This window comes from Larus michahellis, chromosome 2 (assembly GCF_964199755.1).
Source record: "Larus michahellis chromosome 2, bLarMic1.1, whole genome shotgun sequence".
Classification (NCBI taxonomy): Eukaryota; Metazoa; Chordata; class Aves; order Charadriiformes; family Laridae; genus Larus; species Larus michahellis.
In genome coordinates, this window is record NC_133897.1 from 23,890,028 (window position 1) to 24,122,439 (window position 232,412).

General features: G+C 39.4%; 2 protein-coding genes across 8 annotated transcripts; both read left to right on the forward strand.

Annotated features, from left to right (window-relative positions):
- The first annotated feature begins 1,854 nt into the window (after positions 1 to 1,854).
- On the forward strand, positions 1,855 to 62,012 carry MINDY3 (MINDY lysine 48 deubiquitinase 3). Of its 7 annotated transcripts, XM_074574576.1 has the most exons (16): positions 1,867 to 2,052; positions 8,634 to 8,755; positions 10,498 to 10,577; positions 12,362 to 12,419; positions 12,903 to 13,076; positions 16,800 to 16,851; positions 18,770 to 18,884; positions 19,274 to 19,347; positions 19,800 to 19,879; positions 28,037 to 28,107; positions 29,264 to 29,344; positions 50,857 to 50,929; positions 51,718 to 51,790; positions 56,265 to 56,352; positions 59,628 to 59,699; positions 60,920 to 62,012. In XM_074574576.1, the coding sequence occupies exons 5-16, from the start codon at positions 12,953 to 12,955 to the stop codon at positions 61,067 to 61,069; spliced, it is 1,053 nt and encodes a 350-aa protein (XP_074430677.1). In that variant the 5' UTR covers positions 1,867 to 2,052; positions 8,634 to 8,755; positions 10,498 to 10,577; positions 12,362 to 12,419; positions 12,903 to 12,952; the 3' UTR covers positions 61,070 to 62,012. The 7 variants fall into 7 exon arrangements, with proteins under 7 accessions (XP_074430674.1, XP_074430672.1, XP_074430673.1 ...); XM_074574573.1 differs by lacking the exon at positions 8,634 to 8,755 and having other exon boundaries at positions 1,855 to 2,052; XM_074574571.1 differs by lacking the exon at positions 8,634 to 8,755 and having other exon boundaries at positions 1,855 to 2,052; positions 12,903 to 13,074; positions 16,774 to 16,851.
- An 8,606-nt stretch (positions 62,013 to 70,618) lies between these two features.
- ITGA8 (integrin subunit alpha 8) lies at positions 70,619 to 191,015 on the forward strand. The gene is made up of 30 exons (XM_074574578.1): positions 70,619 to 70,957; positions 71,263 to 71,387; positions 82,775 to 82,875; positions 86,317 to 86,440; positions 88,003 to 88,064; positions 89,056 to 89,101; positions 90,054 to 90,179; positions 91,283 to 91,327; positions 94,320 to 94,363; positions 95,453 to 95,509; positions 95,696 to 95,748; positions 101,174 to 101,379; positions 103,556 to 103,747; positions 116,343 to 116,388; positions 118,385 to 118,492; positions 125,709 to 125,764; positions 126,262 to 126,416; positions 127,562 to 127,699; positions 128,196 to 128,263; positions 129,239 to 129,386; positions 136,231 to 136,323; positions 142,001 to 142,080; positions 145,190 to 145,270; positions 148,960 to 149,065; positions 150,944 to 151,102; positions 157,983 to 158,108; positions 161,446 to 161,559; positions 175,113 to 175,214; positions 185,159 to 185,281; positions 186,540 to 191,015. Exons 1-30 carry the CDS (start codon positions 70,761 to 70,763, stop codon positions 186,624 to 186,626), a joined length of 3,168 nt encoding a protein of 1,055 aa, XP_074430679.1. The 5' UTR covers positions 70,619 to 70,760; the 3' UTR covers positions 186,627 to 191,015.
- Positions 191,016 to 232,412: the final 41,397 nt, after the last annotated feature.

Here is a 232,412-nt window from a genome sequence, read left to right on the forward strand (position 1 = left end):
GCACACAAAAACTAACAAACATGATGGCCTTTACTACAGTATGTACAGAACATTATTTTGTTGTTATGATGTCTTTAATTCAAATAAAATTCTTTCCACTTGTTTTAAGTTATTCTTTCTTTATGCTAAAAATCAAAGTGTCCATTCTAAGCATTATTTATGCAAATCCAGAATTCACTCTGTTAATCAATACTGAAGGAAACCAATGGCTTGTCAGTAATTATTCAGAAAATGCTTAACTGTGCAAGTATTTGAAAATGTTTAAAAATCAGAAGTACAACCACACCATCTTCTGATCAATTTGTGGTATGACACATCAGGAAGCTTGCAAACACCCTGATATTGGCTGTTTTCATACTTAATTCAGAATGACTGCACACGTAACAGTCTCAATATATGCTCAATCTCCATAAAAGTGGTAAGTGTATGATGAAGATAAAGTGGGTCGGCACACTATTACAGCTCAATTCTGTCTATACTCCACGTAAAGAATTCCAAGTGGCATACTGTCCTGGTTTCAGCTGGGAAAGAGTTAATTTTCTTTCTAGTGATTGCTGTGAAAGCAATGTCAATAATGCATACTGTTTTAGTTGTTGCTAGGCGATGTTTATACTTTTCAAGCACTCTTTTCAGCTTCCCATAGAAGCTGAGCAGCAGTATAGACAGAACAAAGGAATGGCCAATGGAATATTCGATACCATAGACGTCATGCTCAGTATATAAATGAGGGTTGGCTGGTGAGAGGCAATCCATGATCACTTCTTGAGAAGGTACCAATTCAGTGGGTGGTAAAAGTGACTTGTAGTATTATTGTTGTTGTTATTGTTCTATTAAACTGTCTTTATCTCACACAGGTTTTTTTTTTCCTTTCTCTTTCCCCTCCTTTTCTCCCTCTTCCCCCTGCCCTTCTGAGGGGAAGGGGGAGAACTGCGCAAGCAGCTGCGTGGTCCTAGCGTCTGGCTGGGGTTAAATCACAACACGTATGCAATACAGTTTCACACAGAAAACTTTTAGATTGAAATGCTTTTTTCTAAGAGAACATCCTTAATACAGTTTTGCCAGTGGTAATGGTTACCACCCTTCTAAAGAACTTTATTTAATAAAGTCTAGGTGAATCTTGCGCACAACACTGACCACAAAGCCTCCATGAAGAATTCCCATTCAAAAGGCAATTATCTTTTATAAAAATACCCAGTCTTTATTTCTAGAATACTACTGAAAAAAATCATCATTAAATTAGATAAAGCAAATTTATTTCTCAAATCTGAATTTTTTCAAGTTCACGAGAGATGTCTGTCTAACATCACTCCTAAATAGTTCAAGAAAATCGTAAGGCTACCTTTCATTCTTCATTGCAATCTATAGTGTGAATGCAGGTACTGCCAGGTACGATAATTGTTTCTAAAATAGTAAAAATATTTCATGTATATATGCAAGCGCTACATTTTACCCATACATTAGGTTAGCGCTTGCACAAGACACTATACACGGAGAGGAAGCTCTCTACTTATACCGGTACGACTCTGGATTCCTGACATCTCTTGCTGTCTCCAGCCCACAGGCAAGATCAGGAGTCCTTACGCTGACTACTGCCTGCTTCACGTTCAGACTTAAAAGGCCACCTTCAGTAACACCGGCCCTACCACTGCCGGTCGTTACCCGCCCTCACCCGACGGTCTCCTCAGGCAGTAACGGCCAGCGCGCGGACCGCCCGCCAAACCGCCGCCCCACCCCTCGCTTCCGGGGCCCGCGGAAGCAGCGGGGGCTGCCGGGCAGGCGGAAAGGAGCCCGCCGCGCATGCGCAGCTCCGCCGGGCGCCCGGCGAGGCCCCGCCCAGCCCCGCCCGCCCGGCGCCGCCCGGCCCCTCCCCTGCGCAGGGGCAGCGGCTGCCGCGGCCGCCTCCGCCGCCGGGAGACGCCTCGCCCGCCCGGCCCCAGGGCCGCCGCCGCCCCGTCATGTCCGAGGCGGGCCAGGAGCTTGTCCACCTGGTGTGGGGCAAGAAGGCCGGGCCCCGCGGGCTGGCCGACACCATCTTCTGCCGCTGGGCGCAAGGTACCTGCGTGCGCCGTGCCCCAGCCCTTCCCCCGCCCGGCCTCCTCCCCCGGGGGTCGTTCCCCGGCCCCCCTCGCCGCCCTGGGCCCGCCTGCCCGCGCACACCCGCAGCCGCCCCCGGCGGGCTCGGCGGCGCCTGTGTGCCCGTGTCCGTCTGTCCGTGAGGGGAGCGGGGCAGGGCCCCTCCGCGGACGGGGCGGCGGCAGTTGCGGGCGGTCGTGTGCCCCTGTCACCGGCAGCCCAGCGTGTGGCCCGCGGGGAAAATGATGCAGCAGTTTCATCTGCTACATAATAATTTTTTTTGCAGCTTTGTCGTCTTCTGCCACAAATCTTCAAAGGAACTTAGAAGAGTAGGGAAGGAAATGTATTTCATAAATATGTTTTAACAGCATCTTGCGCCATTATTTTACATAGCTCATGGAAACATGAACATTAGGACAGATTTTTTTAAAGCTATTTCTGTAGCGATTGAAGCAGGTGCATGCCATCTTTAGGATGTGGCAAGAGATAAAAGCAACAACAACCATGGAACCTGGTGTATTTGTAAGATGTTTTTTCCATATTTAAATTACGCAACCCACACATAGTTTCTTCTTGATGGAGACTTTGTAGTATGCTTTCAAAACTGCAGTTGCGAGGTGTAGTGCAGAGGCTTGCCGATAAAAATGATATGCAAGAAATCAGTCTGTGTACCTGCCCGGGCTGAAAGAAGGGAATAATAGCCTTCTCTATAACTTACTAGGAAGTTTGAAGAATTCTAGTAATGGTTATGAAGATTATAATTAAAACATCCTTAATTCCTGGAGAAAATTTGCAAGTGATAGTGGAATTTATAAATTAAAAAAAACCAAACAAACCAAAACCCAACATTTTAATGCATTCAGGTCTCAGGGCAAAGTTGGCTGAAACAAAAGGATGTCCTTCATGTTCTCTGTTCCTTGCTCTTCTTTTCTTAACAAGAGTTTTGTCATAAGCATAGCTTCAGTAGGTGCATGTGTGAGGTTGATTTGGGAGCTGCACAGCTTCTCCTCTGTCACAGGACAGAGTGCACTATAAGACTCCCATATCTTTTTCTCTAGGTTAGTCTGTGTTCAGATAATTCAGTGAGAAATATTTGGGGGGAAAAAATGCCAAATTCCTTCTCAGTTCTAGAATTTAAGCCAGCCTAGTAAAGCCAGTACTTTTCCTAGTGAATTGATTATTTCTCGGGAAATATAATTACTTTCTGAAATATCTCTTAAGTGTTGGTAAAGTGTTGCCATTTCAGTACAAGGTTTTTGCAAAGTCAGAAAAAAGAATTGGTGTTAAAAAGCTTAATTATTTCTTTAACTTTAGGTTACCGAAATTGACATTTTCACTATAGTTTATTTGTATATGAAATTTTAGCAGTTTCAAAATTTATTGAAATATATGTTGTAATGCCCCACATTTGTGATCCTGTGAGAGATTAGTGGAAAAGACCTCTCATGTTCTTGGTGGCTCCTGGAAAGGAGCTATTATTTCCTATCTGTCTTTAAGGAAAGTCCTGTAAATATACTGTGTAGTGCATCTGTTCCCTTCTCTATATCCTCTTTAATATCATCAATTTTGTGTAGTAAAAACACATGACAATAACTTGATGTGGTGTTTGGAGGTCTTGTGCTGGGAATCAGAAAAGTCAGTTTCGATGCCTTATGTTGTGTAGTAGCATAATACATCTACCCAACTTTCAGTTTCTATTTTGTTGAAAAAATTCTGCACCGTTTACCTACTGCAAAGGATCTTGGTAACACTGACTCATCAAGATTTAAAAAAACCCCAAACATAATAATCAAACTTTATTATTTACAAAGACTTCAAAGTTTAAAAGATAGGTCCTAGTTTCACATCATATGTGCAGAAAATATCAAAGTATAAACAATTCTTGCTTAAACAACTGGTTTGGTGTTGGTTTTTTTGTGGTTTGATGGGGTTGTTTTAGAGTATAGTGCCAACACTGGTATTTATTTCAGATAGTTTCTGAATGTTGTCTTATCCTTTTTCAAACCCTCTGAAAGTTGGGAACTATAATTTACATTTGGTAAGAAAAGTAGAGAGTAGGAAGGGTGTCGAGGAATGTAAGACTTGAACCAGTCAGTTTCTCAGTAAAGATAGCAATGTTCCTGGAATCCTCGTCATGCACGGAACTCGTTAGCCATCATATTTGTTTGGTCAAAACTGAAGACAGACTGATCTGCGGGCAGTTGATAGAACTGACCTAGCTAATGTGGATGTGCTGTTTGAAGTTAGTGACAGTAATTTCCTCAGTTTGCTGCATTGGCAACTTTAAATGTATTGGGTTTGTTCCTGACTTAACAAAGGCATGGGTGCAAAGCTGTTCTTGCAGTTTGGTTGTAGTTCTTTGTATTGGCTTTTTTTATAGAATTTTTTTCTTTATGATTGCAGCAGAATTTGCAGTTTGAACTTCACGTATCCCATTTACCAGAATCCTTAAAGTGGACCCAGAGAAATGTAGTGCAAAGCCTCGGTCTGCATGTTGGTGTTTCCTGGCATAGATATGATGACTTGGTAAGGAGTTAGGAGGAGGACTGAACCCTAAAGAAAGACACCAAAGTTAGGAGCGATTTTCTTCCTTGATCCAAGACATAAATTCCATTCATAAAGCTGCTCTTCAGATCAGCCCTGAGGCATGTGGCATCAGGTCTACACAACTATGAATGTCAGGTTTGAGTGCAGCATCCTGTCAGAATTACCTAAGCTGTTTTCTCACTGGTCTTTGGAAAGAAAGATATGGGACAGTCATTTAAAAAGACAGTTTAACTTCAAAAGAATAGCGTGACGGTATTAATACTACAGTTTGTGTATATACATAACGTACAATGTTAAACGGTCTGTTTTATCTGTATCCTCTTCCAGCTTCTAGTCTGAGAGCTAGGTGAGTAGACTGACAACTTTCCTTTTCTTTCTCCCCTATCCTTTCCAAGTTTCCTTTTTTTACATGCCTGGAACTCTGTTTCTGTTAGTATGTTTAAACATCATCAGATTGGCTTTTATAACGTCCTTGGTTGAGGAGACTGTAGTATTGTTTTTAAGTCATTTGACCTGTAATATTATTAGACCATGATCAAGTCAGGGTTACTAGGAAATAATATTTTTACCAGACAAGCAGATACATTTTGAGCAAAAGGAATACACTTGCCACTCTTAAAATTCTTAAATAGAAGTAGCAATTTGAAAAGTGTTCCTCTGAGTTTAATTTAATAATGTTTAATTCATCTAGGTGATGGGAGAGAAATACTCACTGGTATATATGTAGTTTTTTAAAATATTTTGATGACTATGATTTGTAGAATATTTGCATTTGTCTGCTTTCCATCTTCCTGAGTTCCGTATAACTCAGTGCAAACAGTTAATCTGGAAGAAAAGCATTTTTCATTTAATATTCCCAGTTAGGATATAGACAAGTGTGCATTCTGCAAACAGCTGGAGGATGTTACACCTGTTGGCCCACCTCTGCCTACTTGTTGCTGCTTGTCTGCCACAAGTGTTGCCTCTTAAATCTTCTGGTGAAACTGCTTTTGAAGCTTCTGCTTTACCAATGCTGTTCACACTTAGCAAAGTAAGCCTTGGTGAGTGGTCTTCAAGTCATAGTCTGTGGACTGCTTTTAAGGCATCTGTAAAAATTAAGACGTTAGAAGCCAAACCTGCTGCCAGGAGTTTGCACATCGTGTGGAAAAAATATTGAGGTCTTCAAACAAAAAAGTACTGATGATTACTGACTTAGAGCTTCTGTTCAAGTGGAAGATGTTGCTTCAGTTTAAGTAGATGTTGCTAATTCTGCCAGAAGAAAGTGATCTTTCTTGCTAACACAAGCCATACTACTATTAAATATGAGACAACAGTAGCTTTTGGAAAAACTGCAGGGACACGCTGCTGAGAAGAGCTACCTAACACCCTGCTCTAGGGAAGAATCTGTTCTCAATTTTATGGTGGTAGACTTTTTTCTTCTTTCCTCCCTTGGAGAGGCATATCAGTTTTGGGATAGTGATACTGTCTTTAGGATAAAATAACCACATCTTGCTGTTTCAGACAGACTGTCAAATCCCTTTCTATTGTATATGAGATCTAAATGTTTATTTCATGTATTTACGTAATGCAGACTTGTCTTAACGAATTTATTCTGAAGAACACAAAACCTCTTATGAAGCTTGCTGAATGAGAAGTTAGGCTTTGGGGCAGAAGTACAGTTTTTGGAGGGATTGTCTGTGTTGTTATGTGTAAGTAACAGCCCTTTCAGAACAGTTTAACTGAAAGGAGACTAGAACATACCATTCACTGTGGAAAAAAAGGGGTGTGAACATGTAAGTTAAGTTGTTAAAAGATTGTATTTTCTGGTTAATGGGCATGGTGGCTAATGTAGTTGGAATACACATAGAGTAGTAAGAACTTGAAATGCCCTTTAACACAATTATCTAAATAATTAGTGAACCCTAAAACGCTTAGCTGCTGCCTGGGCCCAAAAAGGAATATCTGAAAAGACATTGTCCTTACTTTAAGAAAGGATATGGTGCTAGTGAGTCCATTCTTTACCCTGGGTAAGGCTGACAGGCTTAAAGAAAATGAAAGGTCTTGAGGAGTGCTCACAATAGCGGGCTTTTACCAGGGTACAGATTCAGAAGTGTCAGTGAACATTCAGAAGTTTCACAGAGCTGTTTTGTTTTACAAAGGTGTGAAAAAAGGCATCTTACCTTGTCTTCTGGCAGCTTGTTGCCTGATTTAGTGGTAGCCTACCAGGTAATTTGGGTACTTTCCTCAAACCCTTCCAGGACTTCCTGGCTCTTTATCCACAACCCATTAAGTGGAGTTTTGTTGTGGTATTGTTTTAGCAAACATCCTTTTCTTTTTGTGTGTGGGAAACAGTTGTTTTGTTTAGTTGGGTTTTTTCCCCACAGAAAATTTCAGAAGTTTCATTTTAGTATAAAAAATACACTTTGAAAACCCAAAGCCATACGCAAAATATGTCTATCATTCTACACCCAGCTCTAGAGAAAGCATGAAACATTAAGATGTGTTGTAAACCTTGTACTTGAGTAATAATGTATTAGATTATGTATAATAATGTATAGAATAATTAATTCTAGTGTTTCTGTCAGACAGTTCTTGTATCCCAAAAAAGAAATACAGTTCCATGGTGAGAGGCTGGCTCAGCAGAGAACAGGACAAAAAATTAATAGCCCAGCATCTTTGTAGCTGGATTGGATCAGAGATAGAGCAAGTTTGGGTGATTTTTTTTTAATGTGGTTAGTGTTGCATGCTCTTTAGCTACTGCCCTTGTCTCTTTTATTCAGCTAGAATTGGTTCTTGCACAGAGTGAAAACACTGAAGGTATACAGCAACCTTTGTAAAATGTCAGGGGTACTAATGTCTAGAGTGTCCTGGGTGTGGAAAAAAAAAAAAAAATTTTTAGAAATAGGCAAATAATAAAAAGATGCAGGAAAGCAATGGGGTGGTCATAATAGAAGAAGGAATGTATTTTGTAGTACTTTGGACCATAATGTGGAGTATTAGGTGAAAGGGGAAAGGTAAGAGTAGGTAACTAAGTCATACGTCTGTTTTAGGAAAATATATGTAGAAGGGCTAAGAATTAGGTGTAAGAAAAAAGTGAGCCTTGGTAAATGCTAAGTTTTGGTGAAATAAGGAGAATAAAACTTTGTTTGTGATTAATAGTGGGCAAATGATATAAAGAAAGATTTGGGAATATCATGGTCGCAATAACTCAAAATATTAAGTAATATACTGCTTAACAACAGGAATCTAGATCTACTCCTCCTCCACCCCACACTGCCCACCCCCAGCACAGAGGTTAAAGCAGTAGTGATATTGAAAAAATGGGGTCAATGAAGCATTTAATACGGTTATAAATGGCAAGGAAGATGAATGATAATTATATTATTTTATGTTTCTTATAGGTAAAGAATAATAATCATGGATAAAAGGCAGGCAGATTAAAAAAAAAATATTATTTTGGCTGCATTACATCTATTTTGCTCCTGAAACTTTATCTTGAGTGAAAAGAGCTGTATAATAGATATGGCTGTTTAAGAGCGAGAGTAAGTAGAAATGAGTCTGTATCAGAGAGTCTTAGTTGGTAGATCAGAGGGTGGCCAGGTCAGTCCTGCAAATCATAAGGAAGAGCATGGGGTTTATGGGTGTTTATAGAGATTGCCCAAGCTGTGATTACTGTGGAGGGCACAAAAGGTAAGTAGGTACAATTGCAGGCTGAGGTAGACTTGAACCCAGCTGGACTTAAGACTGCTGGCTTCTGAAATTTCACCTGAGCTAACTTCAGGTTTTGTAGAAGTTTTAAAAGACGACAAGACCAAAATCCCTGAAGCCCGTTTTTTTGCTTAACAGCTTTGATGTTTATTAAGCATTAAGGAACATTTAGGTAAAAAGAAATGAAGTGTTTCTTTAGGTATTATAGATGTTTTTTTTCCCCTACAGTTGTGTTCTGTCACATTTTGTGTAATATCAATTTTGTGTTGTCAGTCTCAAATTTGTATTCACTCTTGTGGATCACACCTGATTTTCTTTATTTTTAGGAAGCAGTTTTGAAAAACAGGGCAGGGTTAAGCTGAGACAGTTCATGCTTTGTGTAAGAAGCCTGAAGAATATGAAACAAATTCAAGGTTTCTTAAGTGTGGTTTAGTGGTACCACATCCAAGTACGTTGTTTTTCTGCAGTGGCTAAATCATTAAAACAACTAAAAAAACCTATTGTTGCAGTGTGCTTAGATGGCATGCAGTAGTGCTTCGAAGTAGAGGAAGACTTGCCTTTTAATATCGCTAAGCCTGCACAAACTAATTCAGAAAGTTTAAAGGACTGGTGATATTTCTTATTGGGGCGTGTTAACAGGGGAGTGAAATGACATTGGTGCAAAGTAATTGACATTAGTGCATTGGCTGAAGTATGGGTTAATGGAGCTTTTTTGCTACTTTAGGTGATGCTGGATCTAAGTATGTAGGCATGACATGTATCTGGGTTTTGGATATAAAATACATCTTTGTAATGCACATTAGCACATTCAGTTAAAAAAAAAAAAAAAGCCCTGGAGCCTTGCTGTCAGATACCGGAGAAAACCCATTTTTTTCTTTAAGAACTATGGCTACATCGATCCATCTTAAAAACAGTTCACATTGTTGTTGAATAATTCTCATTTCTGTGATGAAACATGGCCTAGAAAACATGCAGCAGTTCTCTCTTGTGCTGCTTGGGTGATGGACCTTTCCTGCAGAAGTGCGTAAGTCTGCACTGGGGGGATGCATTTCCCCGGTTTCACATCCAGGGATTAGAGATGCTTCTGATATGGCAGCATGTAATGTTACAGAATTGGGAAAGGAAGAAATTGTGGGAAAGAAACATTGAATATTGTTTCAACCGAGACTGACACTGCTGAGAAAATACGCATGCATATCCCCTTCCCCCCTGCCTCCACTTGCTCACGCTTGCTGGTTAGTTACTGGTCACAGTTGCATAGTTTCTAGATTACATTGAACTAGAGTCACTTCAGCATAATTTTATCAGCATTTAAGAGTAATGCAAAATATCATTCACTGTAAGTTGCCAAGTGTCAGCTTCATCAAGGTAATTGTCCATGTATATGCATTTATCCATGAGAAATACAAGCTATGAATCACCATATCTTGAAGATGAGTTTAAGGGCAAGGTGGTAACGAGAAATTTTTCAGTAATTGCTCCAGTGTTTGCTCTATTATGTGGCTGTAAGGTAATTCTGAAATACAAATACATTAAAGATGGAGGCGGAAAATAGGTGATCTTGCATCTTAGTAAATATAATGTATCTTCTGTGAAAGAACACCATTAAGAGGGTTGCTTCAGTGGTCACAAGGGAATACTGGAGTTACTCAGCGTATTTCAGTCTTAATAGGAAGCGCTGATAGGCCAAAAATGAGATCAGTGGGAGGCATACTGGGCTCTTTGTAGGCAATAGAAATGTATTATGCATGGCGAAGGTTCAAAGGTGATTATTATTTTTACATATGTGAGACAAAATATTATCACAAACAAATTTTAATTGATGTATAAGAAATAAGCCATAATAAAATAAAAACTATGGTTTAAGTATCCAGCCACATGTGCCCTAGTGTCAGTTTTACTGTTAAAAATCCTTCCATTTTTGTAAAACCCTAGCTGTTGGCCCTTTGTGGTCATGATTTCATTGCTGACACAAATAATTAATTTCTGTGCTCTTACTTGTATTCATGACTTTTTTTCTTCAGATAGTTTAACCGCATTCTGTTGCATGACCAGGGGAAAAAAGTCTTGAAAACCTCTTATCTTTAAAGGTGAATAAATCAGGTGTCATTTCTCTTAGGGAAGGAGTATACATAAACATGTCCTTGTTTACGTATTTCACTAAATATAGTCTTTCTTTTCATGTGGCAGGATTTGTCTTTAGTGAATCTGAATCAACTGCATTAGAACAATTTGAAGGTGGCCCTTGTGCAGTGATTGCACCTGTACAGGTAAGATGCATTTATTATAGGAATGGTTTAAAATTAATAAGCCCAACATTTCTTTTTTTCCTCTATCTATGTGGAACTAAATAAATACAGAAAATGTTGCAGATGAGTTGTATTTTGATTTCATAATATAGTGTGGAGGAGACAAAAAACTCAGTAAAAAGGTAGAGATGGGCTGGTTTTGAACTATAATTTTGCAGAAGTGGATTTTTTTGAGAAAGTACAGCAGGTTGATTCAAGCAGAGGTAACTTTAAAATGGGGAATGCAGGATAAAGGGGAGACGTGAAAGATCATATATAAATGTAGTGCTAATCCTTTCTTATCTCTCAAATTCCCTGTCTTTAAGAAGGGTAATTCTGTCTACTGTGTAGATATATGACCTGTAGGCTGGATCTGTTCTGGTAGAGCTGTTTGTCTAATCTGCGATTGCTCTTCATTCTCTTAGGAGCACCCTGTAGAGACAGGCAGACATTGAGTCATGGGCCAGATTACTTTTTCTGGTAACCTGCTTTTGACTCCTCTTACACACAGATCAAATTCTGCAGGTATGTCTAGGTCTGAGTTGAGGCCTCGTCCACTGATGTATTAAAGTCATGTGGAAGAGTTAATCTGATCATGAACCGGAAGGTATCTGGGTCAAACAACTGGTATTGTGGAATTATTTGCATCTCTGATGTGTGTGATGTGATAGTCATAAACCTTGGTTATGGTTACCTCAAGACACTCTAAATGCTGGTCCCACCAAAAGACGTGTACCATAGGAAGGAGCATCACTTGTTTAGGTTGTAAACAATCAATATAATTTTTTTTATTATGAATTGCACTCTGTAACAAGTCTCTGCTTAGTTCTGTGGTCTTAAAACCAGATGTAGAGTGTTTGGTCTCTGATGTTAGACTGAAGTCTTTCATTTGGGGAGAGTGGAGAGAGTAAAGAATAGGACCAGCCAGCTCCTTAAAGGCAGTGCCAAGTCTTTACCATACCAAATATTCTTATAGACAGTGTTTTTCCAGGTTTATATGTAGTTTAACTTCCTTGAAATTGAGTATTTAAAGCATGTTTAAAAGTCAGCGGAGTTCCAGCTGGGAAGGAGGAAGGGATCAAACAGTGCCTGTTGCTGCTGTGAATTACTAAAACAGGTGTGCTAGAGACTTATGACAGGAGAGCAGGGTGAATCTGTCAGGAAAGAAGTGAAAGTTGAAGGAGCTATTTTTAAGGTGCTGGAAATACCTGAAACAGCATTTAATAGAATAATTAGAAAGACCAAGAGCTTGCTTCCCAAAGTTTGTTCCTTCTCTGTCACTTAGAGCATATCTTTTTTTTTTTTAATTGCAACATTAGTGTTGATGGAAAACAAAGCAGGGTTATGGAGATGCATAGGTTTTCTTTGGTCTGTGAATTATGACTTGCAATGGTTAAAACAAGTGGGCTTTTTAACTACCAGAGGGGTTTGTCTTATGTACTACTCATCAGTTATATTGCAAAATACTTCTGCCTCCATACTGCAGTCCTGTGAGTCTGGAGATGTTTATGTAAATATGCACTCTGTTTATTTGAAGCGTACTTGACATTCAAAGTCAATAATGTTGAACGTAGGTATGAGGCCACCTTTGTAGTTAGTTTGAATGGGAAAAATCAGTAAATCGTGCAGGCTCAGGGTCTCTTACCGAACAATGACCAGCTTGAAACCCTTCTAATAACATGCAAAAATGTGTTGTTATAGAGCTTGTGACATAATGTTAAAGTTGGTGTTGTCTTGTATTTTAATATTATGCTTTGATAACAAAGGCATTCCTTTTGAAGAGGCTTTTTACCAGTGAAAAGTCTACTTGGAGAGACTGTCCAGGTACGGAGACCTCTTTTTTTCCTCTTTATTTTTTCCATTTTAATTATTTGTAAAGCATGTTCTAGTACAAAGAATTTAAAATATTTTACACTTTCTTTTTGATTAAGTGTGCTCCCATGCCATTTTATGAGGCATACAGTATGTATACTGCATGTCTCTAAAATCCCATTTGTGAGGTCTGTGACTTGCTGTAATACTTCTGAATTTTATAAATATTTGATAAATATTTGATGCAATATTTGATTGCAGCCTACTATTAGGAAAGGAATAGATTAGAAATCATATGAAAAGACATTTTTCTGAAGACAGCTTTATAATTCTTTGGTCCGGTATAGTCAAACAGCAATTAACATTAATAATTAATAAGATAGAAGTCATAAACTCAATTATTTAGATAAAATTAATGTATAAAAAAGATACTAGTAGCTTATATAAGATACTGATTAGCAGCAATTGAACTCATGTAGGTTTCTGATCTTTCAGAAGAGGAACAGAAAAACCTTCTCTGTCATACATTATGTGATATTTTGGAAATGGCTTGCTCTGATAATTCTGAGTCGTATTCTCTGGCAACATGGATAAGAGGAAAAACAACTGAAGAAACTGCTAGTATTTCTGAAAGTCCTGCAGAATCTAGTCGTCATGAGGAACAACCGTGTAAGATGTATTTCTATTCTAAATTACCCATCTCTTAGTGAAGTATTATGTTGTTTGTGAGGGACCACAGCTTTTTATTATTCTATACAGATGGGGGTTTTGCCTTTGTGATTCCATTAGCAACAGACAGATTTTTGTCTGTTGTAATTAGTCATTGATCCTTTTTGTTGAAAGGAATGTGCTATCTGTCACTGGAGTTCTAACATAACTGTTCCTCTTGAATGTGAGCAATTTCCTTAATCTTTTCAATTTTATTTTATAATTTATTGGGACCTGATGTATCTTTAATTCGGAAAATTCTACACTCTTCCTAACACTGGAGGAATCTTTTAACTTGTCACTTGTTGCTTTATTTCAGAAGAGCTTTTGTAGGAAATTTTGCAAAGCTTTGTCTGTTCTAAAATATTCTGGATCCCCTGTTATGGAGAAGTAGCCTATTTCCCTTGGTTGGATTCTATGCGGTACCAAAACAACTTAATCAAATCACCTTCTAGCAGATTAATGTATTTTTTTGTAGGATAGAATTTTTCGGTTACCTACTTTTTGCAAACATCTTGATTCCTTCATTAGTTATTGACATTGAGGATCCGGTGAACATCATCTGTTGCACTAAGATATGGCATCCAGTCATATCTAACCACTGTGGAGCTAGTGACATGGAAATTTTATCTGTGCACATATGATCATTGAGATGTGTATTTAATAGAAGATATCTAACGTGTTAAAAGATAAGCTTCTTTTTTTTTTTAGTTTTTGTTCCCAATGTGTCCCTTAAGAAGTAAGAAAAACTCTTCATATGAGAACATGCTTATAAAGGTGCCATTTTTTGATGGAAGGAATATGTTATTCAGCAGTTTGTGGCATAACTCCAAAGTAAGAATTGTACAAGTAGATTTGTACGTGCGCAGCTAGCTATAGCAATTAGTAGTGCTGGAGCTCTTTATGTTACAAGTCATCTTCATCTGCTTCTGTCAAATGCTCCATGTGCTTTAGAAGGCTGAAACAATAATAAGTAAAATGTTACTTGATTGAAAAAACAGAAGGTCACAATGTAAGAGTTACAAAGGGAGCTTTTTTTTTTGATCAAGAAAAAGTATTATACAAAAAGTTGTATCTACAACTTTTCTGTTGGGGGGAAAAAAAAAGTAAAATCTTCAATAATAAGGTAGTTGTGACTCTCTGAAATTCCTAGTTTCTGTGGATTATCCAGTTGTCTCTGAAGCTCTAGCTCATATTAGCAAGTTTCCTTTGAAGAAAAAGTGAAGTAGAGCCTACTTATCAACAGGCTTTTGCTGTCCTGTTTGTTAATAGGTTGCCTAGAAAATGCTCAGCAGAAAGTCTTTTTAAACACGCAATTAATAATTGCTCTCAACACTGACACTTAATGAACTAATCTATCTATTACACATATACATTTTTCATATTTCTGTACAAGTCGCAAGTTCTGCCTGACTTGTCCTTAATAGCATGGAATGTGCTTAAGAAGAGCAAGATTCATTTACCATGAACAGTCTGCTTTTGTCATGAGCAAACTTGATCTCTTTCACTGTTCAAATTCTATATTTCCTGCTAGGCACTGAGTGTACCTCTTGTATGTGCTCTACAGTTAAAATAGTATTTTACTTTATATGTATAATGCAATACACTTCCTGATTTAAGATATATTTGTTAGGATGGTCTTTTTCCTTTCCTGTCCTGCTATTTTAACGATAGACCAGCTTCTTGCCTGGTTAGGCTTGGGACAAAGATGTGTGTTAATAATGCAGAGTTATTCTGTTACTGCTAGTGCAAAGGAATAAATTTATTTTTTGCTTGGTTGCTCTAATCAATAAAAATAAAAACAGGCATTGTCATAGTTGGTAGGACTTAAGAGATAGTTTATGTGTGTGGGAGTATTACAGATACAATTCCACATGGCAAGCTACTGCTATTTGGGAATTGAATATGAGAATATATAATAAAGCCATGAAATATGATTAGATATAGCATGATAGAGTATCATATTTAAGATTTTCTTATACAGTTGTATTTCTCATACAGCTCATGTTCTATTGCTTTGGTTCTTTTCCTCTCCATTAAGTACTGTCTTTATTTAACCTTGTTTGGGTTATGCATAGCTACACTTCTCTCTCGGATTTCTCCTTTCCCTTTGATTCAAATAGTAGTTCTCTTACCATTTCACTCTGTTCTGTAGTAACAGAATGAAACTGCCTATCATCCTGCTGCGTGAACAAAAGGTGGATTTGAGCACACTTACTGAATGCAATTGCATTTTTCATCTGCTTTTGTGGTGTATACCAGCGACTTGTTGTTGGCCATGCGTTGGCTGTAGTAGTGCAAGTTCCCAGGTTCAAAGATTGCTTTATACGATTTAGTCCCTCTAACTTTCTGCTTCAAAAATGTATGTTCTTGGAGCAGGGTTAGTTCCTGTAGCGTTTATAACTTTTCTTATAAAAACAATTTTTAATTAAGCAAAAATAGAAAAGAAAAAAAAAGCTATGTTTTTACCAGTTTTGCCCTTGGTAATTTAGCAATTTCTTGTAGTTTTCACAAGACGAGAATGTTCTTAAGACTACTGCTGCCTTATTTATGAAGTAGAAAATGAAAGTTTTCTATTGCTGGAGAATCAACTGTGTTTGCACATAGGCAAACAAGTGCGTCTTTCAAAATACGATGAGAAAGGGCATAAAAAGCCCTTTCTGGAATTCTTGTGGGAAGAATTGATCAGTAGTATTACCCCTAATGGCTTCAGGTCTTTAACGTATTGTATGCAGTCAGATTCAGTAGCTAGATGATCAGACATTGTTTAAATATTCAGCATTGAGTGCCCTTTATCAGAAAGCAGATCTGTCTGTTTTGTATATTATTCCACTAGAGGAAGATAAAGCCCTTAGGGACATAGAGGGCACTAAAGACTGCTACAGTCTTAATATTTGAATGCCTATAGAATTTGATAATTAAACAACTGGTGAGTGTAACTTCCTGTTGATAACAGAAAATTTGATTTTTAAAGTTCATTTCATCTTCTTTGTTTGGAGATGTTGTAAGGGGAACAAAGCTATAAAGCCTGTGTTGAACTTGGGAAGACACTAGTGCTGTATTTTTTTTCTGTCTTGGATGCGACACTTATTTGAAAGGCTATTTATGCATTATTACAAGAAAACAATGAGAATGTATATAAAAACAGGATGTGTAATACTCTGTAGAATAATTCTAGTCATTTGTTTGTAATAAATAAGCATTAAAAAGGGGGAGAAAAAAACCCAATGTTTCAGTAACAGAAATGTATATTTTTAAGAAAAAATACAGCTTACCTACATTGATAAAATGATCCAAATAGTCATGCTTGCTTTTTTAGGAAATAATACTTCTTGTTGACCTGCAAAATTATATCTATAGTATGCATATGCTTGATGACTTTGTGACAGCCACGTTTTGTACAAAATTAACAGCGTAGTATTTAACAAACATTTTCAAGGCTACACACTCCAGTGGCTTTGTGCTTTTAATAAATTGACTAGTCCAAATAGAAATGTTCTCACTAATTTGTATGGTGGAATCTTAATGTTGCAGTAAATTAATTTACACTAATCAGTTAAAAATTTTAAATGTCAAGGGAAAATTAAAAATCTAATTAAAGCTTGAAAGTATACTAGCTTGCTGTGTGTATTTTGTGTCATTTTTTTGCCATGTGTAGTGCTGAAAAGTGTCTCTTGTGTATAGCTGCCTTGGCTGTCGAAGAGCTTGGCTTTGAGCGATTTCATGCATTAATTCAGTAAGTAATATGTTGGAACATTTAAAATACAGTATTTTGAAATTACGCTAATATTCACAGTCCTGAAAGGGGTATGTTGAGGAACTTTGTGTGTGTTACACATGAGGTTAAACTTGGATTTCTAGTTTTTGTTTGGGGGGGGGGGTTTCTTTGCATTTTGCAGTTTAAAATGGAATATTATTTTGAGCATAAGCATTAGGGTTTAAAATAAAACTGGAGCGGAGCAATGTAATGTGTGAAATTGGCTGAATAACTTGTGTATTTCAAGTATATGAATACAACTAATTAAGATTCACATTTACATTAAAGATGTTAATCCTCAGGTTTTTTATACGTAATCTTCACAGGTGATTCTATATGAAATACTTGTGATATATATATTGAAAAAAAGTATCTTCTAGCACTTCTGATTCAGGACAATGTAGGAAACATTTATAAAAATGTTCATATACGAGACTGATTTTTGTTTTATACTGTAAACACTGTTCTCTTTTTGCGTTGTAAATACAGTTCTAGTGAGTTTATCTTTAAAGGTAATAGCCTTTTATTTTCACATTGAACAATTGTGATCGTCATACAAATAAATCCCCAAAAAGGAAATAAAGAGCAACAGAATTTCAAAAAACTCTTGAGATGGAAAATGTTACTAATTAGTACTGAAATAACTACTGCGTATTGTATCGGTAGTAAATACAATTTGTTCTTTAAACCCATATGAGGAAAGAAGAAAAGGGAGAACATAAAATTTTTGTGACCCTATCTGATCAAAACACTAATTTCTTGCCTTCCCCCTCCCTCCCACTCACCCCCTTGATCTTTGGACTTGTGGTACCCACTTCAGTTTTTCTGTCTTTCTCACTGGAAATGGATGCTCTGGCACATGCCTTGAAATCAAGCTGAGTGGTGGATTTCAGAACTGACTTTGCCTTGCATACCTCGTATGCCTTGCATACTCTATGGATAATGAAAGGCAGTTTAAAAATCTCAAGTGTTAGCCAGAGTAAACCCATCTATGGATATATTTTTGCATATGTATGTTTCTTGTTTAAACAAGACTTACTAAAAGTGTGCAAGAAATCAAAAAAACAATAATGCACCTAAGTTTGTGTAAGATAAGCAGAAAGCGTAATCTGGTTTGAATTACTCAATAAAAACTAATATTTGTGTTCTGAAAAGCAGTATTTAGCTCTAAATACCCCAAGAAATAGAAAATGTATTACTTCACTGGAATCTTGATGGATCTCGTCCATTCCTCTATTTTTATTTTACTTTTTTTCTTTTTAAGCATATGATCACCTGGTGTTAACTAACCATCCAGGCAGCAACCCTATTATACAACCAGAGAGTTTCCCAAATGCTAATGTACCACTTGTGATTTCAAACATTTTGCTTTTTCCAAAGCTAGAGCCTAACAAAATCAAATTCTCATGCGAGATATACTAAATACTTCAAAAGCTTGAAAGATAGTCTTACCTGGTTAAGTGGAGGGTTTTTTCTCCACTGTTCATGGACTGAATGTCTTTCAGAACACTATATAATGTAAACATTATTTTGGTGACATACAGTCTATTCACAATTTCAGTAGCTCTTTTGTAGAATTACTGGTTCAAGCCAGTCTGCTCTTTCACAAGTATATGTAACTTTATGGTTAGTGTTTGCACATAAAAACTATGTTCATTTTTGCACACTGCTCCAGAATTATTTCTTTTCTTCTAATGGGTAAATACTAATGATTCTATGGCAGTTATAGTAACTCCAGAATAGCTGCTATGTCATTCTGTATACAACACCAGTTTTACTTGGACATTTTCATGTTAGGTAATAATAGTTCTTGTTTGTGCTTTGTGACACTATTCTAACACTTCATCTAAATACATTCTCCCTTTTTTTGTCTTTTTTTTTGTTTGTTTGTCTTTAGCAAACGAGCATTCAAAAGCTTCCCTGAACTGAAGGATGCAGTTTGGGATCAATATTCAGTGTGGACAAACAGATTTGGAGTATTGCTCTTTCTGTATTCTGTAATACTGACAAAGGTTTGTGGGTTGTTTGGTATTTTGTGTGTGTGTTTGTTTTGTTTCTTTGTTAAGAGAAAGTTTGATCATGTAACCCTTTTTCTGTAAGAGGTGAACACTAAACTCAACTGAGAAACTACGTCAAATCTAGATAAATGGATACAATGGCATCTTCATTCATGTTGCAGTACATTTCCAGCATAAAAACTTTGAAAGCTCAGCCTTTTTTTTCCCCTCCCTCCTGGTATGGGAGAATTACAGATTTTGGAAACATCCTTCCTTGTATATCCCTACCATCTCTTATCAAAACAAAGAAGCGTGTTTGGGTATCAATTCATATAAGACCATCAGCCTCCTGATGTTGCAGTGTATTCCTTAAGAAAGCAAAAATGTTTGTAATTTTTCTGCAGGGTATTGAAAACATAAAAAATGAAATTGAAGATGCAACTGAGCCATTGATAGATCCTGTTTACGGTCATGGAAGGTAAGCTGCAAAATATGGTTGCTACCATTTAAAATAGATTAGTGGACTAGTTTTTTATGTTTCTGTAACTGATCATTCTGTTAGGAAATTATTGACATTATGACAAAGATTCAATTATAACTTTATAATAGCTAAAAGCAACACTTAGCATGCCTTTTTCACTGCTTACTCCATTTAGTGCATGAGTTCTGAGGAAATGCTGTTATTGCTGAATTTTCAGAGGAATAATTCTCAAATTCAGGGCTACATTTTTGTATCAAGTTGTTGATTGATAGAGTGGAGATATTAGCATTGCTGAATTACAAATACGCGCTAATTAAAGGTATATAGTTAGAGAAGGTCTGCTTAGCTGTCCGGGTAGTAAAATATTTTTTCCATTTGTTAGAGAGAACCACTTTTTCAGAAATAAATTGTGCACCCCTTTTAATAAGCTGTTTCTTTCTGTTATATAGCCAAAGTTTGATTAACCTCCTGTTGACGGGACATGCCGTTTCTAACGTGTGGGATGGAGACAGAGAATGTTCAGGAATGAGTAAGTTGATTCTAGTTTATGCTTGTTCATAATTTTTATGTATTATAGGATGCTGACTTACAGATTTGCAATATGCTCTATTACTCTTTTGATAGTCTCCTTGTTTACTGCCCTGTGCTCGAGCAGACCTCGAATGGAAATAACATATACTTGCACAAAATCTCTGATGTTAATATCAGTGAATCCGGGATTGACAGCTACAAGTTGAAATTGTAAGGTAGCTGACGACCTGGATGATGGAAGCAAGTGCAGTCTTTGCAAGTTAGGAAAGTTGGTCAATACACTGCGGACAGGGCCACTATTCAGAGCAGCCACATCAGGCTAGAGAAATGGCCTGACAGGAACCTCATGAATTTCATCAAAGTCCTGCATCTGGGATGGAATCAGCCCCTGCAACAGCACAGGGCAGCACTGACTGGCTAGGAAGCAAATTTGTAGAAAAGGACATGAGGTCCTTGTGGGCAGTGAGTTGTGCGTGAGTCATCAGTGTGCCCCTCTGGCAAAGAAGGCCAGCTGCATCTTGGGCTACATTAGGAGGAGGATAGCCAGCAGTTGGAGGGAAGTGATGTTTCTTTCCCACTACATGGCACTTTTGGGAACACATGTAGAGTGGCGTGTCCAGTTTTGGGCTCCTCAGTACAGGAAAGACACTGACATAGCAGAGCAAGTCCAGTGGAAGGCCACCAAGATGATTAGCAAGTTCTTGTGTTTTTTGCATTTCATATTACAAACAGATAAGATGATCTGAAAGCAGGAACGCTTTTAATTGTAGAAGCGCTCACACCTTCTCTCCCACTGCTACAAAGTCCATCTTGGACTCATCAGCATGTTTTTTACAAGGATTTTCCATCATCTAAGTCATCTCTGAAAATACTGACGAATTGAAGTTCAAGACAGATCCATGGAAGACCTGAGTCGAAATGCGCTGGCTTGACAGTGAACAAGTAATATTCTCCTTTGAGACTATTTAGACTTTCACTTGATTGTGATTCCACTTGGTAAACACAGGCTGTACTTCAGCGTCAGGCTTATTGGAATGTCATTTGGATATTGTATCTAACTCTTCTTGTCCCTATTTGGTGGACTTCTTACCAGGGTGTTTAGATTGGATTATTGCAGTCTATTTATTATTGATGAGCCCGTCATCTGACTGCTTTCTTGATTTTGATTTTTTTTTTTTTGTCTGTCCTCGTGCATGCAAATAGATTACTAATTTGTTTCAAGGCCCCTCAGAGGTTAAAATAATCCTTTCTCCTTGGTTCTTCCTTGTGGTGGGTTGCCCCTGGCTGGATGCCAGCTTCCCACCAAAGCTGCTCTGTCACTCCCCTCCTCAGCTGGACAGGGGGAGAGAAAATATAATGAAAGGCTCATGGGTCGAGATAAAGACAGGGAGATCACTCAGCAATTACCAATCCAATCAGAGCAGGGTAATGAGAAATAAATGTTGTCTCTGCCACTCCTTCCCCGTCAGGGAGAGGACTTCTCACACTCTCCCCCTGCTCCAGCGTGGGGTTCCTCCCATGGGAGACAGTCCTCCATGAACTTCTCCAATGTGAGTCCTTACATGGGGTGCTGTCATTCAGAAACAGACTGCTCCAGCATGGGTCCCCCATGGGGTCACAAGTCCTGCCAGCAAACCTGCTCCAGCATGGGCTGCTCTCTCCACGGGGCCACAGGTCCTGCCAGGAGCCTGCTCCAACGTGGGCTTCCCACACAGTCACAGCCTCCTTTGGGTGCATCCACCTGCTCCGGCGTGGGGTCCTCCACGGGCTGCAGGTGGATATCTGCTCCACCGTTAGCCTCCATTGACTGCAGGGGGACAGCCTGCCTCTCCATGGTCTTCACCATGAACTGCAGGGGAATCTCTGCTCCAGTGCCTGGAACATCTGCTCCCCCTCCTTCTTCCCTGACCTTGGTGTCCGCTGAGTTGTTACTCTCACTCTTCTCTCCTGGTTGCTGTCCCACAGAGGTGCCACCACTGTTGCTGATGGGCTCGCCCTTGGCCAGCAGCGGGTTTGTCTTGGAGCCAGCTGGCATTGGCTCCGTCAGACATGGGAGAAGCTTCTAATGGCTTCTCACAGAAACCACCCCTATAGCCTGCTTGCTACCAAAACATTTCCATGCAAACCCAATACATTCCTTAAGCTTTTTTTGTTGTTTTTGTTAGGGTAAGTACCTTGGTTTCCCTTTTCTAGTCTCCTGACACCTCATTTATCTTTGGTAGGTAAGGTGATCATTAATGGTTCAGACACTTATTTTGTCTAGCTACTTACATGTTATATGAGTTTCATTAGGATCTGCAAGCTTGAACACCTCTGTCTTATTTGCAGTTTTTTAGCCAGTTTTGTTTGTTGTAATCTCCTTGTTAATCATCTTAAGTATATGACATCATTTACCTTTTTGTGAATCAAAGCAAAGTTAGCTTCGAATACTTGTATTTTCTTTATATATCATTTTCTTTTATGTTTTATCAGTCAATTCCTAACTGGATTCATGCTGCATGTATGGAACATTGTTGTCAGTTATCCCTCCCTCTTTCTAAATGAAATTTGTTGTAATTAACCTTCCATGATTTGTCTATTCAGTGTTTTCTATTTTCTCTTTTTGATTTTTAAATTATGATTTATCAGTCTGAATTGTTAGATTATGATCAATGAATCTGAATTGTTCTTGCAGTTTTCCTTAACACTGGTATAATTTGCTGTTCTGCAATTTAATATAACGTTTTTTGAAGTCTTGCAGCTCGTTCCCTTGTTTGCCTTTCAGGTTGTCTTTCTGGTAAACCTTATTAATTAGTTGTCCCAGGTGGAATTTTTTTCTTTTCTGAGAATACAGAACTCTCTTTTCACACGGTAATATTCCGCATTTAGGTTCTCAGTCAATTCTGCCTTAAAAATCCAGAATCAGAACTCCCATAGAAAAATCTGTCTCGTTTTGGGGGGAGAGGTGGAGCAGAAAATAATCTTTAGTACATTTTAAGAATCTGGTATTATATGTCCTGTTAGTTTTTCACCAGTCAAGTAATTGGACTTAAGCACTGTTAGGACCCCTCCATTTTCTTCAAGTCCTTGGGATGACTATAGTCAAAACCAGCTTATTCGCTCTCTTAAGTCTATAATCAGTATCTATTACAGAGTGATTTGTGTTGCCTATCAAAAAGAAGGGCAAAGAACAGCTTGTACTGATCACAGCTTCTTAGGCAAGACTGAATTTTGGATACATTGTCATGTTTCCTTTATCTTTCAATCCTTTTTGTCATCTTTTCTTTCCTCCTTCAATCATTTCTCCTGTATTTTGATTCTTTTTGGCCGTAGTATTCAGCATCGTTTCTGCCAATGCTATGAGTTTCTCGTGTAGAAGGGTTGCCAGTGTCAAAATATCAAGAATTGAATGTTTGCTGACTCTTCTGAAGTTGGCTCTTAATGTGTGTTTTTTCTGGTTTCATTACTGGTCATTTGCCTTAAATTCCTCTGGTCAAGTGACTGCAAGTTGGAGGGTTTGACGTTAGTACTGTACAGAGCTGATTGCCAGTGCTGCTGGATTTTTCCATGTGTAAACATAATAGAGATTTCGGGTACTTCTGTGAGCAGGTGTAATCAGTAGGTGAACTTCTGGAACTGAAGGTCAGGAAAGGTTTCCCAGGGCACGGGGGAAAGGTGGTGCTAAAGAACTGCAGAAAGCTGTGGATGGGATGTGGTTCATAGCGTATTTGCAGGGGCAGCAATGAAGCAACAGTGAGAAGATTCGACTGCAATGCAGGAACAGGAAGAATGCTTATAGGTGATGCTATTATAAGTAAACATATTTACTGTGTTGAATTTTCAGAATGGCACTCACCTTACATTTTTCTTCAGAAGTTATGTAAAGCCACTTTACCTGTTGTTCAACTGTTAGATAAGCAATTTTTAATTAGTAAGGAAATCTTGAAAATTATTTTGAAGTCAGTTTAAAGTTACTGTTAGTAATTTTATCAGTGACAAAGAACATACTGAATTACAAACTTGAGGAATTACCAGGTAGTTTGCAGATTATACTCAGAGCTCTGACTCTTACAATATTGCATATTTTCCAAATAATGCAGGAGTTATTAACTTGAATTGGTTTTGGCCACCACTGGCATAAATACCAGTGAAATGATCCCTCTTCTTTGGTTTGATTTTGACTGCCCTTTGAACCTTTCCTCTTATTCCAATCTCATCTCTTGCCATAATCATCCACAGTAGGAAGATATGGGGAGGTAGATTATTTTTTTTCTCCTTTTTTAAAGGCTGTCATTCTTATGTGAAGTGTAGCAATTTAATATGAATATAAATAATGTAATTGCTTTTTCTAAGTGGTGCCAAGAATGTGCGGTGGTTCATGTTGTCACTAGGTGGCGATATTCTGTTACGGTTGGTAGTACTACATTTCAAAACCATCATCAGTTTGGACTGCGGTTTCCTCCCTTTTTAGAAATTTGAGTACTTTGCAGAAGTGCTTTTAAAAAAATGAGAAACTAACTTTCTGATGAGAGGTATGCGTATTCATTTTCTTAGATGATCTTTGGTGTTATCCCCATTTTCAAAAGAAAAAAGGATGACCCAGGGAACTACAGACCAGTCAGTCTCACCTCTGTGCCTGGCAAGATCATGGAGCACATCCTCCTGGAAACTCTGCTAAGGCACATGGAAAATAAGGAGGTGATTGGTGATTGCCAACATGGCTTCACCAAAGGCAAATCATGCCTGACAAATTTGGTGGCCTTCTATGATGTTGCCACAGCATTGGTAGGTAAGGGGAAAGCAACCAACGTCATCTACCTGGACTTATGCAAAGTGTTTGACACTGTCCCGCACGACATCCTGGTCTCTAAATTGGAAAAGCATAGATTTGATGGATGGACCACTCGGTGGATAAGGAGCTAGCTAGATGACCGCACTCAAAGGGTTGCAGTCAATGGCTCAATGTCCGCATGGAAACCAGTGGTGAGTGGCGTTCCTCAGGGGTCAGTACCGGGACTAGTGCTGTTTTAATATCTTTGTCGGTGACATGGACAGTGGCATTGAGTGCACCCTCAGCAAGTTTGCTGATGACACCAAGCTGTGTGGCACGGTCGACACACTGGAGGGAAGGGATGCCATCCAGAGGGACCTTGACAGGCTGGAGAGGTAGGCCTGTGCGAACCTCATGAAGTTCCACCAGGCCAAGTGCAAGGTCCTGCACCTGGGTCATGGCAATCCCAGGTACAAATACAGGTTGTGTGGGGAATGGCTTTAGAGCAGCCCTGAGCAGAAGAGCTTGGGGTTGCTGGTGGACGAGAAGCTCAACATGAGCAGGTAATGCACACTTGCAGCCCAGAAAGCCAACCACATCCTGGGCTGCATCAAAAGAAGCGTGGCCAGCAGGTCGAGGGAGGTGACTCTGTCCCTCTACTCTGCTCTCGTGACACCTCACCTGGAGTACTGTGTCCAGCTCTGGAGTCCTCACCACAAGAAGGACATGGACCTGTAGGAACGGGCCCAGCGGAGGGCCACGAAGATGATCAGAGGGCTGGAGCACCTATGCTATGAGGACGGACTGAGAGAGTTGGGGTTGTTCAGCCTGGAGAAGAGAAGGCTATGGGAGACCTTATAGCAGCCTTCCAGTACCTAAAGGGGGCCCACAGGAAAAGCAGGGAGGGACTCTTTATCAGGGAGTGTAATGATAGGACACGGGGTAATGGCTTCAAACTGAAAGAGGGTAGATTTAGATTGGATATCAGGAAAAATTTCTTTACTGTGAGGGTAGTGAGGCACTGGAACTGGTTGCCCAGGGAAGCTGTCAATGCCCCACCCCTGGAAGTGTTCAAGGCCAGGCTGGGTGAGGCTTTGAGCAACCTGGTCTAGTGAGAGGTGTCCCTGCCCGTGGCGGGGGGGGTTGGAACTAGATGATCTTTAAGATCCCTTCCAACCCAAACCATTCTGTGATTCTGTTATCAGATCTCTTCCAGGTCTGTTTTTTCTTCTTGTGGGGTGAGGATATTCACAAGGATGAACTTTGATTTAGAGCAGCTAGTCTCCTTTTCTTTCCTCCTAAGTACTTGAAAGGGATTTTTGCTTTTGTGTCTGTCTTCTCTGTTGACTAACACTGAAGGAGGCATGGGTAAACCAGTGACTACAGGCTGAAGTTAACCTAATAGCTTTCCAATATGCCCTCTGTGTAGCGTGACTACTGGCTAGTCAGGATATTCACACTCTGCAGCTACTGTCGTAGCCAGGATCCCAGCTCTCTCTAGTTATCAGAGTTCTCATCTACTTATCTGTCAGGGGAACAAAATACTTAATAATGTGATAATTTTTTTTCTGAATAATAAATATTATCTATGTGTAACTTTGCTGTTCTGTTGCAAGCATCAGGCCCTAAAGCTGAAATCTGTTTAGCAGACTGAACTTTACATTGATTTTTGTTAGTGATCTTTAAGAAATACAGGTGATGTGTTAAAATTATTTCTCTAATGTACTGTTGCTTATTTCTGCCATTTGTTTCTCTTCATTTCACACATAAATGTGCTATTTCTGAGCAATAGCTATTCCGTAATTTGAAGGATCCTTGACTAGTTTTTTAATTGGGCTAGCTCTCTTGTCCTTGGCTCAAAGAAAGCATGAATTGTCTCAGCGAATGGCAATTTATAGCAAGACAGCTATAAGTCAGTGAGGTAATGGAATTCTGCAAAGTATTATCTATGCACCACCGAATGTTTTAATTCCAAGCAAGTTTGAAGATAATCCTTGAAAGTATGGTTTCAGATCAGAGAACTCTGCACTGCAAAGAGAACCTTTTAATATGTGTAGCTGACAACTCTAAGGAAGGACTTGTACTTCCAGGCCACAAAGGTAGTGAACAAGCTACTGGTTTTAAGTTTTTTGGGTTTTGTTTGTTGGAGCTGTTGTTTTGTTTTGGGTGTGGTTGGGGTTTTTTTCTTTTAACAGTAGAGGATAAAGGTAAACCATTACTATAATAACTGTTCTGCACTGTTGCAAAATTTAGGGAAGTAAACTTGAAGTTGGTGAAGGACACATGGCATGCCATGCCTTGTGCTATGAGTTGCAGTGAAATGCAGAGTTGATTTATGAAAGTCAAGAAATCTTCTAAATTTAGAACAGTTTCTTTCACTTGCTATGGTCATGAGGCTTTAGCCTGTGTATGAAGATGTCATAGTTCTATGCCATTGTACATGAATGTTCAGTGCTAAAAAATATAGTTGAGAATTGGTGTTTTAGAAGGAACTTTTAAATACAAAAGTCAGTATTCTCTGCAAAAAGGAAATACAGATCTTGTTAAATTGATCGTGGCATGTGTTCCAATGTGTATTTGCAGGATACAGGTATGTGCCGTTCTTTGTTTAGACAATGTTTAGGGACCTAGCAGAGCTGTTTCAAGTAGACAGAACTTGCACTGTTGAGATGTTGATGATGTATATGTAACCCCAGAGCTTCTTCAAATCCTTATGATTCTAACTAGCGTCTAAGCCTGAATGTTGAAGTGCTTTCTCATTCTTTATTAGTGAGCCTCAAATAAGGCCCTGTAAGTGCTCTTCCAATCAGTCATACATAAATATTTCAGCTATTCCTGACAGCTGTGTGTGTTTGAGAGCTGTATGATACATTAAATGGAAGTCAGTGCAGTAAATCAAATTGAGGGAATGCTTTCTTTCCTATTAAGAAAACTATGATTTGCAAAATTATGTTTTACTATTCAGAATATAAAATGATTAAGGTAAATATAGCCAGGGAACTCTTACCCAAAAAAAAACCAAAACCCACAACCAAAATAAACCACCAAAAAACCACCAAACCCCACAACATATATGCATATCTATGGGTTTTCTCCTTCAAGGTAGCTGTCTTTCTTAACTTCGTCTGAGAATAATTTTGATGTAAGTTACAAGTACTCCATCTCCTAATAAATCCAAAAACTTGAAAAGAGGCTATCGGCAGGAAACTTCTAAAACCATCCATTTGGCTCTTATTTTATAGAAAAGGAAATTAATAAACCCTTGTAGTTTTTTGAGTATACCTTCAGGATTTGCCATTTTTGCTAAAACCACATGATTTTCAAAATTGTTGTTATTTGACCAATTTTGAAAGTAAGAAAAAAACGGATTTTTCTTGAATAAATTTTGTGTTTTGTTTTGAACAGAACTTCTTGGTATACATAAACAGGCAACAGTAGGCTTTTTGACATTGATGGAATCTCTGAGATATTGTAAGGTAAGTTGTTTAAAATTTTTCTTTCGCTAAGGTGTTGTGGGCTTCTTTGACAGTATTACTAGAAGCTTCGCTGTGTATAACTGGAGATACTAAGCAACTTTCAAAGTGTATTCAACTTCAAATTGAAATTGAGAGTAATACTATATTATTGTTAATTGCATCTTACTGAATAAACGTGGTTTGCTATTTAAAATAGAACTTCATTGCACCAATTTAATATAGCTGGTTAGAAGCTTATGTTTTTACTAAAATAATGTTTAATGCAAGTTATGTAAATAGTTATAAAACTGTCAAGTCCCAAAGTGGCTTGCTGTTGTGAATGTTGCAGTTTTATTGTTCCCTTTTTATGCTATCACTGTCCTCCATTTAAAATAAATAGCCGTAAATAAAAATGGTAAAACTGCTATTAAGTAAATGTGTTCTGAGTATAATATATTCAAGACGTAAAAGTTACTTCATGTATTCATCTGTAAGCATCTGAAAGTAACTAAAGTACAACGTTGTCCATGTTGTTTCTTCCTGTTGTGACACAGAATTTCTTGATTTAAGGTTTTTATTTGAGCAATTTTGTGCTTTACAAATACTACTTTTCAAACAGCATTAATACCCTTGTTTTCAAAAGGCTTTTTGGTTGTTCTTTGCTTCCTTTTCAATCTCTATTGAATTCCTTTAACTTAGCTCAGGGTTAAAGGATTATGTAGTTTGGAGAATGTTGGCATATTGACTGTAGCTAGCTGTCCCTTCATTTATTAATTAAGTGTCAATTCTGAATAGATTCATCCAAAACCAGCTAATAAGTGGACTTCTATCTCATTTAGCATCCAATTATAGTGTTGTTAAGCATAGGGTTACTTATTTGTGTGCAGTGTTTGAAGCATGTCTCCAAGGTTGAAATAAGAAGTATTGTTGGTACCACTTTCTCACCGCTGTCTTATTTCAGTTAATCATTATAAGCTATGTTGTTTTCCAAGTCAAATAGGAATCAGTGATCAAAATTAGAATCTGAAGTATTTTGCGCTGTTTTGTCGTTTCATCGAATATTTTATAGTAGTTTTCAGAGCAGTTGGGACTTCACTAACTGAATTGTCATTAACTTGATCACTAACTGAGTTTTCTGGGTTTGCTTTATGTTTCTGATTTTGTTGTGCTTTTTAAGGTTGGCTCCTATTTGAAATCTCCGAAGTTTCCCATTTGGATACTGGGCAGTGAAACACACCTCACAGTCTTTTTTGCCAAGGTATGTTAGTTGTGATTTTTGGTAACCTCAGGCAGATAAAGACCACATAAATTTAAAGTTCAGATCTTGCTACAGTGTGAGTTTCACGTGGCTTTGATGTAAAAATGTAGTCACCAAACCTTTTAATTAAGCCTTCCCTTGAAGGCAGAGTTGTTCAAATGGTTTAATGGTATGTCATAAATTTTAGTGTAGTCTTTTGGTTCTAGCTTAATTTATTGGGCTGGAGGAAAGGTATGCTTTCAAACACCATAATTGGGATAAGTACTGTCTCAAATTTCTGTAGTACAAGAGAGAGATAAAAAGGAAATTGTTATGTGTAGGTGCCTGTTAGTAGTTTAATCTACCTGACAGTACTTCCACAATTTTTAATGTATAACCATAGTTCTTTGTTCTAGATTAAAAATGAATATCAGGATTGTTATGAGAATTCCTTGTGTTTGTTCTGTGAGATACGTACTGTAATCTGTGGAGCATAGAAAATGCTTTTGAGATGAGTTCTCAGTTTAAAGTCTTAGACCAAATTTTATGAGGAGACGACTTCTATTTCTTCAGTCAAAGATTGTTAGTTGTTTTCATCTACATTTTTTTATTTCTATAGAACACTTGTTTCTGATTAAAAATATTTACTGTAACTTTACATGGTACTTACTAGTATATTTATTAGTAGTTATTAGGACTGAACTTTCCTATACTTATTATGTTACAAATGAATGAATATTTTAGGTATAAATCTTGAAAGTAAGTGCTATACGATATGACAGACTTAGTCATAATTTCTTTAACTGTTGAATTTCCTTAAGGAAAACTTTGGCCTAATCTTTAATAACAGGACACAAAAAAGTTGGAGTTTTTTCTTAAAAACAAACAAACAAACCTCCGCAATACATTGGAAGTTTACTTGTGGTATTTCTTTACCTTTAAACTTAAATTAGAAATCCTTTAAATTAATTAGCCTATGTTGCACACTGAATATTGTTTTGCAGATTCTAATGCAAATGCTATACTAGAATTTCCCTGAATTCCTTGTGTCTGATAAATGCTTCAGTACTCCATGGTAATAGAAAAATCCGTATCCCCCTTTGGATGTTTTTCTGCCTTACTCTCTCCCCAGGCAGTCTTTCCTACAAAAGTTGTTTGATTTCAGTTTTGAAATTTGATCCACAATTTTTATGAATTATACCATTGAAGTCAGTACCTTGTCATATAGATAGGAGTCTGATGCAAATAGCCATAATCACTCTATTATACAAGTCAAGTGTACCTGTCAAAATGTTACTACACTTTCTAACGTTTTGTGTCTACAGTGACCATTTCCAGGTAGAAATCCATTTCTAAAGCTCTTTCTTTTAGGATGTTGAGGGCTGTTTGCTGGGTTTAAAGTAACTGGGCATTAATGTCTGGTGTCTCCAATATAGGTTGGTTCCTCTTTCTTCACTGAACTCCCCTTAGGCTGTGGAAAGCTTCATCTTGTGATTAATGTCTTAGAAACTAAAAAGCAGGAAAAGGAAGCAACTTTCTTAGGCTTAGTAAAGAATTTCCCAGATTTTTTTTTTATTAAAAGAAGTAGGAGCTGAAGGTGTGTAAAACTTCCAAGAGTCCTTGCATGCTTGCTATGCATGTCTGACCTCACCCTTTCTAAAGTAAAGGTTGGTGAGCATTTCAGGTGGAGCAGAGATGTCAGCTACAGTGGAAATACAAATCGTGTCCGCAATTCATTATTCTATCAGTTGAAGCTACATGCCAAAAACTACTGGAAGAAACTTGAATTCATTGCCAATGGTTAGTCAGCAAATTGTTAAAGTAGTGTGCGTAGTTGTCTAGGTGGTGCTTGATACTGAGGATATAACTTCTAGCTTGATGGTGAGTTTGATTACATGAGAAAGAAATCTGCAGAACAGAAAGGGGAAACTGGAGTGCAGAGCCAAAAGCAGTGCAGATTAAGTTTGGAAAAAAAAAACCAATTACAGCTTTAATTTTTTCAAGCTGCATATGATTTACAGGAGCCTAAACCCTTATGTTTAAATGGAAGAACATTAGGCAATTATTAAGCAGAATAACAGTCACTTTTTGTTATTACCTAAGTAATTTGGCTTAGGAACCTAGAAAAAGCAGTCTTCCTAGGTTACCGTCACTATGGACAAGTAGTGTGGGGTAATTAGGGAACGTGACAGAATCTTCATTGCTGTCTCAGAGACTTTTCTTGAGCATGGAGGTTCAACAAGCAAAAGGTTTTACTCAAATTCTGCATACCACCCTACTCAAAGAAAGTTGACTGCTGTTCTTTAGTACTCAGATGCTTCACTCAGATTTTTCCTTTTGATGTGGGGTACAGCAATAAACAACAGTTGTCCTCGTAACTGTGGAAAGATCATCCACCTTGCTTTTGTATGTCAGGACATTTTGAATTATATGCTATAGACATCTGTTGCTGTCTGTCAGAATAGATTTGCATTTCTTTCAGAGAAATGTTTTTCAGTCATACTTTCTAAAATAAGTTAAGTCTGTCCATTCTAAAACTTCCTACATTTTCAGTGGATTTTAATGAATGACCAAAATGCAGCATGACATTTTTGGGCTGAAGATCACACTTATAGCTCGAATTGAAAATTAAAAAATGAACTAAAGTGCATAACTGGACTTAAGTTCTCTTGTAACTGCTGCTGCATGAAGTAGACTTAAACAGCGACAGCTGATTCAATTCCTAGTTTTAACAAAAGTCTACCACTGGGTCAGCAGTTTATCCCATTACTAAAATAATAGAGATTTTATTCTATAGGCATGGTCTTCATCTCCACGTCTTGATTGTCAAAACTCATTTGATATGTACAGAAATATTAGCCTCATTTTACTACAAGGAATTGGAGGTAGAAAGAAATTATTTCAGAAATAATTTCTTCCTTAAAATGGCAATTTTGATTGAAGCCCATTTTATTGAAGAGGGTATCAGTAATTTTTTTTTTTCCTGGGACTTAGCTGACCTGTCACCAGCTAAAAAATTATTTACAGTTATTACAGATATTTTGAAGACAACCACGCAGACACAAGTCAAAATGCAGTGGTTAGTCTCCTATACAAAACATGGGAACTGTTCTTTCTAGACGAAAGAAAATAGAATCTGGAAACATCTGAAATGAAGCTTCACTTGCATCTTCTGTATTTTCATTTCTAAGGTAGACTGCATTGAGCAAACATACTACAGCTTGCTCTGCAGATTGAGTATGTAATGAAGTTGGAAAGGAGATATAAACATTTGTATTACCTAAGTAGTTAGTTCTTCAGAACTCTGATACTTAGTGTATCATAAGAGCTGAAAAACCTTGTGTGAATAGTTGGGAATGGGGGGCAAAGGTTAGCAGGGAACCATATTTAGTACCAGTACATTTTCTTTCTTTCAATTACAACTATGTGTGTATAAGGCCAGAAAGTTGCTTGATATTCAGCAATCCAAACTTAACGTTTACTGAAAAAATAAGGGTGGTGGCTATTACTTATAGTGGTCACGGACTCTGCATTTGCAACAAGGTAGCTTTTCCCTGAAAAAGGTGAGTATTTAGCTTCCCCATAGACACCTAAATCCAAGCAGCCATCGTTTATGCCTCTCCCTGCCCGCCCTTTCAGTGAATGAGAAAACTTTCAAATGGCCTCAGGCCAACAAAAATAAACAAGGAAGCTTTCATCTGACACACTGAGTATCCCTGCATGCTCTGTCAGATGGTGCTAACACAAATAGACGGCATTGTAAATGTCCTCTAAAAATCAACTTTAAAGTTACAGTCTTTTTTTATTATTATTTATTGCAGGAAAAAGAGAGAGTGAGAAGTGGGGCAGCTCTAAATTACTTAATGTAGAGATAAGGCTGTGATGCTCTGGATCAAGTGCTGTATGGTCAGTTCTTGGTTATTTTTATGATAATCGTAACATAGGAAGTTATGACAAGCTGAGACTATTCAGAACTTTTAGGAATGTCAGAGTGTGGTCAGGTACTGTGTAAAAGAATATCAACAGGTTAATGTTACGTACAATATAATAAGAAAATGTTTCAGTGCAAAGAATAGGAAAAACAACAGCAGTTTAATAGCTGCTTTCTAAATGCTGTCTGCTGACATGCAAACTCACGTGGTCTGGAAGTTTGAAGTCAAGACTTGTTGAAAGTGAAAAGACAGCACGGAAAGGGTGTCTGTCTGGTGACTTCAGGTGATTGAAACTGTACGTGGGGATGCTTCAGGGCTGTGTAAGTTCTTAAAAAAATCCCTTAGTCTGTTCCCAGGTCTTGGAGAACACAGGTCACAACAGAATTGGCTATCCATTTTCAGTTACGGCATTGTAGCATATCTAGACTTGAAGAATCAGATAAGCAGAAGAAATTCCTGGCTGAGATATCTGAATAAGTTACAAATTACTGCTTTTCAAGGAAAGTGTGGCTGTCTTGCTGTGCAAGGACTGTACTTATGGTTTCAGATTACGTTTTTTTTATTTTTCTAACTTTGATCACTGTAACCTGTTCTACATATTCTCAGGGCCTTTCTTCAGCATCCTTGATCGTATTGTCTCTCAGAAGAAAGAATATTTACTTCTTTTCCTAAACAATCTTTTTGATCAAAGTTCAACAGAGGGACACCTGAGCAAACACTGACACTGCTATAGGAGATCCTGAATTTGGGTCAGTGGTGTTTACCAGAACTGGGCTAAGAGCGGGTGTTATTGGGTACAGCATTTAATCTCAGAACACCAACAGAGAATGTCAATGGCCATGAAAGAAAATGAGATGCATGTGTAAAAATTCAGCCATTACTAGTATGTGTTAACAACTCTGGTCTCTGCAAAAGTAACCTGTGTATACCCAAATAAATTATACTTATCCTTTAACTTAGGAGCTCTTCTACTTTGGCAAGGTAGTGAAAAATACCTACGCCCATCCTTTTTTTTTTTTTTTCTTCCTCCCATCACCAGTGAATGCAAATAATCAGATTTTGAAAAATTCTTTCTTCATCAGAGAAGAAATGAAAGTTAAAGTCACATTTTGAAGAATTCCACTTCAGGAAATGGTTTCAGAGTGTGTGGCTTCAGAGTCTTTAGTTTCCATGAGTAAGTATAATTGAGACTGGTTAGGACAGTAGTCTGGATATCCAGTAGAAAGAACATAGATGCATGAGGCAACTGCAGAAATAACTTCTGGGCTTAAGTAGGGTTTAAATTTTCTGAGTACTGATAAAGAGCAGGGAGAGAAATGCTCTCTGTTCTTGACAATAGCTCTGACCTGGCTAAATCAGCAGTGAATCTTCAAATATTGCTATTAGCTGTTAATTTAAGAGCTCCTTTCTGCAAGAAGAGACCCCTTCTTAAAATTAATATTAGAGCAGGATGTTTCCTGTGGGATCTGTGGGCCCCCAAATACAATTGACGTTACTTTATTGGTTGGTTTAAGCTTCATGGTGTAAACACTATTGCTAAATGAATTTAAATTGTTCTGAATAACGCAGTAGTTCATAAGGGTTGCTTTGTCCAAATAAGTTTCCTAGCAGAAAGGACAAGTCTCTTTATAATAATGGTCTCATAGTTGGCAGGGGCCACCTCAAAATAAAATACTTCTGTGAGGTATCTACCCTATTCTAGCTTTGCAAGATCACAGAGCATAACTGTGAAACCTTATGCTGCTCTTTGTGGGTCTACTCCAATTTTACTTGCAGATGAATTTGTTCCTACTACAGATGCGTGTTTCTATGAACAGACACTTCTGGGCAGTTTCTTTGTTTATTGCTTGTTTGGGAGGTTTCCTATGGGGAAACGTGGTCTTTTTTCCGTTCATGTAAGTGGTTTCTCACACCAGCATTTATCCAAGTAACTTGTAGATTTTGTCTAAACTATCCATTATAGTAAAAGAGACTTTATATGTGATGCAACAGTATATGGTGGCATATTTGTTTTTAATGAAACAAGTTCATTATATCAATTTAACCAAAGGTTTTGTTTTCTCTAAAGGTAACAAATCTAGAGCACTGTCACTTATGAAGTGTCTGTGTTTCTATTTCTCCTTTTTTTCATTAGAAGTGTAGTTTTTGCTTTAAGTGGAGGTAGCTTTCTTGAGAAACTTCAGCCATCATATGATTTTTGGCTTTGCTTGGGAGAAACATTTCTGTCTCCTGTTTTCCTGTTTACACATTGTCGGAATGAGACAGTTGCAAGGAAAAATCAGATCTCTCTGTCTCCTCTTAGTTTTTGACAGTCTGTACTTCAACTGTAATAAAGGAATTTTTAAATAGTGGAGAAACCAAAGCTCCTCAGAGTGGCTCAGTTTTCTGTAGGACATGTTCTTTTTCATGTCTTGCACAAGGTTTGGGAAAGAGGAAAGGGTTGTGAAGAAGCCAGGTATCCCTCTCCAATCCACGAGATGAAGACCTAATTCTGGTTTTGCTACCCCCCTGACATTCTTTCAGGCCTACAAAGTGTCTTGGAGAACTTTGGACTTCCAAGAAGAGCAGCGATATGCAGAGGACAACAGAATCATAGAATAGAATCTTCATGGTTGGAAAGGACCTTTGACATCATCCAGTCCAACCAAACAACCTACAATCTCTGCCACTAGAGCATGCCCTGAAGTGCCACATCTAGACGTTTCTTAAACACCTCTAGGGATGGTGACTCAACCACCTCCCTGGGCAGGCTGTTCCAGGGCCTGACCACTCTTTCAGTAAAGTAGTTCTTCCTAATATCTAATCTAAACCTCCCCTGCCGCAACTTCAGACCATTTCCTCTGGTCCTGTCCTTATTCACCTGGGAGAAGAGGCCAACACCCACCTCTCTCCAACCTCCTTTCAGGTAGTTGTAGAGGGCAATGAGGTCTCCCCTCAGCCTCTTCTTCTCCAAGCTAAACATGCCCAGCTCCCTCAGCCTCTCCTCATATGACCGGGTCTCCAGACCCCTCACCAGCCTGGTAGCTCTCCTCTGGACACGCTCCAGCGCTTCAATGTCCCTCTTGTACAGAGGGGCCCAGAACTGAACACAGTACTCAAGGTGAGGCCTCACTGGGGCCGAGTACAGAGGCACAATCACTTCCCTGCTCCTGCTGGCCACGCTATTCCTGATACAAGCCAGAATGCTGTTGGCCTTCTTGGCCACCTGGGCACACTGCTGGCTCATGTTAAGCTGGCCATCTGCCAACACCCCCAGGTCCTTTTCTGCCAGGCAGCTTTCCAGCCACTCTTCCCCAAGCCCGTAGCGTTGCTTGGGGTTGTTGTGACCAAAATGCAGGACCCAGCACTTGGCCTTATTAAACCTCATACAGTTGGCCTTGGCCCATCGATCCAGCCTGTCCAGGTCCCTCTGTAGAGCCTTCCTACCTTCAAGCAGATCAGCACTCCCACCTCGTTTGGTGTCATCTGCAAACTTACTGAGGGTGCACTCAATCCCCTCATCCAGATCATTGATAAAGATATTAAACAAAACCGGCCCCAAAACTGAGCCCTGAGGGACACCGCTGGTGACCGGCCGCCAAGAGGATTTCACCCCATTAATCACAACTCTCTGGGCACGGCCATCCAGCCAGTTTTTAACCCAGCGAAGAGTACACTTGCCTATGCCATGATTCGCCAGCTTCTCCAGGAGAATGCTATGGGGGACGGTGTCAAAGGCCTTACCAAAGTCCAGACAGACAACGTCCACAGCCTTCCCCACATCCAGAAGGTGGGTCACATGGTCATAGAAAGAGATCAGGTTGGTTAAGCAGGACCTCCCTTTCCTAAACCCATGCTGGCTGGCCCTGATCCCTTGGCTGCCCTGCACTTGCCATGAGAGCTCACTCAAGGTGATCCCCTCCATGATCTTTCCTGGTACTGAGGTCAGGCTGACAGGCCTGTAATTCCCCAGATCCTCCTTCTGACCCTGAAAGGTTGAGTGGGAAGACTGAGGTGTACATGTCTGTGGTAGTCAGGTGGGGCTGATCTGTAGAGCTAGAAGGTTAGGGCTCATAGATCATTGTGCCATAAGAAAACCAGTAATAGATGTAACAGAGGACAAATCATATTCTAATGCAGTAGACTGGAAACACTGTGATTATGACATACGTTATTGCATCCTAAATCAAAGAGACTCAAGAGACTACTAAAGTTTTCAGGATTTTAGTAGGACTGACTTGGATTTTCTCGTTTTAGGGTTGGTGATACAAGGTCCACTTGTATCCACACTCCATCTTCCAGAGTCAAGTAGGACTCTATCTACTCAGGATTTTGGGGTCTTTTGGGTATTTTTAGAAGGATGGAGTGTGATGAGTCCCTACCACACAGTTACAAAGAGGTCTTGAAATGGAGAGACAGCTATACAGACTTTATTTTTTTTCTAGCCTAGTACAGTAACTAAAAATGTGGAGCTAGCTCGGAAGAGAAAGCCATAACCATGGAAACTAATGACACATGATTGACTTTTATCAAGACTGGAATACAGTAATATACCCATATATGTTGAAGAAATCACATGTGAAAAGTATAAAAGAGCATTCTGGTGGTCTTCTTGTTCCTGAGGTTGGGTGGTGAAGTTGATGTCTTTGAGCACTGGAGAAGTGAATCTTTGGGCAGTGATAGGCATTTTGACAATTTGTGGCAAAAACTTAGAAGTGAGAATATTTAGGCATTAGGTCAAGGTCCTGTAATGCTTGTATTGCTCTTGTCAGAGGTGCTGTGCATCCCATAATCATGAGTAGCAATTATGAGGACTTAACTACTCAGATCATAAAGAGGTAAATCAGTCATGAGGTTTTGCATTATTTGTTCTTAGAGTTGAGACATAGAAATTGTAATGTAGAGATCGTTAAACTGAGAGATGTAAGACAATGTTAATCTAAAAAATTATTTGGGATTTACCATCCTACAAGAATTGTACTCACTGTGTTTATCCCGATTCTCTGACTAATTTCAGCCATTTAGTCATATCTATATGTTCTCCAAAGTTTTAGAAAATTTTTAACATTCATCCCATTATATACAGCTTTCACAATGATCATTTAAGGGCATTTTTCATGGTTGGCTGATACAGACCATGAAATGTAATTGTATATGCCCCTAAGCAAACAAGCAAATTACTTCCTTTTGGGAAAAGTCTCCTCATCCATCCATCTGTTTTCTTTCAGAGTGGGGGTTCGGTTTTTATATATGAAGTAGTTGAGAGTAGGGCTGCTTAGGTGATACCGCTTTTCATGTGTTAACGTTTGAGTTGTTCCGATTTTTGGTCACTGAATTCTTTCTCCTGAAATGTAACGTGGTTTGATACCGTTTCGTGCTGAGCTAGATGAGAGAATGACTTTGCACGCTGTTTCCAAACCTAGATGAAAACCTTTAAAATGGGACGGGGGGATAGTTCTAGCAGTTCCAATAGGAACTTTTGAGCCAGAAAAATTTAGATCTGAAAATTCAAAATAAAACACTACCACTGGTTGCATGAGCTGCCCTTTGAAAGGAAGGAAGGAGGGGTGAAAGAAGGAAGGCAAGCCAGCGCAATGAAGAGAACCTTTTCTAGATCCACAAATGAGAACTGAAGGAATTTCCTATAAACTGCTAAGCTCTCAATTTAATGTATTGTAGGAGCACTTCTGAATTGGAAAACTTACAAAGAAAATATGCTTAAGTAATGGCCATGAATATCACATTAACCATTTTTATAAAAATTATATTCCTTAGTCATTTCAAGTCTATTTTAAACACAATTAGGAAGAAAAGTGATTCTAGTAGCCATCTTTTTGTTCAGTTTTCCAACTTCCTAGTTACCTTCAAAGCATATGCTCTGTTTACTTCCCGTTTGCTGAGTTCGCATTTCAGTTGGTTAAGAAACAAACTTTCGTCTGATTTTTCTTAAAGATTAGCAGTAGGCTGTGGGGAACGTATTTGAGACTAAGGTGCAGTCAACTCCATGAAACAATATTTTGACTATAACTTAAATGATACATTGTTTCTGAACAATGTTAGTAATATTTGCAGTGGAATAGATTGTAGCGGTGAATGTGTAAAGCACCTGTTGTGAAAAATGCCCAAAGCAGTACAGAAATGGTGGTTCATTTACTGTTCATTTGTAGGCAGAGCAGTCCTGAGGAGTATTTTTTCCTTCCTCATAGTAGAATGAATAACTTTCATATGTAAACTGAAATTTGGGACTAGAAGGTAATGGATTGGGTTCTACTCCATAAGAGTATTTATTAGCATCTAGAAGGATTTATAGCCTCCTGCTTCAGGAAGGAGGGTATGGACAACATCTAGTTTGTATGTATGTTAGCCTATCAAATGAAAGGCTGATTTTTTTAAAGAAACACATTTTAGTTTTTTCTTTCTTTTTGGTAGTATATCCAGAGCGGCTTGCAAATAGTAAATGCATCAAAGACATTGCTAAATGCAGTTTTATAATTCATGAGTCACTGTATCAAGTAAATTCTGAAAGTCAACATACTGCATAGAAACAAAGGCTGAGAACATCATTGTGTCATTCTGTATCCCTTTTAGGTGTGAAACCAATGTTGCTTCCAGATATATTTGATACAATAGCGAAGACTTTGGCCCTGAGTCATCACATGACGGGTAGATATTATGTTTTTCAAATTTGGAGGAACAGGCATCCTGGCTCATTATTAAAATATGATTAATAAATTGATAGAACTTTTAATTGTATTGCAGTTTTTAAATATCAATCAAATTGGTATTTACAGAAAGGTGTTGCATTAAAAAAAAAAAAATGTTATTCCTCATTTCAAATCAAGCGAAAACCAAAACGGTGAGGGCTTTTCCCTCCATTATTTGCTCCTTCCACTAGTCAGGTGCCTGGCCTCTCCAGGTACAAGTCCTACTCAATTCTGCCACAATTATCACTTTAGTTCCATTTTTAGCTATATTAAATAGTCAAATATCATTTATGTTATTGCTCGGACAGCAATGCATTGGGATGCAGCCATCCAGTGAGTATTGACCTGAAGTTTTTTTAAACGCACCTTTTAAATATAATGTGCTCTCATATGTTGCATTACTTTTTTTTTTTTTTCCCCTGCTTCTCACAAAATGTATCCACCTCACTCAATGCATAAACATTTACCAGGTGCTGTCTTGAGTCTGCATTTGGCACATGCTATGTTTGCAGCTATTCCATTCTGCTCGTAATGTTCTGAAATTAGATATATATGTACTTGCATAATTAATTTACAGACCCCTTCCTTCTCTTGGGTCATTGCTACTGAATATCAAACAGCACAACGTAGAATCTTTCTGGTATCTGATGGCTTCCAAGTTGTGTATGTGTTAGTGATTAGCTCACAGTAGATCTTGGCCTGAAAAATACAACTCTGCTTCAAAAGCCCTTTTCTCATTTGTCTTTTTAGTGTTCTAAATGGTTTTACACTTCAGCTTCCTGCACATTTTTGGATATTTTTCACATTTCCCCAAAATAATAATACTATCCTTTCTATTTGAGCACTCTTGGTAGTGGAGCAGGTGTAATTATACCCTAATCAATTTGTAGTTCATTCAGTATTTGTGAGGAGATGGAGTGGAGAGGCATAAACTTCTCTCTTGTTACCTTAAAGACCTTCTAAAGTCTTAGCCCAAAAGCTTTGACTTTGTTAAATTTAGTGCACTTTCATTTCCTGCTAGTTTACAAATAATTGAATATAATGCAAACAATTAGGAAGTAAATATTAGCTTTCTTAATAGTTAATCTGGCATCAAGTGAAGAATGGAAAGAAAGGTGTTAGTTTCATGCAGTAGAATACTCCTTTCCAGAAAGTATCTAACTGCAATGGTATGCTCCACTGTTCACATCAGGCTTTAGCATGACTGGGTATTTATGCAAGAGGTAAGACATAGGTAAAAATTGCTGGTCTAGTCGTAAGTTGCAGCCTCAGCACATGGAGGGGAGCAAAAAAGCTGAGTTAAGTTACCATGCTTTTTCAAGAAGTACGTATGCATGATTGTTAAAGTCTCTAAACAAATACAGGTCAGTAAATTAACCAATACAGGACAGCAAACAGTATATTCATAGTCAGGGGTTATCTTCATGGAATTATTCTAGAAATGGTATTTTAAAAGAAAAATTTTTCTGAGTCATTTCAGCACAATTTTTTTTACCAGTCCCAAAATCTAACACGCTGTTTTCCAAAATATGGAATTTAATATGTTTGTAGTATTACAATGAATGACAGGTAAGTAGAATGAACAACTTCTCCACATATTCCATGTATACTTATATGAAGTAATAGGTAGAAATTATAAACTTCGATACTGCTGGGCTCACGCCATCCATTCTTTGCTCTGCAAGCCACCTTCCTTTTTATTTTATCTTCTCTTCTCTTCTAACTACATCCTACCAACTGCAGAAATTATTTATCATGTAATGATATTGGGAATATTATTTTACCCATTTCTAGTGAGACTTAAAATTGGAAATGTAGTATTCACTACATGACCGAATTGCAGTTCCAGAATTAGTGTATGAACTGATGGTATGCCCATTGTGTCTTCTGTTTGAGAAAATGAATTTATATGAATGGCTGTGCTCGCCTGTTATAAATACTTGTTTTAGATTGATTCCTCAGATTCTTTCTTCCCCTTAGAATTTTTTTTCCTGAAGAAGTGTGTCCTGAAGTCATAAATGTATCAGAGAGCTTATAAAATAGAGAGTTTAAATATAGTTGTTGAATGCCTATTAAAGGTATTTCAAAGTGAAGCGTTCTTGGGCTATACAACTAGAAAATTATTTTGTGGCCATTTTCTGTCTCTCTGCATTTATTTTTTTTTTTCCCCCAAAATGTTTGAAGACCAGATGTGCTTTCTGAGCAGGGCACCATGTATCCCTGGGAAGTGGAAGAGGACATTTTTTTATTCTCTGCTCAGTCTGCTTTATTCCCATGTTCCCAAACACTACTGGGATAGATGCAGGGAACTAGAAACACTAAACGAAACTACCAACATAACAACATATGCTTCAGTAATAAAAATATTCTTTAAAACAGTAACGGTTGTAATCTTGCTCTGAAACTTTATGCCAAGCCCTCCTTTTTGCAAAACTCCCCAGCTGCCTAATAAACGTGTGACGTGGCAGGCTGAACTCGTGTAGAGAATCTGTGTGTTTCCAGGAGACTTTAGGTAATTTTATAAATGGCAGGAACGTGGTTGACATCAGTTTGGGTTTCAGCTGTTGTTTGATCCATAGAACCTTAATGTGTGTGACAGCCGTTGAATCCCTGGGAACATTAGAGAGACTCCATATACAGCATCTGATTTCATCCATTACAAGTACAATCATAAATATGCTTAGCAATCCATTGCTAACCACTTTTTGAGAAGCATTCAAAAATGAGTTTTTCATCCTTTTATTGTCTCCTTTCATACTGATAGCAACTTTGTTTTGTACAGAATAACATCTTTGAGCTCTTTTGATAAGGCAGCTCTACTTTCAGGTTAGGATATGTGAATGCATGAGTTGAAAGTCTAAATGTGGAAAGAGGAAAAAAACTACAAAAAAAAGGAGGGGAGGGGACTTTCTATGGTGGAGAAAGCTTTTAATTTTTCCTAGCAGACGTGAAGCACATTTAGTGATATTTAAGACATTACCTTAATTTTCTGCCTTTATTTCTCCCCTTATATAACATAGGGGGTCCAGTGCCATTTTGGGCTACTGATTGATAGTTCAGGGAAAATTGATATGTATTCTACTATTCTATTCTCCTACTACTGGAATTAGCTACCTGAAATACCAAATTCAAATATGAACATAAAAGGCAATACTGTTTTTATAATATGTGACAACGTGCAAAGTTTGTGTATATTTTGTATTTTCTCCATATATGTATTAACACGTGTGTATAAAGATTCCCTAAAATACTACTTAACAGTACAAAATAGCATACTTCATAGATCTCATACATTTCCCATGGAAAGCCATAAGATATTACTGTTAGAATAATTAATCAGGCTAATTGTCCTTCAGAAACATTTTTGCCATCTTTGAGTTACAAAATAATTAATCTGGTCCATTTTCAAAAACATTTCATCATTCTGGACTAAAGCAAACCAGAGGGTTTTCATCATCCCAAGAGAGAATTACATGGTTTAAGTGGGAAACGGAAGACTTGAAGCTGGTTTCCAACATTAAGTGCAGCTTTCAGTGCTGTGAGAACTGGAATTAGGAAGATTAGAATTTCTGCAGTACCTCTTCTGGGGCTTTGAACTCTGCTAGCAAATGTCCCTGTTCATCTCCCACCTCCTTATTGTAATTGCCAAATAGAGTTAATATGTAATGCTCACCACGGGTTGTATAGCAAACACTTCAGGTCTATAAGATGAAATATTATTAGATATATAAATAGATCCTATTATGGCAGACAACAGGTAATTTGAAAACCTGCTCTTTCAGATTAAACTTTTGACTGGGAGTAATATGTAATTCAGTTAGTAATTAGGTAAGAATTCCAGTAAACTCAAATTAGCTGACTCCTGATCTGTAATTCCAGTAATTAATTTTTGCTTTCAAAACAAAGACTTTGTTCTGTGATTATGAGCGAAACAAGCTAGTAACTGTGAATAAAAAAAAAAAGACTATATACCGAATGTTTATTGTTTTACTGTAATGTCTTGTAATCTGCCCTTCAAAGCAGGGACGATGGTGAAGAAGCTCTTAGTATTTTTACCTGTCAACAGGTGACTTGTTGCCTTCTTGTAATGTTTTGAACTAAAACACCAACATGTATGGCAATGTAACTGTTAAACATGTATTCACTGTAGTTTGAGTTTCTCTTACTTTTGAAAAACTGCAATGCTGTGGCTTTTTTTGTTGGCGGTCTCATTAAACCATCCTTTCCCACAGGAATGGAGCATATATCGTGGTTTCCATAACATAGCTGAGTGCATGCTAAAAGCCCTGCTTTCCAAACGGATAGGCTGACAGTGTCCTCACTGTAGATTTCTCTGTTATTAATTCTTGCTCTTTGGCTTGTGTTTGCTTTTCCTCCACAGCCTCACCCCACCCTTGGGTGAAGTAGGCTCCCTTTTCTGTCTGGGTAGTATGGGTGAAGGTGATAAAGGATTTGAAATAGCCATCCATATGTAGCTTCTCAGTCTGCCCTATTGAGAACTGTCTTCCGTTTGCAGCCCCAGCAAGGTGCTGCAGAGTAGAGTAGATTTACTGTAGAGTAAATGCAATGCTTTCACTCATATTCACAAGGCAGAGTGCATCTAGAGCCAATTTGCTTCCTTTCAACCACCTTGTTGAAATAAATTGCTTACCGTGAATGTTTCTCCTCCACCGCCACCTCTAGCCCTTGATGAACCCTTTCAGATAAACTCTGTCATCTTTTGCTGGTCTGAATGACAAGGCCTGTATTTTATTTTCTGACCCGGGATAAGAACTCTGCTACCTTGGCCGTGGCATGCTTTCTGTTGTGTCTTTTCCCTCTCTTGTTCAAGGAAAGGATTTTCTTTTGGCTTTTTCTGAATCTCAGATGGACTCTTTGAGGCTGAGGAGGATATGTTACGTGATCTTTGACACCTGCCATTCTGAAGTGGAAACAGTTGTAGCTGCAGAGCTCTTGTATAGTGACGGCTAAGTCAAGGACCGACCTTTCCTTCAGTTCCTCCATATACAGCTCTCAACCAAGAGAATCTTTTACTCCTTCAAGTATTCTGTGGGTACATTCCAGTTGTTTGACACTTTTAAATGCCTTCTCTCATAGAAGATAATATGCCGCAGAGTAATCTCCTATTCCACCAGCCAGCACAAAAAAAGCATTGTAAGCAATCTGCAGAGGACACTTCCATCACTGCAGCACCTGTGGGCAGTGGCCCTTCCCACCTGTTGGTGCACATGATGTCCCTGAACACAAATGGAAGTCTTGAACTAGTCTTCATTGGCCATCTCCCTGTTGAGAGCTGGACTGGTAGTCTTTCGAGCTACATATCCCCTTCAGTTGAGTAAAGAGATAAGGGAAAGTCTATACTGAGTCAGCCCACTATTCTACTCTTTATTGGACCTATGCTTTTACCAAATAAATTTTGGATTTCTCATCTGGTCGCTTCCTGACACCTCCCTCCACAACATCTGTCAGAATTGTCTGTACCTTCACCAAATGTTTTGCCATCTCTGAAGCCTGAAAGGCTGATGTGAACCTTAATAAAGCAATGTTCTTTGAGAAATCTAAGGTAGCTCCCCTGGGCGGTTAGTGGAACAGTAGAATTACTTCAAGTCATGTTGATTTAAAACTACCTATGGAAACGCTTCTAAGTCAAAGCATGTTAGAGCAGACCATCTGAAGCCCATCTTCCAGCAGCTTGTCTCCTAGACCCTTTATTAAATGTTTTTTATTTTTTACTCTTTCCCTTTCCATGTCTATCTCGTACCTCCCTTTCTCCCTCTCCCACACACGCAGATACCTGCAATCGTAACCCACCACTTGTCTCCTGCGACGGTCCACCCAGCAACAGCCAGGCACGCAGTCACAAGCCTGGTGTTTGGATAGTTGTCTACCTATTGCCGAACAGAGCGATTCACAGCAGGCTTCTGCCTTCCCTCTCGGTGGGCATGCAAACCCGTACATTTTCTGCTGGCCTGGCTTCCAGTTTCAACAACCAGCCACAAGGCTCCATTCCCTCTGTCAACTAAAACTGAAACTGGGCAATGGATTCAGAAGTGAGCTAGAGAGATGGGAATTGGTTTCAGAGATTCCATCAACCTTGTTTTCTTAGGAAACTATTTTGGAGAAGTTGTTGGCTTGAAAGCCACTGATTATAGCATGGAAAAAGACACACTTTTTTCTCTCTGTAATACAAGACTGGATTAAATAATCTTCATTCTTGCAGATCTGATTAAATTATAGCAAGTTCTGTAGTTGATAAATTATCAGTGTTTCTGTATTGTCTTTAGGCAAATTTTTAAGAAGAAAGTTAGTACTACAATACGTAATTCTTCCATGTATCACCACTCAACAGTGGTAGTGTGGAACTGTAAAGCAGTCCATATGCAAACACAGTTCATTTTCAAGGGCAACAGGTCTTTCAGGGCAGGATCTTTGTAAAATTTCATAGCCAGGATGTCGGTGTAGCTTAGCCATTATGTTCTGGTTTTGATTTGTAGAATGAAAAGTTCTGGAATGTTTTCATTAAAACTTATGAAGAGTATTTTTTGCCTCTGAGGGTAAACATGGGATCTTAAAATAACTGGTACTACTGATGAGAATAACTTTTCAAAGTAATACAAAATGACTTGTTTGTGTATCACAAGAGCCAACGAGTGAAATATGATTTTTGGGACATGTTGTACTTAGTTTTGGAAATAATTATTATAATTAACTGTTGATGGGATTCCCTTATATGGAACTTTCAATGCATGGGATACATCAAAATACAATTCATAAGGCTGGGGTGGGGGATATATTTTGGCAAATGTGATTAAATATCAGCTTGGGCAGCTGAAGTATGTTTTTGTTAGATGTTTGTCACGTTTTCAGCTTTGCTGCCTGAATGAGGTGTATGTTACATTTTTTTTTCCCCCAGATACAAATATATGGACTAGTTGAACATTTAAATTTTCTGGATGCTGGAAATGGATGACATACTAAGTTAGGGGATGCATGGGGTTTGTATATACAGGATTAAAATCTTTCATTTTTAACTATAGGACATCAGTCTCAGTGAAAGGCTAGAATTATTTTGAAGATGAGGGTGGGGGGGGTTTTTGTCATCTCTCCAAGGCAGGTAACTTTTCAAAGTTTTGTCCTGAAATGACTTGCTTAGAGCATCATTAAATTACATTTAATGAATAAAAAGCATTAATGTGTAATAATTGGCTTTACCATATTTAAAAGTTCATTTGAAAGACATGGAGAATTTTCAGTATTGAGTAATGCTTTCAGTAACTTATTCTCTAAGTTCTTCCCATGTACACATGCACTGAAATAACTGACGACCTGGAAAACTAAAATGATAACAGAAATATGCACTATTTGCAATTTGACTATCGAAAAAAAAATTGTAGGTAGTTGCAGGAGACTTATTTTTAAAAACCTGGTTTGCGTCATATGAAACTGGAAAGTACTACATTAACAAGATAATTTGGGGGGAGGGAGGACAACGCAAATGATAGTCTTTATTCTTGGATTACATTTAGATTTTATGGAAAGAACCGCATACCGGTAAACCAAAGTAGAACTATGTAGTTTGCATTTGAAATAATATGTCTGTGCAGTTGGAAGTTACTTTGGTTATATCCTTCCATACCATGGAAATTTGAACAGTTCTCCCTTGTTATATTGCCTTGATGAGCTGCTAATTCGTTAATAAGGACCTACCATAAAAATATCACCTCTTTAGAGTTAAATCCTGATTTCTAATCGCTGGCCATTTGGTTGTTACTATGGCACTATCTATTTTAAACTGAGAACTACTTGAAATAGTGTAATCCACTGATAGCGAAATCTACTCCTACTTAATATATACTGACTCCCCAAAATAAAACTTTTCCGATTCTGGAGTATTCCAAATTATATAAGAGTTGGTAAAAATATTATCAGATTTTGCAGTGTGTGTACGTACCATATATAATCATATAAGCATTACCCATTGTAACAGTATATACTCAACAACTGCACAACCTCATATATCATTTGGCATTATGAAACTAATTGTGTTGATCTGTAGATGTTATTAAAGCAATATGGTCTCTTTATCTACAAAGTACTTTAAAAAAGTTTAGAACATGCATAAACTTGAAGCTACACTGTTAAAGTATTGATTTTCTGTAAGTGTTCTAGTTATCATTCATTTATAAAATCACTGGAATATTTTTCGTTAAATAGTGGTTTTGTTCCAAATTAGTCATGTTTATGGATCCTTAAAATTACATTATTATGATACTGAATTAATATAAAAATCTAGGTTTTATTTTTCCAGCATATTAAGCAAGCAGTTTACAAGTTGTTCTCACTACGAGAAACTAGAAGGACAAAGGGACTTCTCCCAAATTGGTTTCTTCTGTACCCTTTCTCACTTGGAGTACTGGGGTATAGGGTGATGGGAGAAGTCACGTGGTGTGGGAGGCATAGAGTTCTAGTTTCTCTGCAGGCTGGCCAGCTTCTCACCTGACCATGGGCTCTGCAGTCCAGCCACAGTGAAAGGTGGCACTTGTGCTGCAAGAGAGGCAGTAAGCTGGACCAGAAGTAAGTTAGTCCTGGTAAGTCTATCACCTCTCAGGAACTAGGAGAATTCTAGCAGACATGATTCACCAGATCCATCTATATTAGTGATTTAACATGTTGGAGAGCTTCTTTTTGGTGCAAATTTGTGTTGCGTCTACACTTGGAATCCTGCTGCATGCAATTAAGTATCCTGCAGTTGTGCTGAAAGCTGTTTCTCTCCTGGTGGAGCCAACACTTGAAGTTGCACACTGGGAAGCCTTTCAGAGTGCCTCACCTGCCATGTGGACATAAGGGCTTACAACAGCTGGCTCTGCTTCTGCATAGTGTGCTTCTAGGGCTGACATTTGGCACAAACTTCATTGCTAGTAAAGACGTGATGTGGATACTCGTTAATCACATCACAGCAAATTGAACCCTAGTCCTTCCCTCCATGCACTACGTGGTGGTGTCTCCGTCTCTGGAGACATTCAAAACCCACCTGGACATGTTCCTGTGTAACCTGCTCTAGGTGACCCTGCTCTGGCAGGGGGGATGGACTAGATGATCTCCAGAGGTCCCTTCCAACCCTATGATTCTATGATTGCTTGGTGATGTAGATGTTTGCATTGTGCTCAAGCGGCAATGAAGTAGCCCTTAGGAGTCAAAGTTTGTAATGGGCTGGTGATCTAGAGCCTTGGGAGACAGGGCAGTTGTCTCCTAGCTTTTTGTCTAATATAATCCAAATTTTTGTCTCTCCTGTTCATGGAAACGAGGGGAGCTCTGTTACCTTCATTGTATGCATCTTACACCAGTAAGAGCTGTATCATTCATCTGTTCGAAGTAAAACTGTTGCCTGTTATTTTTGAGCGTCTGTTGTGTTCCCTGTTATCCCTGTTGGTGTGTCCTAGGCAGCTGGCTTTCATTCAGGAAAGTTTTTAAGTATATGCTGGATGTCATTAGGTGTATACTTAAAATTCTTGATTGATTTGGAGTCAGCTATTAGGAGAAACTGTGTAAGAGTGGATTTCTGGTCAAATGTATGATTTACTTCTGTTCTTTCCCTGAAGCAGTTCTTTTAATCTGTTAAAAGAACAGTTGGTTATTATGCATCTCTTAATTCTACATTTTCTGAGTTCTTTTCTGTGCCTTCCTGCAAATGAAGCACTACAGACTTGCACGGTTTAGACCAAGTTCACTCTTAGCACACACAGGCACAATGAGAGTATGCTGTCATGATTCTCTCTTTCAAGAAAATCTAAGTCGTTTTCAGAAAGCAAAGTTGAGCTGAACAGGAAATAAAAAGAAAAAAAAATTATGTATACTTTATGAAACAGTTTAAGGTAACTTTTTGATTTGTAACAAAATCAATGTACTTAATACAATATGAACAAAAGCAAGTTTCATGTTATTCAGAGTAATGTCAATGCTGCTAGTTGTGGGCTTTTGTCTTTACTGTTCATAGCATAGCAGGTAGCAATACATTTTCACTGTGACGGCGAGAAAAACTATAGAGGGTGTATTGTCAAATGCAGTTATTTCCCTTTGAGCAAGTTTTTCATTTTTCATTCTGCGTAAAAAACAACCTAGGGGATTGTAAATTTGCAACAGGAGACGTACAATTCTACTTCAACATCAAGTCTTTGTATCTTTTTAAACTAAAGGGTGTCTTGAATAGGTGCATTTCTTAACCTTTATGCCACCTTTCAGTTCTCATGAATAACTTATTAATTTCACGTTTTTAATAATAATTTTTTGGCATAAAATCAGAGTCATATGCTTTTTGCTGGTTTTATAATAGTAGGTAGACGTGTGCCTCCCCACATATGTTTTAGAAAGCATGCTTGTATTTGGGATTTTAAGTGTCACAGATAAAGAAAAGCATTACAATAGCTACTATTGAAATCATACTTTTTTATGCGGTTAAAAATTTGTGTTCTGCGCTTCTGTGAAATGAACTTCGAAACATTCTCTTACAGCTTTCTATCTAAACAGTTTTAAATGTCTCTATCTATGCATGGTACACTCACTAAATTTCACTGGTACATGTATATGTGATTTCAGATATAAAGAATGATACTATAAATATAAATCTCCAGATAAGACATGTCATCTCCAAGTAGCTTTTGTGCCACAAAATCTGCATGAAAATATTACATAAAACTTGTCTAGAAGTTTTTGGAATAATCTTTAACATGTTTCTTTTATGTCACTATCAGCAATATTGCCAAATTACTGTAATTTTTCTTCTGTTTTCTTGTATTTATTTTTTTATTAATTTAAGGTCCAAACCTGTGTAGTATGGCCAAATATTTCCTTAATAATCTGTATCTGAATTAAGAATATTCTGAAATTTTTCTTTTTTTTCTTTTTTTTTTTTTTTCCTAAGGATATGGCCCTTGTTGCTCCTGAAGCACCTTCAGAACAAGCTAGAAGGGTTTTCCAGACATACGACCCTGAGGGTAAGGACTGTACTTCTTGCTGAAATAAGGTTTTATAATCAGAATGTACTCATTCAGTAGAGACAAATTCCAAATGGTAATGAATACTGTATTCTGCAGAGTGCCTCTTCACAAATAGGATCATTATTTTCTAAAATTTGTTCCAAATACTACACTTGCACATCCATTGTCCCTTCCGTGCCAGGGTAATACGCTTTTTACATCTGAGCTGATTAAGAGAGGAATTAAATACTTAGTATTTAAGAAATTTTCAATAAGTAGTCAATCTACAACTCTATTAACCTTGTAATGTTGTTTGTAATCAGCATGAAGCTTAAATATAATTTGATTTGTCTTATATTACTTTTTCATAAAATAACTGATCCGCTGTGATTGCATTCTTCGTGAAATTTTGTTCTTAACTGTGGCATGCACTGAAAGTTTTCTTATGTTTTGGAAAATAGAGGATGTCTAACATTCAGGTACTATTTTAGCTACTCAAAAGGGAAAAAAATGTACAGTTATTATCCTATAGTATCAAATGGAGATTGCTATAAAGAGATTGAATTCTTAGCAAGTATTAAGCTTCTGCGTGTATGAATGATAAACCTGCAGTTTCTGTATTGCACTCCTCATTTTTTTTAAAGTGGGAGAGAAGTGTTTGAAAACTATATTTCTTCTAGAACCCCACCATTTGTTTGCAAATTTGAGAGATAAAGATATGCGATATTTGTATTTTTGAATAGAATCTGTACTCCTGGAAAGCATTTTATTTATTTTCCTAATGAGAAGCTTTGCTACTTTTTCAGATAATGGTTTTATACCTGACAGTCTGCTAGAAGATGTAATGAAGGCCCTGGACCTTGTTTCAGATCCTGAATAGTAAGTATAATAAAATTTAAATACTACAGAAGTATCAATTAACCACATGTCAATTATAATTTAGGGGGGTTTTCTGGATTTTTTTCTAGCTTACGTTCTGGGCACGGACTGTTATTTTGAAGTGTTTACGTCAACTTTAAATTAAATGGGAGGAATTCAAATTAAACTCTCTCTAACTTAATAGTGATAACCAGAAGCCAAAAAAACCCCTCAAACTTACAGCATTACTACATATTGAGGAGATAGTTGTGAATGTGTTTCTGAATGTTAACAAGGGTGAAACTGTGTGACAAAAGAGCCAAACAACCAAGGTGTTCGGCGGCAGATTAGCACTGGATTACTGCTGGATCTGTCTGCAGAGTTGGAAGCTGAAACTGCTTCAGTTACGCTTTTGTTTCTACCAGTACTCAGTACCTTGTAGTGTTTATAATTGACATTTGTTTCCAGGATTGACACCTTGATTCCTAGGAGTAGAGTTAAAACTATCAAATGAAAAAGTTTATTTTAGCTCTTATGTGGACAGACAGTGGCAGCAGTTAACCTTCTTTGTCAACAGTTACCATGTTTTGCCACTAAATGCTTAACCCGGAAAGGAGAGCTAGTGCTTGAACTTTCTTACATCTCCAAAAGATGGTTTTGCTCTTTTGTAAGCACGTGGTCTAGTTTATTGGGGACTAAATCAGTTGTTTCTGTAGAATGGCTGTGGAGACTGCAAGTTTACTTACCACAGCCATCTGAAATTTGATTTTTGCAATTTTCTGTTCTTTCAAATGTTACAAAGTACAACAAAGTTTACCGAGCTGTTCTCAGTAAGAAAATCAATTTTTCAGAAATCAAAAGACACCCCGGACACTAAAGCCAAAGAAAATACAAGAGGAAAAGTCTAGCATTCATATCTCGTCAAGAAATAGTGAAATCTGCAAACATTTTTTTAAAGGAGGGGAAAAAGAAAAAAGCCTTAGTTTAATAGGTCTGAGAGGCTTTCTTCTGGCCTTTTTGTTCTGCTGCCTCAACAAATCTGCAGAAATCCTCTCTCTGCATTCAGTAGTTTTTCCGTTTGGCTGTTTGGCCTTCAGGGTATCTGTGGCGTAGCCCTGGCCTATTTCATAAATTGATGTAGGAAGAGCCAGTCAGAAGGCCTGCTATATTGAAAAACCATGATCAAACTGTGGAATATTCAGTCTTGAAGCATCTCTTAAATAAAAATGTTGTCTAATGTTACTAGATTTTGAGGACCTACTCTGTTTTGGTTCTAGATGTCCTCTCTACTTAATGTGGAACACAAGTACAAATAGCACATTTCAAATTCCACACAGGCTTTTCAGGTTGTTTTTTGTTTATTTGTTTGTTTTTAAGTAAAATTAAAGACATTGCTTTCAAGTGTATTATTTACACTTTTTAGTTGAAGAACTAAATGGAAATTCTTTGTGGTCATCTAGTCCAAGGCTTTAAACTTCATAGAATCTCAAGATGAATAATGGTCAGACCTGCTTAGGGTTTAAGAATTACAGAGTGGAAAACTTTGTAGAGCAGACGTGAATTAACAATGGATTAGCCATTCCAGTATTGAATGCCGTTGCATGTGCTTTTAGTAGAATTTTTATAGTCTGTTAGTAAATACATCTGAGAACCCAGCTCTCTGGTTTGTTATGTCTGTTTGTTTCTAAAAACCATGTGATACTCTTTAGGGCGCCACTTGGAGTACATCTGTCAATCTAGATTTAGCTTTTTAAAAATATTTTATCCTATCTGTCTGTTTGACCAGTGCTGGAGGCTTTACTCCCCACACACTTCTCAGTAACATTGAACGGCGTTAGCTGTTTGCTGAATGAAAAAGCCTCAATTGAAACATACAGCAATCAAATGCATTAAATCTCCCCTCCTGATTAATGGATTTAGTTTTGTACACTGCCCATACTTTAAAACTTAGATCAGAATGAAATTGCTGAGCTAGTTTGGGTTACGTACCACTGTAAACTCTCCTGGTACCAGAGGGTGCTAGAATGAGAGGCGACAAATGGACAACAGTTCTTAGAAACGGATTTGAGGGCAAATCTGGGGAAAATGCCCACGTAAATGTTTCATGTGTAAACATGGGATAAGAAAGAAGGTTTTCATGTGGATAAATAACTGATCAAAGGATAAAAATGTCATTTTTTTCTTAACGGAGGGAGATCATTAGAAGAATTTTACAGGAATTTGTGCTAGGTGTGTGAAGTTTGTCATGGCTCCGGTGAGGATTTGAAGGTAGGGATTAATATGATAGTTTGCTGCTGATACAAAAGTATTCAAGATAATAAAAAATGGTGTGGAAGAGCCACAGAAGTTACTGGAAGATAGCGTAACAGAGAACTCTCAATCCAGTAAATGTAGATAGATTGCGCATGGGATAGAACAATCCTGATTTTACATACACATTGTTGGGCCATGAACTAGATATTACCATTCAGGAACAGATCTTCGATTTAAACTGATACTCAGTGATAGACAAACATACGGGGTGGAATTTAGGAATTATGCCATTGTATAAATACGTGATGTTTCACTCCATCTTAAAAAGAGTACTGTAGAATCACAGAATCACAGAATCTTCAGAGTTGGAAGGGACCTCTAGAGATCATCTAGTCCAACTCCCCTGCTAGAGCAGGATTGCCTAAAGCACATCCCTCAGGGCTGCATCCAGGCGGGTCTTGAAAATCTCCAGAGTAGGGGACTCCACAACCTCCCTGGGCAGCCTGTGCCAGTGCTCTGTCACCCTCACCGTAAAGAAGTTTTTCCGTGTATTTGAACGGAACTTCCTATGTTCTAGCTTGTGCCCATTGCCCCTTGTCCTGTCGCTGGGAACCATTGAAAAGAGTCTGGCTCCACCCTCCTTAAACCCACCCTTTAGATACTTGTAAACATTAATCAGGTCCCCCCTCAACCTTCTCTTCTCCAGGCTAAAGAGTCCCAGCTCTCTCTGCCTTTCCTCATAAGGGAGGTGCTCCAGTCCCATAACCATCTTGGTTGCCCTTCGCTGGACCCGCTCCAGTAGTTCCCTGTCCCTCTTGAACTGGGGAGCCGAAAACTGGACACAATATTCCAGTTGTGGCTGCACCAGTGCAGAGTAGAGGGGGAGAATGACCTCCCTCGACCTACTGGCCAGTCTTTCCTATGCAGCCCAGGATGCCATTGGCCTTCTTGGCGACAAGGGCACACTGCTGGCTCATGGATAATTTGCTGTCTACTAGGACCCCCAGGTCCTTCTCCTCAGAAAGGTATCAGGAAGGCAACGAAGGTAAACGAAGGTACAGAAGGGCATTAGTACAAGGAAGAACTGTTCAACCTGGAAAAGAGACGACCATTAGCACAGAAGAGAGGTCTCTAAAATCTGGAGTTTCATAATAAATAGGGAATCATTATTAATTGCTTCTCGCAATACAAAAATGAGGTGTCATCAAACTGAATTATCAGATGGCACGTTCAAAACGGGAGATACTTATTCCCAGAATCCATAATTTAATTCTAATTTTGTGAGTGGAGTTTACTAAATGCCACAAATGTATATGGGTTCAAAGCCAATTAGGCACATGCATGGAAAGAATAAATATGTATCTTTGTGTTTTAGATGCTGCCTCTCACTGAAGATGTCTTTGAGCAGCAGACTGCTGGAAAAGGGGAGGGTAAACTAAGGATATCACTGTGTGTTTGCCCTGTTGTACGCCGTCCTAAGCATCCGCTACTGACCAATGTCAGAAGCAGGACACTGGGCAAGACGCTCTGTTGGCTTGGCCCAATGAGGACATTCTTGTGGACGGTACAACTTGTAACTGAGGCAAAAGGATAGGTAGATGCAAATAAATGTTTAAGCGATCTGATGCCTGCAGAAATATATTGCTTAGATAGAAATAGGAAGTTATAATTGCCATTCATTTGTAGTGGCTTGAAATTATACCATATTCATGCAGTAAGACTTTCAGATTAGTATTGTTAATATTTTCATTATTTATTGGTTTTGGCTTCTTTGATATCAAGGACATGATGTAAATAAGAAATGCGTCTGTTAATTTTCTTTCAGTGTACTTAGAAAATCTTGGAGGCTTTTCAAATCTCCATTTGAAAACAGGTTGTTTGGCAGTTACGGAGCTGTATTTAAAAGATGACTGGTTTATGTTCAAGAATGCTTACAAGACAGCAAAATGCCTTTGGCGCTGTAAACCTGGTTTTACATTATATGGGTTTCAAGTTATTTTTCCAAATATGGTGGTCCTTCAGAATTATCACTTATTTGATTTAAAAGAACAGATTACTTTTATTTAAAAATAACCGTGTTTTGGCAACTTGCATGCCATTCTGGTGCAGTTGTCACTTAGGATTAAAAATAGAATAGTATTGCTATACTTGGCAGCCAGTACTGTGGTAGCACAGCGTAACTTAGTCATGCAAGAATAAAAATGTCTTACTCATACTTTTATATTCCATGTTTTTGTCATAGTGTAAACCTCATGAAGACCAAATTAGACCCAGAAGGACTGGGCATCATATTACTGGGTCCCTTTCTGCAAGAATTTTTCCCTGAGCAGGTAATCGATATAGCTTTATCGCTGCAGAGCATTGTCTATTCTGCTTGTCATTGAGATTAGATTCATTAAACACTTCCATCAGCATCATAGAGCTATTTTTAATGTATTGCATTCATTTGACACAGCTGACCAGCAAATAACTTCTTGTGTTACACAACAAACTGTAGACTTCCGTTTTGCATAAGGTGTCCGTGATTTTGTCAGCTTTACACTGGAAGGAAACTCCATTATAGTGACAACTTCTAAAATTAACTTCAGGAAATATATAATCATTTTGCGTATGAAATTGAACTGGTTCCCTGCTCAGAAAGTTCATCTGAGCTTAGTTTTTCTGAGAATAAATGACCATACTGGTTTTATCAATATTATAAATGTCTGCTGTAATTGCTAGCAAATGGGAAAAGGTTACAAACTTATTTAAAACTATTTTTATGTATATCTCTCATAATGTAAAATTTTTGACAGTTTAACAAAAAATCATGGTAGAGTTATGTTTAGCGTATGTGGAAGTTGGTATCTGCCAGGGTAATGGAAAATTATTTTCAAACTCTCAGTCTGTTCCATATATTCATTAAAGTAGCACCACCACTGAGAAGCATGTGTTAAGCTAGCACTGCTGTCCTCTTCTCCCCTTGCCCTGGGTCACATTCTCCTGTCCTCATGCTGCCTCCCTTCTGCCCCCAGGAACCTCTTTGTACCGATATGTGGCAAACCAGAAGAGGGAACTGGTCTGGATGAGAGATCTCTCTGCAGGTTTATGGAGGCTCATCCATGGCCATGCAATAGCTTGCATTGGCAGAAGAGAGAGGGTTTTCCCAGTGACAGAAAGAGGGGCTGGGGAGGCAAGAGGAGGGCTGAGAGGAGTACTTCTTTGGAGGCTTTTGTGGCTTAACATGTCATTGAAACTATACGGCTTAATTTTTACAAGCGAGGAAATGTGAAACTAATATTTTTAAAATGCCTTCAGCAAGACTTTTTTTGTTAAGAGTTGCGCAGCACTGTTCGGGTGTAGTATTCTGTACTATGAAACAATGTGGTCATTCAGAACACACTACAACTGCACTGCCAAAGATGGTAGGGACTGAATGCATCATTAAGAGATGATTCATCATGTAGAGGAAAAAGAAGGAGTTAGAGTGCTCGTTTTCTACAGATTTACAGAATTACATCTGCATTGTGTATTTGCCAACTGTTTCTTCTTCCTTTCATTTTGTAGAAGTGGAAATATCTTTACAATTTAATATAATTTATTCTTATTTCTTACAATTGTATTACACTTGCAAATCTGGAAGACTCTACTGCTTCATTTTAGGCCCCAGATGCTAAGAATGAAGTTCAGGAAGCCAAAGCACATCCTCCGTAACTGACTGTGCCTAAACTGTCCAGTTCTGCAGGCCATAGGTCTGCAGAGGGCTCGAGGAGACAACAGCCACCGTATTGGGCTGCTGCCTCAGTTGCCTGTTGCTGAAGAGCATCCCTGACTGAAGAAGGACAGATGAGGAGGGAGCATAGTGCAATGATGGGCAGATCCCCACCTTAGTCACCTACAGATTTGGTGGAAGAACTCTGTCCCTGCTGTAAAGTTGGAGCCCCCAAGTCGTTGCCTCTCTGTTAAGTATTAATTCCCTGCTGCACGTGATTCCCCACCACTCAGTTTGGCCTGTGCTGTTGAACCTCCCCTGGCTCCAGTACGAAACATGGGAGGTGTTACTGCCTTAAGGGTATAGTCCGAACAATCGGCATATTTTGGAGTGGGACCTGCCAGTGTCAGTTACTGAATGAATGCTGAGGGCACAGATATGTTGTCCAGTCTGTCTGTGCTCCGTGGATCAGACAGCAGGAGCCGTTACCCATACTGACACCTCGTTCGGAATTCTTTCTGAAAGTGAAATTCTGCAGAAATGAAAATTAATGTATGTCTCTAAAATACGTGAGGAAACAGCAGATGCCAGTGATGGCTGGAATTGTTCATGTTCCCCTTTATACAGTATTTGAACGTGTAGCTAGTGCTCAGGAGATCCAGATTCAATTCCTTTGCTGAGAATATTCAAAACCCCATTCTTACTCTCCTACAAAGTACTAAACTCCACCTCAAAAGCAGGAAGGGATCTCAGCTTTCCTTTTTAAAACTGTTGGCTTAGAAGAAAAATATTCAAAGATCATTTAGCCTGAGAGAGCCTGACTCTTCAGTGCTTAGGGCAGTCACCTGGAGAGGAGGATTCCTGAATTCCCCGGTAACCCTTTTTTTGGGAAACAATTACCACACAAAATGTTTTACATCCATGGGACAGGACCTGGAAAGCAGCCCTTCTTTTCCTTCAGGGTGAGCCTTCTTCCTCAGGGAAAAAAATAACTGCCCTCTTTCCAGGCAAAGCTTGATTTTATTCATCTCTGTGAAGCAACTTCTGTAAGCAGTTACCGCTTACCTTCCTGGTCACCACCCTCCCTCCCCCGAGTAGCCTGGGTTGCTGTGAGAGACCTATACGGAGATAAGGTTTTTAATCATTTAAGAGGAGAAAAGTGAATGAGGGCTTTTCATAATCTGATGGATGTACTGTAACCTGAGCAGATTTCTTCTCATTACCAGTCTTTACCTCCATGTACTTAAAAAAGGGATAAGCTTTTGTTTGGAGCCTGGTCCAGTAGGCATAAAAGAGATGATATTACACCTGATTTGTGTTTCCTGATTCAGTGAAATGCGAAGCTTTTCAGTCCTTTTAGGACTAAAGCATTTAAACACTTGGCATGTAAAGGTTGACAACTGCAGTGCGTCTGCTGTTCGGCCTCAGCTGAACAGGTGTCTGCACCATTAGTTATACAGTTAGGCAGGAGTGAGCATAAATTACTTTTCGTCTCTCATATGGAGGGCTGGAGGTTGGATCTGGTCATTAGTAAATATTTAACTTGGTAGCATCCAAACAGTCATAAATACACGCGAATGTGGCTACTATATAAGGTGTCTGACTTGAAAAATTAGGACAGTTTCTACGTGGTCAGTGCTGAAGTTGTAGTTTAAAGTGTCCGGATGAACACAGAAAACAATGACTTCCTCTTGGAGTGTTACCCATTAACTTACTAACATCTTTTTTTTTAATTTCTGATGAGAAAGGTAAAATGAACAAAATCTTCAAGATGGTATCACCAGTAAAGAGATTGTACTTTTTTACAATTTCCTTCAGTCTTCCTGTTTAAATGCATCTGTCTAGTCATAAAGAGAAGAGACTGCAAGGCATGATGTATGTGTCACATGAAATTAACTGTCTTCTCTCTACTAGGACTCCAGGGTTTCAGAGTCATTCACTGTTTACCATTACAACGGACTGAAGCAATCGAACTACAATGAAAAGGTAAGATTTAAGAAACATAAATCTAGGCCTAATAACAATTAGTGAACAAATATACTTTAACTTGAAACAGACTCTTTACAAAACTATTATTTTGATAATTTACTTCCAAAATGATATATTTGGAATTGGAAACTGCTTTGTGCTCCTGGTCATATTTTAGCTAGTGTAGTGTATTGGCTGGGTAGACCACATCTCTTAAGCGATGCATTTTGAATAGAGCATTGCTCATGCTTATCCACGAGAAGTGGGATCTGAAATGTAAAGGACAATGGAAATGTAACAAAGACAAACTGCAACTTCTGTAAGTGGCCCTACATCTAAATTGAGATGTTTGGAATTTTTTGTGAAATATTTTAGTACTCCAGACTTGCCTAAAAAATCAATTATTTTCTGCAGCCATTTAATGGGGGACAAAAATGACCTGTTTCATTTTCAGCTTTCTTGGAAGGAGGGGTATACATGACACACCATGACTGCTTCTAAGTTAGTTTCTGCATTAGCAGTTAGGGTAGAAGAGTATAAGGCATTAATAGACGTCAGGAACTGATGACTTCAAGTAAGAAGACTCTTCGAGAAAATGGATATACTCAGTCTTCAGAACTTCGGACTTTGGAAGTCCTTAAAATTACCCCTGTGAAATCTCCAACAGTTTCATACCCCAAAATGTAGGCAAAAGCATTCAAAGATGCATTTATCTTTACTACTGAACATATATACCTAATCAAGAAAATTTAAACAAATTTTTGTTTCCGGAGCATTCTACTTACAGCATTTTAAATACTGTTTTATGAATAGAGCTGATTTGCAACAGCCGTTCCATTTTATGGAAAATAAATTCCGTAAAGTTAAGTCTAAGGAACACAGTCCTTATAAAATAACAATATCAAACTTTGCAACTGCAACAGTAGTAGATCTGTTGTCACAGAATTTTTGCATTTCATTTCCTAGATTTTTTTTTCACCCAGTTTTGGCCTTCACTGTCTGTTGAAGTAAACAGTCGAATGAATATGGCCTTATCAGTCTAAGAGATTAGGGTTTTTTTTCAATTTCATACCTCATTTCATTAAAAAAAAATCCTATATAAAACTTAATGGATTTGATTTTTGTAGTAAAAAAAAAAAGTATCATAACAAATCCTCTCCTAATCTGGTGAGCCTAATCATCTCATCTTAGAGTTTTTAAACAAATGTAGGCTGACGTAACTGGTTTTCTTTTGACAGGTCATGTATGTAGAAGGCACAGCAGTTGTTATGGGGTTTGAAGAACCAATGCTACAGACCGACGACACTCCTGTAAAACGCTGCTTGCAAACCAAATGGCCATATATAGAATTACTCTGGACAACAGATCGATCTCCTTCTTTAAACTGATATGTTGCGCATAAACAACATACTACTGTCAGATGCTTGAACAGGGATACAACGGGGATACCAACAAAGAGTTGGTATTTGCTTGGAAAGTGGTATGCTTTGACTGCGTGAAGTTATACACTGGTATCATTGATGAATTGTAAATAATGATTACAAACACTTTTTCAGTGTTAATTGGAATATTTAATTTTTTAATCAGATTGATTTCTATTATAATAGTTTGTCTTTTTTGGCCACTGTAGTACTGTTAATGTGAGTTATCCTAAAACTAAAAAAAAGCCTACTTATAAAGTCTTAACATTATTTTGCCATCTCATGAAGATCTGAAAAATGTCTAATATTGCAGAATCTGCATATTAGATATCAGATCTTTAAAACATAGAACATATTCTGCTTCCTCTGAATCATATAGGCATGTTTTATTATTTAAATTATATTGGCTTACATTACAGTACCATAATGTGTGGACTAGACTGGCCTTTGCACTGGATATGTTTTAATGAGTTTAAATTTTCTGCAATTTTTCCTAAAACCTAATTTTACCTGAAGAGCTTGCACAATGTGACATAAATATGATACATTTTTAGGAATATTAATAAGTATAATTCATAAATACTCTTTCTTGGCAGTTGTATATTACTGTGGCTTAGTTATCGGGCATGTTAAAAGTGAACAGAAAATCTGAGGAAAAATAGATTTATTAATATTTATTTGAATTTGTATAAAAGAAATGTAAAAACAGCGGAAAGAATTTCTTGTTCTGTAATCTCTAAACTATTCAAACTTATAATATTGCCAAATACCTCTTCTCAATTTGTCCAAACAGCAGTGTAAGCCAGCGTTATTGTATGTGTTAAGTGCATGAGAACATCTGTTATTACATTATTATATTCCTTTATTTATTATCAACTTGTTAGCCCTAAAATAAAATCTTTTCCTTGAATTATGATGTATTGTTTTAAGTTGGGTTTCAATCGAACTTCTTTACTGCCTCTCTAAGATGATGAAAAGGGACCGTAGGTTTAGAAATGTCACGTTTTGAGTTGAACGCATCTCAGAAAAAAAAACCCACAACAAACAAACAAAAAAACTCACCCTAATGTTTCGCATCTTAACTGTGATTGTAGAGCATACGCTGTTGCCAGCAGGGCTGAATTTCACATTCAGAATTACTTTTAAAAAATTTATTTTCATGTGTAAATAACAAGGTGACTCTAGAATGATTGTCATGCAGGAGAACAAACTGATTTGGTCAAAAATGAGGTATGTAGTGTGTGGCAGAAAGCCTTGTTGGGGAATTTGCTCTGTAAACCCTGTAGTAGTGGTAGAAAGAGAACATCCATTGCATGACACCTGCAGATCTGTCCTCTTAAAGACTGCACAATGTATCTGTCAGATTTACATCTGGAAATGGGTGGACAGTATAGTTCTGAGGTGGGTTAGCCTTGGCTGGCTGCAAGGTGCCCACCCAGCTGCTCTCTCGCTCCCCTGCATCAGCAAGACAGGGCAAAAAAATAGATGAAAAAGCTCCTTGTCTCATTGAGATAAGAGCAGGGAGATAGTTCACTAGTTATGGGCAGGGCAAAACAGACTAAATTAATTTAATTTATTGCTAATTAAAAATACGAATAGTGAGAAACAAAAACAAAACTGAAAACACCTTCTTCTGCACCTCCCTTCTTCCCAGGCTCGACTTCAATCCCTCTTCCTCCTCCCCGCCGAGAAGGGCCGGGGAATGGAGAATGGAGGTTGTGGTCACTTCATAACACTTCATCCCTGCCACTCCTTCCTCCTCACCCTCTTCCCCTGCTCCGGTGTGGTGTCCAACCCACAGGAGACAATCCTTCACAAAGTACTCCAAAGGCCTTCCCATGGGCTGCAGTTCTTCACAAACTGCTCCAGCGTGGGTCCTTTGCATGGGGTGCAGTCCTTCAGGAATGGACAGTTTCAGCGTGGGTCCTCCACAGGTCCTGCCAGAAAACCTGCTCCAGCATAGGCTCCTCTCCACGGGCTGCAGCTCCTGCCAGGAGCCTGCTTTGGCATGGGCTCTCCACCAGCTTCAGGGCAGAGCCACCTGCTCCACTGTGGTCCTCTGTGGGCTGCAGCGGGACAACCTGCTTCACCACCTTCTCCACAGGCTGCCGGGGAATGTCTGCTGCAGCGCCTGGAGCATCTCCTTCCCCTCCTTCTTAACTGTCCGTGGTGTCTGCAGGGCTGTTTCTCTCACATGTCCTCATTCATCTCCCAGACACCACACAGCACTTTTTCTCAAAATATGTTATTACAGAGACACCGCCAGCTTCGTTGAGAGCTCAGCTTTGGCCAGCGGCAGATCCATCATGGAACCAGCTGGAACTGGATTTGTGCAACATGGGAACAGCTCCTGGTGACTCCTCACACAGGCCACTGCTGCAGCCCCACCTCCCCAGCTACCAAACAAGTTCAATCAGGACCTGTTTAAAAATCTAACTTCTGAAATTACCGTGAGCATTCCATGCAGAACTGACAGCAGTGTATCTTACCTCTTTTGGAGATTTCTTTTTCTGAAAAAATAATTCCTTTGCAGACGACAATAATTTGAAAAGATTCCTTAATTCATCTTATCTGACTCACTTCACTCAGAACACAACTATTCCATCTTGCTGTGTGAGCCTGATGCTAAAAGATTTGTACAACAGTAGTATTGTTACTCAAAAGTATATAGGTAATTAATTAAGAGAATCTGCTTTAATCTGGACTGCCTGGCAAGTCTGAAACTTTACTTTTCCTAAAATGCTCAGGCTTGATAGCTATTTGCTTTAGCTGGTTTTGCACATTTAAGAAAAATGTTTTTAGGTAGACTTGCACGGGCGTCTCGGAAGGTAACAATTCACTTTTGCTCTTTTTCCTGGATTCTGGTGTCTGACTTGGCTTGTACTACAGAATCTCACAAGAGAACTTGCACTGAATCATAGCTTAAATCAGTTAGAATAAATAGCCTTTTTCTACTCCACTGCCAGATACAATTTATGCTCTGTCTTACAGAAAAAAAATATTAGAAGCACAGCTGAGATCTATATGTAAGCGTTAGTCTGGATTAAAACTTCTGCCGTACTCCAGAGGAATTTAACTGATGCTCAGAGTGGTATAAGAACCCTTATTCCTGCATCTTTCTTTTTCCTTCATACTGCCCAGTTGTTTGAGGCCTGGCTTCTGGTTTACTTCACGTATTTTTGGACTACAGAATGTAACTAACAGTGCTTAATGGAACTTTGCCAGCTCATGCGAGAGCCTCAGCCAAGTGAACCTTTCTGTCCTTTCCTCCCTGATGGACGAGATGGGAGAGATTCTGACTTTATGGAAATTCACCTTTTGTCCCCGAAAAGAGCGTGGTTATTTAGAAGGCAGACTTACAATACATGGGGCATTAATGTCTGGCACTTTTGATTTCCTTCCATAGAAAAATGACCAGAAACCTACATAATTTTCATAGGTTGTTCTGCTCTAAATGACAAATATATAGACTACATATATGTGTGTGTGTATATATATATGTATTGCAGTTTGCAAATTGAGGCTTGGTCGATAAGTAATACCAGAGCACTCTGTGGAATTAAATACATGTTTTAACTAACCAGAGCAAATTGGTAATGCTAACTGTACGAAAGCACATGGACTAAATATGCAATTAGATGACATTTTGATAATATTCTAGGTGAATGATTTTTTACATATTGGACAGTGGTCCAATTTTAATTGCCAAGGAAAGGTCAGTATCTTCTGGGAGACAACTGGTGTCCTAGCTGGCAAGATGGTACAGTCAACAGGCCATTGGATTGGCAGTCCAGAAAGCTGGGTTCTGCCTCCCATGTCTCAAAGCTCTTTGAGACAGAAAATTGTTCAGCTCAATTGTTCAGACAGCCACACACGTTGGTGTCTCTTTGCTCTAAATTCACTTCCATAACAAGGAGATGAGGAGAAAAACAGGTCCTGGGGTCAACTGCTGGCTGAATGGGAAAAGAGAAATTATTTCCACTTTGTTGTATACTGAAGTTTGCAGCTAGATACTCTAAATAAAGAACCGAAATAAATAATGGAAAGACTATTTCCAGTGCCTCATATTAGCCCAGGTGAGTTATATTTGAAGGCTTAAGGCTAACAAATATATTTTTGCTTTGTTAAAGCCTGAACTGTTCAAGGTAAGCAGCCGGTATAAACCCAAATGTGAATATCCTCATTACAATCCACATGAAGGCCCCTTTAAAACAGCGAATCACTTGAGTACTTGCAGGACACTTTATTTTTTTTAATACTTCCGTTGAAGCTCTTGTCTTTGTCTTTCAGACAGTTATAGTTTCTGCTTATCTGATACACCTGTGTGCTTTTTTTATTCTCTCTTCTCTTCTTTGTGAGGATGAATTTAAGGCAAAGGAGTCCAAGATGGGCCTGGAGGGAGCAGGCAAGTGATGTGGGAGTAAAATCCATTAGGGCAGTGCAATGGCCATGTCTACACAACCATTCAAAAGCAGGAATAAGAACCTTCATTAACGCAATGCGTACCATGGTGCATTTGCTGTCCAACTAGATGACCGTCTACAGCCAGCGGGCGGACAGTGACTCTGCGTACTCTTGATGGCACATGAAGCTGCAGGTAGCATCAGGCGTGCTCTGGAGAGCACCTTCAGACTGTTGTGGGTTTGCTGAGCATTGTGCTGCAAGTCTGCTGGCCGCAATAGGCTGGGAGGTGCAGTGGTGCATTCACAGCCTCCCCTGCGAAGTCCCTCTGTTCCACCCTTTGGGATCTCATGTGCTAAGCAGCCAGTCTGTGCTTTCACAGAGGTGCCAGATTGGCTCATTTGACTCTGGTTTACATTGATGTCATGTGACTAAGCTAGTTAATAATTATAAATGAAGAAAAAATAGTATTTCCATAAGACGTCTGGAAAAGAAACATTTTTTTCAGATGCTATAACTTTAGGTTGCTAGAAGACTTGGCTGCTCACTCTTACATTAGCTTTAATGCTTTTCATGTATTAATTACTTCTGCTAATGTTTTTAACTTGAACAGTGTTCACAGAGGTAAGGTTCAAAACTGAATGCTGAGCATCCTTTGTTGACGTGTCATCCTGAATGCAGACCCCACCAACTAGCATTTGGAGGAAGAAGAAACAAGGTCTTGTAGTAGTAAAGTTATTAATCTAAGGGAACCTAGCAAACCTTAATGTACAGCTTAATGAGTTTGCTAATTCTTAATTGAATTGGACACAAGCAAAAATTGTCAGGCTTTTTATTTCCAAATGCAAGAGACGGTGGAAAGCACAGAAATGAGCCCCATAATGAACTAGGCCACTTTGTTGCTCTGAGAGACGTATATTGGCTAAAATTCAACCTTTTCAGTTAGGAGGGACAAGCAGATGCTCAGACTCAGAAGCTGGCAATAGCGAGGCTGATAAATTCATGCTTTTTGTAGAGTGTGGTCACAGCCTCATTTTATCCTCTTGCTTTGTGACAGGATAATCAATACAAAATACTGTCTATGTTATGGCTCCAATTACAGTTCTGGAGAAGGCTTCCTGCCTGTATCACTTAGGATGCAAAAACTCAAATAATATGGCAGCATCAATACAGACCAAGCAGTCACTGTTTCCTGAAAAGCGAGAATGAGGATCAGTATGAGGAAGGCAATTTATCAGGCAATATATCACTGCTTCTGTTAAAGGAAGGCTTAGAATAGACTATAGGATAGACTATTTCAGTTGGAAGGCACCTACCATGATCGTCTAGTCCAACTGCCTGACCAGTTCAGGGCTGATGAAATGAAAGCATGGTATTAAGGGCATTGGAAAGGGAAGGGACGGCACTGTTCTTGTCATTTTGTATATTTGTGCCAAAACTCATATGTACGTTCAGACTATGTAAATAAAAAAAGAAAAAAAAAAAGGTGTGTTGGGGAGGGGCTTTTACATCCTATACATTTACTTGGTTGCGGTGATGTGAGAGGTGGAAGAAAGGGGTTTGGTTCCCTCTGCATGAACTTTGCACGATTCCCTCACCATTCCTTACCAAGGCACCAAGTGGCACGTGCTACAATGCTGTTGTTTATGATGAGGTTGTCTGCTTGGAAGGAAGTCCTGGATCGTTTTGTGTTCATTACCATATTTTTCCTAGGTAACAACTAAGAGAAAAGACAAGGTTTTCTGTGGGAATTGGACACTTAGGTTTCTGCACTGACCTGTTTTGAAAAGATTTAATAGTAAAATTGTCAGTAATTTAGACGAGATTTATGTTAAGATCCCACATGATTGTTTGATATACTTATCCTTCCTCTGCTAGCAGGTAGATTACTAAATAATGGCATAAATAAGATCAAGGCTTTCATAATAGAGCCTTCTATGAAATACTAACATTTAAGTTTTGCTTTGGCAAAACTTGCCACAGAAGCTGTGACTGATCTGTTTTTAAGACTGGAAAGACCTTAATGATATATTAATCTCACCAACTGCACATAATACAAGCTGTCGAAATCCACACCGTGAAACTTATCTTTTTCTATATAAATTATTCGGTTCCACATCTGACCTTCCAGTTATTCTGTAGGTTAGATAATGACTTTTGGACCCTTGGCTAAATGTTCTTATAAAAGCTCTCTGTCGTGGCTCCAGGTCAGGTTCTAGAGCCTGTTAAGACTTTTTAGTTCAATATTCAAAGCAGTTAATCTATCAGGCCACGGGTGTGCTAAAGACCAAATTTCAATATACCAACAACTGGGGCAGCTACTTACCTCTTCAGCAGTGCAGATCACAACATCCAGTCTAAAGGCTGAGGAAACTAAGATCTGGAATAAGCTTCCAGTGATCAGAACAGGTCCAGGTTATTCCGGGAAACACTGTAAATCACTTTGAAAAATGAAAAAAAGTGTTTCTTTTTGTTTATCTATTTGAATTGTTTTGGAATATCTTACACTCATGTAAAAACAAACAAAAACAAACAAACAAACAAAAAAAACAACCAAAAGGAAAAGGGTAAGGGGAGGGGTGCTGCTGTATGTTAATACCTTGTGGGTAAGAGGATCTTGAAAAAGATTTTCTTCTTTTCATTCACCCTGCTCTCCAGACAGGTTTTAGCACTGATGGCAGCCATTTGAAGCACCTTTTTCCTTTTTTAAATTTAGTTCAAACCAACCTGGTTAGGTGCCATATATTTCAAACTGAAAGACAGGTACAAGGGGAGCACATGCGAACTGCCCATGTCCTTGCCATGCCCCTTCTGTTTTTCATTTGTGTGAACACTGTCTTATCTGCAACTGTGCTAATTACTGAATTTTTACTCTGTTTTGGATAGATCTGTACAAGATGGATAAGAACCAGAACGTGCTGCCTTCGTGCTCCCTGAGTGCCACAGGTCTGGTGTGCCATCTGAGCAGTTCTCCGAGCCCCAGCAACTTCATTTGTGATGCTCAGCACTGCAACTGACTGGTGGTGTGCTAAATAAGAGCAAGGCATTATCATTATTATTTAGCATAAGGCAACACAACTCTCAAATGCCTTCAGTTGCCTTAAAACAGTATGACTTTGAAGAGCAGATGTTAACCTTACCAGTCATAGAGGTACTTCTGAATTTATTACTAGTGTTTAAATCTCTAAGAGATACTTCTTCAATGTAAAGTAACAAAATAATGTCGATGGTGCTGCTTCACTCCAATAGCAAGGGTAAAGTTAGTACAATTGTAAGGGGAGTAGATTTAAGGAATATTACAAGCCTGTGGGGACAGATAAGGGTCACAGAATTAATGCTGGAAATAAACACATCGTTCTATTTTTGTGAACAGGAATGTCAGTCTTATCTGAATAATCTTGCCAGAAAGCACTTAAAATAAAACAAACACAAAAGTAAAGAAACCAGAACCTCAGAACAAAATAAACTACTCTGAGCTGCTTTCATAGGTATGCTCTACTGTTTATAAATACTGTTTATGTTTTTAAATGGGTTCTCTACTCTTCTGATCTTTCTCTTATGTTGTTTTGGACACAATCTGTATTATAAATGCTGAAAAACAACCCTTTTTTCCTCCTAACAGAGATGACTTAATAGAAAATAAGATGTTTCTCCTTTTCTTCCTACCTTTGAGTTGGCCAGAAAAAATACAAAGAAGAATGCTGTCCCCTCAAGATGCGGGTGTGATGTTCCATTGAGCTTTGCAGGGGAAGGGACCATTCCAGGCAGAGTCAGTTTTTATATACTTAAAAAAACAGTTACAAGGCTACTGTGGGCTTGCAGGGGCAAAACAACTCAAGACAAGGATTACACAGCATCGTTGTTTTTAATTACTTTCATGAAGAAATTTTAAGAGGAGCTTTCTAAAAGGTTCACTCAATACCACATGCAATAAGGTAGTATTGCTCATTTCTGTGGGAAAAGAAGCAAGGCACCTGCCCCTGCACAGGGTCATGGTAAAGGCCTGGAGCAATGCTTTCCTTCACGTGAATATAAGATGCCCCCTTCAGCATATTAAAACTTTATGTAGCCAGGCAAGCACTAACAGTGAAACTTACAGAGGAATGCATTTCCTAATGTGTTTGGAACTGTGTGGCTGGGTTTACATCTTTCCTGTGGTTAGAAGGGGGTTTTGGTTGCTGTTTTTTTTCAAATGGCCATGCTGGCAGTCACATAGCAATCTGATGAAGGTTTGTTTTGTTTTGTTTTGTTTTTTCCCCATGCACTTTAGTTTCCTAAAAGGCATTTTCAAGTATCAGACTCTTCAGTTCAAACTCTTGAAAATGCTGGAAGAGGAGAGAAATTCAAGTAGAAACCACCAGCCTCAACGCTGCCATTTTTCCTCATGAACACGAATGGCCGAAGGTAGCTGCCAGGTAACCGCTGGGCAGAGTTAAGGGGCTGTCCTAGTTAGCCTGCAATCCTCCCCGCTTCACCGCTGGAATTTCTTTCTAAGACAAATCAGTTTCCCCACATACAGTCTCGTTAGTGCAGTAAAACCATCCCCAAGCATCCCATTTAGCCAGGATGGGGTAGTTTCACCCAGGCCCCAGTGCTGTTCCCGGCACTGTGGGACGAGGGCTGTGGCGGAGGCCGTGTGGGAGCAGCCTTTCTTCCCCCGTGCTCCGGCTCCCCGACGGCCACGGCGCTGCGGGCACCGTCCTCTCCCGCAGACAACACCGGAGGCGTTGTGCGGAGCTGGGCCGAGGCGCCGACATCTCCGGCGGCGGGACGGCTTCTCCCTCAGCGGGGCTTCTCCCTCAGCGAGGGAGGCGCGGGTGAGGCGGCCCCACACCGACCACCAGCGCCTCGCCCTGCCCAGTCACAGCTGGTGGCGTGGGGGGTCCCTCGGGCTCAAACGCTGCCTTGCAGAGGGAAAGCTCCCCCGCCGAGCCACCTCGCTCCCGGCGGGGCCGTCACGGCGGCTCCGTGCACGCCCCGGTGCCGCCGACAACCGCGGGCCACCGCGCTGCGCTGGGCTGCCTGGCCGCGGGCGGCGAGCGCGGGCCGCCAGGGGGCGCCGTAGCGCAGCTGGCCCCGCGGCGGCGGCGTCGGGGTGAGCGGGGCCGAGCCGCCCTCGCCAGCCCCCCGCCCCGCCGCCAGCGCACGGCGGCAGCCAGACCGCCGCGGCACCGCACGGCCGCCCCGCCGCTCCCCTTCGCTTCGCTCCGCTCTGCTCTGCTCTGCCAGCGGGAGCCGGCCGCGGAAGGGGGCGAAGATGCTGCGCCTCAGCCTCCGGGCCGGCCGCGCCCGCCGCCGGCAGCGGCCGTGCCCGCCGCTCCTCCTGTCAGCGCTGCTCTGGGCACCGGTGCTGGTGGCCTTCAACCTGGACGAGGAGAAGCTGACGGTGTACAGCGGGCCCCCGGGCAGCTACTTCGGGTACTCGGTGGACTTCTACATCCCCGACCCCAGCACGTGAGTGCCGCCGCCGCCGCCGGGCGGGCCGCTCCCCTCAGCGCGGCGCCCGCGGCCCCGGGGGGCGGCGGGGTCCCGGCTATGGCCGAGCCAGCGCCGCCGGGCCGCCCTCCCGCCTGGCCGGGGCTGGGGGACGCCGACCGGCTCGGGGGAGGCGTTGGGGAAGGCGCTGGGAAAACGGCGGCGTCCCGCCCGCCGCCCTCGGGCCGGTGTCCGAAGGTGACAACCGGCCCCGGGGTCGCCGTGCCGGGGCCGCCGCCTGCCGGTCCCGATCGGCCCCGGTGACCTCCCGGTGTGTTTCGCAGAGTCAGTGTCCTGGTAGGAGCTCCCAAAGCCAACACCACGCAGCCAGACATCGTGGAAGGAGGAGCGGTGTACCACTGCGGCTGGCCCGCCGCCCGCTGCAGGCAGATCCCCTTCGATAACACCAGTAAGTGCCTCCCTGCATCCCGTGGCGCGGCCGTGCCGGTGTTCCTCTGGGGTGCTCAGGTCCCACTCCGGGACGGGTTCCTCCCGCGCTCGCTTGGGTTGTGTCACTTGGGTCCGAGTATCTGCGGTTCGCTGGAGAAATCGGGCTTCGGGGAGTCTGTATGGTGTGCGCTTGCAGGGAAGGGTTTAATGGTCCCCAGAGAAGTAATAGGAGTATGACCTCCAGGATCTGTGTGCCTAGGCCATCTTAATGCTTTAATGAAAGGTGTTTGTGGCAGATTCCTCGTTTTGAAAATAGGGTGGTTTGCGTTTTGTGGTTTTTGAGTGCTCAGAAGGCAAACCCCCCAAATCCATGTTCAGAGAAGTTCACACTTCTCTGGAAGTCTCTGGAACTCTGGAAGTCACAGGATTGCTGGTCTTTGCTGTTATTTTCAGGAAGGGGTTTTCCATCTGTGCAGATGGATGAAGTACCTCATGTGGCATGCTTATTTAATTCTTTTCAGAAAGCAAGAATTTTATTTCAGAATATTGGAAGCTAGATGCAAACTGATTTAGGCACAATGTGGATAGATTATATCCACTCCCAAAATCCCAAGACAGATGTTTCTTATTTAATTAGAGGGAACACACGTTTTAAACAGTTCAGGCTGTTTATGTTTTCTGTTGTCTCTTTATAGGTCTTGAAAATAATTTAAACCTAGTGTTTGCAGGGACTTTAAAACTGATTCCTTTATTTAGGCAGACTCTGACAGTTTTAATTGTTAAGCAAAAGTTATGATTCTTGAGGTTATATTTAATCTTAACATTTGTGGTTTATTTAAATGTGAACACAACACAATTCAGTTTTGGGGTTTTTTTCTTAGAGCACAGATGAAATTAGAAGAGGTTACTGAAATGTAGCAAGTAAGCAGGGCAGTTCTTCACCCCTTCCAGCTCTAGCCACCCACACATCCTATTACTATGTTAGTGTCTAGGAACTCTACTCAGGATGATGCTCCCATCATGCTGGACATTCTTCAAAACAGAGTAAGAGGTAGCTCCTGTATGTGTATGTGGCTGCTTAGGCATGTAATACTACGTACAGCATACCATTATATATAAATGGGAATGTACAGAGATAGACAGTATGCATACAGTATTTTCATTGTAATATGGCCTAAGTGGACATCTTTAAAATAAAACCAGTTTAGGAAATATTTCTTGTATTTTCATCTTAGATGAGATAGTTATGTAACCCAAGTGGACTATATTATCTATACAAATTAATTTCAGGTTTGAATAGAAATCTTACAGGCCAAATGAAAATTCTATCACATTTTAAACGGACCTTTTGAAAAATGAATGAAAACCTAGTGATGAAACCTAGAAGGACATCTGGCTTTCCTGGGAGAAACTCCAGGAAAGTTGATTGAAGAGACTCAGGACAACTCCATAGGCTTGGCAGAGGTGTCCTTTTGTAGATACTATGTTTCAAAGAAAGGCACAAACACAGGCTCATGATTAAGTATATCAACAAGGCTTTGGACTGTATCACACAGCTATTCATCTTGGAATCTCCAAAATGTGGTTCACTTAGTCTTCCAGAGACAGTTGTTTGTGTCCTCTGGGTAGATACCTGACCTGTAGACAGCTGAAGTTAAGCCAGAAAGAGCTTGTTGTGCAGATATAAATGCACTGTGCTTGGAGGAGGAACTGCAGTAGAGGCAGGTTTAGCAGTGTTATCATTAGCTAATTCCAGTACCAAGGGCAGTAAAGGCGTCATTTCGCACAATTCAGCAATAGCCAGCTGCCCTCATATACAGGGACCCCAGGAAGGTTTGCATAGCTCGTACCAACACCCATTCTTTATTGCCAGCAACATAAAGGCCATCTCCAATACGCCTTAGGTGACTCTCTTTGCTGAAGTATGGATGTATATTTCATGTCAGATTTTTCTTTTCAAAATCCGCTACTTACAGGAACAAGTTTTCCATCTCTTCTGCTATTCCCCCAAACAGAGCAGTCCACGTGAGCTCTAGCCTAGATGATACTATCTCAAATAAACCGTTACACACAGTTACTTTTGAATCCTTGGGCCACTGTATGCCTAGTGGGACTTAGATAGTCCTTAGTAAATGTGAGGGGTATTTTCAGCTTATGGCTCTTCCTTGTACAGGCACCTTGTACTTACTATGCCTTTTCCCTACAACATCACTCAGAAATGCTGCTAGTCCCATTTTATATTTATATTCCTATTTTTACATTTATTCTGATAAGAGGAAAAAGTCAGTCTGGGTTGTCAAAGATCATACAGGAAGTTGGTGATGATACTGGGAACTGACTCGGGATTTTTCCCTCTTCCTCCAGTGCCTTAACCACAAGATTATCCTTTCTCCCAAAACAAAACCACCCAGTATTTGTTAGAAGACTGGAAATTCAGCTCTAGCAGCTTTAAATTTAAAGATTAATGCTTCACGCCTCATAGGAGATTTTTAAAAAACTTGGAAAGCTTTGGGAATGTTTTCTGAAACAAAACAGAAAAGCTACAGAGGCTGCTTCAGAGCTGGAAGATTTAATTTTGATACATTTTTATACAAACCTTCATTTTTTTAAGTACTTTTTTCTTGACTCTAGCCAAATAATATCAGCTCTTTGAGTTAAATTCACTAAGCATAATAAAAGAAACAAAACTTCTGAATAATTAAAAGCTTTTCTAATTAAGATCAGAAGTAAAAATTGAGTGGAACTAGAAAGAAAAGGGGAGTTTAACACTTAAAGGCAGTGTGACCCAACGAATAGGTAAAGAATTTACTAAATCAGTATTTTTCAGCCACGAGAGTTCAACAGAACACTTCTAAAGAATTTTAAAAGAAAAGCAGATTCACATATACTGTATCCCAAGTTAGATATGTGAAATTGCTGCAGGTCACAGAAACTGAAATTTCCAAGATAACATAAAAATTAAAGAGATCAACAAATCCAAGTGGTTGAAAACCACTGACTTAAATTACATATGAGCATGAGGGCTCACGTCTTCCATTTCTGAGGGCTGGGTACACAAATGAAGCTCAGGTATGTTGCATTCAATGCACGTTATGTTCTGCTGTTGAGGAGGGAACATACAGTGCACTTGGATTTTATTTGAATTTTTACTGCCACAAGTAGGTGCATAAGTGGGCACCTAATTGTTAAGACTCCTATGTAACTGTACAGATCACTTCACTGTTTCCACAAGAACAGGAGACCTAATTTCAGGAAGGGTTCCTTCACTTGCAAATGCTTTGATGTTATTTGTATTAACACTATTGATATCTTGGTCCTACTAAATGAAAACAGTGAGGACATTGACTACTATTCTGTGGTCGCTTCAGTCAAGATTCTGGACATTTTCAAATATCATGGTGTTACAGCTGTGGAGTTGCTGTATACTAATTTATAGTTATCCTGTGTTTTATGTATACTGAGATGTTTACTGAATGAATGAATAGATATACCTTGATATGGGGCTGTAAAGTATAACAAACTGAAAAGGAACAAAATCTCTCTGCATAAGCATTTATGGCTTGTTAAAAAGCAATGATGAACAAGAACACGCTCATGAGTCAAGGAAGGGAAGGATGAAAAAAGGAATGTGTTGAGTTTGTAAAGTGTATATTGCCTTAGAGGGGGCACTTGTTCAGGAAGTGATTTGAGAGAACTAAGTGACAGACACTTTAGTGAAAGACTTAGGCTTGCTTAGGTTCATATTATGAGGGTAAGCGCTGAGATAAGATGGTCTTTGGTCCCGTAAAGGTTGTTTTTGTTGTAGAGTTTTGTTTTTCTCTGTGAATTATATCTTTCTACTTTGAAAATAACTAAAGTTTTAGTTTAAAGAAATTTATTCTATATCCCACATGCCATAGAGTCCTGAAGAGAGAATACAAGTGCTAAGCCTAAATGGACCTGGCATCCTGTTACTGGTGTAAGACAACTGTGGTGTTCTACAGTGGGTCAAAGATCTGACAGTGCAAGGGCTGCACCCAGAGTCACTGGCAAGGTGCAGTCACACAGGCTGTGACACTGAGGACTAAACCCTATTCTTTGTGTCACATAAGCTTTAAATGACAAAAGGCAAATCCTTATGGTTTGTGAAGCTCTCTCGCTCCTTTTTTCTCATAAACTAAGATCACATGAGGGAGTAGACATTGTATTGGTTACTGATGTTCCAACAGGAACACTCAGTATTCACTCAAATCCCACTGAAAGATACAAAAACACCTATTAAAAACGTGTCATTACTTCTGTGTGCCATGTTCTAGCTGTCAAACACAGACTGGATTCCTTACGACTAGCACAGATACTCAAAACAAAGACTACTTCTGAAATCATCTCTGTGGTACTGTGCATATGTTAGGATGCCCAAGCTGGTCTGAGTGTTATAAGCAGCTGCATAACTTGTGTTAATGTGGAAATGTGGGTGGGCTAAACTACTCTGCTGGGAAGATGGCTTAGTTAGACCTAACTGAATTGAGTTAGGTTATACCACCTAGCTGAAATTGTTCTAAAGGCAGTTCTCCCAGACTGTCACTAATTTCTCAGGTCACATATCTCTGTTCTTCATAGTAGCTGATCCAGAGATTTCCAAAGCAATTAGGTGATTTACTTGCAAAAATTAATCCTATTGATGAAATACTGTTCCTGACAAGGAACAGGGGGTCAGGAGGGAAGAGAACAGAGGGAAGAAGGGGATGAAATTTTGACATGCTGTAGGGTTTGGGCAGACCCATTTATAACCAAGTCATGTAACCAGACGTTCCCATATGGGTTGGCCAGTGATATGGCCTCCAGCCAAGAAGGGGCTTTAGCAGGAACTCTACATGTTTCCTGCTGTCGATACAGCACTGACTCTGCAGTCCCATGTTTACTATTCTTTAAAGCTCCCAAAATCTGGGCACTGGGGCCGAGACTCTGGGCAGAAGTTGAAAGCACTGCCCCTGAGAGCACAACTGGTGCTTTAACCTGCTCTGTTGCAGCAGGGAACTGAGATAAAGTATAATGGAAGGGTTTTTAGTATCCCCTTACTCCAGGAGATACGGGCTGAAGGGCAGAGACTCCTCTCCCTTGTCTCCCAGCTCTGTAAAGCTGTCCTGTTGCATTGCAGTGTAAGGCTGTGATACTCTTTGAAACTCAATGAGAGGACAGGGGAACAAGCGTTGGCATTATATTAAAGACCTGTGATCTGTCTTTCCTCTCTTACCTACAGAAAGCCAACTTCTCCTTTTCAGTTTCTCCATTATGAAATGAGGTTTACAATGACTATTTCTGCTTTAGCATGGAGGTAGAATTACCAAGTGCTTGAGTTTAAGCTGGGTGCTCTTCCGTTCAGCTGCCAGGAGAGGTAGCAGGAGAGCAATACGAGGAAAACTTTCTCCCCGCTTGATTAACCGGGGAACTTCTGAACCACTCAGAGCATCTTGCAGCCAGAAACAAACTTAAATGCCCCCTGAAGTGCACTATTGCATTTGAAATCTGGTAAAAAGCCAATAGTTCATATTTCAGAAACTCATTATAATGGTCACTTTTAATTGTAATACTTAGCAGACTGCAACAAGTTCTTAGTTTTAAATTAGCTCCTAAAGGCAGAATTTTGCATACCACTTCCCCTAAGTTTCCAGAACTCACTGGGGTGTTGTCTTTGCCATCAGTTAACTTTAACAGTTTTAGTAAAATAGGTTATATTTTTCTAAACTAGCCGTAGAAAATTTGAGCAGCCTCTGAAGAGGAACAGAGGAGGGGGAATGTAGATCAGTTCTGGCCAAGCGTGCAGTTGATAAAAAACATGAGCTAATCTGGCCAGCAGTTGAGCTGATTGTAACAGAACCCAGGTACTGTATAAGGAAAGGATGTATTGTGGGACTCAAGAGGTTTAGTTACATGAAAAAATCATTAGCTGTAAAGATGGTAAGATTCTAGGGAAAGCTTAGAATCCTGTTATAAAACAGAATTTGCATCTCAAGAGAAAGTGCTGAGGGAGAACTTTGTTGTACTTTTAAATGTTGACACATTTCAGTCCACTATGCCAGTAAGACCTTATCCGGAGCCTCATGGTTCACTTGTAGCATTCTGATTTATAATGGACCCTCATGGGTTTCTTTTATAAGTCTCAGCCTTATCTAAAGAAGGGAAAAAATACCCTTAGCTATGTTAGTTTAAACCCAGAGGTCTTAATTTGTTTTTGATCAGATTGTACTTAGGGAAAAAAATCCTATTGGGTTTGATGTTTTTTTTTTTTTCTTGATTCATGGAATGAAAGTCCAAATAAAGCTCTCTAGATACAATCTATTAAATTAAAATAACTCATATGAATAGCATCTAAGGCACAATAAAACCCAGAATTTAAATAGATGTTTGCAGAATCAGATAAATCTAAAAATAGAAGCAACTCTTCTCGTCATGCAAGGGTTTTGCATGTCCTTACTGTCTCTAAACACTATGGAATCCTTTTTTCCCCCTGCATTAACACTGAAGGCAATTTCTTGGCTTGGGTCCCTAGATCATAGTCTTTAGCTTTGCGTTTCTATTCTCTCTCTGTTGAGGGTCTGATATCAATGACCCTGTGAACATTATTGACTTACCTTTGCTTAGTAATGTGTATTGGTAGTGGTACTAAAAAAATACCACTCTGCCATGGTGATAGGGTTGACAAGACCCCCTCTCTTCCCTCAATTCTAGATTATGGGACCATGTGTGCCAGTACGAACCCTTCCCTCTCTCTTCCGTCCTGTAAGGCAGGACCCTAATGATCCAGCAGGGCTGATTTCAAACTTGAAGTAGGTTGCTCAGAGCCTTGTCTAGCCAAGTTCTGACACTACCCAATGCCACAGCCTCTCTGGGGAATCTGTTCCAGTGCTTAATTACTCTCACCGTGAAGAGTATTTTCTTTATATCTAATCAGAAATTCCCTTGCTGTAACTTGGGTTTTTTTACCTATTTTCCTGTTGCTGCGTACCTCAGACGGGAGTTTGGCTCTCTCTTCTCTCTACCTGTTGATCACTGGATGAAGTGCAAATAGATTCTCCTTGGCTTTCTCTTCTTTGGGCAAAGTGCCTGCAAGTCTTGTACTGCTGTCTCAAAACTGTACATAACATTCCAGGTGTTGTCTCCATGTGAGGGGGATATTCACTTTCCTTGACCTGTATATATTTGTATAAATATAAATGTTTGTTGGTTTTAGATGTTTGTATTCCTGTTTTATATAAATATGGATAGGTTGAGGTGATTATTCACCGCTACTCTGTGTATATATAATTATGTGTAAATATATGAAATATATATTACATTTTACATTATCTATATTTATTTGTATGGATGGATGTGCATAGATACATAGACACACACACACATGTATCAAAACAGATATTTGAAAGGGATTTGCCATCCTGGATGTAGTCTGAGTAGGTACAGCTTAGAGGGCAGAGTCTAACTGAGCCTTCTGCAGATGCCTGGTTAATGGTCATCTGCGTTCATCCAGTACATACAGGCAAACACACATGAAGTAAAGATAATGCTTTTCAAAGTTCCTGAAGGGTAAGACCTGAAAGAGTTGCAGTTGTATTACATAGCCAGATTTGTTGCTTTGATTTGAAGCATTGTTTTCCTGGGTTAAGTTTGATTAAAATATTTTTATTTGCTTCTGTTCAATTATTTTCAAATTATAATAGATGCTGCATTTTTTACTTCCAGTTTTCAAGAGCTGAATGAATCACAATGAGCCACTATCAGTGTTTGCAAATACATCTGTTTCTTATGCAGATCCTGATTACTACAAGAAATAAATATTTGTAAGATTAATGTTTGATTCATGCCTGTTAAACAGTTTATAATGTGCCGACTCAGTGACTGAGAGGAGACCAATCCCTGTAGAAAGCACCAAATTTAATCTAGTGTGTGCAAACAATGGATTTGCATTAACACTTGCTCCGGGTTCAGATTTTAATTCCTAAAAATGAATCTCTACACTGTTGTTCTTAAAATGGTTTGCATTTTACTCTCTGGATTCAAATTTTTGTACTTGTCCAACTACTGCTTTGGCAATTTAAGGGGGTTTTTTCCCCTTGGTAGCCTCTAGGTACCTGAAGTCTAAAAGATTGTGTGAAGGATTTTGAGAATCGTGTTTCACCACCTCCAGAGATGCTTCTGAAGCTGGATTGTGGGGCAGTACCAATGTATAGGAGTCTTGGCTCCTGCACTAGAAAATGAGATGCTTTTGGGTTACTGAAATGCAGTTTAAGGATGTCCTTGCACCTGAATTTATACTTACACATCTCTCTGCTCTTTGCATATTCCTAGTTGTCTGGGCTTTAATCTGCAATACAGTTTTAGGCAGTACAATTAACAGTGACTCCACGGCTGAGTTTCCAGCCAAATTTGCGAGTCATCCATACTGTTGACCATCTGGAACAGCTCCTCGGCTGGCTCTGAAGCACTCCAGCTGGTACTCGGGCACTCCCTGGACTGCTCTGTGGACAGGCTCAGGCGTTGTGTGCCCAGCCCAGCTGCTGCCTTGTGCTCTAGCTATCCTTGCACTAGTGTCACGTATCGTGATAAGAGATAGCCTGGACTCCTTCCTAAAAGGGGCCAGGCATTCTCTTCTAGAAGAGAAGATGACATTTGAATGCAGCCTGACTTCAAGCCAAGTTTTTGCTGCTCACAGAAATATAGCTTAGCCTGTGGGTAACATACAGGATAGACATAGCCTGTGGACTTCAGATCCCCATAAATAACACAGAGAAAGATATTTCCCTGTCATATAAGGGTGTTGTCAGGAGACAGACATGTTATTTTTTGAAATGCTTAGATAACACAGTTTTAAGGGATGTACCACAGACAGAAGTAACAACTTTATGCCTTTTTTTTTTTTAAAACTGGATTGGGATTTATCTGAGTAAACGAGTAGTTTTTATCTGAGTCTAGTCTAAGCTGACTATCTACAGTTGGTAAAACAAAAATTAAGTACTTTTGGGCCATGGTTCTTCTGACCTTCTCAGACGCTTGCTTTAGGAGGAGCAGAACTGTGCCCTAGATCATGACCTCAGTTGTAAATGGATGACTAGCTCAGAACTGGACATTTACAGTGGCTTCATTCAGAGCCTTGTTGTCTAATTGAATACAATCAGGGGACGGTAATGACAGTCCACGTGTATTCAGACAAGTTCATTGTGTATATAACTTCACTTTGATAAAGTTATAGGGGAAGCAGTAGCTGGTTCACAGCAATCTGAAATACTGAATGTTTGTTATATACAAAAGACTAAACTGTATTTTAAGGCACAACCTCAGAAACTGGGAATATAACTCCATAGCTCCAACACGGATCCTGAACAAAGGTGATTAGAGAATTTCTGCCAAAAGAGATTTATCTAGAGAAAAAAGCTATTTATTAATTTGTGTGTCTGTGATACTTTACTAATTATTTTATAACAAAAATCCCATGCCACATGATGAAGGATTCAATCTACACCATATGCCACTAAGCGAAGTGGTTGTGCATTTACAGTTCTTACAGATTTACTGATAGATTCAGCTATGTTTCTTATAAATCCTGCAAACAGTTGTCCTAGTTTTAAAACCTAACTTCTTTTCAAATTCTAGTATACTTTGCCAGTAGGCAAGTGTGCTGTTTTGATTGAAAATGTAAGCTCTTTTTAAGTTAGAATACTGGTCGTGAGTAACCTCAGAGCCAGGCTAGCATTGGCTGCTGTAAGCTGGCCATGGCTGATTTTCAAGCTTCAAAAGACCTCATCTGTGGACACTGATCATGTTCAGATCTGCTGGAGCATTAAAAAAAGAAAAAAGAAACTTTTAAAGTTTGAAAGGGTCTGACTTCACTGGAAAAAATAATCAATAATGGTCTTGCCAACCACTAGGTAGAAGCTGGCAGCTCCTGCAATGCAGTGTGTCAAAGCCGCTGTCTCTCACACTCTTAAAGTTTAGGCCTAACTTAAATAAAATGTATTTTTAAAATGAATATTTTTAGAGTGATTTAAAATTATTCTTCCTGACTTTTTAAGATCTAAATATTCCTGAAATTCACCTCTTTTATCTCTCTAAGCATGTATTTCCCTACTGGTTCCTGTAATTGGTGCAGCACAGAAACATATATTTGTATGAAGACATTTTCTCAGAGACTTTCAGACTTTGACAGATTCATTCTCATTCAACTTTCCTTCATGTTTATTAGAAAAATACAGAGATAGAGTACCCTGGTTCTACAAATATAATGCATTTTTCTTTCTAATTCAGTTTATATCTGTAACATTTATGAGGTTACCATGACCTGAGTTAACTGGTGATCCAACATCCTAGGAGAGCATTCAGATACCTCCTTTATTCCTATTGAGCAAATCCTATGAAGTGTTGGCTTTTTAAGGGTGACACTTATACCAGCTGCATTTTTCTTCATTTTTTTCCCCAAAACGTATGTAAATCCATGCAATATAATGTGACATTACATTTTTTTCTACATTCCAAAGTAGATGGTATACGGTTTTATTTTCACTTAGAATGAATAAAAAGGATTGATTCTTGTGAAATCCCTCCTGATAGGAACCAGAAACAAACATAAGGGAATGCAGATACAAGGGGGAAGGAGTAATGCCCTGCTTATGTATAAATTGAGAAGTTCATTAGGAATGACTGGTAAGGGAAGAGCATAGCTCATGAACATATGGGAAATCAGTTTACTTCAGAGAACTAGGGGTGAAAGGAAGGGATGTCTGCTTTTTATTAAAACCTGAAATGCATTATAATTGGCCTGAGTCTTTGCCCAGATGGCTTCTCTTATGCTGACATCTGTAAGAGTGTATATAAAGCAACATTAAGAAGCTGTCTCTTGTGACAGTGTGTACACATGTAATTCTGTTAAAAACTAAGTCCTTTGCTATCTGTAGTGTTGGTCTTTGAAAAAGCATGCTGAGAAATGTCATTTGTTTGACAAAAACTAATTACGGAACATGCTTTTTATATGGAAGGTTTCTACCACATATGAGGAAACTTTTTAGGGCTTTTCACCTGTTTTTGTAGATTGTTGTTCATTCTTCATCATAAATTCCAGATAAACTTTTTGTTGTTTTTTTTTTTTTTTTTTTTTTTTCAGGAGGAAACACAGGGTTTCTTCTTCTGGTTCTTTGTATTTTTTTTCCCGAAGTTTCAGTGTAATTATTTTCAATTTTCACATGTGAATTGAAGTTGTTTTCCACTGACCAGTAAAAAGCTTAAATGGTACTAGAATGTCCATTTCCTAATAAGCTGGTAGGACAATGACAGTGGATGCAATGTAATACATGGATTAGTCTGTTCACTTGTATCTGTAATTCACAGGGCAATACTTTTTAAAATAAGCTGTCAACATGCTGCTTCTTTCTTTATCAGACAACAGGAAAATTAAAGTCAATGGCACGAGGGAACCTATTGAGTTTAAGACAAATCAGTGGTTTGGGGCAACAGTCAAAGCTCATAAAGAAAAAGTTGTGGTAAGTCTTATGCATTTGGTATTCATTTCGAGATAATGTTTATTTTTCTCAAATATGTATCTTTAGTAGCTCTCTGTGTAGACTGTGGAAACAACTATGATTATGAATGAATTATAAAACAGATGATGTATGTAACTCAGAAAATGAAAGCAGCCTATGAAATCAGGTTGAACTGATCAAGTTAAGATAATCTTGCTGCCATGTGAAAATAGCAGAATGCCATATTGTTATGGAAGTGAATGATGATTTTTTTAAACAGATAATGAACATATTTTAGAGATACACAGTTACTGATAGCTATATGCTATGAAAAGTTTTGTATTATGAAGCTTCATTGGGAGCGTTAAATGCAGAATGTAATGGAAGCCAAGAACCTGTACTGAAGATCAATTAGTAAGAGAAAGCACTGCCCTCTTTTGTCACATTTTACATTGTTTTGAACAGCTATGTCATAGTAATGGTAAAACAGATGCAAAAAAGTCATGATAAAAAAGCTCCAAATCAAATTGCCAACAAAGTCCAATGTCTGTTTTCCAGTTTCACTGAACTTTTTACCTGTATTGGTAGAGGATCCCAGCAGGGGGCAAGCACTTTTATTGCTTAGTAAAGTAGTGGTGAAGCCTCTTATACACAGACATTATGCACTAAGGTTTACATTGAAAATGTCGCTGAAATAATTTTGATAAGAATAATTAGCTTGGTCATTCATTTCATTAGTTTTTACAACTGTAAAGCAACAATTTGTGTCTTGAGATTTGCTTAAAACTTCCAAACTACTGAAGAAGTAGTCATAATGGAAAACTATCTAAAGGAAATGCTTTCCCTTAAATAGTATGCCTTGTAGATAACCTAGAGAAGGATTTTGACATGAAACAGGTAATGAATAAAACATCACCCTATTCTGTTACAGAACTAGCATATACTGTTAATTCTCTGTCACTTGTGTCAGTGTTATCACAGCTCTCAAACTTCCTAATCAGTGTCTTCATGTACCACTCTTTTGCACATGCATTTTCTATTTAAAAGCTAATTACACAAAGAAAGTATTTATAAGAATAAATATTACATCACTTTTCTGAATTGTCAATGTAAAAATTCTAAAAAGAGCTGAATTTTTTTCATTATATGTACTCTACTAAACAACAGTTCAGAAACTGAAATAGAATTGTTCTTTACTACCATTTGATGTATCTTAATCAAATGAGCAGAAAACCTCATCACCAACTGATGTGCTGTGTCTGTACTGACCAAACTTTGTTTTGCTTCTGATAACTCTTCTCAGGCTTTCTGAAACAGAGATATAGTCAACACTTTTCAGGCAAAAACCTGAATACTGAAGCTAGAAAACTTTGTCTTTTAAGCTATGTAGACTGAAAGGAGAGAAAAAGAAAATGTAATCAAGCTGTCAGAAACTTTTTTTAAAACTGTAAATGTGGTAGTGCTGCACCTGGGTCAGGGCAATGCCCAGTATCTATACAGGCTGGGGGATGAAGGGATTGAGAGCAGCCCTGCGGAGAAGGACTTGGGGGTACTGGTGGAAGAAAAGCTGGACATGAGCTGGCAATGTGCTCCTGCAGCCCAGAAAAGCCAACCACATCCTGGGCTGCATCAAAAGAAACATGGCCAGCAGGTTGAGGGAGGCGATTCTGCCCCTCTACTGCACTCTGGTGAGACCCCACCTGGAGTACTGCATCCAGCTCTGGAGCCCCCAACATAAGAAAGACATGGACCTGTTCGAGCGGGTCTAAAGGAGGGCTGCAAAGATGCTCAAAGGGCTGGAGCACCTATGCTATGAGGACAGACTGAGAGAGTTGTAGCTGTTCATCATGTAGCATCATCATCAGAGAAGAGAAGGCTCTGGGGAGACCTTATTGTGGCCTTTCAGTACTTAAAGGGGGCCCACAGGAAAGATGGGGACAAACTTTTTAGCAGGGCCTGTTGCAATAGGACAAGGGGTAATGGTTTTAAACTAAAAGAGGGAAAGTTTAGACTAGGTAGAAGGAAGAAATGTTTTGCAATGAGTGTGGTGAAACACCGGAACATGTTGCCTAGAGAGGTGGTAGATGCCCCATCCCTGGAAACATTCAAGGTCAGGTTGGACGGGGCTCTGAGCAACCTGATCTAATTAAAGATGTCCCTGTTTATTGTAGGGCAGGGGTGGGTTAGATGACCTTTAAAGTTTCCTTCCAACCCAAACTATTCTATGATTCTATTATTCTATTATATGATTCCATGATAGTAAGCTGCATTAGGTTAATGTTTATGGTTATATATAATTTTTGTTTCAATCCGGTATGCTCAATGTCAAATGTACCTAAAATCACCCTCACAGGAGAGAGATTCCTGTTTGCTGCACTCTGGTTTTGCCCTCTGGTATGATTTAGTCTGTAAAGTCTCGTAGGCAGGAAAAAGTTAAGAGTTCCTGGTCCTTAAACCAATGTTCCGGAAGCTCTGAATTTTGTGTTAAGCTCTGAGTAGCACAGTGGTTCATCCAGCTGGAACTGATTGAAGAACTAAGGCTTATACAGTAATGTGAATAATAACAATGTCTTGCCAGAGGTAGACAAGTTAGGACATGAATGGAGGATTTGTTTGTATCTTAGAGAGACAAGGTTGTAGGGAGAGGTAGTGTCTTCTCCCCGCCCCCAGCCAATTGAAAAGTTTTAGGGCACAGGAGCCCCTGAAGAATGACTTGCATACCTGACAGCTTATGTCCTCTATTTTTCCAATTATTTGAATTGCTTTCAAAATTCTCTCTCTCTACACAGCTTGTATATCTTTTATCCTTACGTTAGTAACACCATTACCATAACACAGAAGATTAAATATTAGTTTACTAGCCAAAATTTATTTAGCAAAAACCTGTTCACTGAGAGACTGTTGAATGCATTATAGCTGTATCATCTCTCCAAAGATTTGAACCAACGGTTTATAAGAAGGCAGACAATCTGATGATTGTGACACACGATATGACACAACACCCTGACAAATCTCCCGCTTAGTAGAATCATAGCAGTTCTATTGCAATGGCCATTATCTTAAGACATATCAGGACAGAAGCAGGAATGTCTTCAGCCACGTGTATGTGATCTATGTCTTAAACTATGGGATCAAGTCCTGTGCAGTGTGCAGTAATAGAACAAACGTATTACTTGTGAAGCAGGCTTAGAGGGTATTTGTAACATATGCTTAAATGTGAGTTGTAGTCCCTGACAGTTTTTACCTGCTAAGGGCTATAAGTGAAAGATTAGACTACACTTTTCAGATTATAATGAAATTATAAGAACCAGTGGTCCTGCATTTTCTTCTGTCAATATGTTATGATCATTCCTACATGAACGATACAATGCCAGAGAGAATCGTTGTACACTGTTAAAAACTACATTTGCCAGATGCATGAGTGTATGAAAGGTACATGTGACATCATTTCTGTTTTGACAGGCTTGTGCTCCCTTGTATCATTGGAGAACCCTTAAAGACAGCCCTGAGAAGGACCCCGTTGGCACCTGCTATGTAGCAATTCAGAACTTCAGTGCCTATGCTGAATATTCACCTTGTCGAAATAGTGAGTATTAGGAACAATCTTGTGTTGGAGCAATTGATATTGCACTCAATGTTTTCATCCTTTCAGTCTTCACACAGTCTTGATTGAATGAAGATTACTATATGACATTATTGCATTGGATGAGGGTTTAAAGAAAAATCGACATTAAATTATATGCCTGCAATTGGATGCTTTATTGTATAATTGAAAGAGGAGAAATTATGTAAATTAAGCTTATACAGTTATAGTGATGAGATATAATTGGTTCAATTTCAATGGCTTTAAAATGTAACAAACAGATCTAGATAAGAACCAGACAGCATTTTAAACCGATTACTCATGTTCATACTTAGTATAAATCTCTCATCACAAGATCACCATCTGAAGACCAGACTATTCACAGAAACACACAAGCCTGTATCACCATTCATGCCAATATCACCCACAATAGCACACTTATGAAGGAATTCCAGCACGGAAGAAAGCCATGCACATTAGCACTGCTGTTCCACATTCTTCTCTGTGGATGTGGTAGCAAACTCTGGGCCTTACTTCTTGGGGAATAGGGAAAAACAGTGCACATATATTTAGAATCGAGTTCAGTTACCTAGAAGTCTGCATAAAATACCACACATTAGATTCAATCAGTTGTTCATCCTGTTCAGCATCCTATGTCTAAGTGTTTATGATGATTATTAATATTGTCATTGTCCCTGGATGGACAGGATCCAGTCTTGTCCCTGGATGGACAGGTACAGAAAGAAGCTGAATCTGTAAGAAATGATGACCACAAGATCTGCTTCATGTACTTCCAATGTCTCACTGGGGCTTTGCCAAAGGCTTATGCTATTTGAAAAGAGAGTTCAAGTGGCTATTCCTGCTCTCAGTTTCCCAATTCTGCAGACTTCCAGCACTCCAGTGCTCGTAGAGAAGCCCTAAAATGCATGCCAACACACTTTGTACAATTATATAAGGATTTGGAGACTAGAAATAAATTGGACAGAAGCAGGAAAGATAGTTTTGCATGTACAAATGTGCATCCAAAATTATATTACACTTCAGTCATCACTGAGCAAATGTGTATCAATTAAAGGCCCTTGTGAAGGACATGTGCCCCTTTCCCTTGCCATAGTACAGATAAGCAGGATGTTGTCTGAACATTGACCTATGCTGAGCCATCCACTACGTCAACAATTTTGAGAATGCCTTAGGAAACACTTATTTTTGTGTTTATGGCAGAGCAGACTGTGGTGACTGTGGATTTCTTGTTAAGTTGTTCACTTTTGTATCTACAGCCAAATTCCAACTGAACCCCTGGTAGTTGTTGCAAGGGTCCTTCCTTGGCAGTGAGCACAGAAAGTGCCAAGTAACTGGTCTTATTTTTCAAAATCTTCAAAAGGGGGCTGCAGGTTCAGGGTCCTGTAGAAGGTCTTGATTTGCTCTGCCTCTTCTGAAAAAGAATACACATCTTTTCACATATTTTGGTAGTTTTGCATTTACAGCCTTACAGCTCCAGGGATGTTTAAGTTGTCTTCTACATGCACTGTGAAATCAATAAAATGCTTCTACCTTCATAATTGCAGGCAATGCAGATCCCGAAGGACAAGGCTTTTGTCAAGCAGGTTTCAGCTTAGATTTTTACAAGGTGAGATTCTGCTTCTGAAATACTTTGACCAAATGTAACTCTTTTATATCCCCAGTGTTCCAGCACTGTCTCAGTGATCAAGAGTTTATCCCCATGCTGTTGTGTATGAAAAGTTTCGTGAAGTTGTTGCAAGTTCTTTCCTCCTTTGCAAGCTTTGAACTTTCTGGATTCATTAATAAAAGAAAATATGCAATCAGCACCTATTTTTCTCTTTGCAGCACTCCAGTCTGACTCTGCTCAGCCTATCTTAGTAGATAAATAGGCAAAAATTGTATGTGCTTCTATCTCAGTGTGTCCCACTTACAATGCTTTTCAGAGACCTGACTTTCAGGAAATAATGGGCAGGCACCAGCTAGTTTTTAAAAGTTAAAACAGGTTGTATAAGGATGCTTTTGGAGGCAGACTAGTCATTGAGTAAGACTGTTCTCTTGTGGAGGTGAAAGTGAAAGTGCTTAAGGAGGGTCCAGAAACAATATTGTGGGCCAAAGAATAAACTTTGCAATTATTACTATTATCTGTACCAATATTACAGGACCAGAATCTCACATAACTTTGATCATTGCCATTGTTTTCAATGCTCTGCAGCTATGTTGTTATTCACATTATTAATTGCTGACGAATAAAGACCTCATTGCAGGGTAGACAAAAGTATATTTCTCTATAGAGCATTACTGTTGCTTCATTGAATGTGAAGATCCTCTTTTATGCTGACTTTGTTTTGTTACAAATAATCAACAATTTTTAGAATGCTGTGTTAGTGCTACAAAAATTATGGCTTTCATTCATGTAAGGGTGCCTAGAGTGATTTTAACTTTATTTAACTGTGGATTTTCCTGCACATCCATGCACCTACAGCCTTTTCTTGAACAGGGCTATTCTCTTTTATCATGATTCTGATATTCTTTTGGTCATTTAAATTGTTTTTCCCATGCATGGTTAATTTTGTTGTGTTCTTTTGTTGTGTAATTTTATTCAATTCTGCTTTTTGTAGAATGGAGACCTGATAGTAGGCGGGCCTGGTAGTTTTTATTGGCAAGGTATGTTAAATTGATCCAAGAAGTGAAACAGAAAATATTTTTGAAAATGTTCTTCTAGATTTCCATTGTTTTCTCAGTTTAAGGTAACCAGTCTCTGGTCTTATTTTCAACAAATACAAATCAGAAGAATTGCTTAACAAGCAACTGAGCATAAAAATAAATCAGGGAAAATTCAGTATGTGGGTTGTATAGGAAGCAAAACAGGTAGAAATAACTATTTTTATGTTGGCATTTTAGCACATTTGTCATTTAATTAATAAGCTGACTTTTTCCCTAGAAATACCGCAATTGTAAAAATAGCTAATATTTGTATAGCAAATGTTTGTCACTATTGGTTTCTGAACATAACCTTCTATTGCTATTTGCATATATTGTTAGTTCATTTGTGGCATCACTATAGTTTCCCAGAGGTAGTTTCTCATATAGATAAAACTTGAGGTGGTTTTGGCAAAGGGTTAAAAGGGTATTTTCGCTTTAACCTGTTTTGACACGTATGAAGTAGCTAATTCCCAGACTGCCAACCAACTTGCCGGTTGTCATCGATGTGTGTTTTTGTATTGCTATTAAAGGAGGAAGATCTAGTTGATTATGGTGGTAGGGAATTCATAGCTTCAAATTCTCCATTCAGATATCGCTTCCATTGGTCTACTAAATTTGTACTCTACAGTGTCAAAAGGTAGCTGAGCCCGAAAATGCTTGACTTTAGTTTGAATCAGCACCTTGAAATGGGTTTGGAGGTGTTTTTGTCGTGGTTCAACAGAGCCTCAATGCCTTGCTTTATTGATTTATATGTACTCTTGAGACTTTCAGGGTCTGATTGAGAGAAGTCGTCTACTCTTTGCATCTGTGTTATATTATCCCTTCAGCTCTGTTCTGATTTTTTGCTAGCCCTATTTTGTAGAAACTGTGTCTCCTTTACATCGCTTTCATTTATGAAGTTGTTTGAATCCAGGTCAAGTAATCACTGCAAGTATTGCGGATATCATTGCAAATTACTCCTTCAAGGATATTTTGAGGAAACTGGCACGAGAAAAGCAAACAGGAGTGGCCCCACCTTCGTATGACGACAATTACATGGGTAAGCTCTGTGTCAGTTAGCAATATGTTCAAAGAGTATGGGTCTTATACAAATGTGAAAACAAGTCCTGAATTACTAACATCCCAATTGTGAGAGGATTTAAACATTTTTTGCATTAAGCACAACCTCAAATCACTAGTTTGCTAGTTACTTCAATGAGATTATGAAAATTCTTAAAATTATGCAAAGCAGCAGGGTTTGAAGGTTGAGATCTTAAATGGCACATTGGGGTTATTATTTGATCTTAAATAGTTAAGCAGAAATACAAAATTTTCCCTTTTATATCTTTTTTCACTCCAAGATGATGGACTGAGTTTAAAATAATTAAAGACTATTTCAATTTTAATAGATAAAAGAATAATCAGTTCCACAGTATTTTGTACAGTACTGCACAAATACCCAATTTATTCTCACTGATATTTAAAAGATACAATTGAAGTAAGCAATAGCAAAAGTCAATTTGATTATACTATGTAATAAATATGGAAAAGGCTCTTTATGTACCTTTTATTAGTACTGATCTTTAAGAATTTGCATATTCATGGCTCTGCATATAAGGTCGGTTTTTCTTCCCATAATTATAGAAAAGTTACAGTGGAATTTGAAGGCAAAGATGCCCATAGATTTGAAATTACTGTCCCTGATACAATCCAAAGGTCTTTACTCTGTCAATAGCAATTATCTCACAGGTTTACTAAAGCTACAGGAGATACTTAACTGCATCTTTGGAAATCTGTCTTCTGTATAGAGTTAGAGCAGGATACTCGCACATTATGGTACAGTAATGAAGACTTAAATTGTGTCAATAGCTATTAGGGCAAACCACTGTAGTACCTGCTGTTTTTTCAGATTAATTATTAAGTATTAATGATTTAGAAGGTAATTTTTGGAGAAAAGGCATAGATTTATTATACATTCAGACCTATAGTTAAATTAGTCATAATAACGTGGTAAAATTTTCCTTTTTTCCACAGTTTTACTATACTAATGTTAGAAAATTTGCATTCTGATGATCAGGTGAACAGACAAATCTGATTGTCCTTGCATATTTTTTGAAAGAAATAATTTATCAAGTGTTTTGCTTTTAATTTATCTTTAAACAGGATACTCAGTGGCTGCTGGGGAATTTACTGGGGATTCTGAACAAGGTAAGAAGCTATATACTTGAATGGAAACCATACGGCCATGCACCTATTAAGTTCCTCATTCATTGGGTCTCTAGGCAGGAAGGTACCTTTTATACAATTGAAACACTGGTGAGACTTAAGCTGTCTGTACCCAGCATTCTCAGAGGCAAATGTTTCCTTAGAAGGTATAGGATAACAGAGCAGAATTTAAGTGACCCAGAAGTCTGAATCTGTTGTTATGGTATTGTGCCCATGCGTCTGCTCAGCAGTTAGTGCTGTCACAGCATGGTAGGTGGAGCCATCCAGGCTCACTTAATTTAGCCAGTTTGGTGACCACTACTAACAAGTGGAGCCAACAGTGCAGTCCTGTAGAGTCTTTTGGGCCATACGCAAGTTACTCACCTGCGTAGGGGCTGCTGGACCTCAGCATCTGGCGGGCCAGAATGCAGTGTGGCTTGGAAATGTCCGTGTATGCTGAAAGCACACTTCTGACTGCCACATAAACATCACAGCCCAGGCTAGGAGATAACATTCAGCTGCTTCTGGACAAAGACATGTGCCTACAGCAGCATGCTAGGTCTTGTTGGAGAAAGCAGCTCTTGGCTCTATAAAAATTTCCCTAGTTCCAGTTCATGTCCCTTAAGGATGGGGTGCTTGGGGCAGTTAATTAGCTGACCCTTTTCATACATTATATTTTCTTACACAGGCATATGCAGTAATAACAAGTTCTCTGTGCTCTTGCTCCTACCCCAAGCCTTATATTTAACAGCAGGAGACAGAAGAATTGAATTCCTTTTTATAAAACCTGGGCTTAGAGGCAGAGAAAACATTCTACAGGAAGATGGGGTGTTCAATTAGTCCCTTGAATTAGGAGAAGCTGAATGCACGTGAATATAAATGTCTGAATATAGGATCATGCCTGAGACTTTGTAAAGGTTCTTGGATCAAGTTTGATACAGGACATATTTAGAATAATTTGCATTTAGATGGCAACTGCCATCCACAAAGAACCAGACATCTCACAGACTTAATAGCATTGCTTAAAAACGTGATCAGTGTGAAACCTTCACCTGAAATGTTTCATGATCTGTAAAACACCATCTTCTAGGACTCTACATTAACGATTTGATAAAGTAGAGCAACATGCACTGAGGAACAGGTTTTGACCAAAGTTATAGGATAAATATTTTTTCAAATGTGCAGAATGTCATTGCATAATTTAGAATTCAGCTCAGACACTGAGGTTCAAGTTGTTCCCTCTGGCAAAAGGTGACAAAGGATATTTATTAGTTTCACATGGCCAGGGAAAACTGCCCTGGAAGGTGGCAGCTCCAGTGACACAGTTCTGTAATTCTCTAAGGACAAAGTCAGAGCAATCCATCCTGGATGGTCTAGGTTTAGCAGCAGTAGTTCCTGGAACACCACTGAGGCTTTGACTTAAACCTCACTTAATTGATGTACTGAACTCATAGCACAAAGTACTGTGGCAGGAGAACTGAAAACAAGCTGAACATTGCTCGATTTTCAAGTTGTACAGTAAGTTTTGTGGATGCGTTAGAAATTGAACACTAGTTTTTCCAAGTCTCTGTAAGATGAATCTAGTGTAGAGGAAAAGCTCCTGTCACTGCGGTCTGGTAGAGTACATTAAAAATAATTAGTCATAAATATAAATTTGTCCATGATTTAGCTATTTTCAAGTGTTCTGAAATTGTACAGGATTTCAAAACATATAGTTAGTTGAAAATACCCGTGATCTCTGGCGTTTCATACCTTAAGAGTTATGTTTCTTGTGTAAGGCTGACAGTCTGACAGAAGGTGTTCCTTAAGGGGTAGCTTTCTTGAGGGGGTGAACAGCTTCATGGTCCACGCTCACAAAGCCAATAGAGACATAGTACAAATGAGCCCAGCTTCTCAGAACTGCTGCTGCTTAATTCCTATAGAGTTTCCTGTCCTGTGCCACTATGGGTTAAAAATAATAATAATAATTTTGAGCTGAATGCTATAATGTGGGAAAAAGATGTGTGGTAATGGAAGGCTGCAGCCACGTACGTATATATATTTGATTTTTTTTAATGCATATTCACATTTTTATAATGGATGGTTCTTGAATCACTAAGTAACATGAAAGGTTGGCACAAAGAATTGCATTGTTGGCTGACCTGGGAATCATCCTGTGTCCTCTTCAGTCCTTCATTACTACTTCCAACCACAGAGGATTATATAAACCCAGAGAGGAGCAGAGGACTGCTAGGTCAATACAAGTGGGTGTTCAAGGTGCTCTGATATCTGAAGTTCTTGTTGCTGTCTTCTGATGTGGATATCCTAATGAGGAAAGGTTTAGACAGTAAGACTGCAGGCTGTGATTTTGCTCTTCCTTTTTTTTCCCCATTTTTTCCACTAGTTGTTAAGAATTTACCACTGAGCAGAATTACATCCCAGAAGGCAGCTAGGTCCGATATTTCATGTTCTTGTTCAATGAATTCCCCCAATGCCAGTCACAAAAAATTTCCTTGTAATGATTTTAGTTAGCCTGTGCAGAACTTGTCAAACGCTTTCATGACACCAAGCCAAGTAGCAGATGAGACAAACGGTTGTGCAGCCAGAAAGAAAAAGGGTGTTTGTAAGGACAGCTGTGTTTAGCTTCTGTACTCTACTGTGTGATGCTACAACTAATTCTGGTTCCATCAATCCACAGCTGTAAAGTAACAAGCTGACTCGTACTAAGAGCTTTATTATACTGTGCAGTACTAAGTAATGCTAGGCAGAAAGAGATCTCTGGATGTGTTCAGCAGTTAAGATATAATATTTTGTGCAACAAGATGCACTGAATGAATGTTAAAATCTTATGAATTAATGTCTTGAAGTGAATTGCAGGTGTTTCTGCTACAGATAACAAACCAAAATCCTAAGGGTTATTTGTATGTCAAAGAAGAATTTAAGCGTCATGGGGTGTATGTTGCATGCACCACTCAGATAGCATAACCAGTTCACTGTTGATCATTTATCTTTTCAGAGTTGGTTGCTGGAGTCCCAAGGGGAGCACAGAACTTTGGCTATGTATGTATTGGACGCACATTTTATCCTTTTTATAGTGAGAATGCAGTTAGACTGTTTGGAAGATTGAAGTCTACATTATATTCTCTGTCTCTGATCCTAAACTTTTGAATCAGAGAAAACTGCCACTGACCTTCACCCTCAGGCTTACCTGGCTGTGTTGAAATGCCTTGCTGGTTTGGGCTTTGAATATTAAGCAATTAGTCCTTTCTGAAGTTTGTTTTCAGTAGCCCATTAGGAGCATTATTTGTGTATGACTAGTATCCCTATACCCGCTGAGTGTTATCAGACCTAAGCTTGCCCATAGGTTAGCATATTTCATATGCAATGCTGTGTCCACAGTGGAGAGAAGTCCAAGTTCAGATTATTCATACACAGTGTTTATTTTCAGTGCTCTTAAGTATATACACTGAATACCAGATGCAAAAAGTCATGATATGCAGTTAGAAGTGAAGGGAGAAAACAATACACGTGTGTGGATACATCTTTTATGTCATAGGGAAAAAAAAGTTTCAGAACTAGCCTGATTGTGAGAGATCCCAGCCACAGACACATTCTCTAGTTTTCATAGAATCATAGAATGGTTTAGGTTGGAAGAGACCTTAAAGATCATCTAGTTCCAACCCCCCTGCCATGGGCAGGGACATCTCCCACTAGACCAGGTTGCTCAAAGCCCCGTCCAGCCAAAAATCCTTGTGCCTCTGGAACTTATTAATACCATTTTGCAGAGGAAAGGTGTGTATGTGTGTTTATATGTGTATGTATGTATGTATATATTTCTTAATGTGTTAAGTTCATGTTTTCATGTGTACTGATGTAGTCACTGATTAGCTGATAAGACTGTGATTTGCTGCTCTTCACAGTGTCCCATAAGGAAGGAAAAGTCATTTCCCCATTTATTCATGGAGGAACCTGAGACATATAATCTTAGTCATTTGTTCAAGATCATACAGGAAAACTGTGGTGAAATGAAAGAACTGTTTTTTCTTGGCCACTTGGACTATCCTTCAGTGTGTCAAGTTGGTTTGCAGTGATGTTACACTTTAACATCTCCATGTGTGCTTGAAAATTTCCATATTTTTCTGTTACCAGGTCTCAATTATTAATTCTTCAGACTTGACCTTTATCCAGAATTTCACTGGTGAACAGGTAATGTCAAGCAACTACGTGATGAAATATTGTATCTCTAGAGAATATAGTTTCATTAACATCATTTCAAGAATATATAAAATACTTTTTAGAATTAATGACCATAGAAACAAAGAGGATTATCAATACAATTTTTTTTAAATGGATATCTGATATGAAGGCCTATCTGTTGTTTTTTATTTGCAGATGGCGTCTTATTTTGGGTACACTGTTGCAGTATCTGATGTTAACAATGATGGGTAGGTTACCAAATATATTCAGCTCCACTGAACATTCATAGAAGCAAAGCCTGATATTTATTAATAAACACAGGTTTTCAGGTGCTTCATACCTCAAAATGCTTCTCTTGGCTTCTCTGTTTTTCTGATTTTAATTGTTCACATAGGCTTATCTTTGTGCAATCACAGTGGAACAAGTATTTGCAGGCCTAGTTTGGGTGAGTTTATCTTCCTGAGTATTTATTCAAAGCAGTGTGGCAAAGCGGGAATGTCCAAAGTCTTAGGAAACAGACCCAGGTAGAAGAACAGTGAATAAACAGTGCTAGCTACTGCTGGGAAGAGATAGGTGAAAGTCAAAAGTTCATTCTCCCATTCTCAAAAGCAGCTGTCTTCTCACATGTGGACCATCCATAGCTTCATTTCTCAATTTTGAAAGCTTTCCAATATCATCAGCTCCTCATTCCAGCAGCTGCTGGTTGGCCATCCATTTTCATCATCCAGAGGACCAAGTGTCTCGGGCTCGTAGTTGTTATGATAGGCATTGTGCTTGTCTGAGGGAGAACACTGCTCAGCTCCCAGGGTCATGCCTAAGACACTTGGGGATTTCAGACCCTGTTGAACAAAACGCTTGCTAACTGTGAACTCATGCAAGGTCTAATTAAATGTTTTGGAAGATCAGGACTTTAGTAAGTGAATATTGATACTAGCTTTCTAGCAAGGAGATAAAGATCCCCGAAGCTGAGAGTCTTGGAAGTCTGCACAAAGGTGAGCCAGGATTATATTTAGAGCAGTGGCATACTCTTCCCTAAATCAAAATATCTCAGATGTGTCTACTTCATACTCTTTTCTTGTGATTATTTCTTATTAGGTGCTTAAACATAGTGCATTAAATAATTTTTCTGGGCTAAATCATTGCTTCCCAGAAGTCACTGGTGACGCTTTAAAGAAAAGAGAAAAGTAACGAGGTGATAAAATGTTATTGCAGTTCCAAAATAAAAACATAAATTTAAAAAAAAAAAACAAAACCAAGAAAGAAAAAAGAAGCCATTTCAACATTGGTACTCATGGTACTCAAATCTTTCCAAGTTTCTGAGGTTAAATTTTGTCATAGTACTATCACTTTTGAAAATTCCTATTTTTATGATATACAGAGTCAGGTTTAATTTAGTCCTACCATAATGCATTACTAATGTGAAACGGTGGAGAAACATTAATCTGAGTTACAATAGACACTCATTAGACTTTCAGGGAACTTGCTATTTAACTTCTCACTGAACCAAACTATTTCCTGTGCAGGTTATTTCCTGTGAACCATAGGGTTACTTGATAGGTCTCATATTTTGTGTGTTCCTCTAAGACCACAGTTTATGTCAATAATATAATCAAACTGCTATTAAGGCCTGTGTGGTCTCCCAGTCTGTATCTTAAAAGAAATCTAACGACTCTCTCTGAGATCCAAACATCCCTCAGAAAACAAAACACAAAAAGCTCTACTTGATAAACATGTCTGATTAGATATGTAGTCTATCTTTGCTGGTTTGCACATATAGTCGATAGAAATATTTATCTGAAAGGGAGAGTAAAACAGAGGGTGGGAGGGGGAGAAAAAGCAAAAGGGAGATGGCAACTTCAAATTCACTTGGGATTTTTGTGCAGCTAAGGATAAAGGAGGTAGTGATGGCCTTATCAGTATGAGAATCCTGATTAAGTTATATGCTGAAAAGATTAATAGCAATCATGCTTTGCTGTAATAAGACTGAAGACATGGCTTAAAGATTAGTCTCATCCTGGGAAGAAAGCTCTGTAGACCTTTTTCTCCAGCAGTTCTGCAGGTGTTCCAGAGTGGCTCTTGCAGTTTTATCTGCACCCCATCGGGATTGTAGGCAGAACAGGGAAATGGAGGATATTGTTTTAACCACTGTTTAGTTGCCCACTGCTAATAATGAGAAATCCACAATGAAACTTAACAAATCAAGATTTGCCATCAACTTACAGACTACATTCCTAGTAAAGAGGGAAAAAGAGAACACTTTCCATTTAGACTGAAACGGTCCAATAAAAATAGTGGCATAAACTGTTTACTGGTCTTTTATTTGGCCTATATCAAAGCTCCCCATAGTTATACTTTGACCTCTTGACATTTCCCATACTCCTGCTTTTTATTACCTGGCAGGATACAAAGAAAGTGCATACAGTCTCAGCAGGTGGTCAGCGTGTGATTTTTAAAGATTTTTTTTATCGGAAGGGAAGCAATACTGGCTGGTTACCTTTCTGTGCTGGAACAAAAACAAATATATAATTTATATTAACTGCAACATCTTAGTGCAGTAATGAAATAAACCTTATGAAACAGTTCAAAATACCACTGCAAATGGAACTGCACTTTATGGTTTAATATCACTGTCCAGCGGCTTTTGCTTTGCTCTTATGGCCTTTTAAAAGGAATCACATCAACCTGAATTTGTCTCAGAACTCCAATTTTGTAAATATAGACTCCTACAATTTAAAAGCCAATTGAAATATCCTCCTTCACCAACAAAAATGCCTAATTCTAATCACATAGGTACTTATAACCCAACAAGTGATCCTCCTTGACTGCCTGATGTCTAAGTACTTAAACTGTAGGAGCTGGAAGGTAAAACGGACTATAAAGCATGGTAAGCAGCAATTGCCTACTTAGCGAGAAAACAGGAATAAATAAATGAGGATCAGAGAGAGCTGGGTAGCTGAAGAATCCTTACTCTCTGGCTACAATACACTGCTGTGACAGTGCAAAAAAAACCCCAAATTAACAAACACAAACCCGTAGAATTGCCTAAGGGAGCATCCCTTCTCACAGAGGACTTGCTGAAACAGCTTGCCTTGACCTACAGAGCTCAGCACTGACAGAGAAAGGGGGAAATCAAGAGGGTGAGGAAAGGAAGGTTTTGACGTGGGTGGGACATGCCAAGACCTGGAGGGAAGGTAAACCAAGTGCTGCAGGTGTTCCAAGTAGCTCTGCTGCCCATAACCAGTTTAGAATTTGGTCAGTCTAATTTAGATGACTGCTTTCCTCCCACCTTTCCCTCAGCACATTGGAAGATCAGCCATCATAGCTTCTGGATTCTGGTCACTGCTCCCTGGACTATTCATGCATTTTATACAATCGTCATCATTTATTTTAACAGAGTAGACATTTTCCTAGAAAAGTAACCCAGCGTTTTGGACATCCAGCTGAGATGCTGTCATCCCTGCATAACAGACTCCAGCTCCTGTCTGCTTGCTTTCTGTCTGACCTGGTGAATCTTGTATTCTAGGTTAGGCTTCTGCTTAGAGAATTTTAGGCCACTGTGGATGATAGGTAGTCTGCCTCTCTCCTTTCACCATTTAAGGCACTCTAGATATTGCTCTATGGACCACAGTTTCAAAGGTATCTAGGTATCTACTTATTTTATATCAATATATTAGGAGCTTCCTGGCTCTGAATCTTTTGGTTCCCTACCACTTCTAATAAAATCTTCCCTTAGTCTTACAATCCTTCATTTGCAAAATATTCATTGGAGCCAAGCGTATCTTTTACTTAATAGTTTATACAGCACATAACACCATGGGGTCTGAATCTTACTTAGAATATCTGGACTGCAATATAATAAAATAATAATTGATGATAGTGCTACTGTGTACATGGCATACATAAAATAACTTGTAAAAAAAAAGAGCATTTATGATCTGTTTTTGTTGTTGCTATTGTTCCATGGCAACTGTTTCAGCTGACATTCTGTCCCAACCATGAACATCTTCCATTAGTAGAGGAGAACTTTTGATGTTTAGTGTGAAAGGAAAATCCCACCTTTGATGTCAAGTCAGCATTTGCTTCCTTCCTTTTTTAGTTACTCATGCCATGGGGTAAAATCTGACATATAAAGACTAGAACTACTGTACCAAAGTGACCTGGCATTTTGAATTACAGTTTCCTTTATGGAAACACACTATGAAACTTAATAGAAAAATAATATTTCTAGAAGTACTTTGTCACAATTTATAGAACATGTAAGTTCTACAATGTGATTAAAAGGCTTCTAGATGAGATATTCTGTACTAAATTTATGATATATATCTTAGAACCAGTCTATGTCTATGGTAAAGTAGTAGCTGAGCTACTGCTAAATCATACGTGGTTTTTTTCCATCAGGATTGGGAAAAACAGTGTAGTGAAATTTTGCTAATTGGTTTACTAATGGATAAAGCCTGTGTGAAAACATCACTATTGGTAATATGATGAATTGAGAGTAGAAAGTTTTCTTCAAGTTTTACAAACTTTGAACAAAGTTTCTTGTTAGAATCAGAAAATAAGTTTTCCAAATTAAAAATTCTGGGATCAAGTAGCACTAGTTATTTGCAGTAACAGAGTTTCTTAAAGTGGATGACCAGTGTCCTTTGAGTATAATGGGAATTGTCCTATTTGTTTGTATGGGCTTGGGCAACCTTCAGAAATTAACCTGATGCTATCCTTTCATATCTCAGAATAATCTATTAAGAATATTTCTACTTGTATGTGTCTATCAATCTTGCTTGATTTTATTCTTTACTGTCCAGTAGATGGTCATTTTTCCTGCTAAATAAATGTTAACATGGTTTGAAACACCTTAATTTAGAACACCAACATGTAAAATATCCTTCAATTAGTCTGTCTTTTACTGATTCTTCTTGGAGTAGCAAAATGAGCAGAAGGACTTTTCCCTCTGAGCCTCATATTTTTGTGATTTTATGATGTCCTTTCTCTTCAATACTTAATACAGAAAATTGCATGAGCACTGCAACTACTCGTGTACTTAATATTCAACACCAGTTTGTATCGCAGTTTCCATTTGAATTAGTGATGAGGCCTTCTCTATTAATTGGTGCTCTACCCATGTTTCATGTATATTACTTTCAAAATCTGCTGGAAAGTGGCAGGTTTTGTTCTGTTGCACACTTACTGCTGTATAATTTTTAAAAGCTAGATTTTATACTAAAATTTGTCTCTCACTAGCACTGTTAGCAGAATATGTTCTAGTCACATGAATCCCCTCTGAGTTAAATTCCTGACTTCTGGATCATTAACTGCAAAGTATAGCTTTTCAGTGTCTATCGCAGGCATAAATTGAAGTGCAAGAAATTCCATTTAAACATAGGAAGAAATGTTTTTGCTGTGAGGGTGACCAAACAGTGTAAGCAGTTGCCCAGAGAAGTTGTGGAGTCTCCATCCATGGAGATATTCAAAACTGGAGTGGGCATTGCCCTGAGCAGCCTTCCCTAGTTGACCATGCTTTGACCAAGTGTTTGGACTAGAACTCCAGAAATGCCTTCTTACCTCAGTTAGTCCATGACTCTATGATAATTATCAGCTTCCTGTTTAACAAATGCATGACCTGTGTTGATGACACTCAATCTCTCACTGACGCTGGGTTTTGTTTGACTGTTCCAGTTTAGATGATATCTTAGTTGGTGCTCCTCTCTTTATGGAACGAGAATTTGAGAGCAAGCCTAAAGAAGTTGGGCAAGTTTATCTATACCTGCAAGAAAGTGCTTTCCTCTTCCGAGATGCACAAATTCTGACAGGCACTGAAGTGTTCGGTAGATTTGGCAGTGCAATCACACATCTTGGAGATCTCAATCAAGACGGATATAATGGTAAATTATATGTAATGTACTAATATATATCTCTGTATAACATTGAAATTAAAAATGGCTAAGCAGTCAATATGATGTTTCTGTGCAGTGGCTGAAAAAGGCTTTTTAATGTGTAACTGCCTTTGAAAGTCATGAGAATTTACACTCATCCTAACAAAACTGATATTGAGGGACAAATCAAGAAAAACTTACCTATAGGAGGGGCAGTCATATTGACTACAGTGCTATTTTTTACTAAATATTAGCGTATTCATTTAAAAGAAAATATTATCTGTTGGTTTATGACTTTAATTTCATTTAAATACTTAGCTAAGATGTTGCATTTGTTTACAAGCAGAGTTCTCCTTCTCTCCTCAAATGCTTGGATGAGTTTGATAATAGAATGAGGTTCATCAAATGGAGCATTTTGCCCACAGTGAAAGAACCAGACAAGTACAGACAACCTATTTTGGAATCAGACTTGAATTGGTACTTAGGCACTAAAAGAAACAGGTGCATAACAGAACCTTTTTCAAATGCCTATAGCACACGCACACAACAAAATGATTATGGAAGTTATCTGTGAGCCTAAATTCAAGAAAACAGTCCAAGTTAACTAACTTGCTTAATTATCTGAGATAGCCTGGATGCCTTGAGCTCCTAGAGTTAGCCTCCTAGACATGGTCAGTAACACCCTGGTTTTCCCTGTATGCATTTCCTTACTTCTTATTTCTAGGATGTTAGGGATCTGCAAAGCAGGCATCTCTGCATCTAAAACCCCAAGGAGTTTTTCCTGGGGGAGGTATTTTGCACAGTAGCCTTAAAAATAGTTTGGCCACTAGGGAAAAATCAATGGATTTAACTCCTTCTTAACTTGAGGGCTGTTTTCACGGTGCTGTAGCCACTAGACTCTAGGGCAATGTTGCCAACGCGTCTCCTGTGCAAGGGATAAGTAATGTCGGGAGCATAGTCTGTATTGGGGTTCAAGGTGCACAAAATCTGAATCTTATCTTGTGGGAAGAAGCCACTGGATTGTGACTGCTGAGAATACCTTCACTGGGTTCTCTTGGAATCCTACCCAGGAGTCCAGCCCAGCTGGACCCCATGGTGGAGATCTCCTGTTTTCTAAATGTGAGCAATAGCAGATGCCCTCAGCTTCTCTGGGCAGGGAAGGTTGGTATCGCTACTCTCCTGCATTCTGGGAGAAAGGGAGGAGATGATATGCCTCCTTCTCTGTCTCACTGCGTAGAGAAAGCTAAGAAGAATCTAGAGCCAAAGTCTTCTGCTTCATAACTGAAGATGCCAGTCCTGTGGCTTTCATGCACTCCTGCCTTTACAGTGAAGGTGCTGAAGTCAAGTTTAGTAATGGAGTCCAGCATCAGCTCCTAGATGAGAACTTAAAAAGGAGAGCTGTAGGTACATACCCTCCTCTAGTGTTTCCTGTTGGCTAACTCAACTAGTGTGGCTGTGGAATCTCAATCTAGACACATGATTCTCTCCGAGTTCCATGTGTACGAACTGAGAAGAGCATTGTGAGTTCTGTTTCGTGGATATGGCACCTCATTTTTTAAGGATTGCAGTGCTTAATTGCAGGATGCCCAAGGCCTCCTGTTAAATTCCTGACTCAGTACTATTCTCATTTCTCAATAAAATGTTGGTTTGGTATAGATGAAAACATTATATTCCATTGTTCTCTTTTGCATACTAAAGCACTTGGATGTTTGAGGGGGGTGGGTTTATTTGTCTATGTTGAATATTTTATCTGGAAAAAGAAAATTAATTTTATCTAACGGCTGTTCCTTATTAGTTAGGTGAAAGAGAAAATCAAGGAAAATTTGTGTCTGTTTAAAAATATGGAAGTAGAAGCAGGCATTCATTAGATCTTGCTTTATTAAAGCTTATGAAATGCCCTGCAAGTATGGTAGGGCCATGCAGTGTGGACTGGCTATTCAGTATAATGCAATTACCCCTTCATAGGATGATTTTACAAGTTTTTGTCATGAAAGTTTGACACAGAAAGGACACTACAAACATCTTTGCATATTTGCCTTAAAAGTGGCATCCATACAGAAGTACAGAAAGTTGAAGTTCTTGCGTGTATGTAGCAGAAGCCATTTATGTGTGTTTTCCTGCAGGAACTTAATTTTTGCTTTATTTCACTTGTGCCCATTCTTTTTATTCTTTTATGGCACTACAGACATTGCTATTGGTGCACCATTTGCAGGAGAAGACAGAAGAGGGAAAGTGCTTATTTACAATGGATACAGTAATGGGTTAAATACTAACCCTTCCCAGGTTCTCAATGGAGCCTGGGCCTCACAGTCTATGCCTTCGGGATTTGGCTTCACTCTAAGAGGAGACTCAGATGTAGACAAGAATGATTACCCAGGTAAGATTTTTCCATTAGAAAGAGAATTTCATACTTCCATTGTCTGGAAAATGCATCATGCCTAAATTGCTCCTTTTGGAAGGCAGAGGTCAGAATAAAGTATAGACATTTTTGGATAGTTCTAGCTTGCTTTCCTGAGAGTTAAAATCAGACAAAACAAATACTCCCTTTCCTGTCAAAAGACACGATCAGAAAGGCAAGAAAGAGCTTAAAGAGTTACATTAACATAAAACATGTGAAGTTTACAATAAAAAGATTTAACCCTTTCCCCCACTTCCAAAAATCGAATGCTCTCAGCTTATTGAACTTGTAAGGTCTCCTTTATCCTGGCATTCTTTCTTAATTGAAAACATGTTGTGTTGTAGAAGAATGAATTGACTTGGTTGTGTTGCTTAGTTGTTTTTTTGCTATCCGAAGAGACACTGAGCTATATATAAATTCTTAATGGCTTTGATCGCATTACAAAAAAGCCAAGAATGCAAAGACATTGCTTAAAGGTAGATCTTTCATTTGGGCCTTTCCATCCTTTCCATGTTTTCATTCTACTGTATGGACTTTTCCTTTTTAGGTTAGCTTTGATTCTTCCTTTCTAGTGTACCTGACATGCATTCAAATTTATCAAGTTTGTAACATTAGTTGAATTTCACTGGGGAGGTATTTGTTTTTTTAAGAGGTATGTTCATAGCATCATAAGAAGTCTGAATGTTGGACCTATTTTAAATGTGCTTGTATGTACTTTCTCTCTCTCCTTTAGAAGCAAATCTGGTCTATTTCTTTTCATCACAATTCACAAGCCTCACAAGCAAGGGTGTGCAGTAAAACGTCGTATTTTGTTATTTCTGTGGTTCGTCCACAGTAAAATGCTAATAGTATTTACTTCCCTAACTGACTCTGAAATCACTTTAGTTAGCCTGGGTTATTTCAAGGCTAGTGTTCTTAAAAGTTGTGTTTTTTCAAAAGGTGATTTTCAAAGGGACAAAAATAGTATCCTTTTACCTTTTTGTGATGGATTGTAAAAACCTTGAAAGAGGTATCTTTTTTCAAAAGTGGAAGAGACTTTCTGGGAAGGGGTGTTTACAGTAGAAATTAGGGTTTTACAAACAGAAAAGCTGACTGCAGAGTAATAGCAGTGAGAGGATCTTTAGCATTTGAAAAAAAGAAAGGGCTTTTAAACACTGTTCTGTCTTTTTGTTTGCATATTGTTGATGTTGCTATTAATAGTCTTTCATTGTCCATGACTAATGAGGTTCTTTTGGACAACGGAGCTCTTTATTAAAGCTTCAGCATTTTAACATTTCCTAAAGCACCCACAAGGCCCCCCCAGCAAAACCAAAGAAAACAGGATATTGCATTCCTGACATTTCTAAGATTGAAAAGATAACGAGAGGGAAGGGAGAGATTCTTTCAGGTCTTCTCTGAGTCAGATGGAGAAGAAAGAAGAGTAGAAGTCTAAGTAGTGTATTAGCATACTTTATGCGGAGCATATTTAGGCTAATTTGTGAAAAGTTTGGATGATGAGTCTCAATCTTTCTAAATGTGTACTGAGGAACTGCTATATTAATTCAATTGTGAGTTTTCTTGGAGTTATTCTACTTGTCATCGTTGGCTCCGCTACACATCCTACTTGCAGAATTTCACATGGTGATATCAGCTTACTATGTGTTAGATGGTTTGGGTTTATTACATTAATTACTTATTTTAGGAAAAAAACAAAACCTGCATATACTGTAATGCAGTTGGATACCTGTATGAGCGGTCCAGAGTACCAGTGGGAATCTGTCAGAAAATGACAGAAGAAAACCTTACTGTCAGTCAGCCACCCCTTCCTTAATTCACAAAGGCTTGAAGCAACAAAACAGAGTTGTAAAAATAGCACAATCATGGCACAGCATTAGCACAAAAATAGAATGCCTTCCTATGGGAAAAAAGGAAAAAAAAAGAAAGGAAATAATATGGGGAAGTGCAAGTCCATGCCAAACACACTAGGCAATGAAGTAAGTAATCCTTCTTGTGTCAAAGAGCTTTTCTTGTTCACCTCCTGACGGAAACGCTGAAGGGCAGCCCTTGTATGAGGAGGAAACAAGGGACTGAACTTGGAAGGAATAGGAAGGAAGTTTTATTTTAGATGTCAGCTGAGAGGCAGAGTATTTGCTGACTATAGAAGGTCTAGGAAACTAGCCTTTAATTCAGTGCTTCCCAAACTACTGGTTGTAACTGTGATGCAAAGAGGGTCGTGAAAGATTAGGAAAAAATCTAAAAAATTTTCATTAAACTTCTTAATGTGTATATTATAAAATCAACCATTTTATAAAAAGAAAAAAGTAATAAAACCAAATTGTGTTGACTTACCACACTCAGAAGTTCAGTTCCCACAGACTGGGAAATGAGATCCAGCTGTAATGTCCAGCTGCAGGTAGAAACACGTATTGTCATAGTCTAAGGTGAGAGTCTCCAGGCAATTAGCTCTACCATGGCTAGAGTTCAAGTGTTGTGTGAAGAAAAATGAGCCCAAAAAGGGATCATGCTTGCAAGAAGTTCAGGACTGACACTAGTTTGTGAGGACTTATATAACTATAGCTGTGCTTGTGTGATTTACTCAAGCCCTTGTGCCTAACATTGTTCATAAGGCAGGCATATCCCTGGTTGGAAATGAGAGCTGAGAGATGGAGTTACTCTGCCATTTCGTTTTTAAGGCACTGTGTAGCATTTTCAGAGCTTTTAGAATTTCAGACCTTCTTCTTTAAATCAGACCATGTATTAATGTTCTTGGAGCAGGTCACAGACCTGGAGGCCAGAAGAGACCACCTGCCTGTCTGGCTTCTTATCACAGACCACTGAACTTCATCCTGGGCTCACTGCATTGAGCTCAGGAATCAGTGCTCTTAGAGACCGAGTTACAAGTTGGGGGAATACAGTTCCTAAAAAGTGAGGTTGAATCACAGTGAGACTTTTCTCCTATTGGACAAAGGTTAAATCCTCTCTTGGTTGGAAGTTCAGTTCAGGCTGAGATCTACCTATTAGCTTTCTGGGAAAGAACACCCATTTGGTACAGGGAGTGATATCTTTCTCTCTTCATCCAAATGCCCGTATAAGCTCAGGAACAGAGAAGCAAATAGGGAGCAGACAAAGGCTGCCTAGCACTCAGTGCTGTTCAAATCCACCAGCTTTCCCCTGGATGGAGGAGTGTTTTCTCCTTCCTCCTCTTGCTGCAACTCTTGGCCTGCAGAGGGAGAGAGACCACCTCCTGCTTCCCGGTCTTATCTAGGAAAGGCAGAGGAAGACCCTCGTGTCCCTCAGGACCCCAGTTGCATAATTAGTATTGGAGGAAACTGACCACAGATAGGTTTAATGGTGGAGTAACAGAGCAGGAAGGGAAGAACATAATACAGCCATACTGATACAGATGAAAGATCTGTCTAGCACCATAGCCTGTCTCCAGCAGTGGCCAACAACAGATATCAAGGAAATTGTACAGTTGTTGTGATATTTCCCAGAATATTCACCCAGCTGTAACCAACTGGAGCAGCAACGTGTCCCATAGTCAGAGATGGCATCTTAAAACTTAGTAGCCCTTGACAGACTTTTCTTCCATGAATTTGACCAATCAGTTGTAGAACTCATGTGAACTTTTGGCACCCGGAGCAACCTGTGGCAAGGGGCCGCGCGGCCTAACTGCATGTTTTGTGAAGAAGTAATTCTTTGCACTGCATCCCACTCAAGTCTTACATGTTCCACTGGACAGTTTCTTTGGCTGTGCCCTAGTTCTTGTACTGAACAGATGGTAAACAATTCTTCTTTAGTCCACTCTTATTTTACAGACCTCTGTCATATTCCCTCCCTCAGCCACATGTTTTAGCAATCCTGTGGAAGGAACCCTAATTTACTTAATTATTCCCCGTGCAGAGGCAAATGGCACACCAGTCCCACTGTACCAGATGATCGTTCAGTTTGCCATCACTTCTGCCTCTTCTTCATACATTTTTATGTAAAGAGCAGCATGTAAAGCATGACTTATGTCTGGCTAAAGCATTGCTTCTAATAAAGATTTTACCATTGGCCTGGGTTCTGAACTTATCTGACATTTTAAAAAAAGCTGTATCTTCCCAACTGAGAAGAAAATCGGAATTGGTACTTCACAAAACAATAATCCCAAGTCTTTTTCATTGGTATCAGTGATTATGTTTGTGCAAGAAAATAAAGTGAGCCAGGAACTGTGGGCTAGCCTTGAGGCTACATGGCACAGCACAACTCACCATCACCAGATGAAACCCTCCTGCCCACTGAAATAGGATGGCCATATGGAAACTGCCTTTTGGGAAAGGTCCTTGGCCCAGGCTATTCCCCAAACCATTCCTGGCCACTATCTGTGAGAGTACTAACTTGCACACACTAAAATCAGACCAGAGTCTGTGCTAACAATATAAAAATCTGGACAGTACTAACACAGTGCTCAAGCTCATGCCCTGACTTAATATTTATTTCACTTGTGTAGCCGCTCAGTACACAAAGCACAGGATACAGACAGCTGAATGGCCACCTAGGCAGCATCGTACCTAAAAATGAAACTCTCTCTAGTAGGGTCAGCATACAGACAGGGCTGCTTTCCTTCTCATTAGCAGTCCTGTCAGAGTAATTACCATCTGTCTTCAGCTGCCCTGGCATAAATGTAACCACTGTAACAGTAAGACTTCTACTCTCTGCATTGTGAGAATACAGGGATTTTTCTAATCTTTCAACAGAGAAGATTTAGTTTTTATTATTAAACACAATGCTTGGTTTACATCTCCACGGCTTTCCAGGGAAGGACTTCTGTAAGTTGTGTCATACTTGCAGACACTCCAGGTGTTATATGCCCAGAACTATTCCTTTATCAACATAGACAGGGGTGATAATATGGTAGTCTCTGCTTTGCAGGCTTGGAGGTAGTGGGAAACTTTCAACCCTGGGAAGCAGCAGAGGCAGAAAACTGTGCTGATCATCCTAACATCTGTGTCACTCTAAAGGCATGCAGCTGCCCTCTCGCTGCAGTGGCGTTCAATCACTTTCAGCCCCAAACAGAGCACTGTTCCACAACTAGCAGAAGAATTGCAGTGCCAAACAGTGGTGAAGGTGGTAATGAATGGAGGGATGCTCCTTTCTCTCTAGTCATGTAAGAGTTAGGCAGAACCTGACCAAACTTTACAGTTGGATAAGGCTAGTGAGAGGGAAGCAGTAAGAGGAAGGCAGATTAAGCATGTCAGTCAGGTAGATTAAATGTACGAAGCTAGCTCTGTGCTTTTTGATGTGACTATTCAGGTGAACAAAGAACATGCAGCTTTCCCAGTCTTCCAAGCATGATACGGACAAGCTTTGTCCCATACTTACCTGAGATACTTAGTATCTCTCTAGTACACAATATGTACATAGTATTTGAAGGAAAAGACCAATTAATCCTCTTAAACTACATCTACACTATAAATATGCTGTTCTTTGGTTTTGAACTGTCACTGAACAGTCCTTGTCCATAGTATCAAACTCATTTTCTTGCCAAAACAGTGTTGCTGCGTGGTCTCTTTTGGAGACTAGTAATTGGTATGGGCCAACTGTTTTAAGGCCATTCTAATGATACCACCACAGACAGTGCAGGTACAGCAAACAGGCACGTTCTCTGGCACTAATTTACTAACACTGGCATAGTTGTAACATCTTTCAGCAGACGGTCCAGTTCACAGTTTTCTGACAACTCATGCTCTAAGATCCTATTCAGAGGAGAGGACCCAATCTCACTTACGCTGCTGTAGTAAATACTGACTTAATGTTGTTATTCTGGATTGACAGTCATGTTAAAAAAAAAAAAGACAATTAAAGAAATAAAGGGGTTGGGAGCAGTGAATGGAGTGAAAATGTGTAAAAGATGGGCTTTTTTCATCAGTTTAAATGCAAATACAGTGGCAGTTGGAAGGAATTTTGTGTGAGATTCTGTGATGTGCTTTTCAGTGACAAGGTTAGGACATGGCAAAGCAGCCCCATGCTGTATCTGAGACCATACAGGCGAGGCCCCTAACACAGTTTATGTAGCCATGGGTTTTTGTAATAGCAGCTTCTCAAGGTTTACCCAAGATATTCTGAAATCCCTGCCTCAGCACAACCTTCCTGGCTGTCTTCTATGCTGGAATATCTGAGCAACATAATGATAACTTTCAACACAGCTTCCACTCCACTCACCAGTAAATCTGGGGCTTTTAGGGCCCCTTTGCTCCACCCTGAGCTTTATTTGTGTCATCAAGGCCTGGAGCAGAGAACGAAGCCTCAGCTTAGGCATGTATTTTGAATTGTAGTTTATTTTATTTATAATTTTATTTGTCTTTTTCTATTAACATAGTCCAGTTTTATAGGAACAAAAGAAATCCATAAATCTGTTTAATGGGAAGGAAATTTGTTTCTTTTGGCTTCTGGGCACCCATTCAAAGCTGGTCCCTACTGAGTGCTTGGAGTCTGTGATTATCTAGGTGACGGTGCCTCGCTTCCAGCTGGTTCATCTATCTGTGCAGGGCTCCGGCATTTGGAAGCTGTGAGGTCTCCACCCTCACATTTCAGCATATGTTCAGTCACTTGATGGCTGATTGTAGCTGAGCAAATAGTTTATAATGAATAACTTACTCAACTCATTAAGCTTGCCTTCTTCTTGTGGCATATCCTCCAGCAGACTGTGGTTTCTTCAAATAGGTTTGCGAACCAGGGTGATTTAACCAGTTTCTTTTAACAGTGTGGGTGGATTCAGAGCAGTGCTGTAGATGAATTCACTGTTCAAAGACTGTTGATTGCTTAATTAGTTAATTGCTCAAATAAATTACACACTATTGTTTCTGCTCCCTGCCTGCTTAGACACTTGTGTAAGTCACCCTGGAGTCAGTGCCACTAAAGCTTCATCTTCAAGGTATCCCGCTTTTATACAAACACAGCTGTTGGCCTGTTCTTTTGGTTATTCTTTTTAGTCAAGCCTTTGTCAGCACAGGGAAATGTGTAAAGGCATCTTCACGCCTTGTTATTTTGTACTCAATTATCATCTTAAGAATAGCATATAGTTAATATAAACAAATGACTCTAGAAACATTTTAAGAAGGAAACAATCAGACAAAATTTCCTCATAACTTCAGTAATCCAGTCTAATCTTATTAAAATAAGAGTATTTAACAGCTCCATCTGCTAAGTACATTAACTCAAACAGCAGGAAGAAAACCCTCAAGTTTCTTTCTGAGAGGCAGGACTCTAGCATTCATAACCTTTTTGAGAACAATAGGCATTGCGCCAACAATATCACAAATCGTAATCTAGTGATGATTAAATTATAAAGTTGGTCCAGGAGATTTGTGGAAGACAAACAAATTAAATCAATGAGAAGCTGCATCTGCTCTGGTAAGAGATGACTGCTGAGCGTGGGAGCCAGAACAAGGCCGTGGGATCTGCCAGCAAATGCAGAAAAGCTGAAGTGTTTCTACCAGCTAATTATGTTTTCACATGAATAATCAATCAAAAATGTAGTGTCAAGCCAAGAATCTCCTACAGATATGTTAATTTTATTGCAAGTTATTATCTGCGTAATTTACAGGTATACTTTTCTGAAATTCTTTGAGATATTCAATGAAATCACAATACTGTGCCTAATAAGAATAAAGTAATTAATCCCAGTAAATAGGGATTTACTGAAGTGATAGAACATTAACTGCCCTCTTTGGGATTTGTTTGTAGTACAATGAACTGAATAATAACATTGTATTATGAAAGGGACTGATTCAGACAAAAGGGGAGCATTGAAATGAATTAGCCTTAGGTGTTATCCTTAACAGACCTGCTACCGCAATGGTTGAAAAACAGAGAAGGATCAAGGCAGTTGAGAATGGTAGGGTTGAAAGTAAGTGACTCTCTTTTGGGTGGTGGTTGTATTTAACTAAAATTCTTGACTAAAGTTGGCTAAACTGGACGATCCCATGTCCTTTATTATGGCCAAGCCTGAAGTAATGGCCATTTAAAGGGAATTTTATTCTGGACCTTTCCTACTGAGATTTGGGAACGTAGCGCTCTCTGAAATCCTAGAAAAAAAATAGGATTCTGATCATGGGCCTTTTTGGCACCTGATCCACTGAGGGAAATAAAACCCAAAAAGGCTCACAAAGATTTTTTAGAAGAGTTTCCATTATGCAGTTTACCCACTCTCTTTTATGAAATTTCCATTAGCACCTGTACTCAGATAGGATTCTAATTGTTTTCCAGTTCCTATTTATACTATGCAATTAAACTGACAGACTACACAAAGCGATGCTTACAGCTGTCAGCAAATCATTCTGAGTCCATAAAGTCAATGCTTTCGTGCCTGTATCCTGGTAGAGCTGCAGTGGGGAGGTGACTCAGCTATCTATTGTTTCGTTTTGGGGTTTCTCACAAGTGAAGTGTGTGCCAATTATGTAGTCCTTCATTGGCTGTTGTTCTTGGCCACTGTCCCCCACAAAGCGAAATGAGATACCACGCCTTGGCAATTTCTCTTGGGATTGCTGGAAAGACTCCAACCAAGTGTGGGGTGCTGAGCACACCGCATGTTCCTCCCTGCTCAGACTCCCTGGGGCTGCATCTCTCACAGGGGATGGAAATGTCCTTTAAAAATACCGGGGGATCAAAGAATTTGCTGAAGTTAATAAATAAATGTATCTTGTTGAGACTGGAGGTAGGACTTCGTTGATCTTCCTTTTTCCTCCAGCTGGTTGAAGGCTTGGTCAGCATCATGGCAAGTTTCTGCCCTTTATCACATGGCACATTTCAGATCTGGCACAGCCACATGGCAGAAGGTGCAGGTAAACAGACCAGTTTACAAAATCCAGTGTGCCTTTCAGTGCCATCTGTGAATACTCTTTCCTTTTTATGATAATTTTATCTCAGAAAATGGATTTTGTTCACCAGACAGCATCTTGCAAGCCTTCCCTTCAGAGGAAAGTAAAATTAGAAATAAGCATTAGGATTGTTTAGCTCTGCACTGTGCCCCTTGACTTCAGTTAAGTACATGCCAAAGACACTTGTTTCAGGATTAAGTTCTGTGAACTCCACCAGTTGGGATTTTAGTGCATACAACCCTCAAGCTCTGTTGAAATGCAAGTTGAAAATTCTTTTGGAGTCACCCCGTGCTTGTTTTCTGAGTTTTTGCAGTGTGGTTGTGACCCCACAGCTCATTTGTTCCACAACAGCAATGAGGCAGAAGTGCACGGCTGCTGCCACCAGCCCCTCCTTACCCATCTCTGCTTCTCTGAAGGATAGCAGCTGATAAAAGATCTTCTCAATGAGATGACATAGGCAAAGTGGTCATTTACCTAAATCTCTGAGTTCCCTCATCCTCCTGAAAACATGAAATATATGAGAAAAGTAGGAGTGGAGATTTTGTGATTTTGTTACTTCTCTCTCTTTTTTTTATACACATTTTAATCTGGGCTTGAAAAAAAACCCTCACAAATGCAAAGGAGCAAAGGTTTTCATACACTTTTCTTCAGGCTCTGTTTGGAAGGGTTGTGAGTAGTTAAGCTGGCTTTTTTTGCTATGTAATTCCAAATTGCTTGTTAAACCCTTATTTTTCAGCTAGTGACCTTTGCATCAGTGACATTGTGTGTGTAGCATTAAGCAATGAATAAAGACAACTTCTCTCTATTTTTAGGAGGGGAAAGTTGCCAACCTTCAGATAATTTAGACATCTCATGCATTTTTTCATAGAAATGATTAATAACTTTTCTTCTACAGAACACACAACAAATTCAAAACTTCTGCTTATAAAAGGGCTCTGATTTTATGTGTATTCAAATCTCATGGATTCGTAGCAATGTCAAAAATGTTTTTTTCCAATGCTGGGTATAGGAGTTGCACTCCACAAAGCAATGAAAGAAAGAAGAATAAAACTACTGCTCTGTCACAGAACAAGTAGAAGCAAAGGAAAATCCCCAATGGATCTTTCAGTGAATACTCTGCTTGAATATATGACTTGGTCCTTATATTAGATCACAGATGTCACTGCTGGGTATAAGTATGTTTTATTGTTTGCATATTCATTCTTAAGTCTACTTTTCCAACTGAGTAGTTTCACTCTTTTAAGCCCTTTGGGTCAAGAATAAGCATGGCTTAGACCAGGGAATAAAGGACATGTTGGGGAAAAAGTAAGAGCTTCCAAACGAGAGCAGAATGAACACGGTCCTGGCTGCCCTTAGAGTATATTCAAATAGGGCCTTTGTGATGGTGCCATGATTGAATGTCCTATCTTTTTTGCTGTGTCTCCAAAGCTGGCTGAGGTGGCAATGCAGAAAGACTGCTCATGGAAAACCGGTCTTTTGGCGGATGGGGCCTATCATTGCTTGTCTAGACCCATTAGCCTCTGTCTTCAAATAAGCTTGGCTCTGTCCCAAAGAAGCAGATGTACAAAATCTCTTTTAATACTAAAGTGGGGATGCTGAGATAGTGGGGACCTAAGTCCTGCTACTAGTGAGGCTGTGTCTGACAAACTCATTCTTTTTACCTTCAGATTCAAACAGGTTAAATTTTACTCAAGTTGTGTGTTCAAGTTTTTACTTGTGCCCATGAAGGGTTGGCGTACTTTATTTTTAATGAAAGACCAGATCATGAAATCATCGTAAGACCCGGATCTGGTTAGGTCTTGGATATCTACCTGTTTTGTGTCTGCTATAACATAGACCTGTACTGAAACCTTTTGAGTTATTTAGTATGAAACAGTACATATCCTAAGTTAAGTTTGTTGCAGAATTCATGAAGAGCATCCAGCTGGGAACAAAAGAAGAGAAAGCCCTTCCTTGTCTTTCACTTTCTGTTGATAACATAATGTTTCTTTTTCCTTTAAAAAAACAAACAACAAAACTAAACAAAACAAACAAATACAAAACCCCCAAACACAAAACTCAAAAACCCAACAGAATATTAAATCCTTTTGGGTTATCATGGGTGCTGCTATCAGGGAGCTGCCAGGGAATGTTCTGCCACGTGCGTTGTGTAGCCCTTATGGTGATGGCTATGTCTTAATCAGTTGTTTATTTAAAAGGAAAATATCGTCATGTTTTGGTACTGTGCACAAGTTGTCTATAAGAGCTGCTAATGAAAAGGACTCATGAATGTCCCAAAAAGGAGATAGAAACAACACTCATTTTCTTCTGCTATTTAAAGTGTTCCTGACCCTGAAGCATATTTCTCTAAGGCCAATTGAGGTAGAAAAATGTAAATATTGTACAAAAAGAGGATCAGACCCATAAACTGTCCATGCCTGCTCCTATTAGGACATTATTCAGTGGAATTCATTGTAGGACATGTTGCCCATGTGGAGTACTTGTTTAAACTTGTGAAATCCTGACCATCTGAAAGGCAGACAGAGTGCTGGAAAACATGCTGCCAGAGCTGGCCCAAACCCACCCAACTAATTAGCATCAAAGCCTTGTATTTGCATCATGCTCAATCACTTCAGGGCTTCTTAAGCAAACCAGTACTCAAACTATGGAAGCAGCAAGTAAGGGTTTATTTACAACCCTGAGTACTGGTTTAATTAACTCATTTAGATCAATTTAGGTTGCCAGTCTGTACCACTGCAAGGTCTGTTGTAAGAATTAGTCTACCGAATTGGGCAGGTGTAAATCAAATCGTATGATAACAACAGTGGAGTGAAAGGGGTGCCTGGATAGACACTCGGGGGGATGAAAATGGAACAAAGCTCTTTCCTTTTCTTGAACTGTGCTCCAGGCAGAGGCAGCAGGAAAGCTGGTCCTTTTTCCTCACTGCATGGCTCCAGCTTTTCTCCAACAGGCCTGAGCGGTCCAGCAAGCCAGCCTGGGTCTTTCCAGAGAGCCCTGTGTGAGGACTCAAGGCAAAAAGAGGAAATATTTGGGCCCGTAAATTCCCAACCCCGGCCAATGTCTGGTAACAGAGGTGTAACCAAGACCCGGTGTAGTGCTTGTGGTGTTGACTCCATCTGTTCCAAATAGTGACTGATGGGGAAAAGATGGGTTTAGATGGATGACTGTTGTAAACTTTAGCACATGCTGCTACAATGCTGAAAACATTAGGAACTATGAAATCAGCCATCCTCTCACCTGTGCATTGTATTTATGTACACAGAGATGTAATGCTTAAATTAATGAACAAATTGCTTAAAACACAAAGCAGGATGGGAAGGATTGTCAGGAAGGAACACCACAAATTTTCAACATGACTTGTATGAGAGTGATGACAAACTGGTTTGCATCTCTTTGCGTAATGGGCAATTAGTGGTTTGGAATAAAATGTGTAGGAGTTAACGGCATCCTTTTTCCCCTTTAATGCAAGTTGGAGAGAAGTCAGATTGTGGTATGAGTGACCTTGTGTTAAATAGACTGGCGCTTAGTGGATACAACCAAGACATTTATGAGCCCATCTCAGACAATGTGAAATGTTTTCTTTCAGGTACACTGTTGAAAAAATTACTTAGAAAGGAATTATTACATTTGGTATACGTTACTGCATTTTTAATATAAATAGTCTAATTTAGACTGGGAAAAAAATGTATGAGAGGCTTCTATATAGTTCTTCTGAAGCTCTTTTGTTTTTACAGATTTAATTGTAGGTGCATTTGGAGCTGGAAAAGCAGTTGTTTACAGGTACGTGGTAAAAACAATGGATTTTTTATTTTACACCTTTGATGGGAGATCTGCAAATAAACAAATTTCACATTCCTGTGTTTCCCTGGTGCAATGTGTAAAAGATGCTCATTACATATGACAAATTAAGCATCTTGTGAGAAACAAATGCTTTCTTCCCATGCTCAAAACTTGTCATTTTCAATTAAAATTTCCATCATTAGTCTTATCTCAAGGACCTACTAATGGAATGTTTGACTCCTCGGTTAATTTTAAGTTAGAAATTTAAAAAGTATAACATCAAAAATTAATTTCTTTCCGGGGGGGATGGTGCTAGTAAGAAATTTTCAAGCGACTGATTCTTTGGGTGTTGTGTACATTAAGACAAGAACTATTTATTGAAAATAAAGACTGCTGCTTTTAGCCTCAGTTTAGAAGAAATATGTGAGATCCCGTTTTCCAAATCACAACATTGTTGCTGACTATGGATTTTCACTAAATACAGTGTTTGATTAGAGGTATAAATTAAAACTACCAAATACATAAACAAAAACCTGCTGCTGCCCCATTAGTCCAGCCATGACAACAGCTCTTTGCATTTAAACATTCACCATCGTTTGCTGCAACAATGTAGTCATATTCTTGATTCCTGTCTCTCCTCTTGTTGCCTGTATTCCCAAAACTACCTGACTGAGAGAAGGCGTGTTTTGCTTCCCAGCTGAAATGTTTGTCAAAGCATAAGAATTTTGTAAAACAAGAATGTTAGCTCATTTTAGCTAACGCTGTAGGTGCAGCGAGTAGACCTGATTTTCCTGCTGCCCTATTGAAGAATCGTGTAAATACTTTGCAGTTCATCACTTTGTAGTGGCATGAATGACTACACAGGATGTGAAACATTGGAAAATTAGATCCAGTGTGTATTTTAGATAGCAATAAAAAATGTGTCCTATTTAATTTAAGAAAGTGAATGGCAGGAGGCCCTCAATCTTTCCATTTCGTGGCCAGAGTATATGCAACTTGTCATATTGGAGAAACAGAATTTTATTAGCTGAAATTTGCTAGAAAAAAGGTTTTCCTTGTTGCACAAAAATGAAGAAAGTAATTTTATTTTTTAATGTCTTGCTGAAGTAATATAGAGAAGTAATCATAAAAGCTCAGCTGTGGGCTAATATGAGGAAAGTAATTTTGTAATAAGCTGGTTTTGCCAGAATTATGTAAGTTACTGTAAAATAGTACCGCCGTCTTAAAAAAACAGAATTTAGACCCTTTCTTGTTTTCATTTGTCTTCTAAATTGCTCTCAGTTATAAATTATCTCATGACTTAATAACAGATTGTTATTCAGAGGGATGGTTCCCATCACCACAACTATATATTTACATACTCAGCAGAATCTTGTGATGATTATTCCTGGTTTCCAAAGTCAATTGTCTCAAGACGTGTCAGACAGAGTTTACTTTATTATTGCCTGAAGATATTCTAGATCAGTTTCTATTTTAACCAAATGATATTTATTTTTTTAAGAATTTTAAACAGAGATAGCAGGTCTGAATATGTCACTGTTAACGGAGACAGTATAAAAAAAATCTGACAGTATAAAATAATGGCCAAATGAGTGCTGTAAATCCCAAGAGGCAAATAATGGCCAAATGAGTGCTGTAAATCCCAACAGGCAGGCTCTGTCCCTTTGTGAAAACCTAATGTGATAAAACGTGTCTGATGTGGCTTAGTCCGGGAGCACACCTATTGGTTAACTATAGGCTACAGTTTCAGTGATGCTGTTAACCTGTGATTTTTTGTGAAGAACTTTCAAAATGTCATAGTAGGAGGTATCACAATTTCTAATGAAAAAAAAAATAAGTACTTTTTGATAGGAGCAGCATTATAGAAGTGTTTTCTCCCAAATAACCCTACATTTCCAGCTTCTTTGTGGCCATCTCGGTTAAGTGTTTTCTCTGCCGCAACGTAGGTACTAATGTGCTCCTTCTGTATACAGTGAACCTTATTTCTGTCCCTCAGGGCCAGACCTGTTGTGACAGTGAATGCTCAGCTCATTCTGAACCCCATGATTGTGAATCCAGACAATAAAACTTGTCAGCTCCCTGGCTCTCAGCTTTTGGTGGCCTGGTAAGTTCATGATTAGACAAAAAACATCCTTATCCTCTTTCTCAAATAACTTCCTATTCCTAACTTTTCTTGCAGCTTTTTATTGAACATGTTCAAAGTTTAAAAAAAAAATGTTCAAACATTCTATGAGCACAACGAAAAAAACCCTATGTAGAACAGAGTTCTTTTTGATATCTCCCAGTACTTCACAGATTCTCAAAAAGAAGTAGCTAAAAGTTGAGTCCTTTGATATGCTGCATCTCCTTCTGCATAGGAGGATGCTCAGTGTCTCCTAAGATCAAGCTGCAAATTCATACGCAGTGTTTGGATGAATGAAACATGAAGTAGCTAAGGCAGACAAAAGACAGAAACATTAACCTGTGAAAACATACATCTTTGTTGAGAAAACGTAACAGCAAAAGTGATGCAAAGAGCTGGTGGGCCCACCATTTCCTGAGACAGAAAGAGATCTCAGTCCTTTGTGGAAGAGGGCAGATATCTGCCTGGCCATCCTGAGAGCAGTTCACAGGATGTTGTTTCTGGCTGTCATTTGTCAGAGGACAACTTTCTTTAGTGTGTTACAAAAGAAACCCTCCACCACAGTAACATTTAACTTTGAAAAGAAAAAGTCCATTAAAAAAACTTGAAGCTAATTAAAACAATTTAAGATCAGTTACAAATATAAAATGCCTGTAGGACAGTTGGAGGCTATCTAACAGCACATAATACCACATAAAGGCACATTTACTGCACTAGAAAAAAAGTCACTTAGAAAGGACCCCAGAAACAGTTGATAAAAGGGGCTATTACAAATATATAAGATACTGTTTAAAAGTGGAAATCATAACAAATGAGGAAACTAAAAACAAAACAGAGCATAAACACATGCAAGTTGAATATAAAATAGCAGTAAGTCCTGCCAGAGAGACTGAGAGGAACAGATTTCTAAGAAATAAAAACTAGTCATATCATTTTATTTAAACACATCAGAGGCAGAAAGCCTGCCAGGACGTGGGCTGGATGAAAAGAATATCAAGGTGTAAAGTGGAACTCCAGAAGATAAGCTGACTTCAGAAATTTTGCACTGCTTTTAAACCACAGGTGATCAGAGGGATTCCCCAAACTGGCGATATTCTTCGTAGGAGATGAGTTTTAAAAATCAACTCAAATGTAAGAGTCAGCAAAAGAGTTTTTAGAACCAATTGATAAACATGAACCATAAAAAATAATCATGACCAAAAGCAGTTCATTTAAGACTCATAAAGGAACTTAAGTCTGATAAACTTAAACCACTAAACATATGGGCATTCAATGCATTTGATGCAATTTGTGACTCAGGAAGTTTCTAAATCTGCTAATTGTGAAAAACTGGGTTGGGGCTGTCAAGAGATTTTCACTTTTGCTCTCTTCTTTTACACTTCTTAAATTTATCCTAACATTCCTTATTTTTTACATGCTGTGTAGAAAATCACCCATCTACAGAGCAATGTAGAATGCACCCGGTAGAACTATGCAGCCCCAGAACTTTGAAAAGCTTTAGCCTTTCTGCAGTAGGATCCAGATCAAGATCCATCCTGATTTTTTGATTCAAGCACCTTTTGTTTTAATAGCTGATGTAATAGAGAATTTACAATATCAACATTGGGCTGAAGCATGTTCATTGATCCAAATTATGTTTTTTCAGAACTTCAGTTTTTAAGACATTTTAAGAATACTTTATGCCGTAATGTAAAAGATTTCCAAACCATAACATTTATTGACAGTGTACTGAAAGAAAAAAGGTGGTTATGTGCACAGGAGAAATAAATAAAAACATCTCTGTTAAAAAAGTATTCCTGCTGAGATATTGTTTAAAAAAGACTGGGGAAACAAAGTATGCTCCTTTAACATGTAGTTTTTTCATTACTTTTTGTTTTTATTTTACAATAAGCCAGAAGATGTTTGGTTCATATCTGCAAGACTTTTAATAGGAGCATAAATTTCTATCATCTGCTTTATTCTAAAATACTCTTCCCTAAAGATTTAGTTTGTATTACCAAAGAGCAGCTGCTATTTTCCATGCTGTAATTTTTCTCCTTAGTTGATATAAGCTTGTATTGTACATATGAAAACAATTAGTAGGGAAACTCCAACAGGCAAAGAATTCCTCAGTCCCATGGGACAGATTTCTGTATCTCTTAGCCAGCTGTGCAACTTGTATAAAATATCTAATGACTGACACTGCAAAATTAGAATGAAAGGAAACCTCCTACCAGAAAAGTTTCAGGAAATGTGTGTGTGTATGAATAATGTGTATTATTGTACATTTTCAAGTATTAGGAAAATATTATTTTTGCCATGATATAAATTGGAAAGCTGAAGCACAGAAGAAACATGCACAAAAAGTGATTTTTATGCACAGTCCTAAGAGAATTGTCCTGAATTTCTAGAAACATATAGTTCTTTCTCTGTGATGTTTAAAACATGGCTATTTCTGAGTTCACAAAACTAACAAATTTGGAACAAATTCTTCAATTTTAAAGAAAAATTAAATTAAAGAAAATGTAAAAAGACAAAAAGGCTTCTTTTTTTTTTAAGGTTGTGAAACATGCAGGTTAATTTCTGTAAAAAGGGGTAAATAAATCAAACATTTATATTTTTCAAAAGCTGTTTCCACATCATACGATTTATTAAGTCCAAGACTGGGTTTCAGCTATCAAGAGGTCTAATTTATCTCTGCATTGGTATTTTTATTGCCATTTCAGATATGATTATCCACTAGCTACTTTGTTGCTACTTTGGGCTTAAATTTTATCTGCAAATTTTCTTCACTTCACCTCTCACTAAGTTAAGGTAGTGTGCAAATATTGTTACTTGCATTTGACAGAGGAGCAAGAGGTCAGAGAAGTTACCTGCCTTACCAAAAATTAAATAGCACAGAAGTGTCTAGTCATGATAAAAAGTCCGTTTTCAGAATATATTTTTTATTTGTTAGTGCTTTTCAGGTTTGGATGTCTAATCTGAGATGTGCCTTGTAGGCTTTTTCAGGGAATCCAGCTATTCACCCTCTCTAAGCCCACTAAACCAGAGGCAAACTCCTTAAAATTTCTGATCCCCAAGTTCCTACTGTCAAAAAAGAATTTGAAATAGATTTTTCATTCTTTTATCTCCAAATGTGTTATTATTAAAACAGTAATAAAATATTTATAATCTTGAGTCAGCTAGATTCAGTAAATGAAACATTTCTAAACACACTTCAAAAAAAGCTGAACACAAAATTCCTACCAAAAATATGAAATCCAAATCCAATAATGTTTTAATGTTTCCTGACTGCATAATTTTTGGACTGTTTTTCTAACTTTGCTCCTTTCTGCTGCTAGTATTTTCTGTTCCCATTGACTTAATTTGAAACTGGATGTAATGGATGGCCCATGGGTATGAACCTAGGGACCTTTGTACTTTGTTGAGATGAATTTGTGTGACATTTGCCATAGAGTCCATGAGTCAGAAGGCAAAGTCACAGCCAAGAGTCAGCAGATGCATACCTCCCACCTCAGGGGCTGATGGGAGGAAAGTAGGCAGGTGGTGACAGTTGCTACCCAGGAAGCCCGTTGCTGTGCCAGGAATGCAGCTGGGTAATTTGATGGTATTAGTTTTAGTAGCTCTAAAGACATCCAAAAGACAGACATTTGAGTTATCTAGCAGCCCTTGTGTTACCACAGTCCGGCCACGTGATGTAGCCTAGCCATGGAGAGCCTTCAGCATTAAAGCTCCATGTGACTCATTGGGTGAGGCTTTGGCATAACAAAATCTAAAACCAGACTAAGTATTAGAGCATCATAATAGAAGTATATTGACTTGCTTTTACATATTATTCTTCAAAGAGGAAACAATTGGTTTAAAGGTCATTCATCAGTAGATGATAAAAGCCTGCTATTCTTCTGCAGAAGTTTGTGACCTTGGAGATTGGGTATCAGCCGCACACAGAATGGAAGTCCATAGCATCAAAGCTTAAAGTACCTTTCTGCTAAGGTGTTATCCATTCTTCCTGTCCATGTGCAGTCTTCTGTGCTAAAGAAATTGTCAACAATGACAAATGACATGTGGTAATTCCTTGCTTTTCAGTTCCTGAACTAAGTTTTCTATTTTGTTCACCTACTAGAATAGCCAGACCAAATTAATTCTTTGTGGTACAAACTGCAGTCCAGAAAATATTATTTAGGGGTGACCGACTTTTTTGATTTTCTAAGGATTAGCCATTTTGAATTGTATTAGGTAATTTGGTTTTACTTCTGTCCTGGTGTGAGGTAAAAGAACCAGTCTTGTAAAGAGACTGCCCCCATCTATGCCTTGAGTAGTTTAGAAGAAAGAGGAATATTTTTAAGCTTCTTGTTCTAATAATATTAAAAATGTTGCAGTCTACCTGAATAACATAAAATTATTTTAAACAAACTGCTTTGTTCCCCCAAAATTACCAGGGAAACTAGTGTGTTCACTTTTAAGGCTTTCCCTCTATTTTGGAGATACAAATACTATTCAAATCGTAAGCTTATAGTGATGACAGACACTGCAGAATAAATGCAGTGCGAGGATCTCTTCAGAGAAGCAAGATTGATAGCACATAAAAGTTCATATGCTTTAGGATGATGGACTGTTTCCCAGTTGTTTCTTTTCTGCTGAAGTTTTCTTCCTTTGATTGTTAATTGTCTTGTTTGGTTGATTGCTCCTACAAGCAAGCTCGATAGTTCAGCTATTTTATTTCTTACTGCGCCTAGGAGCCAGATCTTAAATCTCATAAATCCTTTAGACTCCTGTCCCCTTTTGTGGTCTGTCATCTTCTCCTCTGCTTTTTTTTTTCGCACAGCTAAAGCATCCTGCAACATCTCCACAGCATCTTCTTGTCGAAGTGATGAGCATATCTCAATTTGTCTGGGCTTGTGATCAAAATCTATCATGTCTTTAGAGCTATTTCTGAGCTAAATATCCATAAACTCACAAACGTGAGGCAGAATTCTGCTAAACCCATAGTCTTGCCTCTTGCCTGGCCAGATGCTGGGAGACTAATAAACTCCAAATTTTTGCTTTTTTGCACTGCCATTCACTTTTTGACATGCTCTGCCTAGAGTGGAAGGATTAAATCTTGGCTCTTAGAGTAATACTTAAGAACATGACTTTGGTTCTCAGCTGTGTATGATGAATCACTCTATTCATTACAGTAACTGAAATTGTGATGTTTAACAAATAAGGGGTTTCAAGACGGATTTTTAACTCAATCTTTTCTAAACATGACAGTGCAAAAATTATGTGAGACCTCCAAAGCAAGAACACCGAGTTTAATGCACAATGGCAGTTCATGAGTTTACATTTGAGAAAATACACTCTTATGCTATGACATGTGAGACTGGCTTGTGAAGCCTGATGTCTAAATTGCATTTATTCAATTGCACAAGGTTTTCTCATTTTTGTTGTTCTTGTCCTTGTGTATTAGGAAGTAATCGGTTCTTCATCCATTAACTCATAATTGTAAAGAAATAGGAATATGACTGAATTTGCAATTTCTGCATGGAACGTGAATCAACACTTGTAATGTCATTTGAAGGCTAGAGTTAAGTGGAGTTTAATGGCATAAGGCAATTTTTTTACCCAAGAGGAAAGTGTTGAGTAAGGTCATGAGAGTTACATGAATCCCAGATGTGGCACAGTTTCATTACATTTGTCAGAGGAAGCAAACACGCAATTAGAATGTGATTACAGGTTATTCTAAAGGTTATGTTACTGGGTTTGAACACACGGCATGGAGAAGTTAGTATATAGTATAACAGTAGTGAGGAGATTAAGAGCAATGGCTAATTCAAATATGTTTTTATTTAACCCAAGCTGATTTCATATCTTCCAATGCTGATCCATGTTTAGCTGAGTCTTCCATATACAAGACAAAACATTTTCTGAACCAATGAAAATATCCTGTAAGAGAGATTGGTAGCCAGGGACACTTGCTCGTTTTAGGAAGTCCCAAATCTTTCACCTAAACAATTTTGTTACATTATACGGGACTTCTTTGGGAATAATGCTGTGGAGAACGAAGTCCTCATGGAGTATGACAGCAGAAATCAAACATCAAGTGACAGATTTCTTGTTTTGTCACTTATTTGCGAAGTATGCCCTGCTAATAGCATCAACAAGTGTCATTATAACTGTTTCCCTAGCCATCAAGAGTAATCTGTGAAAGCTTTTTTAAAATGTGATTCAGTTAAATATTTATATAACTCACATAGATTCCTTACAAAGTGAAATTTTTCTATAAGAATTTATAATTTTTAGGGTTTTTTTAAATTAATGTTTATAGTAATTTTTGTTAGAAGGTATCAGCCAATAAAACTATAAAAGGCTTCTCCTGTTAGTTGTTGAGTATAACTGCAAATCTATTGCCTGTCTTACAGAGAAGTGGAAATAAATGTTTATTATGAGAAATAACTAATTATGGCTAAGGTGATGTTTGTATAATGCAGTTATAATTGTGATGTGAGTATTGCTAGGCTCAAATAAACTTGCTATAGGCTACGAACAGGCAAATGAAAAACAAATAACTTGTGTTGCATTGTGGAGAATGTGTCACATTATCATACTAAAAGTAATGCAAATGAATAACTAGTTTCTCTATGCTTTGATTTAGGTCATGTACCTGCCAACATCTGCAAAACTTAGCAAATTAAATACAACACATTCTGGCTAGTCTTCTGCAACCAAAATTGAAAAATTCAGTTGGTATGTTTGGAATGAATTATAGCCTCTTGAAATCATGAAAGTCTTATAGTAATGCCAATGGAAATCATCCAGCGTGTTTTGATTTGCTAGAAAACATGCTCAAAGATATTTCTTATTTGACCATGATGAACCAAAAGGACTTCTGCAGACAGCCTCATACAAAGGTGATATTTACTGAAGCTCAATATAAGGAACCCAGCTTCACCAATAGTATTAGAAGGGTGGTCTTTGTAGGCTGTCTCAAGAATTAGCGGGAACAGAGACTCTTCTCTCTATATCTTTCACAGGAAGATATTCAGACCCTGTCTTTGATTATTAGTGGAGCCTAGGAGACTTGCTAACTCAGTTAGGGAATATCTTAGCTAAATACAGATGTCAGTGAATATCTTCTTAAGTAAAGGAAAGGAAAACTTGAAAGGTATAACTTGGGAACTGCTGAGTCCCAGGTCAGCTCTCTTTCTGCTAGTAATTACGTCTTCTTTTTTATTTATAGCTTTACTGTAAGAGTCTGCGCAGACTTTGAAGGTCAAAGTATTTCAGATGAGATAGGTAAGAAATGTTTTATATTCCTATAATTTCCTCTGGCCCACTCCATTTCAGATGTATTTTTTATTTCCACCATGAAAGATAATAGGAGTGAGATCCTCCTAAGGCAAGAAAATACAGTTAAAAAGATATAGACATAGATATAACACAAAGCTTGTATTATTCACTTGACGGATTTTTGATTTGGTTTAACCCATTTTCCAAACAAAATCAAGAACGTACCCTGTTGGAGAATGTTTGGTTTTGAAAAAAAAAAAATTGTGAAAGAGACAGAAATCCTGTACACATATGATCTGTAAATGAAATTAGAAAGCTTAAATTACACATATTCTATATTTTGCATCAAGAACTAGTATACTGCTAAACAGGCAGGCATTTAAAGCATAGATTAGTTTTATTTGGAAGACTTTGTTAGAGTAATTAACTATAATACATAATGAACTGTTTACTATTTTTTCTTTCCATGTTAAATAAATATTTTATTTACTTGTATCCTTTAGTGCTGAAAGGTGAATTGCAATTAGATTCATTGAAACAGAAAGGAGCTGTTAAGAGGACCCTCTTCTTTGATTACCATCAGTCACATCATTACTTCTCCATTGTGATAGAAAGGCAGAAACAGCTCCGTTGCCAGGACTTCCTTGTTTATCTCAGAGTAAGTTGTTTAAAATATTTTGGACTGTCATCAAGTCTCATTATTTGAATAATATCAGGGTTTTAAGGACAATAATAAAAAAGGAGCCACTGGAAAAGGAAGAACAATTTCCATTGTTTCCAAAATTACAGAAATGTGAGATAAGAAAGACCTCATCTGGGTGTCCAGAACATTCTTCTACCTTGGCAAAATTTCCTATGTAAATCTTTTTCTAAATTCTATGGCTCATCTTTTGTCAATGTAAGTATAAAATTAAGACTTCCTTTGAAGAAGAGTGTACAGTTCCTCTGTGTACAAATACACTCATTTCATGCTTTTGTGGAGATTCTGATTAAATACTGCATCTCCTGATACAAAAACGCAAGATTACTCTCCCTATAGTATTCACAGTGGATAACCAACTGAACATGTTAAATGTTGTGATAATTCAGTTTTAAAATATTTTTAAAGGAGTGTCACAAGCAATATTTGCCTAAAATTCATATATTTTAAAATATATTTTTAGGATATTTTAAAATGTTCTTAGAAAAAATAAAACCGTGGAACTGCAGTTGTGAAGGAGAAAGGGTCATTGGCTACTCACTTGCAGAAGGAATTACCTCATGCAATTGAAGCAGATTCCAAGGCTGGTCCTAGAAATGCAGTGGGAGGTGAAATGGAAGAGTCTCAAGCAGTATGTAAGGAAGTATCTAGGCAGTAAAGGTGGGGGAGTTTTGCCATTGCTAATCGATATAAATTCTTGGTTATGGAACAAACCAACAATATTACCTCCACAAATCCACACACGCCCTCCCTCCATTCCAAAAGGAAGGAGGGCAGTAGCTGATAGGAGTTGGTTCTGTGTGTCTCTTTTAAACAGCTTCATTTTAGGCTAATGCTTTGAAAAAATTCTGAGTCTACTCAGCTCAGCCAGCTTCTTCCAGATGTGGGGCTGTGGAGGCAATGTGTTCTGGGCATTCCAGTCACTGGTGAGTCACTTTGTTTTCCTAATGACATTACATACAGACAGAATTTGGCTAGCAGCTGTCAAAGAACCATATCTTTACCTTCAATAAAGACTACAGTCTGAATCTTTTGCCATACCATACTAATGTGAAATAACGCTATTAAACCATTGGTTTTTATTATGTGATTGTCACTCACAGGATGAAACAGAATTTAGAGATAAATTATCTCCTATCAATATAAACTTGAATTATAGTTTGGATGAATCCAATTTTGAAGATAGCTTGACTGTGAAGCCAATACTGAACTATTACCAGAAAAGCTCAGTAACAGAACAGGTATGAATTTTGCATGCCACATTTTCTGTATATAAATGTGAAAGCATTTACAAATATTATGTGTGTCGTCTTTCTTAAAACAGAGTATCATGCCTAGAAATTACACAACAAGGATTTAATTAATTCAAAATGTAAATTGAATATAAATATAGAACCAGGCAGGCCTTTAAACCATTTCCAAAACTTTGTTGTGTTCATAGTTTTGATTGCATTCTAGAATATGTAAGCCAAGTTACTGTGGGAAAGGCCCTGAAAGATTATATTGTTCTGCTAAGGACGTAGTTGACAGTCTAAATAGTCTCCAGCAGTACTCGTGTGGCAATGAACTTATGGAAAAGAGAAAGAGATTAATTCACCAGGGCAGTGCTAATGATATTTAAGACACTTAGGTTAGTGATATTTAAGACATTTAGGTTCGTGATTCTTGAAGTGATTTGGACTTTGAGGCATGTACTAACTGTATTATAATTTTTTTTTTTATTTTACAACAATACAGGCTTACATTCTGGTTGACTGCGGGGAAGACAACTTGTGCATTCCTGACTTGCAGCTTTCTGCTATGCCGTAAGTTAAATAAAATAAATGATGCTGTGTATAACAAAATCCAGACACTTCTAACTGCTTTAACAGAATGAAATACATAGAACACAGTTCTGTTGTTTGCTATAGCTACTCATACCAGATTTCCATTTTCTCATCCATTTCATCTAGAAAACCAAGAAATGGAGAAATATTCACTTTAAAAATGTATCTTTGTCAGATATATTCTGATGTTTAGTGGTTACCATAGAAAATATTGTTTGCAAGTGTTTGTTAGGAGTGATTCTAGTTCTCTGAATGCCAAGAGATAATACAAATTATTGTTCAAAGGAGATTTTAAATTTGTTTATGTCAGCGTGCCAGTGACTTTGAGCTTGGGACACAATTCTCCTGAACTCAGTATACAGTGAAGTAAATGAATCTCTCAATAAAAGAATTTCAAAACATGGCAACAGTTCCTCCTATGGAGGGACAAATATGCCAAGCAGGACAACTGGGGAACCTCTGGTACTTATTTGACTATGTGCCACCAAAATCAGTATATACCTGTGAAAGGAAAGGCACAGTGCCATTGCAGGTTTCAGGAGATCTTCTGTCATTGTTCATTTTCTAATGGGCACAAGGGCAAAACTGGAATCTCACCACATTTGTGCCCCCCAGAAAAAATACTGATGGGTCCCTGTGGCAAGTAGTTTCTCCGCTAGGTACCTCTTTCTGGTTAGAAAGTAGTCAGGCTCTGAAATTTTATACAATTAACTTTCAGCTTCTGTAGTGGTACACTTTGATTGTCCACGGTGGTGTTTTCTCTTGACCTCTTACCTACCTAGGTGCCAGCACGCTTTTCCATGGGGTCATTTTTTATGAAAAATGTTTTATTCTGTGTTCACAGAATATTTTCCAGAGCAGTTCCTATGAGAGCAAAATGTCCTTCTGCTTTATTCATATGTAAATAGTAGTTGTGCATGTTTTAACTCCTGACAAGTAGTATGTTCTATGTAGAGATAAAGATCAGTTAATAATTGGAGAAGAAAACTGTGTCATGCTCATAATAAATCCAAGGAATGACGGGGAAGGAGCCTATGAAGCTGAGCTACATATAAGGATTCCACCTGAAGCAGATTACACTGGGGTTGAGCGCAACAACAAGGTAAATGAAAATCAAAATGTTAGCATTAATAAAGCAGAAGAACTGGGAGGAAGGTTAACCTACATAGGCTATACCTGCTGAAAGCAGCAAGTAGAGAGGTGCATCTTAGGAAGGGAGATTCCGTCAACTCTCAACTATCCTTGCTTACACAGTCCAGGCTAAAGATTAGCCATGTCACCAGAAGATGGGAAGGTCAGTACCATTCTGTTCAGAGCCAGCTCAGGTCCAGCTCCTTGCTGTTAGCTTAGTTATAATTATCACACAAATACTGTCACCTGTGGCTAGAGGTATTCATAGCATTCAGATTTCAAACAGTAAACCCTACCAGTAGCAGGGAGTTATAGTGCAGAATCCCCTGAGCGCTTCCAACCTTGGATCTTGTGGTACCAGCTCTCAGTCAGAGTTAATGAGCCCTGCCGAACCCCAGACACTTGGACTCGTGTTCTTGTCTCATGTTCCCACTACACCAGTGTTTTACCATTATTAAGGTATCCTGAATAGTTGAACATTAAATGCAGTATAAACTTGACAAAGTTGTTTTCCTTTGTAGTCTATTATTTTATCTTATGGATAGGCCAAAAAAGCAGTCATAGTGTGAAATGTGTTGGTGTGCAGAGATGGACTAACGTTGACTGAGGTCCTGCTGAGCTGTACTGAACATAGTGTTTCCTTTTGGGGTCTGTTTGTTTTCTAAGAGCAAAGATGAAACACTATCCTGCAAACAAGCAGAGTGTTCATGTATTCTCTGTTGGACAGCAAGTCTGAATCGCCTCATCTGCACATAAATCTCCCAAGCTGTTGCAACATGAGCTTGCTTTTTTCTGTCAGTGCCTGGAACGTTCAGAAGGGCCTCAAGGGTGAGAGTGGGAGAAAGCAAGTTAATTTCCTTTCCAAAGGCAAATGTTTTTAAGGAAGCTGAAAGTAACTTACAAGGTATTTCCTTATTCTCCTTCTGTCAGTGTCTTTATTAATGGGCTTTTAACCCAGTTTGAAAAAAATGACAGGAATTAATGATGTCACCAAAGATGAGAATATGGAAAGTCTCTGCAACCTCACTTCTCAGAAGCATATCTTTGTACACAAAACAAATAAGTAAAGACACCAGCCTCTTTCTATTGTCTGTTTCTTTTGTTCTCTTAGCATAGCCTCTGTTTTTTCAGACTGTGATCTACAGAATTTAAGTTCTCTTCCATATACTACACCTGGTTATATTTTTCCTTTGTTGCTCTTTAGGAAACTTTGGCTGTTCTTTGGCTGTTACTAAGGATGTCAGGGGAGGCACTTATTCCAAAACCCACACTACATATTAGCGCGTATCTATCAGTTGGACTGGACAGAAATCACTTAGGGCTTCTCATTATTTTAGGAAAATTTGAATTTTGTAGTGCCAGCAGGGTTGACTCATGGGGAAAGGAAGGAAAAAAAGAGATAGGAGATTCTAGTGCTTTGGAAGAATGAGGAGATGATAGAATGGGTTGGGAAAGAGTGTTAATGTTCTTTTTCTTTTGAAAATAAATTTTTAAAGGCCCAGGAAACGTAATGAAATTTTTTCATTTTCTTCAATGGAAGATAAAATACATTTTTGTCAAGTCCAATTCTGAATCCTTCTGGATTTATAGAAAATTTGCCTTCATTTTGCCTGCATTTATTTAGTTCATGACAATATATAATTTATTTCATATTCCTTTATTTTTCATACTTATTCCATTCAAAGAGATGTCATTATGTTCTTTCTGAGAAGGATCAAAACATTAGTTCCACTATCTACATCATTCGTAGAATCATAGAGTTGCCCAGGTTGGAAGGGACTTTTCGGATCATCTAGTCCAAACATCAACCCAACTCTGACAAAATCCATCACTAAACTGTATCTCTAAGCATAACGTCTACCTGTCTTAAATAGCTCCAGGGATAGTGCCTCAACCACTTCCCTGGGCAGCCTGTTCCAATGCTTAATAACCCTTTTAGTGGAAAATTTTTTCCTAATATCCAGTCTAAACTTCCCCTGGTGCAACTTGAGGCCATTTCCTCTTGGAAGTCTTAGTGTCTTCCCTTCTGCATTGCAGGTACAGTTTTTACAAGGATTGCATATGGTACTGCAAGCAAGTTTATTCTTTCTATTGTTTTTAAATTGTAAATATATATTATATATTTATTTATATTATAATATATTTTATATATATTATATATATATTATATATATTATATATATTATATGTAATATATATTTTATATTGTAAATATATATTATTTTAAAACTATAGTCTTCTATTATGGTTCCCTTAAGTAAACAAAAAAAATGCACTTCTGAGTGTATTTGGAAAAGAAATTGATATTGTAATTTTCTTCAAAAAGGTAAGATAAAACTTGCTGGCATTTAACTGCTGGTGGAGGTTGGCTCTTGTATTTTATCAGTTGCTTTTCCATACTGCCATATGTCACTTAAAACTGCTGCGAACATGACAAAGAAGAATAGACAATCTTTGTAATTTAAAAATAAAATTTTAAGAAAAAAAATGGAAAACTACATTTTAAAATTCAGAAATTATTTTATATCCTTCCTGTTCTGTTTTCTCATTTAATTCATTCTGTCTAAATGTACAAATTAAGTAATTTCACCACTCAAAGCAAGACTTAACAGGTTTTTTCAGTTTTTTTTCCCCAGAGGGATCAGAGTCCTATATATCAGGGGTTCACATGTTACCAGGATGACCAAATTCTTATAGGTCATAGTATAAATAAGTATAAATTAAAGAGGGACTCAATTAATTCAACCTATAAGGCTTTAAAAAAATATGGCAATTTGAACTGCTTGATGAGAGCACAGAAGAAATTATCACACTTGTATGCAGTAAACACTGAGGTACATGGAAAAAAGGTCTCTTGGTCCGTGGGTATTTTGAGGCATGGACCATAGATGAAAATTAATATTTTGTTGTCAGTTGCAGTGGAGTCAGGATTTCACTTTTTATTTTTGTGTTTCCACAGCACCATGCCAATGGGGCATCTGTGTCTGCTCCTGAAATGTACTTAATTTAATACAGAGTATTTTCAGCACACAGGTGGATTTGTGGTAGATCCTGTTGCAAACATGCTCTTAAAGCTCTGCACCTAAGGATTTCATTGACTCTTCAATCATCAGTGTTTACAGTCCTCTGTGTAGTTGTTTTTCTCCAAACTGCAGAATTCCTTGTATTAAGGCAAAGATAATATTCAGCTCAGAACCAGCAAAAGTGGTAGACTGAGAACAGAAGAAATGAAATGTACTGAGCTGAAGAAATCACTTGATAAATTTCTGATGGAACTGAAAATTCTTTAGAATCAAATCATTTTATTACTCTGCCATCATTTCACAGTAATTGTACTCATACAGGACAGTGGACTACTTTTATGGGGCTACTCTGGATTTAGTCTATCATCTAATAGACAAACAAATGTTTCCCTCAAATGCTTCCTGATTGTTTTGGAATAATTTCTTGGGTTATTCTATATCATTTGAATTACACTCAGAAAATGTTAAAGTCAACAACCTAACTGAAAATTAATTTGCCTTCTACCTCTTCCCTTCACCTTTATGGAATACAACATTTGACCTGCCTCAGTCATTGTCTTGTTGTCTCAGGCCTGATTCTGTAGCATATTGCACATAGACTGTGTAACCATATCAAAAGAGTAGCATTTTGCAAAGATGTACATGATCATATGTGAGTGGATAGCCACGTGAATGTGTGTGATCTTAAAGTCTGAGGTCAAGGATATGTCTTTGAAGTTTCATTGATTCTTGCACATACTGATACTTTTCCTTCAGTCAAAAGTTGATTAATGAGATACAATGACTTACGATGAAATCAAATGTGTTATTTATCAGTTGTATTTTGGAAACATTTAGAAGCTCCAGAGATGCGGTAAATGAGTAAATTATCACAGCTTTAAAAGTTACTGGAAACCTGTTGGCTTGTAATAACTGTCCATATGCATTAGGTATGGAGTTACTGGAATTAGCTGCAGTGAAAAAAATATAACCTCATTACATTGCTTCACATTTCCATGGGCAGCAGTAGGTCCAGAGACAATATATAGCTGCTGAATGGTACGTTCTTACACTACAATAGCATGATTGCGTGCTTGAACCCCAAACCATTGCCTGAATACTGGGCACTATTCCTTTGACCAGTGAAAGATTTCCCCATATTGAACAACTCAATCCTGCCTTAGTAACAATGGCTGGAACAGAAATTCACATGGAATAATTAGTAGAAGTAAATCAGGCAAATACAAAGCCTTAATAGGTATTTGTTCCACACCAAAAACATTATGTATTTCGGCATAACTGTTTCTTCTCAGGCTGGGAACTGCAGAGTTGTTGCAGATCACAACCAGATTTATATAGCAATGGAGAAGCTCTGAGCCATTATCCCCATGCCTTTCTGAACTACAGTATGATGCTCTTTTAAAATAGGAAAAAGACCTGAAACCTCCTTGTCTTACCTGAAAATTCTTAGAACGGTGGCTGGCTAGATGAGATGTGACTTGAGCCTTGTGAACTAGTTCTTCATACATCAGCTAGATGAGAAGCTAGATTCTGGCACCTGGTACCTAATCCGTGCATTTTTCCTCAGAAAATAAGATTGGAACTTGTTGATCAAGGAAAGAGAGGAGCTCTTTTACTCTGCATCCTGTTGTGCTTAACTATTCTGGCATCAATTAGTAAGTCATCACTAAGACCACCAGAAAGAGTTTCAAGTTTGTAGGCTGCCTGGATTACTTAAAGCATCCAGTCATTTTCTAGTTAAAATGCACCCTGGGAGCACACGTGTTAATTGTTGGGGTTTTGCTTCTGCTCAAGACGGCCAAAAAGACCATGTGTTGCTATAAAAATATAAATTGCTACCAGTGGCAGGTAGAGGGATTTTGTAGCAAAACCTTCCATCTGTCTGGGCTGCGTATGAACTCACTGATACTGACAATCCTGGGTGTATAAGTCTCTGCTCTTGCTTGATTCCTGCCTGGTTTTAATTTTCCTGGTTGGAACTTAACCACCTCAAAAAGGTGATCAGTGAAAAAACAAAGGCAATAAATCTCAGTGTTGAAGAAATTCTACCACAGCTGACCCTTTGTCACATCTTTGTGCTGCATGAATTAGCTTTTGTGATGCTGGTCGTATAAATTCTGTGCCATCAATCATTTTCAGTCTAAGAACATAGCCTCCAAATTGCAGAAAACTTACTTGCAAAACTCCTCTATTTACTCAGCCTTTGAAAGGCGAAAAAATGTGTGATAAGGGCTGATTTACTCTCTGTACTGCTGTGTGATACAGCATTAATAAAGAAACTGTAAAGCATCAACTATACATGAATATTTATTTTCTAACATTTAGATCTCAATTTCCACTCCCCAGCAAAGCAAAATCAAAACTGTAAAACCCACACATCAAGTTAAAATGAACAGTTTTCCAGACAAGATTGGTTTCAACTGTGTTAACACCCTCTCTTCTCCCATGTGTTGCTTCTCACCTGTAATTAACCAGCTGGAAAGAGTGTAGAAATCCCCCACTCCCAATCCTAGAGAGGTTTGGAAAGGCTATTAGTGCTCTGGACATGCTGTGTAACAAACTTTATTTTTCCTCCTAGCAAATTGTAAAAGTGTCAGTATACAGTGAGGTGTGTACTGAGGGTGTGCTTCACGTGGGCTCCTTTTAGGACGTGCCCTATCTTTTCTTTTAATCTCAGGAAATTATAAGGTCAGCATGTCCATGCTGGTTTCTACAGATAGGAATGAATTGGTAGTCTGTGGTCTGGAGATTTCCCAGCTCTTTTTATATAAAGGGCATGACCTTGCACGTATTGCTCAATCGGTGCGAATCACAAATGAGAGGAAAGGTAGTGGGAGAGCCTTATAACAACAACTAGCTGCATCCTGCTTTTACAAAGCTGGTTTATGTCTGCACGTATATGGAAGTATTTTCTTTTATTGAATATGCCAGAGAGGAAAACAGGAAAAAAACCCCACATGCTGTTGCTTTGTCTTACTCTGTATCTCCTAACTTCTATTCTATAGCTGTTCCTCCTTTTATACAGTCTGTTTTCTTTACAGAGGATGACAACTAGTGATAAAGACTAAAGGGTTAAAACATGGGATACATTTTACATTAAGAGCTTTAGAGGGGAATTATATTAGTGTATCCTCAAAGTTGTCAAACAAAACTGCCTGAGAAATGTTAGGTACAAACTGGACTTTGAATGAATAGTTGCTGGAAAAAGGTAAATTTTACTTATTGCTATAAACAACAAACACCTTAATTTCTGATAATGTGAAAATCTATCATCTGCTTTGTTGCTGAATTATAATACAGGTAACAGATTATGTTTTTACAGAAGTATCTAATGTTCTACTTTACCATAGGTTGGAAAACAAAGTTCTGGACTTGGTCCATGTCAAAGTTTTGCCATGCCAGAAATTCAGTACAAAGACTTCTCGTGATGGATGATACAACCATTGCAATTAGTGTGAGGCCTATTCTCCTCACTCAGTTTTGCCTACTCTTTTTTTTCTCTGTTGAGTCATTATGGCTACAGGAATGATTCCCAACAACAAAGCAGTATGTTAAAACTGGAAATTGAGTGATCTCATCACGGCTCTTAAGGTACTGGGGAACTTTCCTGTTTGATTTTCCCTGGCATCGGTTTTCTCCCATTGTCTGACAATACCCATAACATGTTTTGGTAGTGCACCGAGCAGGTGTCTGAAATCAAAAGAAATGTCACAGTCAAAAAGGCATCACTTTCCCAACTGGATACATTTCACTGTGATCTCTGACCTCCATATTGGTGTCCTTTTGTTACAGGCCCTGCGTGTATTGAGCTGTGATTACAAGATGGAAAATGAAACTAGAATGGTGGTTTGTGATCTTGGGAACCCCATGGTGGCTGGCGCAAACGTAAGGGGAAACCAGATGCATTTACTGATTTTTATCTAATTGCATTTTAAAGGGGAGCAAAATGGGAAACTATTCAATTAGCAAAGTGTGTCCCAATAAGCAGCACCTAAACCAAAACCAAATTATTTACTTGGACAGGAAATTGTTGGTGTAATAAGAGGCAGAACTGTGCCTCTGAAAAACTAACAATTTGTTGTCCTAAAAGATTAATGATGCTAGAGCATGTGTTTTATTTCACTTACTCTAAAGAAATGAGTGATTCAATTTAAGTCACAGAAGTTGCACTAGTATAATGAGAATCACAATCCATAATGGGATCTGTTTATTTCTCCCTTTTAGTATTCTTTCTACTTAAGATACGTATAGTAAATTAGACCTTCTTTAGCCTGATTCTTATCTTCAATGCATAAGGGTTTTCTCATCAGTTTATATTGTGATTTATATCCATGAAAATGTGGTTGGAGTCAAGTTTTCCTTCAAGTTATTACTGTCATTCTAAATATTTTCTTAAGACAGCTATTCATAAATCATACTAAACATTAGGTAGAACATTTGTAGCATTGTTTTTAGACAAAAGTGAAACTGAATAATGACTGATGATGGACAGCAGATAAGGATTAAACAGAGGCTTGGAGATAAAAAAAATGCTACCCATTCCACAGTTGTCATCACTTGTCCCTTTTTCATGACAAAATAGTTCAGGACAATCTTAGAAGTTCTGAACCCAGGAATATTCTCCATGAATGCCCTTGCAGAGAAATTCTAGCACTGCTCATAAATTCATCAGTGCTGTGAATATTTAACTAAAAACAAATAATCCAAGCTATTATTCTAGATAAAAAGCTATCCTAATAAAAATGAAGCAGTCATCAGCGTGAACATATACGAGGAATAAACAACAGCTTTTAACTGAAAACTGCCACTGTTTGCATTTTATGTTGGGCCTGAGGCTTTGCAAAGAAACCAAGTAAATCTTCTTAGTATTTTCAAAATCCTTACTAAGTTAAGATTTGTCATATGGTAGATCAGTATTTCACTCTTCAGACTCTCTCCCTGGCCGCTTATGATCTTGAAGCATTTACTGTCTGACCCTCAATACAAGAACCAAATGGGTCATATGATAGGAGACTGGGGCTGGAATAAGCTTGTTTGGGTCACAGGGTTAACTTCAGATCGGTCAGAGAGCTTTTGAAAGTGAATGTGAGACCATGTGTCTCACAGTCATACTCATTCATGGTCATGAGCAGTCCCAGATAGATTCTTTGGGATTACAAGGAGCTGGAAACCATTGAAAAATTAACTCCATGTGATGGACCTTCTGGGAGCAGTAACCTGCCTGGTGAGGATCCTTCTTTGAAGAACTACTGTGAACTAGAAGTCTGAAGGTGGTACTATAAACATTTTCTGGGAAGGACATTGCACTAACAAGGCAGACTGGGTAGATGTTGGAGTCAATGAGCATAGAGAAGAGGGCTAAAAGGTTTTATACGTTTTATTTTATTCTACTAAATGAAATTCCTAAAAAGTAAGAGTAATTGAAAACATTTCTGAGGAATGGAGTTTTCATAATGGGAGGATGGGAGGCAATGATGGGCTGAAGCACTAGATAAATCTCAAGTCAAGGTAGATAATTTCTTGTACCAGAAAACCAGCAAATTTAGATATCTGCTGAGTGGTTTCCTCGTTAGTTTCATTGCAGAAGCCAACTGTCAATACATAGACAAAAGTGGACAAAAATCTTGCGGATGATTGGGATGTAGTGTGGGGTGAGGGGAGGAAAGAGAGCATAAAACCCCATGGGTTTTGAAGAGAAAAGGAAGACTAAACACAGGAGTCACTAAGATTGTATACCAATCTAGGAACAAATCTTTGTGGTTTGCATATTGTCATAAACATAAGCAATGGAAAGGTTTGAGCATAGAGGTATTAGACTACAGCCCCTCACGCTCCACCCTTTCAATCCAAAGCTCTGTTTCCACATCATCCTTGACCCAAAATGCTAGCAGTGTGAAGACATCAGGAATGCTATTTGGTGGCCACTAAAGCAGTACTACTCTCACCTGTCTCCTCATCAATTCTCACAGCCTAACTAATCCTGGTTTTCTTCAGAATCAGCTCTAGGGCTGCAAGAAATGCATTGTTAGCAAATATTCCTAAGCAAAATATTTCATAAAGAGAAACTTAGAAGTAGCAGAATAAAAGAGCAGGGCTCATAACGTGTTTAAGGATATTCTGGTTTATAACAAAAGAATTCAACGCTTGAAAATTAAGGCATATGAAGATAGAGCATTACAAAGCCAGATGGCAAAAGTGTTTGATTATAGTGAGTGAAAGCTTAAAGCCTAACTTTGTCTTTGAAACCAGCTGTCCTGGAAGCTTAGTAAAGGTGAAAGGACTTGAGCTTTTTCAGTCCAAACGTATTTATGATGGCAAATGTACTTCCAACAGCAAAATACCAACCCTTTGTACAAATTGCATAAATCATGAAAGGCTGCTCTGATCCATTTCCAGTTTTGCAAAACAATTCTGCTCTGGCAGGAGATCAGTTATTCTCAAAATATTCGGTCAGAAAGGGACTCTCTGTGGAAGTTGTGAGGGAGTGGGAAGGGAGGATTAGGTCAAAATCAAACATTCCTAAAACTCTTAACTATTGAGTCACTGTGGTGACTTTTCAGCACCCTGAAATCCTAGAATTCTTGAACTCTTTAAAATCAACTTCTGAGTATGAGGGTTGTGTCAGGATTTTGTGATATAAGCCATGGGATATTACTGCAGCAGGCTACAGAGTTGTCTGACATTTCGCATGTTCAAAATGCATTATTGTCATCAAAATTGGTATATCTGACATTTTGAAAATCTATGACCTTAAAATCATTTACTGGACACAAAAATTACTTAACCTTTTCAGTAATATCTTTGTGGTTAAAAAAAGATGAAGAGATGAAAAAGAAGATAAAAGAAATGGGAAGGAAAATCACAAAACCATATGGTCCAGAATGCAAACTAAATGTGATACCATCTCACTGGCAGAGTGCTCAAAGTACTTATTCATGACACTGAAATGGATCAGACTGACAAGCTTCCTAGTGCTTGTTCAGTAGACTTAGCAAGTGAGATGTACGTTTTATTATAAATTCTTGTAAAATTTGGAAGTTAATCAAAATGAATAGAAATAAGGTTAGAAGACTGGGAGGCTTGGAAGATCTCACCTATTTCTTGGTATATACTAAACTGATTCTTCAAGAGCGCAGAGGCTTAACTTTCATATGCACTGTAAGACACTTCAAAAAAAGTTAGCCCTCTGTCTCCCAGCATACTCCTAGATCCTGTCTAACATAATAACAGATTAAGGCTTACCAGTAGTAGAAGAAATGTCGTGTTTTTCAAAGGTACGTGAGGTTACTAGCGTGGAAAATAAGGCAATTTTAATGAAACTAACTTGGCTTGGAAATTTCTAAATAAAATTAAACTGTTCTGATAAAATGAATGTCCTACAAAAATAAGGAGGCTGAGCAATTGCTAAGTTACAAGCTCAGGCAAATTCAACTCCTTTGGCCTCAGTGGGTTTTCAGCAAGGGCATGTGAACATCTTTGCCCCATTATTAGTAGCAGTGTCAAGGGCTAATTGACATTAACAAAGTCACACAACCACACAGAGACAACATCTGCAGCTTATTAGGCTCATGCAGTAGGAGTGTGTTTCAGTATTAAATAAGGGATTGAGCCTCAGGAGTATAATAGATCATCAAAACTGCAATTCATCTCTGCTCTATCTGAAGAAAAGTTTATCTTTGGTTCATCAAATCTTTTTTTCTGCTTTAAGTGGAAACAAATTTATATAGACATGATCAGTAAAAAGAGTAAGAGGAATGCTGAATTGAATATTTGGAATTTTTTGTCTCGGAGATTAAAAAAATCATGTTATATTTTTAAAGGTGAATGAAATATCAATACAATTGTTGAAATCATCTCCAAAAAATAGCTTGCATCTCCATTCCAAGTCAAATATTCAGCTTCTGTTTAATTTAATGAGCATTATCTTTTAACCTTAAAGATTTTACTCCCAAAAGTAACTATAATGATGACATTAAAATGTTCTGAATTCAAATATTTGAACTTGCCATTTCTTTTATGATGGCAATATTGCTTTCAGCATAGGACAACTGAAAGAAGTAATTGAAACATGTTAGCTAAGTCTTGTTCTGAAGATGGATTAAGATTCAGTGATGCAAGTGAGGAAGAAGGAGAACTGAAAGAAGATTTAAAAAAAAATAATCCTTGGGAAAAAGGAATTGCTTAAACATCTGAAATAACACCTGCAGAGGAAAATGCCTCCTCTTCAGTGATGTTGAATCGGGTCCCGAACATAAAACTCTACATTGCTGTGTCCTGTCCTGTTGCTGACAATGCTACCCCAAGTATGTTGAGAAAAGTGTGCCAAGCAGACAACTCTTTTTCTTTTACTTTTTTTTCCCTCTGTAATCTAGTCAGATATTGGCAGAGGTGAAGGAATTATGTCCTCATTTCCTAAAGCCTTTTGATTAATTTCTCAGGAAGATTGTTTCTCCATATGGAGAATATGGCTATGTGTAACCATCCTTTTTTAAAAAATGAAATCACAGTGTGGCAGTTATCTAGCAGGAAATTCTACCATCAGGCAATAGGGGAGGCAGAGGGGAGTGAGAAGTGGTACAAGATTACAGGCTGTAGACTCTGCTGTCAGTCTCAATGCAAAATCCGCACTTCAAGAACTACCAGATTCAAAACACGTGCAGTTGAAATGAGGAAATTAAAAACATTAATTTAAATATTGCAGTACCATTTTATTAATTTAATGTGATGGGCAGATGGCATCTCCCCCTGCTCCCTGCCACTTGCATACTGGGGCTGTAAGTGTCCGACAAGAGGGTTACAGAGACCCCACCATATGCTGTTGTGTATTCCTTCTTTAGTTGGCCTTGCAATGATCACATGTAGGAAGCCAGGTCTGCATAAACACAAGGGAGCACCGCTGGAAACCTTTATCTCCTTCAGTTTGGGGAATTGTGTGTTTTGCCCTCTGTCTTCTGTGCTCACATGCTGGGAGTTGTGGCAAACTGAACTACAAATGTAACTTTGAAGTTGTATTTGTCTTAACTGAACTACGGCTCCTAGAAGCTGCAATGAAAAAAAATCAAACCAAATCAAACTAAAACATCAAACTGCTGCTAATTGAGCTGCTAGAAGAAAAACAGGTGATCAGTCAGCCCCGCAACACCTAAAGCATGCAGCTCATGCACAGTTACAGAGACAATGGGAGGAGATGGGAGACCTGGACAAAGGCATACAGGGATGGAGACAGGGATGAGAGGTGCCAGACAGCTATTATTTTCTTTTGGCTTGGCAAAGTAAAGCAAAGACTGTCTGGATGAAGAAGGACCCACCGCTGTGTTCTTGGGAGTATGCTTCTCTGTTTCTCTTGATCTTTCCTCTGTCCAGCCAATTTTCCCATCTGGTGACATACACAGTCAGGATGGTATTTTTTCCTAAAAACAACTAAATTATATTATTTCATACTAATTTTAAAAAATAACAGTATCTACACAAGTCTGTGAAATGCAGTGTTGAACAGTGCTGCTTTCTTGATATGGAAAGATCAAACCATTTTTAATAACTTGTCGTTTTGTTTCTTTCACAGTTCTCTACAGGCATTCGATTTTCTGTTCAGCATTTTGAAAATGCAGATTTCAGCATCAATTTTGAGCTGCAAGTAAAAAGGTTAGATGTTTTATCAAGAGTATGGTTGGTTATTTAAATTCTGAATTCCTGTTGATATCTGAACTTTAATATATAAGAAGATCACTCTAACTCTTCAATGTCAGTATTTATTTCATGGGCTTTCCTATGGAAGCTTTCTTCAGGAAGATTTGTGGAGTTGGAACCTTGTTAGCTTTTAGCAAAATTAGTTTTAGAGTTATTCTGAGAATTTCACTATGTTAAAATTCAGGGTAACTGATTTTGTTTAGTGGTCCAAGGACCTCCTACAGATTTGCCAAATTTGCACTTCTTTCTCCACTTCAGGATTAATGAACAGTGATCACTTTGTAATAAAGTTCTGCATTTAAAAACATATCATGCTCTGAAAAAAAAAAAAAGATGTGCCACTTCTTCATGAGTATTTAAAAAAATAGAAGGAGAGCAGTTAAAATCTGCTCAACAGATTTACTGGCATGAAGAGAGAAAATTGTTCCAGTTTGATGCAGGTGAACCTTTGTCATTTTTCCATTAGTTTCTTCCACATTTGTGGGGCTGAAATATTACTGCTGGAGAATCTTCTGGTTTATGCTGAGCAGCGCTTCCTCCACAGGGATGAAAAAGTGTAGGACGGGCTGGGTTAGGGTAATAGCAAGAGCAAACCTGGGATGTTTTCGGTAGGTGGCAGGGCTTCTGCTCCATCTGTCCTCATTAAATACATGCTGGAGTTCCTGATGGGGCCCTCTCTACCCCACACACAGAGACTTAATTGCTAATGTCTGGCCTTTAATGAGGGCCTTGATCATGTTCACTATGGTAAATAACTGAGACGTTTAAAATGCTTAAGTCATGTTTCCAGAATGTAAGCCTTGAAGGAAAGGACATGCAGAAACTCGGGAAGGGCACAGCAACACCACAGAAGACAATGAGGTGCCAGGTCAGGCCTCAGCCCTCTCCCAGGAGTCTTGCTGGTGAGCTGGAGGCCATGCAGACCTGGGCATGGGCTCCTCCAGAGAGAGATACAAGATAGAACGTCTAATTTGTGGGTCCCCTGTCCATACCCACTGTTCACTGTCAGGTCATTAATGCAAGCAATACAGTTTGAAATGGGTATCAGAGGCTCTCACCACTACCCTTTTCATGCTGTGAAACTGGGGAGGTTCAGAGCTTTTTGGGTAGCTAGATCTTTCTAGGTAATAAGAGTTGAGGGTAGGTCACTTTCATAGAAAAAGTGACAAGGCTTTACTGAGGAATAAGTCTGAACTTCAGGAGACAGCAACATCTCATGTTGCTCCACGAGTGTGACTCGCGAAAATGTAAATGGAGGAAATCTGTTGGGCTACCAACACGGACAGTTTCCTCAAACTGATATCAAAATGCTGAAGAGCACCCAACTATTTAAAAAAAAAAAAAAAAAGAAAAAAAAAGTTAAACTTCTTGCATAGGGAATGTACTCTACAGTTAAAACTCACTGCTTCGTACATTCCTTCCCAAGCAGCACTAAAGTTTGTACATTTCTATGTCCTTAATGAACAGGTAAAACAATCTTAAAGAAAAAGGAAACAGAAATCCATAAGGCAGAAAGAGGAAATTACCTAAATGGAAGGACAGGGAAGCAGAAAATTGATGTCCTGAATTTGTGTCCTGCTCTGAGATATTCAAAAGAGAGACCTTTGATTTACTCAAAAACATCAAGTGGAAAATAAATATTTTGGTTTGCAAGACTGAAGTTCATTACTTATAGGAAATAAGCAAGAGTCTGAGTAGCGTCTTGAAATCTGATTCCTTTTCTGATGTGGATTTTGCTAGGCAATTACATACCCCTTAGAGAGGGAGATGTCCTGGGACTTATATATAAACTATTTTCTTCTTTAGAGAGTACCAGAAAGCACAAATGAGATTTGAATACTAAATATATATGATCAAAAAATCTTTATTTTAACTCTGTGGAAAGTAGTACCGTTATACAAATTGGCGAAAAGCTTATTCTAACAAATTAATGGTATAGTAATTTTTATACTTTAACCAATTGTTGTACTTTTGTACTCAAAGCAATGGCTATAGAGGATTACATCAAAAGTTAAAATGATGTTTGAGGGGAATCTGCATTAGTTTACAAACAAATTAGAGCTGCTCCTAATTTTAGCAATCTGCAACCAGAAAGCCTGGATCAAAGCAGTATTGCCCTTTACTCCTCAAGAGTCAGTTGCTGGGAATGCTGGCCTCCTCTGAATGTTTCCATTTGACTGATGCTACCCAGATGTGATAACGGTAAACTGGGACAGCAATAGAAACTTAGTCTCCACGAAGCAAGGAAGTACTTCCACACTTGCTTGAAAAAAAACTCCAAACTTAGTACCATTAATCCCATAACTAAATAAATTCTAAGTCTGTAATTATTTATTTTCACTATCTATCTTCATGAATTTGAACCTGCAAACCTTTTTGGACATGTAAGGGCTATGGCCTTTTGAAGTAAGAGAAACTACCTTTGCTACTAAGGATTTTTGATAAAACGAGTGAGATCACTAGGCTTTAAACATGGGGATCTGTTTTCACTGCTAAGTGGGATTAAGGGTGTAAACACCCTCTGGATAAGGGAGGGGAAAAAATTAGAAAGGTAAAGAAAAAGTTTATTTTGGTGATTTTTCTTGAGAGACTCTGTCATGAGAAGTCACAAGTTTGGAGATTTTATTACAGATTTTATTATAACACAAAAGCAGATTTTATTATAACAAAGCCTATCTTGTTCATTAACACTGCCTTCCTCCAATGCATGAAACACCCTTGTATTCTATTAAGATACTCCTATCCATACAGATAGCCAAGACTATCAAGGGAATTTACATGATATTCTGAGCTAAATAAATTTGTATCATCATATTCACACATAAGACTCTTGTAACTAAGCTTGAGTTGATTATGTTATTAAACATGTGATGAGCTCAAATAATACCAAATTTAAATAACAATGTCCTAACAAGGCTGAAAAGTGGCAATAGCGAGCCCATGGTGTAATATGTCCAATGGCATCACTTCCTAATTTTAGGCCTTGTGGTATTCAGTGCTGTATCTATAATAATCTAGAGTTCTGCTAGTAACCTTTTTTAACCCTTGTACACTTCTTTTCCAGTTCAAACAAGATTAATCCCACCAGCAACTTAGTTAACCTCCGTATCAACATCAGTGCTGTGGCTCAAGTACAGATCAGAGGGTAAGTATTCAGCCATTTCAATTCATAATGATAACTATTTTTTGTATTGAATCTTTCCACGTATAGTAATCCCATGTAGTGAATCTCTTGACATATTATATTCCCAAACGCCTTATCCACTGAGAACACCTGAGAACTCCCAGGGAGTCTCGCCCCCGCTAGTCTTGCAGGATGGAGCTACTAAGAACTTACCAGGTCATGTAGGCCAGGACTGCCCCCGTGGACTCCAGTAAACCTACTGAGTGTCTGTGACAATGCAGCACACTGTACAACCCCACATTGTAGTAACACCAGTCAGAGACAATATTTTATTTGGGCATTCAAATTGTGTATGGATGTTACTAGTACAAAGTGCCTTGTGCAACCACTTAGGCACTTAATTCTGAATACCAAAGCAAAATCTGCTGCTTTTATGATTGGAATGATGAAACACATTATGGCAAGGCATATACTAATAGAGAGCAGAGTGAGGCCTTTGGAGAGAGGATGAATAAGGAATGACCTATGACAAGAGGTCAACCAACTACTACTGTAGGCTTCTTACATTTCTGGCTGAAGCAGGTGCCTGTACCACCGCAGGGTATGATCAATGATGATTATTTCTATTTCTGTCCTCACATAATAGCTTGGTTTCTAAACTATAAAATGCAATTAGGTGATAAGAATCTCAGACTACCCTGTAAAATCTTAGAATGAGACTCCTACCCTGGCATCCTGGAGGAAGTCGGCAGGATGTTCTTTTAAAGCAAATAATTGCCCCAAATGCATTTTGTCTGAGATCTCAGATTTCCTACATCTCCTCTTCTCAAACTACAGCTTGAAATGGAGCTGTCAAAAGACAACATATTTAACAAGAACAGAAATTAGAGTATTATTTCATTTTCTGTAGTTAGTGGTGACCTAGGGAAATGGGCTGTATAGGAAGAGAGGTGAAAAATACAAAATGAGAGGAAAGGTAACACAGAAAGAAAAGTAGAGGCTGACAAATTAAGAATCAAGGGGTTAGTTGGTGGTCTGCAGATGTGTGAGAAAATGTTGGGAGACAGCAATTGCTAGGTGTTGCTATGGGTGGAGACCCAGGTTAAGGATTGGCTGGAGTTTCAGTGCATCAAAGACATTATTATGGATACATACACAAGACTTCTCAGTAAGGTTTTTTCAGTTTTTTTCAGTGACATTGCTCATCACTTTCAAAGGAAAATCTTCCAAACTTTTTGTATTCTTTGCAAACTGTTTGGAAACCTTTTGCCTCCGTTGTGTTCTTTTTAATGAAAAGTTCTGTCTGTAACAGGACACCAAGAAATGACCAGAACATCCTCGGTTCTTAAAAAGAGCATGCCCACAAGTGGAAAAAATGGCTTGAAATGCTGCCTGCAGTGCTAAGAAACAGGTCATTAAACACAGAGGAATTGCTTAATTGAATGACTTCCAGTTCCTTTCCTCTTAAGTCTTTTAGTTTCTTATTAGCTATAGCATGCATGTACAAAGGAAAATTCCCAAAAGCTTTGTTGACAGATTTTGTTAATTACTCAGAGGTGCTAAAGCATACAGCTCCAAGGGAACTATTTGCTCGCAATTTCATAGATCAAAATAAAAGAGAGATTGTGTCCACATTTGGACTGGAAAATATCTTGCATTGGTTTCCCTACTTCTCTACACAAAGTTGCATGAAGTAGGACTGGAATCCCTGTACATTTTACTGAGGAAAAGTAAGTAGTTACCAAATTGTGCATATGCTTACATGGACCCATGCTAATACTGCCTCTATGAGAAAGGAAGGGATCTTCTTCAATATCCTATTCAAAAGAAATTTAGGATAATTCCTTAGATAGTTCATTTAATGAGCAGTTGCTCTGATAACTAAGATCTGATTATTCTGCTTACCCTGTTTTCTGTAAAACGTAAGAGTTTTTAGTTGTAACGTATTTCCCACTGCTGAAAGAGCACTAGAGGAATAAGGGATTTGGGAAGGAAGTAATTTGGACTGGGAGGATTTGCAGCTGACAGAATTCTTATTGTATATCCCACATAAGCATTTTCCTTTACTTCCTTTATCTGATTTTTCAGTGCTCTTGTTTGACTGATCATTGTCACCTAAAAGTGACACCTAAAGGCGTCACCTAGGAAAAATCCTCATCTAATAAATCACACAAATGTTAAAAATATTCTCAGTTAAATGCAAAATAAAATAGTCAAAAGAGAGGATTTCTGTTTAATTTTACCTGATTTTGCTACTTTCATGTCAATAGCAGAAGTCCACAAAATAATGGTAAAATCTGTTAAAATAGATGTTCTTATATACCTTATAATAATTTTAATTGAATGTCTACATTTACACTTTTCACTTTGTAATTCTGTGGATAAGAAAAACACTGCACAGGGAGTGTAATAGTTTTTGAAGCCTCATGCCTGCTTCTTTTTTTCTATGTACAGTTTCTGGTTTGCAGATTTTTGCGGTAGGTTAAGGGTCTCTATGTCTTGGCTTTTGTAAAAACACAGGAAAGTTCATATTCTCCAACACTTAATAATTAAAATTCTTATTGGAAACAAGACCATTTGTGACAAATAACAAGTTAGGCTAAGTACCTCATCTGAAATGACTTTGTAATGAATATGTTTCATTTCCTTTATTATTTAATTTGGCTTGTAAATTTGTCCTCTGGCATACTTGTGAATACAAACTGCTGGCCTTTTGAAGGCTGGGGAAGTATTAAAGTTAGCAGGCTACTCCAGGATGCCCTAAATTTCATGAAGAGTTGTACTTTAGCTGGATGGTATTATATTGTTCTTCTTTGGGATTCCTTGCTGCTTTGAGAAGGTGTATGCTGTAGAAAAGTTTCTATCAGACATTTCATTCACATAAGAACTGGAAGCAAGAACAGTTTGTTTCTTCCTAAAGTATTTTAAGATGTCAGCATTTGCAACAAAAACATCCAGTCTTCAGTTCTCTTCTTCAAGGGACTATCTGCAGTGGTGCTTTCTGTGTTTAGACTCAAGGAAAAGTAAATTAACATCGGTGGCTAGAAGTCCACTGTTTTAGTCAAATATTATATTCTGAAAAAAACTCATTAGCAATTCTTTTTTAACACTTTTCTATCAACAAAATTCCAGCTTTGGCAGAACAAGCATTGAAATTTTATGGCTTCTCTTTAAGCTAAAGATTCTGGAAACCAGCAAAACTGAGTAAGAGTTGACCCTTGTAAAGAAAGGGTGATATTTACCATTTTAGCACCAAGAGCTACTTTCAGTACCAGCAGATGACAGATGTCTGTGCCAGAACTCACCTACCATGCTAAAAGGAATGCTCGGGATATGATTTCCCAACTTCTCAACAACTGAATAAGGTTAAAGTTGGCATCTGAATGGGACCCCTCCAAGAAACTTCCAGGTTTTATGTGAAATAAAATGCTGGTGATTAAAATAGAAACATTAACAGAAGACGACTTAGTCCTTTCTTGAGGTTAGACAGAGAAGGGAAGGAAAAGTAAAATAGCAGACAGTAATAAAGATGTCAAATATTAAGTCACTGTTTTCTTCATGTGTGTTCACCTTACCTAATTCTGATGAATGTGCCCAAATAAAATGCCCTTAAGGGCTCAGGTTTCTATAGTGGTCTTAATTTTTTTCTACAGTTAATGCAGCCGATCACTGGTAACAGTTACTATTTTAACCTGTTTTATATATTACAGAGTGTCTCACCCCCCAACAATTATTTTGCCACTTCACAACTGGGAACCCAAAGATGAACCTACAAAAGAAGAAGAAATTGGTCCTTTAGTAGAACACATCTATGAGGTAAAAATGATATAAGTTGCTACAGAACCTTATGCTGCTCCCATTGAAATCCTGATGAATTTGGTTTATTGTCTTTATCTGCAACTAGATAAAGCCACAAATGTAAATATTCCGACTTTAGCACATGACCCAAATTTAATCTGGGAATTCGTAGCCCCGGTATCTGTTCATGTTGGTGGAGGAGATATTAGTTTATGCTAGGAGTCTGTCTTTGATATTTAAGGGATCTATAAACATTTTGGTTGTTTGACTAGAATTAAAAACAGTGCTTAATAGCTCATTACAATCAATGGCACATATTTTCAGTGATTTGACTGGTTTCTCATTAAAGCTGTGAGTATTGTGCACAGGAAAAAATATGTTTCCTTTAACATTTAGCTAATTGAAAAAAACTGTAGACATACACGTAACTTGTTAACTCATTGGTCAGAAATAGTTCTGTTGAAAATAACAACAAGTATACATATTTCTGTATGTATTACATATACATTTCAAGTATGCATATTTCTACCTTGTATTGTTGTTGGGTTTTTTTTCTATTGATGATTCTTCAATTAAAAGAGAGGAGTTCAGGTTAGAAAAAAGTGCATTGAGTGAACTACATGGAATACAGGCCACCTTTGGAATCTGATGCATGACCTTTATTCTAGGGTGTAAAACGCAGTACTTCACATATGGTTATAATTCACAAACTAACACTCAAGAAAATATAAGCAACTGAGCTTAATCAGCAGTGTAAGATTACAGTTTGCATGACTACTAGTAAACTGTAATAAACCAGACAGTAAAATAAAAAATATTATTCATTAATTACTCATCTTAACACATTTCTCTAAACTGAAAAATATCTAACAAATCTTCCTGTTTCAAGCATTTGGGCTGTTTGTGAAACTACGTATGTGACTTCAAATGCATTGAAATAGTTACAGTGATTAAAGAAAATGCTTTCATGGTTTATTGATATCAGCAAAGCATAAATAAGCCCAAACACCTACCCAAAAACCCTTTACTGAAGATGTAAGATTGAAAGTGGGTTTTATCTGGTTCTAAATAAAGGTCATCAGTCACCAGAATTCTACACATTTTAAAAGAGGAAGTTCTTACATCTCTAGAAACTTCGAGTGAAGCTCGATGTTGTTCTGCTTCTTCAGCTCTCATGCTCGGTGTTAACACATATCCAAACTTACTGTGGTCATCAAATATTTTCAAATTGTAAACTGATATAATAAAACTATTTTAATAGCACAGATTTTTTAAAAAATAACTATTATTCCTATCTTTACTCATTTTCCCAGAAAAGAATAATGTCCTGGGATGTTACTTTAGAAAAACTAGTTCTGTTTTTTCTTTTGGGGAAATTTTAACTGGGAGGTGTTGAAAATATAGTTCTTAACCACAAGAACAAGTTTAAGCTCTGCCATACCTTCTATTCCTACACCCTGAAATGTGATTCTTTTGTGTCCTGAAGTTTCAGCTACTATTTTCAAGTATGTTCTGTTAAGGTTCATTGTATATATTTGTATAGTGTATTTTGCTGGTGTGTTTTGGTTTGGGTTTTTTATACGTTTTTAGGTAATATGTCAGCTCTTTCATATATAGGAAAAAATGGGAAAGGTGATGCATTTCTTGAATACAAAGTCAGACAAAAAGGTTGCTCTCCCAGATTTGCCACTGTCTTTGTGACTAACATGTAGAGGTCCTTTTCCCCCACCTGCCACAGATTCTCCATCAATAAAATGATGTTAGTAATCTGTACATCTTTCCCAAAGTACTTCAGGGCTGTGGACACTGAGAATTTGAAAACGTCTAAGTAGTGGGTGCCGTGTTTTTTGTTGGTTTTTACTGCTTTGGAAAGTACTTATGATATTTGTTTGACAGCTGCACAATATAGGACCGAGTGCTGTCAATAATACAGTTCTCCATGTCGGTTGGCCTGTGTCCAGTCGAGAAGAATTTCTTCTTTATATTCTTCATATTCAGACACATGGACCATTGCACTGTCAAACGAGCTCTCCTATTAATGCAATGCAAATCAAGGTAAGTCAGCCCCTTTTATTTCCATCCCTGTCTGCATTTTGCTTGATTTTGTCTGCCTACGCTTCACAATGGGATGGAGCTTTTGGGAATTTTTTCACAGTGACCCTCAGATCATTTTCCTGGGTAAATAGCAAGATGTAGGTAGTCTATAATGTTTCTAGTGTGACAGTTGTGTTGCATGGTTATTTGTTTTCTGTACTTTTCTTATCAGAAGAGACTTGTATTTTGATTCAGTATTGCAGCATAAGATACAAGATAATTTTTTAAATGGAAATGTGCAGCGTTTTCCTTGAGGGTCATTTTTAACATGGCTCTGAATAGATGGCACAAAATTTTTCAGTCCTCAAGGGACTGAAAATTCTTGTGTCCTAAGGAGTACATTAATTCAGAAAGTCATCTGTACAGCAGCGTTAGCAGATGAACTCCCAAAGGTGATGTAAACCTTTGTTATGTCAAGGGATGCACAGAGCTCTTCAGTTGAGTCGGATACAACCTAGCACTGGTTTGTTTATCAAAAGGTCTTACCTGTTAGCAGTGGGGAAAAACCTTTCTAGCAAAATAATGCCGTATCATTACATTGTGAGACATGAACTTCTCAGAGCTGTTTTATTTAATAGACAGGAGGCAGCCACCAGGTATTGCAGCATTCAGTATTTTTAAAGGGTGTGATGCAATTTTAGTTTTTTTATTCCAATGCAAATAATTTACAGCTAATTTGTATGGTGATTGTTTTTTTTTAAGACTGGAGACTAATTCAGGTTGGAAGAGACTCAGGAGTACTTTGATCATAGAATCATAGAATCATAGAATCATTTAGGTTGGAAAAGACCCTTGGAATCATCGAGTCCAACCATCAACCCCACTCTACAAAGTTCTCCCCTACACCATATCCCTTAACACCACATCTAAACGAGTCTTAAACACATCCAGGGATGGTGACTCCACCACCTCCCTGGGCAGCCTATTCCAGTGTCTGACCACTCTTTCTGTGAAGAATTTTTTCCTAATGTCCAGCCTAAACCTACCCTGCTGCAGCTTGAACCCATTCCCTCTTGTTCTATCGCTAAGTACCTGTGAGAAGAGACCAGCACCAACCTCTCTACAGTGTCCTTTCAAGTAGTTGTAGAGAGCGATGAGGTCTCCCCTCAGCCTCCTCTTCCTCAAACTAAACAGTCCCAGCTCCTTCAATCTCTCCTCATAAGATTTATTCTCCAGGCCCTTCACCAGCTTCGTTGCCCTCCTCTGCACTTGCTCCAGCACCTCGATATCTCTCGTATTGAGGTGCCCAGAACTGGACACAATACTCAAGGTGTGGCCTCACCAGTGCTGAGTACAGGGGGACAATCACCTCCCTCCTTCTGCTGGTGTCGATCCAACATCCTGCTCAAGTAGGATCAGCTGTGAGATCAGACTAGGTTGTTCAGGGTTTTATCCAGTCTGGTCTTAAAAAAATCCAAAACCAGACACCATAAAATCTCTGGGCAAATTCTGCTGCTTCTTTATTGTTTACAGGGAAAAGGTTTTTCCCTACATCCAGTCTGAACCTCTCTTGTTTCAGCTTATGCCCAGTGCCACCATGCACCTCTGTGAAGAGCCTGGCTTCATTTTTGTCATAACCTTCTGCCTTCAACAGCTTTGGTCCCTGCAAAGCTTTCTTTGGTCCCTCAACCTGTCCCTGCAGGACAAGTGCTCCAGCCCTGAGCATCCCTGGGGGCTCTCTGCTGAACTTGTTCCAGTATATTGATCTCTGTCTTCTGCTGAGGCTCCAAAAATGGATGCTGTATCTACATGTGGTTTAATAAGTGCTGAGCAGAGGGGAGTAATCACTTTCTCAATGTGTTGCCTTTGCTCCTGTTCGTACAGCCCGGGATGCTGATGGCCCTTGCTGCTGACAGGGCTCACTGCTGACTCTTGTGCAGCTTAAGCCAGGTCTTCTTCTGCAGAGCTGCTTCTCAACCACTCAGTCCTCAGCATGTTTTGTTGCCAGGGGCTATTTCCTTGCACTGAGTATTTAACAAGATACTTGTTTTTAATATCATATGCTATATTTTATATTATGATTAAGTTCAACATAGTATGAGACTGTATAATCTGTAAAATGGGAGTAGTTTTAGAAGCCTTTATATTTTTTACCTGTCTTAAAGTGTTAATGATTTTAATTTTTCAAAGAACGTATTTGGAATATCCTATAAAGGCAAACTATCAACTGGAATTCTGCATGGAATGCACTCCAGAAATGGGAGTTTTCATGTGTTGCCACTTGAGAAAAGGATTCATATAGTCTACAATTATTTTATGGCCTACGTATTGTTTGCCATCCAGATTGCTTCCCCTCCCATGGACATGGTTCTTCTTTTATAGCAGAGCTGAAGATCTCGGAGTTTGGAGGAAACACTAACAAGGGGAAGCCTAGTAGCGGCCTCCTCAGTAAAGTGTTGATATGCCAGTGTCTAAAAGCCTATTTTAAGATCTATGTTTGTGATGGCAGATCCCTTCGAAAAAGCTTTGTTTGGCTCAAAGTCAGAAGATTTAGCAGAACATAGCTCTACATATTATCCCATCAAAAACTAGGTATCCAATTTATTAAGCATAACTGATTCCAGACACTTCTGGAGTAAACAACACTTCTTGGGTTTAACCAGTAGCCTGTTAAACATCTTGCGAGGAGAGCTGCGTTCCAAATGCTTAAAGTGCTATATGTCTTTTGCATACCAGGAGGGGTTTGAGTTTAGTACAGCGGATGAAAGTGGAGACATTTTTCTAGTGAAGGGGATTGCTCACGACCACGAGAGCTACAAGACAAGTCTTCAGCTTAAAGAGACAGAACTACAATGTATACTTAGAAGAATATAGAAAAACTGATGTATACCAAATGCATTATGGCTAGATTTTTGTGTTTCACCCAGGAAGCCAGAGATGGGTTGGGATTCCACCCATTTATTTAGTGTATCTAGAGGAAGAAAAAGGAAACGAGTGATAGGGAACTAAAGATAGAAAATGTTTCCACTTTGTACCCAAAACAGCAAGTTTGGAAACTTAGAATGGAAAATAGAATTTTTCTATTAACCTTTTCCACCCCATTTCTACCTATTTTTCAGAAGTGGTGAGGAGCAAGAGGCTGAGCTGCTGCATTTGTATTTGCAAGCCTAGCATCTCAAAGCCGCTGGTCAGATCAGGTTGCAAGCACCTGAAAGGGAGTTCAGCATCCCCCCTCCCTACCCACTGTGTTCTGGTTTAAGTTTCAGTTAAGAAGCTGAGATGGCAGCATTACTGTCAGGAGGGCAGAGCTCCTGGGTAGAATAGCGCCACAGTTCTTAATGACATTTTCAGGCAATGTATTTTTTGATGTTTTTGGCGGGGGGGGGTTTCTAAGTTTTTTTGGGTTTGCTCTTCCTTCTCCTACTTGATAATGATTACATCTGTTACATAAACAAGACTAAGTTCTTGTGAGGCTTGTGTGAAATCTTCCTGTAATAATGAAATAGTGGTCCATATGTCTTAACAGAATATGGCTTTAGATGCACGATCATTATTGCAAGAATTTAAACGTCCTTTCCTTATTTCAGCTATTCAAAGCAGAGAACAGCATTAATACACAAATCAGGTTTCAAATATGTAATCCTTATCTAGTGCTTCAGATGGAAAGAGGATACAGAGACAGCTTCCTTCAGGTTTTGTATAAACAGCAGGATTCCTGGCTCATATTTCCAAATAAGGCTGAGGACATTATATGCCTGGCTCCTCTATGGATTTCAGAACCTCACTCTCTTAGGGTGCTTGAGCATCTCCCCTTTGAAATGACTTAGATTGTTGAGTTTCAGTTAAAGCAGTACAGTCCTCCCTGTTGTTGAATTCCTTGTCTTGTAGAAAATTTTCCTTTGTGCTTTTTTGTTTCTTCCACAAAGATAAATCAAACCTGTGCACAGACGGACAGGCTTTTGTTTGGGGATGTTTCCTTTTCTGTAGCTTATCTTTCTCTGAAGGCGGTGAGGGATGTGAAGAGGTAGTAAAATTATGAATCTTGCAAAAGGTGTAAAGAGGAGCAAAAGGTCTGATCAAAGATACGGAAAAGATTCACTTGCAGAAGAACTCAGTACACTAGGATACTTCCGTCTAGAGAGGAGGTGACTGTGCACAAATATGATCCGTAAGATCAGAAGTGGCGGGAAGAGCGTGGGTGGGGATTGACTGCTCTCTGCCTCTTCCTGCACAGGAATCGGAGCATCAAATGAAGCCTGTAGAGCCAGATTCAAAACAAGAAAAAGGAAGTGGTGGTTCATGGTGACAGGTATTAGATATCTGAAACTTGTTGCCAAAGGAAGTAGTCAAGGTTAAAAGTTTACATGGTTTTAAGAGGAAACTGGACAAATTCGCAGAAGAGAAGTCCAGTGATGATTAATACATGAACAAAACCTTCATGCAGACCAGGAAGTCCCTGAGCTGAAAACATTTGGAAGCTGAAAGTTATTAGAAGAGAGCATTGTGTTTGCATGCCCTGTTCTTACTCTTCCTTCCACATCTGCATAAAGGCAGTGTTGATGAAAAGAGGGCTTTTCATCTCAGCTCAGCTAGATGGACTTTTGGCCTGAGCCATTATTCCTGACAAGTTGGGGTTTTTTCCCAGACTGATGGCAAAAAGTAATTTTATGGAGTCTGTGCCTATAAATACCAGAGGTATAGGCAGTGGTTTCCAGCTATGGTAGACAATACAGAGTGATACACATGACACATTCTCAATAGCTGAGCGCTGTAGTACCACGAGAGAGGCAACTGTCAGGGAAACAGTGAAATAGCAGCTAAAATCCACCATATGGGTAAGGTGCATCCACTAACATGACTGGCAGGAACTAACCTCTTTCAGAGGCAGTGTCTCCTCACGCTGCAGGGTCATTATTACTGTGTGTAAGTCCTGGCCTACAGACAAAAGAATACCATCCAATGCATTGCTCTTGAATGGTCACTGATGCCTCTTGTACAACAGCTTTTATACAAAGTCCTCTTCCAGGTCATTTCTGATGGAGTTACACATTGCAGCAGAGGGTATTGCTGCCTAGAAAAAGAAGAAAGCTAAACTGGGTTTTGAAATTACAAGTGAAGAACTGGAGAGATCTGGAAATCTGCTCAAGGTGACAAGGCTCAGGAGAAAAAAACAGTTCAGTTTTCCCTGTTGGGGAAACCGAGACAGTCCATTGTAGTTAAAGGGAGGGAGTATGTATCTGTTGAAAATAAAGTATGGTGTGTTAAATATGTGCCATATAATATAGCTACAGAGACAGAGTTGTACAATTCCATGCTACTTGCTCAAGAAGGATAAAATAATATCTTTAACCTGAACACGTAGGCCACCGGAGAAATTCTGCTTTTAAATTGTTGCAGGAGACATGTTTGTTTTCTCTTAAGCACAGAAGCTATTTTCGAACCTTTGCTGTAATAATTCACTACTGAAGATGCTGACGCTCTAGGATCTATGAAAAAATATTAAATATAAAAATCATTTAAAATTCCAATGGATCTACATATATACCAATTCTGATCATATATCGAGGGCTTCTTCAAAGGCATGTCATTATATTGCGGTTCTTTTAATTTGTCTTCATTAAAGAAGCCTACATGTGCTAGTGAAAGAATCCTGGAAAGAGAATTCCCACGTTATCACACTGAGAGGGAGAGATTTACTAGCTATTTAACGGTTCCCTTATTGCAAAAAGACAATGTTAACCTCATTAAACAACAGGAAAAAGAAAAGATTCTTATTTTTGCTTAAGAGGTTTTCATAGGTTAATTAATTTCAATATCTTTCACTTTGTAGGATGCTTTTGACTGAAGATCTCAGACAATGTCAAAATGGTGCCTTCCTTAGCCTTATAATTTTAATCAGATGAATGGTACAAATTTTCCAAATTTGTACTACACGGCATTAGTGTGAGAAAGGTTTTGTGTGTTTATAGCTCTTCTCTTCTCTTTAGTGCTACAACACTTCTTACAATTACAAATATTTTCTTTAGGAATTTGTTTAAGGTATTTTGTGTTCAGAGGTTAAACGAACTGATAAGATGGATCTGATATAGGTCTTTTTAATCCGAGTCTCTTAAAGAATAGCCTTGTCTATATTTAGGTGAGTTCCCATTGAGATCTAATTGCAAACTTCCACATATATTTTATTGTGATTTTACATGATCAGATTGTCATGAATTAGAATTTATCTTTCCCTGCGTAGCAATTGGGTTCCCAGGCATTCCCTGAGGCTTCTTGAAAGAAGCCATAAACACTCTGTGTAGAAATTAAAGACAAACTGCCAACAGTAAAAATAAAGTTTAATCAGAGAATAAAAATCTGCGAAGATAAAGCTGAAGAGAAGACATTTTAATATGAGATTAAAAATGAACAAACTGTTGCATTATACAAAGTTGAATTGTTACCAAAACTGTAACAAATAATGATCAAAACTTGTGTTGCTAAAATTCAGACTTCCTTTTTTTTTTCTTTTACATTCTAAAGCTGGTAAAATCATTATATTTCAATAGACAGATTCTGATCTGAACTAATGACGAGATTTCCGTGCAGCTACTTTGAATTTATCCTGTTATAGAGATCAGAATCTGGCCCCGAGAGTCTAACAAAATTAAGTACAGCAATGAAATTGACACCAGTAAAAAGTGGGAAAAAAAGTTACCTACTGTAATTCCTATAACTGGGCAATATCTTGCTGTGCTATTACTCATCATGCTCCTAGTTGAAGACAGGATATTCTCATGGATGAGCTGTTAAATTGAAAAAGCAATGATGTTAATCCAAAATTCAAGACCACTGAAAAGGGAACAAACCTGTTAGAATCATTGTATGAGTATGTCATTACCATTCACATTTTTTCTCTTTGCAGTTTGCTATTCCACAAGACACCCCTGAACTTGCTGCTTTTTTATATAATTCCACAATTTCTCATTACATCAGAAGAAGGGATGTCACAGTGGCAGAACCTCACAGGAAAAACTCTGCAAAAATATTGGTGAGCTATCTAAAAATTATAAACTGGGACTATGCATACAGTATATCAAGGTGGCTGTTGCTTGACTGCAATTTTTTTACAGACTTCCAAATTTTTTCTAAGTGATTTTTAACCTCTGAGTTTAAAATATTGATTATTACATATCACCATGCCACAGGTTAGCGATTTTGATCGACAGATTTTAACATTAAAGATCATGCATGCCAAATTCCTGGCTTTCTTACTCCTGGCTGTTTGCAGACAAACCTCTGTGGTCATGCAATGGCACACTTGTCAATCACAGAGAAATTCATCACAGATTTAGAGAATGGGCCCCTCTTCCACACATTAAATTTCAGATTCTGACTTTTGAACGGTAGGTCTCTTCTTGTTAACTTGACTCCTAGCACTCTGGCTTTTGCATAAAGAGTAGCTCACACTTAGAACTAACATTTTCATGTGAAGTAACAGTTCTGACATACAAATACTTTGGAGTATATTTTTTCCCCCCAGTAAGTACTTATATACACAAGGAAAGGTAGGACTCTTTCCCCTTACAGTACCACAAGCAAGGCAAATGGGACAGGTCACTGCATTTTTAACATTCCAGACAATGCTGGAGCAAGAGCAAAGATCTCTCTCCCAGGAAAATAGTTCTGATTAGTCAGTCTGGTACCTGGGTATCTGGACTTGGCTGTATTTTCAGAAGGTTGTTTTTTTTCCATTCCTGCATTCAGTCTTTAGTATATCATCTTTAGTATAATTCAGCATTGTGGGTATCAGCTCCCCTTGCCCAGAGGCTGTGTTCAAATTCGGTGGCCTTGAGGTCAGTTGTGGGATTCATGCAGTCAGTGCTTTCCATCTGTTTTTACAAACCTTGGGCGGAGTTTTTTTCATGCTTTCCAGTCTCTTATTAAGCTGTTTACTGCAAGCTCATGTTCGAATTCCTTGACATCACTAGAATTTGGTAGGAAGAAAAGAACCTCACAGACCTAGGTATTCTGGAGTAATGGAATAATTATTCTGCTTCTGAAAGTTAATTTGGCAATTTTTCTAACAGGAAGAAGATAGCATCTGAAAGTAATGAATACCATAATGTTATTAAGAACAAAATCACAGATAAACCCATTTTAAACAATAATCGCTGTTGATTCCTATGTAATTCTTTCATCAACTTAATGCCCTGGGAAGAATCTGATTCCACTGGGGCTGAAGGAAAAATGCCTGGGCTTTCGAAGACATACGAGTCAATACCACGGAACACTTAATCCATTCTTCAGTAATACCTTAATGATCAGCTATCTTTCTCAGTGATTAGGCTCATATGCTGCCAACATAAAAATTCCTGCAGCAACTGAAGAAAGTGGTTAACAAAGTTCTTATGTACTGCGTCTGCATCTTAAAATACAAAGCAGGCGTTTTTCAGCTGCTTGATGTAGACAGACAGTATTTAGCTGAGTACTTAGTAATGGAAAATTGATGCTGTGAGGAGCAGTCTCCTAGTACAACACGCTTTTGATAAGCTCAAATTAGGATAGGATTTGGTACAGTGCTTACCACGGGATGTATAGCAGGACTTTTCCAGGATGGGCGTAGAAAAGCAATATGTCATTTCTTCAGTTAGAAACGTGCCCCACTTCTATGTGCCTTCATCATTGCCTACTACAGATCCAGAAAAATTAATATTTTTTTTGACACATTGGAAGTATACATGGAAAGCGAATGTTGCTCTGGAAAATGACTCATTGGCCAAAGGTAATTCTTTGTTAAAATTTGTATTTTTTTGGTCAGAAATTTTAAGTAATTTTCATTTTCATCAAAGCATTTCCACAGAGAGGAAAAATGTTCTGAGAACCTCTTCCTGTATTTATACTGTTTATTAAACATTTAATTTCTCTTCCATTAGTTCTAATGTTACAGTTTTTTGAAAATCACTACAGGCTAAATGCATTACTAAGAAAACTAGAAATATGTGTTCAGGTTCTAAAATGTCAGCCAAAAGTAGACTTTTTGCATGCTAATGATTTATTTTGTTAATATGTGTTTTTGGCCACTATGATTAATGAAAACAACTTTCATCCTTCTTGCAATGTAAATAAATCTGTTTGGAGGATGTTTAAATATGAAAAGCCAAATAAACAGATACTTTGAAATATTCATTTCAAAAAGAGATTTATAGTTGCAAATTCCAGGGTTTACAGTTTCATTTTCAGACAGATTTAGAAAACAGTGATTAAGCATATGGCTTCTGCTTAACTTGTGATAAGACAGAGGTTTGTGGAGAAAGCTGTCTGTAAAGATACAGGATTCCTTAAGGGTGTTTTCATATATATTACATACATCACCATCTCATTTTCTGAAGTATGGGCTTTGGTAGGGAATATAATTCTCCTGAGGGAATATACTTGCGAGAACTTAGCTTTGCTTTTGAGGTCTCAAGATGTTCTGTCATGAGTGTCAATAAAGCATCTGTACAGGAAGGATTCTCTGCTTTGTTATAAAAATGTGAATTAATCAAAACCTCAGTCTTCCTCTTGAATCAAACCAAAGCTTTTCAGGTAAAAGCCCAGTTGTGTGTATGAAGCTGTACATATTTTTACACACACTTCTAATAATTTTTCTATGAGATCTTTCTTCCTTTTTGCACCCCAAACAACTGCGTAATTTCTGTGGTTACCACATGAGACTCTGCTCCTTCCCTTCAGTGGCTCTAGTCAGCTTTTAACCTTTTTTGTGACATTCTCATGGCAGACTTTAACACAGTATATAATTTTGAGTTACATTGCTTGGCTTTTGCCTTCAACTCTGTATGTGAGCCAGAATCACTGCTCATCAGGAACATTTCATGGACATCAAGTTTCAAGTAGAGCAACTAATGAATCTCAGCAAATGTTCTGGCCGCTATAATGTAAACATCAGTAAGAAAACAGGGAGAGTTAGAAGAGGGGAAAGATTTAGGAACATAAATAAAGACTTCAGGCACAGAGAACAGGAAAAAAAAGTGTTAAAATCACAACATGACTGATAGATGAAGACAAAGCACATGCTTCAAAGGATTGATAAGTACCTGGACATTTTAAGAGTTCTTCAGAACAGATATTGTTGAAAATTAGTACTTTTATTTTCATTACTACAGGTAAGTGGTTGTATTCACTGGTGGTGCAAAAAGAATCTCCCCCTTGGTTTATAGTTCTTACAGTGACTCACGGGGTATCTCTTGTATATTAGATGAAATCACTGGTTTCAGACTACTTAGCTCTTTAAGCAAAGTTGATTTGTTTTGCTAATTTGTAGCACTTAAAAATTATTATATACATTTTTAAAGCATAGGTATGACTTCCCTTTATTTTGTACACAGAACTGTACAAATGTGAAGTGTATCCTAATTTCCTGCACTGTGGGACAACTGGAAAGAGGGAAGAGTGCAGCGCTAAAAATCAGGTCCCGGCTATGGGCCCAAACATTCCTGGAGGTAATGCACACAAAAATCTCCTTCTATACACAAAGACCTCTGCATCTTTTATTTGACTAGATATTTAAGAATACAAATGAGGAAATTAAGTGGGCCAAATGCAAATCCTTTTTTGTTATTATTTTCTTTGAAGATAACATCTTATTTGTTCCTGTTCAGGTCGCATACATGCTGCTTACTTTTCTTTTTCTCACTATCACTCCTTCTTTAATTTGTGTTCTGAATCTTACCTGAAAATTCCAAGATTATTTTTAAACACCTTTCCTGGTTTTGTTTCTGCTTTCCTGGACTGGACCAAGTCAACAATCTCTTAGGTCTCTCTGATGTGCTCTGCATTCATCACATCTTTCCTGATGAAAGGTTTTTCTTGGAGCCAAACAGTATATGGTGTACACTGTGTCCAGCTTAAAAATTCGTTGTTATTCACTGTCCATTGATCTATGGAAGAGTAATATGTACCAAGCTCATATAACATACAACACTGATGTAGTGACAATCTGTGTCTCACCACTAAAAAGAAGGGACAGTGCAGACCATGGGAAAAAAGGAACTTCTTTTTGCAAATTCTTGCATTTCCAACTTCATCTGCTCCCAGAGTTGTATTTGCACTGCATGAGGCAGAGGGATTGCACTGTGACCTGTTACCTCACAGCTGGCCATGTGTCTGTAGTACTATGTGACTGTCATATCTTTAACACTGGGCAGTATTAAGCTCCTCACACCTTTTAAGATAATTTCTCCCTTTCCTCAAATGTGAAAGCAGATAAAAGAAATTCTTTCTCACTTAACTCACTTTTCTGGAGAAACAAGAGAGCAGGTGGGACAGTATTTACAGAAAGTTGAATGCCAGCTCAATAGCTAACCATTGTTGCTCCAAATCCACAATGGGAGCATACTTTGGGGGTTACGGGTCTCTCTTAGTGTAATGGGACTATGACTACAGGTGAGATTTTTCTACCTATCTGTCAGGACATGTGGTTCTGTTTCTTCTGCAACAGCTATTAGCACCATTATGACTGAGGAGAGCATAGAACTATCTGGCCTTGCTTGAGAGAAAGTGATTTCTGTCTAGCTCAGTAACAAAGGACATACTTTCGGATACTAAGAGAATTAATTCCTGATTTGTCAGTACACTTTCTTTCTGTTAAGAATCAATCCCAAGAAACATTCATATCCTTTCTTCAGTTCCCTTACACAAATACAATGATTTTAAGAGGAGGCATATTTAGCAAAGGTGTCTGAAAGGCTAGACTGTGTGTACTTCATTTAGGTTTTCTTAGTGAGTCATCTTCTAGTGGGGAAAAAAAGGGCAGGCTCCAGTTCAAATTTGAGCCCAAAAGCTTGCCAGCTTGGATCTCTCTCTGGCCTTCCAAATCTGGGTAGCTGGGATGGACACCTTCTGGTGTAAGCTTCTGCAAAGGTCTTAGAAAATTTTGCACAGAAAATGCCGGTAGGTAAGCGTCTCTGCACTCACAGGAAAAATACATATATTGGAAATATAATGGGAATTTTATTCCAATTTTTTCTAATTCCAGTAAGAGACTGTTTGACGTTTGCGTACTGTTAAGTTCAGTTAAGAACTTAACTGCACTGGTTCACTGTTCCTAACACATAGAGACAGGCAGAGAGGCAGAAATATTATCCTTGGCTGGAACAGTCTGTGATAATTTTTGACCACTGCAGTTTGCATGCAATATCACAGTGAAACTTCCCCATGTTCTTCACCAAGCAAGAGATAAGGCTTAGCTCCCTTAGCTAACTACCATGCTGGGAAATGTACTTGACGCATTTCACACCCAATCAAGTCTTTCTGTTCATCATTCTGCTGGTGAAATATAATTAAGTCTGTAAGGGACAAAACCAAGGTCTTGTGAAAAAACAAACACATAAATGAAACCCCTTGCACAGATCCTTAGATGCCAATTTTCTAGGCTATTTACAGTTATTTCAGTGGGAAATAGCCTTATAAAAGTTTTTCTAAGTCCAGTTTAGTATGTAACAAGAAATAACTGTAAGAGATTAAAGCTAAACAAATTTAATGAGAAACAGAGAGTGTTTCTCTGAGTTTTTGGTGGTGACAGAGGATGTATAACAGTTGGAACAAACTAGCTACAGAAGATATGAAGTCTCCTTTTCTTAGTGACTCTTAATAAAGGCAGAATCTGTTTCTAGAATATAAGCTTAGTTAGACTGACTTAGGTTCAGAACAAGGATAACTACATGAAATTCAGTGTCATGTTTAATGCCGGAGCTGTGGGACTCATCTTACCTAATTTTAGTCATCTGAAAGTTAGGTGCCAAAGCTAGTTGCCTAATTCTGTGGCCAGTGACAAGACAGAGAGGTATCTTCAGGGTATGCTTTATCCAGCTGATGTGAAACACCTTCTCTGCCCACCTTCTGATCTGGATGGTGGAGAAGGGTCAAAGCTGTGCCTTGGGACACGGATGTGTGGAAACCCACCAGGCAACGCCAGTGCTGCAGTCCCTTTAGCTCCTCCTTGCTCCTTAATAAATCCTGCTTGCTATGCCTGCACCTCCATTCACTTGGTGAGCTCAAGGCAGAGGTAGTGCCAGGCACCAGTGGTGCCTGGCAACAGGACAAGAGGTAACGGGCACAAACTTGAACATAAGAAGTTCCACCTAAACATGAGGAGGAACTTCTTTACTTTGAGGGTGGCAGAGCACTGGAACAGGCTGCCCAGAGAGGTGGTGGAGTCTCCGTCTCTGGAGACATTCAAAACCCGCCTGGACGCGTTCCTGTGCAACCTGCTGTAGGTAACCCTGCTCTGGCAGGGGGATTGGACTAGATGATCTCCAGAGGTCCCTTCCAACCCCGACCATTCTGTGATTCTGTGGAACCTTACACCAGCCCGTGGGCAGGGGCAAGGATGTAGACTTGCCAGGGGCCATCCTGTTGACTCCCTAGGTGCAGAGACCTCATGGCAAACACTCCTACAAGTACATCTTTTGCTTACTCCACTGTCCTTACATACCCTTATCCTTACAAGGCTTGTTGTGGGCTGCGATTTTACCTTTTATCTGTATCCTTAGGAAACATTTCTGTTTCCTTTGAATAGTAACTTGCAAGCCTTGTAAAAGCTCAGCAAACTCCACTTAAAGCAACAGGATTTTTTTCTAAGTAAAAAAGGTAGTCCCCAGAGAACTGTTGCATCCTCCCATTTATGTCTAAGAAGCTGCCAGAATAACATGACCCCTGCTTCACGTGTAAACTTAGATATTGAGAAGAGAGAGAGAGCAAATAGTGTGATGGGATCTGGTTGCCTTCCTCCCACTCACTTCAAAACAGTTCCCTTTTTCACAGCCCCTTTTAGAAGTAACAGTTATACAGCCATCGTCATAAAAGACTGTAGAGCACAATTAGTTTCCTAAAAAGGGCATAATTGGCCCTTAGCAAGCCTGTAAACTGCTAGTTCCTAAGGATATTCCAGAAGTAAACTGAAGTATGCCTAAAAAACAACTGCTATTAGCAAGGCTGAAATCTGTAGATTCAAACTGAGGATGAAAATACAGTAAAAATAATCAGGATGTGGTAATTCCAAACCGGGAAGGACTGTTCAAGGGCCAGAGTGAACCCCACAGTCATGGTTTTGTAAAGAAACTTAGAGGAAAAGTTGCTGTTTCTACAGCAACATCCCAGACTCTTTTGCACATGCAATTAATGTACAAACTTTTCATAAGCTAAAGAAAGCAGGATAATGGTGACATACAACATTGCTTAATGTATTATAATCTAAATGAAGATACAGTCATCTGCAGAAGAAATTGTTTGTGCTTATTAAAGCTGAGAACATGCTGTCATTCTGTATTTTCTTCTTATAGATATGCTAATGCAGACCTGAGAAGAATTTGAAAGTGATTGATGAATGCTAGGATGAAATAATTCATGTTTCTCATTGAAGTTATATGGATCAGCGTGTATATTTTGTTGCCACAGAAGATCAGTCACGTATTGAGTGACTCCTTCCTCTTCCACTTAGTTTAACTGACAACAGCTGACCCCTTTGCCTCTTAACAGTTGTAATCTGTCACCTTAAAACCCAAACTCCCATAACAAATAACAGTTAAATGACGTGCCATGATTAGACATGTTTGAGTAAATAAAGCAGCCCGAATTTCCCAACCAGCCAACAAAGATAGAGACAGACGTTGTGCAAAGGCCAAGAAGAATCAGACTTTTTTGGATTAACTTCAAAGTCTGGCTGTAAATATGAACCCTCTAGTAAAGCTGACTTTTGGATTCAGACTTGCTGATCAAGCAAATAATAGCCTTATTCGTGCAAAAGAGAAACAACCTTATATGGTTACGTTACGTTGTGTTCTGTTAGGCCTCTATTATGTCCCCATTTGTCTAATCATGGTATTTCTGAGTCATCAGAGGGAGATCCAAGGGGATCTTGCCCAGTATTCTTTGATGGGTACTTTTTAATATAAGACTTAGGAGTTGGCTAGTAAAACATCTGTTTTGAAAATGTGTTTCTAAATGATGAATCTGTACCATCTGTCTGATTTGCGACATCCTTCCAGGCTCCAAGCTCTTTGGACACTTATAGTACTGTGGGAAGTGGAACTCAGCTCATTCTTGACTATTATTTCAGCCTGTATTGAAAGTTCCTCACAATGATAAAAATCTCCTTCTGGGAGAGCCTGGGGAGGCAGTAAAGAAAACAGAGAGGGTGTGCAAGGTTCCCAAGAGGTTTGAAGTTTATTTTATTTTATTTTAATGTTACTGACTATAATTGTATTATTTCTCTCTTGACTTTTAGACAGATACAGGTATTCGAATTTGGCACCCCTGACTGCATGAACTTTAATACCTAGAAGGGAGAAAAATCTAATTTAAATCTGAGAAAGCTGAGAAGCAACAGAAACATCGCAGCCACACTGTAATCAGGTGCTCCCTTAGTACACAAAGCCTTGTTTTGGCTTCTCTGTTAAATACTTATTATTTCAGTGTTTCTGAACATGCACTGCTCCCATTTCTTTTTAGCTGCCTAAAAATGGAAATATATGCTTGACATAATGAAGGTGATGAGCGCTGCAACACCCACATCTTAAGTGCCTGACCCCAGACTGGTATCCAAAACCTGAAAATAAACACTCAGTCTCCCTATCCAGCATATGGAGACAATGAGGTGCCTCAGACAAATTGACTTGCACTAACCATCAGGGTGGTGCATGAGGGCTATCCCTTGTCAGGAGGATAGGCACACAAATAAGAATTAAGTGGGAATATTTCCACCCTTTCAGAAGGCAGAATCCAAAAATTACTCAGGAGGTACCTATAGCATTAGTTGAAAGACTTAAAGAGGTCTTTGTTTATTCAAAATTCAGTGGCAGAAGCTAGAGCTGGCAGTCTAGTGATTAGAGAATTCATGACTGAAAGAAGTTAATTCAATTCCTTCTTCAACTTGAGAAACCCCATATCCCTGCTTTATAGAAGGATGATTTTCCCTTCTGCTGAAGCTGAACCTCTACAAGGACATAAAAAGAAATTGAGATGTCTGGAAGGGTATAGAAAATGAGATAGAGCCTGATGTAATACCTTGGGTTTTGAGCCATCAGCTAGACGTCCTCCCAGTCCTCTCATCGTGCTTTGCCTTCATTGCCTGGCACCTGGAGCTATCATCACTGTTAAAGTGCATGCTCTAATTGTACTTTCTTGATGAGAAATTTTGTTGGGAATCTCCACATTTTACTACTGGTGAACTCAGAGACTCTTTTTAGCGTGGTAGAAATTCTCTAGGCCAGGTAACGCTTTCGGGACAAGGATTCCGTTTAGCTGCACAAAGGCCATTGGAGGCAGAATGCAGATAACCAGTGCAGTGGGGCCACACAGACTATCCTCTGTGCAGCACACGTGTGTTTCAGAGGCTTGGAAGTCAGAACAGAGGTGACACTGGTGTAGGTGGTCCAAGACAAGCAAGAGATCTAGCTCTTGTACAGGCTCCTTTATTCAATCATTTTTCCCCCTCTCCTCTTTACTATGGGAGCAATTACTCCATCTGTAAGTGGGATATGACCCCGAGGAACAATAGTTTCTATCTTCAGCATCCCCCAGCACAGAACCTCTTTCCGTGTCCAGTGGAAAACACCTTAGTCAAGGGAAGCCTGCTTAGTCTTTTCAAAGCATTATTCTGCAGCCAGCCTAAATTCCCTCTCTGTGGATGGAAGTGGGGAAGCATCAGAAAAATTCGTCAGAGAGATATCTTGTTCTCTCATTAACTGACATATATAAGTCATATATGAATGTTTAAGTAGATGATTTTAATTCAGACTGAGAATTAAAAGCCATAAATTTGATGCACTGCCCTGCAAGCCACATGTAATAACAAAAGGAGGAAGTCATCAAAGAAATTTGCCTTTACGTCAAACAACTGTTGTTATTTGAAAAAACAAAATAAGTAAAAAAGAAAACTGTGTGTGGCCGAAAATACTGTATTATAGTGGATTTGGTTGTTTGTGTGGAATGAAGGCTAGAAAGAAAGAGTCCTTGGCACTGGACTGAACTAGCTGGATGTTTTTTTGGGTGTGGGCTAGTTTTGTTTTCATTCGTTGTTATTTAAAATAATGTCAAAATGTTGACAAGAGCAGAACATGAGATTCTTGCTAGATGTGCTAAAGTATAGGTAATGTCAGGTGTATGAAGAAACAAACATCTTAAATCGATAACCATTAAGATCTGTATATTAAAATGTTCTGAAATCACAACAAAATATCTGCCTGTATTATAATGTAAAATAGTCTGTTTAAATGAATGTAAAAGATAAAACATGTGGAGTGTAAGAAGTTAATGACAGAGATGAGGATGTGTTGATTTTCAGGAGTTGTGTTGTCTTTGGTCACAGATACATTTGGGTGGACATACCCTCTTGTTATAAATAGCACAAGTACTTTTTGACCACGCACAGGGTCATACATACATTTTTTAACAAATTAATACAGGAACAAACAGCTGTATGACCTCTACTCTCAGCATTTATGTCAGCTACTCTATTTATTGGCAGTAGTTCAGGGTTTTGGAGGTATGGGTCAAAGAAAGCAAGCTAATGAATTCCCAAAGCCTATATTTAAAAGGTAACACCATATTGCTTACCCTCTTGTCTCTAAAATATGCCAGACTCCAGCAGACATGAAGAGAAACAAGTTTTAATCAAGCAAGGCCAATATTATAACAGCACTGAACTCCATATGCAACAGACGTTAAGTTCTGGGGGGAAAATTCCACCGCAACATGCAGCTTGCAATAGAGAAAGCACATACCCTTCAGATTGGGTGGCTTCGCTGGGCTACATCTAGACAGAAAAAAAGTATTTCAGAGGTTGAACAATGCTCCATAGAGGCTATGGAACAAAGTCATTCTCTGGGTAGACTGGGGAGTCTCTCCAGTAAACTCGTCAAACCTGCAGAAGAACAATGACCTGTCAGATTTCTTTAAGCTGATGAAAGTTTTGTTCCTCCCACCCTCAGTCTAGCTCCCTGTGGGACAGATTTGTCCCTGCATTTTAGTCTGTTCTCTGACCAGGATGCCTCCATGTGCCCTAAAGATGCTTTGGGGAGACATCAGGTCTTTGCTTGAGTTTCCTGCAGAAACCACCAGCGTTCCACTGGAGCCTAGAGAACTCTCCTTCAAATTGTCCAAGATTTTCCAGCACTTTCCACATTATTTCTGTTTGTCTCAATTGTACTTAGGGAAACACAGAACTGAATATTTATTGGGAACACTTTCCTTCACTTCTGGATGCTTCTGTGTCTCGCAACTGTTAAAGAAAACAAAGGCTTCAGTTCAAAAATCTCTTTGTTAAACAAAAGTGTGTAGAGAGAGAGAAGCCTTAATAAATACCCCAGCAGGGATCTACCACCCAAGCAACACAAGGGATGGCCATGTTTTGCCTACTTACCAGGATATTGGCAAACTACTGTCTCAGCGATGCACACAAGAGCAGGCTCTGCTTGTTCTAGCACAAAGGGAAGCTCAAAAGGCCAGTGTAGCTGGGTCTGGGCCTACCTACTGTTGGCCATTAGGCACTGACATTCACAAATGCCAAATTCCTTCTTCCCCTTCCTCTGAGCCATAATGAAGTCCTCAGCTTGAATTGCAAACCACAGGTCCTGCTCCTTCCAGTAAACACTGAATATTTAAACGTGCGCTATTTAAAAAATTATATTGTAAAGAAATGCTGTTTCTCACAAATGACTTGAGAATTATAAATGAGGCTGTAGGAGAGACAGCTGCCTGTATCTCCAAGGTGTTGGTACAAGTAAAAATCCTGTTTGCAGCTGATGCTGGCCACAGTCATTGTTTTAATGCCCTTTGCCACAAACACATAATTCTGTGAATGCGGACAATAGTCTCTAGTTTTTTAAATTCTCCATTCCTGTAAAGCGATGGAGATGTGCAGCGTTTCCAGGAGCCCAATGAAGGGTTGAGGAGAGTTGATAGCTGTGGGCACAACCCAAGGTTATTAACCCCAGCCAAGGATTAATCCACAGGAAGTGCCCTCCTCTGATGTTCTTATTGCTGATATAAACTGAAGATTAAATAAGCCATGTGTAGTGGGTGAAAGGATTTATTTTTCTATGAGTGCTGTGTTTCCTTTATACGATGTTTCAAGAGAGTTAATGCCTTTACTGTACTTTAGCCAATCAGGCTGCATGTCTAATGTCTACTTCTTTAATAATATAACATATCCTGCTCTCTCCATTACAGATTACTTTTATAAATCATATAAGTCATATCCAGAATCCTACTTAATATGAATTGCTTAGAGTCCAAAGCATAAGGCTTTTTTCAGGCTTTTTTCTGGATGCAAAACATTACACAACTACAAAAACATGCTGGGACTTTGTGTGAGAAGTCTAGAGCTGTAGAATAAAAGATTAAGAATAGCTTGAGTCTGAAAATGGAAAATAATTAGTGTGATAAGGAAAAATTATTTTTCTGAAGATCATCTCATAGATGTTCAGCACCATGAAAGTGTATAAAAAATACTTATTTGCCAAGTCCAATATTAAATCAGTCTAATTTTTAATTTCAAACACTGTTGATAGAAAAGGTAGTTCCCTTTCATTAAATGCCACCTATGGTAAGGAGCTGATTTGACTATCCCTGTGTAGCCATTTGAGTCAGTTTTCTTCATATTGCTCATTCCTAATAGCAGCCCCAAGGACAGGTTAAATGTTCTGAGAATAAACATTCGGCTGCTCTCTATATTTTAAAAGAACAAATTTACGGCAGAGCCAAATGAGTTCCAGAAGGCAATAAATGTGCTGGCTTCACGTCACCAGTAAACACTCACATATTTGAAGAGAAAATTAGTTTTTTTAAAAAGATGACAGAATGGACAAGGCAAATATCAGAACTACAACCCTGGACCTCAGGAGAGCAGCCTTCAGCCTTTTCAGGGATCTGCTTGGAAGAACTCCATGGGAGATGATCATGGAGAAAAGAGGAGCCCAGGAGAACTAGTGGTTCTCCAGGATCATCTCCTTTAAGCTTAAGAACTGTTCATCCTAACATGCAGGAAGTCAAGGAGGCCTGCATGGATGACCAAGGGGCTCTTGGTAAAAGTCAAACATAGAAAGTAAACATAAAAAAGGTGGAAGCAGAGTTAGTTGACTCAGTACAGGGGCTAGCTAGGGAATATAGAGACAGTGTCTCAGCATGCAGGGACAGAATTAGGAAAGTAAAAGCCCACTGGAAGCTGAACCTAGCAAGGAACTTAAAGAGTATCAACAAGGCTTCTATAAGTATATCAAAAGCAAAAGGAAAGTTAGGGAAAATATGGGTCTTCTGCTGAATGGGACATGGAAAAGGCTCCTTCACTTCGGTCTTTACTGGTAAAATCTACACACAGTAATCCAAGACCTCCGTGACCAGAGAGAAAACCTGCAGCAATCAACATTTACCTTCGGTGGAGAAATATCAGGTCAGGAGAACATTTAAACAAATTGGACATAGAAAAGTCCTTGGACTTTTCTGAGGGAGCTGGCCAATATCAGTGCAAGACTACTCTCAATTATCTTTGAAAGATCATGGTGACTGGGGGAAGTTCCTGAGGACTGGAAGAAAGCAAATGTCACACCTATCTTCAAGAAGGAGGATCTAGACAACTACAGACCAGTCAGCCTCGTTTCAATCCCTGAGAAGGTGACGGAGAAAAAAAACAACCTGGAAGCCATTTGCAAACATCTGAAGGATAAGAGGATGATTTGGAGTTGTCAGTGTGGATTTACGAAGGGGAAATCATGCTTGACCAACCTGATAACCTTCTGCAATGAGATAAATGAGGTTCATCTTGCTGCATGAGGGAAGAACAGTCATTGGTTTTTATCTCGACTTTAGCAAGCTTTTTGACACTGTCAAAATGAATTAAGTTAGGTTGACAGAGAGATGGATTCAAAACTGACTGAACTGCAACGCTTACAGCGCTGTGATCAGCAGCATGAAGTACAGCTGGAGGTCCGTCACTAATGGTGTACCCCAGGGGTCAATACTGGGGCCAATACTGTTTCACATCATTAATGACTTGGATAATGGGACAGCGTACACTTTCAGCAAGTTTGCAGATGATAGAAAAGTGGAAGGAGTGGTTGATACATGAGATGATTGTACTGCCTTCACAGGGACCTTGGCAGGCTGGAGAAGTACGTTTGCAGGAATTTCATGAAGTGTGACAAAGGGAAACACAAAGTCCTGTACTACAGGAGGAGTAACCCTACGCACCAATAAAGGCTGGGGGCCAACCAGCTGGAAGCCAGTGTTCTAGCAAAGGATCTCAGGGTCCTGGTGGACACCAAGTTGAACATGAGCCCACTGTGTGTCCCCTTGCAACAAAAAAAAGTTGACAGCCTTAGGCTGCATCAGGAATAACGTTGCCAGCAGGTCCAGGGAGGTGACTTTTCCTCTCTACTCAGCAGTGGTGAGACAGATCTGGAGTCCTGAGTCCAGTCCTTGGGCTCCCTGTGACAAGTGAGTTGCGGACATACTGGAGCAGGTCCAGCCAAGGGCCAGAATGATGATTAAGGGCTTGGAGCATCTAATATACAAGGAAAGACTGAGAGAGATGGGACTGTTCAGTCTGGAGAAGGCTCAGGCAGGATCTTATGAGTGTGTATATACATCTGATAGGATGGAGTAAAGAAGACAGAGCCAGGCTCTCCTCAGTGGCAACCAGTAACAGGACAAGAGGGAGGAAGCGCAAATTGAAATACAGGAAATTCCGTTTTTACTGTGAGGGTAGTCAAACATTGGAATAAGTTACTCCTAGAGTTTGTGGGTTCTCCATTCTTGGAGATACTCAGAACCCAACTGGACATAGCCCTGAGCATACTGCTCTAGTTGACCCTGCTCTGAGCATGTGGTAGGAGTAGACAATCTCCAGAGATGCCTTCCAACCTCAGCAGTTCTGTGAAAACTTTGAGTTGGGCCATGGCCATCCAACTGCATCCAAGTTGTCTCCCAGGTTTAGGTTATGCTTATTTCAGGTCGTTTTCACAAACAAACCTTTCTCCATGAGTGAAGGAACGAAACAGTAGCCCAAATTGTCATGAGGTCTTCTTACCTCAGTCTTTGCTCCATAAAAGACCTGAAAGCAGAGAAGCAATTCTTAGAGAGGGTTTATGCCTTTGATGCAACAGGAAATTCCAGAGAAAAACACCACCTAGCAGGGAGGAAAAGATATTGAGTAATCATATAGGAATCATGTCTTGTCAATGGACCAGAACTCCCAAATGTGCGAGAAGTAGGAGGAAGGAGAAGGAGTTCTGCAGAAGGGGATTTAGGAAGTGACAGCGATGTTCCAAACACACTGGGCTGTAAGAACCTGGTGCCAAAATGAGAGATTGCTTTACTTACAAGGCTGTGTCTTTCCATAAATCAGTGTCAAATACTGTGTTGAATTCTAGCCATCATATTTCAGAAAGGATTGAGACAGCAAAAAATGATTAAGCACTTCAAAAATATTCTCATACAAAAGATTAAAATCATTTACCTCAAGGAGTCTAATGTAAAGGGATATGATAGTTATAACTCCTAGCCCTCCAGACTCCAGTGGGCGTATTAGCATTTAACTATATCTAATGCTTTTCAGAGCATATCAAAGCAGATTCAAAGGAGATCCATATCATTACCCCAACTTTACATGGGATGGGATATACAAGATAAGTTGCATGTAGTGTCACCCAAAAAATCAGTTGCAGAGATGGAATTAGAAACGGGTTTGTTGACTTCCAGAAAAGCATGTTAACCACTCAGCCATCCTTCCTTGGGATAAAAACAAGGAAAAAGAGGACATAGTCCAAGTGCAGGATCTTCTGTCTGTAAGAAAATAACATTCAGTGAAATTGAAACATGTCAAATTCAAAAAAAGATTTACTTGATACCTGATGTACTTAGCCTTCAAAACTAACTCCAGTTAGATGTTGATGATGCCAAGAGCTCAACAGGATTCAAAATATGTGTAAGGAAAATATTTGTATCCTTTGTAGTGAATGTTGCAAACAGTAAGATTCTTTTAAGAGACATGCACTTTCACATGTCAGCTCTTATGCCAGTTCGTAACAGATTTAGGCAGGTATTTTTCCAGTGGACATACCAGCACTTAACTATAATTTCAAGGCAGTTTGCAGAGAGTCGGAGATTGTTGTCAAGGTCAGAAGAGCACAATGAGACACACAGTTGGTCAGATGTAGTGTGTCGGTGCCTGCCTGGCTTCCAAATGAGGTGAAAGCACTAATTAAAAGTCACAGGATGAGCTATGTGATGTAACACTTTTTAGTCATTCTGAACCAGGGAAGGTAATGCCTAATCTAATCTAATAATATTTTATAAATACAAGGAAATGTAAATGAAACAGAAAAAAATGACAGAGAGATACATCTTTGAGTTTATTGAAGCACTTAATGAGAGCTATATAAATATTTTACTAGGCAGTCAGTTAAACAATGACTGCTATGCATTCCTATTGCAGTTGCACATTGTAGTAAAAAAAGGTGAGTTGCTCTAGGGTTTTTGAGGTCTACTGCAATAGAAAACCAATCACACTCTTAAGTGAAGTGCAAAGATGTTTGTTCCTATTGTTGTTCTTTGATGGGAAGGCACAGCCATTCCTTTGATGCCTTCAGGGAGCTCTACCAGCCTGGTCTCAACATAGGCCTGGAAAACTTCTCAAGATACCTATGCTTGTTGTTGGGCTTGGTGAGCAGAGGCAAGGTTTTAAAACATAGACACCCCATAAACCTCCCACCCTGCTTCAAACTCACCAGTCAGAGAGAAATGTGAGAAACGACTGTATGTGTCTTTCTAACCCTTCTTCCCCATTTGAACAGGCGGTCTTTGTATTCCAGCTTTGTGCTGCGTTACGTGGTTGTCTTATGGACACATACAGCTCCCAGGATTTCTGTACCCTTAACCAAAAGAAACCATCTTTGCCTTAGGAAATCAGTGCTCTGGATTTTTTCTCTGCTTATTTCTCATAATGCATTTAAATATAAAGATGGTTTTTAATAGTTTCTTTTTTTATATATAATTTCAGAGAAAGAATGACCTCTATACTCTTTCTTCCAATGTGTCCTTCGAAGTTAAGAGCATGCCCTATAAAGTGCAACCAGCAAAGCTCCCCGAGGGAAGCATAGCAGTAAGTAACTGAAAATGATATCTTTGCATGAAGCACATGTATTTGGTCATTCTGATCACAGCTGTGAAAGTTTTTATAGATGAAAATATTGAGATCAGTCTTTCCAATGTTTCTAGTGTAAATTCCTGAAATAATATCTAAAGGAAATACCTTTATTACTTTCTGTGGAACTTGCTGATATATGCTACTAATTCATTTTTTAAAAAATTTCTTGCTACGTTAATGTGCAGAATGCTTTATTGCAATCAGGATGGATTTTTCACCCAGAAGAAAACAACAAAAGTGTGAAAGCAAGTGTCTAATTACCTTGTGTGGGGTAAAAAAAAAAAATCTGGAGGAAATTTTTGTGCAGAATCCAAAATCTTGTTTAGAGATCTCACTCTTCTCCCAGTCAGCAGTTCTCTCACACAAGTTTGTGGATTATCTATGGCAACTTCTTTCTTATCTGTATTAAGCATTTTTGATAACCTGATTTTCAGAAAGGTCTCCATAGGGTTTCCACATCTTGCACATCAGGTGCAAGATATTAAAATACCTGGTAATGCCTACAGATGTGATGTGATGTGATTTGTATGGCCCTGGACTATCATAAGAAAAATTATTCTCGGAGGCATAAGTTTGATTTAATTGTTTGCTGGTGCCAAAGCATTGAGTTTGGGGAGCAATTTAAAGGGATTTGCTTCTTATGGTGTCTAATACCATGGTTAAAATTCACTCTATTTTGTCGTTACTGATAGAAATCAGTAAAATATGCAAAATTTTATTCTAGTATAAAAGTAATCTGAACTTTGAAGGCTTATTGTTCTCATCTTTATAAAGATTTATCATTTACAGTTCTTCTTTTAAAAGGTAAGCTCAGAACAAACTTTTCCAAGTTAAATCATGGTGCAAATATGTCATATCGGTCCGCTGAGATGTAGTAGTAGGGAACAGAAAACCAACATGATAATACACTTTACAGCTTACTTTGAATGTATTTTGGAGGATACAGGCTATAAAGTTTTGTTTTGAACAAGCACAGATTGAATGGTTGATTGATACTTGCTCTGGGAAGATATAAGGTGAAATCGTCATCCTATGTGCTCAGTCACTCCAACACCTAACACCAGGAGAGCCGTGATTTCACCAGAGAGATTTGATGCTTAATGCAGTATTCATCCAGAAAGGTTCAAAGGCTCCAAGCTGACAGATATACTCAGGCTCTTTTATTTTCTTGCAGCATGTGTTCCATACCAGAAACACATGTTGTGCAGAACTCTGTTGATAGTGGTGCCTTCATCTGGACTGAAGTGCTTTACCCCAGGTGATAGCCTGCTGTTCTCAACAAGTGTCAGATGATCTACCAAGTGATCAGATAAGCATTTTGTTCTCTTACTCCAGCCAGTATAATGCTTGTTATTTGCTGCAGATGATTTACAGCAAAATGCCTGTAATGGCAACTGTAAAATGTTGAAAAATGATAGTGCTTTTATGTCGTTTCATATCTGGACATGGCAGTGGACGCTTGCCAGCCCTACAGCTTGATGTGTTATATGCTCAAGCTCTTTTGATGTTCCACTTGCAAGAAGAAATATTTGCTTGAAGTTGGGCAATGCTTAATATTTTTGCTCCTTCTGAAAAAGATCACTGGTTGTGTTTTAAAAGTTTCCAAAGATTTACTTGGAAGTTTATGGTTTTCTTTCAGACAATGCAAGGGTGGAAGTGGAATAGAGATTTTAATATTTTAAAATTAATTGTCAAAAGTGTATATCTAATAATCAGCTAAGACTTTATAGTTTATATAGTGAAGATAATATATTATAAAAAACCAGAGCATATGTCCTTCATTTAACTCATACAACGCTGGGTTCCAATTATGCAGGCTGATACGTATATTTTATTTTAATGGCATGATTAATCCCACACACATCAGTAACCTACACAGTCCTGTAGTCATACTTGCAGCACTGAGGTCTCTATTTCCATCATCATGAACATAGGTCTATATCTTGAACAGAGGGTCATGATACATAGGTTTGTGAAAGGTTATGTAAATGTAAGAAAATCTGAATCTTATTCAGTAAAACATTAGAGTGAAAATGGCATCAAATGGAAAATTAGCTTGGAACTTAGTGGATCTTAAACCAAAATCCTCTGACATCAATAAAATTATTTCTATTAATTTTGGTAGGCTTGGAATTACAACTATGTATTGTACAACTGGTTGGATTTCCTTGCCAATAGATGTATCATTCAAGAGAAAATTGTGATTTTTTCACAGAAGTATTATTATGGTAAATAATACTATCCTACTTGATTAATTTCATGTGCAAGTGAAAATACTTTTTATTATAAAAAGTACACTTAGAATAAGTGGTAATTTGGTCCGTTTTAATTTATGATCCTTGAGCTAGTTTTGGAGTTTAATAAAATATGATTGCTTTTGTTAAGTGTGTGATAGGATCTTCAGAAGGGATGCCTTTAGTGTAAACTGTTTGACCAGTGTCCCACAGTGAGTAAAATTGGTTTCAGACTAAGGCCTGTTAACTCTTTTTTTAGCTATTACATGGTGATAGTACTTTCATTTTAAATGTGATTATATTCCTTATGAAATATATTTGCACAAACATTTGTAAAATATAAACATAAATGTCAATATTAATTATGACTCCAAGCTCAAGGGAGCTTTTACATTCTATTTTGCACGTTTTTTCAGAGCATACGAGAACATCATGCTGCAAAGGCTGGATGGGAACATGTAAGAGTACTAAAGAGTTCCTGCTTCTCAGTCTCTGTAAGCAAAATGACTAAAGATTACAGGAAGGTCATCATGGGCAGTAAAAGTGGTGGCATTAGAATAATAATCAATTTAGCTGCTGTTGCTTAAAGTAGTAGACTAAATTATGGAGAAGTTATTTTTATTTTTTAAAGCATGTTTTTTAAGGGACAAGAGGGAAGAAAACAGCTTTGTGAGAATCCCACCAGCAGGCACTGAACTCTGACCATAGATGCTGGACGTTCGCACTAGTAAAACCTAATTCCCATGTATTCACAAGGGACTGCTGATGAATTGGCAGCTTACCATGTATACTCCTTTCTGCATTGTGCTGCCTTCCAGTGGAATGAAAGACAATTTTGAAGCTACAAATGCACAATTGCTACAATTTTGTAGCACCAAAATCAGGAGCAAAATCCAAACTGTAAAAAAATCAGTGTCAAAAAGCCTAATATTTCTTTTATCTACTTACAATGTGCTTAACTGTGGGACATGTCAAAAAAGGAGAATGTCCACCCCTATAGAAATACTTTCATGAGCAACAATTGACATTCATGGAACCACAACAGCGATTCTGAAGTTCAGATTATTAGAGAGCATCTGTGCTAAGACCAGCTTGGATTTTATTTCCAATAGCAGACAAAGGCTCTGTCCGTAACTCTCTGATTGGCTTCACCCTCATCTCAGTGCTTGAGCCAGGTGGCATTCCTTGTCACCTTTTACGTACAAAAGGTGTGAGACATTCAGCACTGTGAAAGGCCAAAAGTCAGATGGGTCCTCTCAGGTGTGTGAGGTGTGCTTTTAGTCAGCCTGACAGAGAAGCAACCCCTGTTTTCAGTGTTCAGTATAAGAAAGTCCTCTAGTCCTGAACAGAGAGGAAAGCCAACATGCATCTAAAGTACAGTGCCAACATGCAACACTTGTGTAAAAATTCCACTTCATATTGGCCACCTTAGATGAAAATAGATAAATCTCCCCCAAAACGTTCCCTGGCTCTGATCCTGCAGTACTAAACCTACCACATGGAGAAGAACAGAAATCCATGCTGAATAGTGCAAACTTGTCTTAAATCAAAATCATATGTAAAACTGTTGTGGACAGCATGGGGTGGAGGAGGGACAGTCTTCTGTGGAGATGGTGAAACAAGGCAGGAAAAACTGAAGGCAGGCTTTGTTTCTTTCTTCCCCTCCAGCTTCTGCCTCAACTCTGTGGGTGTTCAGGACTTGCAGTGTCAAACTGTTCACCAGGAATTGCATTAGTAGCCCTGCAAGTCTTTGTGTACAGTATAAAAGGAGGCAGCCCAGAGGCGTTATATTCTACTGGTAATGCACACAGGCAGGAGTGAGACTGACGACTACATATAATCCCCTGCTCAGGAAATAAATCTCGAGCACTTGGCACAACCCTTGCCTCGCTTTCAAAAACCTAAGACAAAGAAGGATTCACGGGGAAAGGGCGTGGGTGCGAGAAGACGGTTTTAAGATTTCAGCAGGCAAATATTTCATTAGCCACTGGCATCACTCCTGCTACAAGAGAAGAGAGATGCGGCAACTTTGCAGCAGCATTCTGATTGATACAGGATAGACCTAATTTCTGCTGTCTGTTTTACACATTACTGATAATCTAAGGATTATAAACATGATGCTCTGCACTTCTATAAGACTACAGTTTCTTGTTTATATCTCAACATTTGTCAGGCTCCAGCTGAGCTACTGAAATTACACTGTAAATTGCACTCTTCTGACTGTAAAGGCAGAATGACAGAAGGAAGAAGGGAGAGGATTACAAACCCATGCAGTACAAGCAGGGCTGAACACTGCTACACCACTCATAATTGGTTAAGACTCAGGGAAGTTTAGACCTCGGGAAGACTCAGATGTTCTTATCTGGATCCATGCTGTTAGGTACCACAAGAAGAGCTAGGTTGCCTTCTTGTTTTCACAGCTTAAGAGGAAAGAAAACACAAGACACAAATGCAGCAAACATCTAGGAAGTGACGCATAAAAGAAGACTTGGAATGGCATAGACATAGGTACTTGTAGTTGCATAAACTACTATCAGCTTTATCCAAAGCCTAATGAAATCCACTGTCCCTAATGAAATAGACTGTTTCCACTGATTTCAGCAGGATCTCAAACATGCTTTGAGGTCTGGATTGACCCCACCTAATTTTGAACAGTGAACTGGAGCACATTAACTGAGTCTAGTTGCCGTGCTCCTGTACAATCCATAGGTAGCCCTATAAGCTATTCAGAGAGAGCACCAGGCAGCAGCTTAGTTCACCCCTGTCTGAGAGCACCTGTGTTGCTGAAGTAGTTGCCATAGATTGAATGAAAGTGAACTTGGTGCCAAAGGAGACAGATGTGGTTCAGTCAAATACTGTCTTAAAAAATCTAAAAAAAAAAATCCTTCCTACAGAAGTACTTGCCCACTCTTCAGACCTTATAGCAGCCTTCCAGTATCTGAAGGGTGCCTACAAGAAAGCTGGAGAGAGACTTTTTACAAGAGCATGTAATGATACAACGAGGGGCAAAGGCTTCAGACTAGAAGAGGGTAAATCTAGGTTAGATATCAGGAAGAAATTTTTCACTCTGAGGATGGTGAGACACTGGAACAGGTTGCCCAGAGAAGTTGTCAATGCCCCATCCCTGGAAGTGTTCAAGGCCAGGCTGGATGGAGCTTTGAGCAACCTGCTCTAGTGGGAGGTGTCCCTGCCCATGGCAGGGGGGTTGGAACTGGATGATCTTTAAGGTCCCTTCCAACCTAAACCATTCTATGATTCTGAGATAATTTCCATATTCGGGATGTACAATTCCAGTAGACTGTCTCTCTCACAACCCATCCATAGCTGGCTAGCAGCTTGCCAGAGTCTTTTTGGTCTGGTTTGCTGATGTTGTACAGTCCAGCCCAGTGCAGCGATGCTGACTCCATCTCTTTTTGCATTAATCTCAGCCACATTATGCCACGTTGGAACTTGGCTCAAGCTATCAATACCAGAAATAGATAAATCAAAATTTTGCAAGGAAATGGGTCTTCCCTCAGCTTTGGTCTTACTGTAAAATGGAGTCAGTCATTTTGTCAAACTTGAGAGGACAGAAGGCGCTGCCTGGGTTTGCTTTTTGCTGTTGTTTACAAATATTTGTTAAGATTATTTTGGTAAGTGGTCTATCACTTTACTGCTCTGGCTCCACAGCAACATGCTCAGACAAGTGACAGTGTTAGAACAGAAACTGCAGTGAAGCTCAAACCTTAATAACTAAGGTACAAATGCTGTATAGTGTTAGATCCTTTTCAAATAATAATTAAAAAAATTATAACTTCTTGCCTGTAGTATCACAGAGTTTGCAAACAGAGGAAGCGCACAGTGTGGATGAGTTGGGTTTTTTTAATCAGTCTCAGCTTTTGCTGTCTTGGGGCCCATTGAATTTTCATCAGCACTTCCCAACTCTCGTGCTATATGTGATCAGGTCTTCAAGGCTTGCCACAGGGCAGCATTCCTGAGGATTTTCAAGCATTAGAAGGGAGATGCTTTCTTCCTTGGAGAGCTGAGCTCATTGCTTGCTACAGGCTTCAATGCAGCCCATCATGACTGCATCCCTTATGATTTCCCTGGCCAGATAAGCCTTTTACTTGCATTCATCTTTTTACTTAACTGGCTTCTCTCTGGGAGGAATCTCTGCAGGCAGTTCAGATGACCTTTTTTCCTCTGTCCTTGCATTTTAATGCCAGATAGCGCACCACTCTGAGACACAAGGAGAGCCATTCAGTAACATTTTGTCCTCACTAAATGAGCAGTGCTCTTTCTGAGTCTAATGATACAGAGAGCCTACGAAGTTCTGCAGTGGTTAAGAAGCAACCAAAGAGGAGGCTGGGGAAGGGAGTGGTATCCCTGCAGTGGCATAGTTGATCACTTGATCACACCAGCAAGATATCTGTTGGGACCCAGGGGTGGGATTTCATGGGGTTTTTTACTAATTCTGTTTGCCTTGAAAGAATTTCTTCTTGCTTTAATTGGCTGACATATTTAGTCTTTGTATATGCTACCTTTTTGAAGTCATAGAATCACACAATTGTTAGGGTTGGAAGGGACCTTAAAGATCATCTCGTTCCAACCCCCCTGCCATGGGCAGGGACACCTCCCACTAGATCAGGTTGCTCAGAGCCCCATCCAGCCTGGCCTTAAAAACTTCCAGGGATGGGGCTTCCACCACCTCTCTGGGCAACCTGTTCCAATGTCTCACCACCCTCATGGTGAAGAACTTCTTCCTAACGTCCAGTCTGAATCGTCCCATCTCTAGTTTTAATCCATTCCCTCTAGTCCTACCATTACCCGACATCCTAAAAAGTCCCTCACCAGCTTTCTTGTAGGCCCCCTTAAGATACTGGTAGGCCACTATAAGGTCTCCTCGGAGCCTTCTTTTCTCCTGACTGAACAACCCCAACTCCCTCAGTCTGTCCTCATAGAAAAGATGCTCCAGCCCTCTGATCATCCTCGTGGCCCTTCTCTGGACACGCTCCAGCACATCCACATCTCTCTTGTAGTAGGGGCTCCAGAACTGGATGCAGTACTCCAGGTGGGGTCTCACGAGAGTGGAGTAGAGGGGGAGAATCACCCCCCTTGACCTGCTGGCCACACTTCTCCTGATGCAGCCCAGGATACGATTGGCTTTCTGGGCTGCAAGCGCGCACTGATGGCTCATGTTAAGCCTCTTGTCCACCAGCACCCCCAAGTCCTTTTCTTCAGGGCTGCTCTCAAGCCAGTCACTGCCCAGCCTATATCAGTGCTTGGGATTGCCATGACCCAGGTGCAGGACCCTGCACTTGGCCTTGTTGAGCTTCATGAGGTTGGCATGGGCCCACCTCTCCAGCCTGTCAAGGTCCCTCTGGATGGCATCCCTTCCCTCCAGCGCGTCAGCCGCCCCACACAGCTTGGTGTCGGCAAACTGACAAAGATGTTAAACAAGACTGGTCCCAGTCCCTTGAGGGACTCCACTCATCGCTGGCCTCCACTTGGACATGGACCCATTGACAGCCACTCTTTGGGTGTGACCGTCAAGCCAGTTCTTTATCCACTGAGTTGTCCATCCATCAAACCCATATTTTATCAGCTTGGAGACCAGGATGTCATGCAGGACAGTGTCAAAGGCTTTGCTCAGGTCCAGGTAAATGATGTCAGTTGCTCTCCCCTTGTCTATTGATGTTGTGACCTTCTCATAGAAGGCCACCAGGTTTGTCAGGCACGATTTGCCCTTGGTGAAGCCGTGCAGCTGCACCAGAGAAGTGTATTAGCTGAATGTGTTTGTTAGATCAACGGATGGTATGGCCAGCACTGCAAGAACTTGATCTTCAGGCTATAGGTCAATGTTAGAGTGCTAACCCCAGAAGGACTGGGCAGTGTCTCAGAATTTTCCCTGTAACCCACACTGTAAGCTTTGGTAGAAGACGTGGTATTCCAAATAGAAAGTTTGCCCCTAATTTCAGCTATGATCTGTGTCCCATAACAGTGAGGGACACTATAAAAAATATATGCATTAGTAGACTTCACCAGGCTGCCTTCTTTCTAGATGCTGTGTCAGAGTATGGGACATTCGGCTCCACAGATGAAGTGGAAAAGGACTATTGCAAATTAAGCCTGACAGGAGCTGGGAGACAGATCTGCTGGTGCTTGCAGAATGAAAAGTCTAGGAAAGTATGCTGATCATGAGAGAGGGGAAAGGACTAGTTGTTGCAGAAAAGCTAAAGTTTGCCATCTTCAAGGAGAAAAGTGAGAGACAAAGAAAGGGAATTAATTTTGAACTGGACTACAGAGTCATGTCCATTCCTCAAACTTAGGATGGTGTTCCATGAATGAACAAACTAGCATTGTCCTAAATTTCAGGTGCATCAATTAGTGAGTTAATAGCAAAAAACAAGTAGAAAGAGAACTTGAGTGCAGATCAGGGACTGGGCAATAGCCAAGGAACTTATTAAGAAGAGTAGATTTCCTAGCTGTACCTTGAGCACTGAGGAGGAAGATCATTTGAGAGTTTGTGTAATGAGTTTGCTTTGTAAACTGATTTCGTCTTGTCATGAAGAAAAGAACTTCCATCTGTCACATACTTATCCTGTTTAAGGAAGACTAGGAGTAAATGGGAGAGGTCCAACAGAAAACCCCAGAGAGAAATAACTTCCTAGGCTAACAATAAAGAGGAAAGTTTGACAAAATAACCTGAAACTGAAGGGACATAACTGTGGCTGAGGAGCTAAGGAAAGCTCAGACTCATTCCTTCCCACTTCGGAGCAGCAGGGACAGAGCAAATACTCAATGCGATTGACGAGGAGTCTTCCAAGCGGAGTGTGAGAGTGTAGAATAAATTTGGTACAAGGTATGGAAGGGAGAGTGAGGAGGAGGTTACTTATATGGCTGGCCCCAGAAAGAGAAATACAGAAGGGTTATTATTACTCTTTGTCAAGATGAAGATGTAGGGAGAGAAGTTTGCCAAGTCAATTAAAACCTTTGATAACTCATGTTATACACACCTGCTGCTTTCTAGAGCCTCAGACAATGAGAGAGAGCATTTCATCCTTATTTTCCATTTAGGTAATAGTCCGTGTGCTTGGCTTCTTATAAGGAGCATAACATTGTACTGTGGGTTAGGCTTTATCACAAGGACAATGCACTCTGCTCGAGATTCATTTTGGACTGCTTAGCTCAAACCCAAGTCATAGACAAAAATGTATACTGGTGTGTCAGCAGAAATTAAAATAAGAATAATGTATCTGGTATCTATTGTGGTTTGAATTAAGAGTTTGGGTTGAAGTCAACCGTTGTTTCAGATTAATTCAGCGTAGGTCAGTTATACTGGCCTAGGCTGTACCAGCATACATGTGAGTAGAATTTTGCTCCTTGAATCTTCTTGAAGCATCTGCACAGGAAGGGATTTTTTGCTACTCTCTATCAAGTGAAAATGATTTGTATTTCTGATACAAGACTTTTGTATATGTGCGAATCTCGTTCCTAGCAATTATCATGAACAAGTGGAAAGGAACTTGCAGTAAATGAAGCCAACATGGAACAATTCCAAGCAATGTGTATTTCTAATCTGCAAAATGCTATTGAAAAGTAAATTCTTATAACCTTTGTATTCTAGTGTCAGATTTGCTTTACTAGCTTAATTTTTGTTCATTTAATGTATCCTTTTCATTTCAGATCAGAACATCTGTCATTTGGTCCACTCCAAATGTCTCCTTCGTAATCCCTTTATGGGTTATAATACTAGCAATACTTCTTGGACTACTGGTACTAGCTATGTTGACCCTAGCTTTATGGAAGGTATGTTGCATTATTACTGTTACTGTTGCCTTAAAAAAAAACAACTGAAAGATACTAGAAGATAAGAAACAGGCTGGCATTTTGTGGTCTTTAACAGTTTGGAGCAAAAGCAACAATATACATGTGTCTTTTTTGTTTTGGTATTTCTGACATGCTAGTGTCACTGACCTTTATGCAGGGAACTTGTTTTCAAAGTCCTCCTTTATTATCAAAGTCTGGTTATAAATGGGCATACGGAGTTTGGCTCTGTTTCCCAAGACCTATGATCCTCTTTTTCAGGATGTTTAGGTTCAAAAAGAAGTGACTCTAACTTTGTTTTCTCTGAATACTTCAGGAATTTCCAGTTTTTGTCAGCATGTAACAACACTCCCAGCTTTGAGAATTAATTTTTAGAAGATTTCCTTTTATATTAGTATGTCATATCTTCTGTTTTTAAATTTTTCTAGTTCTGTGTTGGTCATTACACTCCCTTTGCAAGTTTTAAGACAAGTTACTGGAATCTGCTATATTACAGGGAGCCAACATAGCTTTCAGACATCCTTTCAGTTCCCATTAAAAAAAAATTTAAAATAATTTCTTAAGTTAGGGTATGGCTCATCTGCTTTTAGCTGCCTAAAGGTCATGGGTTAGGTGTCCAGCCTATGCTAACTTTCCAGATTCGCCTACTCAGTTAACAACAGCAAAAACTACATCAATAACATGGGAAGATGAGAGAAATTACCTTTTGGTGGTACTCTCCTTTGACCTCTTGTGGATCCTACATAACTTCAACCTTTTGACAAACAGGGCAACTTTTACGCGGGTAAAGTTAGGTGAGAGGAATCTCATCTTTAGTGATCTTTAGTCTAGGTCACAACACTGTCCTGTGCACATTTCCCAACACATATTCTATCTCTGTTATTATTACTATCTGTCAATCTAAATGTATTTCCTGGGTGAGTGTCTTGCTGAACTGAAATAAGCAGTTTTCTCATTAGAGTCAGTCAGTATCGGCATTCAGACCAACTTTACATCTCCTGCAAAGACAGCTTCCATTTGAATTTTTAACACTATACTTTGGAACTCAATGCCTTGCACCTAAAACTAATTTTTCATAGGGAACGATTTGACTAGAAACAAAAAACCTTCACAGTCTATCAGCCTGCCATCGGTTGTACCTGACCTTTCAGGTTGAGTGAGTGAAGAATCAAACTGCAGCTGAGTCTTCCTGTGGTTGTTTTACCATGACGCCTTTGTTTCTGTTGGTTGTTTTCTGCAGTGTGGCTTCTTTGACAGAGCTAGACCTCCTCAAGATGACATGGCTGACAGGGAACAACTGACAAGTAACAAGACTACTGATGCATAGAGGAAGAAAGTGACAGTTCAAGTCAGAATCCTGCCTGAGACTAGAAACACAATGAGGATTAAATGAAGGATTCTTTCCGCCAGTCTTCCTGGGTACCTGCAAGTGACATGGTGTCATAATCTGATCTATGCAACGTTCTGAGAACATGCCACATGATGGCCATTCTTGCCAAAGAAAGCAGCTTTATCACTGCCTTACAAACACACTCACCACTGAACAGAATGTTTATCCCATATTACAGTCAGTCTACATTTCAACAGATGCTTTTGAACACGTGTGGTATACTGAGATGCTTCCAGAACAAGCCCAAATCTCCCAAGGAGAGAACGCCTGCGTTGCTGTATTGTCTAGAAGATGGACCAGGACAAAACTTCTGAACACTACTGTATCATGCAGAATACCTTTGACACCTCCCTAAGAATAAGAACTTTTATGAAACTATGGCTCAGGGAGACAAGCAATGTATCAGTACTGTGAAAGTACTTCTGAAAAACAAAGGTAGCCTATAAAGAACTTTATAGATGGGGCACATTTATTTATTTTTCCACCTTTTCAGGATAAGTATCTGATATAATCATCAACTTAGATTTTGAGAGAAGAAAGTAAAAAAATAGAAATCATGTACTTACCTTGCATGTAAATAGTAAAGTAAACCCATTGTACACACAGAACACATCTTTCTTGGCTACAAGGTGTTTTGCAAAGCAGAGGATTTACGCAACATTTTACAAGATGAGACATATGATAAATAAGTACATGTTGTATCTCTTTCAACCCAGAGCTGTCACACCCAGATAACCAAATCTATGCACAGTATAGAGCAGGGGATGAGTTACCCTCTCATCCCATTGCTGATGGCTGACACCTGTACAGCTGACACAGGATTCAGTAATTTGTGAAACACTGATTTAAATTATCACAGCCACGCTGGTAATATTGAGAAGGCTTAGGGGTTTTGGGCTAGGGTAAATTTTCTTTGCTGTTGCCTTATTACTTTGTTGAAATGGCCTCTTAGAACAGTTACTGCCATTGTATCTTCTGTTTAATTTATGTCATAGACCCTAATGCTTTGTTCACCTAAAGAAATCTCTGCCTTTTTTTTTAAATTTTATTTTACAGTCTACAAGTTGGCAGCATGTTTAAAGTGTTGATTTCAGCAAAGTTTAGGGCTGAATGTAATTATTTCTTAAGCAAAGTCTTGCAGGGAAGGTGGGCAGGATTTGTATTTATGCAGAAAAAGAAGATGCTAGCCAGCCAAGCATGAACAAAAAGAAGGGAAGATATTTTGAGGTAAAGAGTAAAAATATACATTTAGGGTTTTTTTTTTTTTCTGGATCAAGGATTCTGAAGAAGAGAGGCATCATTCTTTCTCTTCTATCAGCAAATGGTCCTTATCTCAGCAGGGCCCCTAAGCTCTGGATCTATGCAAATTTGTGCCTGAAAGCTTGAGTCTTCCAGTGCTGCCTGTGAGTGTGAAATTAGCTATTTTGTGTAAAGTTCAGGAGGTATTGTTCATTTTCTGAAACGTACACCACACTTTCCTTCTGAGCTCCTTTTCTTTCCAATCCATCTCAGCTTCTTAATCAGCAAATGGCCTCATCCATTCTGCCACTGCTTGGCTCCTTTTAGATAACTGCCCTTCTGCTTCCTAAGACTCCAGGACACGACTATCCATGAGATATTGTCACTTCTGTGAGTCTGAGAGAACATTTTACGGTTTTACCGTTTCTTGCATGCAGGCTGACCTGTGAAATCCAAGCAGAAGCTAGGAAACATGAGAAGGTGTGTTCCATCTTCATACCTAACGCAAATTTGCAAGACCTTTATGGAGTCTTTAGCTTATCGGATGCAGCATGCCCATGAGACAATGAGAGGAGGACCCATGCCTCAGAATATGGAGGTGCTTTGCCTCTGTTTTTTGAGGATGGGGAGGCCTGACTGTTTCCCAGTCCCCCAGAAAACCACTAACAGACCCCTTCTCCCAAATGGGTTTGAGCTGACCCCTTGTAGATTAGAGAGATCAACTGATAAGTAGCACCACAAAGGAAGCCTGTCCCGTATTTGCACACTTCTGTATCCCATGCATTCTAGGCAAAATTGTCCTCCCATGAAAAAGACAGGGAGCTTCTAGCTTTTGTAAATATTGAACTGTTGTGTGTAGCAGCTTGTGAAATAAGATCAGCTAGCTCGTTACAGTCACATCATCTGCACAACTCTGATGAAATAGCACCATAAGGAGATACTGAACATAGGACTTTTGTATGTGCAATACTTTATATTACTTATATACCTGAAGCATGTTTACACTGGCATTTGTGGTTGTTTTTTAAACTTTTGAATATGCTGATTAATGATTACAATAAAGAAAAAAGAATCAGGAAAAAAAAAGTGAAAACAAACACAACTCTATTCAGTATTTGTTGCAATGTGTTTTCAATCCTGCATTGTTCTGAGGATGGGACTAGGTGACCTAATAAGTTCTTTGCAGTTCACTTTTGAGCAATTACTCTCCATTTTAATGATGGGCAAAACATGTTCAGATACTAAATTTAAACCAAAAAGAACCTCAGTGACTGCTGGGCCTGGCTGGAATCCATTGGCTGCAGCTGTGTAATGTCACTGGAAACCAAATTAGAGGCACATGATCTGACAAACAGTTACTTTGAGCAAAACTTTGTTTTATATTTCTACATCCTTGTAGATTAAACTTCCCCCATGGAAATGTCTGGAGCCGTGTGCTGTCAAGGGCTGTAGTCTTGGGTCTCAGCGTTTGTGGATAGCTTTGGCTGCAAATTGCAAACAGCTTTGCGAAGGAGATTTCTGGGTTTCAGTGCTTGCCAGGAGTGTTTATCCCCTGGGGAGATTGCATCCTGGATGTGGACACTAGCAGGCAGTTGACATAATCTTTCCCCCCAGTATATTAGTAGTGTGCTGCACGATAACCTCTGCCACATCCCTACATGACTGAACTTTTGTTTCAGTGATGTCAGCCTTGCAGCGAGTTACTAAATGCAGCTTTCTGTGAAAGTAATTCAGCCTTACACTTCCAAATGTATGCGGTGAGCTGCTAATTGCTGAGAATACAGTAGTCCAGAGAGCAGAAAAAACACGTTAGTTTATAAATTAAAGCCTTTTAAAGCTGTTTATTGCTATGACCACCACAGCAGTCTAATAAACAGAGAGACATCCATCTGTTATTTCACATGCTTCTTGACGAGTTTGACAAAGTCTGTCCCGTTATTTCATCCATACAGCAGACTTTTTAAGAGTATCAAGTGTCAAGCGACATTTTCTGGTTTATTAAAATTTTAGAAATTACATAACAGGGATCAGTACATTTGAATGTGTTGTCACTTACGGATTTAATCTTTAAAGGTATTTAGCAAATACAGTTTTCACCTAGCCACCAGGTTGTTAACAGGAATTGTTTCTTGTCACCCTCCTGTAACTCATGTACATTTTTTTTGTTTTCTCCAACTTTTTTGCCCTGACAGCTTTTATGGGTTTCCCACTTGAGATATCTCTTGAAAATTACACTGATTTTCTCTAACTTTTAGCTGTGATTTTTTTAATCCATTAGCAAGAAGGATCTTCTGGTAGGCATGGCATACATTAACTAAAAAGCCTTTTGGGAACTGAGAAAACACCTGGAGATATGCAGGGGAGAGAAAGTCCCAACTGGCCATGCCCTGTGCTATTCCACTACATTGTAGCAAACTCTTTTTAATGAAATACCATCTGACACACTGCCTTTATGTGTGTTGTTTATGAGTGAGTGTTTTATTTATGATTGTTGGCAAAGATCCATATTAAAATGTAGTGTAATGGTAGTGCCTCTTGACAATAAAAAGTCTTGAATTTAGCTTATGCAGGCGCCATGATTTGACACAGCAGGAATGCTTTTAATATTGAAGGAGTGTTCTTGTTTTGCCTGATTGTTGTATTTGAGGGGCACTTAACTATTCAAGATGGTACCATACTGTACACAGTGATTGTTAGAAAAGAAGAATGGAAGTAATTGTTCAACTCACTTTTCAGATGGTTTCACTTGATTTCTTTGTGTTGCATCTACTTAACTGATGCATCACTTTTTATTTGGTTTTGTGTTGTTCTTTGTTTCAGTAACAGTTTGTAAAGCGGACTTCAGCAACTCTTTCCAAAACCGGACTGCGTCAGGCAGTATTGCTTTTCCAGAAGCAAGCTCAGGATAACAGCAGCAGAGCAGAATTCAGGATGCTATGTGAAATGGTCAGTGCATTGCAGGGGCTAACTTACTTTTCCGCAGTTTGCCCCAGTTCATGTTGAGAGTCATATTTACAAAACATCAACCTTAGATTCCCCATTTCTCCTGTCAAGGAAGGCCAGGGTGTGCCCTCTTTTACCATCACTGTAAAGACCAAATAGTAAGCAATCCTCATGGCAAAGCTGGGGAGGTCACATTTTAGACCTGTGCAAGAGAAATAAAAGGCAACCAAGTCAAGTGTATGGCAAAAGCACAAACATTTGTCTTCTGACGCTCTCCTGGTCATGAAGGTTAACATTTTCCCAGCAAAAGCAATGTGCTCATTTATCACACCAGACCAGCAGCACCAGAAAAAAAAATATCTCCGAAGTTGCAAAAAGCTTCCATCAATCTTGTACCTTGTGTAGAAATTTTACATTTTGAAGTATATATGAGAGCTCTTGGCTCTTCAAATAGCCTCACTGATGTTTTTGTTGTTAGTTTTTAATATCTTAAGAGCATTTAGGAAAAGTTAGGTCAGCAGAGTAAAAGCTGAAAAAGAAAATACATTTAAACTAATGGTGAGAGCTCACAGGAGACCCAGGCTTAGATCTGGACTTACCTTTTCCATTATTAGGCACACAAGAGGCATCACGAGATATCTCACGTGTCTGGTGAGACTTCCAAGGGTGTTACGGCTTTGTTATAACAAACAGTGCCATGCCAACTAATGTGAAAACCAGAAGATCTTATTTTTAAAGAGCCAGCAATGTATCATCCCCTTCTATATGCCCTGTATACAAGAACAGGCAGAGCATGGGTAAATGGCACCATTGAACTAGGTGGTGGGATGAGACATTCACAATTTGACTCAGTGCACCACAAAGAACCTTTCCTGTGAAGAAGGACAAAGACTGTTTTTTCTCAGTGCCTAAAAGTAGGAAGCATTTGTTTTTCTTGAGGAGGACACAGCACCACAGAAGCCCTGCCCTTCAGGCATAATGAGTGCAAGTATAAACGCAAGGTGGCTGGGCACAAGGGACTTTAATATTAAGCAGTTAAGGAGGATGCAGGATACTATGTTAACTATAAATTACTTCGAGGGTAGGCTTAGAGGAGGAGCCTTAGGAGGCTCTAGAGGAGAAATCAAACCTTTAAACACATAGATGTTACCATAAAGTAGAACAGGAATGACAAGAAGGTTGATTAGTAAAATGGATGGATTGGGAATAAGGCTCAGATACAACAGATGAGGAGAAGTTGTGACCCCAGCAGATAATGATACTAATGATCTACTACAGTGATTTTTTCTTCACAATGACCAACTGATCCATTGCTCATGCAAAGTTTGAGGAAGACCATTTCCCTAGTAATTAGATAATGAAAGGAAAAAATATCTCTGCAGCTGTGACAGGACCATTGAGTTATCTGTGACTCCCTCTCATTCATAAATGAAGGGCTGCATTCACTTCGTTGACTTTGAGAGAAGGAAGGAGGTGGCAAAGACATGAAACTTGAATTTGTTCCAATGTCTGCTAAAAGCTTCTGGCTTCACTGCTGTTTCAAAGTGACTGTTTCAGTATTTGCTGAGGCTGTACAACATCTTTCACTGGAGTAGTACAGACTGTACTATCCAAAGGCAATAGAAAGACGTTTTTTTTCAAGCCAGTAAAAACTAAATCTTTTGTGGAAACTTTGTGTCTATGCCTGGCTTACCCAGGAGACCTCAGGAGTAAAGTGGTTTTTAAGTGGGATTTTTTTATTATTATTTTATTTATCAAGTGTTGTTACATACGTTAAGAAGTTCTCTATGTGTGTAGATAGCTTCCGCCCTTATATACATTTATAAGTAGTTGAACTGAAGTAATTCTTTGCAAACAGATGAAGGAAGCACAACTAAATCTGCAATGGAATTGAAAAGTTAACTGATGTAGTGGAGATGACAGTGATCCTATTTCATTTTTAAGTTTGGCTTTAATGAATGTTTTATTTGCTATTTTTAAAGCTTGCTATGTCATTAGTTCTACATTTAATACATTATGGTACTAATGAAGCACTTAGACATTAGTAACAGTGATATTGGTGTTTAATGTAACAATATACTTGCTAACAGATAAATAAGGCAGGGACAAAGAGCGAGGGGAAGGACCATATTCCTCCCTTGGTTGGGCTGCTCCAGCAGCAGCCGCAGCTGACTGGGAACCCTCCATGCTCCGCAACGAGCAGTTACTCTCACAAGAGGGGAAAATCTTGACACCGTAGCAGTTCTCAGTCCTTTGGACATGTCCCCTTTGCCTTGAAGTTTTGTGGAGAATCTTGCTCTGCTCTGTTAGGTGCTGCTTGTTTAATGTTATCTGCTTCATTGGCTCCTCCACACTCAAGCAGTTTGGATCACAGAGATTCAACACCATCTCCTTTCCATCTGCTTCTTGTTTAAAAATCTGAGGTTATCTCCTGTCTCAGGAACATGTCTGCAACTTTTCAGTAATTCCTATATGATTGATGAGAATATATTCTGCTTGATTTTGGGGGGAAGGCGTGTTTAGTCTCCACCTCACTTTTCTAATGCCCATATATACACAAAAAGTCAGTCCTATGGTATCTATTACACATTATTTCACTAAGCAACCAGCCAAGTCTTTGTTCTGCAATTTAGTAGAACAAAGTAAGCCTGAACTTGACCCTCCAGCCATTTTAAGCAAACATCTGTGTGAAGCCATTAGATTTCCAATACATTGACTCACTGCAATGTCTTTAAGAGCAAATCTTCTTGCAAAGCACATTGTGTACTTCTCAGTGTCATCGCTGCAGTTGGTATGCTGTGTCAAGCTTATGCTGATCTTATGTAGATTATGTTTAGCTGGTGTTATTAACTCAAAAATGCTTTTTCTGGAGAGTGGGAATGAAGCGCAGGAAAAATGTGAGCTGTCTTTTTCAAGCACATTCAGAAAGAGCTGGTGAGCTTTTAACTACCACCCCCTCAGTAAGCCCCTCGAAGGGACCTCCTAAGCAGGTCTGCAGGAGAAGGGGAGATGTCAGCAATGGGTATGAGCACCACTGAGGAGGAGCAGTGCCAGGAAAGATACAGATTGGCTCCACTACAGGGCACTGGACCAGACCTGGCATGGAGAGGGGCTTCCCTGGCTGCCGGAGGACTGAGGGGCTCTGTGCTTGGCCTCCCTGTTTCCTCCCTGCACTCTCTTCCTCTGTCTCAGTCCATGGGCCCTCGCTCCTTCCCACAGGTGGGTGACCTTCCCGCCCGCCGGCCGCCTCGCGGCTCCTCCCTGTGCTTCCAGCCATAAATCCCCCCCGGCCTCCCCACACCGCAGCAGCAACAGCTCCCCAGCTCTCACCCCCGACTCATGGCTTCATGAGTTGTTTCCCAGCCCTGTGATGTGATGTGATGTGATGTGATGTGATGTGATGTGATGTGATGGGGCCCCAGGGAGGCTTGGGCAGAGCCCAGTCCTGTCGGAGAGGGTACAGGAACCCTGTTTCTCACAGGGCTGCTGAGTGCTTACATGAGGAGCAGCTTGCAATGGCCATGTTGTCACAGATACCCAAGCACACACCAGAGACAGCATCCCCCAGATCACTCATAACCTGCTGTTTCACACACACGTGCACCTTCTTGATGACGAACGTTCTCTCTGGTCTTCTCTTGTAACATCTCTTGTCCCATTTTTCTTTCTGGGCTCATCCCCCATGTTCCAGAACAATGTCCTGGCCCATTCCTTGCAGGCCACCCCTCAAAACAACCTCTCCCAGCAACCTTTCCCTGGCTGAGCTCTGCCTGTTCCTCTTGGCTGCTAAGGCAGCCCTGATCTCCAGAGCTGCCCATGTAATATGTACCCTGGAGCTCTATTTACAGCTTCACCACCACCACCCCAGGCCCTACAGCTTCCTCTGGGGCGGCTGCTGTTGCCAGCGCGTGTCAGGGACATGGGAGGGAAGGGATGGCCTTGTGCTCAGGTGCTGGGACGAACTTGGTCAAACACTGTCTGCTCGTTGGCTTGGCTATAAACGTCATGTAATTCTGAGCAAAGCACTTCATCCCTTTTGTTCTCACCTGAATTGGGGCCACTGAATAACAGTGCCAGATACGTCTTGCAGATAATAAACTCTTCAGGTGGAAACCAGGCCTCTCCCATTTCTCTAGGGCCAAAGCAAACTTACAATGCTGTATCAATGCCGAATAACGTCAGCCTCTGGGGAGCAGTTAGTGCAAGTTCAAGTGCCTGTATTGGAGAAGAATGTGACTGCTCCCTTTCTTTCCCCACAGACCCATGAAACCATATAGGGTTATTTTTTAGCTGCTTATTCCTGCTTTATTAGGGGCACCAGTTATAACTGGTGAAATAAAGTAAAACCAAACTGATGAGGAAAGAAGTAGTGGGTACTGGGATTTAAGCTATTTATTCTTCTCAGGCCTGCTGAAAAAGTCTGCTTATTCTATTAGCATCAATCCAGTCACATATAAAGCTACTGAAATGTCATACAAATAATAGTTTTCCAAGCTGTTGTGTGGAACAATTCATGTAGGAAGAACTATGAATATTAAGTACTGCACTTTTCAACTTTGAATCCATGGGTAACAAAGGAATCAGGCTTGCTTTTCTTTTGAACATAGAATTATCTAGGAATTAAGCGTAATTTCTAGAGCTTCTCAACAAATGACTCTGGAGTTTTTCAGCAACAAATTAGAAATATAGATCCTTGTCTTTACTCTACTGCACAGCAGAGTATTGCCTTTTTTGTCTCTGTAACTGAAGGGTTGCAGAGCCCAGAATGAGAGAACACGCACACAAACAACCATGAATCAGATCATCGAAGAGGATTTTGAGGAAGGAAAATGCATGCCCCTGAGCAGCATCCAGGCTGAGCTGTTAATTCAAGTAAGTAGTGGTTGAAGGTAAAGTGACTGGGGCACTGAATCCCTGGGTGCCCTCTGAAAAATCAGGCTTGCCTGAAGCTGGGTAGTCAGAAACACGATAACACTTGAAAATTTTGGCCCAGGCATGGCCTTTTGTTAAACCTAGCAGGATCACCTCATATCAGCGTCCAAAGCTGCTGTGAAACCACCATGAGTAGCAGAGAGCAGCAGTGGAGCCTGTGTGCTAATGTTGTATTTCCTTGCTTCGGCTGTCTTGTGTCACAGATGTAAAGATTTCATGAAAACTGTCTTCTCAGCATACGGAAAACAATGTCTACAGCTTAAAAAGACTGACAGGAGAATCAATCTCTTAATTTGCCCTCCAAGTCCTGAATTTTTGCTACCATAGATAGCAGGCACCAGCAAGGCAAACTCAAATGTTGGTGCTCAAAGTAGCAATGAAGCATTTTTCTGAACCATCTTCTGTCTTAAGTGTTTCATTTAACTGTTAAGTGCTTCCACCAGGGGCTGTGGGGGAAGTGCAGAATTTGGGTGTTGGCATGCCTGTACTATGTGCTAAGCACAGAGCAAATTTGCGGGACAGAAAGTCTGCACTTCAAATATAAATTATGGATCAGCAGATGGATATAATAAAACAGGAAGCAAATGGAAACAATGACACAATTATGAACAGCATAATAAGCAACGGTCATAGCACACCAGGGCCATAAGCAGACTTCCTATTCTGGCTGTCTAATTTGGGCATCTTAATACCCAAATAGCAGTCATCTGGCCCATCAAGGCAATCCAGAGCATCTCTCCTAGTTACTCCAGTGCCTTATACAGCCAGTGGAAGCGACAGCTGTGGGTTTGCTCTCCAGCAACTCCCTTGAGCCCGTCTGGCAACACTCGAGACTGGTGCCAAGGAGGAAACAGCACGCGCCAACTTGGGCTTTTTTCCCTTCCTCGCTGAGGGCTGAGGCACTGGGTGCCACTGGGATGCGCCATCCCAAGGCCACATCTTCAGAAGGGCACTGGTGTGCAAGGTCGGGAAGGTGAGTGGCTGGAGGCTGTGCCAGGAGCTCGTCTCAGCCCTGTGTTGCCTTCTCTGCTCTTGGCTGTGCTGTGGTTCACAGCAGCCCATGGTGCAGGGGAACCGTAGAGCTGCATGGAGAGGGTGTGGGTGGGTCTGGCTGCAGTCAACCGATCAGACTGATCTTCTAGAACTGCAAAGTTATGGTCTGTGCTCACAGGAGTGAGAAGTTTGCATCTTTTGTATTACTAAATGCACAAGCAGGCCCAAAGCACAGGCTTTTACCCACCACAGGGTGGTCCCCTCTCATTGAGTGCCAGAAGGACACCTGTTCTTCTGTGGGTTGCAGATGTCCAGCATCCTTTTCTGCACCAATGGGCTGATGCTATGGGGGGATGAAGCATGTGTCTCTTCCCAGACATATCCATCACCCAATTATGCTTGTCTGCTGAGAAAGAAATGTTTATTCAGATCCTGACAGATTGAATAAAGTCCAGCATCCACTTTCTCTGCTTCGTGGTTGAGTGTGGTAGTCAAGGGCTGTTACACACGCAGTGTCCCTTTCTCCTTTGGTCCTTTCTTGAGCCTGTCAGTGTGTGGCACAGTCTGAGCAGGCTTGGTGGCTTTGGGCTTCCCACAGACTTTAAGTTATTCCACACCAGTTGCAAAACCTCTGGCACTGAAGTGCTCGTGCTGATACACTTCTGAGTATGTGCAGTAAAGCGTGAGCACCTAGAGAAAGCAGCAGTAGAAGAAGCACTGTCAAGGTTGGATACCTCTGCGGGTTGGCAGCCCCAACTAGTATGTGGTAAAAATCACTCTTGAACTAAGGCTCCTAAATTACTCTTAAAACAGCCTTTGGTTTGCTAACGAAGTCTAAATGTGGTCCCTTGCCAATAACAAACGAACTTGAAGAAGCCTGGAATTCCAACTATTTTGTTTGAGATTCCCAGTGAATGTCTTGGAAAGTTTACAGCCTTGCCATGTTCTGCTAATCATTTGAGCGTTTAAATTGTCATATGCTCAAAAGTTCACCATTTTCATGGTTCTTGCCTGAACATACTGGCCAAAACTTTTCCAATTTCGTTGCTCAAAAAAAGCACCTGCATTTGTATGTAGGCACCTAAGTGAATACCTTGCTTTGCCACACTGAGCCCCCCCCATCTCTGAAAATCAGCCACTGTAGATACCTACATATGGTTTTAGGGACCTAACTTTTGGCAGCCAAATTCATGTTTGTGATACTTTCACATGTTTTTAATAAGAATCTAAACATAAACCAGACCAAAGAAAAAGAGAAGAGGGGGGGAAAAAAGAAAGAAAAACAATACTCTGTAGGATATCTATGTGTTGACATAAAATATGGAGTAACCCCTGTCTATTCCATCTGTGTATGCAGATTTTTCTTTCAAATGTGAATTATTGAATCAGTAGTTCAGACTGTCCATGGAAGAGAACTACTGTATCTCACACCTACCCAAACAGCAGCCTCCACACGGAGATGTTTTGCAGTGGCGATTCAAACACCCATCACGCCTGAGCAGAAGGTCTTCACTTCTATTCCTGGGCCTTCTCAAAAATGAAGTTTGGTGTCACTGATGAGCAAAGGTTTTCCTGTTTCTGTTCTTACGCTATTGTCTTAGTGGTAACTATTCCTGGACAAGAGAATTAAACTTAATCTGTCCACATCTTCTAAAGCTTCCTCTCAGGGCACATTTTACCAAAAGGGTGAAGGACCCTGAGGGCAGAGGTCAGCTCTGGGCATCAGGCCCACTCTGCAAACTGACAGCCTCAGGAGAGCTTCTGGGTGAAGAAACAGTTAATGATATGATGCCCTATTTGGCAACACCTAGGAGATGCCCAATGTTGATGGTAGCAGAAATGACTTGGTTTGGCTATTTCATTTCAATGGGGTTTGTTTTTAAATTTACAAATATGATAGGCTCATCGACTTAGCAGCAACCTCAGGAAAAGCTAGATATCTGCCTGAAGGTCCCTTGACAAGCTGTGCTTTACCCCTTTGCTGAGAGAAAATAAACCCATGTTTTTTCTTTCATTAATGGGGGCACAGAGCACAACAATACATCAGCAGGGTCAATACAATGCTGTGATTTCTCCATCCAGTAGACTAAAGCCCAAAAAACCCCCAAAGTTCTTCTGGGGCTCCTTCTTGCAACTCCTCTCTCTGCTAAATTGGTTCTCTGGTGAACAGCACAGTTGTGAGAGCGCTTGGGCAGGTCCATCCACAGCTCCTCCAGCTGGAGAGCAGAGGCTGGTGATTTTGGTTAAAAGACAACATAGCTGAATCAGCACTTCAGCTTCTACCACAATGCTGTTACTTGCCACAAGGCCAAAATAGCACACCCGATTGTGGTCTCCTCACCATTGCCCGTAGTCGTAGTGTCAGATAAGGCTCCCAGGCTGAGGAACTAAAGTGTTTTACTGTTTTGTCGGGCCTAGGCAGAACCTTTAGCTGCAGTGACCCTCCAGCCATGAAAAGAGGGAAGTGTTCTTCTTGACACAAGGACTGGAAGAGCATGTGCCTATCCCCAAAACTTAAACTGAAATACAAAATGGAGTGCTTTCACTATGTACCTTCCTCCTGCTCCAGACAGCATCTACACAGAAGCATGAGAGCTGTGGAGCTGCCACAGCCTTGTACGTACATGTTTGCTATGATCAGAACCTCCCAGGCAGCATGTGTGCAGCACCTTCACGCTTCGATCTGGCCCAGAGTTTGCAGCAGGAGCTACAGAGGCCACAGAGCCCCTTGCTTGAGCCATAAATTGAGGCAGAGATTTTCCTTCCTGTGTATGCACCAGCACATACGCACACTCCTCTCACATGCAATGTTAGGCAAGAAGATGAATTTCACCTAGACAGAGGCATGCTATGGGGTTTAGCACTTCCACGGCTTTGTGTGTGTGACAGCTCACTGGCCATACTCGGATGTTGAATAAAGCCTTCTTCATTCTTTGCATTCAGTACTACTCAGTTTGGTTTACACCCACCAAAAATCTTTTCCATGTTTTTCTTCCTTACAAGGAAAATAAACTTGTAAAGAGGGAGAAGTGAAGGGTTACATCTGGAGACAGTTATGGCTGTGGCTCAAAGGAACAACTGGAATGTCTGTAATGCGGAAGTTTCTTCCATGCAGCCATTTTTCGCCTCTTCTTGGGAAGTACAGAGACATGCTGCTGCCGTTCACGGGGTGCAGCCCCAGTGCAAATTCCAGTGAGGGACTGCGACAGCATCCCTGCTGAGAGCTCGGGTGGTGATTTTCAGTGGTGCTACCCACTCAGCCTCACGCATATCATCAGGAGTGTCTCAGCATCAGAAACTTTACCTGTCTTGAAGCTAATATAAGAAGCCTGTCATAATAGAAGCAGCAAATTTTATAATTGGATAATTCTGATAGGTTTTGGTATGTATTTCTGACAAGCTGAGTGCTTGCAGACCCCTCTGAAGTCAGCTGGCATCAGGGGTGTTTGGCAGAGAAAAAAACCCTTTGTGTAGATGGTGACTTGGAGATGAGCAGTACCGAGTCTGCCACAGCCTCGCAGCTTCCTTCGCCGGTTATAGATATTATGTTGGAGGATGACATCTTCCACCTTCGGGCTCAACTCTGAATTTTGAGGAGCATATGGGATGAAGAGACAGAAAAGGAAAATACTTTTCTTTGGTATGAATTAGTGACGTGAAGGCTGGGGAAATATACATATAGAGGATCCAGCCTGCATCTCTTGCGTGTCTACAATATCCGCCTGACCACAGTTCTCAAGGGTTGGGGTTAGTTGGTTTTGTTTCATGAAGGTCAATGATATGCAGCTCAAAACCACTTGCTTCTCAAGCTGATGTAATTTGTCATTAAATATTTTTTAAACAAAAGCTTGATTTCTGATCCTGAAATTCAAGTGTTTATCTGCATCTGTTTTTTTATTTCTTTTAAATCCCTCTTTAAAAAGAAGAAACTTGCCCAGATACTTAACCACTTTAAAAGCAACTCCATTTCTGAAAAGATGGGTTGATGTTTGAAGCCCTTAATATTTATTTAAGCAAAAGTCACAAAGTTATTTTAAATTAATGTGGCATATTAAAACCATTATCTCTGAATTTTTTTAAACACAGTTTATTAGTTTGATAGTTTATAAACAAACTAATTTTGGAATAATGAAAGTCAGAAAAGAGACAAAAACAATCTACGGGGCAATATCTACAGTGATAGATATATTTTTTTCCATTCATAATGCCTGGAGTATTGGTAATATACAATATTCTGCGTGCTGTTCTTGTTTTGCTTTTCCCACAAGCATGCCAGACTCAGGACAAGGTTCTGTGAAGAAATATTGAACTCTGCTTGTTTTTAAAAATGCCATTCAGTGGAGAATGGAAACCGCCCTTCCCCGTTGTGGATCATCTTTTTTGTCCGAGATCTTCTAGCTTCCATTTGCAGTCACTTTTTCTTTCCTTTCTAAATCATCTAACATAGTGCAAATCTATTCCAAAGTGAAAGTATTGATTAAGAAAAGAATTTGCTGTTCACGTCAGTGTTTAGTGTATTTTTGGAAATAATTGTGAGCAGAACAGCTACCAGTATTCCAAATAAGCAACATCTGCAGTGCATCCAGCAACTGGCTTTTCAAATATTCCCATGTGTGCTTGATTTGTTCCGGCACCATCTCCAGTAACTATTCCTGGTACTTATATGTGTCACCAGAATGGATGTGGAGGAGCAATTGTGTTTAAAAATGGTGAAAAACAGGGTGGAAAAGCTAGGACGGGGACATGGAGATGTCCTTGTTCACTCTTGAAACAAATCCACTGGTCCCAACATGACGGCTATGGAACCACTGGCCTGACAGTCCATCATCATGAAACTAAAGACTATACTGTGCCTCAGATTTTGCCATTCTTCATGCTTGAGTGCTTATCTGCATCTCCTGAACATCCAGTTTCATGGGAATTAATTACACACTATGTTAAATTCATCTGACAGATATTTTGATTAGGTAATTTGCCAGCTATTTATCTGTCCTCACTGTTGAAAAAACGTGTCCAAATTTTTTTTACTTTAGCACACAGTTGCTACATCTTCTTACACTTCTCCTTTGGATGGGGAATTTGTTATCAATATGTTATATCAATATCAATATTTTATATACGTTAATATTATCATAATGCTTATGTTTCCTATGGGATTATTGATAAAAACATTCAATATCATGGGATAAAAACTGGATTCCTCCTAGAAATACACCTGCTCAGTGACAACATTCCATTGCCAATGTTCTCCAGCTTCCAAATTCTCTTTTGACACGTATTGTCTATTTAATGGGTAATCCACTCGATGTAGACCATGCTGATTCCTATTGAAGCTACTTTGAAAACAAGGTATCCTACAATATCAAATGTTTTAAACAAGTCTGCCTTCCATCAGTGCTGCAGCTTTTATCAAATAAATTTATAGTCTTATTTTTAAGATATAGATAGACAAGAACAGATTTGCCATCAATGCCTGTTAACTGGCAAAAAATCTGTTACCCCCACTGCACTATTAACACACTAATGAGGTCTTTAGCAGCAAGCTTAGAAGGCAGAGCCATTAGCCGCGTAGAACAGAAGGTTACTCAGGAAAATACAGGACTTACTCCAGATGGAAGTGTTTCATGGCAAACTCTTTTTGAGGGACTAATTTAACCCTAACAGTTAATACAGGATCGATTCTTGACCTACTGAGCTGACAACCAGCACGGAATGGACAAATTATTAACGTTTTACCCCGACTAAGAAAATGTATATCACTGCCAGTGATGGTTTTAGTCGGTCCCAGTGACAAAGATAGCCCTGTTTCCTTCTCTGGTAGAAGACAGGCTCCTGAGCCCAAGTCAGTCATCTCTGGGCCCTGGGTTTGTAGGTATCTTCTCAGCTTTAAATAAATGTGCTTAGATGTGAAATGCATTGTTCTGAAAGCAATGCTGAGTGCATTATGAGGAGCATGGTTCAGGGAAGTGGTGTGCTGTGCAGACAAAGCGGGAAAAGCATGTGAGCATCTGTGCCACAAGAAGTTAATTCTGGACTTGCTTGTCAATGGTAGAAGTGAATTCCTGTTTGGTGGCACTAATTTTAATGGAAATTCTCAACTATAAAAGGCTCAGGAGCACTGAAGCCCCAGTTGCATCCTTTTGCCATCACTGAGTCAGAGCTGCTACAAAAACCTCCCTTTTTCTCTCCAGATGGAGAGCAATGGGGGTGGGAAGGATGGGGGATTGTGTCTTTGTGGATATCTTGGCTGGGGTGGGACAGCAGCAGCTGTGAGCTCTTCACCTCTTCTCAAGGTCTTTCACAGCTTTCTTAATAAAAGAGGAAAGGGAAATCGGAAGCTGGAAGTTGATGAGCATTCTAGCTTGCCCCATTTCTGGCTTCCTCATGGCAGAAACACACAAAATACAGCAGGAGATATGATGCCTCTGCATGACATTTCTGTTGTAAATGTGTTAAGTGTTGTAACTATGCGTGCAGATATACTGAAACTAAAAATGGGTGCAATTGTACTGAAACAGCTTGGCCTTTACTGCTAAAATGGAAAGCAGCCATGGAATTATTTGCCATGACAATAATAAAATAAATCTTGCATGCAGCATAAGTTTGAGGGGAAAAGGAGAAGGACTTTATATATAACCATGCACTGGCAGGGCTTCCATTGGTTTTTCTTTGGGAAATGTTTCTTACCAAGATGGCTATCTGGGATCCTTCTCGTCTTTTCTGTTCCTTAGGGTTTTTCTTTTTTAAAGAAAATGTCTTAAAATTCTAAATATAATTGCAATTTTTACTCTTTACCTTTTCAGACTCAGAGGTACCCTATGTTCTCTGCTCCCCAACAGAGACTGCCAGGCAGCTGGAGGGAAAAATGCTTCTTTATAAATTGAAGCTCTTGTTTCATCCCTTCTTTACTCCTTTGCCCAGTCATCCAGATTAATTCTGGATTAAGAACATAATTTAGAGCATTTATTGCTTTCCCTAAGGCCAGAGGACGCTTATTTTTTAAAGGAAAATCTTCATAAATAATACTTTGCTTGAATAAGCATGCTGAAGAAGCTGAATTGTTGTGAGCCCTTTTCACCCAGGAGGCCTGCAAATGAGCAGCCTCATGGAAAGGTCCTCATCACTGGGGCATGAAGCCAGGACAGCAGTTGAGATGGACAGGACACCAGTAATATTGGTGGGATGGTTTTCTCAGCTGTGACACACAAACACAGCCGCTTGGCTGCCTGCGTATCCTAATCCCTGCTAATCCTACTAATTCCCCAATACACACTACTCCATGTGCTGATATGCCATGGCCATGTGCAGCAGAGGACAACTTGCAGTAAACAAGCTGCACAGGGGTTCATGGGCCACCTCCCCTGTGAGACCTCCCAGCCCTGGCAGCTGAAACTCCAGCCCAGCCCACCGGCCACCAGCAGCAGCACAGCCCTGCCACGCTGCGGGAGCTGCTCCTTCCCCTTCACTCCCCCCAACAAACATCACACCGATATAAATGACAAATGTGTTGAAGGGAATGAGATGAGATAAGGAATAAGAAAGAGGGAGGAGGCAAAAGAGAAATACACTCCTTCTGCTGACATGTCATCACAGGAACATCTGCGTTATGTCTGGATGTGCTAATGATCTCCTCTCTGAAACCCCACTGCGAGACAATTAGGGCTGATAAATCATAAGTGGGTTTTTTTTGGTTTTAAGATCCCAGATGCTATGGTGGAAAAAAGGGGGTAAAGAGAAAAGAATGGACACTTTATCTCACCTTAAATCTGCTGAGTGCTGACACAAAAAACATAACTTTAAAAATATAGTAGAGTGCCATAAAACACAAAAAGGGCAGGTTTTTTCCCACTTTTGTCTGGATTCCAACTCATACTCAAGACATTCTTCATGACTCTCTCCTTTTTTTTGTGAAAAAAGAAAAAAAAAGGAGCCTAGTCTTCCTAGTCTTTAGGAGTTGTATATATATGTTCTTGACTGATGAACTCTTTTATGCACACATGAGCTTGTTCATCCAATAAAAAGTCGTTTTAAAAAATCAAACCATAAATTATAGGATGATTTCATTGCAAAGGTTAGGGGAAAGTCAGAACTGTTTGCTAATGTTTATTCTTTCCCTCTCTAGGACATCCTCAATTAAAAGACAGTATATATCGGGGGCTCTTCCAGTTGTGTTTGTACACACTGTGTCCCACACCCTCACGCAGAGGTAGGAAGCAGAGCACATGCTGTTTATAAAGCTAAAGCTGGACAAACTATCTGCAACGGACAGCCTGATTACCCTGAGCCTCCAAGCTTTTTCCAAGTTCTCTGATAGCTGATCCTGGGATTTCCCATTAGTTTTTGCTCCTGAGATTTGTCCAACCAAGGGACAGGCTGGAGGAGCTGGGTGTCAACTGCACCGCTGGCCTGGGGAAGCTCCACGCTTTTCAGAGACCTGGGAGGAACCCACGGAGAAGATAACAAACACTGAGCAGCAAGTCCATGCACCACAAAGGAACCACTAACATTAACGAAAGCTCAGTTTTCTCAGGACTAGTAAACATTGTCTGGAGTCAGTGTCTGGAATTTGTTAGTACAGAACTTCCCTCTCTAAAGGATTCAGAAAAAATAACTTTCAAATCATCAAGGTCTGATGTTCAAACCAAAATAGGGACAGGGTCCTTATGGGAAACTGCCATTACAGATCTGGTGGCCTTCAGTGGTCAACCACTCCCTGGATCTCCTTCATTAAAAAACACCTACAGTATTTGATTACCTGATGATGATGTTGATGCTAGTAGAACTAGAGAAAATTGCTGTGGATGGTTTCAGTAACTACAGGTGCCATTATGATTAATAACACGCAGCAGCGCTGATGTCAACTGATGTGATACATATGCTTTCACTGTGCAAGACATCTTGGTGCTAGCATTGACCTTATACCACTAAGAGCATGGTTTTCTGAGCACGTAGTCCTAGAAGTGCAGGGTTCGCTTTGCATACTTCTACGCCTCAGTGAATTTCAGACAGTCTGGGAGTTGTGCTCTCCCTTGGGCTATATGGGCTATTGAAAGCCCTTGACACAATCTATCTATTTGTAACAGCTGATCTCCCCTCGGAATGGAGGGAGACCACCTCCCGTGAGATGGAATCACCCGTTGCTCTGGCTGGTGCTAATGCAGACGAGAGAGAACAAATGTTTTCTTTACTATTGATGAATCCACACATGTGCAGAGCTGGACATGAATTTTAATAAGACTGTGACAGGCTGAGAGAGCTGGGGTTGTTCAGCCCGGAGAAGAGAAGGCTCCAGGGAGACCTTATAGCAGCCTTCCAGTACCTGAAGGGGGCCTCTAAGAAAGCTGGGGAGGGGCTGTTTGCAAGGGCATGTAGCGATAGGACGAGGGGCAATGGTTTTAAACTAGAGCAGGGTAAGTTTAGATTAGACATTAGGAAGAAGTTCTTTACAATGAGGGTGGTGAGACACTGGAACAGGTTGCCCAGAGAGGTGGTGGAGGCCCCATCCCTGGAGACATTCAAGGCCAGGCTTGATGAGGCCCTGAGCAATCTGATCTAGTTGAAGATGTCCCTGCTTACTGCAGGGGGGTTGGACTAGATGACCTTTAAAGGTCCCTTCCAACCCAACACATTCTATGATTCTATGATTTCCCACTGTCAAGAAGCACCTTGGCCTTTGCGTGAAAGACAAAAAAAGCCTGAAGAAAAGGTACTGTGACTTTCCTAGAATGCAGAGATGTTCTTTGAGCAGAGCAGACTTGGAAGAAATGACATGGGATGTTCCAGTGGAAAAGCTTTTGACATCTAGTTCTGCTCACACAAATCGTTTGCTACCACATTAACTCTTGGACTCTGAAATGGCCTAACCACAATGTAGGACGGCTCAATATCTGGGTGGAGACCAGGGATGAGTGGTCTTCCTCAGGGGTCCAAACTGGGACCAGTATTATTTAACATCTTTGATGGGGATATGGATAGTGAGATTGAGCGCACCCTCAGCAAGTTTGCGGATGACACCAAGCTGAGTGGTGCAGAGGGAAGGGATGACATCCAGAGGGACCTGAACAGGCTAGAGAAGTAGGCTTGTGTGAACCTCATAAAGTTCAACAAAGCCAAGTGCAAGGTCCGGCACCTGGGTCGAGGCAATCCCAAACATGGATACAGGCTGGGCAATGAATGGATTGAGAGCAGCCCTGAGGAGAAGGACTTGGGGATATCAGTGGATGAAAAACTGAATAGGAGCCGGCAATGTGCATTCGTAGCCCAGAAAGCCAACCACATTCTGGGCTGCATCAAAAGAAGCGTGGCCAGCAGATCTCCTCCAGCAGATTCTTCCTCTCTACTCCACTCTTGTGAGACCCCACCTGGAGTTCTGTGTCCAGCTCTGGGGCCCCAAGCATAATACACAGACCTGTTGGAGCAAGTCAAGAGGAGGGTCACAAAGATGATGACCAGAGGGCTGGAGCACCTCCCCTATAAGGGCAGGCTGAGAGAGTTGGGGTAGTTCAGCCTGGAGAAAAGAAGGCTCCAGGGAGACCTTATAGCAGCCTTCCAGTACTTAAAGGGAGCCTACAGGAAAAGTGGGGAGGGACTCTTTATCAGGGAGTGTAGTGATAGGATGAGGGATAATGGTTTTAAACTGAAAGAGGATAGATTTAGATTAGATATTAGGAAGAAATTCTTTACTGTGAGTGTGGTGAGACACTGGAACAGGTTGCCCAGAGAAGTTGTGGCTGCCCCATCCCCGGAAGTGTTCAAGGCCAGGCTGGATGGGGCTTTGAGCAGCCTGGTCTAGTGGCCCATGGCAGGGGGGTTGGAACTAGATGATCTTTAAGGTCCCTTCCAACCCAAACCATTCTATGATTCTATGAAATGGTGTGCAATGATATGGCCCGGTACAAGGCTACAGTAAACTACTGGAGCGTGACCCAGTACAAACTGGATGCATGCCAGCATGTTAACAGGGTGGTTTCTACATGAAGTGACTGCAGATCAGCACAGCCAAATATCCTGGTTATTCTCAGCAGAGTACAAAGCAGCTGGAAAAACTCCAAAATAATCCCCAATGCAGATACCACCACACTTGCACTGTAGGAGGAGAAAAGCTGCACCTCTGCTCATTGCCAGTGTCCTAAAGATACAATTTGATGAAACTCAGAGCTGCATTTTAGTAATTTCATTATTCTAAAATTGCAAAGAAGTTGCAGAAAAGCAGACTCTCTGTAGCTGGACAAGTCTGCTGAACTTGGCCATTAACATGATATCCGAAATATCCGCTACTTGAGATCCTGCTGTCTTCATAAAGAGTCAAAGAAGCATGAGATAGAGAAGACCTGCAAGGTCATCTAGTTCATCTACTTGACAGTGTTTGTTGTTTTGTTCCTCCCTGGTTTCCCATGTCTTAATTTAAACTTGTCCTTATTTCCTTCCTCCTTATCAACCATATGAATCTCCTTTAAAATAACTGCCCTCCTCCTCAGTATCAGATCAGATAATAGAGTACACATTTCGTGTCTTTCTCTTGTAGAACCTGAAATTAATCTGTTTCCATTAAGAGCTCAATTGCGGTTAATCACTATTGTCCCCATCTCTTCATTTGTGCTTGTTCTGTGCACTTTTCCTTTTCGACAGCTGTGGCCAATACTCCCTCTCTCCCTCACCCACTCACCTGTGAACTTTCTCTTGCATTTAGTCACATAACTTTTTTTAATCCTCTCTTTAATGATTAGCGAATATTAGGATCTGCATCTGATTTTATTTTCATGAAAGCCAGCAGTGATAGACTTCTTGGGCCAAGATAGTATATCTGTTTTCATATGTTCTGAGCCCGAATCCTGCTCTTCCTTGATTGCAGGTTTGTTAGCTTGCTTCCTTTATAATTCTCTTGAGGCCAATAATGTTTTCTCTTGCTTCTTTTTTCCTTGTTCCCACTGGTAAACATTTAATCTATTTGTAATGCTTCCATCATTATTTCTTGTAACACTTTTCACCTCAAAGCCAGGGTTGCTGGCTGCTTGGCAAGGCTGTCCTGACACTTTCTAAAGGAAGTTGAGCTCAGAATAACAACTGCTACTTAGAACTAATAACTAACAACCAGTCACAATTAACTGCCTGGTTACTAACAGCTCTTTTCATTGACCTTGTCTTCTTAGTTATGCTCATTTAAAAGGTTACTGAAAATTATAGCAGTTTTTCAATAGATTTCACAATACTGTAGCAGAAAAAATAGGAAAAAAATTCCATTACCAGCACCATTCACACTCTAATGTGTAATTATCAAGTTACAATTAACTGTCAAGGTAACCTTGCAAGTATTCTAGATCCTGAAGCAGGAGAAACGATAGTAAAGGCAAGTCATTTTCTCACCTTTATAAGCCGGCTGTTCAAACAGCCATGTAAAAACATGAGTCTGAATCACCACTATGTGTAAAAGCCAAGGAGCCCTCAGTATTTCGCAGTGCCTTTAGCTGCATTTTCAATTTCCCAAGGACAAAAGAAAACTAGAATATACTGAGGACATTTATTTCGGCTTGGCCGAAATGTTTTGAATATGGCACTCTCTTAAGCTAATGAAGACTGGGCAGGCTGCGCATCGTGCCAGATGCATGTAAGATGGAGGGGCTGTCCTCCTCTACCTCTGTTAAAAGTATCTAAGATTATCTTTTTCGCTGAACTTCAGAGCAAAGATGCATTCCAGTACTGAGGATTTTTAAGTTGCCCCTTACCAGAATGCTTTAGTGGCTTTTGAATTACTGTGAAGCTGGCCACCATTGCAGAGTTAGATTCCAATGAACTTCTGCCCCAGCTCGCTTGAAAAAACAATCCATGAGATTCTTCAGGGAACAACACATCCTCCAGAGAATGGGCTCCATCATTTTCTGCGTCAAAGAGCTTCCAACTCAAAAGCTGAAACAAAGTCCTTTGACTTTATCAAGACAAAATGCTCTGACTTCACTCAAATGAAATGTTCTGATAAGTCCACTTTGGTATTCCCAAAATTCAACTTTGGGGAATACTTGGTATACAAAGGAGTATGAATTTTGATTTTTCATTCCATCTGGAGACGAAAGCAAATTCAGATGGCTAATTATATATATTTTTTTTTCCCAGAGCAGAACTTCAGCATTTCAACCAGCTCACAGCAGATTCCCATTTACAGTGCGGATTTCCTGTCTGCTCTACAACCTTCTCCAGGAGTTTGAGGCTAAAACTTTCTGCTTCGCTCCTCAGTAGATCAACTGATTAAAACAGTATCTGATCCTTAGTAACCAAAGGCTATAGCTTAAAAAAAAAGCATAATTTCCCTCCGCCCTTTATTTTTGTTTGCCCAAGGGAGTGTAGAAAAAGCAAATATTATCTACAGACATTTTTTTGGTTTTCAGAGGCCACATATACAAAGCTCCCCCCTCCTTGGAGTTGCAACCCCTTTCCCTATAGCTCTCTGTGATATCTCGTATATCCTTCCTCTCGTTATTTGTTGTGCATCTTCCAAAACAAACACAACTGCGGAACCACAGGGCAGCTTCAGATTGCAAGGCTTAGGATCAAAAACTGTACTGGCTTTAGGCCGGAGGCAGCACTGCTGCACATGGGGATTTGAGTTAAATCTCTCTAAAAAGCTGCTATTTTTTCCGTTCCCCTGTTAATACTAGAGCAAGATTCACATCAGCTCCTTCATGTTTTTCAAGAGGCAGCAGCCACTTGGTTTCATGTTTTGATGAACAGAGAATGTTCTTGCAGCAGTGTTCAGTGGGAAAACTTTATCCCATAAACGCACTATGAAAGAACACTCCAGAGGATGTGGGATGGTTATTGGTATAGTCAGGAGGGCAAAATCCTGTTCTGTTGGGCTTCGTTTGTGTTCCTCAGATGGGAGTGTGGGGAACTGGAATTCCAGCTCAGATTGTTTCTGTGTAAATTAATATGTGGTCGTGCATTGCACAAGACGGCATAACCCATATGCCGCATTGCCCAAGCACCCAGCATGAGAGAAACAAATGGCTTCATATTATCGTAGCGCTGTTGCTCAGCTCCTGAATAGCCTCTTCAAATCAGCTTATGTCCCAGTTGCCCAGACTCTACAGGGAGAAGGGAATTTGCAGGTGAGCTCTAGCATAGCAGCAGCAAGACAGTTGACTTTAGAAAGTTAGTTTCAGCTAGTAAACTCTGAAGAAGATTTGTTGTTTTAAAGACAAATCAGGAATATATGGAAATCAGTACCATTTGCACAAACGTGAACCAGGGGGCACAGGGCAGTCTGTATGTTCTGCACGATAACAGATTTTCTTACCTTCCGGGAAAGTGGGGGGACTTGGGACAGATGTGCGCAGGCAGATACGTGGTCGCTCTGCCTGCACTCTGAGTTGGCAGGACAGGAGCCAGCTCCCATCTGGAAGCTGTACCATCGCATTTAGTGTGACACTGTGCCAAACCTAACGTACACCGCCTCTCAGCACTTGGTCCTTGTTATCGGCCCGTTATTCAACGTACTGTTCACCATAAGGCCCCATGACTCCAGCCAAATGCGGCAAATGGATACAATTTCTTTGAGAGGCCATCAGATAAATGAGCATCATGCATCGCAGGGTTCATTGTATGCCAATATTAGGTTAGGAAAAGAAAAAAAGTCTTAATATTTTTTAACAAAAATTTCTTCTCTTCTAGGTTATTCTTTTGACTCACCTTCTCTCGATTTGCCTCTCAAGGCTTAGTCCTACTCACTCTCCAGTCACCTGTACAGTCTTCTCATAAAAAGAGAGAAAATATAACTTGGTGTTCTGATGTGAAACAAAAGTAGGAAACAGAACTTTCTCTGGCTGTAGGACATTTCATATTTCTTTCAAAGGACAGCTCTCACGATTCCCTATTTTATGCTATGACTGTTGTGGAAGAATAAAAAAAAATGAGAATTGAACCCCAGAACCTGATATTTTGAAGTGTTTTCTCTGATTTAGTATGTCCTCACTTGACAGTGTAATTCAAGGCAGACAGATAATATGACTAAAGATGTTTTATTTCACACAGAGAAAGGTCATCTAAGTTACAGAAAGTTTACAGCTCTCTCCTTTAGGTGACACTGTCTTCTGCTAAGGTTAGCGCAGCCTCAGGTACGATGTGCTAGCTGAAAGTAAAGACTTTCCTTGGCACAGAAGAACTGCCTAAAGATTAGAAATAACAAGCAATGCATAGTCTCATTTCTACCTGCTTATGATATTTCCAGAAATCTCAAGAAAAAAAATCATTAACTGTTTATACAAAGCTACACAGCAGCTTTGGCCAAAAGCCAGGCTGGCAGCTGTCGCCAGCCGCCCATGGCTGGTGAGTCTCTCAATGCACTCTCTACAGTATCCAGACAGTCAGAATTCCCTAATTCTGGACCAAATATAGTTTGAACGGGATGAATGAGAGGTGCTAGCACAAACAATCCCAACCTCCATTTTATACCGCAGCTGCTTTCATCAGCTGTGGAGACACAGCTGGAAGAGGCAGAGGGCCTCAGTTAGGGGCTGTAAACAGCACTTCGGAGCCACTTCACTGGCTCAAGGATGTCTCGGGTGGTGCTGTGTCATCACGGTCAAGCAGCAGAGCTGAGAAGAGCTGCCATAATATTCAAGTATTTGTTTTCACTATGAATAAGACACAGATGAAATATGCTAAAGTAAAAAAAAAAAAAAGTTAAAAAAAAATATTTAGAACTCTATCTAGAGGGTACTTATGCTTATGAACCAGAACAAAGCACTTTTTTCTGTTTGCTTTGAGAGTAGAAATAAAAATGCAAAAAGCTTGGAGTAAGATATAAAAACACAGAGAGGGGAAAAAAACAACGCAGAAGCAAAAATAATTTTCAAATGGATTAGGTGAGACCAAAGAATTTTCTTTTTTCCTTAAACCAGAACTAACAAAACAGATGCCTGCCCCGAGGCCGAGAGCTGTCCTTCGCATCCTCCAGCGCCCCTGCCCTTGTCCAAATTTTGCCATCAGACACCCACGGGGTGTCCGGGCTAAGGGCATGGTGGGCCCAGGGTTAGCGGGGGAGCCTGAGGTGCCCAGGCCCTTCCACGTCTGGTGGCCCCTCTGCCGTTGGCGACATGGCCAAGGCCACACGCAGCCGCCACCCTGTGGGGGCCACGGGGGTGCCTGCGGCCGGGGGCTTCAGGGGAAAGGCCGGGTATTCACAGGGGATGGGGAAGGCCGGGGCTGCCCCAGGCCTTCACGGGGGCCCTGAGCCCGCAGAGCCAGGCCTGCACCCGGGGAAGCTCCGCGGGCACACGACTGCCTCCGCCGAGTGGAAAGGGAGAGGCTGGAGCCGCGCTGCCCTCGGGCACTGTCCCCAGCCCCAACGGACTCCCCCTCCCGCCGCCTGGGCCAGGCGCCGCGCCCTCCCCGCCCTCCGGCGCTCCAGGCGGCGGCGGCGGCGGCGGCTCCGTGGCCTGTGGCGTAGCGGCCCCCGGCGGCCGCGGGGCGAGGCCGCGATGCCCCGGCCGGGTATCGCCTTCAGCGGGGCGGAGAGCCCTGGGCGGAGGTCGCGCCTCGGCGCTTCCCCTGTGGAGAGTAACGGCCACCCTCCGCCGCCCCCCGGCCTGCGCGCACAGGCCGCTTGCGCGGGGGGTGCTTTAGTGGGAGTAAGTTGCGTTGAGCTGTAAATTTTGTAATGTAGTCGTTCTGTAGAGGTACTTAATAAACCTCTGCGGTTTTCTGGCTCACATCACCCTCAGGACTGCCTCTCCAGCAGCCCTGAGGTGCCCCACTCTGCCTGCACCAGCGCCACCGCACCGACCAGAGCTGCTGCTGGTTGGGGCCTCTCTGGTCCCACAAGATTCTTCAGCGCCGGGCCTGAGGGGACACAAGGGACAGGGGGTCTCAACGCCGTCGTGCTGTCTCTGGAGGCGATAAGTACCTCAGTAATTCTAAATGACAAAAATAATAGTGCACTGACCCTGCAGCGCAACTAGCGGGTATCCAGTTGATCCAGAGAAGTAACATCAAATATTGTTGCTTAAATATTTGCTATAAAACACAGTTCGTATTTTTCAGTATGAATAAACTGAGGGTTTCTGAGATGTTGAAAACTTAATGTTTGTCAGGGACAAACAGTGATCCTGAAGTGAAGTCACCAGTGTGCGTTCCTGGTGGAGAATCCATTTATCTGATAGGCTATGGCCAGTTTCATCTCTGTTTTACTATGGAAAACGTCATGGCTTACTTCATGAATATAAAATTTGATGAGCTGCAGAGAATTAAATAACAAGAACGGGGGACAATTTCTTTTAAAATCTGTTGACTTGACTACATTTTAATCTCTGTAAAATAAACTTTCCCTTTATCTGTAAACCAGGTCACTTAGGAGATGGTAACATTTCTGTAATTATTATGCAAACCCAATATATGGGCAGCTCAAAGGAGAACCACGCAGAAAAAAAAACTGGGAAAACGAAAAGACTTGATCACATCCCACCTTACACCTACTGAACGTTTAAAGGCTAGCTTCTCCGTGTTAATGTCAGCCATTTCAGGAGAGTAGCATCACTCCTGTGATTTACTTAGTGTCTGCTGCTCAGCTGTACACAAGCTGCATTGGTCCATTTCATACTGGCAATCTCTGCTTTGTTTCTGAACAAATTAACATCCATTGCTAAAAGTATAATGATAAATACATATTCATTACAGTTATTTAAATCAAAGGTGGTGTGTTGGCTTTTGGTGCTCACCCATATCTGAAAATAATGAATTGTAGTTCTACTACAGGAGATGTTTTGGGGCTGGTTGTTACAAAGGAGGATGTCACAATGAGTTGAAATGATTTTGCTTGTCGGTCATGATTTTTAAATTAATTCCTATAGTGTGTACTAGATATATCTACCATATCTCAAGATACCTTTAAAAAAACAGATAAAATTTTGGGGAGCTTTCTGCATATGTGAATTGTTAAGCAACATAAGGAATACCTTAAGTGGCTTATTGATCACTTTTTGCATTCTCCATTCTCATTGTACATCACAGGCTATTATAGTTATGGAATAGGCAAAATGTGGAGAATAAGCAAGAAAAGGTGCTAGTAAATACAAAATACACTGTATTTTCTGTAGAAATCCAGGCTGTAGAATTCCAGGAAGCTCTTGAGGAAAGTAAAATACGTCAGGCCTTTTAAAAAGCAAAAAAACAATAACCCCATTGCCACTGACATCACTGGACTCATCTGTTGAGCAATCAGGGCAGTGTCAGCTCTTCCAAAGTGCTCCAGAAATCACGTGGAGAAGCACAATGTGAAGTGACAGAGGAGTCATCAACGGAAGCTTCTCAAACCCACCATGTATTTCTGAGTATAGTCGTCCAAGAATAAGCATTAGTTGATTTGTTTTTCCTAAAGGAATTTAAAATAGATGTTCCTGTTTACTTCATCCAAAGATCCTTTTTCCCACTTTGCATAACTTGATTATTGTACTACTTAGGAGCTGAGGCCAAGGCAAACAGTGGTCACTGCAGCGTGCAGTGGAAGGCTGTTGGTCATAGTAACCATTCCTCCTGCTGCACTAGGAAGCAGCTCTGAAATCACATCTGCAAATCATTCAGATAAGTGACTTTGGTTCCACATAAAATAATCTCTTACAACTGTCCAGTTCTGGAATTTATATGTGGTTAGTGTGATAAATGTTAAATGATCTTACATATATATACACAACAGACAAAGGATAATCATAGGGTCAATGAAAAATGATAGCGAGGAATAGATATTGGGTGATAGGAAACAGCACATTTGTTAAACAGCTCATTTGTAGCTGTCTGCAGAAAGGAAAGGGAGGGTGAGACTCTGCCCACGTGTTAGAGATAACAGCAGTATCAGCTATAAAAATTCTAGATGCGCTAAAAGCAGACAGAGCCTGAAGTCCAGATAATGTATATCTGTAAGTTTTTAGGAGAGGCACATCTGCAATCCTTTCACTGACATTTTCTAGAAGTTCACAAGGGTCAGGAAGAGATTCCTGAAGATTAAGAAGAAGCAGATTTGAATGCCACGTTTTAAAGAGGGCAAGGGACAGGAAGCTATAAACTAGCAAATGGAACATTGTTTGTAGAGAAACCTGGACACTGCTTGAGTGATTTGGCTAAAGAACACCTGGAAAGGTTCACTCAGATTAGGGAAAGCTAGAATGGTTTATAATTCATTATATTGTTTGAGGTCTTTAGAGATATTACTGCCATTGAAGTTCTTTATAGATATGATGACTGCTGTGAATCAGGTACATTCATTTGTATCATAATAACGTGAGTATGGTTAGTGTGAAGGAACAGCACATACTACAGCTTCTCAATGCTCCAGCTGAAGTTTCTGTGGAGGTGCAAGAAAAGTTAAATGCTAGATAGAGGCTGCTGTTTTCAGTGGTAGGAAAGAGGTTAAAAACCAAAGGCTATTAGAATACTTTTTTCCCTATGGATTTTTGTTTTCATTCTCTTTTTTTAAATTCTGTTTTTCATGAACATTTGGGAACATAATATTAAATCACTTTTAAAATAAGTATTTTATTCTTCCCTTGGTATTTTTTACAGCACACAGTGAATCCTAGTATCTTGCAATCAGAGCAAGGTTAATTTCAAGTGGCAAAGTCCGCTGACATGGCAACGCGTTCCCTTCCAACCAGAACTGAGAATTTGGGGCAAGGAGGTGAATTCGTAGTGAACACATCTGTGCCGCATGCAGACCTCCTGCAAAGCCAGTTCTGCGTTTGTTGTTGCTCTCAAGAGTGCAGGGTAAAATAGAGCTGCACCAGAAATTGGCATTTCCCCACCTGTCCTGCTTGCTGAGGTGAGGTTTTCTGCCAGGCTTTGCCATCTCAGGCAGAGGCGAGGTTTCAGCGGGACTCTCTTCTTACACACTTTTCCCCTTCTCTCCTGAGCGTTGTTCTCCAGCCATATCTCATTCAAGTAATACTGACGGCATTAGGGAGCTATCCCTCTCCACTCTTCTGTCAGGACATCAGTTTTACTTCCTCCACCAACCCCAGCCCTTTGGAAACAGCAGAGGGAGAGGCAGGATGCTGCTGTGCAAAGCAGGCCTGTCCGGGGAGGCTGCTCGCTGGTGCATCACAGGTGCACACACAGTCAGATTTTCTAGCCCTAAAAGATACTGTGTTCAAGGAGCAAGTATAGGATTTCTGGACACCTCCCACCTTCTCGCAGTCTGATTAAACAGGGCTAGCTGCCAATAAAGAAGGAAAACAATTTCCTCATTGAAATTTATTACGACTGTGTATTGGAACCTACTGGAAAATTACTTACTGCTCAGCATTGTCATTAACTCAGCAATAGATTTTCATAAGGTTCCCATTTTCACAGGCTAAGGGCCAATTCATCCCAGATGTAACTCCATTAGTGCCAATACAGCTACACTGAGAATAAATTTGGCCCCATGATTTTAGGATCTCTGCGTGCGAGGACTCTTCTACAGTCCATGTCACTATTTGTGCCAAACCATGGAAGGGACAATCTCTTGGAGTCTTCTAACTGTTCTTCAGCAGCGATTTTATTTAAAACCAAACAGCTCAAGGTCAGGTACCTCTCCATGACCAGGAGCTCCACAGCCAAGAGCGCTTTTCCTGGTACAGTGTGAGACGCGTGAAGCTGGCATGTAGCTGGGAGGAGACTGTACAGCCCCATAACTGTATATCCCCATCCCTCCCTCAAGACTAATGCATGGCTAAAACCCACTCAGATTGTGCGATAAATCCACTGTTTCTCAACTTTATAAGTGATAACTGTAGTTATCTAGAATGGGTAGAAAAAAACAGGTGATCCTAAGAGGGAGAGAGGGATTAAAATGTAAAAATGATTTTGAAGCAGAACTGTCATGAGGGCAGTCAAGACTATGGAGCACCAAGCATTGTCAGAATTCTCCTTACTGATAGTTTACTATGTTAAATTTAAATAGCATATCTCTCAGGCATAGTGTAAATGGAAAAAAACCCTAATTTGTGTGTTCAGACAAGCAAGACTTTTTTAAAAAGTACAATGATGTGTCTAACGCTGCACTCTATTCAGAGTATCCTCAGGCTACCCAAGGTTTCATTCAGGTACTTGCCAATGAAAAGGGTGCTGTTAACTTTTTATGTAGAGTTAAATTGCTGAAGCTAGAAACTCTGCACTCAGCACAGGCCTCTATACTCAGTACGCTGCATTCCTTCTAATGAGAGCTCGAAGGGCTTCTATAAAAATATCATTGATCAGGCTTTTCTATCTGTAGATAGAAAAGGCATGTCTTTCTATCAGACATCTCAGACATGTCTTTCAACACCCTGTTGTGCTTTGGTATTACCAGGGATGAGGATAACTTTATACCTGTGTTTAGCCAATGCCCACATTAACAAGCAAAGCCAGAAAGCACTCGGCCATTTCTCTTCTGAGGCAGTTAAATGATTTCCTCACAGTCTTTTAATTTCAGTGTTACACTCACATTAATGACATTTATTCACTTCATTAGAGTTTTGTGTGCATATCTGAACACAGAATGAAGCTCAGATTTGGATTTAATTTCGTTTCAAAATGTTAGCCTTTCTTTCCTTTCCTTTTAAAAAATTGTTCTTTGCCAGAGTTTTTACCAAACAATACATTGGTTTTACCTTTTGCACAAAAGGTTGCATTTCACTCTGCACTCTCATTTTTGTGTTATTACTTAGGGCCCTGTCTGAGTTTAAATGCTTAAATTTAAGCAAGTGCTTAAATATTTTGTGAGGTGGGAGCCTCAGGCCTCACAGAGTAGTGAAGAGACATACGAGGGTTGATTCTCTTTTAAAGAAAGGTGAGTAAGTGATGCTGAAGGTGCTTAGTGTGATGCTTAGAGCTTACTCCTGGACAGGAACTTTCTGTGGTTAATTTTGAAGACTTAAAGTTATGGAGTTAACACCAAAGAATTATGTAAGAGGAGAAAATACGTGTTTGGGGATTATATTTTTTTCTGTTCTCGTTTTAAGTTCGACATCTGAAGCTGGAAATTTCAGACAGTTTCTTGAGTAGTTCAGAGGTAGCTCCTGTGCACCATCATGACTGGTGGTAGACCCATGATGCCAGGAGCTCTCTGTCGTAGGAGGTTTTCCACATGCAGTTTACAATGCTAAGCAGGTTTGTAGCTCACTCGTGTCCTAGATGCCTCATCAGCCTTAGGAGCTGTGCAGACTTCCTACCTGCTGAGGGTACTACGTCCCAATCCCTTGTAGTCTGGAATTCTTATCAGCTACTTACTGGATCAGACTAGCTCTCTTCCAGCTTTGCAGTTTACAGGTTAAGTCAGGGAAGGGAAGAGACAGTAGATGGGGCTAAGGTATGCGACAGTCCCCTTCAGGTGGTGACACCTTTCTTGACGTATCTCTTTCCTTTGGAGATGGGGCATGGATGGGACTGGTTCATCCCATGAAGATTGCTTCTCCGTGTGCTGTGGCAGCGACACATCCCTAGAGATCAGGCTAGTGGGCTGCAGGCGGAGCGGGTGCCAGGGCTTATTTTGCAAGGGAGAAAACCTTCATCTTTTCGTATTTCTTTCTTTTCAGAACAACAGAGGTGGAACACCCCAAGGAGGTGTTCATGGTGTTTCTTTCTCATGACTTTTAGCACCAGATGGCATCTGCACTGGCCTCAGTAACTGCTTTCCCCCTCTCCTACACATTGTCTTAAGACAGCATCTTTGGTGGCATTTCTGGCTGTCCTCGCATTCTGCATCACAGATGTTTTAGTTATGTCACATTTGATCCATAATTTATCATTTTTTGCCTCTATCCTCTGTCTTCTTCCTTTTTCTGATGGTTTATTTTATTTTATTTTTTGCATTTTTCTCAAATGGCCCTTGTTTAAATGTTAAGAGGCCGTTTTCATATTAGTGTGTTTATATGTTCAACATATGTTTATTTTTCTACAAAACACTCCAAATGACCTGGCAAAAGAAGTGGCAGCTTTTATAAATAAAGCCATTACTGTAATTATTCTGATTTTTAACTTACAGTGTATTTTTATGTGACTCGAGAGATGCAAACAGAAAAAAATTCCAGGCCACACTTAATCAAATAAGTATTACTTTGTTTAACTGTATTATCAGCAACAAAGTCTGGTCTTGGCTCGCTGCAAGCTGACTTTTATATTTAACACCAGAGACTTTCAAAATTTCAGCCTGCTTTTTTCAGGTAACTGCACTCAGACATCCTGGCTTTCATTAAGAATGTAGTAAGTAATTCTTTTTTTGAGTTTAATTTAGGTGATTTTAATTACAGAAGGTTTTACTGAGAAGATAGCTCCTTCATGATATGGATCCAGATTGCTAATTGTAATTTCCATGACTTCTATAAAATACTTCCCTCTCCCTAGATCCTTTACGTAATGTTGTGTTCACCTCCCACCTCAGGCTGTTCTGGTGCAGCAAACAATCTCTGCAGTGCCGTGTTTCCAGTGCATTTCCCCCTCTACCCAAGGCACAGTAGATCCACCCCTATTCTTGCAATGGAGTTCAATGAGTGAAGAGCTAATTGAGCTTCTAAGTTTATGAACAATAATAATGAATACAATGAAGCAAAATTCCTTTTGGGCTCTTATTTTAGTGTTCTCTTGCTACTGCTGGAAGAATGTGCAATGATACAGCAGTGGGTGTTACACACACTGCAATTCATTTCAGCAGTACGGCTTCTCAGAGCAGCCACACACTTTGTTTTAATAGTGAAATAGAGAAATGCACAGCTAGGAAAGAGCATTCAAATAAACGCAGCCCACTGATGTGATGTAGAATTTGTAATGAACATTGCATTGTGTATCCATCAGATTTATGTTCAAGAAAGCCCACTGTTAAGCTGTATATAAGAACTACCTTTCAGTTGTGTCTTAGCGTAGAGCACTTACCACTCAAGTATGAAAGTGCTTTCTGTTGGCCTTTTGCTCTCACATCCTTTGATGGCTTTTGCATCCCTATGGGACTAATAAGGCTCTTGCAATGATGTCTCAAAAACCAGCAGAGAGGAAATCAACATAAACATTTGATATACATTGTGGTTATCCTGCTGCGTGACTTTGAATCCTCAATTGCAATACCAGTGTTCTCCTGGTGGCCCAGTCTGCCACCAGCACCTTCTTTCTGTACCATTCTTGTACCTTTTATTCTTTGTCCTCAATTTTTCCATGTCTGGTAGGAAATAGTAGACATTTCTTTGGCACCGCATCTAGCTGTATATTTCATAGGACTCAGTATATGCAAACTCACTCCTCTACTTATTGCCCGAGGCTTTCTCATTTGGACTTAGAAGTTTTTACGTTAATGGAAGACCCGCTTCTTTGCTCTTTCCATTCAGGTTTTATCCTATAGACTTGACTTTCTTAGGGTCCTAATGTTGGCACACTTAACACAAAAATTCTTATGAATGGGAGATCCATAAGAATGTTATTAAGATTCCATAACTCAAGAAAAACGTGGCCCCCACTGAAAACTATACTATTACATGCCATCTGTAGGAGAAAAGATGGAAATTTTCATAGTTTCACACATGATCTCACAAAATTACAGGTTTAGGGGTTTAAGAGTATTGGGGTTTATGTTAAATTTTGTGCATAGCCTATTTTTATTTGCTCTGTTTTGCTCAAAAATCTAAGAAAGATTTTTGTGGCCTAAACCTTTCGCAGTAATTTGTGTAAGACATTTGAGGAGGGAAAAAAAGAGGTGGTGGCAGTTAGACTTTTTCTTTTGGGACTATTCTATAAAAAGACATAATGCTTAAAGAGAGATTAATTATGGCTATTCTGATACAACTGAACACAGTTTTCCACTCAGTGAGGGAGAGCTGGACACATCTGAGACTTTCTTAAGTGCAGGGCCCAAATAAAGTCTCTTATTGAACTGGAACTAGAACTGGGATTGTTCTGCTAACAGCCAAGGAAACTATAGGTGCTGGTAAGCCAGTGGGAACATTATTAGGGACAGTATGCCTCTGTAGCTCCAACCCCATAAATTATTTTACAGTGGCAGGAGGTCTGTGGGAGTGTTTGTATTTGCTGTCTGACATGCTTCTATTTCATTTTTATGATGTGTGATAGATGGCATGTTTTTATTAAGCAGAGAGCTTTCAGGACAGCTTCCCTCTAGATAAGGAATTGGTAAGCCAGGGAGCAGCAGACATCCTTTGTGAGCTGCAGCCGGGAGGGCTTGGGGTGAAAGACTCCAGCATGTAGTTTCAAGGACTGATTGAAACTGGTTGATGCAGGGGAAAATGAGGAATTTGGAAGAAACGGCAGGGCCCTATAGTCCTTAAGCAACATCTGAACAATTGGACTTGAAAAAGTTCCTGCATTGAAACTGGTAAGTCTCTTACCAGTGTGAGCTGTGGAGGTATGTCCTACCAGTCCTCTTTTTCCTGCCACACATCATGTTTTTTGCAAGGAAAACGGAAGCCCATTTTGGAGCATGCCAGCCAATTCCACAGTCAGGGATCAATATCACACACATATCCATCTATCCTGGTCTAGCCTTGGATCATACAATAGCTACCAAACCCAAGCTCTTCTCATACTGTCGGTAGGCTTCCTATGTCAAAGAGTCACTTGCAGCCTTGGCAGTGCTTTGGCCCAGCTGTGAGCAAGGTCTGTCCGAGCAGCTCTGTGGTCCCAGTAGCTCATAGTCTTGAGCCCAACTGGGTCCACTTGTTCCCCAGCCTCCCACAGGGTCCCCAAAGCATAATTCTGTCATGAAGGGCTACAGGTCTTTTTACAGGCCTTTCTAAATCAGCTGTAAAATTGTCTACAAAATATGTTTAACATATTTTATATAATAAAAATAATCACTCATTTCTTGAGGAAAAAACTGAAATTGAAATTTTTTATCTGCTAAAACAGGAATATGTCCAATTATATGCCCAATCTATGCACTTGTATGTTGTAGGGAAAAAAACAGAACAGAAAGCTCTGAATTGCTGTGCAAGAGAAATATCCAATAAAGAGCTTGGTTATTGAAACAACACATTCTTTTAGAAGTGTAATAATTAGATGACCAAACTATATTAGATAAACAATAAGGTCTCAGGAAAAATTTTAACTGCATAGGAAATTACAGTTTCTCTTTTATAGTCACTGTATATGCTGAGGATTCATAGCTTATTCTGTAAGACATGGATCAATAAATGACAGGCTTTAAAATAGGTTTTTAATTAATGTTTTGTATTTAAACACAAAATAACATGAACACTGAATTTTTTAGATTTACAGGCATGCTATTACGACTGGCAGATGTGAAATTTAACACAGACAAACCACCTCCTGCAATGATTGCATTTCATTTTATGGCATTCACCTGATAGTTTGGACTTCTTTCAGCAATGTTAAAAACCCAGCTCCTGAGCCTGAGTGCCCAAAAAACCCACACATGGAAACTCACACTCATGATCTCTCAGAGCTCATTTCCCACTCCCTCACTGTAAACCCTTAGGGTTTGAAAATGAAACAACTCTCAAACCTTAAAAGTGAAATTCACTTCACCTGCATGAAATCATAGTAATCAAGTTTTTTATGGGTGAAATACGGCAAGGGAGAGGGAAGAAAAATTTACACTACAGAAGTGTGGGGTCAAGTCAGGAGGTCCTACACAGCCCTTCTCTCTCCCTCCCTCTCTTGCAGCTGCTCCTTTTACTGGCCTATTGACAGTACCAGCAGCTGCAGTTCTCCAACAAGCACGAAAAGCCGGGGCTCTGGGACCTGCAGACAGCCTGCAACCAGGAGTTCTTTCTCCAACCCACTGTGGCCTCTGCTGTCCCCCTGAGGTCCCATCTATCCATCCTTACCTTGAGACTTGCTTGGTATTACCTGCCTGATTAATTGAACCCTTCAGGTCTTAATACAGAGCTCCTGAAGGTAGTAAGAACTTTCCCCATGAATTTGAGATTTAAACTCAAAGTAGATCCCTTAAAACAAGCAAGATGATATGAAGTGGCAAAATGACAGTAACTGTGGAAAATCTGGGACTGGTGCTTGACAAAATTGTTGAGATTCACCAGCAACGGTAAAGGCAAACCCAGATTGTCTGAAGTAGCCTCCAATAAACTGCGTTAACGCAGAGCTCGTACAGCAGTAGGGTAAAATCCGGACATTAACAGTATGTATGCCAGAGGTGCTATCAGAAATTAACTCAAAGTAGTAGAGGTTGGTCTATGGGTATTAAAAATTTCATGTACTTATAGGAAGGTATCATTAGATGAAACTGACTTGCCATTGCCACAAGAGGCATTGCAAACACTGTAATTAAAACACAGAGATACTTTTTATCCATCTGCAAATGCATGGCTTTCAAACAAGGCACAGACTCCTGAGAGCTGTCAGAGGTATAAATGCTATCTCTGCTATGGGACAGAAATTGCAGCAAAGCCAAGCAAAAAACATAGATTATATGTGCATGAATCTGATTTTAGAGCACTCCCTAGATGAGACAGTGCTAGGTAAGGTTTGCAAAGGCTACAACTGATGGTGAAACCCTACAGAAAGAAATTCAGAACATTAGGATGGGGAGCATTGTGCTGGATTGTCAGTCTAGTTTACCTGGATGGTGGCTTCTGAACTGTTGTAGAAAACTGTGCTATGAAGAATATGTGAATGTAATCAGGGGATGAAACAAGCTAGAAGTGATGTTTTATGATTGCCTCAGATGAACAGTGACAGTAGGGAAGCAGTGGTAAACATATGCCAAAATTCAGGTCAATAATGTTTATTATGTGGTACAGGAAAATTGGCCCCTGGGAACAAAGTAACTGTAGATTTATGTATGTTGGCTGGAAAAAAAGTCCCTTAAACATTTCCTAGACTACTATTCTTGCTTCTCTTAGTTGGCCTTGCCTGAAGAAACTACAGGTGACTGTACGTACCCTGTTTGGTTTTCCTATGTGTGTTTTAGTTGACCTGGAAGTATTTGAAAGCAGCTATAGGGCACAGGACATGATTTTAAGTGCTTCATAAAGAAACAGGCTTTTAGATACATCTTCTCATTTCCATGACCACCATGACAGGTTCTTGGGGGTACCATGTCTGAATTATAAAATGTCCTATAAAATAGTTGTAGAGTCAGACAGTGATCATTGTTTAGTCCTCTGAAGATGCAGAAAAGCATGAAAGCTGGTTCCACGGACGCCACCGTGGGGGAGCTGTTTCCGTCTAATCGCCAGCATCGATTTTTAGAAGTTTTGGTTTGGACAATACACTTCCCAGGCCAGGAACTGGTATTGCTGGTGGTCCTTCTGGTTGTGCAAGGGAGTCACAGCTAAAAGATGAGGAGGACAGTGTCATCTCTAAAGCCACAACCATGCTTACCCTGGCACTGCCTGGGGTAAGAGCTGAGGCTCTGACATAGCGGTATTTCAACAAGTGTGCTTTGTTAGTCCACGCTCATACTGACTTTTAACTGATATCCTGGGAAAACTACCAAATGAAGTAATGGCTTCAAAGTCTCAGGGGACTAATATCAAGTGTTGGATTTAGATTTTAGTTTTCTGAATTCGTATCTTTTTTCCAAGTCTTGTTTCCTTCTGTCATTTTTAATAAGCACTTAGACCCTGTGACAAAATCCCCAGTGCCCAAGTTTCATTTCCACGCAGGGTTAGCAGCTAACCTGGACACTTCCATGACTTGCAATAATTTTGAGAACTGTTGGTGTATTTCCAGTAACTAAAGAGTACATTGCAGAATTCCACAACTGATGGTGCTTGTCATCAATTTACAGTACAGATTTAAGTAAGAAAAAGTTAATAGTATCAGAGAGGAATTAACTGAAACTTTTGCACCTAAAATATATTCTTTAACAAGCCAAATAGAAATATGGCTATCTGTGCAGGTAAAGGAGAAGTTCCAAATCATTTGTAAAAATACCTTGCATGCTAAAAAATCAATAAAGTCAATAGCTTTTTTGTATTTTATGAGATTTAAACTAAAATTTTCCCACCTTTGACTTTATATAACTAGAGTACTGCTGCCTACTCCAGACACTACCAGTACCCTCAGTAGCAATTATTCAGTCTTGGACCAAAGGCTCAGCAGTTACACATTTCTTGGTTCTTCCCTGACAATAGCGTTGCAGAGAGAGTGCAGGGGACCTGCCTCACGGCTGTGCTGTTCTCCTCACCTGTACCTTATTAGAGGAAAAAGGCTGCAGCACTAGATGCCAATATTTTAAGGAATGTAACAGACCTTTCCATCCACAGGAGTATTTCCTGCTCTGCTTTCTCTGATAGAGCCTGCAGTTCAGAGAGAGTCCTGGGTAAAGACTGCATTTGTAATATTTTCTAGCTGTATTCACAGTGTTTAAACTTCAACATCTACCCTCCAAACTAGCTGGAGCAGTTGATGGTCAGTCCATATATCAATGCTTAGATCTTTTCACAGATGAAGTTTCATATGGTTGGATTTTTAGTTATGGTAGGGTGGACTTTCTTCCAATTTATGTGTATTAATTACACTTCCATCTCGAAGCCATTGCTGTTTCCCAGTAACTTGTTTTCTGCTTAGTCTTGCTGCATACTTGGGAAATTAAGAGGAAGATGTTGTAACACTGTTGGCCCCAAATACAGTAGTCTTGTTTTCAGCTATCTTCACAAGTACGTACCCACTTTGGTGGCTGCTGGTATCTCCAGAGGACAGCAACATGCCAATAATCACACACTGGAGTGTTTTTCTCTACGGAGCCTTATTGAAGGTTTTAAACCCTGGGCAGGGTGCCTGCATGGCCCTGCACCCCTTTCCTTGCCCCAGCTGGCACCCTTCACCCCAGGCATGCCTGTCGTGGTGCAGAGCGTGGATGCCGATGCATCTTTACCTCAATGCACAGCCAGAGGGGTGAGGCGGGTGCCCTCGGCAGCGCTGCTGCGCATCTCTCCATGGGGACGCTCGGGGCTGCAGCCTGTCCCAGCAGGTCTGCCAGCTTGGATCACGGGCTGGCCCGACTGCTCAGGGCTCTCTTGAACACAGGTTCTGTATGGGGGTGTGTGAATGCCTTCGAATAGTTGCTTTTCAGGAAAAAGGTGGTGGTTCTTTTTTCCTAATAGTGCTTTTGCAAGATTAAGTAACTGTGAAATAGGCATTTATATGATCCCTTTCTATAAAAGATGTTATCTGCCTGCTGAGCGTCCCTCCCCTGTCTGCTAATGGGAGTCAAGTCCTTCAATTCATGGTGCTAAATTTACTGTAATTAATTATATCTCTGTTCCAGTGCTGTCTTCATAATGGGTAATAATTGTATGCTCTGTACAGATCGATGTTCCTATGGTACTGTCACAGGCGTGCCTGGGCTGGGATATGAATAAGCTCATAGAGGTGACTGAAGACTAAAGCTTCAGCTTTATATTGTAGCAAGGAATTGGACCACTACTATTTATTTCTTTTTTAGGAACTTAACTCTTTTCTGTAAGTTTTTCATAGGCTAAGAAACACGGATTTACACAAAAGAATTCATTTCACACATGACACGTTGCTGTATGAAGTACACGATGCTTACACTCAGTAGATATTCTACAAGATTTTTTTCTGAAGCAGTTACCATTAGAGGTGTTCAGGGGATAAGACTGGTTGATTTTGTTCCCTGCTTTGTTTTCAGGGGGACGAGCAGGAACTGAATTTCTGTACCACTAAAACCTGTAGGTTTAATATCCAGATATCTAGGTATTTAGGACAATTGCAAAAGCTGTATCTAAACATGTTTCTTAGGATACCATAACTGTATAACAATTGTCTCCTGTTACTGTTAAAGAAAAATATCAGCATAGCATGCTCCAAAGCACATGGATGACAGGCGCTTGGTCCCCTGATCGGCAGGTTAAACCCTCCGTGGAGCCATGCAGGGCTGTTGATCAGACTCTGCCAGAGCAAGGCTTGGCTGTGTCCACAACGGGACCTGTGTAAGTGAGCAGGCTGTGTTACAGACCTGACTCTGCAATACACTGTTGACGTGTGTATACTGCGCATCATACGTTTTACAGCACATGTAACTTGCTTTCTGGTGAGCAGGTCCCATTAGGACTGAAGATCCCTTGGTCTTTTTCCTAGTTTGGTTGCTAATCTAGTAGATCAGCTTATATGTCACTTAAGTTCTTTCTTCATTTCTTTGATTATAGATCAGGGGCCTCAAACCTGACTTCTTGGCAACTGCTGTTAAGAAGTACTACACAGTACTAGGTGTTAATCTAATTAACATGGGGTATGACATCTGACTTTTTGAAATCTACCAGTGAAAAGTATTACACAAAACTGGGTGCTCATATAATTAAAATTGTTTATTCAATTCATACAAATAAAAATAACTATTTGTATTCTATGGCTTACAATGGTTCCCACCCTGGTGGAACTTTAGTGTTATTAAAAAAGCACTGCAAATATATTTCAAGGGTTTTTTTTCCCCTTAACCTGAACCATACTTGATGAAATGGAGGTATTTCTGGACTGAATCTTGTACACCAAAGAGAAGTCTGGAAAACAGTTGTTAACATTTTACAACTGAGTTATGAACTCTTGAAAATATGAGCTTTCCCTCAAGTTTGGCAGGAGACCGTACCCTCTTACTAATCTGGCTTGCAGGTGATGCTGGGTTTATTAAGCTCAACCAGTGTATTTTCTGAAAGTTTTGAGTAGCACAATGCTGTGTCTGTTGCCCTGTAGCTATACTTCTCAAGATTTATTTATTCAGAGATTTTCAGTTTCAAAAATGTAATGTAACTTACATTTTTAAACTTGCTAAAAGTAGAATTTCAACATGGGATTCAGGGGAGAAAATAACATCTTAAAGGAGCTCTGTGTGAGACTTACAAGTTTAAATTTGTTTAGCCTCTCAAGGGACACTGCAGCAGGCTTGTATATTTGCCAAATGCATTTCTACGTGAGAGGCTACTGTTGCATCTTTTCTCTCCTTGTGTCCTGGGGGAACTGGGCCTGAGCCTGCTACAGTACGGAAACGGAACATTTTTTATATGGTATTGGCCAACATCTAATGAAATTTTCAACCTGTTCGGTATGGACATAACCTAAGTTGTTCGGATATACATTTTCCTGTTGGCCAAGAGTCATTAGCAAGAAGTAAATCACAAAACTTCTCCTTTGGGAAGCATAAAATCTGTGGAGGGCTTCAGAGAGATCAAAAATGGGATTTTTCCAAGTCTCGTATCAAAACACTTGGGAAATACTTGTATTAAAAATGTGCTTAAGTGATGTAGGCACCGAGGAACCAGGCCAGCATGAAGATGAAGTCTCTTAAGTCTCCAACGGTGATTCATGCAGCATTCAAGCTGTACTTTGGAGCCCTGCGGCCCCTCTAGCAGGCTTATAGGTGAAAGCCAGAGAAAATGGTGAAAAAAACAGTGAAGAGACAGCAGTGAAATGTAACATATTAATGAAATTAATTAAATGTAACAATTATGTATTTCTTTTTTAAGAAGAACGGAGGTTGGCTAATTTTTCTTGGTGTTCATATGGCATTGATTAACTCAAAGAATGATGTGTAAGGGGGACACACTCTGAAGAATACACTAGGAAATCTTTGTTTCAAACTACCCTGTCGGTACCGTTTCTCCTCATGTTACTATTCTATTTTTTTCAGGTTTTTTTTTTCCCAGTTTTTGTTTTATTTGGGAATTTTGACTCATTTCAATAAGCTGTTGAAGCTCTATGGCAACTGGAGAGGTAGTGAAATGATGAATTCATTAAAAAATCAGGTAATCAAGAGGAGAGAGTAATTTTAAGTCAAGCTGCTTATCAGTCTCTGCAGAGCATGATTTAACCTTACTTAACATTTAACAAGAGCTTCATTTACGTAAAAATGATGCAATTGAGGTGCCAGAGCTCCTAATAAAAATCCCTGAGGCTTCCTGCAAGTCTTGCAGCAATATCAAAGAATATTAATTTCAAATTTCCTGATCTTTCTAAGGCAAACATTTGGACTCTTCAGGAAAAATTGAAAACTTGTTTAGAAGAAAATACCTCACTTCAATGAAAACAGTTTCTGTGAAAGTTTTATGTTTCCTTTAAAAATATAAAAGCTTCCATTAAAAGTGTGTAAAGTAAAAGCGCAATTTATCCAGTTTTCTGCAAGTCCATCTAGAAAAAGAATCTGACTTATTCAGTAAAACCACTGTATTTCTTTTTTCTTAGGTTGAATTAAACATCAAAGATTAAACACACATACACAGAAATCATGAGTGTTTATACGGAGATACGTAAATGAAGGAGAGGTGAAAGGGCACAGAGGATTCCATGGTGGAGATGGTTCAAACGCAGGGAGAGCTGTTCCGGTGAGGACCCAGTGCCCACCCACGCCATGCACCAGGTGTGTCTAGCATCCTGGTGGATGATCGGCATTACTGCTCCTGCTCCTCCGTGAGGACAGACTGTCATTTAGATAGGCCTGTGTAATGGACTCTGATAGAGAAATGAAAAGGTAAAACAGGTTTTGGACAGTAGAATATAAAGTAGAAAAGCTCTAAGTACGTAGAGCATCGTACGTATTTTCTCTGCCTTGAACTGGAATAAGGCATACGAATGAACACTTGCATCTTTTCTTTTGGTGCAACCTTTCACAAGCTCCTTAGGGCACAGAATGTCATTGATTTTCCCCCACAAAACTTCAGTGATATTGTTAAACAGCAAATAACCTTAAAGAACTACACACCCATCGGCAGATAATTAAGTACTGATCTGCTTTTTAAAATAGTACATCATTTCTCTATGACCTGTTCTATTTCAGAAACCATTATGGATAGGGCTATTTTTCTAACAATGAGCTTACTGCAAGATACAATCACACTAACAAAACATACATGCCAGAAGTACACCTACAGATTACTTACGTTGAAAAAGCCCAAAACCAGCATACTGATCATGTAGTTCTCAATCTCAAAATAGCTTAATAGCCCCACTTTAATACACACTCTAAATATTTCAGGGAAACAAAGCTATGAAGGCAGATAAACTTGGAGGGTGGGGTGAAAGGGCAAAGGTGCCCGACTCTCTGAAACATACTGTACTAATCTCAAAAACATAATGTAAGTAGTTTGTGTGGTGCTGTGGGTATTTTTTGTTATTTTGAACTGGATTGCTGTGTTTCCCCCTCTTTCTACAGCTTACTTTGTACTAACAAAATAGTTTCGTGATCCCATTATGCAGATCCATCACTATCACAGTGAAATGCACTCCAAAATGAAAAGTAGGAAATTAGTTTGAAGTGGTTTTCTGTGAAAAGCTAACGTTCAACAAAAGAAGATGATTTGCAATTTTTCCAAATGTCCCCGGCAGAACAATATTTCATACAAAGGAGCTGTTAATTTCAGGCAAATGTCAAGGTACATCTACGGACCAAAAGAAATAATCTCTGTTTTAGTGAGAAGTAGGTCTTAGTAAAGCCCCCTGAGGGCAGCTGACTCCCTTCTGTGCAGTTCAGGCAGTGGTAGCCATAAGGCTACCCTTGGGCATCGAGTCAATAGCCACTGGATACATTCTCCCACAGTACAATTACAGTAATTAAACTTTTTTTCCCTGTCAATGAGAGGCAGAGAAAAGGAGACTCTAAACAGCTGGAAATTTCCTTAATCCCATTAAGTGAAACTCCCGCCTTTAGTCAAAAACAATCACATCCCAAGTGGGATTTTGTGATGAAAAGCATCTCAAAGCTTGTTTGTGGATTTTCTTCCCAATCCCTTCCTACAAAATAAAACTGAGTATCCATGCACAGAGGCAGGCAGGACAGTGGCTGCCCAGCCAGCGGGACAGGAGGCACGGCAGGAAGTCCAATAAATGCTTCTAAAGCCAGTCAAGGTATGTTCCTGAAACAGTAATCTCCCCCTTTCATTCAGAAATCCTCCCAGGATAAGCTTTGCTGACTTGAGGGGGAAAAAAAAGGAAAACTTTTTCTTCCTGTAAATACTTAAGCAGAAGGGAAATTTCACAGGGGAAAATGATTGTCATAATAGTCATAAATCTTTAAGGAGCTTACTAATACAAAGTGTCTGGAGCTAAAGAATCTTTTAATATCACCTTAGAGAAACTAGAGGTCCCAATCCTCAGCCTTCCTGCTCTTCAAGCTACCTTCCCTCTGACACTGAGAAAAAAATGTGGGAATTATTACCTCCTTGCATCATTGCAAAGAAAAACCACCCCATGACGTTCACATGTCTGGCCACACAAGCACAAAACAGTCCTGTAAGTGGTCTCTGAGTGCATATCAATCCTGTGAGCCCATGTTCTATCCGCACAGGCTATACATATCATCTCTTTCCAGCCACCTCTGTTCTCACTATTGGCTGGTAGACAGTATAAACCACCCTCTCCATTTTCAACAGGAATTTATTTTTTTTTAAGGTCTGGCAAATAATGGCACTTGGTTTAAAAGTTAGAAATTAAGTCGGAAATAGCATAAATGAGTGAAATTAACACTTACTTTGGTTTGCTTCTCTCCCACCCACTTTGGTCATCGGAAGCTTTGCATTGGGACTGAATTACCTAGAAGTACATTCCTGGTCCTGCCAAGATGTCCAGACTGGATAAGGATGACCAGTATCTTTTTCACCTTGTGGAATGACAGAGTTTGCTGCTGCCTGCAAGGTCTCCTTGACAAGAATAGAAAGGACAGCTGCAAAGTCTCCTTTTACACTG

Coding starts and splice junctions, on each gene's coding strand:
- ITGA8 (XM_074574578.1), top strand. CDS start 70,761: ATGCTGCGCCTCAGCCTCCGGGCCGGCCGCGCCCGCCGCCGGCAGCGG. Junction 94,364..95,452: donor GAGCACAGAACTTTGGCTAT/GTATGTATTGGA, acceptor TTCTGTTACCAG/GTCTCAATTATTAATTCTTC. Junction 103,748..116,342: donor AGACAAGAATGATTACCCAG/GTAAGATTTTTC, acceptor TTGTTTTTACAG/ATTTAATTGTAGGTGCATTT.
- MINDY3 (XM_074574571.1), top strand. CDS start 1,956: ATGTCCGAGGCGGGCCAGGAGCTTGTCCACCTGGTGTGGGGCAAGAAG. Junction 19,348..19,799: donor CCTGTTTACGGTCATGGAAG/GTAAGCTGCAAA, acceptor TCTGTTATATAG/CCAAAGTTTGATTAACCTCC. Junction 29,345..50,856: donor TCACAGTCTTTTTTGCCAAG/GTATGTTAGTTG, acceptor TTTTTTCCTAAG/GATATGGCCCTTGTTGCTCC.